At 38.3% G+C, this 288,358-nt stretch overlaps 1 protein-coding gene across 2 annotated transcripts; it reads right to left on the bottom strand.

Annotated features, from left to right (window-relative positions):
- Positions 1–71,957: 71,957 nt before the first annotated feature.
- LOC105096266 (serine palmitoyltransferase 3) lies at positions 71,958–222,866 on the bottom strand. 2 transcript variants are annotated; one of them, XR_004131009.2, is made up of 13 exons: positions 222,301–222,866; positions 205,274–205,456; positions 193,274–193,428; positions 192,489–192,637; positions 182,486–182,610; positions 179,485–179,578; positions 164,262–164,367; positions 140,377–140,596; positions 133,637–133,763; positions 111,250–111,385; positions 102,205–102,334; positions 74,729–75,565; positions 71,958–72,614 (listed from the first exon to the last, which is right to left on the bottom strand). XR_004131009.2 is itself a non-coding variant. In XM_031434252.2 (12 exons), the coding sequence occupies exons 1-12, from the start codon at positions 222,406–222,408 to the stop codon at positions 75,452–75,454; spliced, it is 1,647 nt and encodes a 548-aa protein (XP_031290112.1). In that variant the 5' UTR covers positions 222,409–222,866; the 3' UTR covers positions 71,958–75,451. The 2 variants fall into 2 exon arrangements, 1 of the variants encoding a protein (XP_031290112.1); XM_031434252.2 differs by having other exon boundaries at positions 71,958–75,565.
- Positions 222,867–288,358: the final 65,492 nt, after the last annotated feature.

Below are 288,358 nucleotides of genomic sequence, written 5' to 3'. Positions count from 1 at the left end.
ATTTCTCTCCCCTGAACAGAAAAAAGGTCTTGGGAGATAAGGGATAAATCTCATGAGATTTATCTCCAACTAAAGAGATTTAGTGTTAGGGACACTAGAGAGCGAGCTAGTGCTCATAGGATCTGGGAAGACATGCAGAAACTAAAACAAAACAAAACAAAAACCCTTTTATTAACAGGAGTGCAAATGGGATTCATCACCCCTGAACAGGAAAGTTTGTTTCATGAGACAATGGAAATCTCTTGCCATAAGTGGCTTCACTGAAAAGGATAGGGGTGAAGTTTCTTGAGCATGGCTGTGCCACCGCTCGCCAGAGATGGGAAGCCATGCAGATAGTACAAAACAATTTCACTAACAGGAGAGCCAACAGAATTACTTTTCCCTTAACATGTGACTCTATCTAACAGAAAAGGGACAATTATCTTGATGTTTGTCGCCACCTGGAGATGATTAGGTTTGAGGCACCCTGAGTGCATTGGGTGAATGGTCGCTGGAGAAAGGAAGCCATACAGACAGTGAAAAACTATTCACTAAAAGGAGTGTCAACAAGATTCCACTTTCCTGAACATAGATTTTTGTCTCGTGAGAACTTTCAAATCTTTTGAGATCTGACTGCCCCTGATTGGATTTAGGGTGAAGATCCCTGAAATAAATGAGCTTCAGCTCATTGGAGTAGGGAAGCCATACAGAGTGTAAAAAATCATTTTTTTAAAGCAGTGCATACAAGTTTGTTCTCCCCATTGCTGGGGAATTTGTCTCAAGAGGGAAGGGAAAAATCTTGCAAGTTACATCTTTACTGAAGAAGATAGGTTTGAGGTGCCCTGAGTGAAGCTGTACTACTGCACAAGAGAGAACAGAAAACATACAAACAGGAAAAAAATGCTTCTATTAAGACGAGGGACACTGGATTCCCCTCCCCTGAGAAGGGGAACTTGTCTCACAGAAAAGGGACAAATCTAGAGACATATCATTTCACTTGAATTCAATTAAGTGTAAGGAGACTGGAGAGGGTTGAACTAATGCTCACTGTACAGGGGAACTCATCCAGACTCTTCAAAATGCTTTCACTAACAGGAATACCAATGGGATTGCTATCCCCTGAACCGGGGACTTTGTCTGCTAAGAAAAGGGACAAATTTCACAAGATTTGACTTCACCTAAGTGGATTAAGTGTGAGTACCTCTGAAAGCAATGGGCTACTGCTCACCCAAGAAGGGAAGCAATATAGAATATGAAAAAAAAAAAGCTTTCATTGAAAGGAGTGCAAAGAAGTCTCCTCTTCTCTTAACAGGGGAATTTGCCTCCTGAGAAAAAGGATGAATTTTGTGACATTTATTCTCCCTGCAGAGGATAGGAGTGAGGTGTCCTCAGCAATGCTGGGCAACTAGTGGCAAGAGATAGGAAGCCATACAGGCTAAAAGAATTTCATTAATAGAAGTTGCAATGGGATTTCTCTTCCCCATGCAGGGGAATTTGTATCATTAGGAAAGGGATGAAGCTGAAGAGTTTTGGATCCACCTGAACAAAATTAAGAGTGGGGAGCCCTTAGAAAAGTGCTCTACTGCTCCCTTGAGAAGGGAAGACATAGATTGGTAAAAACGTTTTCATTAACTGCAGTACCAAAGGGATACCTCAGCTGGGAAAGAGGGTATTGTCAAGCTAAATAGGGACAAGTCCCATGAGATAATGTTCCACTGAAGAAACTAGTGTTTATGTGCCCAGATCAAGACTGGGCTAATTATTGCTGGAGAAGGGAAGCCATACAGATGGCCAAAAATGCTTGTCATTAACAGGATAGCCAGTGGAGTTCTTCTCTCCTGAACAGGGGACATTGTCTAGTGAGAAAATAACATGAAATTTGGCTCCACTTGAAGAGGATTAATTTTGAAAATTCCTGCCAGGTGTAGGCCACAGCTCGACTGAGAAAAGAAACCATACAGACAGTAATAAATTTTTTTAACAGAATTACCAATGGTATTCTACTCCCCTGAAGAGGGGAGTTTGTTTTGCAATAATTGGGAAATTTTTCACGAGATTTGTCTCCTCTGGAAAGGATCGGGCTGAGGTGACCTAAGTGAGACTGGGAAACTCACCATAGTAGGGAAGACATACAGACAGCAGAAAATACTCTCATTAACATGAGTTCCAACGGAATATCTCTCCCCTGAAAAGGAGCATTGTCTCATGAGAAAAGGGACATGTCCCATAAGATTTTGCTACACCTGATGAGGATTAAATGTGAGGAGACTTGAAAAGGGCAGGCAACTTCTTACTAGGAAAGTGAAGCAATACTGACATTAAAATAATAATAACCATATTATTAACAGGATTGCAAATGACAATCCTCCCCCTTGAATAGTTGACCTTTTTGTCTTCAGACAAGGGGGAAATATTGTGAGATTAGGCTGCAATGAAGAGGATAGGGTTCAGGTGCCCTGAATGCTGCCTCTGCTAATACCACCCAGAGAAGGCAAGCCATACCAACAGTTAAAAATGCTTTGATTCACAGGAGTGGGAACCCAATTCCTCTCCTCTGAAGAGGGGAGTTTGTACCACAATAAATGGGAAAAATCCTGCGAGATTTGGTGCCATTTTAGGGGATAGGTGTGAGGGGACCTGATTGAGTCTGGGAAACCTATAACCTGTTTCGGTAAGATGTAGATATATTAAATAACACACTCATAAGCAGGATTTCCAATGGAGTATCTCTCTCCTGAATAGGACAAATTTCTCCTGGGAAAAAGGACAAATCTCATGAAATTCAGCTACATCTGAAGATGATTAACTGTGAGAAGTTCTAAATAGGTCTGGCAACATCTCACTGGACAAGGAAAACCATAGAGTTTCCCTCAATGCTGGCTGAGCTACTGTTCCCAAGAAATAGGATGCAAAACAGACAGTTAAAAATGCTTTCATTTGCAGGAGTGCCAACTGGATTCCTCTCCCTTGAACAGGGTACTTTATCTCACAGAAAAAGGAAAAACCATGTGATCTTTGGATCCACTAGAAGATGATTAAATGTGAGAAGCCATGACAGTGCTGGGCTATGGCTCACCAGAGAAGTAATGCCAAGTGGACAGTTACAAATTCTTTCATGCACAGGGATGTGAATAGGATTCTTCTGCTGTGAACAGGTGACTTTCTCTGCGAGAATGTAAGCAAACCTCAAGAGATTTGACTTTGCTGTAGAAGATATGCATGAGAAGCCCTTAGCCAAGCTGGGCTACTTCTCATCAGAGATGGGAAGCCATACAGACACTCAAAATCAATTTCTTTAAGATGAGGGACAATAGGGTTCCTCTTCAATTACAGAGAAATTTGTCTGATAGAAACAGGACAAATCTTGTGACATTTGGCTCCATCTGAAGAGGGTTAAGTGTGAGGAGCCCTGAGAGCAGTGCGTTGTTGCTAGCTGGAGAAGACAAGTTATACAGACAGTAAAAATTGCTTTCACTAAGAGAAGTGCCAAATGGTTTCCTCTCCCCTTAACAGGGGATTTTGTCTCACAAGAAAATGTACAAATCTTAAGAGATATGGCTTGACTGAAAAGGATAAATTTGAGTTAACCTGAGAGAGGCTGGGCTAATTGTCTCAATGGAAAGGAAGAAATAGAGACTATAAAAATCCCTTTCATTAATTCAATAGGCAATGAGATCCTCTTCCATGCAATAGGGGACTTTTCCACGAAAAAAGTGAAAAATATCATGAAATTAGTTTCCACCTGAAGAGGATTAATGGAGAAGATTTCTGAGAGGGGTCAGATAATTCTCGATGGATAAGGGAAGCCGCACAGATTGTAATAAACACTTTCATTAACAGGATTGCCAAAGGGATTCCTCTCCCCTGAATATGGATATTTGTCTCACAAGAAAAAGCAAAAATGTCCAGCAATTTGTCTCCACTGAAGAGGATATGGCTGAGATTCCCTGAACATGGCTGGACATTGCTCGATAGAAAAAGGAAACCATGCAGACAGCGAAAAGTCTTTCATTAACAGTAATGCCAATGGGATTTCCCTCCCCTTAACAAGGTAATGATCTCATGAGAAAAGGGACAAATCTAATGAGATTTGCCTCCACATGTATAAATTTGGTGTTAGGAGCCATAGAAGGGCGGGCTACTTCTCCTGGACAAGGGAAGCCAAACAGACATTTTTTAAGTTTTAATTAACAGTTGTGGAAATGGGATTTCTCTCTTCTGAACAAGAAAATTTGTTTCATGGGGCAATGGAAAAATCTTCCAAGAAATGGCTATACTGGAAAGGATAGGGCTGAGGTTCCTTGAGCATAGCTGTGCTACTGCTCAAGAGAAGGCAAGCTATACAGACAGCACAAAACAATGTCATTAACAGGAAAGCCAATGGGATTACTTTCACTGAACATGAAACTTTGTCTAACAAAAAAGGGACAAATCACAGGATGTTTGTCTCCACCTCAAGGTAATTAACTGTGAGGAGCCATAAGTGCGGTAGGTGAATGTTCACTGGAGGAGGGAAGTTTTACAGACAGTAAAAGAAAAAAAAAGTACTCATTAACAGAAGTGTGAATGGGATTCCTGTCCCTTGAATGAGGGAATTTGTCTCATGAGAAAGATGCAAGTCTCACGAGATTTGGCTCTTCATGAATTGGATTTAGAGTGAGGATCCCCTGAAAGAAATGGGCTAGAGCTAGCCAGAGTAGGGAAGTCATACAGACAGTAAAATTGCTTTCATTAAAAGGAGTGCAAACAGGACTCCTCACCCCTTAACAGGGGATTTTGTCTCGTGAGAAAATGGACAAATCTCTTGAGATTTGCCTGTAATGAAGGGGATAGTTTTGAGTTGTCCTGGGTGAAGCTGTGCTACTGCTCTGTAGAGAACATAATTCATACAGATATTAAGAAAACACTTCTATTATGATGTGGGAGCACGAGCGTTTTTACCTTGAAAGAGGAACTTGTCTCTCAGAAATGAGAGAAATCTAGTGACATTTGGCTCCACATGAAGATGATTAAGTGTGATAATCCCCAAGAGGTGTAGGCTAATGTTCACTGGACAAGGGAAGTCATAGAGAGTTAAAAAACACTGTCAACAACAGGAATGCCAATGGGATTTCTCTCTCCTGAACAGGGGATTTTGCCTACTGAGAAAAGGGACATATCTCATGAGAGTTGACCCCACATGAAGAAAATTAGTGGTGAGGATCCCTGAGAACATTGGGCTCCTGCTCGCCTGAGAAGTGAAGCAATACAGACAGTTAAAAAAAAAAGTTCCATACAGACTCTTTGAAATAATTTCATTAACAGGGGTGCCAACTGGATCCCTCTCCCCAGAACAGGGTAATTTGTCTCATGAGAGAGGCTGCAAATCTCATGATATTTGGCTCCACTGAATAGGATACAGGTGAGGTGCCCTCAGCAAGGCTGGGAAACTGCAGGCCAGAAAACAGAAGCCATCCAGACCATATGAAACACTTTCATTAACAGGGCTGACAACAAAATTTCTATCACCTGCAATGAGGATTTTGCCTAATGATAAAAGTGACAAATCTTGAAGAATTGACTGCACCTAAGTGGATTAATGATGAGTGTTGCTGAAAGCAACAGGCTATCTTTTGCCAAAGAAGTGAAGCAATACAGACAGTTAAAAAAAAATTTAAAAATGCTTTCATTCAAGCAGTGCAAACAAGATTCCTCTCCCTTTAACAGGGTACTTTGCCTCATGAAAAAAGGGACAAATCTCATCATATTTGGTTCTACTGAAGGGAATCCAGATGAGGTGCCCTCAGCAAGGCTGGGTAACTGCTCTCCACAGAAAGGAAACCATCCATATAGTATGAAACCCTTTCATTAACAGGTATGCCAAAGTAATCACTTTCACTTGAACAGGGGAATTAGTCTCCCAAAAAAGGGAAAAATCTTACAAGATTTGACTCCACCTGAAGTGGATTAAAGGTGAGTATATCTGAAAGCATTGGGTTACTGCTCACCTGAGAAGGAAATCCATACAGACAGTAAAAATATGCTTTCATTAAAAGGAGAAAAAACAGGATTCCTCTCCCCTTAACAAGGGACTTTGCCTCATGAGTAAAGGGACAAACCTCATGAAATTTTTCCCACTGAAGAGGATAGTAGTGAGGTGCCATCAACAAGCCTGGGTGACTGTTAACCTGGGAAGGGAAGTCATACAGACAGTTAGAAATGTTTTCCTTAACAGAAGTGCCAACTGGATTTCTCTGCCCTGCACAGGGGACTTTGTATCCTTAGAAATGGGATGAATCTCTTGAGGTTTGGCTCCACCTAAGAGGATTAAGGGTGGGGAACCCTGAGAAAAGTGCACTACTGCTCACTTGAAAATGGAAGACAAATAGACTGACAAAAAGCTTTTCATTAGCTGAAATGCCAATGGGATTATCATCCCTGAAAAAGGGAATTGTCATGCAAAATAGGGACAAATCTCATGATATATGAGTTCCAATGAAGAGGGTAGATTTCAGGTGCACAGATCAAGGCTGGGCTAATTTTTGCTGGAGTAGGGAAGTCATACAGACAGTAAGAAGATGCTTTCATTAACATGGTAGCTAACTGATATCCTGTCCCCTGAACTGATATCCTCACGTTGTCTAGTGAGAAAAGGGGAAAATAACAGGAGATTTGGCTCCAATTGAAGAGGATAAATAGTGAAAAATCCTTCGAGAGATGACTCGACAGAGAAGTGAAGCTATACAAACAGTAAATAAATAAATAAATAAATAAAAAAGCTTTTATTAACAGAATTGCCCTCAGTATTCATCTTCCCTGAACAGGGTAATTTCTTGCACAATAAATGGGGGAAATTTCAAGAGTTTTGTCTCCATTGAAGAGGATATAGGTGAGGTGACCTGAGCTAGTCTGGGAAACTCCTTGCCAGAGTAGGGGAGAGATAGACAGTAAAACATATTCTCATTAACAGGAGTTCCAAAGGAAAATCTCTCTCCTGAACAGGAGAATTTTCTCGTGAGAAGCGTGACATGTCTCATGAGATTTCACTACACCTGAAGAAGATTAAGTGTGAAGAGTCCTGAAAATTGTGGACAAGTTCTCACCAGACAAGGGAAAGCATGCAGACTGTATAAAACTGTTTTCTTAATAGGATTGCAAAGGAGAATTGTCTACCCTTAAGAGGGGAAATTTTCTCATCAGACAAGTGGAGAATCTCACGAGATTAGGCTACACTGAAGAGGATAGGGTTGAGGAGCCCCGAGTGTTGGCTCTGCTATTGCTCCCCAGAGAAGGGAAGCCAGATAAACAGTTAAAAATGCTTTCACTTGTAGGAGTGCCAAAGGAATTACTCTCCCCTGAACAGGGTGCTTTGTCTCACAGAAAAAGGGAAAGTCTCATGAACTTTGGCTCCACAAAAAATCATTAAGTGTGAAGAGCTCTGAGAGCAATGGTCTACTTCTCGCCAGAGAAGGGAAGCCAAACAAACAGTAAAGATGTTTTCACTAACAGGAGTGTGAATAGGATTTCTCAGTCTTGAACAGGGGAATTTTTCTGTGAGAAAGGGTACAAATCTCAAGAGATTTGTCTTTACTGATGTAGATACAGGTGAGAAGCTGTTAGCCAGGTTGGGCTTCTTCTCACTGGAGATGGGAAGACATTGAGACAGTAAAGATCATGTTCATTCAGATGGTAGCCAACAGAATCCTCTCCCATGAACAGTGGATACTGTCACGAGAAAAGGGAAAGGTTTCGTGATATTAGTTTCCATTTTAAGGGATTGATGTTGAAGATTCCTGAGAGGGGTCAGATAATATTCGGCTGATAATAGAAGCCACATAGGGCAAAAAATGCTTTTATTAACAGGATTGACAACAGGATTCCTCTCCCCAAATATGGGTATTTATCTACCAAGAAAAGAAAACAAATCTCATGAGATATGTCTCCACTGAAGAGAATAGGAGTGAGGTGTCCTGAACTAGGCTGGGCATTCTTGATAGTAAAGGGAAATGATACAGACAATAAAAATTATTTCATTAACAGGAGTGCCAATGGAATTTCTCTCCCCTGGACAGGGGCATGTTCTTATGAGAAAAGGGACAAATATCATGAGACTTGTCTCCCTCTGAATAAAATTAATGTTAAGACCCCCTAGTAGGGTGAGCTACTGCTTGCTGTACAGGGGAAGCCATACAGACAGTAAAAAATAAAATGTTTTTATTAACAGGTGTGCACACGAGATTCCTCTACCTTCAACAGAAAAGTTTGTTTCATAAGACAATGGAATAATCTTGTGACAATGGGCTACACTGAAGATTATATGGTTGAGGTTCTTTGAGTGAGGCTGTGCTACTGCTAGCCAGAGAAGGGATGCCATACAAAGAGTACAAAAATATGTTATTAACAGGAGAGTCAATGGGATTCCATTCCCCTGAACTTGGAAACTTGTCTCACAGAAAAGGGAACAATCTCTCAAAAATTGGCTCCTGCTGGAGATTATTAATGATGAGGAGCCCTGAGTGAGGTGGGTGAATGGCCGCTGGAGTAGGGAGGCCATACCTACTATATAAAATGTGTTCAAAAGCAGGAGTGCCAAAGGGATTCCTCTCCCCTGAATGAGGTAAATTCTCTCATGAGAAAGATTCAATTCTCCCGAGATTTGGCTCCACCAGATTTAGAATAAGAGTGAGGAGCCCTGAAGGAAATGGGCTACAGGTCGCTGAAGAAGAGAACCCAAACAGACCATAAGAAATGCTTTCATTAAAAGGAGTGGAAACAGGATTCTTCTCCCCATAACAGGGGAATTTGTCTCAAGAGAAATGGGACAAGTCCCATGAGATTTGCCCTTACTGAAGAGGATAGGTTTGAGGTGTCCTGAGGGAACCTACACTACTGCTCACTGGGGAACTGAAATCATACAGACAATAAAAACACTTCTATTGAGATGAGGAACAACCTCTCCTGTTAAAATGGGAACTTGTCTCACTGAAAAGCTACAAAATTAGCGACATTTGGCTCCACTTGAATACTATTAAATAAGAGGAGCCCCAAGAGGGGCAGGTTAATGCTCACTGGACAAATAAATCATCCAGGCATTTCAAATTGCTTTCATTAACAGAAATGTCAGTGGAATTTCTTTCCCTTGAAAATTAGACTTTGCCTACCAAAAAAACGGACAAATCTCACCAGAGTTGACTCCACTTGAAGAGGATTAGGGGTGAGGAACCCTGAGAGCAGTGGCCTCCTGCTCATCTGAAAAGGGAAGCCATTCACACACTAAAAAAGGCTTTCATTAATAGAAATGCCAACTGGATTTCTCCCCCCCCTGCAAAGGGGACTTTCCCTCATTACACAAGTGGTAAATCTTGCAAGATATGGCTACACTGCAGAGGATAGTTTTGAGGTGCCCCTGATCCAAGGTTGTGCTACTGCTCCCTGGAGAAATGAAGCCATAAAGACAGTTAAGAACACTTTTATTTGCAGACGTGCCAACGGGATTCCTCTCCCCTAAATAGAATATTTTGTCTCACAGAAAAAGGAAATGTCTCACGACCTTTAGCTTCACTAGAAGCCAATTAATTTTGAGCTCTGACAGCGGTAAGCTACTGGTCACCAGAGAAGGGAAGACATACAGACAGTAAAAAGCACTTTCATTAACAGAAGCACAAATAGGATTCCTCCACAGCAAACAGGGAACTTTGGCAGTGAAAAAATGAAAAAAAAAAGTTTTGGTTTTACTGAAGGGGATAATTTTGAGAAGCCTTTAACCAAGCTGGGCTACTGATAGCCAGAAATGGGAAGCAATACAGACTGTAAGTAATACTTCATTTACATGAGTCCTAAAGAATTTTTCTCCACTTAACAAGGGAAATATTTTCACAAGAAAATGGTCGAGTCTATGGAGATTTGGCTCTATCTGAATAACAGTAAGGGTGAGGAGCCCTGATAGGGGTGGGCTACTGCTTGCTGGAGAAGGGAAGATTTACTAACTGTTTAAAAATTGCTTCCATTAACAAAAGTTCCAACAGGTTTCCTCTCCCCAGAACAGGGCCACTGTCTTATGAGAAAAGTGACAAATTCCAGATTTGTCTCCACTGTGGGGGATAGGAATTATGTTCCCTAAGCAAGGCTGGGATACTGTCTGTAGGAAAAGGGAAGCCATACAGAAAGTAAAAAAGAAGCTTTCATTAATAGGTGTGCCAACTGTATTTCTCTCCCCTGAACATGGGAATTTGTCTCATGAGAAAGATTCAAACCTCGTGAGATTTGTCTCCTCCTGAAGAGAATTAGTGTTTGGGGGGGGTGCTAGAGGGGCAGGCTACTGCACACTAGACAAAGGAAGCCATACAGATAGTAAAAAATGTGTTAACTAACAGGTGTGTAAATGAGATTCCTCTCCTCTGAACAGGAAATTTTGTTTCATGAGATAGTGTAAAAATCTTGTGAGAATTGGCTACACTGAAAAGGAGAGTTGTGAGGTTTCTTGAGCATGGTTGTAGTATTGCTTACCAGAGGAGGGAAGCCATACAAAGAGTACAAATTGATGTCATTAACAGGAGAGCCAATGGGATTCATTTCCCCTGAAATTGGGACCCCGTCTAAAAAAAAAAAAACAGACAAATCTCTGGATGTTTGGATCCACCTGGAGATGATTAAGGGTGAGTAGCCCTGAGTGTGGTTGCTGAATGGTCACTGGAATAGGGAAACCATCCAGAAAGTAAAAAAGTGTTCATTAACAGGAGTGCCAATGGGATTCCTCTCCCCTGAATATGAGAATTTGTCTTTGGATAAAGATTCAAATCTTGTGAGATTTGGCTCCACTTGATGTGGATTAAGGGTGAGGATCACTGATAAAAATTGGCTACATTCACCTGAGAAGGAAAGCCATACAGACAGTAAAATATGCTTTCATTAAAAGGAGTACAAACAGGATTCTGCTCCCCTTAACAGTGGAATTTGTCTCAAGAGAAAATGGACAAATCTCTGAAGATTTGTATTTACTGAAGAGGAGAGTTTTGAAGTGCCCTGAGCAAAGCTTTGCTACTGCTCACTTGCTGAGTCCAGCACAGCTCAGGACCATGTCTGAGGACAGACGATTCAAGACTTAAGAAACAAAGAGACAAAGTAAAGAACAAAGATGGGACAAGGGGACTCAAAATCTCATGAATCTAGCATCCTGAAAGCCTGGTCAACATCATATTTATTAGGAGTATACAGCTCAGGAAAAAAACAAAAATGAGATCAAAGAGGTTTATTCTATGTGGTAAGCACTAAGTTCTGCTTGCTGGTTAACTGATTAAGTTCAGGCCTATCCCTTCCAGGAACAATCAACCTCCTTGGGGTATGCAAAATTTCTAAGTCTATCCTGTTACTGCCTCCAGGACATCTCAAGATAGCAAATATTTCCCCTGGGTTAAACCACATGTTTTCATGCCAGAACAGAGTTCTGTTAATGGATGATCTGGCTTTCCAGGACCGTACATTGTTTTACCCTAAGGAAATATCTGCCATTCTTTGTGCCTTTATGGTCAATTTCAGGATTTCCCCTCACAAGTTTTCTTTACCATAATACATGTTATAGGTCATCTACTGCCTAAAACATTAAAACAAAGCAAGCATGTGCATTTTAAGCAAGTAAGTGTGAATATAATTTTTTAAACTCATGGAAATTTAGATGCAGCTTGTTTTCTAGTTCCTCGTTTTCCAGCAACTTGTTTTCCAGGAGCTTGTTTCCCAGCATTCACTAGAGAACAATTCATACAGACAATTAAAAAAAAAAAAAACAACTTCTATTAAGATGAGGGACAAGAGGACTCTACTTCCCTGAAAAGGGAAACTTGTCTCAGAAAAGGGACAAATCTAGCAACATTTATATCCACTTGGATATGATTAACTCTGAGGAGCTACAAGAGGGGTGGGCTAATGCTCACTGAACATGTTAAGTCATCCAGACAGTTCAAAATGCTTTCTTGACAGCAATGCCAATTGGATTTCTCTCCCCTGAACAGTGGACTTGTCCTTTTGAGAAAAGGTCCAAATCTCACTAGAGTTGAGTCCACCTGAGTGGATTAATGGTGAGTATCCCTGCCAGCAATGGGCTACTGCTAACTGAAGAATGGAAGCCATACAGACAGTAAAAGAACACTTTCATTAACATGAGTGCAAAAGGGATTACTCCCCCATGAACAGAGGACTTTGTCTCCTAGGAAAATGGATAAATCTCATGAGGTTTGTGTTCACTGAAAAGGACAGATGTGAGGCTCTGGACTAAGTGGAGAAGCCATACAGACAGTAAGAAAAACTGTCATTAACAGAAGTGCCAAGTGGATTTATCTCCCTTGCACATGGGAATTTTCATCATTAGAAAAGGATGGAATCTCATGAGATTTTGCTCCATCTGAAGAGGATTAAGTGTGGGGAGCCCTGAGAAAAGTGTGTTACTGCTTGCTTGAGAAGGGAAGACATATAGACCGGTAAAATGGTTTTCATTAACTGCAGTGCCAAAAAAAGATTCCTCATCACTAAAAAAGGGAATTGTCACAAAAAATAAGGATGAATCTCACGTTTTCCAGTGAAAAGGCTTGTGTTAAACTGCCCGGATCAAGATCGAGGCTGGGCTAATTCTTGCTGACAGTGGAAGTCAAAGAGTAAAAAAAAAAAAAAAAAAAAAAAAAAAAAAATTCTTTAACACAGTAACTAAGAGAATTTATCTCCCCTGGACTTGGGTCTTTGTCCAGCAAGAAAAGGGAAAAATAACATGTGATTTGACTTCACATGATGAGGATTCATTGTGGAAAATTCCATCAGTGTTTAGACTACTGCCAAAATGATAAGGAAGGACATACAGACAGTTAAAAAATTCTTTCATTAACATAATTAACAATGGTATTCCTCTCCCCTGAACAGGGGAGTTTGTCTTGCAATAAATGGGAAAAATTTTGTGGGGTTTGGCTCCACTGAAGAGGATAGAGTTGAGATGACTTGAGTGATTCTGGGAAACTCTACATGAGACTAGGGAAAATATAAAAACAGTTAAAAAAACTTTCATTAACAAGAATGCCAAATGGAATCCTCTCCTCTGAGCTGGGGGATTCTGTCTCACAAGAAAAAGGATAAATCTCAAGAGATATGGCTCCAATGAAAAGGGTTGTGTTGAGGTAACCTTAGCTAGGCTGGGCTATTTCTCACTGTAGAAGGGAATGCATAGACAGTAAAAATCACTTTCATTAAGATGGTAGCCAACAGGATCCTCTCCCCTGAACAGGGAACTTTGTCTGTGAGAAAAAGGAAAAATCTCGTGAGATCAGTTTCCACTTGAAGAGGATTAATGGTGGAGAGTCCAGAGAGGGGTCGGATACTGCTAGAGAGAAAAGTGAAGCTACCCAGAGAGTAAAAATTGATTTCATTAAAAGGTTTGCCAACAGGATTCATCTCCCCTAAATATGGGTATTTGTCTCACAAGAAAAGGGAAAAATCTCATGAGACTTGTCTCCACTGAAGAGGATAGTGGTGAGGTTCCCTGAACAAGACTTGGCATTCCTCAATAGAGAAAGGTAAACATAGAGACACTAAAATCTGTTTCATTATCAGGAGTGTCAATGAAATTTCTCTCCCTTGAACAGAATCATGGTCTCAAGACAAACGGAACAAAGCTCAGGAGATTTGTCTCCCTGAAGAGAAATTGTGTTAGGAGGCCTACGTTGTTGGGCTATTGCTCATAGAGACAGTAAAAAACAAGCAAACAAACAAAAAACAGCATTTGTTAACATGAGTGTCAAAGGGATTCCTCTCTCCTGAACAGGGTACTTTGTTTCACAGAAAAAAGAATAGTCTTGTGACCTTTGGCTCCACTAGATGACTGTGAGGAGCTCTGAGATTGGTGATCTACTCCTCACTGGAGAAGGGAAGCCAAGCACACTTAAGAAACACTTTCATTAACAAGACTGTGATTAAGATTCCTCCACCCTGAACAGGGGACTTTGTGAGAAACAAACAAATCTCAAGAGATTAGAATTTAATGAACAGAAGAGATGTGAGAAGCCCTTTTCCAGGTTTGGCTACAGCTTGCTGGAGATAAGAAGACATACAGAGAATCAATAACAATTTCATTAAGATATGAGAAAATAGCGTTCATCTCTGATTACAGGGGAATTCCCTTCTTAGAAATGGGACAAATCTAGTGACATTTGGCTCCATTTGAAGATGATTAAGTATGAGGAGCCCTGAGAGTGGTGGGCTCCTGCTAGTTGGAGAAGGGAAGATATACAGTCTGCAAAAATTGTATTAATTAACAGAAGTGCCAAATGGATTAATCATCCCTTAACAGGGGAATTTGTCTCACAATAAAAGGGACAAATCTCAAGAGATTTGATTTCACTGAAGAGGATAGGTTTGAGGTAACCTTAGTGAGGCAGGTTTCTCGCTGTAGAAAGGAAGCCATAGAGACAGTAAAAATTGCTTTCATTTAGACAGTAGCCAACAGGATCCACTCCTGTTGTCCACATCCACATTGTCCATGAGGGAAGGGAAAAATTTCATGAGATTTGCTTCCACCTGAAGAGATTTAATGGTGAAGAGTCTTGAGAGGGGTCAGACATTGTTTGATAAATAAGAGAAGACACACACAGTAAAAATCACTTTCATTAACAGGATTGTCTGTGGATTTCCTTTCCCTTGAATATGGGTATTTGTCTCACAAGAAAAAGGAAAAATCTCATGAGATTTGATTTCACTGAAGAGGATAGGGTCGAAGTGCACTAAACAAGGTTGGGCAAGGCTTGATAGAGAAGGGAAAACATACAGACACTAAAATATTTTTCATTAACAGGAGTGTCAGTTGAATTCCTCTCCCTTCATGGTCTCATGAGAAAAGGAACAGCCCTCACAAGATTTGAAGAGAATTTGTGTTATGAGCCATAGAAGGGCAGGTTGCTGCCTGCCAGAGAAGGTAAGACATAGAGACAGTAAAAAAAAAAAAAAAGTATTCATTAACAGATGTGCCAACAAGATTCCTCTATCTCTGAATAGGGTACTCTGTCTCACAGAAAAAGGAATAGTCTCATGACATTTGTCTCAACTAGAAGTCCATTAATTGTGAGTAGATCTGAGATCAATGGGCTACTACTTGCTGAAGAACGGAAGCCAAACACACAATAAAAATGTTTTCATAAAGAAGTACGAAAAGGATTCCTCTGCTTTGAACAGGGAAATTTCTCTGTGTAAAGGGGAGCAAATCTCAAGGGATTTGACTTTACTGAAGAGGACAGGGGTGAGAAGCCCTTAGCTAGGTTGGGGTACTGCTCAAGGAGATGTGAAGACATACAGACAGTCAAAATCAATTTCATTAAGATGAGATGCAAAGGGACTTTTTTCTGATTACAGGGGAATTTGTCCCATAGAAATGGGACAAATCTAGTGACATCTGGATTAATCTGAAAATAGTTAAGTTTGAGAAGTCCTAAAAAGCATGGGCTCACACTAGCTGGAGAAGGGAAGCCATACAAACAGTAAAAATGTTTTCCTTAAAAGGAGGGCCAAATGGATTCCTCTACCCTGGATAGGGGACCTTGTCTCACAAGAAAAGGGACAAATCTCAAGAGATATTCTCCACTGAAGATGATAGTGTTGAGATAGTCTTAGCAAGGCTAGGCAATGTCTCACTGCAGAAGGGAAGTCATAGAGACAGTAAAAATCGCTTTTATTAAGATGGTAGCCAATGGGATACTGTCCCCTGAACAAGGGACTTTATCCATGAGTAAAGGGGAAAATCTCACAATTTTAGTTTCTACCAGAAGAGGATTAATGTTGTAAAGACCTGAGAGTGGCTGGATAGTGCAGGATGGATATGAGAAGCCACCCAGAGAGTAAAAAACGCTTTCATTAAAAGGATTTCCAATGGGAATCCTCTCCCCTGAATATGTGCCTTTGTCTCACAAGAAAAGGGAAAAATCTCATGAGATTTGTCTCCACTGAAGAGGATAAGGATGAGGTGCCCTGAACAAGGCTGGACACTGCTCAATAGAGAAGCGAAAACTTACAGAGAATAAAAACTCTTTCAATAACATGAGTGCCAATGGAAATTCTCTCCCATGAACAGGGCTATGCTTTTGTGACAAAAGGGACAAATTTCACAAGATTTGTCTCCATCTGAAGAGAATTAGGTTTAGGAGACCTTGGTAGTGGGCTACTGTGCATACAGACAGTAAAAAATGCTTTTATTAAGAGGTGTGCAAATGTGATTTCTCTCCCCTGAACAGGAAAGTTTGTTTCATGAAACAATGGAAAAATCTTGTGAGAATTGGCTACACTGAAGAGGATAGGGGTGAGGTTCCTTGAGCATGGCTGTGTGTTCCTTGAGCTCCCTAGCCAGAAAAGGGAAGCTATACAGGCAGCAAATATTGCTTTAATTAAAAATAATGCAAACAGGATCCCCCTCCCCTAAACACAGGAATTTGTCTCAAGAGAAAAGCTACAAATCTGGTGAGATTTGCTTTTACTGAAGAGGAGAGTCTTGAGGTACCCTGAGCCAAACTATGCTAGTGCTCGCTGGAGAACAGAAATCATACAGACAGTAAAAAACGCTTCTATTAAGATGAGGGATAATGAGGGGGAGCGGCCAAGATGGCAGAATAGAAGGATGCTTGTAGCTCACTCTCTCCAACAAATACACCAAGACTGACATTCATGGGCCCACCAAGCCAATCAGATCACCTGGTGAACTTTAACAGAACATCAACATCGCCTTCTTCAAAAGACAAAATACACCATGAATCTGAGAGATGAAAAAGAAAAAAAGAAAGAAGAAAACTCAACATAGTACAGGACCCGATCCATGGGGAGGGAGCAGCAAAGAAGGAATAGTGCTTGATTACTAGATCTCCCCCTCTCCAAAATAGAGGTCAGAGGAACTAAAGGGGAACCTCTGAGAATCAGATCTGTACAGAATACCCTTTGACAAACAGAACTAAGATAAATGAGCACAAATTGTCCCTGTGACCCCCATCCCTGGAGGCAAAGTGGCAGGTGGTGTGGGACAGGATGCCCAAGCCAAGTGGAGGACTAGGGCAGGCTGTAGGGAGGCAAACTCTGGGGACTGCATTGTGCTGTGCACTAGGGTTTGTATGGTATCAAGTAGAATCACCTGGGTCCCCCATAAAATAAGAAAAACTAAAGCAACAAGGCTGGTGTGCCCTGGGTGGAGGAATGCCATAAGCTTTGTCTCTGAAAATCTGCAGAACCATTAACGATGCATACTCGGGAGAAGAGGGCCACAGTCACCTTATCCTCCAGAACTTATCACTGAGGTAGAAGTAGGGTAAAAAACTGAATCAATACCTAATGGCTTAGCAGCCTCATAGACAGGAATGAGACTTAATTACAGCCCATGGTAAATAGGATCATTCTGCCCTGGTGCTTCTATGAATTTGCACCTCTAAGACAAAGGAACAAGGAATGGAGTTCTGGCACAGAGCAGGAGCACGTGCAGTTCTGCCATTTTCCCTGAGTCTGCCTATGAAGCACAGACCCAAGGCAAAGCAAGAAGATGCACAGAGCTGAGGAGTGAAACACTGGCATATCCTGCACTACCATGGTGCCAGATTGCAGCTTCCTCAACATGCAGTAGCATCCAGACATGCCCATACTGTGCACGAATGCAGTATCTGACCACAACATGGGATGGGGTGCAATCTTCCCTCCTATCATGCACAAGCAACATGCTGGACCATGGCATCAAGAAAATGAATGACCCACCCACCTAGCATGCACTACTGCAGCACCTGACTGTGCCTTCAGAAAGGGGTATTACCTACCTGCTGACCCACACTGGGAGCAGAACAGACCAGGGACATGAGTGGAGGGCCTCTGGAACCAGGGACCTGAGTTCACACAGAAGTGTGAGGGCAGGAGTGGTGATAATCAAAAAAAAAAGAAAGAGAAAGAAGAAGAAGAAGAAGAAGAAGAAGAAGAAGAAGAAGAAGAAGAAGAAGAAGAAGAAGAAGAAGAAGAAGAAGAAGAAGAAGAAGAAGAAGAAGAAGAAGAAGAAGAAGAAGAAGAAGAAGAAGAAGAAGAAGAAGAAGAAGAAGAAGAAGAAGAAGAAGAAGAAGAAGAAGAAAGGAAGAAGAAGAAGAAGAAGAAGAAGAAGAAGAAGAAGAAGAAGAAGAAGAAGAAGAAGAAGAAGAAGAAGAAGAAGAAGAAGAAGAAGAAGAAGAAGAAGAAGAAGAAGAAGAAGAAGAAGAAGAAGAAGAAGAAGAAGAAGAAGAAGAAGAAGAAGAAGAAGAAGAAGAAGAAGAAGAAGAAGGAAGAAGAAGAAGAAGAAGAAGAAGAAGAAGAAGAAGAAGAAGAAGAAGAAGAAGAAGAAGAAGAAGAAGAAGAAGAAGAAGAAGAAGAAGAAGAAGAAGAAGAAGAAGAAGAAGAAGAAGAAGAAGAAGAAGAAGAAGAAGAAGAAGAAGAAGAAGAAGAAGAAGAAGAAGAAGAAGAAGAAGAAGAAGAAGAAGAAGAAGAAGAAGAAGAAGAAGAAGAAGAAGAAGAAGAAGAAGAAGAAGAAGAAGAAGAAGAAGAAGAAGAAGAAGAAGAAAGAAGGAAGAAGGAAGAAGAAGAAGAAAGAAGAAGAAGGAGAAGAAGAAGGAGAAGAAGGAGAAGAAGGAGAAGAAGGAAGAAGAAGGAGAAAAGAAAAGAAGAAGAAAAGAAGAAGAAGAAGAAACCCAATCAGTAACAAGAGCAGGCTCTGACAATCAGGATAATGGCCACCCCCCTAATCAAAATGAGTAAGACTTGGCAAGCACCCATACTTAAGAAGGGCCTCTTGACAAAATGATTCAGAGTGCAGTCTACATAAGAACACATCCTCTTTTATTGCTGTTATATTTTGTTTTATTTTTTAAAAAAGTTTAAGTTTTAAACAAGTTTAATGTTTCAATTTTTAATTCAATTTAAAATTTTATTTTGAAATATTATTATTTAAATTTGCCCCAATTTCATTTTTATTTCTCTTGGTTTTGTTCTTCTGTTATTGATTATACTTACTTTTCAAATATATTTTTCCTCTTTTAACTTTTTTTAAACATTTTTATTGAGTTATAGTCATTATACAATGTGTCAAATTCCAGTGTAGAGCACAATTTTTCAGTTATACATTAAAATATTCATCACTATATTTTTATCACTGTGAGCTACCACAAGATCTTGTATATATTTCCCTGTGCTATACAGTATAATCTTATCTATCCTGAATATGACTGTCAGTGTCTACAAATTTTGAACTCCCAGTCTGTCCCTTCCCACCTCCCACCATCTTGGCAACCACAAGTTTGTATTCTATGTCTATGGGTTTATTTCTGTTTTGTATTTATGTTCTTTTTTTTTTTTCAGATTCCACATATGAGCCATCTCATATGGTATTTTTCTTTCTTTTTCTGGCTTACTTTACTTAGAATGACATTCTCCAGGGACATTCATTTTGCTGCAAATGGTGTTATGTTGTCATTTTTATGGCTGAATAGTATTCCATTGTATAAATATACCAAATCTTCTTTATCCAGTCATCTGTTGATGGACATTTAAGCTGTTTCCTCAGGTTTTTAATACATCTCAACTCGATTTTTATTTTGATTCAATTGGCTCTTCTGTTGTTGATTATAATCTGGCATCAAAACTTTATTATTTCTTTCATCTTCTTTTAAATTTCTATTTTTTAGGTTTTTTCTACATCTCCTTTAGATAGGCAAATAAATAAACTACTTAAAGACTACAGTAGATAAGTGATACACCATAAGCCATAGTGCCAGAGAGATATAAGCAAAATGAAGAAGCTGTGGAACCACTCCCAATTAAAAGAACAAGAGAAATTCCCTAAAAGGATGATCAATGAAATAGACATTGATAGCCTACTAGATCATGATTTCAAAAAAGGAGTGGTCAAAGTACTAAAAAACCTAAAAGAGATTGTGTTTAGAGACAGAGGATATGTCAAAAATGAAACTGAAGCTATAAAGAAGAGCCAATTAAAATTGAAAAACTCATTTGCTGATATGAGAGCTGAGCTGAAGGCTGTAAAACCAGGCTAGATAATGAGGAATAAAAAGTGACTTAGAAGACAGGGCAAGAGATTTCACCAAATCAGAACAGCTGAGAGAAAAACAAATTAAAACCAATGAAAACAATATAAGGGAAATATGGGATAATATAAAGCATGTCAATGTACACATAGGGATCCTGGAAGGAGAAAAAAGAGGAAAGGGATTGAAAATGTATTTGAAGAAATCATGACTGAAAGCTTCCTAAACCTAAAGAAGGAATCAGACATACAAGTACAGAAAGCACAGAGGGTCCCAAATAGGAAGAACACAAACAGACCCAGACCAAGACATATTATAATCAGGATGGCCAGGTTTAAGGATAAAAAAATAATTTTAAAGGTAGCAAGAGAAAAAGAAAGAGTGAGCTCCAAGTGAACCCCCCCCCCAATAGCTATCAGCTTCTTTACACAAATGCTACAGGACTGAAGGGAGAGGCAGGATGTATTCAAAGTCCTGAAGGAAAAAAAGATGCAGCCTAGGATATTTTATCCAGTAAGGTCATCCTTTAGAATAGAAGGAGAGATAAATAACTTCATAGATAAGCAAAAATTAAGAGTGTATCAACACTAAACCTATGCTAAAAGAATTATAGAAATTTCTAATCTAAATAGAAAAGAAGCAGGATGCTACAGAATGGAGAACAACATAACTGGAAAGCTGATAACTACCATGAATTACAACAGAATAAGAATAAAATTGTAAGTGCAGACATCTAAATCATTAAGAGTGAGAAAGGGGAACAAGAAAATATAGAGTAGCTTTTTTTTTAATGTCTTGTTCTTATTAGGATGGTTTGGAGCTTATATTACTATCTGCTTAATACAAACAGTAATAGTAATGGGTTAATATAAGTACATAACATGGTAACAACAAAGCAAAAAGTTACAATATAGTTACAAAAACTTAAAGAAAAAAATCCAAGATAATAAAAAGGAAAATTAGCAAACCAAAAAAGAAACAGAAAGTAACAAAGAGGAAATAACAAATCAACTGCAGGACTAACTCCAAAATGGTAATAAACACACATCTATAATTAATTATTGTAAACATCAAAGGACTAAATGCTCCAATCAAAAGACATAGAGTGGCAGAATGGATAATAAAAAAAGAACTTTTGACATACTGCATACAAAAGACCCACTTTAGGGGGAAGGACACACATAGATTGAGATTGAGAGGTTGGGAAAACATATACCATGCAAATGGAAATGCCAAGAAAGCAAAAGGAGCATTACTGATTTCCAACAAAAGAGTCTTTAAAACATCGGCCATAAAGAAAAATAAAGAAGGACATTTTATAATGATTAAAGGAGTAATACAAGATGAGGATATCACACCTGATAATATATACACACCCAATATATGAGAACGTAAGTACATAAAGCACATATTAACAGAGATAAAGAGGGAAGTTGTTGGGAATACAATCGCCAGAGACATTAAAACCCTATTAACATCAATGGACAGATATTCCAAACAGTAAACTAATAAGGCAACAGAGAAATTAAATGATACAATAGAACAATTAGACATGGTAGATATTTGCAGAACATTACAAACCCTCAAAATAGAATATATATTCTTTTCAATTGCACATGGAATATTTTCTAGTATTGATCACATCACAGTTCAATGAAACTAGAAATCAACTACAGAAAAACAAAAATAATGACAGAATGGAAATTAATCAACAGGCTACTAAAAAAACAATGAGTCAATAATGAAAACAAAGATGAAATAAAAATACTTTGAGACAATTGACAATGAAAACACAACAACACAAAATCCATGGAATGCAGCAAAAGCAGTGCTAAGAGTGAAGCATATAACAATAGAGGCCTTCCCCAAAAAAGAACAATCTCAAATAAACAATCTAACTCACCAGCAAGAAAGAATTAGAAAAAGAAGTGCAAAAAAAACCCCCCAAGTCAACAGAAGGAAAGACAAAATAAAGATCAGGGAGAAAAAAAAAAAAAAAACAGAGATTAAAAAACCAATAGAAAGAACCAATCAAACCAGGAGCTGGTTTTTTGAAAGAGGAAAAAAAGTCTACAAAATTCTGGCGATGCTCACAAAGAGAGAGCACAAATAAGAAAAATAAAAATAACAAGGGAGAAATTAAAACCAATACAACAAAAATGCAAAATATTATATGAGAATACTATGAAAAACTATAAGGAAACAAAGTGGATAACCTAGAAGAAATGGACACGTTTCTGGAAACATACATACCACCAAGACTGAATCAAGAGGAAACTGACCACTTGAACAAACTGATCACTAGAAATGAAATCAAATGATCAATTAAAAAAACCTCTGTACAAGGACTGGATAGCTTCACTATGGAATTCTGCCACTCATACAAAGAAGAACTCATATCAGCCCTTTTCAAACTCTTCCAGAAAATTGAAAAGGAGGGAATACTCCCAAACTCATTCTATGGAGCCATCATCACCCTGATACCAAAACCAGGCAAGGACACTAAAAACATAAAAAATTACAGACCAATATCATGTATAAATATAGATTTAAAAATCCTTACCAAAATATAAGCAAATAGAATTCAACACCACATAAAAAAGTTTATACACCATGAGCACTTTGGGTTTCTTCCAGGGACACAAAGATAGTTCAACATACGCAAATCAATCAATGTAATATATCACATCAATAACAGAAAGGACAAAAACCACATGATCATCTCAATAGATGCAGAAAAAACAGTTGATACAATACAACAACATTTATGACAACAATTCTTACTAAAGTGGGTATAGAGGGAACATATCTCAACATAATAAAAGCTATATATGACAAACTTACAGCCATCCTAGTACTCAGTAGAGAAAAGCTGAAAAAATTCCCACTAAAATCTGGGACAAACAAGGTTGTCCACTCTCATCATATTCTTGGAAGTCATGGCCACAGCAAACAGGCAAGAGAAAAAAGTAAAAGGGATCCAAATTGGAAAAGAAGAGTTAAAATTGTCACTAGATTCAGATGACATGATACTGTATATGGAAAACCCTAAATGTTCTACATAAAATCTATGAGAACTAATCAATGAATTCAGCAAGGTAGCAGGTTATAACTAACACAAAAATCAGTTGCGTTTCTTTATACTAACAATGAATCAACAGGAAAAGAAAGGAAATAAATAATCCTTTTTAAAATAGCACCTAAAGTAATAAAATACCTAGGAATAAATCTAATCAATGAGGCAAAACACTTATAAGTGGAGAACTATAACATTGATGAAGGAATTTAAAGAAGACTTAGAAAGTTGGAAAGATACCCCATGCTCCTGGATTGGAAGAAACAATATTCTTAAAAACATCATACTGCCCAAGACAATCTACAGATTGAATGAAATCCGTATCAAATTACCCAGGACATATTTCACAGAATTAGAACAAATCATAATAAAATTTATATGAAATAACAAAAGACCCAGAATTGCCAAAGCATTACCGAAGAAAAAGAAATAGGTTGGAGGAAAAACCCTCCCAGATTTCAGAAAATACTACAGATCTAGAGTCATCAAACCAGCATGATATTTGTACAAAAAAAAATGACATATAGAGCAATGGAACAGAATAGAAAGCCAAGAAATTAACACAAAAATTTATGATCAATTCCTCTTTGACAAAGGAGGCAAAAACATACAATGTAAAAAAGAAAATCTCTTCAGCAAAAGGAGTTAGGAAAACTGGACAGCAGCATATAAATCAATGAAGCTAGATCACTCCCTCTACACCATACACAAAAATAAACTCTAGATGGATCAAAGACTTAAACATAAGACAAGATACAATAAACCTCTTAGAAGAAAACATAGGCAAAACATGACCTCACATAAATCTCAGGAGTGTTCTCTTAGGGCAGTATACTCAAGCAATAGAACTAAAAGCAAAAATAAACAAATAGAACCTAATTAAACTTACAAGTTTTGCACAGCGAAGGAAATCATAAGCAAAACAAAATGACATCCTGAAAGATTTATGGGGGTTCCCTTGTAACTAACTCTTTATTTTTCTCTTTCTGCCCTTAGAATCATTTCTTTATCCTTATCCCAGGCCATTCTGATTTTAATATATCTTGGTGTGTGTCTGTTTGGTTTCTTATTGTTTTGGACCCTCTGTTCTTCCTGTACTTGGATATTTGATTCCTTCTTGTTTAGGAAGTTTTCAGTCATGATTCAAATACCTTTTCTATCCCCTTTGCTCTTTCTTTTCCTTCTGGGATCCCTATTATGCATAGGTTGGCATGCTTCGTATTATCCTATAGGTCCCTTATATTATTTTCATTGTTTTCTTGTTTTCCTCTTAGATATTCTGAATGTTTGATTTTTGTTATTCTGTCTTCTAAGTCACTTATTCATTCCTCTGCACTATCTAGACTACATTTTATAGCCTTTATCTCAGCTCTCCTCTTAACAAATGAGTTTTCCAACTCTACTTGGCTCCTCATTTTAGCTTCAATTTCTTTTTTGACATATTATCTGTGTCTAAACCCAATCTCTTTACTTCCTTCTGTAATTTGATCAATATTTTCTTGAAATCGTGATATAGTAGAATATCAATGTCTATTTCATTGATCTTTCTTGGGATTTCTTTTGTTCTTTTAATTGGGAGTGGTTCCTCTGCTTCTTCATTTTGCTTATATCTCTTTTACACTATGGCTTATGGTGTATGAGTTATCTGCTGTGGTTCTTAAGTGGTTTACATATTTACTTATCTAAAATCAATATGGAAATAAAACAAAAAAAGAAATTTAAAAGAAGAAAAAAGTTTTGATGACAGAGTATAATTAATAAAAAAAATCTAAAACTAATTTTCTGATTGAGACATATATTAAAAGTCTTGAAATAATACAAATATTTGAAAACTAAATATTTTCAATAACAGAAACACAAAACAAACAGAAAAAATCATATTGAGAGAAATTAAAAATTAAAAAAGTAAAAATATTTGAAAAAGAAGTATAATCAATAACAAGAACAAAACAGAGAAATAAAAATGAAATTGAGACAAATTTAAAAAATAATAAAAAATTTAAAGGTAATTTTAAAAAGGATTAAAAATGGAAACAATTTTTTAAATAAAAATTTTAAATTGAAAAAATAGAACAAAATTAAAAAGTGAATGTGTTCCTGTGGAGACTGTGTGCTCTTAATAATTTTGTTGAGAGGTCCTATTTAAGCATGGGTGGTTGCCATGTTTTACTTTCGTGCCTTTTTCCTGTTATCCCTTTGGTTAGAAGTGTGGCCATTGACCTGGTAGTCAGAATCTGTTATTGCTATTGAAGGCAACATCCTTTTTGTTGTGGTCGTACTGCTCCTGCCCTCACCCTGCTGTGCGAACTTAGCTCGCTGGTTCCTGAGTCCTTCCATTCATGCCCCTGGTCTGTACTGCTCTCAGTGCCAGTTGGCAGGTCGGTCACACACCCTCCTGATGCCATAGTCAGGTGCTCTGCTCAGGCATGGCAGGTGGGTGGGTTGTGCCCCCTCCCAATGTTCTGGTTGGGTGCTGTGCTTATGCACATTAGGTGAGCAGGTTATATTCACTCCTGATGCTTCAGTCTGGCACTGCACTAATGCACAGCAGGTTGCTCCCCTGCTCCATGCAGCTCCCTGCACCACCTTGGGTCTAAGCTTCTTAGGTGGGTTTGGAGAAAATGGCCTAACAGCACTTCCCTCTGTTCTGTGCTGGAATTCTGTTCCTTCTTCAATTGTCTTAGAGGTCTGAGTTTATAGAGACACCTGGGCAGGATGATTCTATCTGCCTGGAGCTGTATACAAGTATCAGTCCTGTTTATGAGGTTGCAGGACCCCTATGTAAGGATTCAGGTTTCAACCCCATCTCTGATTGGGCATTGCACATTTAAGGGTATGGTGGCTGTGGCTGAGCCCCACATCTCTTCTCCTGATAACGCATATGTAACAGTTCTGCGAGTCTTTGGAGACAAAGGCTTCAGCACTTCTCCCCCCAGGGCACACCAGCTCTATTACTTTACATTTTTAAACTATTTTATTGGGTGCCCAGATTGTTCTGCTCTGTATATCCTCTCAGCAATGGTGCACAGCACATTGCAGCCCCCCCCAAGGTTGCCCCTGTAAAGCCAGCTTGAGTTCTCCACTTGGCTCAGGCAGCCTGTCCCATCCCCCACCTGCCAGTTTTTCTCTAGGGCTGGGGGTCTTGGAGACCCTCTGTTTCCATTTATCTTAGTTCTAATGGTGAACATCTATTCCATACAAATTGAAGCCTTGGAAGTTCAACCTCCATCCCACTTACCACTCTATTATAGAGGGGAAGACCCAGTGAATGATAGCTATCCCTCCTTTGCCTCTCCATCCCCACGTGAATGATCCTACAATATTTTGCTTTTTCTTCCTTCTTTTATCCTCTTCTCCTACAAGATTTGTGGTGTATTTTGTCTTTTGAAGAAAGTGATGTTCTTTCAAAGTTCAGCATGTGTTCTGATTGGCTGGGTGGGTCCATGGATGTCAGTCTTGGTGTATTTGTGGGAGAAAATGAGCTATGAGCATCCTTCTACTCTGTCATCTTGGCCCCCAATCACCTGAAGAGACATTCTATCAATGCTTTTCTCAATTTTCTTCCTAAACTTCCTAGAGAAACTTTCAGGACAGGTATAGTTACTGGTCTAAATGTGATTTGAAGGAAGGCCTTTCAGAACATGCAGATAGGCATGACCCCAAATATAAACTCTATGTGTTCCCAAAAAGGCAAATAAAGGAAATTTTCCAAACATGTTTGTTTCTCAGAATGAAACATATACAAAACGTATGTTGAATCTAGCCTAAAGTTGAAGAGATTTTTTTCCGTTTATTTTTTGATTGATTTATAATCATTTTACAATGTTGTGTCAAATTCCAGTGTTCAGTACAATTTTTCAGTCATTCATGTACATATACACACTCATTGTCACATTTTTTTCTCTGTGAGTTATCATAACATTTTGTGTATATTTCCCTGTGCTATACAGTGTAATCTTGTTTATCTATTCTACAATTTTGAAATCCCAGTCTGTCCCTTCCCACCCTCTGCCCCCCTGGCAACCACAAGTCTGTATTCTCTGTCTATGAGTCTATTTCTGTCCTGTATTTACGCTTTGTTTTTGTTTGTTTGTTTGTTTGTTTTTGTTTTTTAGATTCCACATATGAGCTATCTCATATGGTATTTTTCTTTCTCTTTCTGGCTTACTTCACAAGATTTTTTAACAACACACTTTTCACCTGTCTTAATATGCTACCTAGGGACAGTGTAAAGTTATGTGAATCTGGTGTTTTAAAGGCAAGTTTGAGTGAAAGCCTTTCAGAACATGCACATAGGCTTCTTTTTCAAACACACATACACACAAAACTCTGTATTACCTAAAATGCAAATGAAGAAATTTTTCCTAACACATCTGTTTCTTAGAATGAAATATTGGTATAAGATTTGGTGCATATAGCCTACTGTTATAGAGACTATCTAACAACACTTTTATCACATTTCTTTCTATGCTTCCTAAAGACTATTCCAAGATAGGTAAAGTTAGTGGCCTAATTGAGAGTTTTAGGGAAGGCCTTTCAGAACATGCTGATAGCTTCTATCCCAAACACAGAAACAATATGTTCCCACTAGGCAGATGAAGGAAATGTTTCACACACTTTTTGTTCTCAGAATGAAACATACATCAAATGTATGGTGCACCAGACCTAAACTTGAAAAGACTTTCTAAAAACACGCTTTTCAATTTTCTTAGCATATTTCCAAAGGGAAGTGTCAGTGAGGTGGAGTTGAGGTCCTAAGTTGAGTTTGAGTGAAGGCCTTTCATAATATGCACTTAGGCTTCTTTCACACACAGAAAGAAACTCTTTGTTTCAAACAAGACTGATGAAGTCAGTATTTATCTCCTAGTACTTTTCAAGAATGGGAAATTTGTTTAAGATTTGGTACACATAGCCAAATGTTGAAGACACTCAAAAACAACACTTTTTTCAACTTTCCTGGCATGCTTTCTACAAACAATCTCAAGATAGATAAAGTTAATGGTCTAAAAGCAAGGTTGATAGAAGGTCTTTCAAAACATAGAGAGAAGCTTGTTCCTCAAACACACACACACGCACACACAAATTATGTGTTACCAACAAGGCACATGAAAGAAATTTACAAAAACACATTCGCTATCCAGAATGGAATATGTGTACAAGATTTGGTGTGTCTATCCTAAAGTTGAAGAGATTTTCTATCAAAAAATTTTACCTTTCTTAGTATACTTCCTAGAGACAGTTGAAGTTAGGTGAAGTTAGTGTTCTATAGGGGGAGTTTGAGACAAGGCCTGTCAAAACATGGAGATAGGATTGTTGTCTAAACACAAAACTTTGAGATGCCAAAAATCCAAATGAAAGATTCCCTCAGACATTATTATCCCAGAATGGAGAATGTTATAAGTTGAGGTGTACCTAGTCTAATGTTTAAGACACTTTCCATCAACAATTTTTTCAACTTCCTTGGTATCCTTCCAGGAGACAACTTCAGGATATACAATAGTAATAGTCTAAATGTGAGTTTTGAAGACCATTTTCACAAACTTACATTTAGACCACTAACATCATCTATCATTAAATTGTCTTTAGGAAGGAAACCAAGAAAGATAAAAAAAATTGATGAAAGTCTCATCACTATTAGGCTAGGGGCACCACATCATATGTATATACATATTCCATTTTAGGAAACAAATAGGTGTGTAAAATTTCCTTCATCTGCCTTGTGGCAATCACATAGTTTTTGTGTTTGAGAAACATTCCTATCTCCATATTCTGAAAAGCCTTCACTCAGACTCCCATTTAGAACAATAACTCCACCTAACTTAAACAGTCTCTAGGAAGCATACTAAGAAAGGTGAAAAGACTGTTGTTCGAAAGTCTCTTCAACTTTAGCCTTGGTGCACCAAATCTTGTACACATATTCCATTCTGGGAATCTAATGTTTTAGGAAATTTTCCTTCATGCCCTTTTTGGGAACACATAGCTTTTGTATTTGGGAAACAAGCCTAGATCCATGATCTGAAAGACCTTTGCTCAAATTTGCCATTAAACCACTAACTACACCTACCATGAAATTGTCTCTTGGAAGCATGAAGGGAAAGTTCAAAGAAGTGATATTTGAAAGTCTATTCAACATTAGGCATGTGCACCAAAACTTACACAAATTTTCCATTCTAAGAAAATAATATGTGAGGAAAACAGACCACTTCTGTTCTGTTGGAAATACAGAGGTTTTTGTTTTGCTTTGTTTTGTTTTGTTTTGTTTTGTTTTTCCTTTGGGAAAAAGTCAATGTGCATGTTTTGAAAGGGCATCATTCAAACTCACCTTTAGAACACCAACTTCACCTCATTTTACACTTTCTCTAGAAAACATACTAATAAATGTGAAAAGAGTGTTGTTAGAAAGTCTCTTGAAAATTAGGCTAGATGCACCAAATCCTTGATATATATTTCATTCTGGGAAAAATGCTTCTGGCAAATTTTCTTCATCTGCCTTGTTGTGAACACATAGGTTTTGTGTTTGGGAGACAAGCATATCTGCATGTTTTGAAAGGCCTTCACTCAAACTCATATTTAGATAACTTCATCTATCCTGAAATTGCCTCTAAGAAGGATAACAGGAAATGTAAAAAAATGTTTGTAGAAAGTCTCTTAAGCATTAGGCTAGGTACACCACATCATATAAATAATCTCCATTCTGGGAAACTAATGTGTGTGGAAAATTTCCTTCACCTGCCTTGTTGGGATCATATAGATTTTGTGTATGGGAAACAATCTTATTTCCATATTCTGAATGACTTTCTCTCAAACTCACATTTAATTCACTAATGTCACCTAACAAAAATTGTTTCTAGGAACCATACTAAGAAAGGTTAAAAGATTATTTATAAAAACTCTCTTAAACTTTAGGTTAGATACACCAAATCTTGTATGCATGCTCCATTCTGGAAATCAAATATGTTTGGATAAACTTTTTTCATGTGCCTTTTGGGAATACATATATTTTGTGTTTGGGAAACAAGCCTATCTTCATGCTGTGAAAGAATTTCATTCAAACTTGCCTTTAGAACACTAACTTCACCTATTTTGAAACTGTCTCTAGGAAGCATGCCTAGAAAGGTGAAAAAAGCGTTGTTACAAAGTTTCTTCAGCATTGGTCTATGTACACCAAATGTTCACAAGTACTCCATTCCAGGAAACTATTGTGTGAGGGAAAGTTACTTCATTAGCCTATTCAGGAACACAGAGTTATTTTGTTTGGGAAAGAAGCCTATGTGAATGTTCTGAAAGGCCGTCTCTCAAACTCACATTTGGAATATAAACTAAACCTCACTTGACACTATCTCTAAGAAGCATTATAAGAAAGTTGAAAAGGGTGTTGTTATAAATTCTCTTTACATTTAGGCTAGATGAACCACAACTTTGATATATGTATCATTTTGTTACAAAATTTGGGTACAAAATTTCTGCATCAGCCTTGCTGGGAACACATAGATTTTATATTTGGAAAACAAGCCTATCAGAATGTTCTGAAAAACTTTCACTCAAATTCTCATTTAGACCACTAAGTTGACCTGTCTTGAAATTGTCTCTAAGAAGGACAACAAGAAAACTGACAAAATTGTATATGAATGATGGAAATACAATCACTGTAGACTTTAAAGCCCCTTTAACACCACTGAATAGATGTTCCAGACAGAAAATTATATGGCAACAGAGAAATGAAATGAAAAAAATTGAAGAATTACACTTTGTTGATATTTTCAGAATATTATATCCCCCCAAAAATTGATTATACATTTTTGAAATGCACATGCTACATTTTCTGGGATAGATTTTGTACTCGGGCACAAAAGAAAACACAAATTTAAGAAGATAGAAATTATTTCAAACATTTTTTCAGATCATAATGACATAATTAAAAATTGTCTAAAGATAAACAAAGGAGAAAAAAATGACAACATGGAGATTAAACATGCTACTGAAAAACGAATGGGTCAGTGATGAAATCAAAGAAGAAATTAAATCAGCAATGAAGATGGCAGAGTAGAAGGACATTCGCAGCTCACCCTCTCCCACAAATGCACCAAGACTTACATCCACAAACCCACTCAGCCAACCAGAGCACCTGCGGAACTCTGACAGAACATTGCCCTCTTTATAAGATAAAGATGCCAAAAATCTGGTAGGAGAAAAGGAAAAAAGAAAGAACAAAAGGCAAAGCAGAGCAGGACAGGTCCCCCTGACACCCAGCCTGAGATGCGGGCTGGCAGCTGCGGGCAGGGCCAGGCTGCCCAAGCTAGGCAGTGGATGGGGGCAGATGCACTGAGGTAGCCCCAGGGTACTGCAAGGGGCTGCATGATGTGGCTGTGGGTGTACAGGGCAGAACAACCTGGGCCTTCCATAAAACAACATGGTTGATGGGCACTGGGGGGAAGGGTGCATACCCCTATCTCTGAAAACCCACAGAAACTTTTCGGGGGAAGAGAGGCGGCACTCAGGCATAGCTGCCATATCCTCTGGTGCTTAGCATACAGGTGGGGGCGGGGGTGAAACCTGTATCCGTACCTAAGGGCTTAGCAGCTTCAAAGGCCAGACTGAGACTTGTCTACAGCCAGAGGCAGATAGGGTCCTTCCATCCTGGTCCCTCAGAGAACTTGCTATGCAAAGACAAACAAGGAGCTGAGTTTTGGCCCAGAGCAAGGACAAGGCTGTTCCTTGGTCTGCCCTGAGCCCACCTGCGGAGCACTGACCTGAGGTGGAGCTCGCAGCTGCACAGAGCAGCAGAGCTATCAGTGCCAGGAAAGGGAGGGCAGCCCCCAGCCTTGAGGGCAGGAATGCAGACCCTGACCGCAGTGCTGAGAGGGGGCCTGACCCACCCTCCAACCTGGCCAGTCTGCAACATCTGACTGCAGCATCAGGAGGGGCAGTGACCCGCCCACCCACAGCAAAGAAGAGCTGCACCTCATCCAGTGTTAGGAGGACGCACGATCTGCTTGCAGACAGGCACTGAGAGGAGCAAAGAAGAAGCCATCAAAGGAGGGCCACTGGAAACAGCAAGCTGAGCTTCCAAAACAGGATTAAGACAGAAAGACTTCCACATTAAAAGCACACAGACTCCAGAAGAAAACTGACACACCCTTTTCTTTTTAAAATCTGTTTTTACATGTTCTATTTCCTATTACCCTCTTAATTTTTACTTCTTAATTCATTTCTATTTCTCTTGGGTTTTGATGTCCTGTTATTGATTAGACACAGGTTTCAAATACATCTTTTCATTTTTTCCCCTTTTTTTTAAAAGGTTTTAAAAAGACATCTCAACCCGAATGATATTCTGCTTCAACTCACTCTTCTATTACTCATTATACACTGTTTTCAAACCTTCTTTCTCCCTTCTTTTAAAATTTTTCTCTCTCTCTCTTATTTTTTCTTTTTTTCATAAGTGTTATTCCTAAATATGCATTAGATAGATAAACGCCTTAAGGACCACAACAGATAACTGATACTCCATAAACCACAGTGCCACAGAGGTATGAGCAAGATGAAGAAGCAGAGAAACTTTTCCCAATTAAAAGAACAAGATAAATCCCCAGAAAGAAAGATCAATGAAATAGATATCAATAGCTTACTAGATCAGGATTTGAAAAAAGGAGTGATCAAAGTGCTGCAGGAATTAAAAGAGATAGTGTTTAGAGATATAAAATGTGTCAAAAATGAAATTGAAGCTATAAAGAAGAGCCAAGTAGAATGGGTATACTCATTGACACACATGAGGAATGATCTAATAGCTGTGCAAAGCCGACTAGATAATGCAGAGGAACGAATTAGTGACCTAGAAGACAGGACAATAAAAAGCACCCAATCAGAAGAGCTACAAGAGAAACAAATAAAAAATAATGAAAATAGAATAAGGGACCTATGGGATAATATAAAGCATCCCAATCTTCGCATAATAGGGGTCCCAGAAGGGGAAGAATGATCAAAGGAGACTGAAAAGGTTTTTGAAGAAATCATGAAAGAAAACTTCCCAAACTTAAAGAAGGATTCAGATATCCAAGTACAGGAAGCTCAGAGGGTCCCAAACAGGAAGAACCCAAAAAGACCCACACCAAGACATATCATAACCAATTGGCCAGAGTCAAGGATAAAGAAATGATACTAAAGGCAGCAAAAGAAAAGCAAAGAGTAAGTTACAAGGGCACTCCCATTAGGCTCTCAGCTGATTTCTCTACACAAACACTACAGGTCAGAAGGGAGTGGCAAGATATATTCAAAGTCCTGAATGAAAAAAAGATGCAGCCTAGGATACTTTATCCAGCAAGGCTATCCTTTAGGATAGAAGGAGAGATAAAGAATTTCACAGACAAGAAAAAGCTGCAGGAGTTTAGCAACACTAAACCCATGCTAAAAGAAATATTAAAAGTTCTATTCTAAATAGAAAAGCAGCAGGATGCTACAGAAATGAGAAACTCACAACTGGAAAGGTGATAACTCATGAATTACAAATAAAGTAAACACAAAATTATAAAAGAAGACATACAAATCACTGAGAGTGGGAGAGGGAGGCAGGGAAATATAGAATATTTTTTTCTTTCTTTTTAAATTTTTTTTAACAGTAGGATGGGTTTGAGATCATGTTACTATCAGTTTAATAGAAACAGTTATAGTAATGGGTTAATAGATTTACAAAAAAGGGTAACCACAAGCCAAAAATTTACAAAGGAGTCACAAAAATTAAATAAAATTCATGAAAATACAAAGGAAAATTACCAAACCACAAAAGGAAGAAGAAAGGAACAAAGAGGATATACCAATTCAACTGCAAAGATAAGTTCAAAGTGGCAATAAACACACATCAATCCCTAATTACTGTAAATGTTAATGGACGAAATGCTCCAGTCAAAAGACACAGAGTTGCAGACTGGATAATAAAGGAAGAACCTTCAGTATGCTGCATACAAGATACCCTCTTTAGGGAGAAGGACACATATAGATTGAGAGTGAAAGGATAGAAAAGGATATTCCATGCAAATGGAAAAGCCAAAAAAGCAGGTGTTGCAGTACTGATTTCAGACAAAATAGACTTTAAAACAAAGTCCATAAAGATAGATAAAGAAGGACATTTTATAATGATTAAAAGAGTGATACTAGATGAGGATATTACACTCGTTTATTTATATGCATCCAATATGGGAGCACCTAAGTACATAGAACAACTACTAACAGAGATAAAGGGGGATATTCATGGGAATACAATCATAAATGGAGATTTTAACACTGCATTAACATCACTAGAAAGATCTTCCAGACAGAAAGTAAATAAGGCAACAGAGAAATTAAATACTACAATAGAAAAACTAGATTTGGAGGATATTTTCAGAGCATTACCCCCCCCCAAAATAGGATAGACATTCTTTTCAAGTGCACATGGAACATTTTCCAGGATCAATCATGCACTTGGGCACAAAAGAAACGTCAACAATTTTAAGAAGATAGAAATTATCTCAAGCATCTTTACTGACCACAATGCCATGAAACTGGAAATCAACAACAGAGAAACAAAGGAGAAAAAAAGGAAAGCATGGAGATTAAGCAATATGTTATTGAAAAAACAATGGATCAATGAGGAACTCAAAGCTGAAATTAAAAAATACCTTGAGACAAATGATAATGAAAGCACAACCACTCAAAACCTATGGGACACAGCAAAGGCAGTGCTAAGAGGGAAGTTTATAGCGATACAGGCCTTCCTCAAAAAAAAGAACAAACTCAAATAAACAATTTAACCCACCAGCTGAAAGAACTAGAAAAAGAAGAACAAAAAACCCCAAAAGGCAGCAGAAGGAAGCAAATTATAAAGATCAGGGAGGAAATAAATAAAATAGAGATTTAAAAAAACCATAGGAAAAATCAATCAAACCAAAAGCTGGTTTTTTGAAAAAGTAAAGAAAACTAACAAATCTCTTTCCAAATTCACAAAGAAGAAAAAAAGAGAGAGCACAAATTAGCAAAATAAGAAAGGAAAATGGAGAAATTACAACAAATAACATAGAAATACAGAATATCATACGAGAATATTATAAAAAACCATATGGAACCAAATTGGATAACCTAGAGGAGATGGACAAGTTTCTGGAAACATACTGTCCACCAAAACTGAATCAAGAAGAAACTGAACACTTGAAAAATCCGATCACTAGGAAGGAAACAGAAATAGCAATTAAAAACCTCCCTACAAATAAAAGTTCAGGACCAGATGGCTTCACCGGGGAATTCTACCAAACATACAAATAAGAACTCATACCAGTCCTTCTCAAACTCTTCCAGATGATTGAAAAGGAGGGAATACTCCCAAACTCATTCTATGAAGCCACTATCACCCTGATACCAAAACTAGGCAAAGACACTACAAAAAAAAAGAGAATTATAGGCCAATATCACTGATGAACATAGACGCCAAAATCCTCACCAAAATTTTAGCAAATAGAAGCCAACAACACATAAAAAAGATTATACATCACGACCAAGTGGGGTTCATCCCAGGGACACAAGGCTGGTTCAACATACTCAAATCAATCAGTGTAATACATCACATCAACAAGAGAAAGGACAAAAACCACATGATCATCTCAATCGATGCAGAAAAAGCATTTGATAAAATTCAACACCCTTTTATGATAAAAACTCTCACCAAAGTGGGTATAAAGGGAACATATCTCAACATAACAAAAGCTATATATGACAAACCTACAGCCAGCATAGTACTCAATGGTGAAAATCTCAAAAGCTTCCCACTAAAATCTGGGACAAGACAAGGATGCCCACTATCACCATTCCCATTCAACATAGTCCTGGAAGTCCTAGCCACAGCAGTCAGCAAGGGAAAGAAATAAAAGGGATCCAAATTGGAAAAGAAGAGGTAAAAGTGTCATTATATGCTGATGACATGTTACTATATATAGAAAACCCTAAAAGGTCCACACAAATGCTACTAGAGCTGATTGAAGAATTCAGCAAGGTAGCAGGTTACAAAATTAACATTCAAAAATCAGTTGCATTTCTTTACACTAATGATAAATCAACAGAAGAAGAAATTAAAGAAACAATCCCCTTTAAAATAGCACCCAAAGTAATAAAATATCTGGGAATAAATCTAACCAAGGAGGTGAAAGAATTATACACAGAAAACTATAAACCATTGATGAAGGAAATCAAAGAAGACTTTAAAAAATGGAAAGATATTCCATGCTCTTGGATTGGAAGAATCAATATTGTTAAAATGGTCACACTGCCCAAGGCAACCTACAGATTTAATGCAATCCCTATCAAATTACCCAGGACATATTTCACAGAACGAGAACAACTCAAAATAAAATTTATATGGTACCATCAATGACCTAGAATTGCCAAAGCATTACTGAAGAGAAAGAAAGAGGCTGGAGGAATAACTCTCCCTGACTTCAGTCAATACCATAGAGCTACAGTCATCAAGGCAGCATGGTATTGGTACCAAAACAGACATATAGACCAATGGAAAAGAATAGAGAGCCCAGAAATGAACCCACAATCTTTTGATCAACTCATCTTCGACAAAGGAGGGAAGAACATACAATGGAATAAAGATAGTCTCTTCAGCAAATGGTGTTGGGAAAACTGGACAGCAGTATGTAAAACAATGAAGCTAGAACACTCCCTTACACCATATACAAAAATGAACTCAAAATGGATTAAAGACTTAAACATAAGGCAAAATACAATAAACCTCCTAGAGGAAAACATAGGCAAAACATTATCTGACATACATCTCAAAAATTTTCTCCTAGAAGAAATAAAAGCAAGAATAAACAAATGGGACCTAATGAAACTTACAAGCTTCTGCACAGCAAAGGAAACCAGAAGTAAAACAAGAAGAAAACCTACGGAATGGGAGAAAATTTTTGCAAGTGAAACCGACATAGGCTTAATCTCCAGAATATATAAGCAGCTCATACAACTCAATAAGAAAAAAATAAACCACCCAATCCAAAAATGGGCAGAAGACCTAAACAAGCAATTCTCCAAGGAAGACATACAAATGATCAAAAAGCACATGAAAAAAGGCTCAATATCACTAATTATCAGAGAAATGCAAATCGAAACTGCAATGAGGTATCACCTCACACCAGTCAGAGTAGCCATCATTCAAAAATCCACAAATGACAAATGCGGGAGAGGCTGTGGAGAAAGGGGAACCCTCCTACACTGCTGGTGGGAATGCAGTTTGGTGCAGCCACTATGGAAAACAGTGTGGAGATTCCTCAAAAGACTAGGAATAGACTTACCATATGACCCAAGAATCCCACTCCTGGGCTTTTATCCAGAAGGAAATCTACTTCAGGATGACACCTGCACCCCAATATTCATAGGAGCACTATTTACAATAGCCAAAACATGGAAACAGCCTAAATGTTCATCAACAGGTGACTGGATAATGAAGAGGTGGTATATTTATACAATGGAATACTACTCAGCCATAAAAACCGACAACATAATGCCATTTGCAGCAACATGGATGCTCCTGGAGAATTTCATTCTAAGTGAAGTAAGCCAGAAAGAGAAAGAAAAATACCATATGAGATCACTCATATGTGGAATCTAAAAAACAAAAACAAAAACAAACAAACAAACAAAAACAAAGTGTAAATACAGGACAGAAATAGACTCACAGACAGAGAATACAGACTTGTGGTTACCAGGGGGGTGGAGGGTGGGAAGGGATAGACTGGGATTTCAAAATTGTAGAATAGATAAACAAGATTACACTGTATAGCACAGGGAAATATACACAAATTGTGATGATAACTCATAGAGAAAAAAATGTGACAATGAGTGTGTTTATGTCCATGAATGACTGAAAAATTGTGCTGAACACTGGAATTTGACACAACATTGTAAAATAATTATAAATCAATAAAAAATTTTAAAAAAAGGGTCAAATCCCATGAGATTTGTCTCCACTGTGGAGGATAGGGTTTTGGAGCCCTGAGTAAGGCTGAGCTACTGCTCCCATGGAAAAGAAAGCCATACAGAGAGTAGAAAATTCTTTCATTAAGAGGAGTGACAATGGGATTTCTGTCCCCTGAATGAGAGAATTTGTCTCATGAAAAATGGTCAAACCTTGGGAGAGCAGGCTCCACCTGAAGTAGATTAATGGTGAGGATCCCTGAAAGAAATAAGTACTGCTTGCTGGAGAATGGAAACCATACAGAGAGTACAAAATGATTTCATTATAAGGATTGCAAACAAGATTACTTCCCCCTTAACAGGGGTATTTGCCTCATAAGGAAAGGGACAAAACTCATGAGATTTGTTCCCACTGAAAAGATAGGAGTAAGGTGCCCTAAGCAAGGCTGGGGAACTGCTGGCTAGAGAAGGGAAGCCATACGGACAGTAAAAATGTCTTTAATTAACAGAAATACCAATGGGATTTCTCTCCCATTCACAGAGGACTTTGTGTCCTTAGAATGGGGACAAACCTCATGAGATTTGGTTTCATCTGAAGAAGATTGTTGTCAGGGTGTCCTGAGAAGAGTGAGCTATTGCTTGCTGAAGAAGGGAGGACATATGTACTGTTAAAAATGCTTTCATTAACTGCAGTGCCAATGAGATTCTTCATTCTTGAAAAAGGGAATTGTCTTGCAAGAAAAAGAACAAATCTCATGAGATATGATTCCACTGAAAAGGCTAGGGTTGAGGTGCCCAGAGCGAGGCTGGGCTACTTCTTGCTGGAGAAGGGAAAACACTACACAGTGATAAAAATGCTTTTATTAACACAGTAGTCAACAGAATTCCTCTCCCCTGAACAGGGGACTTTGTCTAGTGACAAAAGGGAAAAATGACATGAGATTTGTCTCCACCTTAAGAGGATTAATTGTGAAAAATCCTGACAGGTGTGGGCTACTGCTTGACTGAGAAGGGAAGCCATACAGATAGTAAAAAAAAAAAAAAAGCTTTCTGTAACAGAATTGCCAACGATATGTCTCTTCCCTGAGTAGAGATGTTTGTCTCACAATAAAAGGGACAAATCTCAGCAGTTTGGATCCAGTGACGAGGATACGAATGAGGTACCCCGAGCAAGGCTGGGCAACTGATGCTGAAGACGGGAAGTCATACAGACAGTAAAAAATGCTTTCGTTAACAGGAGTATCAACGAGACTGCTCCCCTGAACACAGGACTTTATGTACAATGAAAAGGGACATCTCGTGAGAGTTGACTCCACCTGAAGAGGATTAATGGTGAGGAGCCCTGAGAAATATTGGCTACTAATAACCAGAGAAGGAAACTCATACAGAGAGTTAAAAAATGCTTCATTAATAGGAGTGCTGATGAGATTTCTCTCCCCCTAACAGGGGAATTTGTCTCATGAGAAAAGGAACAAATATCAGGAGATTTGGCTCCACCTGGATAAGAATAAGGGTGAGGAGCCCTGAGAGTGTTGGGGTACTGCTCCCTGGAGAAAGGAAGAATTACAGACTGTTAAAAATGTTTTCATTAACAGGAGTTCCTACAGGATACCTCTCTGCTGAACAAGAGACATTGTCTCATGAGTAAAGGGACAAATCCCACGAGGTTGCTCTCCACTGCAGAGGATAGGATTTAGGTGTCCTGAGCAAGGCTGGGCTACTGCTCCCATGAAGAAAGAAGCCATACAGAGAGTAAAAAATGTTTTCATAAACAAGAATGCCAGTAGGATTCCTCTCCCCTGAGCATGGGAATATGTCTCATAAAAAAGGGTCAAATATCAAGAGATTTGGCTCCATTTGAAGTGGATTAATAGTGAGAATCCTTGAAAGAAATTGACTACTGATTGCCAGAGAATGGAAGTCATACAGAAAGTAAAAAACTCTTTCATTAACAGGAGTGTGAATAGGATTCCTCCATCCTAAACAGAGGACTTTGTGAGAAAAGGAACAAATCTCAAGAGATTTGACTTTACTGAAGAGGATAGGGATAAGAAGACCTTAGTCAGGCTGGTCTACTGCTCACCAGGGATGGAAAGCCATACAGATAGTAAAAAAAAAAAAAAAAAAAAAAAAAAAAAACCTCTTCATTAAGATAAGGGACAACAGGATTCCTCTCCCATTTACAGGGGAATTTGTCTCATAGAAAAGGGACAAATGGACAAGTCTAGCCATATTTGGTTCCATTTGAAGATGATTAAATGTGAGGAGCTCTGAGGGCAGTGGGATGCTGCTAGCTGGAGAAGGAAAGACATGCAGACATTAAGAAATGCTTTCATTAACAGGAGTGCCAAGGGTATTCTTCTTCCCTGAATAGGGGAATTTGTCTCACAAGAAAGGGACAAATCTCAAGAGATATGGCTTCACTGAAGAGGATAGGTTTTAGGTACCCTGAGCAAGGCTGGACTACCACTCACTGCAGAAGGGAAGAAATAGAGACAGTAAAAAAAATGCTTTCATTAACAGGATCGCCAATGGGATTCCTCTCCCTCAAATATGAGAATTTGTTTTACAAGGAAAGGGAAAAATCTCATGAGATTTGGCTCCACTGAATAGTTGGGGTTGAGGTGCCCTAAGTGAGGTTGGGCACAGTTCAATAGAGAAGAGAAACCATACAGACAGTATAAAACCCTTTCAATAACAGGAGTGACAATGGGTTTCTCTCCCCAGAACAGGGTCAGTGAGAGAATGGATAAATCTCAGGAGATTTGCCTCCACCTAAAGAGGATTAGCATTAGGAGCCCTAGAGAGGCCACCTACTTCTCACTTGTCAAGCAACGACACAGTAAAATATGCTTTTATAACTGGTGTGCAAAGCAGATTCCACCCCCCTGGACACGAAAAATTGTTTCATGAGACAATGGAAAAATCTTGTGAGAATTGGCTACACTGAAAATGATAGGGCTGAGGTTCCCTGCGTGAAGCTGTGCTACTGCTCACCAGAGAAGAGAAGCCATGCACAGAATACAGGATGCTGTCATTAACTTGAGTGCCAACGGAATTCCTTTCCCATGAACATGGGACATTGTCTAACAGAAAAGGGACAAATATTTTGAGGTTTGGCTCCACCTGAAGATAATTAAGGGTGAGGAGCTCTGAGACCAGTGGGGTCCTGCTCACTGGAGAAGGTTAGCCATAGAGAGATTCAAAAATGCTTCCATTACAGGAGTGGTAAATGGATCTGTCTCCCCAGAACAAGATAATTTGTCTCAGGAGAGAAGGGATGAATCTCATGATATTTGACTGCACAGAAGAGGATAGGCGTGAGGTGTCCTCAGCAAGTGTCTGTGACTGCTAGCCAAAAAAATGGAAGCCATACAGGAAGTATGAAAAGCTTTCATTAACCTGTGTGACAATGGAATTCCTCTCACCTTAACAGAGGACCTGGTCTACCAAGAAAAGAGACAAAATTTGCAAGATTTGGCTCCACCTGAAATGCATTAAGGGTGAGTATCCCTGAAAGCAATGGGCTAGCTACTGCTTGCCAAAGAAGGGGAGCAATACAGACAGTAAAAAACACTTTCATTAAAAGAGTGACAGTAGGATTTCTCTCCCCTTGACAGGAGCCTTTTCCTCATGAGAAAAGGGACAAATCTCACGAGATTTGTTCCCACTGAAGAGGATAGTTGTGAGGTACCCTCAGCAAGGCTGGGTGACTGCTGGCCAGAGAAGTGAAGCCATACAGACAGTAAAACATTATTTCATTAACAGAAGTGCCAACCAGGTTTCTCTTCCATGTACAGGGGCTTTTGTCTCATTAGAAAAAGAAAAATCTTGTGAGATTTGGCTCCACCTCAAGATGATTAAGAGTGGGGAGCTCTAATAAGAGTGACCTACTGCTCACTGGAGAAAGGAAGACATATAGACTGTTAAAAACGCTTTCATTAATTGCAGTGCCAACTCAATTCCTCACCTCTAAAAAAGGGAATTGTCTCACAAGAAAAGGACGAATCTCATGAGATATGGTTCCACAGAAGTCTCTAGGGGTGAGGTTCCCAGAATGAGGCTGGGCTGTTTCTCATTGGAGAAGAGAAGACATACAGACAGTAAAAAGTTCTATCTTTAACACGGTGGCCAAGGCAATTCCTCTCCCCTGAACAGAGAACTTTGTCTAATGAGAAAAGGGAAAAATAACACGAGATTTGGCTCCATGTGAAAAAGGATTAATTGTGAAAAATACTGCGATTTTTGGGCTAGTGATTGACTGAGAGTGGCAGCCATGCAGACAGTAAAAAATGCTTTCATTAACAGAATTGCCAATGGTATTCCTCTCCCCTCAACAGGAGAGTTTGTCCAGCAATTAAATGGAGAAACCTCATGAGATTTGGCTCCACTGAAGAGGATAGGGGTGAGGTGACCTGAGTGAGTTTGGGAAACTCCCCACCAGGCAAGGACAGTTTAAAAAAAAAAAAAAGCTCTCATTAACAGCATAATTCCTCTGTCTTGCACAGGTTTATGGCCTCATTAGAAAAGGAACAAATCTCAGGAGATATGTCTCCATCTGAAAAGGATTAGTGTTAGAAGTCCTAGAGGGGATTGCTACTGCTCATCAGACAAAGGAAACCATATAGACAGTAAAATACACTTTTATTAACAGGTGTGCAAGTGGGTTTCCTCTCCCCTGAAGAGGAAATTTTGTTTCATGAGAATGGAAAAATATGAGAATTGTCTACACTGAAGATGCTAGAGGTGAGATTCCCTGAGCTTACCAGAAAAGGCAAGCCATGGAGACAGTACAATATGCTGTCATTAACCAGAGTCCAAACGGGATTCCTTTCCAGTGAACATGAGTCTTTGTATAACAGAAAAGGGACAATTCTGTTAATGTTTGGCTCCACCTGAAGATGATTAATGGTGAGGAGCCCTGAGAGTGGTGGGCTACTGCTCCCTGGAGAAGGGAAGCCATACAGAATGAAAAAGGAAATGCTTTTATTATAAGGACTGCAAATGGGATTACTCTCCCCTGTAGAGGATAATTGTCTCATGAGAAAAAGGACATATATCAGGATTTGGCTCCAGTGAAGAGGAAATGAGTGAGGTGACCTAAGCAAGCCTGGGCAACTGATGTCGAAGACAGAAAGTCATACTGACAGTAAAGAAAGATTTTATTAATAGAAGTGCTAATGAGATTTCTCTCACCTGAACATGGGACTTTCTCTATTGTGAAAAGGGATGTCTTGTGAGTGTTGGCTCCACCTGAAGAGGATTAATATTGAAGAGCCCTGAGAAATATTGGCTACTATTCACCAGATATGGAAACCCATACAGACAGTGAAAAATGTTACATTAACAGGAGTGTCAATGGGATTTTTCTCCCCTCAACAGAGGAATTTGTCTCACAAGAAAAGGGACAAATCCCAGGAGATTTGGCTCCACCTGAATAAGATTAGGGGTGAAGAGCCCTGAGAGAGTTGTGCTACTGCATGCTGGAGAAGGGAAGAATTACAGACAGTTAAAATCACTGTCATTACCAGGAATTCCAATAGGATTCTTCTCCAAAGAACAGGGGTTATTGTCTCATGACAAAAGGTACAAATCACATGAGATATGTTTCCATTGTGGAGGATAGGAGTTAGGTGCCCTGAGCAAGGCAGCCTCTGCTCACAGGTAAATGGAAGCCATACAGAGACTAAAAAACACTTTCATCAAAAAGAGTGCCAGTGGAATTCCTCTCCCCTGAATGTGGGAATTTGTCCTCTGAAAATGGGTCAAATATCATGAGATTTGGTGCTACTTGAAGTAGATTAAGGGTAAGGATCCCTGAAAAACATGAGCTACTGTCCCCTGGAGAAGGGAAACCATACAGACATTAAAAAAAATTTTTTTTTCATTAAAAGGAGTGCAAATCTGATTCCTCTGTCCTTAACTGGGAATTTTGTCTTGTGAGAAAAAAGACAAATCTCATGTGATTTATCTCCACTGAAGAGGATAGGGTTGAGGTGATCTCAGTGAAGCTGTGTTATTGCTCGCTGAAGAAGGGAATTTATACAGAGTAAAAATATACTTTTATAATGAGGGACAACAGTATTCCTTGGGGAACTTTTCTCAAAAAAAGGGACAAATCTAGCAACATCTTTCTCCCCTTGAAGATTATTAAGTGTGAGGAACCCTGAGAGGGACAGGCTAATGCTCACTGGACAAGGGAACTCATCCAGTTAAAAACACTTTAATTAACAGGAATGCCAATGGGATTTCTCTCCCTTGAACAAGAGACTTTGCCTACTGAGAAAAGGGACAAATCTCACAAGAGCTGACTCTACCTGAAGAGGAATAGGGGTGAGGAGCCCTGAGAGTGGTGAACTACTGCTCTCCAGAGAAGGAAAGCCATAAAGACAGTAAAAAAGGCTTTCATTCACAGAAGTTCCAACAGGATTCCTCTCCCAACACCAGGGTTCTTTGTGTCACAGAAAATGGAAAAGCCTTGGATTCTTTGGTTCCACTAGTGGATAATTAAGTGTGAGAAACTCTGAGAATGGTGGACTATTGCTTGCCAAAGAAAAATGCCAAACAGATAATAAAAAACGCTTTCATTAAGAGTAGAGTGAATAGGATTCCCTTGACCTCAACAGGGGAATTTGTAAGAAAAGGAACAATCTCAAAAGATTTGACTTTACTGAAGAGGATAGGAGTGAGAAGCCCTTAGATAGGCTGAGCTACTGCTCACCATATATGAGAAGTCATACAGACAGTAAAAAATTTCATTAAGATGAGGGACAACAGGAGGAAGGACTAAGATGGTGGAGTAGAAGGAAACTCATACCTCACCCTTTCCTACAAATACACCAAGACTGACATAATGACCCACCCAGCAAATCAGAACACCTGCTGAACTTTGACAGAGCATCATGTTCTTCAAAAGACAAAATATGCTATGAATCTAATAGGAGAAAAGGAAAACAAAAAATAAGGAAGCAAAATCAAAATATTGTGGGACCAGTTCTGTGGGGAGGAAGCAGTAAAAGGAGGAATAGCACTCATTTGAAGGGTCTTCCCCTCTCCAATGGAGAGGTCAGTGGGATGGAGGATGAACCTCCAAGTCTAGGATCTGTACAGAATAGCCCTTGACCATCAGAACTAAGATAAATGGGCACAAAGTGTCACCAAGACCCCCAGCCCTAGAGGCAAACTGGCAAGTGTGGGTTGGGACAGGCTGCCCAACCAGAGCAGAGAACTTGGGCTGACCATACAGAGACAATCTCAGGGGACTACAGTGTGCTGTGTGCCATTGCTGGGAGGGTATATAGAGCAGAAAAACTTGAGTTCCCCACAAAATATGAAAAAAAAAATCAAAGCAACTCTACCGGTCTTCCATGTGGGGAGGGGTGCCAAAGCCTTTGTCTCTAGAGACCTGTAGAACAATTACTGATATATTCTTGGGAGAAAAGAGTTAAGACTTAGCCACGGTCACAATATTCTCCAGTACAATGTTCAGGGGGAGGTGGGGTCAAAACCTGAATCCATACTTAGGGTCTCCACAACCTCATAGACTGAACTGATACTTGATAACAGCCCCAGGCAGATAGCAACATTCTGCCCCAGGGCCTCTGTGAACTTGCACCTCTAATACAAAGTAATAAGGAGTGGAGTTCTGGCATGGAGCAGAGGCAAGTGCTGGTCAGCTGATTTCTCCAAGCTCACCTACCAAGCATGGACCCTAGGTGGATCAGGGAGCTGCATGGAGTAGGGGAGTGACCCTCAGGTTTACAGTACACTAGCTTGGTGCTGGCATTAGGAGGGGGCATGACCCACCTGCCTCCCATGCAGGAGCGTGCTGCCAGACCACAGCATCAAGAAGGGGTGTGACCTACTGGCAGACCAGCAATGGGAGCAGCAAAAACCAGGGGTGTGACAGGACGGTCTCTGGAAATGGCTAGCTGAGTTCCTGCAGCAGGGTGAAGGCAGTAACAGCAACAACCACAAAACAAAAAGGCCACATTCAATACCAAGGGCAGGCTGTGACTACCAGGTCAGCAGCTACACCCTTAAACAAAGGGATAACAGGCAAGTGGCATGGAAGTAAGACTTGGCAACCACCCATAGTTAAGAAGGATGTCTTGACAAAATTATTACAGTCTCCATGAGAACATATTCATTTTTTTCTATTCTATTTTCTTTTACTTTTTAATTTTTATTTAAAAATTATTTGTCTATTTTTAATTTTTATTATTATTTTTGTTTGTCTCAATTTCATTTTTATTTTTCTTTATTTTGTTCTTGTGATATTGATTATACTCTGCTTTCAAATTTTTCTCTTCTTTATTTTTTAAAATTTCACTTAATTTGATTTTTATTTCTTTTTGTTTTGTTCTGTTATTGATTATACTCAGTTTTCAAATAGTTTTTTTTTCTTTTTTAAGGTTTTAAAATATTTCTCAAATTGAATTTTCTTCAATTTGTTCTTCTGTTATTGATTATATTGTTTTTAAACCTTATTTTACCTATTTTATTTTTTTTAGTCTTATTTCCACATTTGTTTTAGATAAATAAATGAATAAACCTCTTAAGGACAACAGTAGATAACTGATACTCCACAATACATAGTTCCAGAGAGATATATACAAAATGAAGAAGCAGAGGACCACAACCAATTGAAAGAACAAGAGAAATCTCCTGAAAGAACAATTGATTAATGAAATAGATATTGATAGTCTACTAGATCACAATTTCAAAAAAGGAGTAACAAAACTACTGAAGGAGTGAAAAGAGATTGTGTTTAGAGAGAGAAAATGTCAAAAAGGAAAGTGAAACTGTAAGAGGAGTCAATTAAATTTGGAAAATTCATTTGCTGAGATGATCACTGAGTTAAAGGCTCTAAAAAGTATGTTAGATAATGCAGAGGAAAGAATAAGTGACTTAGAAGACAGGACAACACAAATAATGCAATCAGAACAGGCCAGAAGGGAGTGTCAAGATATAGTCACAGTCATAAATGGAAAAAAAAAAGCAAACTAGGATACTTTATCTAGCAAGGCTATACTTTAGAAGGAGAGATAAAGAACTTCTCAGACAAGCAAAACTAAAAGAATTTAGCAACACTAAATCTATTTTAAAAGAAATATTGAAAGCTCTACTCTAAATAGAAAAGAAGCAGGATGATACACTAAGGAGAAAACCAAAATTGGAAAGGCAGTATCAACAATGAATTATAACAGAATAAACATGAAATTGGAAAAGAGAACATCTGAATACTTAAGAGTGGGAGAGCAGAGCAAGAAAATATAGTACATTTTACTTATTTTAATTTTTGGTTCTCAGTATAATGGGTTTGAGCTTATATTACTATCTACTTAAAACAAACAGTTATAGTAATGGGTTAATGTATGTACAAAACAGGGTAACCACAAGCCAAAAACTTACAATAGAGTCACAAAACCTGAAAAAGAAAAGGATAAAGCAAAGGAAAATTATCAAACCACACAAAGAAAAAGAAAGGAACAAATAGGAAATAACAAATCAACTGCAAAACTAAGTTCAAAATGGTAATAAACACACATCTATCATTAATTACTGTAAATGTCAATGGACTAAATGTTCCAATCAAAAGACATACAGTAGCAGATTGGATAATAAAACAAGAATCTTCAATATGCTGCATACAAGAGACCCAGTTTAGGGAGAAGGACACAAATAGACTGAGAGTGAGAAGATGGAAAAAGATATTCTATGCAAATGGAAATGACCATAAAGCAGAAGTAGCAATACTGATTTCAGACAAAATAGACTTTAAAACAAAAACCATAAAGAAAGATAAAGAAGGACATTTTATAATGATTAAAGGAGCAGTGCATGATGAGGATATTATACTCCTTAAAACATATGCAGCCAATATAGGAGCACCTAAAATACATAAACTATTAACAGATACAAAGGGAAAAATTGATAGGAATACAATCATCTCGGAGACTTTAACACATTAACATCACTCGAAAGATCTTCCAGATTGAAAATTAATAAGGCAACAGACAAATTAAATGATATGATTGAACAATTAGACTTAGTTGATATTTTGAAAACATTACCTCGCCCCAAAATAGAATATACATTCTTTTCAAGTGCACAAGGAACATTTTCTAGGAAATATCATGTACTCAAGCACAAAAGGAGCCTCAATAATTTCAAGAAGATAGAACTTATTTCAAGCATCTTTTCTGTCCACGATGCCATGAAACTGGAAATCAACAAGAGAAAAACAAAGGAGAAAAAAATGAGAAAATGGAGATTAAACAACATGTTACCAAAAAAAAAAAGAAATAGGTTAATGATGAAATCAAAGAAGAAATTAAGAAATGCTTTGTGACAAATGAAAATAAAAACAAAACTACACAGAATCTATGGGATTCAGCAAAGGCAGTGATAAGAGGGAAATTTATAGTGATACAGGCCTTCCTCAAAAGAGAAGAACAACCTCAAATAAACAATCTAACCTACCAGCCAAAAACATTAGAAAAAGAAGAGTAAACAATATGAAAAATCAGAAGAAGGAAGGAAATAATAAAGATGGGGGAGGAAATAAATAAAATAGAGATTAATAAAAATAGAAAAAAAACCAATCAAACAAAGAGCTGATATTTTGAAAGAGTAAACAAAGTTGACAAAGCTCTGGCCAAGCTCACAAAGAAGAGAAGAGAGCACAAAAAAAAAGTGAAAGGAAAATGGAAAAATTACAAGCATTACCACAGAAATACAAAATATCATATGAGAATACTACAAACAAGTCTATGTAAACAAATGGATAACCTAGAAGAAATGGACAAATTTCTGGAAATATACAGCCCACCAAGACTGAATCAAGAAGAAATTGACCACTTGAACAAACTAGTTTCTAGAATTGAAATTGAAATAGCAATAAAAAACATCCCAATACACAAAAGTTCAGGACTGGATGACTTCCTGGAGAATTTTACCAAACATACAAAGAACTCATACTGGTCCTTCTCAAACTCTTACAGAAGATCAAAAATGAGGGCATACTTCCAAATTCATTCTATGAAGCCACCATCACCCTGATATCAAAATGAGACAAAGACAGGATTTAAAAAGTAAATTACAGACCAATATCAATGATGAACATAGATACAAAAATCATTACCAAAATGTTAGGAAACAGAATCCAATAACACATAAAAACGATCATGCACCATGATCAATTTAGATTCACTCCAGGAACACAAGGATGTTTCAACATATGTTGATCAATCAATGCAATACACCACATCAAAAAGAGAAAGAAGAAAAACCACATGATCATCTCAATAGATGCAGATAAAGCATTCAATAAAATTCAACACCCATTTATGAAGAAAAGCCCTCATCAAAGTGGTTATAGAGGGAACATACTTCAACATAATAAAAGCTGTATATGACAAACACACAACCAGCATAGTATCCAATGCTGAAAAACTGAAAACCTTCCCACTAAGATCTGGGACAAGATTATCCACTCTTACTACTCCTATTCAACATTGTCTTGTAAGTCCTAGCCACAGCAATCAGGAAAGAAAAAGAAATAAAAGGGATCCACATTGGAAAGGAAAAGTAAAATTGTAACTATATGTAGATGACATAATTCTATATATAGAAAACTCTAAAAGTTCCACACAAAAACTTCTTGAAATAATAAAAGAATTCAGTCAAGTAACAAGACACAAGATTAATATACAAAAAGCAGTTGCATTTCTTTACACTATTGATGAATCAATAGGAAAATAAAGCAAAGTAACAATCTCTTTTAAAATAATACCTACGTCAAAAAGACATCTGCACCCCAATGTTCATAGGAGCACTATTTACAATAGCCAAGACATAGAAACAGCCTAAATGTTCATTGACAGATGACTGGATAAAAAAGATATGGTATATTTATACAGTGGAATAGTATTAAGCCATAAAAATGACAACATAATGCCATTTGTTGGCAACATGGATGTCCCTGGACAATGTCATTGTAAGTGAGGTAAGCCAGAAAGAGAAAGAAAATACCATATGAAATTGCTCATATATGGAATCTTAAAAAAAGAAAGAAAGAAAAGCAAAAGACAAGTGAGCATAAATATAAAACAGAAACAGAATCATAGACATAGAATACAAACTTTTGGTTGCCAAGGGGGAGGAGGGTGGGAAGGGACAGACTGGGGGTTCAAGATGGGTAGATACAGACAGGTACATATAGAATAGATAAACAAGATTATACTGTATAGCACAGGGAAATATATACAAGATCTTGTGGTAGCTCACGGTGAAAAAGAATGTGACAATGAATATATGTATGTTCATGTATAACTGAAAAATTGTGTCCTACACTGGAAATTGACACAACACTGAAAACTGAGTATAACTCAATAAAATAAAATTTAAATAAATAAATAAATAATGCCCAAAGTAATAAAATATCTAGGAACAAATCTAACCAAGGAGGTGAAAAACTTATATAAGGAAAATTACAAAACATTGATTAAGGAAATTAAAGAAGACTTAAAATAAATTGAAAGATATCCCATGCTTCTGGGTTGGAAGAATCAATATTGCTAAAATAATCATATGGCCCAAAGCAATTTACAGATTTACTGCAATCCCTATAAAATTTCTCAAGGCATATTTCACAGAACTAGAACAAATCATAATGAAATTTATATGGAATCACTAAAGACCCAGAATGCTAAAGAATTTCTGAAGAAAAAGAATGAGGCTGGAAAAATAACCCTTGCAGACTTCAAACAATACTACAGAGCTACAGTAATTAAACCAGCATGTTATTGGTACAAAAACAGACACATGGATCAATGGAACAGAATAGAGATCCCAGAAATGGACCCACAACTTTTGGTCAATTAATACTTGGCAAAGAAGGCAAGAACATACAATTGAATAAAGACAATATTTTCAGCAAATGTTGTTGTGAAAACTGGATAGCAGCATGTACATCAAAGAAGCTAGAATATTCCCTTACACTATACACAAAAATAAACTCAAAATGGATTAAAGTATTAAATGTAAGACAAGACACAATAAACCTCTTAGAAAAAAACATAGGCAAAACATTATCTCACATATATCTCAGCAATGTTCTCCTAGGGCAATGTACCCAAGCAATAGAAATAAAAGCAAAAATATACAAATGAGACCTAATTAAACTTACAAGATTTTGCACAGCAAAGTAAACCATAAGCAAAACAAAATGACAAACTCCAAAATGGGAGAAAATATTTGCAAAATATGAAACTGACAAAGGTTTGATCTCCAGAATGTATAAACAACTCATCCGACTTAATAAGAAAAAAAAATCTATAAATGAGCAAAAGACCTAAACCAGCAACTTTCCAATGAGGGCATATGAATAACTAATAGGCATATCAAAAAATATTCAATATCTCTAATTATAAGAGCAATGCAAATCAAAACTACAATGATGTATTACTTCACACCAGTCAGAATGGCCATCATTCAAAAGTCCACAGATGATAAATGCTGGAAAGGGTGTGGAGAAAATGGAACCCTCCTACATTGTTGGTGGGAATGCAGTTTGGTGTAGCTATTGTGGAAAATAGTATAGAGGGTTCTCAAAAACTAAAAACAGATTAACTGTATGACCTAGCAATCCCACTTCTGGGCATATATCCAGAAAAAAACGTTTTTGGCTTTTTGTTTGTTTGTTTTTTGTTTTTCAGAAAAACACCAGATATAACCCAATAAAAAATTAAATTAAATTAAATCTAGAAAAGGACACTTGGACTCCAGTGTTCATAGCAACACTGTTTACAATAGCCAAGACATGGAAATTACCTAAATGTCCATCAGCCAATGACTGGATAAAGAAGTTCTAGTGTATTTATATAATGATATACTATTCAGCCATAAAAAAAAATGAAAACATAATGTCATTTGCAGCAACATGGATGCCCCTGGGAATGTCATTCTACATGAAGTATGCTAGAAAGAAAAAGAAAAACCATATGATATGACTCATATGTGAAATCTAAAATAAAAATTAAGACAGATAATCTTAAAGATAAAACAGAAACATACTTACAGGCATAGAATACAATATTGGGGTTGCCAAGAGGGAGGATGGTAAGAATGGATAGACTATTCTAAGTGAAGTTGGGCAGAAAGAGAAAGAAAAATACCATATGATATCATTCATTTGTGGAATCTTAAAAAAAAAAAGACAAAAAAAAAGGAAACAGACTCACAGACATAGAATACAAACTCATTGTTGTCAGAGGGCAGTGATGTAGGAAGCAACAGATTGCGAGTTTGAGATTTATAGATACTGACAGGTATATATAGAATAGATTAGCAATTTTATACTGTATAGCACAGGGAAATATATAGATCTTGTGGTAGCTCGTGGTGAAAAAGAATGTGACAATAAATATATGTATATCAATATATGACTGAAAAATTGTACTGTACACCAGAAATTGACACATTGTAAACTAACTGTAACTCATTAAAAGATTTTTTTTAAAAAAAGAACAAATTTGATACCCAATAAAGCACAATGTAGCAATGTAGCAGGCTATATCCCACAAGAAAAAGGCAAATCTCATGAGATTTGGCTCCACCTGGAAAGGATTAGTGTTTATAACCTGAGGGAGATGTGGCTACTGGTCTCCCGAGACAGAAAGCCTTATATCAAGTAAAAATGTTTTATTTTCAGGAGTGCAAAAGGAAATAAACTAGCAATGATGATTATTTCACCCTCATAAATTCTAGGTTTGGCTTCCAATATTGGCAATCACTCTCCAGAGAGCAATGATCTTAGTAATTCCAGAAATGAGAAAACCTCATGAGATTTGCTATAATAAATGTGATGGTATAAAATCATAATCCCCCTTGAGTGTCTAGATTTCTATTCTTCTTAGGAAAGGATCCACGTATATTTAGAAAAGTAATAACTCATGAAGGTAGCAAAATCTAATGTGAAGTTGTGTGGAAAACTTCACCAGAGTTAGTATTAGTTTTCTCTTCCAATAATTAAGAATCCCCTTCCTATAACACCAGGCTTAGTCTCTATTTGAATGAGTCAAGTCCCATGAAATTTTCAAACCTGCTTACCAGAGAATTCCTGGAAAATAACTCGACAGTGGGTAAATTATACTTTGCCAGATAAATAAACTCATATATGAGGAAAGGAGTTATTCTATGGTGTGAAGTTGAAAGAATCTGGCAAGGGATGGAATTCTTCACTGATTTAAGAAAAACATTGTCTTACAATAATTGGGATTCCCTACCCCTGAACAGATGACTAAGTCTTACAAGAAAAGGGACAAATCACTCAAGATTACTGAGATCCATGTGAGAGGAAATGTGTTTATTCAGCTGAGAGTGGTTGAGTTCAGGCCTTGTCTAAGAAAAGAAATCCAACTTTAGAGAGGAAAGGAGATAATCTCAGTAGTGATGAAAGACACAACCTGGCCATGAAGTTATTTCTCCCCTTCAAAAGGAACAGATTTGATTCCCAATAAGGTGCATTTCTTCCTGCAGAGAAGCGGGCTAAATCCTGTGAGAAAAGGACAAATTTCACAGGATTTGGCTCCACATGAAGAGGAGTAGTGGTAATCCTCAGAGAGAGGCTGGGCTACTATTTACCTGAGAAGGGAACCCATATAAACAGTTAAAAAGATTTATTCTTGGGAGTGCAAATAATAATAATATTAATAATCTAGCAATGATGATTTTCCACCCCCATTAAATTTAAATTTGGCTTTCAATATTGGGGATTTCTCTCCAGAGAGAAACGAATTTAGTAATTCCAGGAGTGAAAAAATCTCAAGAGGTTTGCCATAATAAATGCAATTGTATAAAATATTATTTACCCTCGAGTGTCTGGAATTTTATACTCTCATGAGAGAATCCACATATATTCAGAAAAAGAATAATTCTCAAGAGTAAAGTAAGTCTGAATGGGAAGTTGCATGGATTTCTTCACAGGAGTTAGGGTTAGTTTCACTTGTAATAATTAGGAATTTCCTTCCCAGAACACTAGACTTCGTCTCTCAGGTAATGGCTGAAATCTCATGAGATTTTCAAACCTGATTTGATGAAAATAACTGGATAATATCTCCACAGTGGCTAATCTACTCCTTGCCTGATAGTAAAAAAGAAAAGAAAAGAAAAACTCAAGTATGAGGAGAAAGGCATTAGTCTATGGTGTAAATTAGGAAAGAATCTTGTGATGAATGAAATTCTTCACTGATTTAAAAAGAACATTGCCTTGCAATAATTGGGATTACCTTTCCCTGAACAGGATTAATCTTGTGAGAAAAGGGACAAATATTGCCAAATTTCTGAGTACTTTGTGAAAGAATGTGTTTATTTAGCTAACAGTGGCTAGATTCATGCTTATCTTGGGAAAAAAAAATCTATCTTTACAGAAGGAAGGATTTGGTCTCAGGATAGATGAAGAACACAATCTTCTGAATGAGTCATTTCTTTCCTTCCAAAATTAAGAGATTTGATTTCCAATAAGGACCATTACTATTTGCAGAGGAGCAGTCTAATTTCCAAGAGGAAAATGCAAATCTTGTGAGATTTGGCTCCATCTGAAGAGGATTATTGGCTATCATCTGAGAGAGGCTAAGCTACTGCTCTCATGAGAAAGAAATCCATATATACAGTAAAAGGATTTATTCTGAAGAGTGAAAAAGGAAATAATCTAGAAATGATGATTGTTTCACCCCTGTTAAGACTAGACTTGGCTTCCAAAATTGGAGATTTCTCTCCTGAGTGCAACAAGGTTAGTAATTCCAGAAATGAGAAAATCTCATGGGATTTGCTATACTAAATGCAATGGTATAAAATATTAATCTGCCTGTAGTGTCTGGATTTCTATTCTTCTTGGGAGAGAACCCATATATATTGAAGAAAGGAATAACTTTAAAGGCTAGCATAAAACCCAATGTGAAGTTGGAACGATTTCTTCACTGGAGTTAGGATTAGTTTTAACATGAAGCCAGAAATACTGGCTTTATCTCATGAGAAAAGAGGTAAATTTCACGAGAGTTTCAAAAATTCTTGTGAGAGAAAATGGAGATTTTTCTCATTAGTTATTGTGGTTCTGGTTTGGGAAATAAACGTTCTCATTCTCAAAAATTATGAAGGCGTTAGACTAAAGAATGGATTTGGGTGGAATCTTTTGATAGATGGAATTCTTCAAGCATTTAGAAAATAGATTTATCCTCTGAGGAATGGACTAAAGTCCTCAGAAGATTTGGCTTAGTTTCATGAGAAGAAAAACAATTCTCATGAGATTTGCTAAACCCTCTGGTGATAGAGTGAGAAGGCAACCAGCTGAGAGTGGCTTGGCTATTGAGTTTTTTGAGTATGACAGCCAAAATTATGGAGAAATAAATTTAGTCTCAAAAGAGAATTAGGAAAGATTTTGGCATTGTGTGGATTTCTTTAAATGACTTAAGAAAAATTAAGCCCTGCAATGATGTGAAATAATCTTAGTGCAGACAGACTAGTATAGGGAAATAAAAAAGGAAAATCTCCTGAGTGTTGAAGTGATCCTTGCTAGAGGATTTAGGGTTGTTCCTATGAGAGTGGGTGAAAAACACTTAAAACGAATGTGATTGATCACAGAGAAATAAAAATGAATTAGGCTGCAGCAGTGTGTGAAGAAGATTCCTTTTTAATCAATCTGGTGAAATCTGGTGTTCAAGCCTGAAAAAAGAGGAGACTTCTCTTGGGGGCGAGGGGACACTGTGTGCTGTAGGAGAACATTTCATCTTGCAATGAAATTGGACATTTCTTGAAAGTTGGAGAAAATTCTGGGACAGAAAATGGGGTTGTTCTCACCAGAGTAAATGTGTCAAAATACAAGATAGGAAGGATTCCCTGTGAAGAATCAAAAAGGAGTTAGTCTCAAGAATGAAATAGTAGGGCACCTGGTGACAGATGGACTTCTTCAGGAGAGTAAAAATTTTATTCATTTTGTGACAAGTCTCTCCAGCGTAGTAAGCTTAGTCTCATGAGAAAAGTGGCAAGTCTCTAGAGATTTGCAGTTACCAATGTGAGAATCAGGGGATACTCACCTGAGATTGGCTGAACTACTGATTGACTAAGAATTGTATCCATGTTTGCAGAGAAAAAATGATAGTTTCTAAGGTAAGTAAGACAGATTTTGGTGAAGGATGGGTGTCTTCACAGGGGTTAAGAAGAGAACAGTTATTTGACTTACTCTTAGCAGTGCAGAGAGCTTAGACTTATGAGAAAAAGTGAAATTCTCAAAAGCTTTGGGGAAAACCTTGCAGGTGAAAGCAACAATATATTTGCATGAGTGGGTGAAGAAAGCCCAGAGACAGAAGTGAGTCAATCTCAAAAAAGTAAAAGGAGTTAGTTGTGAGAATTATGTAAATTTGAATCTGGAAAAAAAAATCGAGGTGTTCCTGTGAGGGGGAAAAAAAGCTTTTTCTTGAAAGTGATAGGACTATTGTGCAAAAGACGTTTGTTAAATCTCACAGGAAAATGAGGAAATCTCATGAAAGTTTGTCAATGCCTTGTGACAGATAAAGGAGTTTCCTCATGAAATTCAATGGTAAAAGAAATAAGACACATAAGGGATCCACCTCAACAATCACGAAGAAAAATAAGTTTGTCTTGAGAATGCAAAACTAGGGAATCTGGCAAGAATCAGTCACCCTCATGCCAGTTAAAAATTAGATTTGACTTGTAAAAAATGGGATTATGCTTCCCAGAGCAGTGGTGTCAGTATTCAGTAAAGCAGAAAATCTCAGATTTGTTGTCTCTTTTGAAAGAATAAGGGGATAAGCCCTGGGGAGTAAGTAGCTCTGCTAAAGGTCTCCTGACTAGGAAATCCATGTTTGCAGAGAAAAGTTGTTTGACACCCAGGGAAGTAGGAATGACTGTGGTGATGGATGGATGTCTTAACACAGGTTCAAAATAAATCCTAATTGCAATATTTGGAATTACTCTTGACAGACCACAAAAGTTATTCAAAAAAAAAAAAAGCAAATTGTAATTTTCATCAAGATCTGGGAGACAATTACAGATAAACAAAAAAATACTCACAAATGTGGATTAAGAAAGTTTTCTGACAAGAGTGAGTTGATTTTAGGGAGGAAAATTAGATTACCTTGAGAATGAAGTAAAGGAGAATCTATGATAAACTTTTATACTTCAAAACATACAGCTTTCTCTTAGGAGTAATAAAACCATAGGTGCCAGAAATGTTGGCTTTATCTCGAGAGAAAAAGGGGCAAACTCACGAGACTTTGGAAACCACTTGTGATAGAAAATGGGGATTTTCTTAAGAGGGTATTGTGGTCCTGATACCCTCAGGAAAGAAAATTTTTCAGTATCAAAAGTTACAAAAGAGTTAAATGTGAGAAAGGATTTAAGAGGAATCTGGCAATGGATGGATTTATTTGGATTTATTCAGGTGATTAGAAAATAGATTTGTCCTGTGAGGGAATGGAATAAGCTCCCCAGAACAGTGGGCTTAGTCTTGTAAGAAAAAGAACTGTTCTCACGAAATTTGCTAAACCCTCTAGTGATAGAGTGAGAAGATAACCAGCTAAGAGAGGCTGGAATATGGTTCTTTTGACCATGGCATACAAAATGATGGAGAAATAAATTTAGTCTCCAAAGTAAAGAGGAAAATATTTGGTGTTGGATGTATTTCTTCATATGTCTTACGAAAGAGTAAATCTAGCAATGATGCTAGTGCAGACTGACTAGTCATGTGGGGGAAAAAAAGGGACAAATCTTCTGGGTGTTGAAGTGTCCTTGCTAGAGAATGTGGAGATATTCCCATGAGAGTGGGTGAAAAATTCTTAAACAGAAGGGGGTAAATCACAGAAAATAAAAGGAATTAGGCTGGAGAAGTGTGTAATGAAGAATCTGGGGAAGTCTGGAGTTCTAATGTGAAAAAGAAGAACTCCCTCTTGGGAGAGAGGGGACACCAGGTACTCTAGCAGAACGTTTAGTCTAGCATTAAAATGGCACATTTCTCGAGATTTGGGAAGTATTCTTTGATGGAAAATGAATATGTTCTCCCCAGAGTAAATGGATCAAAATACAAGATAAGAAAGTGTTCCATCTGAAAAATCAAAAAGAAGTTAGTCTCAAGAATGAAATAGGAGATTAACTGGTGACAGATGGAGCTTTTCAGTAGAGTAAACACTGTGTTCATCTTGTGATCAATGGGACCAGGCTCCCCAGGACAGTTAGTTTAGACTCATGTGAAAAGGAGCAACTATCAAGAGATTTCCAGCCACAACTGTGTGAGGATCAGAGGATACTCTCCCGAGATTGACTTAAGTATGGATTGACTGAGAATTGAATCCAACTTTGCAGAGAAAAAGTGGTAGTCTCCAAGGGAAGAAGGAAAGATGGCAATAGATGTTTTCACAGAAGTTAAGAAGAGAAGAGTTATTTGAATTATTCTTAGCAGAGCAGAGGTTTAGTCTTGAGAGAAAAAGTGAAACTCTCTCAAGCCTTAGTGAAATCCTTGCAGAAGAAAGCAAAATAATACTCATGTTAATGCATGAAGAAAGCCTTGAGGCAGAAGTGAGTTATTCTCTAAAAAGAAAAAAAAAGTTTTGATAATTATGTAAAGATGTATCTGGTAAAAATATATCGAGTTTTCCAGTCAAAAAAAAAAACAAAACAAAACTTTCTCTTGCAGGTGATATGACTCTGGTATCAAAGCAGTTTGTTAAATCCCATGAGAAGAGGGGGAAATCTTGTGATAGTCTGGCAAATACTTGTGACAGATACAGGGTGTTTCTCATGACAGCAAATCGTGAAGAAGAAGAAGAAGGAGGAGGAGGAGGGGGGAGGAGGAGGAGGGAGAGGGGGAGGAGGAGGGGGAGGAGGAGGAGGAGGGAGAGGGGGAGGAGGAGGGGGAGGGGGAGGAGGAGAAAGAAAGAAGGAAAGAAAGAAGGAATGAAAGGAAGAAAGGAAGAAGGAAGAAAGAAGAAAGAAAGAAAGGAAAGAGAGAAAGAAAGAAAGAAAGAAAGAAAGAAAGAAAGAAAGAAAGAAAGAAAGAAAGAAAGAAAGAAAGAAAGAAAGAAAGAAAGAAAGAAAGAAAGAAAGAAAGAAAGAAAAGAAAGAAGAAAGAAAGAAAGAAAGAAAGAAAGAAAGAAAGAAAGAAAGAAAGAAAGAAAGAAAGAAAGAAAGAAAGAAAGAAAGAAAGAAAGAAAGAAAATGGATTCATCTCAAGAATTACAAAGAAAAATCAGTTTGTCTTGAGAATGTAGAATTAGGGATTCTGGCAATAGATGGTGATCTTCACACCAGGGAAATTTTTATTTAATCTGTGAGGAATCGGATTATGTTCCCCAGAGCAATGGTCTCACATTTGAATAAAGCAGAAAGTCTAGACAGATTTGTTGCCTCCCCTTTATTTTAAAACACCATTTTTTATTAATTTATAATCATTTTACAGTGTTGTGTCAAATTCTAGTGTAGAGAACAAATTTTCAGTTATGCATGAACATATATATATTCATTGTCACATTTTTTTCTTCGTGAGCTACCATAAGATCTTCTATATATTTCCCTGACCTATACAGTATAATCTTGTTTATCTATTCTACATTTTGAAATCAAATTCTACCCCTCCCACCCCTCGACCCCATTGGCAACCACAAGTTTGTGTTCTATGTCTATGAATATGTTTCTGTTTTCTATTTATTTATTTTTTTCTTTTTTGATTCCACATAGAAGCGATCTCATATGGTATTTTTCTTTCTCTTTCTGGCTTACTTTACTTAGAATGACATTCTCCAGGGACATTCATTTTGCTGCAAATGGTGTTATGTTGTCATTTTTATGGCTGAATAGTATTCCATTGTATAAATATACCAAATCTTCTTTATCCAGTCATCTGTTGATGGACATTTAGGCTGTTTCCATGTCTTTGCTATTGTAAACAGTGCTACTATGAACATTGGGGTGCAAGTGTCATTTTGAAATAGGGTTCTTTCAGATATATGCCGAGGAGTGACATTCCTGGGTCATATGGTAAGTCTATTCCTAGTCTTTTGAGGAATCTCCATACTGTTTTCCATAGTGGCTGTACCAAAATGCATTCCCACCAGCAGTGTAGGAGGGTTTTCTTTTCTCCACAGCCTCTCCAGCATTTGTCATTTGTGGATTTTTGAATGATGGCCATTCTGCCTGGTGTGAGGTGATACTTCATTGTAGTTTTGATTTGCATTTCCCTCATAATTAATGATATTGAGAATTTTTTCATATGCCTAATGATCGTTTGTATTTCTTCATTGGAGAACTCCTTGTTTAGGTCTTCTGCCCATTTTTGGATTTTTTTTTTTTCTTATTAAGTCGTATGAGCTGCTTATATATTCTGGAGATCAAGTCTTTGTCAGTTTCATTTGCAAAATTTTTCTCCCATTCCATAGGTTGTCATTTTATTTTACTTACGGTTTCCTTTGCTGTGCAGAAGCTTGTATGTCTAATAAGTTCCCATTTGTTTATTCTTGCTCTTATTTCTATTGCTTGGGTAGACTGCCCTACAAGAATATTGCTGAGATGCATTGAGGTAATGCTTTGCCTATATTTTCTTCAAGGAAGTTTATTGTATCTTGTCTTATGTTTAAGTCTTTGATCCATTTTGAGTTGATTTTTGTATATGGTGTAAGGGAGTGTTCTAGCTTCATTGTTTTACATGCTGCTGTCCAGTTTTCCCAACACCATTTGCTGAAGAGACTGTCTTTATTCCACTGTATATTCTTGCATCCTTTGTCAAAAATGAGTTGACCGAAAGTTTGTGGGTTCATTTCTGGGCTCTCTATTCTGTTCTATTGGTCTATATGTCTGTTTATGTACCAATACCATGCTGTCCTGATGACTGTAGCTCTATAGTATTGTCTGAAGTCTGGGAGAGTTCTTCCTCCAGCCTCTCTTTCTCTTCATTAATGCTTTGGCAATTCTAGGTCTTTTGTGGTTCCATACAAATTTTATTATGATTTGTTCTAGTTCTGTGAAATATGTCCTGGGTAATTTGATAAGGATTGCGTTAAATCTGTACATTGCCTTGGGTAGTGTGACCATTTTAACAATATTGATTCTTCCAATCCAAAAGCATGGGATATCTTTCCATTTCTTTTAAGTCTTCTTTAATTTCCTTCATCAATGGTTTATAGTTTTCTGTGTATAATATTTTCACCTCCTTGGTTGGATTTATTCCTAGGTATTTTATTACTTTGGGTGCTATTTTAAAGGGGATTGTCTCTTTACTGTCTTTTTCTGTTGATTCATCGTTAGTGTAAAGAAATGCAACTGATTTTTGAACGTTAATCTTGCTACCTATTGCCTTGCTGAATTCTTTGATCAGCTCCAGAAGTTTTTGTGTGGACCTTTTAGAGTTATCTACGTATAGTAACATGTCGCCAGCATATAGTGACACTTTTACCTCTTCTTTTCCAATTTGGATCCCTTTGATTTCTCTCTCTTGCCTGATTGCTGTGGCTAGGACTTCCAAGATGATGCTGAATAGGAGTGGTAATAGTGGGCATCCTTGTTTTCTCCCAGCTTTTAGTGGGAAGCTTTTTGGTTTTTCACCTTGAGTACTATGCTGGCTGTAGGTTTGTCATATATAGCTTTTATTATGTTGAGATATGTTCCCTCTATATACACACTTTGGTGAGAATTTTTATCATAAATGGGTGTTGAATTTTATGAAATGCTTTTTCTGCATCGATTGAGATGATCATGTGGTTTTTGTCCTTTCTCTTGTTGATGTGATGTATTGCATTGATTGATTTGTGTATGCTGAACCAGCCTTGTGTCCCTGGGATGAATCCCACTTGGTCATGATGTATAATCTTTTTTATGTGTTGTTGGATTCTATTTGCTAATATTTTGGTGAGGATTTTTGCATCTATGTTCATCAGTGATATTGGCCTGTAATTCTCTCTTTTGGTAGTTTCTTTCCTGGTTTTGGTATCAGGGTGATGGTGGCTTCATAGAATGAGTTTGGGAGTATTCCCTCCTTTTCATTCTTCTTGAAAAGTTTGAGAAGGACTGGTATGAGTTCTTTGTACGTTTGGTAGAATTCCCCAGTGAAGCCATCTGGTCCTGGACTTTTATTTGTAGGGAGGCTTTTTATTACTAATTCGATTTCATTCCTAGTGATCAGTTTGTTCAAGTGGTCAGTTTCTTCTTGATCCAGTCTTGGTGGACTGTATGTTTCCAGAAACTTGTGCATCTCCTCTAGGTTATCCATTTTGGTTCCACATAGTTTTTCATAATATTCTCATATGATATTCTGTATTTCTATTTTATTTATCATAATTTTTCCATTTTCCTTTCTTATTTTGCTAATTTGTGCTCTTTCTTTTTTCTTCTTTTTGAGTTTGACCAGAGGTTTGTCGATTTTATTTACCTTTTGAAAAAAAAAGCTTTTGGTTTGATTGATATTTTTCTATGGTCTTTTTAATCTCTGTTTTATTTATTTCCTTCCTGATCTTTATAATTTCCTTCCTTTTGCTGCCTTTGGGGTTTTTTTGTTCTTTTTTTCTCTAGTTCTTTCCCCTGGTGGGTTAAATTGTTTATTTGAGATTGTTCTCCTTTTTTGAGGAAGTCCTGTATCACTATAAACTTCCATCTTAGCACTGCCTTTGCTGTTTCCCATAAATTTTGTTTGGTTGTGTTTTCATTTTCATTTGTCTGAAGGTATTTTTTTAATTTCAGCTTTGAATTCCTCGTTGACCCATTTGTTTTTTAATAGTATATTGTTTAATCTCCATGCTTTCCTTTTTTTCTCCTTTGTTTCTCTGTTGTTGATTTCTAGTTTCATGGCATTGTGGTCAGTAAAGATGCTTGAGATAATTTCTATCTTCTTAAAATTGTTGACGTTTCTTTTGTGCGCAAGTACATGATCAGTCCTAGAAAATGTTCCATGTGCACTTGAAAAGAATGTATATCCTATTTTGGGGGGTATAATTCTCTGAAAATATCCAAAAAATTTAATTTTTCTATTGTATTATTTAATTTCTCTGTTGCTTTATTTATTTTCTGTCTGGAAGATCTGTCTAGTAATGTTAATGTGCTGTTAAAATCTCCAGCTATGACTGTATTTCCATCTATATTCCCCTTTATCTCTCTTAGTAATTGTTTTATGTATTTAGATGCTCCTATATTGGGTGCATATATATTAATGAATGTAATATCTTCATCTTGTATTACTCATTTAATCATTATAAAATGTCCTTCTTTATATTTCTTTATGGCCTTTGTTTTAAAGTCTATTTTGTCTGAAATCAGCACTGCTACACCTGCTTTTTTTGGCTTTTCCATTTGCTTGGGATTTCCTTTTCCATCCTTTCACTCTCAATGTATATGTGTCCTTCTCCCTAAAGTGTGTCTCTTGTAAGCAGCATATTGAAGGTTCTTGCTTTATTATCCAGTCTGCCACTCTATGACTTTTGACTGGAGCATTTAGTCCATTAACGTTTACAGTAATGAATGATAGATGTGTGTGTATTGCTATTTTGAACTTATTTTGGCAGTTGGTTTGGTATTTCCTCTTTGTTCCTTTCCTCTTCCTTTTGCAGTTTGGTAATTTTCCTTTGTATTATCATGGATTTTATTCAATTTTTGTGACTCCCTTGTAAGTTTTTGGCTTGTGGTTACACTTTTTTGTAAGTCTATTAGCCCATTACTGTCTGGAACCCATCCTATCAAAAACAAAAAATTTAAAAAAGAAAGAAAAAATACTCTATATTTTCTTGCTTCCCTCTCCCACTCTTAATGATTTAAATATCTTTTTTTTTACAATTTCGTGTTTATTTTATTTGTAATTCATGAGTTATCACCTTTCCAGTTATGAGTTTCTCATTTCTGTAGCATCCTGCTTCTTTTCTATTTAGAGTAGAACTTTCAATATTTCTTTTACCATGGGTTTAGTGTTGCTAAACTCTTGTAGTTTTTACTTGTCTGTGAAATTCTTTATCTCTCCTTCTATCGTAAAGGATAGCCTTGCTGGATAAAGTATCCTAGGCTGCATCTTTTTTTTCATTCAGGACTTTGAATATATCTTGCCACTCCCTTCTTGCCTGTAGTGTTTGTGTAGAGAAATCAGCTGAGAGCCTTATGGGGGTTCCCTTGTAACTGACTGTTTTTCTCTTGCTGCCTTTAGGATCATTTCTTTATCCTTGACTCTGGCCATCTTGATTATGATATGTCTTGGTGTGGTTCTGTTTGGGTTCTTCCTGTTTGGGACCCTTTGAACTTCCTGTACTTGGATATATGATTCCTTCTTTAAGTTTGGGAAGTTTTCAGTCATGATTTGTTCATATAACTTTTGAATCCCCTTTGATCTTTATTCCCCTTCTGGGACCCCTATTATGCCAAGATTGGCTTGCTGTATTATCCCATAGGTCCCTTATGTTGCTTTCATTTGTTTTTATTTGTTTAGCTTGCATTTGTTCTGATTGGGTGCTTTCTATTGTCCTGTCTTCTAGATAACTAATTTGTTCCTCTGCATTATCTAGTCTGCTTTTCAGAGCCTTTAGATCAGTTCTCATCTCAGCCAATGAGTTTACCAGTTGTACTTGGCTCTTCTTTATAGCTTCAATTTCATTTTTGACATATTTTATATCTCTAAACACTATCATTCTTAGTTCCTTCAGTACTTTGATCACTCCTTTTTTGAAATCTTGATCTAGTAGGCTATAGATGTCTATTTCATTGATCTTTCTTTCAGGGGATTTCTCTTGTTCTTTTAATTGGAAATGGTTTCTCTGCCTCTTCATTTTGCTCATATCTCTCTAGCACTGTGGCTTATGGAGTATTAGTTATCTATTGTGGTCCTTAAAGGAGTTTATTTATTTATCTATCTAATGCCTATGTAGGAATAAAACTTGAAAAAGAGAGAGACAGGCAGGCTGACAGACAGAAATAATTTTAAAAGAAGGGAGAAAAAGGTTTGAAAACAGTGTATAATCAATTATAGAAGCACAATTTGAATTAGACTAGCATTCTAGTTGAGATGTCTTTTTTAAAAAACCTTAAAAAAAAAAGGAAAAAAGATCAGAAAATGATATTTGAAACCTATTTATAATCAATAATGGGAGATCAAAACCACAAGAAATTAAAATGAAATCATGTGGATTTTTAAAAAAAATAGTATAACTACTTTAAAAGAAAAAAAATTTAAAAAGGAATTAAAACTAGAAGCATATACAATTGTTTAGAATGTAGAAATTAAAAAGGTAATAGAAAGTAGAACAGATAAAAAAGATAAAATAAAGAGAGAATTTTGAAAAAGGGGAGGAAAATAAGTTTGAAAAGAGTGTATAATGAATAATTGAAGAGTAATGTGAAGCAGAATAGCAATCGGATTGAGACATCTCTTAAAAAGCTTTAAAGTAGGAGAAAAGAGAAAAAAATATATTTGAAACCTGTGTATAATCAATAACAGGAGATCAAAACCAAGAGAGATAAAAATGACATGACGTGGATTTTTTAAAATAATATTATTTTAAAAGAAAATTTTAAAAGGGATTAAAACTGGGAGGATATATAATTGTTTAAAAAGTAAAAATTAAAAAGGTTATAGAAAATACAACACGTAAAAACAGATTTAAAAAAGGGGGGTAGGGGTGTTCTCCTGGAGACTACGTGTTCTTAATGAGAAGTCTTTCTGTCTTTGCCCTGTTTCTCGAGCTCGGCTTGCTGTTTCCAGAGGCCCTCTATTGGCACCCTCGTCTGTTCTGCTCCCAGTGCCTGTCGGCAAGCAGATCATGTCCCCTCCCAGCACAGCGTTCCTGCCACCCGCTGTCTCCTGGCTCCGGTCGCTCTGCAGCTCCACGCCGCTGCACTCTCCACCCCAGGGTCGGTGCTCCACAGGAGGGCCCCGGGAAGACTGCAGAACAGCCCCACCCCTGCTCCATGTCCAAACTTTGCTCCTTGTTCTGGCAGCACGGACTTTGTGAGGCCCCAGGGTGGAAGATTCCTATCTGACTTGGGCTGCAAACAAGTCACTGTCTGGCCTTTGAGGCTGCCAAGCCCCCAGGTGCAGATTCAGGTTTCGCCCCCACCCCCACCTGGGTGCCAAGTGCCAGAGGATATGGCGGATGAGCCTGAGCCCCGCCTTTCCTTGTTGAAAACCTTCCATGGGTTTTCAGAGATGAAGGTGTGCACCCTTCCCCCCAGGGTACAACATCCATGTTGTTTTATGGAGGGCCGAGGTTGTCATGCCCTGTGCACCCACTCATCCAAGTTGCGCAGCACCCTGCAGTCCCCAGGGTTGCCTCAGAGCAGCTGTCCCCATCCTCCGCCCGGCTCAGGCAGCCTGTTCTGGTCCCCAGCTCCTGGCTCGAGTCTCGGGCTGGGTGTTGTGGGGACCCTCTATGCCTGTTTAACTTAGTTCTGTTGGTCAGTGGCTGCTCCATACAGATCTGAGCCTCGGAGGCTCCCCCTCCTTCCCACTGGCCTCTCCGTTGGAGAGGGAGAGACCCAGTGAACGAGCGCCAGTCCTACTTTGCCGCTCCCTCCCTGTGGGACCAGTCCCGCACTCTTTTGCCTTTTTGTCTTCCTTTTTTTTCCTTTTTCCTACCAGATTTTTGGCGTCTTTGTCTTTTGCAGAGGACAATGTTCTGTCGGAGTTCCCCAGGTGTTCTGGTTGGCTGAGTGGGTCTGTGGATGTGAGTCTTGGTGTATCTGTGGGAGAGGGTGAGCTACGTGCATCCTACTACTCCACCATCTTGGCCTTATCTCTCCCACAAATTCATTTTAATTGAGTTATATTCAGTTTAAAATGTTGTGTCAATTTCTGGTGTGTATAGCAGTTTTTCGGTCATATATGAATATACATATATTCAATTTTATATTCTTTTTCACCATGAGCTACTACAAGTTATTGAATATATTTCCCTGTGCTATACAGTATAAACTTATTTATTTTATATATGCCAATCAGTATCTGTATATCTCAAACTCCCAGTTAGTCACTTCATTGTAGTTTTGATTTGCATTTCTCTGATAATTAGCAATACTGAGCATTTTTTCATGTGCCTATCGGTCATTTGTTTGTCTTTATTGGAGAATTGCTTGTTTAGGTCTTCTGTCCATTTTTGGATTGTGTTGTTTGCTTTTTTTTTTTTATTATGGAAGAGTTTGAGAAAGATTGGTATAAGTTCTTTTTTGTATATTTTATAGAATTCCCCAGTAAAGCTATCTGGTCCTGGATATTTCTTGATAGGAAGGTTTTTTTTTTTTTTTTAATTGCTGATTCTATTTCTAGTAATCAGTCTGTTCAAGTGGCTCATTTCTTCTTGATTAGTTTGATGGACGATATGTTTCCTTTTTTTTCTAGGTTGTCCAATTTGTTTTCATATAGTTGTTCATAGTATTCTCTCTCTCTCTCTCTCTCTCTCTCTCTCTTTTTTTTTTTTTTTTTTGTATTTCTGTGACGTTGTTTGTAATTTCTCCATTTTCCTTTCTTATTTTGTTTGTGTTCTCTCTCTTTTCTTCTTTGTGAGCCTGGCCAGAGGTTTGTCAATTTTCTTTACTCTCAAAAAACCAGCTCTCTGATTGATTATTTTTTAAATTTTTATCTCTATTTTATTTATTTCCTCCTTGTTCTTTATTATTGAACATTTTATGTAAAAAGTCAAGTCCCTAATTTGCCCTCCTTTGATTAGATGTATTTTTGTGGATATAGGAATTTAGACTCAAAACTATTCCTCCTCTGATTTTGAAGGTATGGATTCATTGTGTTCTATCATTCAGTGATGTTAATGAGACATTCATGATAGAAAAAGAAGAGGATATAAATTAAAAATGTGCAAAAGCTCAATACAGACAGCCATAGACACCCCCTTACACACACACACATACACACAAGATATGGGAATCATACATTAATAAGAACTCATTTTCTTCTCTGTAAGATTGATAGAGATTATAAAAATAGTAATACTTAGCATTGGCACAAACTGAAAAATGTGTATTTTTATACACTGCTTGATGGGTGTGGAAACTGGAATGAACTTTCTGGAGGACATATTGATAATATTCAGAAGTAAAACCTATAATTTTTATCTTTGTAGGTGAGATTTCTGCTTGTTTGTTTTTATTTGTTTTTCTAGTTGAAAAATTTTTTGTTCTCTCTTTCCTTGGTTTAGCAAAGTTTTATAAAGATGCCTTTGGTGAAAATCTATTGACCTTCATCAACTTAGTACTTACTGGGCCCTTCTCTACCTGCTGTTTTGTTTCAGTCTCAGGAAAATACTTTTTCTATTATTTCTTTGATTTTGTTCCCCTACCTTCAGTTTTCCTGTTTCTTTCTTTCTTGACTTTTTATTAGCTAGATATCAGTTCCCCTATATGGAGGACCACTCTTCTATCTTTAAAACGTTAATCTCATGTCTTCTATCTCTTTTGTATTTTGCTTTTATATTTTGAGAGAGATTTGATTTTTATCTTTGCTTTCTGTATTTTTTCACGAAACACTTAAATAAGAATATTTTAAATTTTCATTAACTCTGGTTCCTTTTCATATCAACCTATTCTTGTTTTGTAGATGTGATATCTTCATACAACCAGGTTGATCCACAAAAATAATAATTAGAATATTTGAAAAGTTCTCTTTTCTCTGTTTGTCTGTTTCCATTGGTGAAAGTTTTCCCCTTTTTTTATCTTAATCCATCATTTTGGTTTTGTTATTTTTCCTTGAATATCTGGTAACCCTTGATCTTCTATCCTTATTCACAATTGAGGTTCATATTGACTAGCTTTAATACCTGGTATGTTTCTTCTCTACTCAGTTATTATAAATAAATGCACAGTAAGGAATATAATTATCATGAGTTAATGTTAATTATATTAGAAATAGACCCACTTAATGAAATATTTTAGTTTTACTATATAATATGCCTGTAATATGGACTACTTGAGAGACTTATAGAAGTACCTATGTAGGAAATCTTTAACATTGGTTTATCCCACTTAGTTTATCCACCTTAATGAGTTGTCTCATTAATAAAATGTCTTACAAATATATACTTTGAGGTTTTGTCTAAGACCTTTTTGAGTTAAAATCTCTTCCTAGATATTTAGTTGAAAATGTTTTAGGTGATTTAGATTATATTTTTAAAATATCAACATATTATTTTATATATAGAAAATACCATTTTGACATGTGTCCATAATTTGTGATCAAGATTCACTGATTCTCTATGTGTGAAGAGATTGTTTTAAAAGACTAGTATACAGTATAAGAAATTTATACAAACACTGTTAAAAGAGTGGTATTATTTACAGTTGTATTTACTACAATTATTTACAGAATAGACACATTAAGGGAAACATGTATTGTTGGCAAAAGAGTTTTTTTTTCCCCTTTCAAAACTCATAGACCAATTGGCTGCATCAGCCTGGTGAAAAATTTTCATTCAGAAGATGCCAAGATCATTTTCTATGATGTCACATTGCTACCTATTCATTTTTTCACATACAGAGCCTTTTCATGTTGGGGTCATAAGTCAAAGAGGCTAGATTGATCTCATCTCAGTGAAGTAATTAGACTTCTTTTCATCTTCCTTGCACATTTGTTCCATGAAAGCTTTAAATCTGGGAAAGAAACAGACTTACGGGCTGGAGAAACAAACAAACACAATTTCCTTGCCTTATTCCTTAGCCAGTTATGAAGTAGGGACCATGTGTTGATTTGAGAAGTTGGCCATGGGCACCACAGTCCATTCAAACTAATTAAAGAAGATCTTGAATAAACTTGGGTCAGAGCCAAAATCCCTACCAGTTCAATCAATATTTTTGATATAAAAATTAGCATCTGGGCTGAATAAAAGAGAGAACTGTTTCAGACCACATCAAAACCACAACAAAACAAAGGAATAACAACAACAGCAGCACACTCTTGTTTCTACTCTGACCTTCTCATGTTGGATATTTGATTTGTGTTTGTGATAACGTTTCAGAGCAGTAGACTTGCAGTCATCAGATTTAAGCCTTTCATTTGGATCAAGGGATGCAATGAGAGTGATAGTGACAAGTTCTACCTTAAACTCTGTCACAAGCACCACTCTTTTCCAAATGGGTAAACTGGTCTCTGGTCTTACTTTTTTCATTCTTGCTTGAATTATCCCTGCTACACAAAGTTTAACTGAAATAATTTTTTAAGAAACTTGATTCAAGAAGGAAGAGAGCATTCTCAGAAAAAAGCAACACCCTGTCAGAGTCTGGGAATCCCTCTTTAGGCACTGTTAATCCCCTGACAACTACAACACTGCTGCCTTCCAAGATGAGTCTGTTAGTCTCTATGAGAGTCCTGAGAATATAATGTGTGTCAGAGTTCTTGGTACAGAGTTTGGCACATGATAAGTGTCCAAAAATGATTGATTGATTAACTTTCAAGGCATCACATACCTACTTTAGAAATATTTCTTAGTATTTTAAAAAATATTTTAATTGAATATATTTGACTTAGAATGTTGTGTTAGTTTCACATGTACAACAATGTGATTCAGATATATATGTATTCTTTTTCATAGAATTTTCCATTATATGTTATTACAAGATACTGAATACAGTTCCTGTGGTAAACTGTATGTCCTTGTTGTTTATCTATTTTATATATAGTAATTTGAATCTACTAATCTCAAATTCCTAATTTAACTCTCCCCCTTTTCCCATTTTGTAATCATAAGTTTGTTTTTTATAACTGTGAGTATATTTCTGGTTTGTAAATAAGTTCATTTGTATCATTATTTTCAGATTCTACACATTACCATTATGAAATGATTTGTCTATCTCCGTCTGGCTAACTTTACTTAGTATAATAATCTCTATGTCCAACCATGTTGCTGCAAATGACATTATTTCATTCTTATTTTTATGGCTGAGTAAAACTGTAGTATAATTTCTAGTTTTGACCCAGAAAATTTGCATGCAGTTTATGAGATAGAGAAAGATTTGACTCACTTTGGTACCTTGTTATCCTGAAGACTTACTTTTTAATGAGGTTAAAATAAATTTAGGGATAAATTGAGGCATCTCTTAGAAAGACTCAGTGAAGTATATGCTGATAAAATCATAATATTTCGGGGGCTTACCTCAAAGGAACCTGGTGAGAGGGAAAGTGAAGTAGGTGGGGGAAATGAATGAAAAAGGCTGTCAATGGATTAATAATGTTTGAAGATAAGTTATGGGCACATACAGGTTCATGATACAATTCTATTTTATTGTATATTTACATTTTTTTCATTATCAAACTTTTTAAATGTGTAGATTAGAAATAACTTTTTAAGTGGATGGACTGCTGTCAGCTGAAAGTTGAGTCCCTCCCCAAGAATTGCCTTCATCTGAATAAGATTGTTTTGTGCAGTGTAACACTCTTCCGCACACCTCTACCCTGGTAGTTTTTATCCCATGACTAGTCAATGGGGAGAAGACAAAAATACCCGAATCCCTTGCCTCCCTTTGAGATACCTCTAAAGGCCCATCTGAATGGCATAGCTCCCCTGGGGCTGAGTCAGGCCTTTGTCATGATGACATCACAGTTCAGCTACTCCTTTTTGCAATCCTGTTCCCTCATTCCACCCTAGATATCACACCACTGTATGTGATCTTAATGGTGTGCTGGTAAATGTTTAACAGCTGGCTCTCCAGATCCCTAATTTGTAGTGTTTGCCAATTTCCATACTGTAAATTTTCCTGTGATGACCAGCTTCAAGCTACCAATGTGGTGTCACTGAAAGCACAGTTGGGAAGGAGGAAGCACAATTGGTTCTTCTGACACAGTGCAAGCCAGGGCTAACCATCCCTGACCAACTTTTCTCCATGAAATTCTTTAAAGCAAATCTCTATCTTAGTCTTATTTTATTTAGAGTAACCCAAATTAAATTACCAATAACCCATCATTTATTTTGATAATTTGTTTATTAAAGAAATTTACACATCACAGATAGAATAAAATAAAATTGGTCACTTCCAATGCTTCTGTGAAACGCACACACACACACATGCACAACACACCACAACATAAGACAACGTCCTACAATAATTGCCTAGAAACATTTAAAATATAGGCTCTCCTTAATGTCCTGAACATTACATGGCTGCAGGCATCATTCTGAGAAAACAGACTTCAAATATGTTGTGCTTACCCAGACCAGGGAAAATTGTCAATAAATCATCAGATAAGTTCAAATCACAATTGTTATTATTGCCATAAAGTGTATATTTAATACAGTTAAGTTTTCCTCATCAGAACTTTTCAGTCAGAGTAACCCATTTATATTTTCTATCTCTGAAGAAAAATAACAGAAGAACATTGAACGTTTGAAGAACTATTAAGACTTTCACCTTGTCCAAGAGCTTTTTTTGGAATAAATAAATAGGGGTAGGAAAAAAGGAAAAGAAACAAGTCCATATTAAATGGGACAAGGGAATGAAAAGCAAAAGGGATATCTTGTAGGCAATAAAACAGAAGATAACTAGAGAAAGGATAATTTTGTCCAAATGAATGGTAGATTATTCTTCAACATTGGATCCGTTCTTGTTAAAAGAGAAGACACCTGGGAAATGGGAACAAAAAATCCCATTGAGGGTAAAAGTTAAGAATAATTAATTTTATTTTAGTAGCATAAAAAACCTTAATTGCCAACAGAGAATCAAAATGAATTTCCTGGTATGTTATTAGAGCCAACTGATCTACCAAAACAAAAAGTTCCAAGAGTGGTTCTTAAACTATGAAATGGATTAGAATCCCCTGGGAAGGCTGGATAAATTTCAGATTCCTGGGAATGATAGCTAGTCTGATTCAGTGGAAGCCTGGTATGGGGCCTAGGGGTCTGCATTTTAACAAGCTTCCTAGCAAATTCTGATTGGTCTCTGGCAGGGCAAAACATGCTGAATGACAATAGAGACAAACACCCAGGATACTGCAGTTCCATGACAAGACAAGGAAGGTGTCTACACTATCTCCCAAATGAGTAGATATATTTTCCTTATGAATATCCATCTAGATCCTTTTCCTTCTACTTCCCTGAAGGTCACCTTTAGAACAACATCTTCCACCAGTTTTTCATCTCTGTACCATTACTGTCTTACTTGCTCTGTAAAGGAAGGGGAAAGTGTGTGTGTGTGTGTGTGTATGCACATGTGCATGCACAAGTTGGAGAGCTGGGGGTGAATAAAGCTATAGTTCTGTGGAAAATTGTCTTTTGGAACAGAACCAACTAAACGGGCATTTTTGATTCTGGTATAGTTAGTGAGACTCAATAATCCCTATTGAATTTAAATCATGGTTTTACTAATCTTGCAGTAGATTTTTTCTTATAAAACTTAAACATTCTCATAAACACCCTCTTAACCAAACATTGTATATGACATATATTCTTATATACTACCAGCCCTTTGGGACCTGGGCCTCTCTAATGTGCTCAGGAAACATTCCACTTTGATCCCAGATGTTCTCCTAAGTGTATTCTCAACACAGATGCTCTGACACAGATAGGTCCTTTATCTTGTATTGGAGAATATAATGAATTGGCCAGGACTCTGGGATCTTGATAAAGGTACATTTTGGACACTTAACTAGGAACAACTTCAATTAAATGCACATTTTCAAGAGAAAGGACCTATATGTATTTGCATTGTTCATTTATACAACATAGATTTTCTTTACACAAGGAATGCTGCACCACTTCACTGAGGAGAGTTGGAATTTAATCTGGAATTGAGATATTAATATCAGTCCTTGGATGGGGCAACTGGATTTTCAAAACCCACTTCCTCTCCTCTTCTGCTTATAGGGCTCCTTGCACACATTCATGAGGAAATTTATCATTGTGATCCATATTTAAGCTGAGGTGCCTACTGAGGGGTATCATTTCCCCATAAAAAAGATTTCCACACTGATCACTTTTAACCTCAAATAAGCTGTGAGCATCTGGGCCTGCTGCTCCAGCTGACACTGTGCTGTGGCAGAGTTTCCATCTCAGCTCCCACTATGAAAGTCTGGGCCCATCTGTGTCATGCAAAGTCAAACCTCTCTTGAAATGATTTGTTTATAGTGTCATTTGATGGAGTGGAATATGCTGTAATTCATTTGAACAGTTACAGAAGCTTTGTTGAAAGATCATCACTGTTTTTTAGAGTTTCCCAGCCTGAGCATAATCAGGGACCATATTGAAGATAAAATTTTCCACTGGCCTTTTCCATATCAACCAGGTCCAATTAGCTAAGGGTTAATTTGCAGAAAAGTGTGTGTTCACATTTAGAGAAAGAGAGAGTGGCAGACAGGCAGATATCTAGTGACATAGAGACAGAGAAAACTTAGGTAAATTACAATTGGTTGTCCAATAGTGTACAAGCCCACCCAGCACCCAATTGGAGTGCTCCTGCCAAATGACAGTATCATTTAATAGGCCTGTCAAAACTGAAAAAGTTGAATGGAATTTACTTTTAAATGTCATTTTGAATCAATATGCTCTTCAAGTGTAGTCTTGGAAGTCAACTCTAAAGGACCTTGAATTTCACCACATACTCCAAATTCAATAGGAAAATGACAACTCATTCCTAAAGATAGTAAAGATCATGTGGGCTGAACATTCAGTCCACAAGGCACCGACAATGTTCTAGTTGTAATCAATTTAAAATTTTAGTTCAGGCTTAAAATTTGACTTACTTTCTGTCCCCTTCCTGATGAAATAAAAGTCTTGAATTTTCCAATCCTTAAGAACTCAGCTGTAAAGTGGTAGGAGATCAACAAAAGGAAAATAAAAGTTTCCTTTAAAGATCCTTTTGGTTGCTGACCAGGTCTGCTCTCTCCCTGGAAATACTGAATATGGCTTTTGACACATGTTCTTGGAAAAAGTCCAAATGTGGCAAATGGTAGAAGCCACATTTCTTTACCCTCTTGCTTGGAACTTCCCATGACATGGATGAGTTTTAGCTGGTGCTGTCATGGGTAAAAAGGAGTTCAGCACCTGCCCCCACCCCACTCCTGCCCTGTCTGCAGATTACATAAATAAACACATAGTGAAATCTACTGAGTTAAAAATCAAAACCCTCTCATTTGGTTGGAACTCCTGAAAGGGTCTAGACCAAAAAGGCTGCACAGTAGCAGTTAAAACACAGGCCCATTGATATTAAAAATATTCAAAGAAGTACAGGTGTGTATTTGTAGCAGGATACTTGGAAGAGGAGAAAGGTAAACTCTGGAACCAAAGTTCGTCTCTGCTGAGACATAAGAAATACAACAAAAATCATGTCTCCCTTGGTTCAATAAAGCTGGTTTGGAAACCAAAACTGTCCTTAGAAAGGAGGAGAAATCAACTTATATTCTTTCTGAGGAAAGGAGGGAGGTCTTTCTGGTGAGGTCTTTAGGTTCCACTCTGGACCAGGAAACTCAATCCTCAAGTTCAAAGTTTGTCTCATCATAGAGTTCAGGGCGAGCTGATTTCCTGTGCCTGGAATATTTCAGCTGCAGGAGGTCACCCATCTCATCCAGTGCTTCCAAAACCTGCAAAGAGATTGGCCCCGATCAGTTCTTCTTAAGCCCACAAGTGGCCTTGCTTTCTTGAGTCACACAGAGAACCACAGTCTTCTTTTGCCAGTTTATTTGATTTTAAAGAAAAAAAAAAGAAAGATTCAAATAATTACGCTGTGATTCATAAGCCAGCCCTGGAAGAATGTCAGAGGCTAACACATTTTATTTCATATTCTTTAATAGTCTAACTCCACACTACAAATGTTTATTTTATTTTTGGGGTATGAGGAGAGGAAAAAAAAGCACCCAAATCATGCTTACCCTTGAAGGCTTTATTTTAAAGTTTAATGACATATATAAACTTGTGGAAGAAAAAGATAAGTTTGCAGATTACATTTGAGTTGTGTCTTCATGACATAGCAAACCAACCTGGCCAGGAAGAAAATGGAATTTTATGGAGGCTGATTAGCATTCTTCTCTCTCTCCTGTGCTCCCCTGCCCCCAACTCTCCCACCCACAGTTTTTAAATACTAATATCTATGCTCCAGAGAATATTAGAACTTAAAACCATAAGGGACAAAGAACTTATCCATTTCAATTCTCTTAATCCAGGCGGGTAAGTGTATCCCCGATTTTACAAATGAAGCAACTGAGATCCAGAATATGCAAAAAGTAATTTTTCCTTCTACTCTATCACTAACCCTAGGGTATTGGATTTTTTTTTTAACCTTTTGAGACTTTTTTCTTAACCAGTCAAATGAGAAGGAAGATGATATTAGGGTCCAATATTTTGACAAGGGAAAAACAGTTAATATCAGAATGAATGACTCATGGGGCTTCCCATTTGGGAAGTCTTTCAAAATGATATCAATTATCTACTAACATGTTAAGAATAGTTTATTTCTGGGTGGTAGAATTATGGGTGATTAAAGTTTTTTTTTTACTTCAATATATTTTCTTAGTTTCTATAACAAATATAAGAACTAAGAAAAAGTAACAAGAATTCCGTCTAAAATGTCATCAAACTGGGATAGTTTCCATTGTGTTTACTGAAGGTTGGGGATGGAGTAGCTCAGTGGTTTTGAAAGCAAAGGATCTGCACACTTGGAGGAGATGTGAGATAACTCATGGAAGATGTGGGAGGAGAACATATGATTTTGATTCATTTCAATCTGAACCTTCTATTTAGAAATTATTTTAAAAATTTGTATACAGATTTAAAGGTTATTTTAAATTTACAATTACTACACAATATTGGCTATATTTCCTGTGTTGTACAATACATCCTTTAGCCTATCTTACACCCAATAACTTGTACCTCTCATTCCCCCATCACTGATAACCACTAACTTGTTCTCTCTTTCTGTGAGTTTGCTTCTTTTTTGTTATAGTCACTACTTCATTGTATTTTTTTAGATTACACATGTAAGTGATATCATGCAGTATTTGTTTTTCTCTGTCTGACTTATATCACTTAGCATAATGCTCTCCAAATCCATCTATGTTTCTGCAAATGGCAAAAATTTGTTATTTTTATGGCTTTTTATGTTCTTTGTGTCCCATTGTGTGTGCGTGTGTGTGTATCCCCCACATCTTTATCCATTCACCAGTTGATGGATATTTAGATTGATTCCACATCTTGGAGATTTAAAATAATGCTTCTGTGAACACTTCATGTATCTTTTCAAATTGGTGTTTTAGTTTTTTTAGATATATATCCAGAAGTGGAATTGCTAGGTCATATGGTAGTTCTTCTTTTAGTTTCTTGAGAATCTTTCACACCATTTTCCTCAGTGGCTGCATCAATTTACATTCCCACCTACAGTGTAGGAGGGTTCCCATTCCTCCACATCCTCCCCAACATTTGTTATTTGTGTTCTTTTTGATGATAGGCACTCTGACATGTGTGAGGTGATATATCAAACTTTTTAACTTCTTTTTGTGTGTGTTATACAATGCACATAACATATTGATATTATATGCATAATTTATAAATGGATTAATGTTGAAGCCCACTGATCAACTACATGGAACACATCTGAACTCAAGCAAAGTTAGATTTACTTGGCTTGCTATGGCACAGCAGTGTGAACTCTAGAACTGTCTTTGTAACAAGGAACTGAGAAAGGCTACTTATCACACTGGGACTTGTGCAAGAGATGATTCTAAGGAAGTACGGACCAGTTCTGGGTTGGATGCTGTCAAGAGGAGGGAGAAGGTCAGTGTTGGTAATTTGTAGACTTCTTACCCAGGAGGCAGAAGGAGTAAAGTGAGGATAGAGCTGTCCTCTGAAAAGGAGTAGATGTCACTCATGTTAGAAGAGGGATATTTTAAGTCATTTTCTATTTGTAAAGTGGACTCATTTCTGTCTTTTTCAAAACAAGTTCACTGAATGGACTTGTCTAACATTGTCTATTTCCTGTGAACATTGTTTCTAGTAGTTTATGTTCACTTGCTACCTTAATGCCCTGACTTTCAAGGGGAATTTTTTTTCACTTTTTCTTATACTTAACAGTAAGAAATCTGCTCAAATGTTTGTATTGATAAGGGCGCATGATCCCAAAATTTGGAGGCTTTTGTCCAAATGACATCTCTGTGTTCCTTCCAAACCAAGTATTCCACAGGAATTAACTCATGAAGAAAATCACTGGTCTGATCTCTACAGAACTGTGTACTCATGAGCACCTCAGTGCTGTTTGGATCAGAAAAATAATGCAAATCCACCCATGCTGCCCTTCACCTTGTGATATCTCTGAGAGTTTGTTCCCAGCAGTGTCCTTTTCTCTCCTCTCCTGCAGCACCACTCTACTCCTTTCCTCCCTTGATATCTACAAGTGCTCATTTTCCCCACTTCCAAGGGCTTTTTCTAAACCTATTTTTCTTGCCTTTACAAACTTCTTGAAACACTTGTGTACTATTTCTTACCACCAACTCATTACATTTGAAAGTAACAATTTGTTAAAATAGATGCACTAAAAACATATACATATTTTGAAGAATCTTGACACAAGAGAAGAGTATAAAGAACAAAGCAAAGTTCATACACCATCTAAAAACATAGAATTAGAGGGAGAAGGGCCAAGATGGCAGAGTAGAAGGATGCTCATAGTTCACCCTCTCCCACGAATACACCAAGACTGACATCCATGGACCCACCCACCCAACCAGAACACCTGCTGAAATTTGACAGGACATTGCTTTCTTCAAAAGAAAAAATACACCACTACACTCATAGGAGAAAAGGAAAAGAAAGGAAGCAAAAGGAAAATAGTGCAGTATAGGTCCTGTCGGGGGAGGAGGAGTGGCAAAAAAGGAATAGCGCTCATTTCCTGGGTCACCGCCTCTCCAATGGAGAGGTCAGCAGGAAGAAAGGGAAATCTCCAATGCTCAGATATGTACAGAATATCCCTTAACCAAAAAAAAACTAAGTTAAATGGGCACAAAGGGTTCCTGCAACAACCATTCCTAGATACTAACAAACTGGCAGGGGTGGAATGGGACAGGCTGCCCAAGCTCAACAGAGGACTTGGGTCAACTGTACAGAGGCAACCTTGGGGGACTGCAGTGTGCTGTGTGCTGTTGCTGGGAGGATACACTGATTAGAACACCCTGAGTCTCCAATAAAACACACACACACAAAAAGCAAATCAACACTGCTGGTGTGCCTTAGGGGGAGGAGTAGCAGAGCCTTTGTCACTACAGACCCTCAACACCATTATTGGTGCATTCTCCAGAGAAGAGAGTTGGGGCTCAGCTATAGCCACCATATTCTCTGATGACCCGCTCCCAGGCTGAGGTGAGGTCGAAACCTGAATCCATACCTAGGGACTTCATAACCTCATAGGTGGGACTGAGATTTGTTTGCAGTCCCAGGTAGATAGGAACTTTCTGCCCCATGCCTCTGTGAACTTGTGCCTCTAAAACAAACAAGAGCAGAGATCTAGCACAGAGCAGGGGTGGGGGATGGTGCGGCCATTTTCTCTGAACCCACCTATAAAATGCAGACCCAATGTGGAGTGGGGAGCAGCACTGAATAGGGGAGCAACTAATCTGCCTTCCATGCACAAGGGTGGCTCTGAACAGCAGCATAGGGAGGGGGCATAACCCACCCACCTACTAGCACTGGGAGAAGTACAGACTTGGGGCATGACCAGAGGGCCTCTGGACACAGCAACCAGAGTTAATGCAGTAGGCTGAGGGCAGGAGCAGGGACAACCACAGAACAAAAAGGAGGTCCCTTTCAATATCCAGTGCAGGCTCTGGCTACAGGATCACCAGCCACAACCCCAAACAAAGGGATAACAGGCAAAAGGCAGGGAAGGACGACTTCACAACCACTCATACTTAAGAAGGACCTCTAGACAAAAGTATTAAGAGCACACAGACTACAGGAACATATCCACTTTTTTCTTTTTTTTTCTTTTTTAACTTTTTTTAAAATTTTTATGTTTATATTTTTAAGCCCTTGTAAGATTCTCTTTTAAAACATTTTATATTATTTTTTAATTTGTCTCAATTTCATTTTTATTTCTCTTTTCTTTGTTCTGTTATTGATTATAATGTTTTCAAATATTTTTTCCTTCTTTTACTTTATTTATTTTTAAATATTTTCTTATTTTTTAACATTTTTTATTGAGTTATAGTCATTTTAAAATGTTGTGTCAAATTTCAATGTAGAGCACAATTTTTCAGTTATACATGAACGTACATATAGTCATTATCACATTTTTTTTTTTGCTGTGAGCTACAAGATCTTGTATATATTTCACTGTTATACAGTATAATCTTGTTTATCTATTCTATATGCCTGTCAATATCAACAAATTTTGAACTCCCAGTCTCTCTCTTTCCACCCCTATCCACCTTGGCAACCACAAGTTTGTATTCTATGTCTATGAGTCAGCTTCTGTTTTGTATTTATGTGTTTTTTTTGTTTGTTTGTTTTTGTTTTTTTAGATTCCACATATGAGCGATCTCATATGGTATTTGTATTTCTCTTTCTGGCTTACTTCACTTAGAATGACATTCTCAAGGGACATCAACGTTGCTGCAAATGGCGTTATGTTGTCATTTTCATGGCTGAAAAGTATTCCATTGTATAAATATACCACATCTTTATCCAGTCCTTTGTTGATAGACATGTAGACCGTTTCCAAGTCTTGGCTATTGTAAATAGTGCTGCTATGAACATTGGGGTGCAGGTGTCATTTTGAAGTAGAGTTCCTTCTGGATATATGCCCAGGACCGGGAATACTGTGTCAAATGGTAAGTCTATTCTTACTCTTTTGAGGAATCTCCATACTATTCTCTACAGTGGCTGCACCAAACTACATTACAGTCAACAGTGTAGGAGGGTTCCCTTTTCTCCACAGACTCTCAGCATTTGTCATTTGTGGACTTTTGAATGATGGTCATTTTGACTGGTGTGAGGTGATACCTCAATGTAGTTTCGATTTGCATTTCTCTGATAATTAGAGATACCGAGCATTTTTTCATGTGCCTAATGATCATTTGTATTTCTTCATTGGAGAATTCTTTGTTTAGGTCTTCTGCCCATTTTTGGATTGGGTTGTTTGTTTGTTTGTTTCTTATTATGTCATATGAGCTTTTTATGTATTCTGGAGATCAAGCTTTTGTTGGTTTCATCATTTGCAAAAACTTTCTCCCATTCCATAGGTTGTCATTTTGTTTTACTCATGGTTTCCTTTGCTGTGCAGAAGCTTGTAAGTTTCATTAGGTTCCATTTGTTTATTCTTGCTCTTATTTCTATTGCTTGGGTAGACTGCCCTACAATAATATTGCTGAGATGTATGTGAGATAATGCTTTGCCTATAATTTTTCCTAGAAGGTTTATTGTATCTTGTCTTATGTTTAAGACTTTGATCCATTTTGAGTTTATTTTTGTGTATGGTGTAATGGAGTATTCTAGCTTCATTGCTTTACATGCTGCTGTACAGTTTTCCCAACACCATTTGCTGAAGAGACTGTCTTTATTCTATTGTATATTCTTGCCTCCTTTGTCGAAAATGAGTTGACCAAAAGTTTATGAGTTCATTTCTGGGCTCTCTATTCTGTCCCATTGATCTATATGTCTGTTTTTGTACCAATACCATGCTGTCTTGATGACTGTAGCTTTACAGTGTAGTCTTAAGTCTTGGAGAGTTATTCCTCCAGCCTCTTTCTTTCTCTTCAGTAATGCTTTAGCAATTCTATGTCTTTTGTGGTTCCATATACATTTTATTATGATATGTTCTAGTTCTGTGAAATATGTCCTGGGTAATTTGATAGGGATTGCATTAAATCTGTAGATTGCCTTGGGCAGTGTGACCATTTTAGCAATATTGATTCTTCCGATCCAGGAGCATGGGATATCTTTCCATTTTTTAAAGTTTTCTTTAATTTCCTTCATCAATGGTTTATGGTTTTCCCTGTATAAAATTTTCTCCTCCTTGGTTAGATTTATTCCCAGGTATTTTATTAATTTGGGTGCTGTTTTAAAGGGGATTGTCTCTTTACTTTATTTTTCTGTTGACTCATCATTAGTGTAAAGACATGCAACTGATTTTTGAACGTGAATCATGTAACCTGCTACCTCGCTGAATTCTTCAATGAGTTCTAGTAGTTTTTGTGTGAACTTTTAGAATTTTCAGTATATGGTATCATGTTATCTGAATATAGTGGCACTTTTACCTCTTCTTTTCTAATTTTGATCCATTTCTATTTCTCTCTCTTGCATGATTGCTGTGGCTAGGGCTTCCAAGACTATGTTGAATAGGAGTGGTGATAATGGGCATCCTTGTCTTGTCCCAGATTTTAGTGGGAAGATTTTGAGTTTTTCACAATTGAGTACTATGCTGGCTGTAGGTTTGTCATATACAGACTTTTATTATGTTGACATGTGTTCCCTCTATACCCACTTTGGTGAGAGTTTTTATCATAAATGGGTGTTGAATTTTATTAAATGCTTTTTCAGCATCTATTGAGATGATATGTAGTTTTTGTCCTTTCTCTTGTTGATGTGATGTATTACATTGATTGATTTGCATATGTTGAACCACATTTGTGTCCCTGTGATGAACCCCACTTGATCATGATGTATAATTGTTTTTATGTGCTCTTGGATTGTATTTGCTTTTATTTTAGTAAGGATTTATGCATCTATGCTCATCAGTGATATGGGTCTGTAATTCACTTATTTGGCAGTGTCTGCCTGGTTTTGGTGGTATCAGGGTGATTTTGACTTCATAGAATGAGTTTGTGAATATTCCCTCCTTTTCAATAGTCTGGATTAGTTTGAGAATGACTGGTATGAGTTCTTTGCATGTTTGGTAGAATTCCCTGGTGAAGCCATCCAGTCCTGGACTTTTATTTGTAGGGAGGTTTTTTATTGCTAATTCGATTTCATTTCTAGTGATCAGTTTGTTCAAATGCTCAGTTTCTTCTTGATTCAGTCCAGGTGGACTGTATATTTCCAGAAACTTGTCCATCTCCTCTAGGTTATCCAGTTTGGTTCCATATAGTTTTTCATAATATTCTCATATGATATTCTGTATTTCTATTTTATTTGTTGTAATTTCTCCATTTTCGTTTTCTTATTTTTCTAATTTGTGCTCTCTCTTTTTTCATCTTTGTAAGTTTTGCCAGAGGTTTATCAATTTACTTTTAAAAAAATGAAAACAGCTTTTGGTTTGATTGATTTTTTTCTATTGTTGTTTTACTCTCTATTATATTTATTTCTTCCCTGATCTTTATTATTTCCTTCCTTCTGCTGACTTGTTTTGTTTCTCTTCTCTTTCTGATTCTTTTAGCTGGTGGGTTGGATTGTTTGTTTGAGATGATTATTCTTTTTTGAAGAAGGTCTGTATCACTACTAAATTCCCTCTTAGCACTGCTTTTGCTGAGTCCCATAAAATTTTGTGTGGTTGTCTTTTCATTATCATTTGTTTCAAGTTTTTTTTTTTAATTTAAACTTTGATTTCATAATTGACCCATTGGTTTTTAAATAGCATATTGTTTAATCTCCATGCTTTTCTTGTTTTCTCCTTTGTTTCTCCATGGGTGATTTCTAGTTTCATGGTATTGTGGTCAGGAAACATGCTTGAGATAATTTCTAAGTTCTTAAAATTGTTGAGGCTTTTTTTCTGCCCAAGTACATGATCAATCCTGGAAAATGTTCCATGTCCACTTGAAAAGAATGTGTATCCTAATTTTTGGGAGTGTAATGCTCTGAAAATATCCACCAAATCCAATTTTTCTATTGTATCATTTAATTTCTCTGTTGCCTTATTTATTTTGTCTGAAAGATCTGTCTAGTGATGTTAATACGGTGTTAAAATTTCTGACAATGATTGTATTCCCATCAATATCCCCCCTTATCTCTGTAACTGTTTTATATACTTAGGTGCTCCCATATTGGGTGAATATATATTAACGAGTGTGATATCCTCATTTGTATTCCTCCTTTAATCATTATAAAACGTCCTTCTTTATCTTTTGTTATGGCCTTTTTTTAAAGTCTATTTTGTCTGAAATCAGTATTGCTACACCTGTTTTTTTGCTTTTCCATTTGCATAGAATATCCTTTTCCATCCTTTCACTCTCAAATCTATATGTGTCCTTCTCCCTAAAGTGGGTCTCTTGAATGCAGCATATTGAAGGTTCTTGCTTTATTATACAGTTTGCCACTCTGTATCTTTTGACTGGAGCATTTAGTCCATTAACATTTACAGTAATTAATGACACATGTATGTTTATTACCATTTTGAACTTATATTTGCAGTTGATTTGGTATTTCCTCTTTGTTCCTTTCTTCTTCCTTTTGTGGTTTTTTAATTTTCCTTTGTATTATCATGGATTTTATTTAGTTTTTGTGACTCACTTGTACGTTATTGGCTTGTGGTTGCCCTTTTATGTAAGTTTATTAGCCCATTACTATAAAGGTTTGTATTAAATAGTAATATAAGTTCAAACCTATGCTACCGAGAACAAAAAAAAATTTTTTTTTAAAGAACGAAAAGACTCTATATTTTCTCATTTCCTTCTCCCACTCTTAATGATTTAGATGTCTTCTTTTGCAATTTCCTGTTTATTCGATTTGTAATTCATGGTAGTTATCACCTTTCCAGTTACAATTTTCTCATTTCTGTAAAATCCTGTTGCTTTTCTATTTTAGAGTAGAACCTTTCAATTTCTTTTAGCATGGGTTTAGTGTTGCTAAACTCTTCTAGTTTTTGCTTGTTTGTGAAATTCTGTATCTCTCCTTCTATTCTAAAGGATAGCCTTGCTGGATGAAGTATCCTAGGCTGCATCATGTTTTCACTGAAGACTTTGAATATATAATGCCACTCTATTCTGGCCTGTAGTGTTTGTGTAGAGAAATCAGCTGAGAGCCTTATGGGGGTTCCCTTGTAACTCATTCATTTTTTTTTTCTGCTTTTAGAATCATTTCTTTATCCTTGATTCTGGCCATCTAGATTATGATATGTCTTTGGGTGGATCTGTTTGGGTTCTTCCTGTTTGGGGACTTCTGGGCTTCCTGTACTTGTATATCTGATTCCTTCTTTATGTCTGTGAAGTTTTCAGTCATGACTTCTTCAAATATCTTTTCAATATCCTTTTTTCTTTCTTCCCTTTCTGGAACCCCTATTATGCATAGATTGGCACAAATTATATTATCTAATAGGTCCCTTATATTGTTTTCATTTGTTTTTCTCTCTGCTGTACTGATTGGGTACTTTCTGTTGTCTTATCTTCTAGGTCACTTATTTGTTCTGCTGCATTATCTAGTCTGCTTTGTATAGTTTAGATCAGCTCCCCTCTCAGCAAATGAGTTTAACAATTCTACTTGGCTCTTCTTTTTAACTTCAATTTCATTTTTAACATATTTTATATCTCTAAACACTATTTCTTTTAGTTCCTTCTATAGTTTGGTCACTCCTTCTTTGAAATTTTGATCTAGTAGGCCATTAATGTCTATTTCATTGATCGTTCTCCCAGGGGATTTATCTTGCTCTTTTAATCAGGCGCAATTCCTTTGCTTCTCAATCTTGCTCATATCTCTCTGGCATTGTAGCTTATTGAGTATCAGTTATCTATTCTGGTCCTTAAAGAGTGTATTTATTTATTTATCTAACTCCTATGCAGGAATAAAACTTTAAAAAAAGAGAGAATTTTTAAAACACAGAGGAAAAAGGTTTGAATCAGTTTATAATCAATAAGAGAAGAGCAAGTTGAAACAGAATAGCAATCAAGCTGTGACATCTTTTAAAAACCTTTAAAAAAGGAGATAAGAGCAAAACACAAAATTTGAAACTTTTGTATAATCAATAACAGGAAATCAAAACTAAGCAAAATAAAAATGAATTTAGGTGGATTTTTAAATCTAATAATAATAAAAATATTTTAAAAGAAATACTTAAAAGGAATTAAAACTGGAAGTACATGTAATTGTTTAAAAAGTAAAAATTAAAAAGGTAATAGAAAATGGAATAGATTAAAACAAATTAAAAGAAAAAGGGGGATGTGTTCTCCTGGAGACTGTGCGCTCTTAATGATTTTACCAAGAAGTCTTTGTGTCTTCGCCCTGTTTCATGAACTCAGCTTGCTACTTCCAGAGGCCCTCTGTTGGCATCCCTCATCTATGCTGCTCCTACTGCCTGTTGGCAAGTATATTGTGCCCCCTCCCAGCACTGTGGTCAGGTGCTGCACTCTTACATGGTGGGCGGGTGGGTCACTCCTCCTCCCGATGCCTCAGTCAGATGCTGTGGTCAGGTGAGATAGGCGGGAGAATTGTGCCTCTTCTCATCACCACAGCCAGGTGCTGCACTATTGCCTGGAAGGCAGGGAGCTGCCCACTCTCACCTGGCATGGTCACTCCCCTACTCTGTGCAGCTGCCCACTCTACCCCAGGTCCAGGCTCCATATGCAGGCTCAGGGAAGATGGAAGAACAGCCCTACCCATATTCCATGACAAAACTCAGCTCCTTGTTTGTCTTTGCACCTTCAGTTCTCTGAGGTACCAAGGCAGAAAGATGCTATTTGCCTCAGGCTGTAAACAAGACTCCGTCTGGCCTTTGAGGCTGCTAAGCCCTTAGGTATTGATTCAGGTATCAACCCTGCCCCGATCTGGGTGCTAAGCACCCGATGATATTGCAGCTATGGCTGAGCCCCACCTCTCTTCTCTCAAAAACCTTCAGCAGATTTTCTGAGATGGGGTATGGCACTCTTCCCCCCAGAGCACATCAGCCTTGTTATTTTATGGAGGGCCCATGTTGTTTTGCCCTGTGTACCCACTCATCCATTGCATGCAGTATCCTGAAGTCCCTGCGGTTGCCTAGTCCTCTGCCTGGCTCGGGCTGCCTGTCCCATCCCCCACCTGTTGTTTTACCCTAGGCCTGGGGGTTGTATTTACCTTCTATGCTCATTTAACTTAGTTCTGTTGATCAAGGGCTGCCCCATACAGATCTGAGCCTCCGAGGTTTCCCCTCCGTCCTGCTGACCTGTTTGGGGTGGGGGAGATTCAGCGAATGAGGGCTATTCCTCTTTTGCTGCTTGCTCCCCATGGGTCAGGTCCCACACTGTTTTGCTTTTTCTTCCTTCTTTTTTCCTTTTCTCCTACCAGATTATTGACATCTTTTTCTTTTGAAGAGGGTCATGTTCTGTTGGAGTTCAGCAGGTGTTCTGGTTGGCTGGGTGGGTCCATGGATGTGAGTTTTTGGTGTATATGTGGGAGAGAGTGGGTGATCAGTTTCCCTCTACTCCACCATCTTGGCCCTTACTCTCCTTCTTTTACTTTATACAAATTTCTCTCAATTTGATTTTTATTTCTCTTTGTTTTATTCTTCTGTTATTGATTATATTGTTTTCAAATCTTTTTTTCTTCTTTTAGTTTTTTTAATTTCATCTCAACTAGATGTTTCTATTTTTATTCTTCTGTTATTGATTTTACTCTATTTTCAAAATTGTTGTCTTCTTTTAAATTTATTTTTTAGTTGCATTTCTATGTCTACTTTAGATAAATACATACATACATACATACATACATACATACATAAATACATACATATATACACACTTTCAGGATCACAGTAGATAATTTATACTCCATAATCCATAGTGCCAGAGAGATATAAGTAAATTGAAGAAGCAGAGGAATCATTCCTAAATAAAAGAATGAGAAAAATCCCCTGAAAGAACAATCAATGCAATAGAAGTTGATCGTCTATATGATCATGATTTCAAAAAACAGAGTGATCAAAATACTGAAGGAACTAAATGAGATTCTGAATAGAAACAGATAATATATGAAAAAGGAAGTTGAAACTATAAAGAGGAACCAATTAAAATTGGAAAACTCATTTGCTGAGATGAGAGCTGAGGTAAAGGCTGTAAAATGTAGGCTAGATAATGCAGATGAATGAATAAGTGACTTAGAAGAGAGGAAAACAGACATCACTCAATCAGAACAACTGAAAGGAAAATAAATAAAAACCAATGAAAACAATATAAGGGATAATATAAAGCATGTCAACCTACGCATAGTAGTGGTCCCAGAAGAAGAAACAGCAAAGGGGATTGAAAAGGCATTTGAAGAAATCATGACTGAAAATTTCCCAAGCCTAAATAAGGAATCAGATAACCGAGTATAGGAAGCACAGAGTCCCAAAAAAGAAAAACCCAAACAGACCTACACCAAGACATATTGTAATCAGGATGGTCAGGGTAAAGGATAAAGAAACGATTCAAAAAGTAACAAGAGAAAAACAAAGAGTGATTTACAAATAAATCTCCATAAGGCTTTCAGGTGATTTCTCTATGCAAACACCACGGGCTAGAAGGGAGTGGAAATATATATTCATAGTCCTGAATAAAAAAAGGATGTAACCTAGGATACTTCAACCAGGAATGCTATCCTTTAGAATAGAACGAGAGATAAAGAACTTCACAGAGAAGAAAAAACTAAAAGAATTTAGCAACACTAAACCTATGCTAAAAAAATATTAAAAGGTCTACTCTAAGTAGAAAAGAATCAGGATGTTACAGAGAAGAGAAAACCATAATTGGAAAGGTGATAATTACCATAAATTATAATAGAGTAAACTTGAAATTGTAAAAGAGGATATCTACATCATTAAGTTTGGGAGAGGGGAGCAAGAAACATAGAGTTTGTTTCCTTTTTTTTCTTTTCTTTTGTTCTCAGTAGGATGGGTTTGAGCTTATATTACTGTTTAAAACAAACAGATATAGTAATGGGTTAATATATGTACAAAATAGGGTAACCACACGGCAAAAGCTTACAACAGAGTCACATAAACTAAAAAGAAACCAAGATAATACAAAGGAAATTTATCAAACCACAAGAAGAAAAGAAAGGAACAAAGAGGAAATGACAAGTCAACTGTAAAACTAAGTTCAAAATGCCAATATACATGCATCTATAAGTAATTACTGTAAATGTCAATGGACTAAATTCTCCAGTCAAAAGATATACAGTGGCAAGCTGTGGGAGCCCATAATTGGTTTAATAAATTATAACAGACTCTAGCCACTTGTGACTGTTAAGAACAAGTTTGCTTTGCTAGCAGGAGCCTGTGCATCTGCACTCCTGTTTCCTTGCTGTAAAAAGCAGAGACAATGCCTTGCTTGCATAGTTGAGGTTTTAGCTTAGGTCTGCTTCTGCAATGGCAAAGCCATTGTGTGTCCCTTGCTATAAATGCAGGGCATGGCTTGTTTTAAACATAGGTCCATAGTTCAGGATTTACTCTGCTCATCACAAAGCAATGACCCATGCCCTCAGCTATAAACACTGGACATGCTTTCTGCTGTTTAATTAGTCTATAACACCCAAGACAAGAAACTGGTGGCCTGGTGGCCTGCTTTGTAATCAACTTCTTATATCTGAAAAATGTACCTTGTTCACCTCTCCTCATGACTTCCCTGAGGATAAATTAACCCTTTGTACCCACGTGGAATTCATGATCTCTACCTGATCCTGTTTTTCCTTAAGTTTCTACATTCCATGACACAATTGTTTGTGTTCTTTTCTTTGATTGTGCACAATAAATATAGGAGTGTTTGAGAGGCTTGAGAAGTTTGTCTCTGACTCCCTCTCACTCCCTTAAATATCCACAGAGTCTTGAGTAATTCTCCATATCAGAAAGACTTTTGCTAGACAGAATCCACAGCTGTTGACCCCAAAGTGATTGCCTGCACAGCGACGGAACCGTCATGCTTCAGCTGGAGAGAGAAATTGCATCTGGATCCCTGTAAATTTCATCCTGGTAAAGGAACAGCAACGCCCACTTGGGATAGTTGCCAAAGTGCTTAGAATTCAGTGAGAGCTTTGTTTTTCTCTTATTTTCTTCCTATGGGTCAACAGCTAACTAAGGAGCAAATGACCTACCTCCACACATTGCAGGATCCGCTGAAATCAGCTCACTGCTCTATGTCAGAAGAGCAACTTATTAAATTGTTACAAATGGTATGGGAGGTTTGTCCCTCATTTCCAGACCATGAAACAACTGATTTGGAACTCTGGGAATAAGTTGGTAAGAATTTAAAATGTAGGCATCAGCAAGGGGAGAAAATCCCCACTTCCATTTTAACTACTTGGAGTTTGGTATGCAGTGCTTTATGTCCCTTGTATTCTTCCTTGAAGAATAATTATGCTGAACCAGAGCACTGTTCTCTCCCTTCTTCTCCTCCTACTTCTTCACCCCCAGTCCTTTCTGCACCATCTGCCCCTCTTTCACAGGAAATCAATTTGCTTCTGCCACCACCTACTCCTCCCTCTCCCGAAGAGTATGATTGTAAGCAAACTGCTATGCAACAATGTTTTAGAGAAGGATTACACTTGGGAGAGCTGCATGCTTACCTGGAGATTGTGTGGCATGGGCAAGGTACTAAGCATGAGTCTCTCCCTTTCTCGGTATTCAAGGAACTAAAAACTAGTGTTATGGAAAATGGGATTCAGAGTTCATTTACTAAAGGTATTTTTGATACAACTGGAAATTTATGTTATGACTCCTTGGGATTGGAAAGCTCTTATAAAAAAACTGTCTTAATTCCTGCTCAATTTGCTGTTTGGTCGTCTGAAAATCATGAAGGTTGTCTCTTACAAACTGCTTACAATGCTGATGCTGTAGAAATGCTTGAATGAACAGGTCAATATGCTAATACTCAGCAACAGGTCCATATGGATAAGCTGACTTTTAAGCAATGTACTGATATTGCCTTTATGGCATGTTCTAAGTTTCTGGATACCAGAGCTGTTACAGATTCCTTTGGTATCATTTGACAAGGCACCACAGAACCTTATGTTGATTTTTTAATCACTTAGAACAGAGCATCTTTCACCAAGTAGATAATCAGGAGGCAGCAAAAGTGCTCTTGCAACAGCTGGCTTATGAAAATGTTACTGCAGATTGCCAGGCAGCTCTTTCCAGTATTTGAACTCAAAAACATATATAGCTGATTATATAAAGGCTTGCCACAATGTGGGAACTGAAACCCATCATGCTCAGGTCCTTGCAGCTTTAATGAGATCCCCCTCTGATCTGACCTGCTTTAAGTGTGGTAAACCTGGCCATATTCAAAAGGAATGCCACCAGTACAATAAGGGAGGGCAAGGAGGTCCACTTCAGATATTGCCTAGCAAAGACTGCCTTCAGTGCAGCAAAGGAAGAAATTGTGTGAATCAATGTCATTCTAAATGTGATAAGGATGGCAATTCAATTTGGGGAAACGGGGCAACAGCTTCCACACCCTGAACCCCAAGAGGAGCAATCCTGCCCAGCCAGCTCAAACACAGGTCTTTATGACCCAGCCTCCTCAGTCCGGTCCTGCAGAAACCCCTTCAGCAGCACCTCCACAGTGGACTTATGTTCTACCTCAGAATTAATTCTTAGGAAACAAGATTGTATATACTCCACATTCACTGGAATCTCTGGCCCTTTCACTGAAGGGACCCAGGTCTAATCATAGGCTGCTCAGACATATCACAGCAAGGCATTCTGGTTTTATCTCAATTAATTGATTCTAACTTTACTGGCAAAGTGAAAGTGCTTCTACAACCCTCTTTGCTCCTTTTGGTTTACAAATAGCTCCAGATGAAGTACAAGTTAAACAACCTTGGAAGTATCTAGGTTACATTGTTTTCCACCAAGCTATCCAGCCTGAACCTATTCATTTGCAGACAGAAAACCTACAAACTCTTAATGATTTTCAAAAAGTTTCCAGGGCCATTAACTGGATTTGTCCAGTTCTTGGCATCCCTACAGATGAATTGTCTCATTTGTTTAATATTTTAAAGTGGACTCTGCTTTGGACTCCCCACGAACACTAACTCCTGAAGCTTTACAAGAAGTCACTCTCGTGGAGTGAACCCTGTCACAAAGGCAGCTTTCTCATCAACAAATTGGAAACCATGTTTATCTATTTCTTTTTCCAACTGTTCACTCTCCCACAGGTATCTTAGGACAGCTGATTAGTGGAATATGGTGACTTGAATGGCTTTTTCTATCTCATTCCTTTAAGAAAACTTTAACAGCTTATACACAACAGCTTACAGATTTACTCTTTAAAGGATGACTTCACTGTGAGCAATTCACTGGTTATGAGCCTGATGTTATCTTCCCTGGAGTTTCACTGGAAAATTTTAATCATTTGTTCTCCCAATCTTTGGAATTTCAGGCAGATTTGGCTGACTTCACGGGACTATTTATTTACTCTTTGCCCTCAGGTAAGCCCTTACAACAATTACCTTTGCTCAATGTCACTTTACCCTCTAAGGTGATATACTCCCCCATCCCAGGTGCTCTTACAGTCTTTATTGATGGTTCTGGAAAAACTACTAAATCAGCCATTGTGTGGTTTAAGAACTGGAAAAACTTGGTCACTTCAGGTCAGCCCTCTACCCAGAGGGCTGAACTGAATGCTGCCATTATGGCTTTACAACACTTTTCTTCTCAACCCCTCAATATGGTCACAGACACTCAGTATGTGGTTTATGTAGTGAAGCATATAGAGGAAGCTATTGTCAAAGAATTGAATGATCAGAACCTACTTTCTCTTTTCCTTTCTCTTCAATCCCTCATTGATAAATTACACCACCTTTTATTTATCACCTGTATTTACTCTCATAGTAATCTGCCTGGCCCTCTGATATTAGGGAATGAAATTGCAGATCAACTTGTTGGCTTTAGCCAGGCCTCTAAGGCTGTGCAACATTCTCATGAGTTTTTTCACCAGAATTATGAATTCCTCATCAAACAGTTTTATCTCACCAAGGCACAGGTTAAGCAAAGCATTGCTCCCTGTCCTGACTGTCAATGAGTAGCCAACAGTCAACCATCAAAGCGTGTAAACCCCAGGGGCTTATCCCATAATCATGTATGGCAAGAGGACATCACACATATCCCCTCCTTTGAAAAGTTGAAGTATCTGAATGTGTCCATTGATATTTTTTCTCATTTTGTCTTGGCCTCACTGCATATCAGGGAACAAACTAAACATATTATCAAACATCTCCTTCTCTCTTTTGCCTATATGGGTAAGCCTCAACAGATTAAGACAGACAGTGGTCCTGGTTATACATCTCAGAAATTTAAACTATTCTGTCAATATTGGGATGTTCAACGTATTATTGGGATTCCTTATAATCCCACAGGTCAGGCCATTATTGAATGGTCCCATCATACCTTGAAGCAAATGTTAAAACAAAACAAGGGGAACCCATCAGGGATACCATCAGCAAAATCTGAATAAAGTGTTATACACCCTTAATTTTCTTAACTGTGATTCCCAAGGCTTATCAGCAGCAGAAAAGCACTTTATGCAGCATTCAGAGAATAGCCCAAAAGCTAAAGTTCTTATCAAAGATATAGCCCTAAAATCAGCAGAATAGGAGAGCCCTTTTGAATTGCTTACCTAGGGGAAGGCTATGCTTGTGTCCTTTTGCCCTAGGCCCCCAGTGGCTACCTGCTCATTATGTCAAACACTTTCTCAAGCCATCCCCTGGATTGGAATGACCAGAGACTCCCAACTCTATGCTTGCAGCTTGCTGAAGAAATTAAAAAAAAAAAACTGTATCTGTAAGGACAGGAGAGACCAAAGCCTATGAAGCCAATGGGATCAAGCCCTCTGAATGGGAAAGACAGATCATCTCTGCAGCACCCTGGATAGCAGTCTCCAACCCGGAAGCTGTTAACATCTCTTGCGGCCAGATGAAGAAATTAGATACTCAGGCTACTAAGGTCCTGAGGGAGGCAAAGATGACTCACACTCTGAAATATAGGCTTCTGGCATTCTAGCAGTAATTTATTATGCATCAGCTCAGGTATTGTTTCTTTCGCTCTTTCTGTCACTTTCCTTAAGCACAGGGGCCCATCTTTACTGGGACCATATTATTGACCCTCTGGTTTTCCAACCAGTCACTTGGTGGAATGCAGACTCCCCACTCAGCACTAATGATACTCAATGGATGGGAGGAATTTGGCTCTATCCTCAAAGTCACCTGTTAGAAAATCATGATTGGATGATGTTAAATGAAACTGCTTCTTTTATCTACTCCACCCCCCCAAATTATGTATTTAATGTCCATTCATTCTTTTGCTTACATGCTAAGATTTGTATTTATTTGTACTATTTACCTAAGACTGGCACAAAATCTGCTAATTTAACTTTCATTTTTGCTGCAGCTTTTGACATTAATCAAATATCCTTTGCAGCCTGTCCTACATCTGTTGCTCATTGTCATATGTCTAAAGAATGGAGTCCCCATAGTCAATCTGTCTCTTGGGTCCCTTGCAGGGCACCCAATCCCGATGGAGCTCTATTTTTTAACTATACAGTCTATGATTTGGGCCCACAAGGATATCTTTCTGCTAATCATACTCACAATGTTTTTGGCCTTTCGGCCACCTCCTAAGTAGCCTGGATGGATGGGGGACTCTCTGGACCTATTTTACACCTCTGTAATTCTCAAGCTCATAGTCTCTGGCACATTAATATCTAGACATGGCTTTGCCCTTCTTCCCTAGGACTCTATCACACAGTATGTATGTTACTAATACAGTTGCTACTACTTAGTTTTATTGTATTGACAGACTCTCATGCCTCCAATCATGTATTATTGTGTATGGCTCACTCTTATGTTTTTCTTATGAATCTTCTATTCTTAATGTTACACTTGAAGATGGATTTTATACTACCCATGTCAAGACTCTGGCCTGGTACACTTCTTGTATTAGCCCAATAAACATTACTTTTCACATTATCTCTCAGGTACTCATTCTGAAGTGACAACCTTAGGTTTCGCTATGTGTTAATTTAACCCACACCTGGGAGGGCAAAAATGGTTTTATTAGATTAACTCATGCAAATTCAAAATGGAGATTGAAACACTTTATTGATTGGCTGATTGATTTTATCATCTCAGCTGACATCATTCTTGCCACTGATTCAGTAGCAGTGGTCTCTTAATAAATTAATCCATACCACTGAAGTTGTTAATCATGTTATGACTAATGTTGCTCAGGTTATGATTATTCAGACTCAAATTGATAATGCAATTATGCATTGACATCAGGCATTGGAAGCTGCTTTGGAATGCCTTGGTGATCGACAATAAGCCATTGTCCATTGCCAGGCCCTACAATGTGATTGGCAACGTGACAATATATGTGTTACCCCCCTTAAATTTAATCATTCCAGGTATTACTGGGATATTATTTAAAAACAACATCAAAGGGTCTTTTCTTCTGATTTGCAAAATAGTGTCAATATTCTTTCTGCCCAGCTGAATCAGCAGCTCATTAACATTCAAAAGGAGACTCAAACAAATATGCAACAAGAATTATATGATAATATGAAATGGCTTAACCCCATCTACTGGCTTCATGGTCTTAACCTCCACATTTGGGTTATTGATGGATTTTGTATAGTAATCAATTGTGTTTTTCTTATAGTCTGCAAGGTGATTTACTCCCTCCACGTCTCTACAAATCAGCAACACCAGGTGATGATGTCCTTTCTGCAATCAAAAGTGATCTCCTTCAATCAAAACAAAAGAGGGTGATATGTGAGAGACCATGATTGAGTTAATAAATTGTTACAGACTCCAGCCACTTGTGATCTTTAAGAAGAACAAATGTGTTTTGCTAGCAGGCACCTGTGCATCGGCATTCCTGTCTTCTTGCTGTAAAAAGCAAACACAATGACTTGCTTGCATAGTTGGGGTTTTAGCTTAGGGCTATTTCTGCAAAGACAAAGCCATTGTGTGTCCCTTGCTATAAACCCAGGACACAGCATAGCTCCATAGTTCAGGTTTTATTCTGCTCATCATAAAGTAATGATACATGCCCTCAGTTACAAACACTGGGCATGCTTTCTGCTGTTTAGATAGTTTATAACACCCAAGATGAGAAACTGGTGGTCTGGTGGTCTGTTTTGTTATTAACTTTTTATATCTTAAGATTGTAACTTGTTCCCCTTTCCCCATGACTGCTCTGAGGATAAATTAACCCTTTGTACTCACTGTGGAATTTATGATCTCTACCTGATCCTGTTTTTTCCTTAAACTCCTACATTCCATGACACATTGTGATTTTTCTTTGATTGTGTACAATAAATATGGTAGTATTTGAGAGGCTTGAGGAGTTGGTCTCTGAATCCCTCTAACTCCCTTGACTTTCCACAGAGTCTTGAATAATTCATTCTATTTGGTGGGATTTCTGCTGGACAGAACCCACAGCAGATGGGGTAAAAAAACAAGAACCTACAATATACTGCATGCTAGACACCCGCTTTAGAGAGAGGGATACACATTGATTGAGAGTGAAAGAATGGAAAATGATACTCTATGCAAGTGGAAATAATGAGAAAGCAAGAGTAGCAATAATTATTTCAGACAAAATAGACCTTAAAATAAAGGCCAGAGGAAAGATAAAAAAGGACATTTTATAATGATTAGAAGAGGAATACAAGATGAGGATATTACAATTACTAACAGATTTGCACCCAATATAGGAGCACCGAAATACATAAAGCAAATACTAACAGATAAAAAGGGAGAAATTGATAGGAATACAATCATTGTAGGAGACTTTAACACTCTATTAACATCAAAGGACATACCTTCCAGACAGAAAATTAATAAGGCAACAGAGAAATAAAATGATACAATAGAACAATTAGACTTGATTGATCTTTTCAGAACATCACACCCCCTGAAAATAGCTTATACATTCTTTTCAAGTGCATATGGAACATTTTCTAGGATAGATCATGTACTCAGGCAGAAAAGAAGCCTCAACAATTTTAAGAAGATAGAAATTATCACAAGCATCTTTTCTGACCCCAATGCCATGAAACTAGAAATCAAAAATGACACCATGGAGATTAAACAACATGCTATCAAAAATAAATAAATAAATAAATAAATAAATAGGTCAATGATTAAATCAACGAGACAAACGACAATGAAAACACAACTACCCACAATCTATGGGATGCAGCAAAGAGAATGTTAAGAGGGAAGTTTATAGCAATAGGCCTTCACAAAAAACAAGAACAGTCTCAAATAAACAATCTAATCTACCAGCAAAAGGAATTAGAAATAGAAGAGTAAAAAACAAAACAAAACAATCAAACAAAAAACAAAACAAAACAACAACAACAAAAAGCAAGTCATTAGAAGGAAGGAAATAATAAAGACCATGGAGGAAATAAATAAAATAGAGATTTTAAAAAACAATAGAAAAAATCAATCAAACCGAGAGCTGAGTTTTTGAAAGAGTAAACAAAATGGACATACATCTTGCCAAGTTCATGAAGAAGAGAAAAGAGAGAGCACAAATAAACAAAATAAGAAGGAAAAATGGAGAAACTACAACCAAAATCACAGAAATACAAAATATCATACAAGAATAGTATGAACAAATATATGGAAAGAAAATGGAAAATCAAGAAAAAATGGACAAGTTTCTGGAAACATACAGTCCACCAAGATGGAATCAAGAGGAAATTGACCACTTGAAAAAAATGATCACTAGAAATGAAATCAGTAATAAAATGTAATGAAATGAGTAATAAAAAACCTCCCAACATACAAAAGTCCAGGACCATATCACATCACTAGGGAATTTTACAAAACATACAAAGATGAACTCATACCAGTCCTTTGCAAACTCTTACAAAAGATTGAAATGGAAGGAGTATTCCCACTCATTCTATGAATCCACTATCACACTGATACCAAAACCAGAAAAGACACTATCAAAAAATAAATTTATAGATCAACATCACTGATGAACATAGATGAAAAATCCTGAACAAAGTATTAACGAACAGAACCCAACAGCACATAAAAAAGATGATACACTATGATTAAGTTGGGTTCATCCCACGAACACAAGGATGATTCAACATATGCAAGTCATTCAGTGTAATACACCACATCAACAAGAGAAAGGACAAAAAACCACATGATTATCTCACTAGTTGTAGAAAAAGCATTTGATAAAATTCAATACCCATTTATGATAAAAACTCTCACCAAAGTTGGTACAGGGTAACATATCTCAATATAGTAAAAGCTATTTATGACAAATCTACAGCCAGCATAGTACACAATGGTGAAAATCTGAAAACATTCCCACTAAAATCTGGGACAAGACAAGGCTGTCCACTCTCACCACTCATATTAAACATAGTCTTGGAAGTCCTAGCCACAGCAATCAGGCAAGGGAGGCAAATTAAAGGGACCCAAATTGGAAAAGAAGAGGTAAAATGATCGCTATATGCCAATGACATGTTATTATTTAGAGAAAACCCAAAAAAGATCCACACAAAAACTACTAGAACTAATCAGATAATTCAGCAAGATAGCAGGATACAAGATTAATGTACAAAAATCAGTGCATTTCTTTACACTATTGAAGAATCAACAGGAAAAGAAAGTAAAGAAGCAATCACTTTTAAAAATAACACCCAAAGTAATAAAATACCTAGGAATAAATCTAACTAAGGAGGTGAAAGACTTATATATGGAGAACTACAATACATTGATTAGGGAAACTAAAGAAGACTTAAAAAATGTAAAGATATCCCATGCTCCTGAATTGGAAGAATCAATATTGTTAAAATGGTCATTCTGCCCAAGGTAATCTACAGATTTAATGCAATCCCTATCAGATTACTCAGGACATATTTCACAGAACTAGAACAAAGTATATTAAAAAGTATATGGAATCACAAAAGACCCCAACTTGCCAAAGCATTACTGAAGAAAAAGAATGAGGCTGGAGGAATAACCCTCCCAGACTTCAGACAATACTATAGAGCTACAGTCATCAAAGCAGCATGGTACAAAAATAGACATATGAATCAATGGAACAGAATAGAGAGCCAGAAATGAACCCACAAATTTGTGGTCAATATTTGACAAAGGAGACAAGAACATAAAATGGAATAAAGACAATCTCTTCAGAAAATGGTGTTGAGAAAACTGCACAGCAGCATGTAACTCAATGAAGCTAGAACACTCCCTCACTCCATACACAAAAATAAACTCAAAATGGATTAAAGATTTAAACATAAGACAACACACAATAAACCTCTTAGAAGAAAACATAGTCAAAACATTATCTCACATACATCTCAGCAATGTTCTCCTGGGGCAATCTACCCCAAAAATAGAAATAAAAGCAAAAGTAAACAAATGGGACCTAACTAAACTTACAAGCTTTTGGACAGCAAAAGAAACCATAAGCAAAATCTTGACAGCCTAATGAATGTGAGAAAATATTTGCAAAAGATGAAACTGACAAGGGCTTGATTTCCAGAATATATAAACAGCTCATATGACTTAATAAGAAAAAACAAGTAACCCATTCTAAAAATGAGGAAATGACCTAAACAAGAAATTCTCCAATGAAGAAATATGATTGACCAATAGGAACATGAAAAAAATGCTCAATATCACTAATTATCAGAGAAATGCAAATTTAAACTACAATGAAGTATCACCTCACACCAGTCAGAATGGCCATAATTCAAAAGTCCACAACAATAAATGCTGGAGAGGCTGTGGAGAAAAGGGAACCCTCCTACATTGTTTGTGGGAATGCATTCTAGTGCAGCCCTTGTGGAAAACAGTATGAAGATTCCTCAAAAGACTAAAAATATACTAACAGTATGACCCAGCAATGCCACTCTTGGGCACATATCTAGAGGGAACCCTAATTCCAGAAGATACCTGCACCCTAATATTCATAGAAGCACTATTTACAATAGGCAAGACCTGGAAACAACCTAAATGTCCATCGACAGATGACTTGATAAAGAAGATGTAGTATATTTATACAAAATAATACTATTTAGCCATAAAAAGCAACAACATAATTCCATTTGCTGCAACAAGAATGTCCCTGGAGAATGTCATTTTAAGTAAAGTTAACAAGAAAGAGAAAGAAAAATATCATATGGCATCACTCATATGTGGCATTTTTTTTAAGTGAACTTATGTATTAAACTGAAACAGACTCACAGACATAGAATACAAACTTGTGGTTGTTTGAGGGGACACGGGAAGCAATCAACTGGAAGTTCAAGATTTGCAGATACTGACTGGTATATATACAATAGATAAGCAAGTTTATACTATATAGCACAGGCAAATATACTCAATATCTTGCAGTAGCTCATGGTGAAAAATAATATTAAAATGAATATATGTATATTCGTGTATGGCTGAAGAATTGTGCTGCTCACCAGAAATTGACATAATATTGTAAGCTGACTACACATACATACATACATACATATATACATACATACATACATACCTAGAGTTTACTCAGTTGTTGGTGTACCATCCAATAAATCATTACTGTAAACCTATTATGTCATATACACTGGTTAACTCCTAAGAATTTAATGGTAAAACAGAAAGATACGGATCTGTCTGTGTGATTCAAGCTCAAAGTATCTTCATTTTTTTATTACTTGAATTCTTATTTCTGTCCCTTTACTCCCCTAACACTATCTTCTCTGAGGAACATTAGGTTCCTACTAATTGCTAATCCAGTAGTTTCACCTCATCTCTTACCCCACTGGAACATTCTGCTCTTTTGTGAGGACATTTGTTCATTTCCCATCTTGACGCTTTCTTTTTTTACTGTGGTTAGTGCTGCACTAGCTCATGACTTTCCCAACTGCTCTGGCTCCATCTAAGTCTAGTTCCTCGTCTGTGGTCCTACATCCACCCTGGGATGGAGGCCCTCCACTGGAGTCTGACCTTGGCCCGATCACTTATATTTAGGAAATTATATCTTCTACCATTGTCTTTAATTGTCCCTCAATTCCTCAAATTACAGCAGCTCCAGCCTTTCATAGTTTCCTAAATCCTAGAATCTGATTTTCTTTTCCCCAGATGGCCCATGAACATGTAATTCCAACATGTTTAGAATTGAGACTCTTTTATTCCCCCAGTCCTTTTGATGATTTGTTCTTTCCTACCATAGACCTTATCTATAACACTTTTATGCTTAGTTCTGCCATTTCTCCATTCACTGGAGGGCTACAGACCTTGGATTATCCTTGATTCCCTTGTCCCACTGGTGCCCCGCATCCAAGTATTTGCCAAATCTTGGCATCTCCATGCATTTATAACACCTGTTCATAGATCAGTTTTTCTTGTTCCCATTGCCATTGACCTTGCCATCCATTGTTTTAATAGATAATTACTCATGACGCCTTCCCACTCCTGAAGTTGACTGTATTTATTTTCCAAAATGAATTTATTCTGTGTGGTATTATCATTAGATGCTTGTTTATAGTATGCCTTCTTAGACTTTTTTGTCACAGGTTTTGCAAGTAGTGGACACCCAATAGTATTTGTTAAACTACACTGACATTATGAGACAGGTTCATCAACACCAGACTGACAGATCTGGCTTGTTTCTTAGATATTACTCATTTAAACAGAGGTTGAAATCAAATGACAATGAAATGTAGTTTTAAAATCACTTATACTTCATATAGGACTGGCTTACATGATAGACCTGCCTTTGTTGTTGGTTTTCCAACATATGGTTTATTTGAGTATATTTTCATATGGTGGATGTGGTGGCCATGAGCAACGTCAGGATGCAGGCAGTTAATGCCGAAATAGCATGTGAGAGCAGCATCTGCACTTAAGAACAAGTAAAGAGCAGGATGTTTGAGGGGAGTGGGTATAGCTTAGTAGTAGAGCACATCCCCAGTACCTCCATCAAAAAAAAAAGAAAAGAAAAAAAAGGAAAAAAGATAAACAGCAAAAAAGAGAGTATGGTTCTAAATAAAAAAAAATCTAAAAATATTTTTTTAATTGAGCATATTTGGCTACTTGATCTGTTTTATTATGAAGCCAAAACACAAACTTGACTCAGTCTTCACTGAGCTGATTTTCTTTCCTATCTTCTGAGTTGATCATGTTGTTGGACCTTGTTAGGATACCCTTGTTCATTAGCAATGAGTTTTATTATTTATTTTTATATTATTTATTATTTTTTTAAAAATGCTGTTTACTTAAACCATCCAGGAGAAACCCAGGGAAACCCAAGTGAGCTCAATAAAGAATGAACCCAGAATTCAAGACCAGTCCTGCAGGTTCTGTTGGGCTGTGGTGTACTCACTGCGTCTAACATCTCCCGGGTATGTGCTGCTGAAACACAAAACCGAGCCCGGGCTTCTGCGAGGGGAGTAGCTGGAAATCCGACGACTACTATGCCAATTTTTCTCTTTAAAAGATGCCTTGCAAAAGCCCTAAAAGGAAGATTAAAAATGAGGTTAACTGAGGGATGCCAGAATCACACTGCAAGTAAAGGAATATGGCTATCTGACTTATTTTTTTTTAATAACAATAAATAGAAGATGATTGAAGTAATGAAATTCTGTCAAATATGATCGACAAGGAAATGTGGCAGCCCATCACTTGATGGTGCCCATAACAGAGCATGTATATCAGGGGACCTACCACACTCAGTAGTTGATTGTGTGCACAGTCTTTGACACTGAGCAGAAAATGCTGATGCCTGTTACCCTCATTTAACAAGTTTGCATATATGTAAAATTTTTGTCTGCAGGTTTCCTAGGAATAAAAACCATAACATAATGCAAATGCCTAAAGAAAGAATATCTATTAGATGCAAACCTATATGTTTTAAAATATTAATACCAATAGCATAGTGTTTAAATTTCAGGAAGCCTCTACTTGATGACTATAATTTCAGAACCAGGATTAGAGTGCCTGCAGACGCCAACACCAAGTCATATTCTAACTCCAGAGACAATGATTTTATTTTCCATCAAGCCACTTTTATGTGTATGTTCCTCATTTGTTATGTGTATGTTCAGGGATAACAAATCCATTTGGCTGGATTAAGGGGGAGAGGGGCAGGAGGAAGGCAAGGAAAGAAATACAAAGGAACTGACCTGTAGATGCAGCCTGTGACATAGGTCATTTAACTCCAAAGCTCTTTGACACAGAGTAAAAGCTTTTTAAGCTATAATTCTTTCCCCTTAATTGCATCTATCCTCTTTTTATTCCCAAGCTAAACTCAGTAATGATTTTTGAATATCAAGCTCTCAATTTTTGGTGCCAAGAGCCAATGTTAGACACAGGCATGTGCCCCTAAGTGAGTTTTCCCACTTTTGTTCTCTGTCACTATCTGCAGGGTTCCTGAGTCACAGAGATGCTCTGCCCACAGGTGGAGTAAACATCTCAGAGTTGTTCTTAGCACTAAGAGGTTGCTGGTGTCTTATTTTAGGCTGGCAGCTGAGAGTACCACAGACACCTTCCAGTTATAACTTAGAAGAAATCCTCGATGCAGATGTTGAAAGGCCACTGTATCTTTCATTCCCCTAGTGTTTAGCTGCCTGCTTTTGGGTTGCCTTGCACAGAACACAGGCTCTCAAATGAAGCTATGGAGATACCAAGACCTACCAAACACACAGCCTTCCTGGTCCCTTGGCTCAGGTAAGGCAAGACTCACACTCTGATTTGGACTAGGGAGGTTGCAAGGCAATGGATATTTCTAACTGGAAAGCTTGAAAACAGGCCATCCTTTCACTTTCTTGATCAAACAAGGCTGCTCATGGAACTGCATGGGATGAGAGCTCATAATTGTCTGAGAAGCAAGTCAAGCGCTTTATTGCTAGAGTACAAACCACCTGACCCATGATCTTGGGTCAGTTTTCAGGACTCCTGAGAGACCATTTTCACTGTCTGCACTTTTCTCTTTGTAGCAGAGAAAGTGAGTTTTGCAGAAGAATGTAGAACAAAATACATGACTGTTGGTTCATTAGGTTAATCTGAGGCCTCCTGGAGCACTTCTGAGTTGAAACTTACACTAGCAAACCTAGCATTCTTCAGTTAAAGAATATGATTGCCCTGAACATTATATATAATGGAACTCTGGGTTTGTGCTGTCCAAAGCAAATTGGAGCTGGCTGGGCAGAAAGAAACTAAATAATATGAATGATAATAATAATTAATAATAATAATAATAATAATGGTAATAATGAATAATAATAATAATAATAATAATAATAATAATAATAATAATAATAATAATAAAATTAATACTGCATTGGAGACAGCATCATTGAATTTTGTGCACCATCATCCTCATCCACGGATGAGGCCAGTGGATAGGAAATGCAAACTCTGTACCAAATACTAAACCCAATACATTATTGATTATTAAATTGTATGTTTTATTGGTGAAATCATGTTATACTAAACTCCATAAAAGATTCCAGTGATGGAGTTGCAACAGGACTTTGTTTAAAAGGATAACTGCTGAAAGATGATATTTTCATTCTGTGGTAGGTGGAGATGGGGAGAAATCACAGTTCTTTAATAAAATCCAAGGTTTTTCTTTTTTTTTTTTTTGAGTTATAGTCAGTTTACACTGTTGCATCAATTTCTGCTGCACAGCACAATTTTTCAGTCATACATGAATATACATATATTCATTTTCATATTCTTTTTCACCATGAGCTACTAAAAGATGTTGAATATATTTCCCTGTGTGATGTTGTGATACAATACTTGTTTATCTATTTTATATGTACCTGTCAGTATCCACAAATCTCCAACTCCCAATCTGTCCCTTCCCACACTTCTCCCCCATGGCAACCACAAGTTTGTATTCTATGTCTGTGAGTCTGTTTCAGTTTTATATTTAAGTTCATTTGTCTTCTTTCTTTCATTATTTTTTTTAGATTCCACATGAGTGATATCATATGGTATTTTTCTTTCTTTTTCTGGCTTACTTCACTTAGAATGACATTCTCCAGGGACATCCATGTTGCTGCAAATGGCATTATGTTGTCATTTTTTAAAATGGCTGTATAGAATTCCATTGTATAAATATACCATGACTTATTTATCCACTCATCTGTAGATGGACACTTAGGTTGCTTCCATGTCTTGGCTATTGTAAATAGTGCTGCTATGAATATTGAGGTGCAGGTGTCTTTCGGAATTAGGGTTCCTTCAGAATATATGCCCAGGAGTTGGACTGCTGGGTCATATGGCAAGTCTATTTTTAGTCTTTTGAGGAATCTTCATACTGTTTTACACAAGGGCTGCACCAAACTGCATACCCACAAACAGTGTAGGAGGGTTCCCCTTTTTCCACACCTTCTCCAGTATTTATTGTTTGTGGACTTTTGAATGATAGTCATTCTGACTGGTGTGTGGTGATACTTCACTGTAGTTTTCATATGCATTTCTCTGATAATTAGTGATATTGAGCATTTTTTTCATGTTCCTATTGGTCATTCATATTTCATCATTGGAGAATTGTTTGTTTAGATCTTTTCCCCATTTTTGGAATGAGTTTTTTTTTTTTTCTTATTAAGTCATATGAGCTGTTTATATATTCTGTAAATCAAGCCCTTGTCAGTTTCATCTTTTGCAAATATTTTCTCACATTCATTAGGCTGTTGGGAATTTTTGCTTATGGTTTCCTTTGCTGTGCAAAATCTTTTAAGTTTAATGAGGTCCCATTTGTTTATTTTTGCTTTTATTTCTATTTTTGTGGTAGATTGCCCCAGGAGAACATTGCTGAGATGTATGTGAGATAATGTTTTGACTATGTTTTCTGCTAAGAGGTTCTTCTAAGAGGTTTTGTGTCTTGTCTTATGTTTAAATCTTTAATCCATTTTGAGTTTATTTTTGTGTATGGAGTGAGGGAGTGTTCTAGCTTCACTGAGTTACATGTTGCTGTCCAGTTTTCCCAACACCATTTGCTGAAGAGACTGTATTTATTCAGTTGTTTGTTCTTGCCTCTTGGGCAATATTAATTGACCACAGATTTGTGGGTTTATTTCTGAACTTTCTATTCTGTTCCATTGATTCATGCCTGTTTTTGTACTAATACCATTCTGTTTTAATGACTGTAGCTCTGTAGTATTGTCTGAAGTCTGGGAGGGTTATTCCTCCAGCCTCATTCTTTTTCTTCAGTAATGCTTTGGCAAGTTGGGGTCTTTTGTGATTCCATATACATTTTAATATACTTTGTTCTAGTTCTGTGAAATATGTCCTGAGTAATCTGATAGGGATTGCATTAAATCTGTAGATTACCTTGGGCAGAATGACCATTTTAAAAATATTGATTCTTCCAATTCAGGAGCATGGGATATCTTTACATTTTTTAAGTCTTCTTTAGTTTCCCTAATCAATGTATTGTAGTTCTCCATATATAAGTCTTTCACCTCCTTGGTTAGATTTATTCCTAGGTATTTTATTACTTTGGGTGTTATTTTAAAAGTGATTGCTTCTTTACTTTCTTTTCCTGTTGATTCTTCAATAGTGTAAAGAAATGCACTGATTTTTGTACATTAATCTTGTATCCTGCTATCTTGCTGAATTATCTGATTAGTTCTAGTAGTTTTTGTGTGGATCTTTTTTGGGTTTTCTCTAAATAATAACATGTCATTGGCATATAGCGATCATTTTACCTCTTCTTTTCCAATTTGGGCCCCTTTAATTTCCCTCTCTTGTCTGATTGCTGTGGCTAGGACTTCCAAGACTATGTTGAATAGGAGTGGTGAGAGTAGACAGCCTTGTCTTGTCCCAGATTTTAGTGGGAATGTTTTCAGTTTTTCACCATTAAGTATTATAATTCTGTCATAAATAGCTTTTATTATGTTAAGATATGTTCCCCTTATACCCACTTTGGTGAGGATTTTTATCATAAATGGGTGTTGAATTTTATCAAATGCTTTTTCTGCATCTATTAAGATGATCATGTGGCTTTTGTTGATGAGGTGTATTACATTGTTTGATTTGCATATGCTGAATCATCCTTGTGTTTCTAGGATGCACCCAACTTGTTCATGGTATATCATTTTTATTTGGATTCTGTTTGCTAATATTCTGTTGAGGACTTTTGAATCTATGTTCAGTTGATATTTGTCTGTAATTTTCTTTTTTGGTAGTGTCTGTCTGATTTTGGTATCAGGGTTATGGTGGCTTCATAGAATTAGTTTGGGATTACTCCCTCCTTTTCGAACTTCTGTAAGAATTTGAGAAGGACTGGTATGAGTTCTTCTTTGTATGTTTGGTAGAATTCCCACGGGAAGCCATCTGGTCCTGGACGTTTGTTTGTAGGGAGTTTTTTTTATTGCTAATTTGATTTCATTTAGTGATTGATTTGTTTAAGTGGTCATTTTATTCTTCCTTTAGTCTTGGTGGATTGCATGTTTCCAGAAACTTGCCTATTTCTTCTACATTATCCATTTTGTTTCCTTATAGTTGTTCATTAAAATCCAAGGTTTAAAAATGAGCAAATGAAAATGTGCTAACACATTGTCATACAATTAACTCCTGTTTCCCAAGCTTCTTTTACATATTAACTTTCCATTGGAGAAACATCAGAGAAAGAAACAAGGCCAGGCAGCAGGCCAGCTCTAGCCAGCAACTCCTGCCAACAACAGATAATATTACCTTCTGTAACTCACCTGTTCTGTTTCCTTAGACAACCCAATTAGATTTTCCCCATTGTAGTAATTGATGCACTTTTATTCATTAAAGAATGTTATACCGATATTCTGCATTGCTTTAATAAGAAGTGTATTTTCCACTGTGGAGTAAAGCTTGAGAGATTCCGTGCTGTGTTCTGAAAAGAGCTCTGGTTTAGAAGCAAATGGAACTGGCTTGAATTTACCCACGGCTAGTGACCCTGAGAAATTAATTTGACTTTTGTGCATCTTGGTGTCTTCATTTATAAACTAGGACTAAGCCTCCTACCCTCATTGAGTGATCACTTGGTTTAAGAACCTTTCTTTGCATGTAATTAACATTCAGAAATGCTAGCTTCTCTCTAAAAAACTTCTTAAATTCCAAACTAGTAGATATTTTGACATGTCATCCAGGGTCTATCAGTACAATTGAGGCAGAACATAGCAAGATCTTTTCCTACTCTTTTCCCCAGAGTTCTATTTTTTATTAATGTAACCAAAGACTTTAATAGTTATTTTGAAAAGTCATGCAACCATGATGACTCAACCTTGCACTCAGTTGAAACTAACAATAATCATCATTGTAGCACCAGTAGTAGTTGTAGTCATAACAATGGGTACCACTGATTGAGTCCTTACAGTATAACAAGCACTCTATTAAGTGCTTTATATACATTATTAATACTATTAATAATAACAACTAACACTGTGTAGCTTCTATATAAGAGGCGACATGATAAATGCTGATAGACATCACCTTTAATATTTGAATGATCTTATGAAATAGGTCCTATAACATTCCTGTTTCAATATGAGAAAAGTGGGGCTGCAGAAGGTTGGATAACTTGTCCTAGAACTCCAGCCAGCAAGAGGTAGAATCAAAATTCATTTTTATTCCAAACATCTCATTACACCCTAGAATGTAACTTTTCTAGGAAACTGTCTTTCAGTTTTATTTTCATTTTTACATTATCTTTGTCTAGTTAGGATGCCTGGCATAGAGAAGAAGGGAACTCCCTTCCTTTGTCTGTTATTGTTTCATTTAAGTACATTTTTAAAAATTCTTCATGGGCTCTTCTCATTGGATGGGCTCATTTTCTCAGTCTGTTAGGATTCTAATCCCAGCTTCCATCATCAAAGTCAGAACTTTCCAACACACTTCTAACCTACTCTCCAGTGTTGTGTACTTTACACTTTTAAATATAAAACAAGTTTACTTTTGGTGTCTTCATTTGAACTAATCATCCAATATTAGAGAGACATGGTCTAGTTTGGAGTCACAACACACCATGGCCCCAAACACTCTGAGTAAAAGTGGGTTTTCATTTGTTTTCCAAGAGTGAATGGAAAGGGGTTTGAGTTTTCTGCCACTTTGAATCACCATTCACTGTCACCCATCCCTGCCATTAGCACTGAGTAGTGTGGGAGTGCAAACTTGGGTTAACAAACTTTGATATTAGTAGTGATTGTTTTTACCAAATCATATTCTTACCTTTATGCATTCTCACCTTTATGTAGGCACATAAGAAAGGTATAATCAAACCCAATTTTTTTAAATTTGTCTTTACACTGCTACTTCAAAGTAAAATGTCTAAGAGCACAAAAGGCTGATTTATCCATACCAGTTACCACCTTATCTATGGAACTTAGCTTAGTTGCCATAAAGCTGATTTGCTAACAGGAATCTGCTACAATCTATTTTCTTGCCATAAAAACTAGACACATGCTTTGCTCGCTTTGCTTAGTTCAAGGTCATAGATTCAGGGCTGCTTGTGCTTATGGAAAACCGTAACTCATCCCTTGCCCTAACTGTCAGGACATGCTTCACTTATCAGGTGTAGGTGGATAGAGTAGGCTGCTCTTGCTCACAGAAGACTATGACTAAGCCCTTAGCTGGGAATAGCTGGGCTGCTTTGCATATTTAGACAATTTCTGATCATTGTATGGAGACTCTGTGGTGGTCTGATTTTCATTATCAATTGTTTGGAACACTGTAACCTTCCTCATGATTGTTTGAGGTTTAAAGTAACTGTACTATCAACTGTATACTTTCTGGATCCTGGACTATTGTAATCTCTATAAGTATAAATTAAGATTATAATGTTTCCATTTTTCATGAACTAAAACTGCTGATCTACATCTCTGTACATACACCATGCCCCTTACTCATTCCTATGACATATTTTACTTTGATTCTTTGTTTGACTATTCTCAATAAATACAAGAGCTTTGGAGGAGCTCAGGGAGTTGGTCTGTCACTTCCTCTCACTCTTTTGACTTGATAAAGTCTTGAGTAATTTCGTTCTTCTGTGGTCAGACTTTTGCTGGACAAAACCCACAACAAACAAAACCCACAGAGTAGTAACCTGTGACATGTCTGTAGTACACAATCTTTTTGGCAACTCCTGGCACTGATTTCTGGACCCAGATTCATAAAGGGCTAAGTGGTGGGAATGCTGTGCTTCACTAGATAACTTGTATGTGTGTTTTAACTGCTTGTTATTTTGCTGGGTGAAGGGACACAAGAGTGTACTCTGAAGACTTAGTCTCTTGGGAATGTATAACTCAGTCCTACCCATTATGAGTTCTCAACAAATAGCCCCAGAACTTCTTTTCTGTACTACATTTAATACTCTGCCCATCTATTTAAGCTGTTAGAGAACCAAACAGAAAGTTCTAATAATGGAGTTATGTCAAAGGAGAGTCAGGACATGGAGAATCTGATAAACATATGTTGAAAATTACTTTCCACCATGAACTTTGTCAGACAGGCATTTGTTCATTTGTATGCGTGTACTCCACTCTGGTCTGTTCATATGAATTTATGTTTTATTTTATTTTTTAGTGGAGGTGCTAGGGATTGAACCCAAGACCTCATGCATGACAAGCATGCACTCTACCACTGAACTATACACTGTCCTTCCCCATGAGACACATTTTACATTTAGGAAGGATTTTAATTAACTTCCTTTTAGTAACAGAGTTAATTAGTCTCTAGCATGTTGAAGAATGGCTCATGTATAAAATCATTTATGCCATACTGATAAAAAGTCATGTTTTTCTCTTTATGCAGTTGTCACTGGTGCTCAACTTCAGCATTGTAATCACTGGGAAACAACCCCAAATAGGCTTACAGGAGAGGCATTAAAATTTGGGGTTAAAAGCAAGAGCTTTGGAGTAAGCCTAGGTTGGGGTTTGCCTCTTGGTTTTACTACTGTTTAACCTATATGATACTGGGAAGCTATTTAACTGCTCTCATCTTGAGTTTCCCCACACTAGAAATCAGGTTAGCTTCTCGTAAGGATGGCTGAGATTTCAATGGGAGAAAACACAGAGCCTGATAATGTTGATTTTAAATGTTGGGAGATTTGGTTTTCTAAAGTTCTCCCTGAGAAATATCTTGGGGTGGGAGGAGGTGCAGAATCATCTTTAATTTATAAATGAGGCCTCAGGTGGTAAGTGACTTCCTACAGTTCACAGTGATTGAAAATGGTGGACCTTCCCACCTGGTTCCCTCCCCATAAGACTCATGAAAAGGACTTGCTGATGGCAGATGACTTCTGAGAAGCTGGACAAGTGAATTCTGAACTTGGCATCCTGCTCAATGTGCATAAGCAATACCTATGCTGAAAGAGCCTCCTGGGTCAAAAGCACCATCTCAGTCACCTGGGGCTTATGTGTTCTCCTGAGGGCCCTTGGATACTCACGCTACTTTAGCAGGCATGTAAAGGAGCAGGGGGACCACTGGAGATTCCTCATGGCCGTAGATAATGAATCCCATTTCTTTCAGTCTCTGTCTGAAGTATCTTGTGTTTTTGGCAAGTTGTTGTACTCTCTGCAACCCTGAAAGGAGACAGGCATGAAATCCATCAATTCCCATCTGGAAGAGGGAAGCAAAGGTCAGACTATCTTGGCAAGTGTGCCTAAGTCTTTGTGTAGGCTGCTTTATTAGCTGAGAGGGGGTCATAGCAGGGTGGGGAAGTACCTCCTGGTGAGCAGGTGTGGGCACTGATGACCAGGATCTGCCCTGAGCCTGGAAGATAGGATTCAGGGGGGGATGCTGCTGCTAGATACTGCTAGCAACTAAAGCCAAGCTAGGCTGCAGGGAAGTAAGGGAGCAGAAAGGGTAACAAGAAGGAAGAAGGTGAATTATCATTTATTAGATACTTGTTGTGTATGGACTCTATGCTAAGTACCATAAACACACCAGTTTAGAAGAAGAAGGAAGTGTAACAAGGAGTTACACACACACACTCAACTCCACACCAGTTGTTGGTTGAGGCTTTTTAGCTAAGCTGAGCTTGCCCATTAATTTGCCGCTCATCTAGGTCTCTAGTCAAAGAATACTTCATCCAATCTGAATTTAAAGGGGTAGCACATCCCGGGACAAAGATGGATCCAGCAGAGACGAAGACTGTTTGTGAGGTTCTGGTGGTAGTAGAGTAATGGAGGAAAGGAAAGAGGGGAACCTCTGCTTTCCCTGGCCAGAAAAAAAGAGTTGTCCCCAAACAGATCAATAAATGTACATGTGTCCATTTCAAGGTTATTGGTGCTTCAGGTGAAAAGCTATCTTCTCTCCTAAGTGTGCGTCCCAGTGGGGAGATCACACATTATGAGATGACAAAGGGAACTAAAGAGTAGAAAGAGTTCAATAGACACCTGTCAACTCAGTTCTACCTCTAATCAGGTAAGTGAGTAGATAAAGCCAGAGAGCTGTTGCTCAATAAGGAAGATTGACTAGGATTGAGTATTTAAGTCCTGTAGAAATCAGTCCAAGGTTTCATTTGATGCAAGTTTGCTATTAAGCATGAATTTACTAATACAGCTGATCTTCATTCTAATTGGTTGGGCATCCATTCAAAGTGAGCATCTCTTACTCTACCCATTATTCAATATTTTGGACATCACTGCTGGGTGTTTGTAACTCTTTAGTCGGAAAATAGATAAAAATTTCAGTAAACATTCAATCACATTCTTCTAGTTTCTTTTTAGAAACATGGCCCCATATGCATTGACAAAGGGTTGAGCAGTGGTTAACTCCTGCTCAGCATCCTTCCTCCAGAGGATCATGATGTTCAGGTAGAGTTGGCCCCATTTTTCCTGTTTGATACAGGGGTAGGGTGTGACACAGACCTGGCCTATTGGAATACTGCATCACCCTTATAATTGGTTCAGTGATGGAACACTACCAGAGTCCTTCAGATCTACTGAGGAAGTGTAAAAACAAGGTCTCCCTCAAGTTACATATTTGCCATTATATAGAAGAAAACTGCTTGAGAGTGATGTTGACTCAGAAGAAAAACAAGACTCAAAACAACAAGAATCTAGTTGGCATCACTGGAACTCTTGGGTCTAGCAGTGTCTAAGTGATTCCATCCTTTGGACTCTCCATGTTGTGTAAACCAATACATTTCATTTTCTTACTAAAACTACTCTGAGCTGAATTTCACCTACAACCCAATGTGTCCTGCATAATATAGGTGGCAAATAATCAGATGAGGTGACCTGTAAAAGACGATAATAATATCATCAGCAATAATGACTGTAGCTCACAAACATGTAATGTCAACTTTGTTATAAGCATTTGATGTTTAATTATTTTAGACCTCACAACAACTATATTGAGGTAGATGCTATAATCTCATGCTATACATGAGGAGACAAGTAACACCCAAATTCACACAGTTGGTAGGTAACAGGGCCAGAATTTGAACCCAGGCAATTGGGTTCTAGAATCTGCCATTAACTCCTACATTATGTTGCTCTGCCCAATAGAAGCAATTGATGATGTCCACCCAGATAACTGATGGTGGCCAACTCATCTCCTCAAGCTTAGTAAAACTTATTTCTAACACTTGTTAATATCATTGCTACTGTCACTCTCTAGTAAGGCAGTTGACATGTTGAGGGCTGAACAAGATTTTGGCAGCTTCATGTTGTGAGCAGCTGGGGGACAGCATCGAGGACTACAGTCTAGGGCTTGCTACAGGGGAGGACTGGTACCCCCTTCACCTTGGATGGAGGCCTGAAGGGGTTCCCTTAAGGAATAAGAATGAACCAGAAATAGACAGGCCCTCACAGGGTACTTTTTAAATCTAATCATCTGACATTTTTCCTTTGGTTCCATCACTCCCAAAATATTTCAGATATTTCCTTGAGATTTTGTGTTGCTCATCAGGCCTAAATGGACTTGACTTCTGTGACATTTTAAATTTGTTAACAGTGTATGCCAAGGAATGGAGACTTGGTTGCATGGAATACCAACCAAGGAGGGGGTTGTTGAATGCTTCAATTGTTCCTGCTTGTTTTCTGTTACTACTCTTCATCTTTTCACCCAATCCCAGTTCTCAAGGGAGAGCCTTCCCCAGCTCTGCCAGTTCTCAGCAAGCAGATTGTGATGGAGAAAGAATCTGGTTTATTGTACTTTCTCAGGAAAGCAGTCCTCTCAACCATGCTGGCCACAGTCAATGTATGGAGGATAAGCTCAACCCAAGAGAATTCCATTTGAGTGCTGGCCTGGGAGCCATGTGTTGGTTTATCATAAAAAGTTTGCCAAAGAGAGTTAAACCAGTAAGATTTTCTTGCCAGTAGAGTATGAATAGAAAAGTTTAGAGAAAACCAATGATTGGAGGAAGACTAGAAATTGAGGGGCACTGAGGAAAAAAAAGATAATTATCAGATTCTATGAGACAGAGGAAACCACTGGTCAGTTCAAGCTATGGTGCCCCATGAAGAAAAGAAGTGCATACTGCAAGGTTAGTCAGGAACAACAGGAAGAGAAGAAACAGAAACAAGGAAGAGTTTATAGTCTAGTCGGGGAGACAGACATTAATCAAATAATCACATGAGTGGATGTAAGGTTGCAATTCAGACGAATGCCATAAAGGATGTTACGTGGTGTTAGGAGAGGCCATAGTAGAGTGATTGAAGTAAGTCTGAGGAAATCAGTAAATGATGAGTGAGCTGAGATCTGAAGGATGGATAAATGTTAACAAGACAAAGAACCAGAGTAGAGAACTCCTGACACAGGAAACAGATGAAATAGTCCTATGATTTGTAACAAAAAGAGTGGCTGAGAACCAGTGAGATGTGGTTGAGTATAGGGCAAGACAAGACTGGAACGATGAAGAGACTGTCTAAAAATTTCATGAGTGCAGGAATTGAGGGATCCAACATTGAATGGTTGGTAAGAGGAGGGTGCATTTCAAGGGGAGATAGACAGGCACAATCAGGGAGGAAGTCAGGAGATGATGAAATAATGTTCATTGGAGTTATCAACATGGCAGTCATAAATAACCTTTTCTTTGGTTCCCCTGGTTTGGACCTTGGTTTTAAAGAAACAGGTAGCTGTAATTATGGTTTACTTCAATTCATATGAGCTTTCAGATTCCTGCACACCTCCTTATGAAAGATAAGTCCACTCCCCTAAAATTCCACACTTGCAACATGAATGCAAGTAAAGGATTTGGAGAAGTTAGAACTATTTGCATAAATTCTGTTGCATAGGCACAGCTCCCTTTGTGGTTAAAGAAAATAACTGTTTTATAACATGTTGAAATGTCCCCTTGGAAATTTTTGTATGTACAGAAAACCATCTATTGAAGGACAGAACCAAAAATGAGGAAGGAAAATACTTGTTATTATTAAAAAAAAAAACTTCATCTATACACTTAGACTGTGTGTTTAGGAAGACGAGAACATAGGGGTAGGGGGAGATTGTGGACTGGAGAAGGAAAAGAGAAGAGGGGCTAGAATAAAACTCATCTTAAAGAAGGTGATTCAAATGAATGCACAGATCTACATCCCAATGACCAAAATGTATTCCATATGGCTTGTCCCCTTGTGTGTTCAGCTCTTTTGTTGATTGTTGGTTGCACAATGAATAGATGACTTCATCAGATTAGGTATGATGATTCCTAAATGATCCCCCTCAAGCATAAGAAGGATTTCCTGGCCTGAATTGCATGAATGATTTGAACTGCTTTTCCCAGTGGCATTATCTTTGCACTTTCCCATGACTCATCCATCAGTGGATTGCCCAGCTACTTAATTGGCCCTGTCAGTCCTCTCTGCCTTGATTAATGCAAGTAACTGGATCACCAGCTGATGTCATCACTTTCCTGCTTCTAGATCCTTTGAAGAGTTGACCAAACAGATAAGAATATTGATCCCAGGGGCAGCTGACTCTTAAGAATTGAATATTTTATTATTGCTCTGTCTTTTCCATCTTTGAATCATTTAGCACAGCATGGCTGAGAAGCCATTATGACACACTGGTCACCATGTTTTCTCATACAGGGTTACTATAAATACCTTTGAGGTCCTTGGAGTTGGCCAAGGTTCAGATTCTTTCAATTACTTGATTGCTCACTCTTTCAAATTGGAAACATTCTCCTACTCTTGGACGGCCTGGGGGCAGAGAGAAATTTGTACATATAGAATGCTACTCATTTAGACAGGATGTGGGTGATTTTATTAATTATGTTGTGCTTTGAGATCCTTGTTTGAAGAGTGCTTTGTAAAAGTAGAAGGCATTTTTAGCACTTGTCCTTTTGTATAGGCACAGCTATGTCAGGGTGCCATGGAGATGGGGCATGGCGGTAACCATCCCTCTCAACACTCAAAGTTCCTAATTAAATAGTGTCTGCTCCTTCTTCCACCTTTTCCAGAGGGAAGAGAGGGAAGACCCCGCACAGATAAATAAGTGAATGAGTTGATCTCTTGTGTAGAATTCTGGAGACTTTATACAGGTGTTTATTTTCTTTTTTATTCTGGGTTTTCCAGAAAAGGAATAGGCTTTGGAGTTAAATGGACTAGGAACCAAACTCCACCTGGATAATTTAAGGCCTTAAAAGCTCAGTCTTACCCGTAAAATAGAGATAAATTAGTTTATCTCACAGGAAGATTGGGAGAAATGAAGGGGTTAAAACAGGATAGCTTTGAATGGTGTCTGGCATGCAGTTGGTGCTTGAAAGTTTGGTTACACTTTTCCATTGGCTGTAGTTCTCAGCAGCCCCAGTGGCACCTCAGAATAGTCTGGAGAGCTTGGCAACATCCTCTCCTGAGTCCACACTCCTGATCAATGAAATCAGGTCTCTGGAGATGGGACCAATCATAAGTTCTGATCGTCACATGGTACAGTCAAGGAGACGAAGGTGTCTCAGAGACAGCGGCCTTTAACCGTCCCCTCAGGCCATGTGAGGCTGTGTTAGGTATATGACATGATTGTTTCTTGGCTAAGTCATACTCCTTGGTTGGCCATGGAAAGTAAAAGATGAGCATGTGTCCTAGCCTTTGGTTTCACAAGATCACATCCCAGCCATTACTGAGTGCTAGAGGTCTCTAATAGTCCATCTGTGTGGTGATGTGCTCCTCTGAGAGTTATCAACCTGAGATCAACCCCACTGTCACTCTCGCCCTCTCTCATGAGTCAGGATAAGATCATGGGTGGTCACATCTGGGCAGATGACCTGCCTGCTGCCGTTCTACTCCTTTGGATTTCTAACTCTGCCAGTTTAAGAGATGGATTAGGTTTGTCCTTATCTCCAATGCTGTTAAAACAAAAACAGCTGGGACAGGGGAAGGAAAACAAAATGCAAAACGTCCAACTACAAAGTTCTGTTGTCCCCCAGTAAAAACAATCATTTGTGGCATTTTCAAAATATGCTTAGGACAGCTCAATCTCCAGAGGGCCAGGAGGATTATGGACAGTGGACACTCCCATGATGATCTTTCCAAAGCTAAAGAAAAATTTCTTCTCTGTGAGCCATCCAAATGTAGAAAAGGAGAAAGGGATTCCCCCCATGAGCCTGAGTGAAGGAGGCGGATTTGAGCAGCTTGTGAGCCAATATCAGTGCCACTCTCTATTCCTGCAGATGCTGCAAGCTAACTCTCTAACAGACACCACAGGGGGACTTACCTAATTACTCCCCAGGCTTAAAAAGGCACTTTCAGAAACACACACTGCCACCTTCCACCAGTGCAGAATACAGACCGAGTGACTTCATCCATGCACCTAGGCAGACTTACTTGGGAATGACGGTTCCTACTTTAAAGGCAGGAAGACTTTCCATAAAACACATCTCATAATTTAAGAAGTAGATCTTTCTGAACAACCAAATTGATCTTAAAGAGTGCCTGCAGTGGTATGAGAAGGCCTCCCCTGGCCTCCTTCCCCTTCATTGCCTGATGCTCACCCTTTGCTGCTCCTTCTGGCCTGGGGCAGGTCTGGGAGAGACCTTGGAGTCAAGTTTCAATGTGGCAGCAGGAACCAGTGTCTATTGTTTAAAGCTCTGGACACCAGACAAGACATTCTGTTCCAGCACACTCAGGGGCAGAGAGAGCTCAGTAAAGATCAAGAGGCTACAGAGCAGCAAGAAGCATAAGAATCCCATTAGCAGTGACAAGCTCCCCAGTGGGATGGAGAAAGCAGTGTTTGCAGGGGTTTGCTGAGGGAAGCACACATGTTTATTGGGCACTGAAGCTTTCCCTTTTGATGTCCAAATTCCAAGGTTACAGCATATTTTATTGTCACAGACACATGTTCTGAGGACTGTCTAGGCCACTCAGTCAGGCCCCAAGGGGATGCACACAGGAGCAGGAGCCAGAGGGCCTGACATTGGGGGTGGACAGCTGCCTGTATGGCCGGACTTAACACCCCTGCCTCCACCTCCCCACCCACTGCTCAAATATACCATCAGGGGTTAATCCATAAGGGAGGTGAGAATGGACGTCTCTTGTAAACCTACTATGAGCCAGGAGAAGTGTTTGGGGGCCCCTTTCACAGATGAGGAAACAAAAGCTGGGAAATCATGACCGTCATCCAGCTGACCTGGACATTGACTGTGCCCTCAGGTCTATCAAAGACTGCTCTGCAAAAGAAGCTGGAAACTCCTTTGAGAACTGTGAGTCCCATGAGTCATAGATTCATACACTTCACATGTGAAATACACTCACTTTCTACCAGAGCCTACTGCCAAGGTGGAACAGAGGGTGAAAAACTTCTGGGGTTGTTTGGAAAGAAATAATCTAATAGGATACAAGGTAGGTGTCAGATAATATGCACGTGAGAAGAGCCAAAAGACAGATCTAGACAGATTTAGCAGGCTTGTCTCATAGCAGTACTTCTCAAATATTTACAGAAGGAGTAATAAAATTAGATGTTAATTTGCATTTACATAGAGAGGAGTACCTTAGGAAGTCACTAATTATGGAATTTTACACATCAAATGGGGTATTTTGGGAAACTGGGGTGAGAACCTTGCAAGTTGGTGATTCTTCAAAAGAGGAACACACAAGGGGCTTCTGGGAGGTTTTTTTTCCTGGAATACTCACAGGAAGGCCTCTTTGCAAAGATTCTGCTTCAGAAGGGCTGGCATGGACCTTGCAGAAAAAAAATGCTACATAAGAAAAAAATGTTGCATAACTGTTGTGTGCTCCCCACTTTAGAACCATGACTTGAAGTTATAAATTATATCATGGTTGTTAATTCCATGAAGATAATAAGGCTGATTCTAATCCAAGATGCCAGAAAGCAATTTTGTCTCTATGCTCTATCACAGATCTGTATATCAGTTTCCACCTGCACTTTTCTCTTTTCTATGGAGGTGAGAAAGTCACTCTTCTCTGAGCCTTAGTTTACTGATCTGTTCAATGAGGATGATAACAGTTGCTCCTCCTATTTCCCAGGACTTGGGGGAGGATGAAAAGATGAATAAATCTATTATTTCCAAGGAGCTTACAGATCAGAAATATTATTACCCATAATAATGACGGAAAGTAGAAAATTGAATTCCCTATGGAAGAAATGCTCTGGGGCTTTGGAGCAAAGACCTAGAGGTGGTAAGTTAACCCCTTGTGCACCAGGGGAGTTGGGAGCCCACTTGCCTAGAACATTTGGTTTACAGTAGTGACAAAGATCAGTGGAACCAGACCCTGAGAGCTGCAGATGCTGACTGGAGAGTTGGTGGGGACCAGGGAGCCATGACAGTATCACCAGTAGGACATGACATGTTCTGAGGGGGGTGAGGAAGAGGAAGTTACAGTGTGTGGTGCCTGGAGTGGGACAAGGAAGAACCTGCAGGTGGTGGGACAGGTAAGGGGGCCAGAGTGGCAGCACAAATGTGTGAAGAAATGCTAGGCAGCGACTGCAGTGGGAACAAGGCAAAGCAAAGATCCCAGCTCAGTAACTGGATCCCCTAGAAAGGCTCTGAGCAACTGCATAAATGAAGGTTTTCATTAGGAAGCCCCAGTGAAGCAGCACCTACAAGTCAACCCTCTAGTTTTCAAAGTGTTTGCTGGGTGAATTGAGGAAGCCTCCATGAGGAGGTGCAGGGAAAGACTGAGGGAGAGTCTTATATGATGGGAGATCTATCCCCCTCCAACCTGTTTCTACAACAACAGCATCACGGCCAAGCCCTCAAGGAATGTGAGCCTGGTTTCCTGGGTTCAAAATCAGCTCTGCCATCTTGGGCAAGGTATTTCATTTCTACACCTCAGGTTCTTCACCATAAAATGTGAATAACAACAGTGACAATGGTCATAATAAGCATGCCCATTTCATAGTATTAAGAGGATTCAATATTAAGCACTTGGGAGAGTCCCTGACCACAATGAGTCCTATATAAGTGTTGTAAAATATGAAAAAAAATGAAATAAAATAAAATAAAATAAAATAAAATGGATATCCACATAAAATTTCATTTGGGAAAAAAAATCCATGGTTCATAAATTTGGAAAATCATTCATTTGAATTGGTTTTGCCCTCTGAGGCTTGGACTTTCCTTCTAAGGCTGGGTCTCTATGATCAATGGAAGTGACCTGTGGCACCTACAGCCAATCTAGCTATTCCTGTACCTTCCTCAGTTTATTTGTTTGTTTTGGTGCCCAGGACATATCATTTGATATTTTCTTATCTCCCAGAATTAAATGTTCACCAGAATAATTATCATTCTCAATATTCCAATTGAAGTGTATGATCCCTGGAAATCTAACTACATAAATCCTCCTCTTTTACAAAGGTACAATAAATTTTAGGGATATTGACTTAAGGCCTGATCAGGTGAGGCCTGAGAAAGTACTGGCCTCTTCCTGCAGAAAGAGGTACAAATAGAAAGAGAGGATGTGACATGGGGCATCTCCGCTGCTGGGTTTGAAGTTAGAGGGACCATGTGGTAAGAATTCAAGTCTCTAGAAGCTGAGAGGGGCCCCAGGTGACAACCGATGAGGAAGCCGGGACCTCACTCCTGCAGCCCTGGGACCTGAGTCCTGCTACAACCATGTGAGCTTGGGAGAGGAGTTTGATCTCTAGAACAGAAGGCAGCTTCTGACAGTGTAATTCCACCCTTGTGAGAACCTGGGCAGAGAAGAAATAGCCCTGATTAACTCCAGACTCCAGAAGACTTAGAGATAGTAAATGGGTGTGTGTTAAACACCTAAGGTTGTGGCAGTCTGTTCTGCACAAATAGAGACCTAATACATCCTCTCTAGCCCAGAGAGCACATACTGAGCTTCTCCAGGCACAAATCCACCTGCTTAATCCTCCCCAGCTGTGGCTGGTGGGGGAGCTGGTTTCCTCTACAAACCTCTGCAGACAAGAATGGGGCTGGGGCATGGCTGCTGCTGCATTTGGGGTTTTGCTGCTTAGCTGACAATGAACCCATGGTGGGGAAACAGAGATCCAGCAACAGCAGCTCCCTTTCACCCTCAAAGATCCTACAGCTGGAATCATGTCATTTCCTCGTTCATTGTACAGAACCAGCAGGGAATTCCATGTGGATTAGGTCACAATGCCCTGACTCAGAGTCCATCTACACAGATGAAACACAAGAGAAGAGGACACTTCTGTAGGACACGCGGTGTAGAAGGATATCTTGTTTGAGGGACAGAAGGAAGGAAGTGGCCATACTATCATTTTGCCCCAGTGCCATCTAAAAGACAAACTGATTCTCTTTATAATCTTGCTGGGGAACTTTTTTAAGACCTCAAAGCAAGTGCAGGATTCACTGATCTACCATAAAATTCTACCCTTGGCTAACTCTTTAGATGAAGTAAATGAAGGGACAGAATGTTGTGGAATGTTTCTTTAAACCATTACTACACAACCAGACAGACTCCCCCTCCCAGTTGGGGTTCCAATGGTTTGTCAATCTGTGTTTCTGGGATTCATTCCAGTTTGTCTCAAAATTACATAAGCAGCAATAGGGCAGAGAGGCAACGCCTGTCCTTTTGCTTGCTAACCCCCACCATAGGTACACACACGCACACACACACACACACACACAAAGACCAGACAGAAGTCTTTACCCCCCAGCACAGGTGATTAATCATGAATGGAGAAGCCCCTCAATTGAAAGCCAGCAGAGTGTAGCACCACCATCTGTTTTGCATTAGCTGTTGTTGAAATACCAGTGGCCTGAAAGCATTTTAAAAATGCCCCTCTCCATGACTTTTGTCTGCTTCTCTGCCTCTTTCTGCATTTCCAGCTGGTAACCCAGTGGCAAATATATTTAGGGAGCAGCAGCTCCACCCTCAACGATACTGTGAGCCTTGGATGTTGGGGGCCTCAGACAGCCCATTTCAGGTGGAATTCTCTTTGGATTCCTCCACTACACTGAGGGACTTCAGAGGGACACATCTAACAATATGTTGCTGGGTTTGGTGGGGGAGAACTTGTAGGAAGTCACTTTTGTGTCCACCAAACTCTCCACCAAGGTAGATGCAGAGAAGAACTTTTAAAAATCCTTGTCTAGCAATCATAATTTCATCTCCCTAATCACAGCCTTTTATGTGCCTCACTGTCTCTTCCCCACAGAGGTCCTGGGTGAAGAGTAACTTAGCAAGAACATCTGTGAGATAAGCTTGATGGTTCAGATGGGAAAGCATAGTTTGCAGCCCTAAACAGCTGGCTCTGAAGAGGAGCATCATCTTATGAAAGGAGTTTGCGAATAGATCTTATGTCAAATATAAACAGTAAGAAAGTGAGAAAATTCCACCCAGGAGAGTGAAATTCTGTCACCCCGTGTACCCTTCAAAGCCCTAAATTTCCCCAATTAATCACTTCCATTTTTTCAAACCTATTAAACCCAAGTGTAAAAATATATGCCCTATTCCAGGGATCAGAGCAAAGTTCCGGGTCACAGCTGGAAGAAACAGGGGCTGCTTTCTCCAAGTCCACGTCAGGTTAGAAGCAGGGTCAGTATCTTACCTGCCAATCTCATGGTAAAATTTCACAAATGATCAGGATGAATGAAATAATCCAGACAAAATAATGTAACAAGGAGGCCTGGTTTTATTTTCCAGTGCAATTGCATTATATTTTAGGTCTCACTTTTTTTTTCTTTTATCTTAATTTCCTCTCCAGAGGGAAAAGAGAGAAAATTAATTGAGATTCATAAATGAATGAAGTTACTTGAAAGACCTTGACATTTTATTCAATGCCTTCTCCTAATAACTGAATAAATAACAAATATTGAAGCCTTTGGGAAAAAATGTATAACATCCCAGAAATGGTACAGAATGAGTTATCTGGAATAAACTTGCCCAAGTGGACATAACATCAGAGGTACACAGCTTTTAGTGTCTCCCAAAGTAGAAGAAATGCTTAAAGTGATGTTGAGCGGAATCATTTTCATGTAAATTAAGTCTCAATATGAAGTTGCTAGCTTTATTTTTCCACCTGAGCTCTGTTTTCTCTTGTGACTTTATTACTTTGATTAGTCACATGCTGGGTGCCGACATGATGAACATCAGAGATTTAATATTTGTTTAAGCCTCCTGGCCATCCTGCTAAAGTTCATGCAAGCCTGGGTCGCCATACTCTGACAGGCTAATCAAGCTTGTCCTTCATATTGAAAGTGGAGAATTGAGGCAGTTATCTGGATAGTATTAAGTTTGATTGATAATATCTAAGATGATGGGGAAAGGATGCCAGAAATACTACTTGTCTCATCTTATTGCAGCAATAACCCCATAATACTATACTCAGAAAGCATTAAATTAAAAAAAAAAATCTCATTGTGTTCCATTCTGTCAAATTCCTATATCTTTAGGAACCTGATAGCTAATTACCTTATTTCCAGGAAGAACATAATTCACTATTCCATCTTAATTTGACCTTATTTTTTCTCTACCTATACAATGTGCAGACACATCCTCCACCCTGCCACCCAGAAATTCCTTCTGTTTAAGGGCAAAGGAGTGGGGCAAGTGTTACTTCGAAGACAAATAGAAAATTCTATTTTAACTTCAGTTTAAGCACAGGAGCTTTTACAAGTGGTGATATAGGTGTAGTCTACTGAAATCGGATACTATACATTAGGAATTGGGACTCTATTTATTTTCACTTGTAAGTGTATTTCCATCACTGTTTTCCTCTCCAGAAAGACACTACTGGCCACTCAATTGTAAAAAAGATTAAATATGTTCATGCATATTTAGCATGAAGGGCAGTTTTGCAATTACAAAGTATCCCATCAGCCTTGCCCTGAAGTAACAGCAGGAAAAGGTGATTGAATCACAGGGATTATTTTTCCTATAACCATTTTGGTGAGATAATAAATGCATTAGGCATGGAGATATCTGTCTCTTCTGAGGTGGAGAGGTTTTCATAACCTTTGCAGTGTCTCTGATACAGGCTCAAGTTTGAGAAGCATGTTTTGACATAACATAAAGGAAAAATAAAGTGGGCACACTTGTGAAGGAGGAAATGTAAATAGAGCACAGGAAAGAATTTTGGCAAATGCAGATGAAGAAGGGGAAAGGGAATGAATAACTGACAGAGAAATAAAGAACCAGAAAAGAGGAGCATCTTCCACAACTAAGAGAAGACTGCTCTGAAGGAGAAAAGAGGAAGTGGAAAGGTCAGTCAAGTCTGTCTGGAGGAGGGCCCAGCAGGTTAGGGTGGCAGTGGACGTGTGAGGGAGCAGAGGGCATGGAAACAGGCAGAGGAGGAAGGCTGATGGCTGAGTGGAGAAGATGAGGTGGAGTGGGCAGAATGGGCCACTCTTTTGAGGAGATTTGCAGCAATGAAACAGGTGACTCAGTGGCTGTTAAAACAGGAGAGGGGGTAAGGGGAAGCTATTTAGTATGAAGGAAATGAATGAGTTCGTGGCTGAGCAAAAGGGTGGGTGCCTTTTGAAGGTGGGAAGGGAGAGAATCAAGCACAGAGGCATGAACGGGATGAAGGTGGTTTATCTGCTGAGCTAAGAGGGAAAGAGAGGAGTCAACGAATATCTGGTGAGAACTTGTAATTGTCAGGCTCTGTTCTCAGTGTAATGAACAAAATAGACAAAATGCTTGCTCTCCTGGAGTTTACAAACTAGTGAGGGAAACCAGAAACTAAGCAGATGCATATATTATCTGTCAGCTGCTCATAAATGGAAGACTGAAGCAAGGGAAAGAGTATTAGCGGGACAAGGAGGTGTGTACCATTAAGGATACAGCTGCCCCTCTCGTAAGGCTGATTTTGAGCAAAGAGGGGAGGACATTGAGGGAGTGGGCCACATGGGTGTTGGACAGACATGCTTTTCCAGAGAGACCAGCAAGTGCAAAGGCCCTCTGTAGGAGCTGTTTCCCGAGTTTTAGGAAAAGTCAGGATGCCAGCTGCTGGAAGTGGACCAAGCAAGGGCAGGAGTGGTGGGAAACATGGAAACCATGTCCTGAGAAGCCTTGTAGGGCTCAGTCTGGACTTTACAATGAGTAAGATGGGGAACAATGGAAAGTTCTGAGTGAAGAGGTTATATGGTCAGAGTTACATTTTTTAAAATATAACTTTGGCTTCTGTGTATAGAACAAGTCAAGGGCAGGAGTGAGGAGACTGTTCAGGGGCTGCTTTAGGAATCCAGGGGAGAGCAGATGGAGGCCATGGTGGTGAGGGGGAGAGGTGACCAGATTCCAGGAATATGTCAAAGGAAGTGCTGTAGGATTTGCTGGTGGAGTAAGTGTAAGACCTGAGAGACAGGAGGATTCCAGTTTGCATAAAAACTATTGGAAAAATTCAAGAAGGAAGGGGGAATGCAGATGAGTTAAAGGTAACAAAAATTATTAACTTTTATCAAGTACTTACCGTGTATCAAGCATCATGCTAAGTTCACCGTCTATATTACATCCCTGAATCCTCCACACAACCCCAATTTAAAAGCATCGAACTGAGGCTAGAGAGGGTAGGCAACTTGCCATTCATGGAGCCAGTGGGACTGGGCCCAGTATGGTATGGCTTCAAAGCACGCACTTTAAAACCTCCTCATGATCCAAATTCTATTTTCTCTGAAAAGTGAAAGTTTACCCTGAATTGGGAAAAGGGAAAAGGGAAAGTAGGGACAGAGAGCTAAAATTGAGGATTCAAAAAGAACGTTGATTGATTAATTGAAAACCGTGCATCAAAGATTTAAACAGATAGAAGACAAATGTTGATAGTGCTTTCTTTTTTAAAAAAAATTGTTTTATTCAGTTATAGTCGGTTTACAATGTTGTATCAATTTCCAGTGTAGAGCAAAATTTTTCAGTTATACATGAACATACATACATTCATTGTGGTATTCGTTTTCACTGTGAGCTACCACAAGATCTTGTATATATTTCCCTGTGCTATACAGTAAAATCTTGTTTATCTATTATATATATACTTGCCATTATCTACAAAATGTGAATGCCCAGTCTGTCCCTTCCAACCCCCCTCCTCACTGGCAAACACAAATTTGTATTCTGTGCCTATGAATCTGTTTCTGTTTTGTATTTGTATTAATTTGTATTTTCTTTTTTTTTTTTTTTTTTTGATTCCACATGTGAGCGATCTCATATGGTATTTGTATTTCTCTTTCTGGCTTAGTTCACTTAGAAGTACATTCTCCAGGAACATCCATGTTGCTGCAAATGGCGTTATGTTGTCGGTTTTTATGGCTGAATAGTATGCCACTGTATAAATATACCACTTCTTCTTTATCCAGTCATCCGTCGAGGTACATTTAGTTTGTTTCCATGTCTTGGCTATTGTAAATAGTGCTGCTATGAACATTGGGGTGCAGGTGTTTTCTGAAGTAGGGTTCCTACTGGATATATGCCCAGGAGTGGGACTACTGGATCATATGGTAAGTCTATTCTTAGTTTTTTGAGTAATCTCCATACTGTTTTCCATAGTGGCTGCACCAAACTGCATTCCCACCAGCAATGTAGGATGGTCCACTTTTATCTATAGCCTCTCCTGTGTTAGTCATTTGTGGACTTTCGAATGATGGCCATTCTAACTGGTGTGATGTGATACCTCATTGTAGGTTTGATTTGCATTTCTCTGGTAATTAGTGATACTGAGCATTTTTCATATACCTATTGATCATTCGTATGTCTCCATTGGAGAATTACTTGCTTAGGTCTTCTGCCCACTTTTGGATTGGGTTGTTTGTTTCTTATTAAGTCATATGAGCTGCTTATATTTTCTGAAGATCAAGCATTTGTCAGTTTCATCTCTTGCAAAAATTTTCTCTAGGTTGTCAATTTATTTTGCTTATGGTTTTCTTTGCTGTGCAAAAGCTTGTAAATGTAATTAGGTCCCATTTGTTTATTCTTGCTTTTATTTATATTGCTTATGTAGACTGCCCTAGGAGAACATTTTTGAGATGTATGTGAAATAATATTTTGACCATATTTTCTTCTAGGAGGTTTATTGTATCTTGTCTTATGTTTAAGTATTTGATCCATTTTGAATTTATTTTTGTGTATTGTGTAAGGGGGTGTTCTAGTTTCATTGATTTATGTGCTACTGCCCAGTTTTCCAAACACCATTTGCTGACGAGACTGTCTTTATTCCATTGTATGTTCTTATCTTCTTTGTTGAAGATTAGTTGAACAAAAGTTTATGGGTTCATTTCTGGGCTCTCTATTCTGTTCCATTTGTCCATATGTCTGTTTTTGTACCAATACCATCATGTTTTGATTACAGTAGCTCTATAATATTGTCTGAAGTCTGGGAGAATTATTCCTCCAGCCTCATTCTTTTCCGTCAGTAAAGCTTTGGCAATTATAGGTCTTTTATGGTTCCATATAGATTTTATTATGATTTGTTCTAGTTCTGTGAAATATATGCTAGGTAACTTGTTAGGGATTGCATTAAATTAAATGTGTATATTGCCTTGGGCAGTATGACCATTTTAACAATATTGATTCTTCCAATCTTGGAGAATGGGATACCTTTCCATTTTTTAAAGTCTTCTTTAATTTCCTTCATCAATGTTTTATAATTCTCTGTGTAGAAGCCTTTCACCTCCTTGGTTAGATTTAGTCTTAGGTATTTTATTACTTTGGGTGCTATTTTAAAGGGGATTGTATCTTTACTTTCTTGTCCTGTTTATTCATCATTAATGTAAAGAAATGCAACTGATTTTTGTACGTTAATCTTGTAATCTCTGCCTTCCTGAAATTTTTATTAATTCCAGTAGTTTTTGTGTGGACCTTTTAGGGTTTTCTATATATAGTTCATGTCATCTGTATATAGTGACAATTTTACCTCTTCTTTTCCAATTTGGATCCCTTTTATTTCTCTCCCTTGCCTGATTGCTGTGGCTAGGACTTCCAAGACTATGTTGAATAGGAGTGGTGAGAGTGGACAGCCTTGTCCTGTCCCAGATTTTAGTGGGAAGGTTGTCAGCTTTTCACCGTTGAGTGCTATGGTGGCTGTAGGTTTGTCATATATAGCTTTTATTATATTGAGATATGTTCCCTCTGTACCCACTTTGGTGAGAGTTTTTATCATAAATGGGTGTTGAATTTTATCAAATGCTTTTCCTGCATTTATTGAGATGATCAGGTGTTTTTTGTCCTTTCTCTTCTTGATGTGATTTATTACATTGATTGATTTGCATATGTTGAACCATCCTTGTGTTTCTGTGATGAACCCAACTTGATCATGGTATATAATTATTTTTTTGTGTGTGTGCTCTTGGATTCTATTTGCTATTATTTTGGTAAGGATTTATGCATCTATGTTCATCAGTGATATTGGTCTGTAATTCTCTTTTTTGGTAGTGTCTTTGCCTGGTTTTGGTATCAGGCTGATGGCGACTTTATAGAATGAGTTTGGGAGTATTCCCTCTTTTTCAGTCTTCTGGAGGAGTTTGAGGAGGACTGGTATGAGTTCTTCTTTGTATGTTTGGTAGAATTCCCTGGTGAAGCCATCCAGTCCTGGACTTTTTATTTGTTGGAAGGTTTTTTAATGCTATTTCGATTTCATTTCTAGTTATTGGTTTGTTCAAGTGGTCAGTTTCTTATTGATTCAGTCTTGGTGGACTGTATGTCTCCAGAAACTTGTGCATCCCCTCTAGGTTACCCATTTTGTTTCCATATAGTTGTTCTTAATATTATCATATGATATTCTGTGCTTCTGTGTTTTGGGTTGTAATTTCTCCATTTTCCTTTCTTATTTTGCTCATTTGTGCTGTCTCTTTTCTCTTCTTTGTGAGATTGGCCAGAGGTTTGTCGATTTTATTTACTCTTTAAAAAAAAAAAAAAAGCTCTTGTTCTGATTGATTTTTTATATTGTTTTCTTAATCTCTATTTTATTTATTTCCTCCCTGATCTTTATTATTTCCTTCCTTCTGCTGACTTTTGGGTTTTTTGCCCTTCTCTTTCTAATTCTTTGAGCTGATAGGTTAGATTGTTTATTTCAGATTGTTCTTCTTTTTTGAGGAAGGCCTGTATCACTATAAACTTCCCTCTTAGCACTGTCTTTGCTGTGTCCCATAGATTTTGGTGTGGTTGTGTTTTCATTTTTCGCAAAGTATTTTTTAATTTCAACTTTGATTTCATTTTTGATCCATTTTTTTTTTAGTAGCATGTTGTTTAATTTTCATGCTTTCATTTTTTTTCTCTTTTATTTTTCTGTAATTGATTTCTAGTTTCATGGTATTTTGGTCAGAAAATACACTTGAGAGAATTTCTATCTTCTTAGATTTGTTGCGGCTTCTTTTGTGCCCAAGTACATGATCAACCATATAAAATGTTCCATGTGCACATGAAAGGAATGTATATTTTATTTTGGGGGTGTGTAATGTTCTGAAAATATCAACCAAGTCTAGTTTTTCTATTGTATCATTTAATTTCTCTGTTGCATTATTTATTTTCTGTCTGGAATATCTATCCAGTGATGTTAATGTGGTGTTATGTCTCTGACAATGATTGTATTCCCATCAATTTCCCCTTTTATCTCTGTTAGTAATTGCTTTATATACTTGAGTGACTGTGCTTTCTCTAGGGGAGAGTTTAGCATGGTTTGGGGCTCTCTCTCCTGTGATTACATGTGCCATGTCTAGATGAAGAAAATGACTAAGCTGCCATCTCTTTGGGCCTTTTCAGAAGTGGTGTCCATCCCTGAGGGTTCCCTGTGAGCAAGGGATTCCTGCAGCTGCCACAACTGGTGTGAGCCTGACTCCCAGCTACACATCCTATGAGATAAACAACACTCCATCTTGTTTAGTATAAGTGCTGACCTGAAATTCAGTGGACCTTCATGATAGAAGTTGAGTCATGACATATTTATTAAGCCAAGTGATGGATTTGTCACTCAGAGTAACCCCAAATTAACTCAAGGCACAGTTCTTGTTATTGAGGAGCTTATAATGTTGGTTTAGCTAGTTGACCACACAACATCCATTTGTTTGGAGTGGCCAAGTCTCCACTTTGGGCTCAGTGTGATGCATGGAATGATGGCCAGCAGACTTCTCAGGGCCTCTGTAAGGCACAGGCAGGTCACTTCCCCTCAGCTCATGTGCATTAACACTGCCAGCAGCCTGGCAGCAGAGTGAGGGTGGCTGTTTGTGCATAAACACTGTCATTTCACTGGGACTGCTATTTCATCTTTGAATTTTGACTTCAAAGGAACATTGCCCTTATTCCTGTCATTTGCATTTCTTTGAAGCATACAGCTTTGCCTTGCAGATGAAAGAGAAGACATTTATCAAGGAAAAGATTCAGCCAACAGCTCTCTAAACTCAATCCCAAAGAAAGCCTTGAAATGCTTCAATTACAGCTGCGGGGGAGAGGGTGGAAGATGAATACTGGGGGCGAGGCTCTGTTTCAGGTGCTGTTAAGGCAGCTCTGGCTTGATATAGTGTGCCCCTTTGAGCTCCAGGAAACTTGGCCTGGGAGTTGGCCTATCTCTGTAGAAAGGGGTGAGTTAATGCAAAGTTTCACTAGTCCTGTTTATCTTATTTAAAGCAGGCATTATTATCAATGAAGCCATCGTGGTCACTCACTGTGTGCCTTTGAATTCTTCAAAAGCCAAATCAGACTGAACATCTGAAACTTGGCTGATGATTTTGTCAGTTTCTTTCTTACAACTTTCTTTTGTTAATTCCTTTGAAATGAAACAGGCAAAAGTTTCTTCCTGATTCTCCTATCTTGACTCTAAGAGCACAAGTCTGTGTGCACATAACCATCTCTGTTGTTTATTTCTTTCTTTTCTCTCTTAAGATACAAGAATAATGAAGGGAAAAACTTAAAATGGGAAATTAAAAATAATAGCAAAGCAATTCTTTAATTATAAGAATAAGAGAGATACTCAAGGGAAGTATCTCCCACCAGAGAGGAAGTAAAATTGATGATGGCTATCAGTGGACCTATGATCACATCTTTAAATGTACTCTTTCTGTAGATCTTTTTTGATCAGAGAAACAGAGTGAATTTTGTCTGTTAGGAAGTGATAAAGCAGAGCAGAGGTGGAAAGGAAATGCTTGTCTAATTGGGTACATTATAATCAACTGATTCTGATAACATATATACCATAAACCCTAAGAAATTAGTGATCCATAAGTGATCCGTGAAACATAGGCTAATTTTCAGAGTTACTTTTTTCTAGTTATTCATATTTAAAATAATACCAATGGATAATTCTGATCAGTATAAAACAATTCAACTAACTTGCATTTTAGCTAAATTTTCAAACCATTGTTTTCCACTGAGAAATGCATGAGATCAAGATCATTAAGATGACATTGTGAGAAGCCACTGGTTCCAGACCAGTTTTATCATACAAGCTGACAGCTCCTGTGGGAATGGAGACAGCTTTATTTCTAGCTGCAGTTTTAAAATATTGAAAGATATCTGCTTATTCTTATCTATACATATCCTTTACTTTACCACCACCACTCCCTGAAATTTGGGTGGGCCCTGTGACTGGTTTTAGCCAATGGACTGTAAGCAAGGTGGTAAGTGTCACTTCCAGGCCAATGCTCTTTCTCTCTATAATGGGGACTTGGGGGTCATGTGGTGAGATGGCCAAGCTTCAAGCTAACAACAGCCTGAGTCACTTCCCATAGAGAGGAAGTGTGCAGAGTTATCCACTTAGTATTAGATCTGGTGCAAGCAAGAAGTAAACCCTGGTTCAGTTAAGCCACTGAGATTGTCAAGGCTTATTTGTTACACTGGCCTAATTTCACTCCTCCTCACTAATCCAGGACCTTGAAGGAAATCTAGTCTTACCTCATTTCCATCATAAGAATCCTTCAAAATCATCCCTGAGACATGATCAAAATACTTCTGGAACACCTTGGGAGTAATACCAAGTCATGTAGGAAGCCATTATATACTGTTTACTATAAATAAAATTGTTTTCAGTCAAATTTTTATGTATTTTATATGTCTTAATGTACAGAATCCTCACAAGAACCTTAAATCATTGACATACTCTTCCTCATTTTATGGCTGGAGAAACTGAAAAACAGATAAGGAAACTTGTTCAGTATTGAACAGATAAGTCATTTGCCTATGGCACACTGAGTCAAGTAGTCTCCTAGGAGTCAAGCCCAGGCAGCTGCTTTCAGTTTATGCCCATAACCACTGCATTATGCTATTTCCCTAGATTGGATTCTCATTTCCTTTTCTTACATACTATTCAATAGAACACAGAATCACAAACCCCAAAAGAGAAGGCTGAAAAGGAACTTAGAGGTCAATCAGTCATTGCATTTTACATGGAGGAACAAAATATCCTGCAAGCCATTTTCATGTATTAGTGAAAAACAAAGATTTTTTTTCCTTTCTTTTCAACCCAGTGACCCACAGAGCACTGAGACCCAGTAGAAGGACTTCAGGGATGTCAGGTTGGAGGCAGGAAGAGACATGACTTCAACCAAACCAGCCCTGTTCTAATCTGTTTCATATAGTAGGCTTCTGGGTAAAATTTGAATGTGAGTAAAGTATTCTGCTGCTTTAATGAATTTGGAAAATGGTGGATCTCTCCATACTTCTACTGAAATAGAAGACTTGGACAGTTGTGCTAAACAAGGCAGAGCTTCATGTCATTTGGGAGTTGGAGCGGTATGGATTTTACAGCCCATTGGGCAGGCCTGGGGCCAGGAGGACTTGCTGCTTCCATAAATGCACTCACTAGATTGCCTATTCCTCATTGTCCCCCATGGTGATATGCAATACAAGCTTCGTAAATTATATCTCAAGGAAAGAAGGAGAGTTCCAAGATCCTTTGATGAAATTATTTCTCAGAAAGAAGATAAAGCCCCTTTGAGTTGAACAAAGTAGCCACCTAAGCTGTGGGGACCCAATATCAAATAAATGGCTGGAAAGTTATTATTGTGAGTTTTCTGTCCATGCGTCCTTCAATGAGCAGTGAGGGGGTTTCTTCTCCCAAATCTCTGGTTGGTAATAAATGAATAAGTGAATAAATAGATGGATGGTGGGTAGATGAAAAATAATGAATATTGAATTGACTAATTTGTTCTCGGGGAAACACAAGCGACAGCATCAACCAAGCACAGGCAAACACACACCAAGATTTGCTTCATTTTAACACAACTAATTAAACAAAATTATCCACATTTGCTGATCACGTTAAGAGGTGAATTAGAAAGCTTTCCCTGCTTTAAAAATCATCCCCCCACTTTTTTGTGCTGACAGCAGTTCTAGTACATTTTTGCTCCCTGTACTATTATATACCATGTACTGTTGATGCACACATGGCATAGCTTACAAATTGGTTATGTCAAGACAAAAGTGTATATTTGAGAAAGGCAGAGTTTGATGGGGCAGAAGAGAGACAGAGCAAGGCCTAGGGAAAGAGTTCAGGGGAGGTATGCTCACTGCAGACCTTCTTACCTTGTGTGGTCCCATCCAGTCCCATGATGAACTTCATTGACCTGATGATCTGCTCTGCTATTGGGGGGCTCATGGATGTAGCATATGCAGCACTGTGTGAGTGAACCCGTAAATAATCCACAAGGTCCTTTAATAAAGGAGGGAAATCCAAAAAGAAGGCAAATGAATCTCCATGTTGGTGGTGAGAATCACATCTAGTCCTGTCTCCATCCATCATAGCACAAGGCATTTGAGTCTTGAATGTGGTCTGCTTTTCAGTGGGCATCACCAAACTGTTTATATTTCTATCCCTTCTTCTTAGTCTTGCCCTTAAAAACCTAAAAGGTCGACAAGAATGGGATGCTGCAAATTTGGAGTTGAGGTCTGTAAGGCAAACCCAGATGTGTAAAGGGAAAATGGTTTCCTTAACATGTGTTTGTGTAGCTTGCCTGTAAGAACACTGGGTTAGTACTCAGGAGTGTCCAGATATACGGGATGTAATTTTTGCCCTGAGCGTGTTACAGTCGATTGTGCCCATGGAGGGGTAATGGCAGGAAAAATAGCAAGACATGTAAACTCATATATGCAGCGGGGCTAAGAGACTGCAGAGAATAGAGATGGGGTATGGCCAGTGGGAGTAGATAAGGGAGGCTCCAGTGAGAACCTGGAGTGAAGTCTTGAGGAACGAAGGTGGTTAAAGATAAAAAGAAAACTTCCAGGGGAGGGGAGTGGCAGAAGGAAGAGGTGAGAAATTAAACCAGAGTGGAGATGAGGACCAGATGAACTCTGATTGTGCCCGGGCAGGAGGGAACTACTAGAATATTCTTGCAACACCATTTGGAGTGCTGACCCCCTGCAGGATTCTGCTCTGTGCTGTGGTGGGCATGATTCTCCACCCACAGGCTTGGGCCCTGAGGCCAAACATAAGGTCCCAGGTAAGCCTGCTGAGAGCCCAAAGAAGCTCCAATAACTTAATTCTACACAGTGGGGTTGGGGGAGGTGTCTCAGACCTGGCATCTGGAGGCCATCAGCCCTGGCTGGACAGACCTTCTATCATTCCACCTGTATTGGCTGACAGCCTGGGACCATTGGGGTGTCCTACAGGAAATCTAGTGGCCCATGACAGCTCTGAGTTAGAAGTGGGGTCTGCAAGGATTTAGCCACCTTCTCTTCCAGGAAAACGAGGCAGCTGAGATTCTCACTTAATCCCATTTCTCTGATCATCCCCTCGAAGATGAACTAGGGGGAGATTCATCTCTCCAATCCTCTTTCACCAGCCATGTCCACTCGCATTTCTGCACCTGGGACTGTGCTGGCCTTTCACCTTTCTCTCTGGGGGTGCACGTGTCATGGTTGTTACCCAAGCACCTTTTTTTATTTGTAATTTTTTAAATTGAAGTACAGTCAGTTAAAATTGCTATGTTTATTACTGGTGCACAGCATAGTTATTCAGTTATGTATTCATTTTCATATTCTTTTTCATTATAGGCTATTACTACAAGGTATTGCATATAGTTCTCTGTGCTATATGGTAGGACTGTGCTGTTGATCAATTTTATATATAATATTTAGTATCTGCAAATCCCAAACTCCCAATCTGTCCCTCCACCCACTCCTTCCCCACCCTGGTTACCCAAACATTTTAAATGTTCATAGTTCATCTTCATATGAACTAGTAACTAAAGATATTAGCTCATTAGGTAGAGAGTAACTAAGATAAAAGGAATTTTGCTAAACATTCATAGTAACTTGAGTGGCCTGTCTCAGGTAGTTGCTGACATGATTATCATGCTTGGCCCTGGGGGGATCTGGTAGCTTCAGTCTGGCTGCCACCACCTCCACCCCGCCACTTCCTACAGGTCCATCATCCTAAACCCCCTCCTCCACACTCTTTCTTCCCCGACTTCCTTTCTCCTTCATTTCACACTCTTCATGTCTTGTTTTTTTTTTTTCTTTCCCCATCCCATCTACTCTGATTCCTTCTCCACTTCCTTTCACTTTAAATTCTCCATTTAAATCTTTTTCCCCTCTTTTATAAATATTTCCTCCCTCCCTCCCTCCCTTTTTTCCCTCCCTTTCTTCTCTCCCTTTCTCCCCACCTCTTTCTTTCTTCCATCTTTCCTTCCAAAAGTTGGTACAAGGACTTGCTCTGGGTTTTCTTCTGGATGCAGGGGTCCAAGAAGAGGAGGGTAGAAAACCTAGTCCCTGGCAGCCCTTCTCATTTACATTAAATCAAAATTAAATTTCTGTCCATTTTCTTGTTTAGTGAATCTCAAAAAAAATTGGAAGTGTTTTCACCATATCTGACAATATGGTGATGTTGATCTGACCTGAAGCCCAGGCCACATGCTACCCAGGAAGCCCACTTTGCGGGATGGGGGATGGTGGGGAGGAGCTCAGGGAGAAAGAGGTGGTCATTTTCCAAAGTAGCTACAGCCAGGCTGCCCTTCAGACTCTGTGAGCAGCAGCAGGGTTTTCTTTCTCTGTTGAGAGCAGGTACCTCCCCACATGATGCTGGGAAAGTCAATGAGGGGGGAGTAGGTGGGACACAGAAAACAGGAGGATTGGGGCTCATGTGGACCCAAGTCAGGAAAGGGCTATTTTGAAGCGATCTGATCTTGGAGAATGGGGTGATTTGGATAGTTGCAGAGGAGGACAGAGGCAGGGACACTTGCTAAAATTAGGGATGAAGATTGCATCTTAATCAGCAAAGGATGGAGTAGTCAAGTGGGACTAGAGCGAGAATCTAGTGCCTCCAAGGAAAGGGTGCTGAGGGCTTGTTCCCTCAAGGGCAGGTCTGACAGTAGAGTTATGAGACAGGCTGTGGAGCCTGGATCACATGAGTTCAAATCCTAGCTCTGCCACTTGCTGATATGTGGCCATGGGCAAGTTACTCTCTGTGCCTTATTTTCTTCTCTAAAAATGAGATAATGGTAATATTTATCTCAGGGCAATTTTGAGGATTAAATGAGTTTATATAAATGTGGTGCTTAGAAAAGCATCAGGTACATAGTGAAGACCTGATGCTGCTGGCAATGATTGTTAGTTGATTACAAACTCAGAGCTTCTTGAAAATGGAGCACAGAGTGGGAGGAGGGGACCAAAATTTAAAACTTGTTGGAGTGTCTATTCCAGCTCCCTCATTTTGCAGAGGGTGATGCTGTAGGTTATGTAACTGCACACCAAAGAATTTCAGCCCAGAACTTCCTCCATCCTTGTTGGGCAGTAATAGTAGGAGTGAAAGAAAAAGAAAAAAAAAAAAGGCATTTTAAAGAAAGGACAACCCAGTCCTGATGACAGATTGCATGACTCTGCAGAGTTAGGAGGGATGATATATCCATTGATAGACTGAGAGCTAATAATCATTGGCTGTTTGAAACTCCATTTGAATAACTTTACAAACATTAATTCATTTTAGATTCACAATAATGCTATGAGGTAGGTACTATTTTTGCTTCCATTTTATAGATGGGATCAATGAGTCACAGAACAGATCAGAAAATTATCCAACCAAATCATTGTTAGATAACAAGGATTTTGATCCAAAGAGTCTGACTCTAGATTAACCACTGCTTCCCCATCCCCCTGCTTTAGCACCAAAGTATATGACTTTTTCAGACCAGAGGAGCTGGCTTGGCTCGGACAGAGACCACCTTCACTGCTACTTACCCCTGTGGTGCTTTCCTAATCCACAGAGACTGTGCCTTTGGAGGAGGAGAGGAAGGGGAGCATTCCTAATATACTAAAATGTTCATAGTAATAAACCACAGAATGAACTGCACCAGTCTCAAAAGTTTTCGCATGTATTAAGTTTAATTTCTTCAGAGAATGTAATCTCCCCAAGAGCAGGGAGCAGAAATAGACACTTTATTACATCCTCGCTTAAAACCCATAGTGGTGGGTCTTGTCAATACTGATCATCTAACAGAAAGCAAGGGGGTTTAGGGGCTGAGGAAGTTTGGTGAGAGTCCCTGAAGTATAGAGGGGGATATGAAGCTGCATTCTTAGTAACAGGTGTAGCAATATTCTCTTATCCCTGGGGCATCACTGACAATGATCAAAGAAACAAAGCAAAGCTGCCTCTTATCCCTAAAGGGCTTCTTATGTCCCCAACCCCCAATTTTCCTTCACAAATTGAAGAATTTCATAAAGCCAAGATCACATGTATCCTTAGTTTCGATTAATACCTCACCAGCCCAGTATCACTTCCTTTTAACATTGAGACTGTCTTGCCCATAATCCTGTTTCTTTCAGAGTCCACTTTCTCTTAGAGTTTTAGATCTTTAGCATTTAGCCAACTCTACACCCTATCAATTTCAAAGCATAGTTTAAAATAAACTCAAAGTTAAAATTCTCCACAGAATTCTTCAAAGTCCAGGAGAATAAAAATTATGATTTAAATTGAAAGTACACATAATTTAACATTAACATAAGTTAACAAATTAAAGGCACAGAGGAGCAGATGCATAAATTAAATTAACTCATGGGCTCATTAAGCTGGAAGGAAATCATAGTTTAACTGGGTTTTATCACAGTCTCACCAAACGATTCCAGACAGGTGTTTTTCTGACTGATTTTTAAATCATCAGGGAATGACATATGCAGACACTTTCTCCTATCTCCTGCTCACTGTCCATGTCTTGAAGACTGCTCTGCATTCTACGTTTTGCATTTTGCTGTTTCAGGGCAGTAAGTCTCTGTACAGGCTAGTGTGTCTCTGCCAAAGACTCTAATTCTTGTTGTCTAGTAGTAAATTCAGAATCTGCAGTGTATCTTGGAGTGGGAGGAAAAAGAGGAGATGGGGAGGAAGGGAGGATGGAGAATTGAGGAGGGGAAGGGGATGGGGGAAGAGAAACAAGAGGAGGAGCCAGAGGAAGAGGGGGAGAAGAGAAGGAGAAGGGGAAATGAGGGAGAGGGGAAAAGGAGGGAGAGGAAGAGGAAGAATCATGCAGTCCTCTGGGTCCAAGGATGCCCAGAATGACTTTTTAAAGAGGAAAAACAATTAAATAATTTTTCTTCATCCTGATTAATGTAAATAATATTCACAATTTCTCATTATCTACCCCAAATCAATAAAAGTTACATAGACAAGAGCAAATACACTTTTAAATTAATCCACCAGACTTCAGGATGGAGAGTACGAGAGAGAACCACACTGAACTTATTGGAACTTTGGGATGTCAGGAGTCTTTGTTTAAAGTGGGTTTCAATGAAGGAACTCTAAGGGGAAATTTGTGACAGCTACCAAATTTGACAACATTTCAAGCATCCACTCACTTCAGTTTATTTAGATGCCTTTGGTTCAGGAGCAGAGTTACACTTGGTGAAAAAATATCTGTAGCTCAGAACTGCTGCTAAAGTCATCACAAAACACAAGATCACAAAGCAGAATAGCTTGGGTGAGAATAGAGGGTTCAAGACCCTCTGACCACACAGCTTTGACAGTCAAAGAAGGGAACATTTAGCCTCTCACCAGATTTACCGAGTTTTGTAGCATCCCAGGCATTCCCTATGTTTTTAGCATCACCCAGCTAACACCCTCAGGACAGAGAAGGGTGGATGAACAATGCTTAGAGCTCTGACTACTGAAAGCTCTGGACATTTTAAGTATTTGTGCATCTCATGGAAGGGTGAGGGGCCACAATAAAATCTGTCATTTTAAATGATGGGCTTTCAATCAGACAGTTTTTGGTTGTACTCTCTGGTTTGTCTAACTGGTTCCCCAAGAGTCTGATCTTCTGTTCCTGCTGGTGACAATGAGTAAGGATTTGGGAATTTTAGATGTGCCATTAAGCCACCTGCATGCACTGCTTTTGGGCCTGCTGTCCCCTTGTAGGTGGAGCCAACACCATCCTGATAGTCTCTTGGGACAGGTGTGGGCCTGTAGGAGATAGCTACTAGGATTTGGACAAAACTGTAATATGACAGAGCAGATAACTGAGTCTTTTATTGCTCAAACCTAGATTTTAATATTTCCTTTTCTTTCTCTTCTTCTCTTCCCTCTTCTTGTAATATTCTTTTGAACATTTGTTTTATATTGGCAATCACCTCGGTGATACTGGCTCTAGAAAGACAGGGATAACACTCATTTAACAGTCTAATCCCATCAGATCAGAATCTGAAGACACATAGATAAGATATTGGAGGATGACAAGGCTTGACCTATAGCTTATCCAAAATTGTGGGAGAAAATTAGTTTGCAGAGAAGAATCTCCCAAAAAAGACATTTCTGATCTTGCTGCTATTTTGATTAAAACTCTTAAAACCCACATCTTGTAGCACAGGGTTAGCCTCCTTAACATTTGACCTTTGTCCACTGTTTCTACCACCCACCTTATGTTTTTCATGCCACACAGACCAAACTACTTGCAGTTCTGTAACATCCCATTATCACTTCTGTGGCTTGATACTCATGATTCCCTCTTTCTGAAATATACTCTCCCCCATCATTTGTCTACAAGACTGACATTCATTCTAAGACTTCTTAGATTCTGCCCAGCAGAGGTCATCATCCCTCTCCTTTGTACTAAGTCTGTGCCTGTGTTCAGTGCTACCTTTTTATTCTCATGTGATCACTCATCACAGGCTCATCTGCTTTATCAGAGGGTGAGCTCCTTGACCTTCTGGGTCTGACCTGGCTGTTATCACACTGCAGCTACCTGTGCTGATGGATCAAGGTGTGCTGAGCTGAACTGGAGCACTCATGGGAATCAGAGAACCCCAAAGAATGCCTTCCCAGGCACAAGGGACCTCTCTCTTACCTTTCTTCCAGCTATGTAACCTCCTGAGGCTCCAAAGCTTTTGGTGAATGTGCCCATGCACACATCAACATCTCTGGGGTCCATTCCAAAGAACTCCACCACACCACGACCGCTGGGGCCCACAGATCCGATACTGTGAGCTTCATCTATGTAGAGGTAAGCCTTGTATTTCTTCTTTAGGGCCACGATCTGGGGCAGATGCACAATGGAACCTTCCATGCTAGAGCATAAGAAGAAATGGTGGTCACCAGGGTGCACCCTCCTAGGAAGCTCTGTGTCACCTCCCTTTCAGTATTTCTCAGACAGCCTGCCCGACGCCAGACAGGGATGACAGCGACAGACGATTCCTTTCCTCTTAAGGCATATTTTATTTATTTCAAAACACACAAAAGAACTTTAAGACATCATTGCATTAATTAATGCTTAGGAGAAAGTCCTTAGGATCTCCTGTCCAGTCCTCATGAACTCAGTCTTATTTGAGGCACTTGGTACTGTCCCTTCTTTCTCTTCCTTCAGGGCAGTGGTTCTCAGTCTTGAGTGAGCATCAGAATCCCTTGAATGATTTGTTATAATACAGACTGCTGGGCTCCATCTCCAGAGTTTCTGGTTGAGTAGGTCTCAGGTGGGCTGAGAATTTGCATTTCCACCAAGCTCTGGGAAGACTGCAGTACCACTGGTTGGAGAAAGTACTTTGAGAACCACTGCTATAAATAAACTTTTATTTTGGTCCCAACTGCTTAATTTTTCATAGTATGATTGTAATTTGATAAATTTACATGGTATTGTAAATTGCAAAAACATTTCAAGTCCACCAGCAAAGGGAAAAATAGGGCATAAATAAGCAAGGAAAATCAACATTCATATTTACATGGTACCTCTGGAATCCAATGAATTTAAAAGAACTTTTGTCTTTAATCAGTTTGCAGAACACTGTCAGCTGTGTCTACATGGTACACAGTATTGACTGCACTGACAGGCAAGTTCTATGAACCACACAGACTTGCACCCTCACCCCACAAAGAGGCTTATCAAACAATTCAAGCAATTCATCAGTTTAGTTCAAGAACAAGTCCATTGACACAGAGTTTAATTTCTCCATTCTTCTTACTTAGTTTATTTAATACATTTAATGTATTAAAAAAAAGTAAGTGTTAGGTCGATTCAGTCAAAACAGTCCAGCTTTTGTGTAGTCACCCAGACCAGTGGGTGGTGGATGTAGCAATTATGCTTAATTTTTTTAAGGACATTTATTTCCAGAACAGCAAAATTAAGCAGAGGGTACAAAGATTTCCCACATATCTCCTGCCCCACATATGCCTAACCTCTCCCACCAGCACAGTACATTTGCTACAACTGATAAACCCACATTGATACATCATCATCCAAAGCTCATAGTTAATATTAGGATTCACTCTTGCTCATATACATTCTGTAGGTTTGGACAAATATATGATAACATGTATCCATGATTATATTATCCTAAAGCTTATTTTCACTGGCCCACAAATCCACTGTGCTCCAACTCTTTATCCCTCTCCCCACACAAACTCTGGCAACCAGGGATCCTTTTGCTGTGTCCATAATTCTGTCTTTCCCAGAGCATTATGAGGTTGGAATTGTACACTATGTTACCTTTTCATATTGGATATTTTCACTTAGTAACATGCATTCAGGTTTCTTCCATAGATTTTCATGTTACCATAGCTCATTTCTTTTTAGTGCTGAATGATATTCCATTGTCTGGATGTTCCACAGTTTATTTATCTATACACTGACACTGAAGGGAATTTTGGTTGCTTCCAAGTTTGGGCAATTATGAATAAAGATGCTATAAATATCTGTGTGCAGGGTTTTGCGTGGGCCCAAGTTTCCACCTCCTTTGGATAAATAACAAGGAGTAGGATTGCTGGATTGTAAGCTAAGAGCATGTTTGTAAGAAATGACAAAACTGTCTTCCAAGGTGGCTGTACCATTTGTATTCTCACCAGCAGTGAATTAGAGCTCTGGGTTGCTGCATATCCTCACGAGCATTTACTGTTGTCAGTGTTCCTGACCTTCTAATAGGTGTGTATTGGTATCTTATTGTTTTAATTTTAATTTCCCTGTTGTCATATGGTGTGGAGCATCTTTTCATATGCTTATTTTTATTCATAAATCTTTTTTCTTTTGATATCTGTTAAGTCCTTTGGCCCACTTTTTAACCTGGTTGTTTGTTTTCTTATTGTGTTCTAAGAGTTCTTTATAACTTATCCATAACACTCCTACATCAGATGTATCTTTTGAAAATATTTTCTCTAGTCTGTGTCTTGTCTTCTAATGTTCTTGACATTGCCTGGCAGAGCAAAGGTTCTTAATTTTAATCAAGACCACCTTTTTGCAGGATAATGGCCAAGATGGTGGAGTAGAAGGAATCTCATAGCTCATCCTCTCCCACAAATACAGCACACCAATCTCACTCTCTCCCACAAATACATTCACAGACCCACCCATCCACTCAGAACATATGCTGAACTTTGACAGAACATCACCTTCTTCAAAAGACAAAATACACCATGAATCTGGTAGGAGAAAAGGAAAAAAGAAGGAAGAAATATTAAAATAGTGTCAGACTAGTCCCATGGAGAGGGAGCAGCAAAGGAGGAATAGTGCTTATTCACTGGGTCTGCCCTTTTCCAACACAGAGGTCAGCAGGATGGAGAGGGAATCTCTGAGGCTCAGATCTGTACAGAATAGCCCTTGACCATCAGAACTAAGATAAGTGGGCACAGAGGGTCCCCATGACCCCCAGTTCTAGAGGCAAAGGGGCAGGAGACAGGCTGTCCAAGCCAGGTGGAGGACTCAGGCCAGCTGTACAGAGGCAACCACCGGGGACAGCAGTGTGATGTGTGCCATTGCTAGGAAGGTATATATAGCAGAACAACCTGGGTCTGCCACAAAATATGAAAAAAAAGCAAAGCAACACTGTTGGTGTGCCCTGGGTAGAGGGGTGCCAAAGCCTTTGTCTCCTAAGACCTGTGGAACCATTGCTAATGTGTTTTCAGGAGAAGAGAGGTGGGGCTCAGCCATAGCCACCATATCCTCCAGTGGGCATCACCCAGGCAGGGTTGAGGTTGAAACCTGAATCTGTACCAAGGGTCTCTGCAACCTCATATCTGGAGTGAGACTTGTTTACAGTCCCAGGCAGATTGGATCGTTCGGCCTTAGTACCTCTGTGAACTCATGCCTCTAAGACAAATGAACAAGGAGCAGAGTTCAGGCACAGAGCAAGAGTGAGGGCTAGTCAGCTGTTTTCTCAAATTCCGCCTATGAAGAGCAGACCTGAGTCAGAGAAAGGAGCTGCATGGAGTAGGGGAATGACCACTGGCCTACCATGCACAAGCATGACACTGGACCGCAGCTTTGGGAGGGGTCATGACCTGCACATGACATGCACAACCACACTGCCAGCATCAGGAGGGTGTGTGACCTGCCTGTTTGCCTTGCACTAGCACAGCAGCGGACCACAGCATCAGGAGGGAGTGTATGCCCCCTGCCTAGTGCGCAGGAACACAGCTTCGGGAGGGGACACAAAGTTTTCAAGGGAACACAGTCACATTTCTCCTTCTGTTCCATTTTCTTTTACTTACTTAATTTTTAATTTTTAAAAGATTTTATGTTACTATTTTGTAATCTCTTTAAAAAATTTCGGTTATAGTATTTTTATTATAATTATTATTTTTAATTTGTCTAAATTTTATTTTTATTTCTTTTGTTTTGTTCTGCTGTTATTGATTACACTCTGTTTTCAAATCTTTTGCCTTCTTTTATTTTTATTATTATTATTTTAAAAATTTCCCTCATTTTGATTTTTATTTCTCTTTGTTTTGATCTTCTATTATTGATTATAATTATTTTCAAATATTATTTCTTAAGATTTTTAAAACACATCTCAACTTGATTTTTATTTTTCTTCAATTTCTTCTTGTATTATTGATTATACTATGTTTTCAAACCTTTTTTCTTCTTTTAAATTTCTTTTTTCTAGTTTTATTTCTTCATCCACTTTAGATAAATAAATAAACTCCTAAAGGATCACAGTAGATAATTGATACTCCATAATCTATAGTGCCAGAGAGACATAAGGAAAATGAAGAAGCAGAGTAACCACTCCCAATTAAAAGAACAAGAGAAATTCCCTGAAAGAATTATCAATGAAATACACATTGATAGTTTACTATATCATGATTTCAAAAAAGGAGTGAACAAAGTACTGAAGGAACTAAAAGAGCTTGTGTCTAGAGAAGAGGATATGTCAAAAACTATAAAGAGAAGCCACTTAAAATTGGAAAACTCAATTGCTGAGATGAGAGCTGAAGCAAAGGCTGTAAAAAGCAGGCTAGATAATGTAGAAGAACAAATAAGCAACGTAGAAGACAGGACAAAAGATTTCACCCAATCAGAACAGCTGAGAGAAAAACAAATAAAAACCAATGAAAACAATATAAGGGGTCTATGGGATAATATAAATGTGCCAACCTATGCACAATAGAGGTCTCAGAAGGAAAAGAAAGAGCAAAGGGGATTGAAAAGGTACTTGAAAAAATCATGACTGAAAACTTCCCAAACTTAAAGAAGGAATCAGATATCCAAGTACAGGAAGCACAGAGTGTCCCAAACAAACAAACGACCCCCCCCCAAAACAAACATACACCAAGACATATTATAATCATGATGGCCAGGGTTAAGGATAAAGAAATGATTCTAAAGGCAAAAATAGAAAAACAAGGAGTGAGTTACGAGGGAAGCCCCATAAGTCTTTCAGATGATTTCTCTACACAAACACTACAGGCCAGAAGGGAGTGGCAAGAAGTATTCAAAGTCCTGAATGTAAAAAAGGTGCATACTAGGATACTTTATCCAGCAAGGCTATCCTTTAGAATAGAAGGGAGATAAAGAACTTCTCATACAAGCAAATATCTAAAAGAATTTAGCAGCACTAAACCTATGTTAAAATAAATATTGAAAGCTCTACTCTAAACAAAAGAAGCAGTATGCACAGTAAAGACAAAACCATAATTGGAAAAGTGATTACTACCATGAATTACAACAGAGTAAACACAAAATTATAAAAAAGGACATCTAAATCATTAAGGGTGGGAGAAGGAAGCAAGAAAATATAGAGTTTCTTTTTTAATTGCTTGTTCTCAGTAGGCTGGGTTTGAGCTTATATTACTATCTGTTTAAAACAAACAGTTAAACTAATGGGTTAGTATGTGTACATAATAGGGTAACCATAAGCCAAAAAGTAACAACAGAGACACAGAAATTAAAAAAAAAAAAAGATAATACAAAGGAAAATTATCAAACAAAAAAACAAGGAAAGGAACAAAGAGGAAATACCAAATCAACTGTAAAAATAAGTTCAAAATGGTAATAAACACACATCTATCATTAGTAACTATAAATGTCAATGGACTAAATGCTCAAGTCAAAAGACATAGAGTGGCAGATTGGATAATAATGCAAGAACCTACAATACGCTGCAGAGAAGACACCCAATTTAGGGAGAAGGACACACATAGATTGATAATGAAAGGATTGAAAAAGACATGTCATTCAAATGGAAATAACCAGAAATTACAAGTAGTAATACTGACCTCAAATAAAATACACTTTGAAACAAAGGGCCCAAAGAAAGATAAAGGACATTTTATAAAGATTAAAGGAATAATACAAAATGAGGATATTACACTTGCTAATGTATTTGCACCCAATATAGGAGCACCTAAACATACAAAATAAATACTAACAGATATAAAGGGAGAAATTGATAGGAATACAATCATTACAGGAGGCTTTAACACCCCATTAACATCACTGGACAAATCTTTCAGACAGAAAACAAATAAGGCAACAGAGAAATAAAATGACACAATAAAGCAACTAGACTTGGTTGATATTTTCAGAACATTAAATCCCAAAATCATAGAATATACATTCTTTTCAAGTGCACATGGAATATTTTCTAGGATAGACCATGTACTTGGGCACAAAATAAGCCTCAATAATTTTACAAAGATAGAAATTATTTCAAGCATCTTTTCTGACCATAATGCCATGAAACTAGAAATCAACTACATAAAAACAAAGGAGAAAAAAAATAACAGAATGGATATTAAACAACATGCTACCAAAAAACAATGGGTCAATGATAAAATCAAAAAAGGAATTAAAAATACTTTGAGATAAACAACAATGAATAAAGAATCACACAGAATGTATGGGATGTAGCAAAGGCAGTGCTAAGAAGGAAGTTTATAATGATACAGGCCTTCCTTAAATAAGAAGAAAAATCTCAAGTAAACAATCTAATCTACCAGCTAAAAGAATTAGATAAAGAAGAGCAAAAAAAAGAAGAAAGTCAGCAGAAGGAAGGATATAATAAAGATTAGGGAAGAAAAAAATAAAATAGAGATTTAAAAACAATAGAAAAATTAATCAAACAAAGAGCTAGTTTTTTGAAAGAGTAAATAAAATTGACAAACCTTGGGCCAAGCTCACAAATAAGAAAAATAAGAGCACAAATAAACAAAACAAGACAGGAAAATGGGAAATCACAACTAATACCACAGAAAAACAAAATATCATATGAGAACACTATGAACAACTATATGGAAACAAAATGGATAACCTAGAAGAAATGGACAAGTTCCTGGAAACATACAGTCTACCAAGACTGAATCAAGAAGAAACTGACCACTTGAACAAACTGATCACTAGAAATGAAATCAAATTAGCAATAAAAAACCTCCCTAAAAATAAAAGTCCAAGACTGGATGGATTCAGTGGGAAATTCTACCAAAATACAAAAAAGAACTCATACTGGTCCTTCTCATATTTTACAGAAGGTTGAAAAGGATGGAGTACTCCCAAACTCATTCTATGAAGCCACCATCCCACTGATACCAAAACCAGACAAAGACACCACCAAAAAAAGAAAATTATATACAAGTATCACTGATGAACATAGGTGTAAATATCCTCAACAAATTATTAGCAAACAGAATCCAACAGCACTTAAAAAAGATCATACACCAACATCAAGTTGGGTTCATCCCAGGAACACAGGGTGGTTCACTACATGTAAGTCAATCAGTGTAACACATCACATCAACAAGAGAAAGGATAAAAACCACATGATCATTTCAATAAATGCAGAGAAAGCATTTGATAAAATTCAACACCCATTTATGATAAAACTCTCACCAAAATGGGTATAAAAGTAACATATTTGAACATAATAAAAGCTATTTATGACAAACCTACATCTAACATCATATTCAATGGTGAAAAACTGAAAACTTTCCCACTGAAATCTGGGACAAGACAAGGCTGTCCACTCTCAACACTCCTAAACAACATAGTTTTAGAAGTCCTAGCACAGCAATCAGGCAAGAAAAAGAAATAAAAGTGATCCAATATGGAAAAGAAGAGGCAAAATTGTCACTGTATGCAGATGACATGATACTCTATACAGAAAATCCTCAAAGTTCCAAACTAAAACTACTGGAACTAATCAAAGAATTCAGCAAGGTAGCAGGATACAAGATTAATGTACAAAAATCAGTTGCATTTCTTTATATTATCGATGAATCAACAGGAAAAGAAAGTAAAGGAACAATGCTTTTTAAAATAACACCCAAAGTAATAAAATACCTAGGAATAAATCTAATCAAGGAGGTGAAAGACTTATACATGGAGTACTATAAAACATTGATGAAGGAAATTAAAGAAGACTTAAAAAAATTGGAAAGATATCCCATGCTCCTGGATTGGAAGAATCAATATTGTTAAAATGGTTATACTGCTGAAAGAAATCTACAGATTTAATGCAATCTCTATCAAATTACCCAGGACATATTTCACAGAACTAGAACAAATCATAATAAAATTTATATGGAACCACAAAAGACCCAGAATTGCCAAAGCATTACTGAAGAAAAAGAAAGAGCCTGTAGGAATAACTCTCCCAGGCTTCAGACAATACTACAGAGCTACAGTCATCAAGACAGCATGCCACTGGTACAAAAACAGACATATGGACCAATGGAACAGAATAGAGAGCCCAGAAATGAACCCACAAGTTTTGGTCAATTAATCTTTGACAAAGGAAGCAAGAACATACAATGGAATAAAGACAATCTCTTCAGCAAACTGTGTTTGGAAAACTGGACAGCAGCATGTAAATCAATGAAGTTAGAATACTCCCTCACACCATATAGGAAAATAAACTCAAAATGGATCAAAAACTTAAACATAAGACAAGACACAATGAACCTCCTAAAAGAAAATATAGGCAAAACATTATCTAACATACATCTCAGCAGTGTTCTCCTGGGGAAGTCTACCCAAGAAATAGAAATAAAAGCAAGAATAAACAAATGAGACCTAATTAAACTTACAAGCTTCTGCACAGCAAAGGAAACCATAAGCAAAACCAAATGACAACCTGTGGAATGGGAGAAAATATTTGCAAAAGATGAAACTGACAAAAGCTTGATGTCCAAAATATATAAGCAGCTCAAATGGCTTAATAGGAAAGAAACAAACAACCCAACCCCATAATGGGCAGAAGACCTAAACAAGCAATTCTCCGATGAAGACATATGAATGATCAATAGGCATATAAAAAATGCCCAATATTACTAATTATCAGAGAAATGCAAATCAAAACTATGATGAGGTATCACCTCACACCAGTCAGAATGGCCATCATTCAAAAGTCCACAAATGATAAATGCTGGAGAGGATGTGGAGAAAAAGAAACCCTACTATACTGTTGTTGGGAATGCAGTTTGGTGCAGCCATTATTGAAAACAGTATGAAGATTCCTCAAAAGACTAAAAATAGACTGAGAATATGACCCAGAAATCCCACTCCTGGGCATATATCCAGAAGGAACCCTAATTCAAAGACACCTGAACCCCAATGTTCATAGCAGCACTATTTGCAATAGCCAAGACATGGAAACAACCTAAATGTCCATTGACAGTTGACCAGATAAAGAAGCCCTGGTATATTTATACAATGGAACATTATTTAGGCATGAAAAATGACAACATAATGCCATTTGCAGCAACATGGATATCCCAGGAGAATGTCACTCTGTGAAGTTAGCCAGGAAGAGAAAGAAAAACACCATATGATATCACTCATATGTGGAATCAGAAGAAGAAAGAAGAAGAAGAAAGAAGAAGAAAGAAGAAGAAAGAAGAAGAAGAAAGAAGAAGAAGAAAGGAGAAGAAGAAGGAGAAGAAGAAGGAGAAGAAGAAGAAGAAGAAGAAGAAGAAGAAGAAGAAGAAGAAGAAGAAGAAGAGGAAGAAGAAGAGGAAGAAGAAGAGGAAGAAGAAGAGGAAGAAGAAGAGGAAGAAGAAGAAGAAGAAGAAGAAGCGACAAATGAACTTAAATATAAAACAGAAACAGACTAAGAGACATAGAAAACAAACGTGGTTGCTGGGGGGAGGGGGTTTGTACGGACAGACTGGGCATTTTAGATTTATGGATATTGACAGGTATATATATATATATAAAATAGATAAACAAGTTTTTACTGTATAGCATAGGGAACTATAGTCAAGATATCGCAGTAGCTCGTGGTGGAAAAGAACATGAAAATGAATATATATGTTCATGTATGACTGAAAAACTGTGCTGTACACCAGAAATTGACACAACATTGTAAACTGATTATAACTCAGTAATAAAAAAAGACCACCTTTTCACATTTGTGTTTTCACAAGGTCATTTTGAATGGCTGTTTTCAGATTTTAATGAAACAAAGACCAAATAGAATCATCTTCTCTTATGTCAGTTTGCAAGTTAGTTCTATTTCCTTAGAGGAATTGCTTGTTAAGGTTGTTTTCACTGAGAGGGAGGAGGTTCACCTCTCTGATTGCCCATACTGAGATGGTAGCCACACCATTTACTACCTGAGGATTTGAGCAACTTACATGATCTTCTCTGCCTCAGCTTCCTTGGATGTAAGATAAGCACAATGAAGTCATGCTGCTCCCAAGGTCTTTACAATGATGACTAGAACAATGCTTGTAAAGTGTCTGACACGCAATGAGCTCATGTTGGGTTGTTTCTGTTCTCAGGAGTTCAGGTGGAACTGGTTGCAACGACGAGGCCTAATCTGAGAAATTGGGAGCCCTTGTCAATGCTCTGTGTTGAATCTTCTAGGAAAAATGCATATGGGTGTCCTACCTAGTAAATGGCTGTGTGCTCTGATAATTTCAGAATCATACTCTCATCTTTTAAAATGTTATAAGTTGGTAACACAAATAGGCCCAAAACTGGATATATCACAAATAGCTATTCTTTGTTCTGGAACTGAATTTGGCAGGAGTCAGAGTTAATGTTGAACAGTTTGCAGACACTCAGGGCGGCTAATTAGCCATCCTTGCTGGGGCTGGACTAGCTAATGTTAGGAGTCTGCACACCTGGTTTACATTTCTTCCTCTAAGATCAATGACTCTATGATATTTCCCATATCTGGAGTTAATGCAGGGCACATACAAGTCCAGAGGGAACTCAGATTTTATAAAGAGTTATATTCACCTGCACTAAGTTTTCATTTACTCAGTGTGATCAGATTTGAATTGAACCATTTCCTATTGTGGGATATTGAGTTTTTGTATTTAACAAGGCTGTGTTATTCCTGTGAGTTGTTATCAAATAACACTGTGCCAAAAATGGTAAAGAAAATAAGAACAGCATTTGACTTTTTCTTCCTGAGTGGAAGTTTGTGTTTTCTTTTGCCTTCAATAGAAAAGAAGAAGAAGAAGAAAAAAAAAAACTAAAATACACCTGCAGGCAAAGATCATTCTACCAATTAATTTGAAGCCCTGTGCAGGGACCTGAATTATTCTTATACCAGCAAGCCAGTGAGTGATTTCTTTATATCTTTTTTATTACATAATGTATTAGCTAAGTGATGAAACTTTTTTTAGAAATCTCCTTCTCACCACCTTTTCCTCCACATAAAAACCATATTACCCACTGGCATTTTTTGAAATTAAACCACTGGTTTGCCAACTTACTTGGTGGAAAAATCTCCTTGGTAGCCCAAAGTATAATCCAAGAGAAGAAAGGGAGGTGGAGAGAGAGGGGGGAAAGGAGCTAAGATTAATTAAATTAGAAGAATTACTGTTTACTTTCCTTTGTCTTTATTTGTTTGAACATACAGGTATGGGTTAGAGTTTACCACCGAGGTTCTCAATTGTTTAACTTACATTATTTTGGGGAAGAGAGTGGCTAACATTCTGAAAATGGCATTCTGACATTTCAGTGTTTGTTTATATATGTATCTTTTGAAAAGGTTGGATATTATGTCTTGATTTGTTTTATCTTGAAAGTTCAGGCTCCAGTATGCTAGTTTATATCCCAGGATATCTGGGATCCCTCTCCCCATCTCTAGTGTATTTTTTAATAATATTGAGATTTCTCAACCACAGGAAATCAACAACTAGACTTCTCAGAGACAAAAAACTAGAAGGCTGCGACTTTAAAACAACACTGAAAGGAAAATGAAGATGAGAACATTAAAAAAAATACTATTGTTTTTTAAACCCCAAATCATGGAATCATGGAATGCTAGATGTCAAGTTTCAATGTCCCTATTTTACAGATGCAGAAACTGAGCCCTAGAGAGGTTAACAGAGAAAGTCAAATGGATGACCTTGCATTTTCCATGTATACAGCATTGGATGTGGACACATAGGCTGACTGTTTACACTGGGCCTCTGTCCCAGCAGGGACTCCTGGTTTGAAAACCAGCTCCGTTTTATCTCAGTTATCTGCCCGGGGGAAAGCTATCTAGGCCTTGGAACCTCAGTGTCTTCATCCTCAAAATAACCATAAGAGTCCTGGGGCGTCTGACTAAGGTTGGCCTATGTGAAATGTTTAGCAAGGAGTAGACACATGATAAATGTGACTCCTGTCCACTGAGTCCCATCCTATAGGTGTCAAATAGCTTCACTATGCACATGGATTATTGTCTTCCAAGTTGCAGCTTCCTCAACTGGACATAAATTTAATGATAGAGACAGCTACCCTTGTTTGTGGGTTCACTGAGGGATGGACTTCTGCCAAGCACTAGCTTCTATGATCTCACTTAATTCTTACAAAAGAGCCCTATGAAGGGAACATATCTGTAGGTAAAAACACAGGACTTGAGCCCATGACCCAGGCCCCCCACAAATCCAGACTCCCCTCTGTTTATATATAAATAATAATATCTACATAATCTATTGGTTATGACATTATTATTGTTACTATTATTATCATAACTGCTTTTGTGGAGTTTGCTGACTTCTCAGACTTGGTTTGTAGCATTTCTATCTTGATACCTACCTGAAAATGTCTGATTTTGTTGGCTGCTCTTTTCTGGAGTTTTGAAAATTGATTTATGTGAGTTGCCCGTGGTGGGGGAAGTTTGCCCGTGGGGGCAAACCACAAGTCAGAGATAAAAAAGATCTGGGAGGGAAAACTCTAAGGAGGCTTTGTGTAGACAGCAACAAGTATGTGCCTATAATATATCTCTAAAGAGTAGAAGTGCATATGTGAAGCATTGATTTCACATTCCTAACCCTGGCCCTTTGGAAAATTTTATGCAAAATAGTTTCATTTTCTGGGTATAGCAGCAAATAAGAACATCCATATGTTCTAAAATTCTAGTCTAGGCTAGCCTTATGTTACAGATGAAGAAATTGAGTCCCCAAGAGGCACTGAGACCTGTCTAAGAGATGCCTTGTTTCCAGCCTTTTAGGTCACAGTCTCATCTAAAGACAATACTTCTGTGCAGATAAGATAAAAGAAACCACTCTGTGAACCACATCCATATACAGTGGAGACTTCTGTCTATATATAGATCAGGTTGCTTGAGCTGCTGTGGTAGACTGCCTTCAAAGGTGGCTATCTGCAAGTCTTCCCAGCCCAGTACACACAAGCCAACCCTCCCACATAGTGGTGGGGTCTATTTCCCCTCCCCTTGAATCTGGGCTGCCCTTGTGACCAATAAGTTACAGCATAGTGATGCTGTACCAGTGCGGGGCCTAGCCCTTAAGTGCTGGCAACTTCTGTTTTCATCCTCTTGGAAGCCAGCTGCCATGTTGTAAGGAAGCTCTGGCTAGACTGCTGAATGACAAAAGCCTTCATACAGAGAAAGAGCCCCAGGAAGGGGAAAGAATAAGGCACCTCAGTTTACTGCCAGTACCGAGAGCTCAAATGTGGGATTGAGGTCATTTTGGATGTTCCAGCCCCAGCTGAATGCTTCATCGAATGCAGCCTGATGAATGACCCCAAGCAATGCCACGTGGAGCAGAACTGTCCAGTTGGCCCAGACACCCCACAAAGTGTGGGAAGTCATCACTCAGTGCTGTGTAAGCCATGGTGCTTTAGGGTGGCTTGTTTCACTGCGCAATCACCATTACTAGTGAACCCAAAGCTTCGGTTTAGTGACAAACTCTCCTGGAGCCAAAGTCCAGACGTGGCTCCCCTGTCCTCCTGAAATCATGGTAGGAACCAGGCCCAGCACAGCCATTAAAAAGCCCTGATGCTGGTGTGGTTTCTCTGGGTAACTGGTGGGGATATTTGACAGTGAACCCCTGGTAGTCCACTTAATGTCAGCCATGATCAAAGGACTGAGAACCCAAGTTTCCATTAGTGGAGCCAAGTTCTGTTTATGTGCAGTTGGGTTCTGTTTACTCTGGTTAAAGGAGATGCCCAGCCTGCCCTCCCTCAGCAGATCCAGGCCTGGCTGACAGGAGTTTAGACAATGGCTCTCCCAGGCTGGTATCTGGCACACATCATACAGGGAGAAAGACCCATGCTTGAGGTTACAGCAGCCAAAAATCAAGATGAGATTATTTCCTAAAAGGAGCACATTCAGCACCAGTGAGTGGCTAAACTGTTCTATAGCAGGGTTTCTCAACCTCCACACTATTAGCCTTTTGAGATGGATAATTCTATGTTGTAGGGGGACTGCCCTGTACATTAAAGGTGATTTAGTGGCATCCCTGGCCTCTGTCCACCAGTTGCCAGTAGTCCTCTACTACAATGTCAGCTGAAAATTTTCCAGCCTGTGTGGGTGGTGCACTCATGGGCTGAATAGATCAGCTGACTGAAGCAAATGCTACTTCTGATCTCCTGCCTCCTTCACAGCCACACTCCTCCTTGTTGGGAAGTTAAGCCCTCAATCTCTGCCTTTAATATTATTCACCATTCTAGAATTATTTCATTGGAAACATTGCCCTTGATTCCTCTAACATGAGCTCCAAGAATTGTTTTAGGAGGGAGCAGCTCCAAGATACTGTTTATTTGACTTGTTGACTTGGGGATCCACCAGAAGAGAAGCTTAGTGGTAATTTCTACTCCAGTTACTATAACAAATTTAGAAAGGGAATGAAGCAAATTCAATCACAACTTGCAGGAGAGAGGGGGCATGACGGCAGAGTAGAAAGATGCTCATAGCTAACCCTCTCCCATAGATACACCAAAACTCACATCCACAGACCCACCCAGCCAACCAGAGCACCTGCTGAACTCCGACAGAACATTGTCCTCTTCAAAAGACAAAGATGCCACAAATCTCATAGGAGAAAAAGAAAAAAAGAATGAAGAAAAAGCATAACAGTGGGGACCAGACCTACAGGGAGGGAGCAGCAAAGGAGGAATAGCACTCATTTGGTGAATCTCCCCCTCTCTGATGGAGAGGTCAGCAGGACAGTGGGGGGACCTCCAAGGCTCAGATCTATATAGAGAACCCCTTGACAGACAGAACTAAGTTAAAAGAACACAAAGGGTCCCTGCAACACCCAGCCTGAGACATGAGCCGGAAGGTGGTGGACAAGACAGGCTGCCCAAGCCAGGCGGAGGACTGGGACAGGCAACACAGAGGCGACCCCAGGGATCTGCAGTGCAATGTATGCCATGGATGAGTGGGTACACAAGGCAAAACAACCTGGGCCCTCCATAAAATACAAAAAAAAAAAAAAAAAAAAAAAAAAAAGCACACAGCTGATGTGCCCTAGAGAGAAGGGTGCCATGCCCCCATCTCTGAAAACCTACTGAAGGTTTTCGGTAGAAGCGAGGTGGGGCTCAGCCACAGCCAGTATATCCTCCAGCACTGAGCACCCAGGCAGGGGTGGGGTCAAAATCTGAGTCCATACCTAAGGGCTTAGCCACCTTAATGGCCAGATGGAGACTTATTTACAGCCTGAGGCAGATAGGATCTTTCTACCCTGGTACCTCAGAGAACTCGTGCCACCAAGACAAACAAAGAGCTGAGTTTTGGCATGGAGCAGGAGTGGGCCTGTTTCACCATCTTCCCCTAGCCCACCTATGGAGCATGGACCAAGGGTGGTGCGGGCAGCTTCACAGAGCAAGGGAGCAACCAGTGCCTGGAGAAAGCGGGTGGCCACTCACCTTCCTGGCAGGAGCACAGCACCTGACTGTGGTGCTTGGAGAAGGCACAATCCACCTGCCTACATTGCATAAGTGCAGCATCTGACTGTGGCATCGGGATGGGGAGTGACAACCCACCCACCATGTAAGAGTGCAGCACCTGACCATGGTGTTGAGAGGGGGTGCGATCTGCTTGCCAACAGGCACTGGGAGCAGCACAGATGAGAGGCACCAATGGAGGGCCACTGGAAGCAGCAAGCTGAGTTCGTGAAATAGGGTGAAGACAGAAAGATCTCTCAATAAAATCATTAAGAGCACACAGTCTCCACATGAACACATCCCATTTTTTTTTAATTTGTTCTATTTTCTATTACCTTTTTAATGTTTACCTTTTAAACAATTGTATATGCCTCCAGTTTTAATCCCTTTAAAATTTTTCTTTGAAAATATTTTTATTATTATTATTTAAAAAAATCCACCTCATTACATTATTTCTCTTGGTTTTGATCTCCTGTTATTGACTATACACAGGTTTCAAATATTTTGTTGTTGTTGCTCTTTTCTCCTTTTTTTAAGGTTTTTAAAAGATGTCTCAACCCAATTGCTAGTCTGATTCAACTTGCTCTTCTATTATTGATTATACACTGTATTCAAACTTTTTTTTCTCCCATCTATTAAAATTCTCTCTTTTTATTGTATCTTTTTAATCAGTTCTATTTTCTATTACCTTTCTAATTTTTACTTTTTAAACAATTGTATATGTCTCCAGTTTTAATCCCTTTTATATTTTTCCTTTAAAATATATTTATTATTATTTTTAAAAATCCACCTCATTTCATTTTTAATTCTCTTGGTTTTGATATCCTGTTATTGATTACACACAGGTTTCAAATTTTTTTTTGTTCTTTTCTCCTTTTTTTAAAGTTTTAAAAGATGTCTCAACTTGATTGCTATTCTGCTTCAACTTGCTCTTCTACTACTGATTTTACACTGTTTTCAAACGTTTTTTCCCCCTTCTTTTAAGATTATCTCATTTTTTTAAAGTTTTATCCCTGCATAGGCATTAGGTAGATACATAAATAAACTCCTTAAGGACCAAAATAGATAACTGATACTCCATAAGCCACAGTGACAGAGAGATATGAGCAAAATGAAGAAGCAGAGGAAATCCCCTGAAAGAATGATCAATGAAATACACATTGATGGCCTACTAGATCAAGATTTCAAAAAAAGGAATGATGAAAGTACTGAAAGAACCAAAAGAGATAGTGTTTAGAAGTATAAAATATGTCAAAAATGAAATTGAATCTATAAAGAAGAGCCAAGTAGAATTGGTAAACTCATTTGCTGAGATGAGAACTGGTCTAAAGGCTGTACAAAGCAAACTAGTTAATGCAGAGGAACAAATAAGTGACCTAGAAGACAGGACAAGAGCAAGCACCCAATCAGAACAGCAGAGAGAAAAAGAAATAAAAACCAATGAAAACAATATAATGGACCTCTGGAATAATATAAAGCATGCCAATCTAGCATAATAAGGGTTCCAGAAGAGGAAGAAAGAACAAAGGGGATTGAGAAGTACTTGAAGAAATCATGAATTAAAACGTTCCAAACCTAGAGAAGGAGTCAGATATCCAAGTACAAGAAGCTCAGAGGATCCCAAACAGGAAGAACCCAAACAGACCCACACCAAGACATATCATAGTCAAGATGGCCAGAGTCAAGTAAAAAGCAAAATACCATATGTGGAATGTAAAATAAAGAACATAAATACAAAACAGAAACAGACTCATACACACAGAATACAAACTTGTAGTTGCCAAGGGGGCGGGGGTGGGAAGTGACAGACTGGGATTTCAAAATTTGTAGATACTGACAGGCATATGTACAATAGATAAACAAGATTAAACTGTATATCACAGGGAAATATACAAGATCTTATGGTACCTCACAGTGAAAAGAAATGTGACAATGAATGCACGTATGTTCACATATAACTGAAAAATTGTGCTCTACACTGGAATTTGACACAACATTGTAAAATGACAATAACTCAATAAAAAAAGTTTAAAAATAAAAGAAATGATCCTAAAGACAGCAAGAGAGAAACAAAGAGTGAGTTACAAGGGAACACTCGTAAGGCTCTCAGCTGATTCCTCCACACAAACACTACAGGGTAGAAGGGAGAGGCAAGATAAACTCAAAGTCCTGAATGAAAACAAGATGCAGCCTAGGATACTTCATACAGCAAGGCTAACTTTTAGAACATAAGGAGAGATACAAAATTTCACAGACAAGCAAAAACGAGCAACACTAAACCCATGCTAAAAGAAATACTGAAAGGTCTACTCTAAATACAAAAGAAGCAGGATGCTACAGAAATGAGAATATCGTAACTGGAAAGGTGATAACTACCATGAATTACAAATAGAATAACCACGAAATTGTAAAAGAAGGCATCTAAATAATTAATAGTGGGAGAGGGAAGCAAGAAAATATAGAGTATTTCTTTTTTCTTTTTAAAATTTTTTGTTCTCAGTAGGATGGGTTTGAGCTCATATTACTATCCGTTTAATACAAACAGTTACAGTAATGGGTTAATAGACTTACAAAAAAGGGTTACCACAAGCTAAAAACTTACAAGTGAGTTACAAAAACTAAATAAAATCCAAGATAACACAAACGAAAATTACCAAACCACAAAAGGATGAAGAATGGAGGAAAGAGGAGATACCAAATCAATTGCAAAAATAAGTTCAAAATGGGAAAAACACACATCTATCAGTAATTACTGTAAATGTTAATGGACTAAATGCTCCAATCAAAAGACATAGAGTGGCAGACTGGATAATAAAGGAAGAACCTTCAATATGCTGAATACAAGAGACCCACGTTAGGGAGAAAGACACATATAGATTGAGAGTGAAAGGATGGAAAAGGATACTCCATGCAAATGGAAAAGCCAAAAAAGCAGGTGTAGCAGTGCTGATTTCAGAAAAAATAGACTTTAAAACAAAGTCCATGAAGAAAAATAAAGAAGGACACTTTATAATGATTAAAGGAGTAATACATGATGAGGATATTACACTCATTAATATATATGCATCCAATATGGGAGCACCTAAGCACATAAAACAATTACTAACAGAGATAAAGGCAGAAACAGATGGGAATATAATCATTGTCAGAGATTTTAACACTGCATTAACATCAGTGGACAGATCTTCCAGACAGAAAATAAATAAGGCGACAGAGAAATTAAATGATACAATAGAAAAATTAGATTTGGTGGATGTTTTCAGAGCATTACATGCCAAAAAAATTAGGACATACATTCTTTTCAAGCGCACATGGAACATTTTCTAGGATTGATCATATACTTGGGCACAAAAGAAACCTCAGTAATTCAAAAAAGTTAGAAATTATCTCAAGCATCTTTACTGAACACAATGCCATGAAACTAGAAATCAACTACAGAGAAACAAAGGAGAAAAAAAGAAAAGCATGGAGATTAAACATGTTATTATAAAACCAATGGGTGAATGATGAGATCAAAATTGAAATGAAAAAATACCTTGAGACAAGTGAAAATGAAAACACAACCACACAAAATTTATTGGATGCAACAAAGGCAGTGCTAAGGGGAATGTTTATAGCAATATAAGCCTTCCTCAAAAAAGAACAATCTCAAACAATCTAACCCACCAGCTAAAAGAATTAGAAACAAGAGGAAAAAAAAAGAAAAGTCAGCAGAAGGAAGGAAATAAAAAAGATCAGGGAGGAAATACATAAAATAGAGATTTAAACAACAATAGAAAAATCAATCAAATCAAAAGCTGTTTTTCTGAAAAAGTAAACAAAATCGACAAACCTCTGGCCAAACTCACAAAGAAGAAAAAAGAGAGAGCAAAAATAAGCAAAATAAAAAAGGTAAATAAAACAAAAACAAAAGAGTATTGTATGAGAATATTATGAAAAACTATATGGAACCAAAATGGATAACCTAGAGGGGATGCACAAGTTTCTGGAAACATACAGTCCACTTAGACTGAATCAAGAAGAAACTGACCACTTGAACAAACCGATCACTAGAAATGAAATCGAAATAGCAATAAAAACCTCCCTACAAATAAAAGTCCAGGACCAGACAGCTTCACCAGGGAATTCTACCAAACATACAAAGAACTCATACCAGTCCTTCTCAAACTCTTCCAGAAGATTGAAAAGGAGGGAATACTCCCAAACTCATTCTATTAAGCCACCATCACCCCGATACCAAAACCAGACAAAGACACTACCAAAAAAGAGAATTACAGACCAATATTGCTGATGAGCATAAATCCTTACCAAAATAATAGCAAATAGAATTCAACAACACATAAAAAGGATCATACATCATGACCAAGTGGGTTTCATTGCAGGGACACAAGGGTGGTTCACATACGCAAATAAATCAATGTAATACATCACATCAACAAGAGAAAGGACAAAAACCACATGATCATCTCAATAGACGCAGAAAAAGCATTTGATAGAATTCAATACCCATTTATGATAAAAACTATCACCAAAATGGGTATAGAGGGAACATATTTCAACATAATAAAAGCTATATATGACAAACCTACAGCCAGCATAGTACTCAACAGTGAAAAACTCAAAAGCTTCCCACTAAAATCTGGGATGAGACAAGGCTGCCCACTATCACCACTCCTATTCAACATGGCCTTGGAAGTCCTAGCCACAGCAATCAGGCAAGAGGGAAAAATAAAAGGGATCCAAATTTGAAAAGAAGAGGTAAAACTGTCACTATATGCAGATGGTATGATACTATATATAGAAAACCCTAAAAGGTCCACACAAAAACTACTAGAACTAATTGAAGAATTCAGCAAGATAGCAGGTTACAAGACTGACGTGGAAAAATCAGTTCCATTGTTTTACACGAATGATAAATCAACAGAAAAAGAAAGTAAAGAAAAAAAATCCCCTTAAAAATAGCACCCAAAGTAATAAAATACCTAGGAATAAATTTAACCAAGGAGGTGAGTGATTTATTTACAGAGTACTATAAAACATTGATAAACGAAATTAAAGAAGACTTTAAAAAATGGAAAGATATCCCACGCTTCTTGATTGGAAGAATCAATATTGTTAAAATGGTCATACTGCTCAAGGCAATCTACAGATTTAAGGCAATCCCTATCAAATTAACCATGACATATTTCACAGAACTAGAACAAATCATAATAAAATTTATATGGAACCACAAAAGACCTAGAATTGCCAAAGCATTACTGAAGAAAAAGAAAGAGGCCGGAGGAATAACTCTCCCAGATTTCAGACCATACTACAGAGCTACAGTCATCAAAACATCATGGTATTGGAACAAAAACCAGACATATGGACCAATGGAACAGAATAGAGAGCCCAGAAATGAACCCACAAAACTTTTGATCAACTAATCTTTGACAAAGGAGGCAGGAACATACAATGGAATAAAGACAGTCTCTTCAGCACATGGTGTTGGGAAAACTGGACAGCAGCATGTAAATCAATGAAGCTAGAACACTCCCTTACACCATACACAAAAATAAACTCAAAATGGATCAAAGACTTAAACATAAGACAAGATACAATAAACCTCCTAGAAGAAAATATGGACAAAACATTATCTGACATATATCTCAAAAATGTTCTCCGAGGACAGTCTACCCAATCAATAGGAATAAAAGCAAGAATAAACAAATGGGACCTAATTAAACTTACAAGCTTCTGCACAGCAAAAGAAACCGTAAGTAAAATAAAAAGACAACCTACGGAATGGGAGAAAATTTTTGCAAGTGAAATTGACAAAGGCTTGATCTCCAGAATATACAAGCATCTCATAAGACTTAGTAAGACAAAAACAAACAACTCAGTCCCAAACTGGGCAGAAGATCTAAACAAGCAATTCTTCAGTGAAGAAATACAAATGATCATTAGGCATATGAAAATATGCTCAATATCACTAATTATCAGTGAAATACAAATCAAAACTACAATGAGGTATCACCTCACACCAGCCAGAATGGCCATCACTGAAAAGTCCACAAATGACAAATGTTGGAGAGGCTGTGGAGAAAAGGGAACCCTCCTACACTGCTAGTGGGAATGCAGTTTGGTGCAGCCACTATGGAAAACAGTATGGAGATTACTCAAAAGACTAGGAATAGACTTACTGTATGACCCAGGAATCCCGCTCCTGGGCATATATCCAGAAGGAACCCTACTTCAGGATGACACCAGCACCCCAATGTTCATGGCAGCACTATTTACAATAGCCAAGACATGGAGACAGCCTAAATGTCCATCAACGGATAACTGGATAAAGAAGAAGTGGTATATTTATACAATGGAATACTACTCAGCCATAAAAACCGACAACATAACACCATTTGCAGCAACATGGATGCTCGTGGAGAATGTCATTCTAAGTGAAGTAAGCCAGAAGGAAAAAGAAAAATACCATATGAGAAAGCTCATATGAGGAGTCTAAAAACAAAAACAAACAAACAAAAAAAACAAAAACAAAAACAGAAAGCATAAATACAAAACAGAAATAGACTCATAGACATAGAATACAAACTTGTGGTTGCTGAGGGGGTGGAGGTTGGGAAGGGATAGACAGTATTTCAAAATTGTAGAACAGATAAACAAGATTATACCGTATAGCACAGGGAAATATACACAAGATCTTATGGTAACTCACAGAAAAAAAAAATGTGACAATGAATATATTTATGTTCATGTATGAATGAAAAATTGTGCTCTACACTGGAATTTGACACAATATTGTAAAATGATTATAAATCAATAAAAAAATTAAAAATAAACAAAAATAAATAAAAAGATCAAAAAAAAAAAAAGACTAGGAATAGACTTACCATATGACCCAGAAATCCCACTCCTGGGCATATATCCCAAAGGAACCCTACTTTAAAATGACACCTGCACCCCAGTGTTCATAGCAGCATTATTTACAATAGCCAAGATATGGAAACAGCCTAAATGTCCATCAACAGATGACTGGATAAAGAAGAAGTGGTATATTGATACAATGGAATCCTATTCAGCCATAAAAAAACGACAGCATAATGCCATTTGCAGCAACATGGATGTCCCTGGAGAATATCATTCTAAGTGAAGTAAGCGAGAAAGAGAAAGAAAAAAACCATATGAGATCACTCATATATGGAATCTAAAAACAAACAAACAAACAAAAAACATAAATACAAAAGACATAGAATACAAACTTGTGGTTGCCAAGGGGGTGGGGGATGGGAAGGGACAGACTGGGAATTCAAAATTTGTGGATACTGACAGGCATATGCAGAAGAGATAAACAAGTTTATGCTGTATAGTACAGTTAAATATATACAAGATCTTGTGGTAGCTCACAGCAAAAAAAAAAGTGACCATGAATATATGTTCATGTATAACTGACAAATTGTGCTGTACAAAGGAATTTGACATAAAATTATAAAATGACTATAACGCAATAAAAAATGTTAAAAAAAGAAAAGAAAAGAAAGCCACTTGGGAATAAACTTAAAAGTTTATATGGAATATGCAAAGTGAAATTTCATTGTTGTAATCCACAGCCAATGTATCATCTAAAAGGAATGTCTTTTAAGTAATTGTAAGATAATTTTAGTGCTTAGGACAAAAAAAATGAGCAGTTTGGATCAGCAATTCTTTAGTAATTTGTGGTAGAGCAATAATAAAAATGTGGATTTTGACCTCAAAAAATAAACAAACAAACAAAAAACCCTGCAGTATCAAAGTGCAGCTCTGAATGGCTTAGTTAGTTTTGTCTGCTCAACCTAAAAGCTGTGGGAAAACTGAGCATTCCGTCAGATGCAAAGACCATCTCCCCCTCTTCCCAGCTCTGGATAAAGAATTGCAATCCAGGTTAGTCTTACCTTGAGAAAAATGTGCAGACCTTTTACATTTTGATACCAACAATTGGACAAGTTCCCCAAGGAACTGGAATTTGGGTGCCATGTTGAATTAGGGGCTGCCATGCGCCCGTCAGCAACATTCACTATTGCCGTAAAGACAAAGAGTGTGATGTTGAGTAACCCAGCCCCTACAGGCCTTTGAAACTGTGGGGCAGTCAGATGTAATGGGAAGACTCAATGCAAATTAGTAATGCCCTGTGGGGACATTTCTGAGGACACCTTCTCAAGTACACCAGCTTCCAAGGTGCTCCACCTATGTGTGGTCACTGAAGAGACAGGTGACCCAACACCTGACATCACACATTGATAGCTCAGGCTCAGGTCCCTCCATAACACGTACATCTAGCAACTTCTTCCATTTGCTAGAAGAGGTCAGCTTACCCCAGATGTCAGCTTGTGTGGGCTTCAGAGTTAAAATATCCCCTGTTATTTACATACCTGTAGATGCCCTCCACTAGGATGAGAATCTTCTTCCAAGCTCTGTGGGTTCGGGGCTGGCCGTAGATTACAGCATCTCTCAGGAGCTTCTCTAGGCTTTGCATGTCTTTAAATAATACAAAAAATCAAGTTAGGAGAGGGTTTTTCTGTTCCTCCTTCATCTTCTTTTTTCAGGAGTCGTCAGATTTTTTAGACTCAACCTCAGATCCGAATATTCAGAGAGCAAAGTTGGAACCACATTAACACCTAGAGGAAAAGAGGTCTATTTTTAAAAATTAATTTATTTATATTTATTTTTATTGAAGCATAGTTAACTTATAGAGAAGAGTCTATTTTTTAGTAAAATTTAACTCTGACCAGATGACAAGTCTGGTTTGTCAAGCAGGCAGAATGAACCTCTAGGGGAGAAACATGGTTTCACACAGGCTCCTACACGGCTCTCCTCTCCTGTCTCAGCAAGATGGAAGCTTTACATTAAGTGTGTTTCTTAAGCTTTGTTGCCAGGTTAAACTTGATCCTGAGAGGAGTCCTTAACTAACACTCACCAATCTGTTAGACCCCAGTGCTTCAGAGTTCAGCAGGGTTTGCCTTAGCAGTAGCATTTTTTTGGCCAGCAGGGGTCTCACTGCCTAAGCATTGGGACCTAATTTTTGACATCCCCCAACTCTGGAGGTTTCAAAACCTTATGGCAGGGGAACAATTAGCATCTTTTGCAAGTTATTTTGAGGCTTCTGGAAACATTAACAAGAGCTGAGAATTATTGGGCTTTCTCTGCATCCCAGGCATCCGTCTAAGCATGTTCTTTGTGATAACTCATGGAAGGACCCTGACGAGGGGGAGCCTCCATTTTACATTTCAAAAAACCGAGGCACAGAGAGGTCTGGTAAATTGTCTGAGGTCTATGATCAGATCCAGCAGAGCCAGGATTTGAACCCATGCAGCCTTGTACCCTGAGCCACGTTTGTAACCACTACCTTTTACTGCCTGATATGACAGCCATGGTCCTCTCTTCCCAAACTTCATGGTGATGTACAGCAAGGAAAGATGAAGGTCTGGTCGATTATTCTTGTTAACTTTCAAAATCAAATATAATTAACGGTAACTTTTCACTTATCTGCAATCAAGTGTGGATGACTTCGGCAAGATTTGCTTATCAACCCAGCTCTGTGTGTGTGTGTGTGTGGTGTGTGTATGTGTGTAGGTGTGTGTGTGTTTAATCTGCAAAGCCCAGAGGAGAAAGAACAAAAGTATAGGTTTATGGGCATGTTTTTCAGACTCATTATATTTCTGCTCATGTAGCTTTCCCTTTTTGAGAGTCTGAAACTGAAATACTTTAGGTCTACAATAGAATTTTAATCAATAGAATTTGCTAGAATTTAATCAATAGAAGATGTTGTAGAGCTGCTGACTTGCCTGCTACATAATGTTCACCAAGCATTTGAGATCCCACTTAAATGCTCAGAGGAAAGACCCAGCAGAGATAAATCTGAACCAGCACAGTCAGTACTGGTTTTGGCCATTGCTTCAAGCAGCAGACACTCATTGGTTTATCACTGGTCCAGGCTCAAGTTCACTGAGGTTCTTGGTCTCAATGGAGAGCCCCTCAGCCTTGTCTTCTGCCCCTACTCTGTGGTTGGATCTGGTTTAGGGCTTCCTTGAGTGTTGGGGGAGGGCACTGGTGGATGCTTTCACATTTCCACATTGCAACCCTCTACCCTCAATAAGGCGACAAGATATTTCTTTGAAATAGAACTTGGATGTAATATTTTTAAAATGATATAGTACATTTTAGCAAACTATATTTAAATCAAGGTGCTGTCAAGAGAAGCAGAGAGGGATAAGATTAATTACCTTGATAACCCAGTATGAGAGCCTCTTAATCTGAGGCTTTCCTGGTTAATAGAGTGCCTCCCAAGCTGTCCCCAGCATCCACTCTCTAGTGACTGGATCTTGGGTCCTGGCATTCAGAAAAAGTGTATGACAAGTGATTAGGGGTGCTGTGTTTTAGAATCTCTTGGAAACCCAAGCATTAGATATACTCTTTGACATCCTTTGACAAGAAGACTAACAATATAAATAATGAAGAAGACAAACAGTTATTGGAAATAGCCTCTTTGTAGTATGTTATTAATGATATCTGGCATGATATGGGAATCAATGAACATAAAAAAATGTCATTTTTCTTTTTTTAACAATAAGACAGAGACTGACTTTTTAGCTGACCTATCAGGTTAAATGTGGATTTAATCCATTTCATTAAGATAATATAAGGCCCATTAAAGAAGAAATGGAAGACATGGGAGTCTTCGTTTTATTTTATGTCCTGTTTTTTCATCTGCAGAACAGGTATAATGATAATCCTGGAATCAGTATAGTGTCCTGGTCATAAAATATTTCCTCATTACAAAACGTACAAGACTTTGTTTCTTCCTTTTCCTACTCAACATGTGGGAAGCGAGTGACACAATTACACACACTCAAGTTCGCAGCTTCTCCTTTCTAGTGTCTGGGAAACACTTCTTTGGTTTTCTCTTATCCCTCTTCCCACTCTTCCCAGTACTCTTTGTGGAAGCCATTTCTCCTTTTCACGCTTTTCCTTTTGGGACTTCCTTCCTGGTCTTTTTCTCTGTTTTGTCATTTACTTTCCAGTGGGTCTCACACTTTGGTGAACATGAGTCATCATCTGGGGGACTAGTTACAACGTGGATTCCCCGGATCACTCCAGAGATTCTGAACCAGTGGATGTGGGATGGGGTCTGCAGCGTGCATGTTTGGGGTCTTGGGACTCCTGGGTCCATCACCTAAAGCCAGACTTCTATTTTGAGTGATATGATTTTCCCTCTATGTTTCAGACTAACCCACAGGTACCTGAAGCCCAGCATTTTCAAGAGAGAACTTGCAGCAGACTGCACCACCAGCCCCAACTCCTACACCCCCCATTCCAGTCCTTTGGCATGCGACCTCACAGTCCTTCCCACCAAAGGGTGGAGGCTGTATTCCTGCCTCTGATTTGGGTTCAGCCAAGTGACTTGCTTTGGCTAACAGAAGCCAGGGAAGGGAGAGCAGGCTAGTTCCAAGCTTGGCTTTAAGAGGTCTTCCATGCTCCTGCTTTCCTCCTGAATTTCTACCAGTAATATGAAGAGAACACTCCCAGACTAGGCCACTGGTCCTGGGAGGGTCCCAGAGAGGCCGAGAGACAAGAAGGGCACAGTCAGCCCAGCCCCTCTGCAGTCATGAGTGAGAAACGTGTGCTATTTGTTGGATGCCACTGAGGTTTCAGGTCGTTGGTTATGGTAAGAGCTACTTAACACCGTATCAAAAGCCCTTCCTGATCTGGCCCCTGGCCACCTTCCTGATGTAGTTTCACAGTGTTCCCCAGCACACAGCTTCCCAGCGCTCGCTCCTATGTGCTGCCCCTCTCGTCTGTCTGCAAAAGTTCCACACACCACTCAAGCCTCCACTCACACTCTTCTGGCCAATAAAACAGGTTTTCTTCCTTCTTGGTGTCCCTGATGACTCATCATTTTTTTTTTTAAGCACTCATCACGTTGTTCATTATTTGATCTCATTTTCCTCCATGGAAGGCAGGGACCTTGTCTTAGTCATCCTTTTAGCCTTAGTCCTAATGTCCAGTATTAGCACTAAATTGATATTTGATAAGTGAATCCCTTGTCTTTTCATGGAAAAGATTATAGACCAGGAAAAACGACAGGGAATGGCACTTTTGGATCCAAACAGGAATTATGAGAACGAATAACTGCCTTGTGCCTGCAACTATATATATATATATATATAAATAACTAATTAATATAAGTATATATATATAAAATTAACTAATTAACTGTGTTATTGGCATGAGTTTTAAGGACAGACATGTATCTTCTGAGTCTTCACCTAAGATGCTGTGTCTTAGTGACAATACACTATTGACCACTAGATGGCAGCCAAGGAAACAGCATTCTCATTTTGAGAACTTCATGGATAATAAACCAACTTTATTGATGTTTTGGTTTGGGCTGGGTTCCTAAAATGTTAAAGAAACCCATTTGATTGGGGGAACCAGCTCCCTTCTGTATAATCCACTGCAGGCTTGTTAGTCTCTGAACAGAATAAAGAGATGATGAATATAAATATTCCTGTTTAAAGAGTTCTTCCTTTAAAAAGACTTGGAACTTACAAGATTTTGTACAGAAATAACACATGAGTGTGGTTCCAGGGCCATAGTAACAAAATCAAACCCACTGAACTAAATTAGCTGTCATTTAATAATGAATAGTGTAAGTTTTTGAAAAATCTGTTCATGTAGAGGTTATTGTGCTGTGTGTGCAATCAAAACAGTCACACACATACTAGAGGTTGAGTTCGGGAGTTTAAGTGACGCTCACTAACTAAAATAAAAGCAGAACAGAAAACAAGCCTTCAAATAACCTTGATGTGTTCTACATATTTTGCAGATGGAAGTGAGAGGAATCCCCAGTCCTTCTGTGGCAGGGGACTCATTGTTTCCAATGTGAAAGGACAGTTCCATGGGGAGAAGCTTTCAGAACTTGGAACTTCAGAAACCCCTGGTGTCCACATACTGGGATCTCTGAGCAGAGGGAAAATCAATCAGCTGTTTTTCCCCTTGGGGGACAAACTCACTAACCTCTTCACAGAGACTGGACAGAGAAAGGTATCACTTCACCCACTGTAGGATCTCCACCCATGTTAATATCTGGTAGTTTCTCTCTGGTTGTGAGGGCCTTGCTCTATAATTCTACAGTGTGTGGGTTACAGACCCATAGGATTCCAGGGATTGTGGTTTATGTTCTGCAGGCCTTAGGAGAGTCTGCTGCTTCAGCAAAACACATTCTCACATCTGCAAGGGATTTTTACATAATAAGGCTTATTAAGTGCTTATCCTTGTATTATGTTAATCCTTGTGACACTCTGAGACTTACAGAGGAATGATTAGGTTTCCTGTTTTTCAGATAAGCACGCTAATGCCAGAAGGTTTGTAAAACCAATAACAACAAAAAAACAAAAACGAAAAAGAAACAAATAAAGGAATCCCTATGCCCAACCAAACCAGTTTCTCCTTGGGCTATAAAGAAAATTCTGAGCTATGAAAATTAAAAGAATAAGTTTGATGCCATCAAGGTGGACCTACACAGTTCCACTGTACAAGATTGTTATAAAGTTATAATGACACCCTATGGAATTGTAATCACCACAAATGTATCATCATTATTCACCACCAAGTCTTCCTCACCAAGGCCTGTCCCCTTGGCTTGTGAATGCGGGGAGGACTGAATTGGCACAGTGGGTGATGGAACTTGGTGTGGAGGCCACATTCTGGTGCAGAGTAGTCCTGTTTTGTCACAGGCACGGCTAACTGGATTATGGATTTCTAAATACCAGGGGAGGCTGGTTTGTGCCTAAAGCAACTATCAGGCTTAGGTGACAATTACACATTGCCAGCCTGTCCCTAATTTGCAAGCTCTGACAATATCAGCAAGCCTCCAGGATCTGGGATAACTACAGGAACTGTCCTGTGAAAAAAGGACACAGGTGAACAACAAAGCATAGTCTTCTCTGAAGGAGGGTTCGGTGTAATTCAATGTCTGCCTAAAGAGAAGAACTAGGGCTATGGCTTCTTTCCTGCTTTCCTGTACAGACCCACCCTGAAAACCTGCACCAACGTAACGACAAAGAAACAACACTGTCTATTCAGCCCTGGTGGCCTATTTCCTCATCTCTTGTGCAAATGAGCTTTGCTGAGACTTGAGAACCCCTCTCCTGGCCACCCCTCAGTACCCTTCCCCCGTTCCGGAACTGGGGCCCCTGGTCAGGGCTGAACTCCCCGTCTTCTCCCAATTCCTCCTGTTCCCTCTGAGATACTCAATTCATCCTTCAATATTGAGCCCACATGTGATACATTAAGCAATCGGTACTCAAATACCTGTGAATGATGGTAAATTATTCTTCCTTTTAAGATGGTTTTGCAGGGAGACTTCCCCCTTGTTTAGCCTTTGGGGGAAAACATAATCATAATGGCCAACTCTGGCAAGCAAAGCAAATATTTTTCTCGAAGTCACAAATAGAGAGTCTCTTCTCCATGAGATCAATGAGGGCATTTCTGATGCATTGAAAATTTGATGCCTTAAGTCTTACAAGACAGTTTGGGTAATACTCTGGTTCAGGTTTTCTGGATGGGTCTGTAAATATGTGGACAGCTATCACATGGGCCTTGGTAGGTAAAAGAAGCAAGGTGACCTTCCTGGAAGAACCAAAAGTCAGCTGGCGGCAGAGGAACTGGGCTGGGCAGGGGGTAGGGGGTGCTGGGGGCAGGGCCTGCTTCCCCAGTGGAGAGGGTCATACCAGAAAGTTCTGGCCTTGAGGACACGAGATGAAGAACAGGCAGAGCCTAATGCATGGGGACAAAGTGTCCTGTGTGCTCAGGCTCTGGGCCCAATGTCACATGGAGGGCTCTGATCCTCAGAGTAGGGCCTGTGAAACTAGACAGAGTACTGAGCTGGGACCCGGAGTGAGCAGGGTCAGAGTAGGAGGTGAGCCAGGATTCAGGGGTGCTATGGGAGCCCAGGGCTCAGGGGCTCATGTCCAGGTGCAGCAAGGACAACCACTAAACCTGGCTGTGCCCACCTAACCTGACTGCCTGACCCAGGAGAGCTGCCTGGGAGATGGAGGGTACCACACCCTGCATGCATCATGCTACCATCTGGGGACAGCAGTGGGTGGAAAGGAGGTAAAAGTTCATTGCGCTTAGAAATGGGAACTCTAGGGTCAGACCTCCTTGATTTAAACCCCAGCTCTGCCTCTTTCCAGCTCTGTGACTCTAAGCAAGTCACCTCTCCGTGTGTGCCTCCTGTTTCTTCATCTGTAAAAAGGGAATAATCTGTAGGTGTCTTGTTGTGGTTGTGAGGCTAAACTGAGTGAATACCTATGAAAATTCATTCCAGCAAAGGTTCAAGACTGTTATTGTTAAAAGAGATAGAGGCAGTTGCTGTATTTATTAAAGGAAACAACATGATTCAGAACTCCAAGTCATACCTTGAGATCTAAAAGGCCATGGTTTGAAGAGTGGTCTAAGGGATGTTTACAGGTTTGACCTTTCACTCAGATGATACCCATGAGCCCTCATTCCACAGAAGAGGTAGAACTCAGAGTGTTCCCACCAACACTGCACACTTTGTTCTTCCTCCTCTCTGCCTTCAAATGCAGAGAATTCTTAATTTTTTTCTTTTTACATTTTTTCCCCAAACCACCCCCAAATTCTTAGCCTTCCCAGTCCTCTGACCTCATGACAACTCTCCTGGCTGAAAAGACTGCTTCTCCTTTTTGAAGCCAGCTCAAGAAGCCCTTTGTGACTCACCTGAGTGAGGGCATTATCTACAGCCCCCTAGTGCACGTGTGGTCCTGCACAAGCAGCTGCAACATCACCTGGGAGATCCTCAGAAATGCAGAAGCTCAGACCCCACCCAGATCTACTGAATCAGAGTCTGCATTTTAACAAGACTCTCCCCCACCCCCACCACAGTGATGCCTGTGTATTTTAAAGTCTGGGAACATTGTTCTAGAATTTATATCATACACAATTACCAGGAGAGTGAACAGATTCTGGGAAAAGAGTAAGTCAATTCTAATTTCCCCAGCTCTCTGAAAGAAGTTCACCTTTCCAGAAAGTTAAAACTCACTCAGGGTTTGAGGTCCTGGGATGGCAGTGTACTGGTATACTCAGCCCCAAGGATGTGTTTACAAAACGCCTCCAGGTACCCCTCAGAATTCATACTGATTTCCTCAAATGCACCAGAATCATTGAGGAAAATGAACTCATGGGTCCCAGTTGGACCTGGATCCTTAGCTTGTGCTGTGAAATGGCTGGAGAGTCTGTTTTGTGACACTGATGAGTCATAAAGGTAAACTGAGGATTGGCCATTTCACTGGAGTTACCAACTGTAGAAAGTGCAAGGAGAACTTAGCACATAGCCAGAAGATTTCAGAGGCCAAACTTCAGCTTGTGGGTGGAAATTTAGGTTACTAACAGGATAAGCGATCCCACTAGATTGGTTTTCACACAATAACCCACAGCTCTCGGGGTCCTGCATGTGGCCAGGCAGTGGCTGGACTCAGCCAGTGGATAAAAACATCAGCCCCAGCTGTGCATGTCCTACTTGTACCTCCCAGCCCAGCTCCTTACTGCTAAGACAGGTCATTCTTTGTCCAAGAGGCTTTATTTCTAGCTGTGGGAGTATACTCAGTCTGAGTAGGGACACCGCTCAGTCAACCACAAGTGTTAACTGGTGGATAAATACCCCAGCTCCCACCCCTCAGGTGGGATAACACTGAGGCACGTTTATACTGGTGTCAGCATTTCCTAGAAGGTTGGAGCTCCAGTAGTCTATTATAGTAACTTGCTTCACAGCACACCCTTTACTCTCTGCCTCCTCTTCCCTGTCTTCATGCCCTGCTCATCTGCTGGTGCGTCCTGGGATTGCTTCCTAAATAAATGACTTACCCTCACATCTAGGTCTTAGATCTGCTCCTGGGGGAAGTGAACAAAAACCAGAGCTACCAACTTGGATTTAAAAGTTGACTCTTACCATATGTCATCTGTGTGTGCTTAGGGAGGTCATTTAATCAATTTGAGGAGGGGTTTTATCTCAATAAGTGGGAACAATGAAGAGAAATATGAATCTGGATTTTTGTTAAATTTAGATGAATTAATTACATAAAAGGCTTGAAGTAGTGCTTGACAGCAGAGAATGCTGAATAAATAATAGGTATGATTTCAGTAAAGTTGTCCTTTGGTATCCATTGGGGGATATTTTCCAGGAAACCCAGCAGACACCAACTCTGTGGATGCTCAAGTCCCTAGTACAAAATAACATAGTGATTTCATGTAACTTATGCAAGCCTCTCATATACTTTAAATCATCTCTACATTACTTATAAAGTCTAATGCAATGTAAATGCTATATCAGTATTTGTCAACACATGATGAATTAAGGTTTTGCTTTTTGTTACTTTCTAGAATTTTTTTCTGAGTATTTTGTATCTGTAGATGGTTGAATATGGTGGATGTGGAACCTGCAGAAATGGAGAGCAGATTGTAACTGTCCACATTCACTATCCAGGAAGGATTAATCCATGGTGATAAGTTCTGCTAAAAATGTGCTTCAGAGTCCTCTACTTTTCCTTAGAGAGTACAGCTTTTGGGTGTTCTGATTTGGTTTCCTTTCAGAATTTTCCTTCTCTTTTTCTTCTCAGTTCCTCATTCTGATTTGGTGGGAAATAGAGAAATGATGTACAGCTCGAAAGTATTGGTCAAGCCTGTTTGCATAGGATTCAAAGTTTGTTATGACGGTCTGAATAGTTTTAACACTTCAGGTGTATTTTTCCCATACAGAATGCAAAAATGCAAGGGCCCAGAATTCTGATTTATTTACAGTTGCTCTAAATATCAAACCGGTATCCGCTGGAACTGATCTACATGAAAATAGGACCTTTTCTACCCCAATGTCAGAAGTATATCTTTAATGTGTGAGCAGAGGACACAGGAGGAGCAAAGTTCAGGAAAAAAAGAACAAGTGTAGTTGTGTGAAATCCCATAATCCTGATGTTTATGAACATTCCAGTTTAGGTGGACATCCTTCAGAACTCATCTCACAAGCTCTTGTATGGGCTGGTTACATGCCTCACATACACACACACACACAGGAGGGCAACATCTTCTGCAAAGCCTTCAAAAAATCTCCACATTATCATTCCAATGTGCTTTGATGCACATTAAGAATTAAAGTATCATTGTTTTCTACTGAGGTATTTAGTATGATCCTGGGAGTAGCAAAGCACGAAAGGGAGCCAGCAGTAACTGATGCCTTACATGTTGTGACTCCAGTTCCAGGAGTCATATGCTCAGTCACAAGCTCAGTTCCAGGCTGCTCCAGTGAGCAGTTATGATCTTGGACAGGTACTAAACAATATTTTTAAGCCTGAACCTCCTCATCTATAAACTAGTACCTATCTATGGGGCTGTCCACAGGGTTAAATAGGTACATGAGAGAAGGTCACTAGCTCAGTATCTAGCACAGGGTAAACTCTCAGTAAGTGCTAGTTGCTGGTATAAAATAACCACAGCTAACATTTATTATAAGGATATAGATAAGAGCTATTATTGATTAGCTGGGGGTACCAAGAAAGAGCATAAGGAATGTTACTAAATGTTTTAAGAGCTTCATAAAACTGGAAGGTGAAATGAAATTTCTGAATTGTAATTTCAGCAAAGGATTAAGGAATTAAATTTTTTTAAAAAATAGTTTCAAACCTAACACAAAACTTGCAAGAATAAGAACACTACAGAGAACACCCAGGTACTTTTTACCCAAGTTCATCTATTAACACATCATCCCATTTGCTTTATCATTGTATCTATCGACCTAACATTGATCTATTTATTTATCTCTCTATCTATCTATCGTCCATCTATCTATTTACCTATCTATCATCATTATTTCTATAGAACCTCCAAGAGAGGACTAGTGACTGGTATAATTTGGGCTGAGCTCCAAAAAATAATAAATGCAGGATAGAGAAGGTATGATACTGTGACTTAGAATAAGAAATATATGTATTCGGTTTTCATCCAATCTTCGTGCCACATAGTCGCTAAAGGGATGAGAGCTTTATTGTTGTCTTTTGTTATGTTAATGAAGTGATTTTTGGAAAGCACTTGAGAATGGAGACTGCTTGACAGGGATATCAGCTCTGTGATTGGAGGGTTGGAATTTTCATTCCTACCTTCTAACCTCTGGAGAGGGTAAGGGTCTGGAAACTGAGTTCAATTACCAATGGCCAATGATTTAAGCAATTGTGTGTATGTAATGAAGCCTCCATAAAACCTCAAAAGGATAGGGTTCAGAGAGCTTCCACGTTGGTGAACACCAGCCTGGAGATTCATGAAGAGAGCATGGAAAGTCCTGCATACATTTCTGCCTACTTTGCCCTATGTATCTGTTCCATCTGGCTGTTGCTGAGTTACATCCTTTAATAATTAGTTGGTAATTTAGTAAGTTAATTAGTTTCCTGAGTTCTGTGAACTGTTTTGGCATATTAGTTAAACCCAAAGAGGTGGTTATGGGAACGTCTGATTTTTAGCTGGTCAGTCTGAAGCACAGGTGACAACTTGGACTTGCAATTGTCATCTGAAGTGGGGACAGTCTTGTGGGACTGAGCCCTTAACCTGTGGAGTCTGATGCTATCACCAGGTAGGTAGTGTCAGAAGCAAATTGAATTGTATGTAGGATGCCCAGCTGGTGTTGAAGAATTGTTTGGTGATATGAAAAACCCTCCACACATTGGAATTGGCTCCTGAGTCATTAGAGGGTGTAAAGAACTGCTTTGAGGTGAGTCGGTCTTTACAATCCATAAGAAAAAGTATTTTCCATCCAATGCTGTTCAAAGTTTTAACCTAACTCAAAGCTGCTTGTATTTTTGTTTTCATCTCCACTGGACGTATGGGAAGGCCACTAAGTGCTTTGAGCAAAGTCAGTTCCTCCAAGGAACAGCATGGCACAAAGCTGAGCTGCCTAAGCACCTTTCACTGCTTCTTGAAGTACATACACCTTAGCTTGTATATACATGTTTGTGGCCTTATTTTAACTGGCCAAGGGCTCAAGGTTCTTCTCCAGTAGTTCAGCCTCACACTCAGGGCACACTGGAGGTCCTTCTGTCTTTGCACACTCCAGATTAGTCTTCTGTTTGAAATGTCCTGTATCATCTCTGGTTAGAATTCTCTTAATTGTTCAAAGTCTATAGCAAATGTTATCCATTTCATGCAATCTCCAAGATGACATGACCTTTGCATTTTTCCGGGTCACCATAATGTTCTCTACTGTCCCTTAGTGATACTGGTGATGACAATAATGAGGGTAATAATAATTGTAGTAACGCAGCAGGTATAAACAAATCAGTAGTTTCCATAACCATGTATGTACTAAGTGCTCTCTATCCCTCCCACAGCATACAATGATTCAGGCATCATAATTATCCTTATTTTTGCAATTAGTAAATAGAGATGCAAGAAGGTTAAGTAATTTGCCTAGGACCATATACTAATAGGCTATAGAACAAAGACACAAATGCCTGGGTCAGTCTATACTTTTTAAAATGCCAAAACAATGCTGTTAAATTTATATATGCTTTATGATAATTATAATTTTAGGAAAACTTATTTACAAGAAAACATGCAGATTTGGGTGTAGAATTCAGCAAATTTTAATAAGAATATAAGCATCACTTCAGTCAAAATATCAAATATTTTTTCACTCCTTAATGTTTTCCATGCCTCTTTTTACCAATTCCATCCCATTCCAGGAGAGACAAGTATTGTTATTATTTATATCACCATAGATGAGTTTCATCAGTTTTTGAGTTTTCCATAAACAAACTCATATAGTATGTACCCTTTTGTGCATGGTTTATTTCATTAAAAATAATATTTCTTGAGTATCACCCATGTTGTGTGTATCATTAATTTATTCCTCTTTATTATAGAATTGTGTTCTATTATATTAATAAAGCATAATTAATTTTCCTATTCACCTGTTGATAGATATTGAGTTGTTTCCAGTTTTGAGCTATTCTGAATGAAGCTGCTATGAACAATCTTGTACAAGCCTTTATTGTGAACATATGCTTTCATTTCTCTTGGAAATTCTGAGCTGTGGAATTTCAGGGTCATAGTACAGGGATATGTTTAGTTTTACAAGAGTTTCCCAAAAAAGTTGTGTCATTTACACTCCAGGAATAGGTGAGAGTTCTAGTTGCTCTCATTTGCTAGTTGCTTAAATCTTTGCCAACATTTGGTGTTGCCATCTTTTGGATTTTAACTGATCTTTTAGATTTAACTATTCCAGTGGGAGTGAAAAGGTACAGTAGTTGAAACCTTTACTCTTAACCACTGCCTCATGTCATCATGGTCCTTTTTCACCTTAATCCATGATAATTACCTTTGTATATATTTGCCCCTCCCACTAGATTATAAGGTCTCAGTTAGCTAAGATATTACCATGTCATTTTTATAGTTCTCCAAAAGCCTAATATAGTGCTTGAATCAGATGAAGTGTTTGATAAATGCTCAACAAGTTTTGGCTGAGAACAATTTTTCTCCATTTTCTGGCTCCCCTTACCAACCTTAGCCAACTTTAGGCCAGGAGTGTAAAAGAGTGCTCCTCACAGAGAGAGGAAGAGTGAGGATAGTTAATATGATAGTGTGTGTCTGCTGATATATCTCAGGGAACACTGGCAAGATCAAGGTCAATCTAGACTAAATGAGGTTAGAAAATAAGTTTCTAGAGCTTGTATCCTTCATTATGTATCAGAATAACATAGGAAGTTCTGAAGAAATGCAGCTGCCTTGGTCCCAACCCAGATATTTGGATTCAGTTGCTCTGGAGGGGAGTTAAGTCATTGATCCTTCATAGATATTCCCTAGATGCTTCTACTGTGTACCTAGAGTAATGGCATTCCACCACTCTCAGTAGAATGGAGTGAGGAAATGAGAGGTTGACACTGATAAATGTCTCCCTCCAAGAGTGAGATTATCACATTTAACCATATCCATGGATGGCACTACTGTTGAATAATTATCAACTATTCCCTTTATCCTTCCTCAAGTAGACAGAATCTTTGATCACCAATTACCTGCTTTGCCAAAGAATCAAAAGGGCATACATAGCACATTATGCTAACATCAAAAACATGTTCCTTTGTCTCCTAACAAATTAATTTCTTGAACCCCTAAAAGGTGTCTACTCCCAACATTGTAAATGTAATTTGAATCTGGATGTGACAATTGGCAATAAATAAAACAGAATTGGAAGAATTGAACTTGGTTTATTAAAGACTAAAGCCAAGATTGAGTGTTTGATGCAAAATTAAGAAATGGAGCCAACATATTTTGAATTAACATTGAGCTAAATGTCATCATCAAGCTGTAGGTCTAAGGGGCCTCAAGTGTGGTTCTTATAGAGGGCCTGGCCCTGACCTTCACTCCAGGGTGTTCATCTTTGCACAGCAGCTGAAGATGGTTCAGTAAACATGTAGCCAGGCCTCATCTCACTCAGTGAGAGAGGAGATTTTTCATTAAAATAAGTCTAAAAGCTGGAAAAGGAGGTTCACTTTAGAATGCTCCCATGCATTTGCTGTCCTCTCCCACAGGACAGCTGTCCTTGGCCTGAGATTTCTGTGAGGTGATACGACAGACTGGAACAATCCTTCTCCCTCACTTCTTTGTTTTCTTCTCTTTACTTCAGTCTTTGTTACTTCCTTGGAGAACAATGGGAGAGTACCGATGAAGAGGAACAAGGAAAAGCAGAGGGAAAGGAAAAGCAGGAGAGAAAGTGGTCAGAAGGAAGAGAGAGGAAATGTGTGTGTGTGTGTGTGCGTGTGTGTGCATGTGTACACGTGCATGTACACACATGCATGTACACAGAATGAAGGGGGAGTTCTGATGACAGAAATGAAGAGTTAGGATCAGGAACTTTGAACTAGATGGATCCTTACACATCATATAGATCAACCCTCTCATTTCACAGATGGAAAACTAAGTACAAGAAAGATGAAAGGATCTACACAAGGTGATGCAACAAATCAGGCACAGAGCTGGACGGGAGATCTCAGGTGTCCACCAGCACCTCCTTCTAAGTATTTCCTAGTACTTCCCATGCCACCCTGACCTCAGCACCGAGCCTCACAACCTGGAGCCAGAAAGGGCACATCAACAAAGTTGACTAGATGGTTCGTGTTGCAGGGGATGGTAAAAGGAGGTACTTATGCTAAGGAACAAGATCACTTTTTATCTATTACACAAAATTTAAGTCTTCAAATTTTTCCAAGATAGAGTTAAAAAAAGGAAGCAATTTAAACTTATGATAATTACACGCAGCCTAAGAGATCAGTCATGTTCTCAGAGGCAACATCACAAGACCCCTAATAACAGCGACACTAATGGGTTTGGGTTACACTTAGCAATCTGGGTGTTTAATGAATTTCAACCATTTGTCCCAGGTCACCAGATGTTACCAAGCCCATAGTGAATATAAACATAACTATGTTTCATTAGGCTAAGCTCCTAGTTTGAAGAACAAGGACAGAGCGCCATCAATCATCTTTACTTTTATCTAAAAGCAAGCAGTACATGTTGGATAAAGACATTGACACTTACTGTTGTGTTTGAAGATCCTTATGGTTGCACCTGAGAGGCGGGCCCCAAGCACAAGAGATGCGTGGTTTAACTCATCACTTAAAATGAGGCACCCCTGTGTAGAAAAGAAGCACACGAATCAGGCCGATAAATAAAGTGAAGGGAAAACACATGTGGGAGCAGGAAAACACTTCATGATGCCTAACACAGATTCCCCAAATCCTCTTTAATCTTAAAAGGCCAAGAGTTCAACTGGTGTCTATATGGATAAAATCCTCTAGAGAAATTAGTTGATGGAGATGGGGATTCTCCTAAGGGATAGCATCTTTTTGAAACATTTGCATATAGTTTTCAGCAGAGAAGGTCATTCAAGATCTTGGTTAAGCACTAGGTAGCATGTAAAGGATTGATGTTTGACAGGAAAACTAATAAACTTTTGGGTGGATTAGGGATTTTCTGGGGTTTTTCAATCCCATTCTGGATTATTTGGGATGGTACTCTTACTGGAAAACAGGGGTCTTTTCTGCAAGATATTTCAACCTCTTGTTTTCTTTTTTTGTTGTTGAAGTACAATAAGTTTACAATGTTGTGTCAATTTCTGGTGTACAGCATTCTGTTTCAGTCATACATATACATATATATATATTCATTTTCATATTATTTTTCATTATAGATTATTACAAGATATTGAATATAGTTCCCAGTGCTATGCAGTATAAACTTGTTGTTTATCTAGTTTGTATATAGTAGTTAGTATCTGAAAATCCTGAACTTCCAGTTTATCCCTTCCCACCCCTTTCCCCCCCAGTAACCATAAGTTCGTTTTCTGTATCTGTGAGTCTGTTTCTGTTTTGTAAATAAGTTTATCTTTTTCTTAGATTCCACATATAAGTGATATCATATGGTATTTTTCTTTCTCTTCCTGGCTTATTTCACTTAGAATGACAATCTCCAGGTTCATACAGGTTGCAGCAAATGGCATTATTTTATTCTTTTTTATGGCTGATTAGTATTCCTTTGTATAAATATACCACAACTTCTTTATCCAGTCATCTATCAATGGACATTTAAATGGACAGAGGACCTAAACAAGCAATTCTCCAATGAAGACATACAAATGGCCAATAGGGACATGACAATATGATCAATAGTGCTAATCATCTGAGAAATGCAAATCAAAACTACAATGAGGTATCACTTCACACCAGTCAAAATGGCCAGCTTTAAAATGTCCACAAACAATAAATGCTGGAGAAAAGGGAACCCTCCTACACTGTTGGTGGGACTATAATTTCATGCAGCCATTATGGAAAACAGTATGGAGAGTCCTCAAAAGACTAAAGATAGACTTACTATATGGTCCAACAATCCTTTTCCTGGGCATATATCCAGAGGAAACTTTAATTCAAAAGGATATATGCACCCCAGTATTCATAGCAACACTATTTACAATAGCCAAGATGTGGAAACAAGCTCTTATTTCTGATTCTCATTCTTCACTGTATTAATATCTATTTAGACAGAGCATCACTGCCTTACAGTTAAAAACTTTGCATTTGTACAAGTAGGGATGGCAGTTTAGTCTGAGGGAAAGAGAAAAGTTCAACTTAAATTACTGCATATAAATTCCTGTTTGTAAAATTATTTTGCTTTATTAATTTAAAGATTTCTAAATTATAAAATTGCTCAAGCACACTAAAAACACAGAGACATACAAAAAGAAAGGACATCTGTCTTTTGTGGCCAGCCAGAATCTTTGAGTTCTCCTTCATAGTTTAGAAATTTCATACATGATATGTTTTAAGTTTTTGAGGCAAGAGCCAGCAAAATTCTCACATCTCCATACTCCAGACATTGTGTATGTATTTATAATTTTTTTGGTCAACATTTGAGATTTACTTGCAAACCTCGATACTCATCCTGAAATTCTTTAGCATGAATCTACTAGGAACAGGGATATTTTCCTACAAGATCACAATGCAGTTATCACACACTAGAAATTAAACATACATACAGTCCTATCATCTAATATACAGTTCAAATTAAAATTTCTCCAACTGTCCTAAAAATAACTTAATGAATTGTGTAGGTGTTTTCTTTCCTTCTAGTTTTTTTTTAATGCTGAATCTGATCAAAGATCATATATTGTACTTAGTTGTCATGAGTCAGATTTTTTTTAAATATAAATCTGCTTATGGCACTTGCTTACTTAAAATGAACCAACCAACTCTCAGTTTTTCTATGGAAGAGTCTCAAACACTCTGGTATGATTTATAGTACAAGACTCTAAAATTTGTTACTTACCTGCTCTGGTCTCTTTATCTACTCTCCTATGTTCTAATTCTTCCACACCTCCATGCTTTACACATGCGGCTCCCTCTTCCATGTCTTAAGGAAATAACTTAGTTAATAGATGAGAAACAGATTCTGTTCTCATATCACTTAATTTGCACAGGCATCTCAGCCTTTCTCAAGAAGACTTAAGGGGCAATTTTGTTGTCCTTCCTCATTTATGGGCATACCTTTTTCTGTGGTATTCATCCTATGTTATTTGGTGTGTTGTTTCTCCCATGAGACAGTAGACTACATGAATTTACAGGACAGAAATCTTGTTCATCTTTGCATGCCCTGTATCTTGCCTCATATGGGGACCTAGTAGAGTCTCAACAAGTGATTTATTGAATGAATAAGTAAATGAATTACACAAGTAAATGTTTTGTCAAAATAAATGCTTAATAATCATTTGCTACATTGAAAGTGGTGAGTCAGGATCCTAAAAATTTATTTTGGTAAATTGTCACTGAAGTTTGACTTACATGTAGGGCTGCAATTCTATAACCAGAACATCAAGATGAAGAGATTTGTTGAATTAAGCTGGTATATGAATTTAAAAAGCTGGACATTCAATCAGCTTTTCCTAAGAAAATAAACTTCTCAGTCATATTTCTAACAGAGGATCTGCTCAGAGTTATACCTCTTAGGAATAACACAGCAGAAGACAATTATGTTAACAAAGTCTTACCTTTCCAACTAGTGCAGGGATATTCATTGAGTTAGTTGCAAATCCCATCCCAAAGACCATAGCAGCTTCTACATTCAGGAACTTAGACACAAGGTCCTCTAACTCTTTATGCTTATCCAAGGTTCCTGCACATGAAATGATAGAATGGGTGAATCTCCTCTTTTCACCTAGTCCAAGATTAAAAACTCAAATTCCAATACTTATCCATCACCAAGGGATGTGTACAAGAGTGCACATAGCAGGTCTATTTGCTATAGCCCCAATCTAGAAGCAACACAAATATCCATATACTGTAGAATGGATGAAAACATTGTGGAGGTATTTACATAGTTCAATTCAACACAGCAATGAGAAAGAACAAACTGATGTCCCATACAACAACATGGAAAATCTCACAAATATATGGTTGAAAGAAGAAAAATCAGATACATATACACTTATACACATTGTCTGAGTCCATTTATACAAAGTTTATAAACAGACAAAACTAACCTTTTGTGTTAGAAGTCAGGATAGTGGTTACTTTTGTTGGGAGCATGAAGAGAGCTTTGAGATGCTCTAGATGTTTTGTTTCTAGATCTGGGTGCTGGTTATGTGGTTATGTTTATTTTGCGAAAAATCCATTGAGCTGTATACTTATGTCTGATAAATACTTTGTAATACAATAAAATTTACAAAACATACCACAATTCCTCCTTCCTCCCACCCTATATCCCACAAATAATTTATGAAATTGTAACTCTGTCAAAGGTTCCCCACACTGAAATGCAAACAGATCTCATGACTTTTGTTGATACTAATGAATCTATGTATAGTTTATGGGACTTTTGGAATGTGCTATATTTCAAAGCTGACTGGTTAGGTTATCTCATTTAATCTTACAGACCCTATAACACAGGTATTATTACTTTACAGTTAAGAAAACTGGAGTGTGAAGAGGTTACAGATAAAAAGCAACAGAGATAATCAAGTCTAAATCCAAAGTTCATATTTTTTTTACTCTATTACCTTTATGTGTTTACACTCTGACCCCTTCTTATAAATAACCCCTCAGGCTGACTGAGATTAAATGTGAATTCTCCCCAGAGTTTTATCTTTGCCATCACTCTCACTTTTAGATCTACATTGTCCAATATGATACCACCAACTAAATATGGTTAGTGCTATAGAGGAACTGGGTTTTAAATTTTATTTAATTTTAGATATTTTAATGTTAAAACTGAAGTACTGTGAAATATTTTCCAATAAACACAACTTTACTGTTTTGATAGGATTCTTTTCCACTTATTTTACTTTAAAAATTGACATAGGCTATAGGGGTAAAATATACATCATTTTGCGAAGACAGTACAAGAGCAACAAAAATAATGCAGTATAGCTCATTAATATTTTATATATTGATTATATGTTTAAATCATAACATTTTGGATATAATGAGTCAAATGGATGTATTATGAAATTGTTTACTTGTTTTATTTAACTTTTTTAAATGTAGCTATTAGAAAAAATTAAATTACACACGTGTTTTGCATCATATTTTTATTGCTCTAGATGATACACTTAATGGAATGAGAAAATGTACAAGTGGAGAGATGCTGTAATTCGTATCCACAGAATGTAGGGGATTCAGATTTAACTCTGTTTTAAGTTAAAGGAATATTGGTAGCATATTCAAGACTATAATAAACATGCTTCTTTAAGCTAAAGACCAAAATATTTTACAATACAGAATGCGATACCAGAATTTTATTGAAATTGGTAAATTTGGTTGCTTATTGAGCTAAATGGTGAGGGGTTAAACTTTAGAAGGCATTGAATGGTGAGTTCAAAGTTTTATTTCGCATTTAACATAAGAGAGGACATTTGATGGCCCCATTTTGCCCTTCCTGAGAGGTCACAACTGATGGCTGGTGTCCTTTCTTCTTAAACCAGAATCCATGTATCCTCTAAATTGTTAGAAAACATAATAGAACAAACATTCTAGTAGAGGAAATTTAACTCAAGATTTTAAAATAGGGGAAGTTATAAATTTAAACTGTAATTTAAAACTTTATTATCAAAGTTACAGAGTAGAAAGAGAAACTGAAATTTAAAGATAAAAATGTGGGCGCATGATCACTTGTCAGGTTTGTTTTTATCTACAGACACTGCAACCCAAAGGGAATGGCTCCAACAACGAGTGGTGGAAAGACAATTATCTTGGGCATGAGCAGAGTTGGTTCTGACTCCAGCTCTTCCACTGAACAGCTGGGTGGCCCCTGGCTGCCTCTCCTCGCAGTTTCTGGAGAGGGTGGGAGAGGTGCTGCTTTAGGGCTCCCTGACGTTGGGAGGGCTCTTTCACCCACTTAGAACGGTCTTCTTGTATCTCCCACTCTTTGCGATCCACCTAACATGACATCCATTCTCGGATGCTGTCTTCAGCTTCCTCAGCTCAATTTTGTCATCTTCTCCTCTGAGGTCACATAAGCATCATCATATAATGATCACAGCACTTACTAAGTTGAATTGGGTACATTCATGAGGCCATCTTCTTTATTAGAGAAACAGCCCTCAGGGAGCAGATACATGTGTGAGATATTTGTCTTGGCAACCATGGTGCCTACTGCAGTACTGATACATAGTAGGTGCTTTTTGAGTTGCCTGATGTCTTTTGATGGAGAATAAAGACAAAACTGAGTCTAGAGTGGGGGATGGTACAGAGAAGATGGTACAGGAAGAAGCCATGTGATGCCAGGGCAACAAGGTGACCAGGTAGTGAACACCAGCTTGGAAACACCAATACCTGAAGAAGGCTTCCAACAAGGATGGAGGGTGTCCAAACATTGTCAACTTGGTAACTTTCCCCATAGGACTTTCCTGCCTGGAGGTTAGGGGAAAACTGTGTCTTGGCCTAGTCGCCCGTAAGTGCATGAGTAGAAGTTGATGATGAATCTTCTCCATGTCTTCCTCCACCTACATCTTTCCCAAATCTGCCATTCCAGGGGTTTGTCTATAACAGCTGCATCACTCAAAAGTTCTTAGGATAATATGGGATGTGTTGTAAATAATCAAACAGCCAACCAACTAATGAGAAGTGGGGTGTCTAAGAACAGCCTGAGAAATTGCCTTCTACAAGGTCTCTTTCACTAGGCCTGACTCAAAGAGAGGAAGAAGGGAGGAAATGCAGGTGGCCATATTAGGTCTTCATAAACCGGGTTTCTTCTGAATTTCCAGTGGTAAAGTGGTGAGTAAAGAAATTTTTCATCCAAATATCCTGTTTGTCAATGGTTCCTTAGCCTTGACCTAGAAGTATGCTGTCATTTATCATGGTAAGATGCCAGCTGTTTCATCTGGCTGTTCCTACTGTACCATGGCTCTCAGCCCACTTCTGAGCCACTTTGCTTGAACTGGTAATTCCTGCATTAAAACCAGCATCAGCCCTTCTGCCTAAAAGATTCCACCTTCCAGCTCTTCACTCCAAAGCTCTTAGAATACCCTGCTCTCCTTCTTATTCCACTTGTGTCCAGTCTGGTAGGGGTGATGGAGCTACGAAACCTCTTGAGGAGCTTTGTTTTTCTGGGAAACATTCAGAGAAAAGTCTCAATGAAGCCAGGTGTGGTGTCTGAAATGGTTCTAGAACATACCATTACTCTGAACATAGGCCACTGCTGCTGGGTTAAGAGACCTTCTATCCTGATTAAGTCCAGTAAAATAGCAAGAACAATTTTTATCTGTCCACTTCACAGGTCTTTACTTTTAGCAAACTACTTGCCACCTCTTGGCAGGTTAAAACATTAATAGATAACTAGAATCTAATGCCAACAAAAACTTTAAGTGAGGTGTGTACATAGAATTATGATCAGCTTTCCTGTCACAAATTGTCTTGATAAGAGAAGAATTTTTAAGCGGACCAAATGATGCTGTCTGCCTCCCCTCTGACCACAGGCTCAATAAATTCATGTTTCACTTTTCTTCTTCTCCTTCTCCTCCTTCTTCTTCTTCTTCTCCTTCTCCTTCTTTCTTCTTCTTCTTTCTTCTTTTATCCTTCCTCTTCCTCCTCTTCCTCTTCTCCTCCTTCCCCTTCCCCTTCTCTTTCTTCTTTTTTTTTTAACGTTTTCTTTTGATGTAATTTTAGACGTACAGAGAAATTGCAGGAATAGTACAAAGAATCCTTAAACTTTTTTCACCCTGATTCTACAAATGTCACCATTTTAGTACTTTTCTTTAGAAATCTTTCTCTCTCCATCTCTATATATACACACATACACATATTAAAAATAATATATAATTACATGTAATTTTTTGTAGATGATCTACACATTCTAAAATTCTATGAGTTTCAATGTTGTTAAATCATCCCAGATATTACTTTACTGGCAAGTCTTATCCTTATGTAAAAGAATTGGCATATTTTATTAAATTGTTATGTTTGCTTGCTTTTGTTGAACCTACAGGGCCAAATTACTCACTTGCAGAAATATCTCTGCTAGTTGAAATTTGGCTGTGCTGTTGTTGCAGCAAAGTGTGTTATAGTTCAGCGTTACAGCTCAGTGTTACAGCTCATTGTTATAAGCTCAGTTGTGACAGCAACCTGGATCCAGGTGAGAGACCAAGCAGCACTTGGAGGGTTGGAGAATTCAGGTTTATTATACTAGCTGGTCCAGAGGAGTTAACATTCCAAGCTCTGGACCCCATCTGTAGGTTTACACAGGTTTTTATAGGCTACCAGTCCAGACTTTGAAACATTTTATAACATCATATGCAAATAAGGTATAACAAAGGTGACTAATTAGGAACCAGCTTTGTAGAAATGGACCAACCAGAAGTGAGGGAAATGGACCAATCAGGAGTTAGCTCAAGGAACCAATACAATCTTAGGGATAAGTTCCACTTTCCTAGAAGTAAGCCGTTTTAGAGTTTAAAAAGTGAGATAATGGCGCAGGGCCAGGGAACCAAATGGTGCTGGCAGGAGGGTAGTGGCCCTGCCTGGGAGTCCTGCAGTCTTTTTCATGGGGCTTCCCACCTCAGTGTAATTTCTATCACTCTGAAGAGAAAGGCAATTCCCTTGTCAGAATTATAACAGGTATCAGGAAATTGCTAAAAGGCTTTCAGAAACTTTCATTTTGTTCCTCCCAGACAATTCTTTTGAGAGTCCACCTTCCTTTACCAATGCTCTTAAAGGAAAATAAAGAGGCTTGAGAGAAATGCAAAGAAATCTCATTAATCAGACTTTACATAATTTAGTCTGAAAGAAACAGGCACTATCTGTGAAGAAAGGTTCTGCTGTGTAAATTAATAAGATAAAATTAATAGAGGCGAATGTGTATAGCCTATTTAATTTAACCCACTGCTTTTAAGCATATTAATAGCATCAATTTGCATACAATCTTATTAATTAAAATTGCTTTTTTAAAAAAGAAAGCAAGATCTCTACTTGGTAGCAATTGCTTGAAACTGCTAGTCCCATAGCAATTTGAAATTGGTATTTATTTGAAATATGCCTCAGGTTAGACATTTTGCAACTTCAGGCTGGCCCCTTCTTCAATACTTAGGTTAGTGAGATTTCAGATTCCCTGAATCTGGTTACAAATATTTGAGAAAGAAACACAGGAAGAGCCTTAGTAATTTGAATTAAATGATAGTAAAGAACTTGTCAAGAAGATAAAGAGGGAGACAAACTATCTAATGATTAAGGACAATGTTCTCAAACTGAGAAATAGAAATTTCAACAAATTTGCACATTACAACTAACATGAAAATCACATCTGAAACCTGAGAATAGAAAAGAATATCCTATGATATTCAGTTATGTTGATTCCTAAGTCAATGTGTTCTTTATAATGTTTTTAAGATGAAAATATTTCAAGACTACTTTTTAAATTCAATTATAATTTGAATGAATGTTCTCAATTAGGCAGCTTTTAGGTATGTGTACTATTCAGTACACATATGATATGAAGAATCAAGCACAAGGCTTTCATTCTCAAAGGAAAAAAGTCTCCACCTAGAGATGAGCTTTCATTAGCACAAAATTAATCTTGTGGCATTCATTATATTGGTCTCTTAGAAGTGAACTTCTGATGAACAGTTGCTGGGTGAAACTATGGCAGCACAAAGGACTTATAGAGTATATGTATTTAGATAGTATACTGTTGCTACACATCCACACTTAACCATCCAGTGACTGGGGAAAGAAAGACCAAGAAGCTACACATCATTGTAGAGCAAAAATTGGGGGGAAGGGGAGAAAGTAATGGAAGAAATTTTCACATATTGCATTATGGCAAACTCACTCTGACATTTATGTAATTTGACTTGCACTTTATGCTAACTAGAATAATCTGTCTGTGGCCTGTCAAACATTCATTGTACATCTGCTTTAACTATTAAGGAAAAGAATGCATTTAAAAATTAAAATGGAGTAACTGTGGTTCAGGCATCCAAAATGGAGCCAAGAGGCCATTGTGGATGTGGTTTCATATGCATTCATGAATCACTGAAAATTTGAATTATCTGAACTTTATCAAATGCAAAGACATCACCAGCCATTCTCAAAATAGTATCTGCTTGCAGCTTCTATCTGCAGTCTTATGATCAAGTTCTCTCCTTGTAATTATGCAACCATTTTGGACCCCAACAAAAACTTCACAAGCACCCTTCTTGCCATCTCTAGCTATAATTATTGATAAACAACTCATATAACTAACAATAATCTTGCAGTTTATGCCTTTATAAGCTTTCCTGATTTTGTAGTCTGGTGTAACATAATTCAAGTATTTCTTAAATCTGTATCCCATGATATAGTCCTCAGCTTGGCTCAAATAAAACACTTTTCTATTCCTATTATAGATTGACAAAAGGTAACAAAGCTTCTCTCTGGTTTGCCTGAGTTTATCCTTTCTTGGATTTGGAAATCTGGACCAGCAATGTATGTCAGAATAGACTCAGAAATCAAAATCAAATCAACTTGCTTCACTGATTTTCTGGGTGTATCTCACCTACTTTCCAGGGTTTGTTTTTGTTTTTTTATAAATTTGATATCCCAGGCACATATGGTGTTTATTCCACACAAGGTGGAAGGTCATGTAATTTTAGAACATTTTGGACTAATTTTGTCAAGAAAATCAGTCATTCTGGATAGTTTCTAGTGGTTCCCAAAGTGTGGTCCCCAGAGCAACAGCATCACCTGGGAACTCACTAGAAATGCAAAATCTCAGGTCCTATTCCAGACCAACTGAATCAGAAACTCTGTAGGTGGGGTCAGCAATGTCTTTTACTAAAACCTGCAGGTGATTCTAACATGAGCTGAAGTTTAAAAACTAGTGGTTTAAGGTAAAAACTCCACATAACCTATAGTAATTTCCCTCCAGGACATTGAAAAATCTGGTCTGATTCAGTGGCAATGTCTCGGAAGAGCTGTAACAGTTTTCATAAGACTATGTCTTCATCTTAGGCTCCTGTTGACTTAAAAAAAATAATAAACTCAAGAAATATGAGATCATTATGGGAAAAATAAAAAATACTATACAATAAAATATAATCATCCTTATCAATGCAGATATTCATGTAAAATACATTTTTAAAAGTGGACTCAATATACATACTGTTCTATAATTTGTTTTATTCTCTTAACAATGCATTTTCCATTTTACAGATGAGAAAATTGAAGATTAGGAAGGTTTACAGCTTATCTCAGGCCCTACCTAGTTGAAAGGAAGAACTAAGATTTGAGTTCCACCTACCTAATCCCAGAGCCTTTGCTCTCAATCAAGGTGCTATGAAACTACATTAAAATTTTGCACAGCTAAATAATAGTGTGTAATATTATGTAATCAATAATATTATTAAATAGAGCTACCAAGAAACTCACTTATTCTCACAATACAATAATCATTCTCAATCGCACATCACTGAACACATTCAAATTTTTCAAGGCAATATTTCTCAAAATGGAATCATTGAGTTAAATGGCTTGCTGTTGATACATTTTCAAATTGCCCTCCAATTTACTCTATCAACAGTGTATAAGGGTGCCCTTTTCTTCACTACTTTAAAACTATGTTATATTATTGTTTGTCTTTTGTTCATTTCTATTTTTTGCTATTAATTTTTAGCTTTATTTCACTTTGATTCAAGAATGTGACCTACAGGTTTCACTTTTAGGAATTTAGTGAGTTTTACTTTGTGGCATAGTACATACTTCAACATTCAATACAAGAATATCAAACTGAACACAATGATTATATTGCTTAAGTAATCTGCCGTTGTTTTATTTTGCTTGTTTGTTTTTTGTTTTTCTTTTTTTCCTTCTTCATTTTTTCAAGAACTGGGGCATACTTTATGGTTGGTCTTCCATCACTATTTCATTTTTTATTTTTCTCACTTTTATTTCTAATCAGGAATGTTAAGTTGAACTATGTGATTTTCACAGTCTCCCATAATTCATTACTCTATTAATTTCCAGTTTGTACAGAAAAATAAGCAGCCATATATACATTTGCTGTATTACTTGATGCACAAAGGCTATAGGAGTTGTATCCTATTATTCTGTTCAATTTGAAGTTACTTTGTTCAATTTGAATTCTTATTTGTTGCACAGGTTTGCATAATTACATGTTTTTATAGTCCTTTAGCCAACTGGTTATCTAAGAGGGGCATGTGACTCATTTTTCGTTAAAGGTAAATCTATTTTCAGCAGATTTACCTCTGATCCTTAGACAGGCCTGAAACTGACCTGGTGAGCCCTGCATGGATTAACCTAGATGGGTAACTGCTTAGTAGAGAAGCTGAGCTAGACTGGGAGTTAGGACGGGGAATCCAGCACTGTATGCACGTCACTTAGTCACTGTGATCCTCAGTTTCCTCCTTGAGATGACCTGCGATGCCCCTTCAGTGCAGGGTTTTGTGAGGAATGAATGAGATGCTATATGAGAGACAAGGTGCCAGGAAGAGCCAAGGTCTTTGCCAGAACAGGCTTGTCTGCTCATTCTCCCTGAAGTGGAGGGAGCAGAATTTGCTTCTCAGAGATTTTATTTCTTTGAAGAAGAGAAAAATGTTTCAGCCAAAAGAGAATTAAATAGGCAGTCTGCTCACTCTTTCATGTTCATTCATTCATCATTTATCATTCATTCATTCAACAAAATGGTCAGCAAGACCCTTCCTCCCTTCATGAACCATATGCTTTAGTAGCAGAGATGGGCGATACACAAGCACAAAAGCAAGATCAGTGATGGGCATCATTAAGAAAAGTGGGAGAAAGAGCCAAGTGCAAATGGGAAGTTGTTCAATGGGCACAAAGTTTCAGTCATGCAGGATAAATAAGTTCTGGTAGCTCATAGAGCCTACAGTTAACAGTACTGTGCTGTGCACTTGACAACTGTGTTAAAGGGTAGATCTCTAAATATAGGATCACTAGGTGTACACCTGAAACTAATATAATTTATAAATCAACTAGACTTCAACAAATAAAAATAAAATAAAACTTTATGTAGGAACAAAATAGAAAAAAAGGGTAGATCTCATGCTAAGTGTTCTTATCACAAAAAGATGGGCAATATGACACTTCCTGAGGTGATGGATATTTTTATTACCTTGATTGTGGTGATGCTTTCACAGATGTATGCATATGTCCAAACTCATCAAATTATGTACATTAAATAAGCACAGTGTTTTTCTTTGAATATCAATTAATACCTCAATAAAACTGTCAAAAAAAGAAAAAAAGTGGGAGAAAAAAACCCAGAAAAGGACCAGATGGAAGAGGCATAATAGAGAGAATGTTTTAGAGAATGTGGTCAGAAAAGAACCATTTTTAATTATTCTGGAGAATTAAAATCTTAATTAATAAACTGCTTGGTAAGAGCATATGTTTGAAATTTCCAAAAAACTTTCATGCAACTTTTTCTTTTCTCGTTTTGTAACAGCATTTTGAGGCACACAGTCTAACATGATCTGGATTTGAGAAGTAGCCACAAGGAATCTGAGACCCGACTGGACAAAATTTCAAACTAGTGACCGCACATACCCATTTCTTGTCTGGTGCTGCTCACACCTAGGCCGTACGTCTCTAACACATCCTTTACTGTCCTCATGGATTCATCATACTTGGCTGCCAGGCCAAGGAAGTTATAGGAACCCATGTTGATGACATCTTTGATGATTCTTCCAGTAAACCTGCAGAGAGAAGGGCCAGTGAACATAAGGGGCTTTCTCACATAATGCCATCCCAGTGCCCATAAAAGACTCTCACAGAGAGATCTTAGCTTTGGCCCAAGTCATATATTTTCTTTTTTAATTTTGATTTGCACCGTTGTTACCACACATTATTTTGCCCTTAGGGGAGAGTAAGCCCGTCATGAAGCTGGGCAGAGCATCAGGAAAAAAGTATCCGGGTCACGGAGTATTACTTAGCCCTGGTTTTCCCTGGGTGCTTGCGTTTGTGACCCCTGTGCTCTGGTGTAAATTTAAGCGAGAACTTTCCAATGAGAAAGAGCCATGGTCATCACTGTCTCCTGCAGCAAGAAGGAGGAGGGTATAATTTGTCAATAAAGCTGAAAAGGACTCTTCCCAGCTGGCTCTGTGCACCTTCTGACACAGATCTCTCTTTCATTGCAATATAAACAAGCTACCCTTGGCCATGTAATTACTGTGACTTCCCCCACTGGCATCAGGAGGGCTTGCAAAGGGCTGAATAACAGAAGATCAGCTGTTCCATGCCTTGATTTTTTCAAATCTGTAATCTGGTGCCCATGCTAGAATTTCCTTGAAAGGGTTTTCTTTCAACCAAGCCCCTCCAGGTGGCTGCCTCACCTAAATGTCCAGTTGTAGTCATCTGAAACCCTCTCCATCACATCGAACAGAGCCCCCGGGGCACTGCAGATGGGCCGGTTCCAGTTGTCTCTGACTCTCATGTAAAGGTTCCGTGTATAAAAATTCTCAAAGTTTTGATACAGCGGCACAAAATCCTGTTATAACAGAGGCAGAAGTTTACCTTTGGTCCCTCACTTTTCGTAGTTCATTGGCAATTGAAGGCTAAGAGACCTGAAGGAGCCATGAAAATATTTCATCTACAAGTATTCCAAGCAAGGTTCTGTGGAGAAAGGGACAGTCAGGGTCCACAACTACCTCTGTGAGGATTCCACTTCCAAAGAACTTACATTTTAGTGGGGTAAGTGAAAAATGTGACAAATAAGGGTCACAAAGGTGACAGCACCATACAAGTCCTGACATAAATTCAGGGGACAAGGAACCCCTATCAGTCCCATCCAAAGGGTAACAGGAGGTGTCTATGTCTAAAGCAATTTACTTGGAAAAAATTTGTTGGATGATAATTCAGTCTTAACTTCATTGACTGTGAGTCTCCCCACTTGTTATGTTTTTAGACATGGGGATGAACTTAAACTGTTGGCTCTGTTGGTATAACTGTTGGCAGGTGACTGAGGGCCCAGAATCTGAGTTGAAGAGCTATGGAGACACTTGGCTTCTCTCATAGTCACAGCACTATTTTGCTGTATAAAGTCTCCTCTATGCCCAAGGGATTTGCCGTCCAGCTGAGGCTCAGAGCAAGACACATCTGATTTTGGCATCTAACTGCTAATAGTAAGTACAAAGTAGAGAATGCAAAACTTGACCAAAGCCAAGTACTTGGGGTGTTTGTTAAGATTTAATCCAGGGAAGGAGGCACATTTTGCTGGAGGAATCAAGTGGCTTTCTGTAGGAGGGGCCTTGGAGATGGGCACTGAAGGTGGAATGAGGTTGCCACAGGCAGGAATGCTTGGAGAGGGTCCTTGGGGTGAACGGGTCTCTTTGCTGGAACTTTGGGGTGTATGTGAGAAGAATGAGTAAGAATTAAACACAAGGTGGAGACTATCCCTCTTAGTTTAGTCTATAATGGCTCCCATCTCACTTGGAGTCAAAGCCAAGGTTCTGCCTGGTCTGGTCCCTGCTTCCTCTCTGATTCCCCTACGATTCCCTGTGGTGTGGGTGGGCCTGCAACGTCAGCTGGGTGCGGAGAATGGGAGTCGGATGTGTCCATAGGAGGAACTTGGACACTATCCTGGAGGCCGCAGGGAACCACTCAATAATAGGGAGTGAGCTTTTCATCCTCCTCCCATCTCCTCTGAGTCCTTTGCTCTCCTTCCCCTTAGGGAATGGAGCTGATTTCCTGAAGGAACAAGGAAGACCCTGGGGAAAGGCTTTGTAGAAGACCTTCTTATGCTACTCGTCTGACCCACTCATCTCCTGAGCTGGTCCAGTCCAGAATGAAATGATAGAATCTGGTTTTTATTGGCAATGTCATTATATTTAGAGGAATATGGTGATTATCTATAAGAAAGAATGCTCATAACCACACACTGGGGGCTATCACGTGTGAATTTGAAGGATGGATGAGCAACTCTGCTGATTACATTTGTAAGCTGAATATTTCATACCAAATTCATTTTCTCTCAAATAGCTAAATATCCTTATATAGGTTTTATTATGATTTAAAGCTACAAGATTATGACAATCCATTATTCCCTTTTATGCTAACAGGAAATGGATATGTTTTTGGAGAAAAAAAGATTACATAATTCTAAGAAAACATTTTCTAATTCCCTCTTTGATTTAAAAACATTTTTCTAGACATTTTACTGATTTGTAGATTACTCTATATCCCTAAACATTGTTTGTGTTGTTCTATTTCTAATTTTTAATTTCTTACTTGAAATGACATCATAGAAACTCATCCTTTCAAGAGGAAAGAGAGAGGATGTCTGTGAGTAATATTTCTAGACTCAGAATGGGAATATGATTTTAGATTTTATGAGAATTCTTACTCAAAATAGAGTTAACAGTTGATTTAAGAGAGACATTAACAGTTGGTTTAGGAAAACAGTTGGTTTTGGATAGAAAATAATCAAAATATCCTGTCCACAAAATTAATTTCAGACATGGAGCCACAAGATACTCAAAACACCAAGACAGAGAGGGCACAGAAAACATAGAGCGCAAACTATTGGACTTATGTGGAAAAGCAGACCCAGCCAGATGAGTGACTTGAGCTCAGGTCAACCTCAAGTTCCATCCATTCTCTCTACAGTCATTTTAGAGTGACCTCTGGCTGGTACTTGCCCCAGTTTGTCCAAGCTTCCCTCTAAAACATCAATGGTGACAAAATACATGAAGCACAATATGGAAAACTAAGCCTCACAGATGGCCATACCACAAAGGAGGATGCACTCATCACAAGGAGCTTGGCACTTACTCGAGAAAAATATCTGAGGCTTCACGTCATTGATGTTTCACAAAGATGTGTCATCATGGCTCCCCAAGGGAAGGTGGGGAAAAAAAATTCCACCTTGCCCAATCTTGCTCCTGGCTCAGAGATCCAGAATTTCTACCTATGAGGAAATGGGTAGCTAGCTCTTTACTGAGATAAATACTATGAGGGCAAGACAAAGGGATTCTATCCAATTCTGCAAGGTCAGAGTAGATTTTCTGCCAGGGAATGATCTCCATACTCAATAGAAACTTTTATTATTTAGGTACTTGAATCTTCTCTGACAAAGGGATGGACCAGTTTTTTAACCACGTGGAGCCATTTCTTTGTGGGTGGTGTGAACACTAACTCAGATCTGAATCTAAAGCTCAGCAGTCTACACGTTCCTGAGAGGGACGGTGGAGCTTGGAAACTCTAGAATTCAAGATCTGGTCCAGGGAGGAAGGGTTGCTTTTTGGGCACCATCCTATTTCCCTGCACCTGTGAGGCTCCCTGCCTCTGTGTGGATGTCTTTTCACCTGACGCATTCCTTTAAGCACCAGTGAGATTTCTTCAGGAGCGGTCAACACCTTCCAAAGGTCACTGAAATCTAGTCTCAGGTAAGCCTCCCATAGCATTTTAACTATGTCATAAAATGTGACAATGAGTGTGTATATGTCCATGAATGACTGAAAAATTGTGCTGAACACTGGAATTTGACACAACATTGTAAAATGATTATAAATCAATAAAAATGTTAAAAAAAAAACTATATCATAAAACGAAACTGGATTATACATTGTAAAAACAGAAGCATTACAATACGACATATTTTTATCCATCTGTAGATTTAATTTATCATTTGGCCTACTTACCATCTTTAGTTTTCTTCCTTACACAAAAGGCTAGATATGACAGTGAACCCCAGCCACAAGGACACAATCATTTTTGAGATAGGGTAAATGAGGGTTCAGCAAAGCCTAGCAATTTAGCCTCAAAAGTAGCTTTGTTTTCTTCAATATAACACTCGTTTTTTTTTCCACCTTGCATATGCGGTAATTGGTAAATCTCTAAATGTTACACATATGTGTCTCCAACTTTTATAGACAAATCAATAGGAAGCCAGAAAATCTGAGTGGATGAAATGGAAATTGTACCCAGTTATATAACCAATGCTTTTTTCAATAAACCATGCTGTAGGGCTACGTGTTTAAAAGGAAGTGAAGATAACATATCTATGTCCTATTGTGAAAAATATTACCAAATTTGTGACTCTTTTTACTTGATTTAACTAAATGCTCATTCCATAGCAAGCAGAATTGTGGATTTGTAGATAAAGAGAGAATCATTATAAAATACAGTTTGTCATTTGTGTCTACATTGACACTTCTCACCTAAGATCTCATTTTATATCATTTCCTTTTGAAAAACAGCTGGTTCTCTTACTAGAGCTGAGCTCAGAATAATGATAAAATATGTTTGTTTGTTTTCTTTTCTATTGGAAAGGATAATGGTCTTATAAACAGTTCTTTGAGGAATAAGAAACACAAAGTAAAGACAGCTAAATTAATTTTTCATATTAAGAAAACAGGGGAGGTTGAATAAAGATAACAGACTCTGTGTTGTATGTATTCTACCACTTACCTAAAAGACCTGTGAAATGACAAAAAGTAGATATTGTCAAAAAATAAACTTATAAATGCTTAGAAAGACAGCTAAGATTATCATCAATGAATCAGGAATATTGAAGTAACATAAAAGATAGAACATAAATAAGATCTGATTAGTGTAGAAATAAGATCATAGGAAATCATAGCACTATAACATCTATGGAGAAGACTGGTGTGAACAGAAGCAGGAATCTTAAAGCCAAAAGTCAATGACAACAAGAAGTTGATACCCCAGGTGATCCATTGGGAACCAAGACCTCTTCGTCCTCCTTTCATTGGGTTAATAAGTAAGAAGCAGGTGCACTGCCCACAGCACAGAGCACCGTGCTGGGTGGCAAGACCTGAGTGAAAGAGCACTGCCCTTGTGTAGAGAGGTGGGACACCCACACAGCAAGAACGCAAGCTGCTGGCCCCAGCAACTCATTCAACTTCCCTTCTACAGTCACTCAAGACAGCTGAATATGTAAGCAAATAAGAACCCTTAAATACAAAAATGAGCATCAAACAAAATGTCATCGCTATTTGAGGAAAATAGCACAATATGAGGCACCAAATTCAATAAACAGAACTAACATTTAATAAATGATTAATAGAGCAAACAGGAAAAGAATTAAAACTACATAAGTAACATGTTTAGAAAGACACAACAAAACAGTGCATCCTTTAAAACAGTTAAAAGTCCAAAAGTATAATGGAGACATCAGAGAATGAAATTAATTAACCAGCATAATCAGCTGACTATCTTTCCAGGTCATAATGACAAAGAACAGAGGAAAGAAAATATGAAAGAGATACAAAAGCTATGACGAGCAGATCCAGGTCCAGTGTCTTTAATCAGACTTGCAAGATTGAAGGAAGGAGGAGGAGAAGGTAAGGTGGAAGAGGAGGAAGAGAAGGTAAAGAAAGAGGAGGAGGAGAAGCTTCCAGAGAGGAAGAAAGGTTTGACTCCCAAGATATAAGTGTTCTCTCAACTCCTGAACAGAGCAAATAGGAGAAAACCCATACCAAGCTACATCCTGGTTAAATTTCAGAAGGATAAAGGGAGAATCTTAAAAGTCTTCAGAGAAGGTGAAAAGTCAGTTTACATACAAAGGAATCAGAATTAGATTGCTTCAGAATTTTCTTATGTGGCAGTGGTGGGAAAGATTATGAGGGAAAATTGTTTTGAACTTAAAATCCTATACTCAGCCAAGCCAGCAACCAAATGAGAAATTCAAATACAGACATTCTAATATATGTAAGGAGTCATGAGTTGCACTCCCACAGGCCTTTTCTGTGATAATTGAGCATGTACCTCAATAAAACAATGGAATAACCATGGAGGAAGACAGATGCCAGTAAAAAATAGTGAATGAAGAAACTGATAAAATATGGGTTAGCCCAAGCAGTTCTGTATATGTACTATAAAGAAACAGAAACTAAAATTTATAAATAAATGACAACCTGGAGAATGAGTATGTGGGAGGAAGAAAGTGAAACTTTATGAACTTCTTCTGGTCAGGGGAAGACTCTAATTTCTAAATAATGGTACATAAATCCTAAATACATGTGTTAAGTATTCAAAGAGAACCATTAAAAAAATAGTAGGGATATACTATATATAACTTCTTAACAGTGACAAGGAGGAAAAAATGCAGAACAAAGAAAACTCAATCAAATGTACCAAAATTATAAAAGGAAAAATATTTAAAATTCAAAACTTTTAAATGAGCAACAGAAAATGTGAATGTAAAATATAAAGATGGCAGAAATAATTTAAACAAATCAGTAATTGAATATAAAGTTTAACCATGTGGAATTATCAATGTATGACTGTTTTTGACCCAAAAAAACCCAGGAAATTCTTACAGTTTACTTAAGTAATTGTTCATAGACCATATTATTAAAATACAGAAGTTTTCACATTTGTTTTAAAAATAAATCTATATGCTTTTCATAAGAGACATAAATTTACATTAAGAGGTTTTGGTCAGAGATGCCCTGTGAACTGATTTAGGTTTAACAAAAACCATGTTGATTGTTAGTTGAGAAGAGACTGGAGGTGTTGAAGGTAATCACATAGTATGACCACCCACAAGCTGCTGGCTTGTACATTCAGTTCCTAGGGAAACCCTCTCATTTTGGACCCACCCAGATCCAACCAGGAAGGCCAGTTTTGGGGCCATCTGTTTGATTTGGACAAAACCACACCTCACACCCAGTAACCTTCATAAACCCCATCCTTCAAATCACTCAGAAGAAAGACCATCTGGGCAAACCCTGCTGTTACTTCACATACCCGGTGTGGATTTCAAAGACCAATTTTAATTCATGCAAAACATTCAGAACTTTATCTTAAAATTTTCTACATCTATAACTTACTTGAATCCCCTTTGTTTCAAGTGAGAGTTACAATCTCTGGAGATGGACCAGTAATGTTTGGAATTTACTTGTAGGGATACTGGGATAATCTGGATCTAATGTGAACAAGGAATTGCAACTGAAATGTTTTATATCAGGCTGGTGCCATATGGCCTGTGTCGTGCTCAACCTGCCATCAAACTGTAGGGACTGAGAAACATGACTGCGCTTGAAGTTTTTAACTTCTCTGATGATGCTTGACATTCATTTGACTATATTTACTGACCTCCTCTTCTGGATTAAACAAAGTTGGGCCATTATATCACTGAGAAAGTAATTTATCTAGAAATATTTAATAAAGGGCAGTTCAACTCTAGAGTTGCCTTTGAAGGGTTAAAGGAAGAATTTAAGTAAAATATTTAACGTTGTATCTGTCTGTGTTGTCCTTTCCCTTGTTAGTGTCTTCTGGTTACCTCTGAAGTCCAGGGAGGCAGCAGGGGATCTTAGATGTGTGTTCTCTGTACTCTGTTTAGTGTTATCCTGGAGGAATATTTTGGTTTGTCTATTCCTTTTAACTAGCATTACTGGTTGACTCAGTAAAAACTGAGTGAATCAGATATCAATTGATTCAGATAGAGGATTATCAGGGCTTTTATGTTTTGGAGTCAATTACTGGATGTTTGGGCTAGAAATCAAAAGGATGAAAAAGCAAAAAGAAATACTACATTTGGGGCAACACTTCAGTTGAATGGCTGGTTTGGTATGAGAGGAGTCATGACAGTGAGAGAGAAAAGAGGGAAAGTGGATTCATAAATTCTTCTATTCGATTAAGAAAAAGAAGTGAGGAGACGGACATGTCAATGAGCTTGACCACAGTAACCAGTTCACTGCGTACGTGTACATTGAAACATCCTGTTGTGCACTCTAAATCTATACAACTTCATGAAAAACAAAATAAAAATGGAAAGGATGAGTGCAGAGTAAACGAGTGTCACAGGACATGAGAGCATCCAGTGACGATCTTTGTAAAACACCCGTGAGCTCCTCTCCACCAGCCCTTCCTGGATGTGCTCTCTGTCCTGGTGTCACGTTGCTCAGGGCTGGTTTGTCTGATGGGACAATCTATTCTGCATATACAATAACAGGATTTTAGATTAGAATAATACTCATTTTTGCTACAAAGAACCAGGGGTCATTTGAAAGCAGCACAGTCCACATTTCAAGCAAGAGCCTTCAGGATGTGCCTAAGACAGCTTGTTAACACAGCAAGAAGTCCAGGACTGGGGGCAGTATTAAAAGGAGAAGGCCAGTCTGAAGGCCAGGGTTTCTGGTGGCCAAGTCCCACCAAAAGTACACATGACTGGAGCCATTGCAGATTGTTAGACCCTGTTACTCTGAAAGGCCTCAATCTCTAAAAAGCAGCTCAAAAGGGAAGAACACAAAATAACAAGTGTGTCGTATAAAAGGTGTGTCTATCAGTCAGTGGACTGATGCCCTCTACCTCACAGAGATCAAACAGATGGAAATCGCTTATTTTGTTTAAAAAAATGAGACACAGATCTATTTAATGCAATGCCTTCTTCCTGGGAGGTAGTTCTACAGCTCTTGGGGCAATACTGAGAGGTGCTGCGGTACAGACAGCTGTGCACTATGTACATGCTGTTATTCAGAACTCAAGCACCCTGCCCCCAGATGAGGGGAGCATGGAGCCTCACAGCTGACTGCAGGGGACTGCCGGGCTCAAGATCACATCCCGCTCTGATGGCAGCCCCATCTAGCATCATGGAAGGCTTCACCTCTTCCTTTAACTAAGAATGCTTCTGAAGGACACTCCCATCACCAGAGAGCCCTGTGGGATCCCCAGAGGCCTCTGCTGGGACTGTCTCATAATTCACCTGCCACATCTTGCCTCTTTCACTTCCTCACAGGTGTCCAAGTGTTGATCCCAGGAGCACACCCACTCACTTCTCAGCCCTCAGCCTTCCATCTCAGAGCCTGTTTCCCTGACAACAAGCTTGCCACATGTATGTGTATATGTACACACACACACACACACATGCATTCTTCTTGAAATGTAAGAAGTGTTTTAGAAAAACCAAAGTGACAAGCCCTGCTGGGCTGATAGAGCAAAAATATTGCAATCGGTTGGAAAATAGATGGCAGATTTGAAGCCTACTCCTGCCAAGCATGTTACACCTGAGTAATGTACACTTGACTTACGCTGTGCTCCAGTAAGTATTCTAGAATGTGCTGATTTACTGTGCACCAGTTAATTGTGCCTGGGGAGCAGACAGACTGGTGATGAGAGCTTCTAGAACAGACCAGCTGGTGGCAGGGAGGGGCTGTGGAGATCCTTGTGAGAATGGCCAAAAGGAACTTGCTTTCTCATTCCAATTTTCCAGTTTCACCATCAGCTCTGCTAGGATCTGGGAAAACTGCATTCTTCTCTGGAAGTGTGCTGGGTTGTCTCCAGCTTGATTTAAACATTACAATCCTATATCATTAAAGGACTTTTATATCCTCAAAACTGTCTGTGGCTATCTTTTTGCCAAGTACAGGACCATTCTGTCATGACTGGTGTGCTGCAAACATTCTTATGTCTGACCCTACTAGAAATTTGGGGTTATTCTGATTTCCTCCCTCTGCTTATTTTCCATACATTCCAGCATCAAAACTTGTTGATCCTACCTCCTGTATCTCTAATTAGTTCCTTTACTTCATTTCTTCTTCCCCAGATGAAGTACAAATTATCTCTTCCCTAGATGATTATAAGGCTTTTTATTGTCACTTTGCTTCCAGTCTTGATTTGAAATTCCATCTCTAACATCTATTAAATTCTCTAAAGTTGTTTGTTCTCTTCTCATCCTTTCTCTTCTTCCTTGTACAGACTTTCCCTGGGAAATCTCATCGGCTTTGGTGGCTTTGACGACTGTTAACATGTGCCAGATATGTGTAAGGTGCCATGATGTCCATCTGAGAATTTTCTCTGTGAGTTCTGGACCTCTATCTCCAGCTGCCAATTCGTTAAACTCAATTTGTGAAAATGTGATTTGACCACTTTCCCCCTCCAACCAACCCTTCCTTCTCTATTCCCCATCTCAATGAATGATAACACCTTCTTTCTACCCAGCTGTCCAAGTCACAAACCTAGTGGGGTCTCCTTGATTTGTACATTTCCCTAATTCCTTAAGTCAAATCAATCATCCCTAAACAAACTCTTAAACATCTTTTGGCCTTGTATGTTATCACCATCCCTATGATCACTACCCTGGGCACAGCCCAAGCCCTTAGCTAGAATTTTCCCTACAACCTGGATTTCTGCATTAGCCTCTTAGCTTCTTTTTTGGTCCCTTTGTTGTCCTCCTGCAGTACCTCTTTCATAGGGCATGGAATACAAACTTTCTAATCTGCAAATCTGCATTCCTCTGCCTGAAATCCTTCAATGCCTTCTCATTGTTCTTATAATAAATGCCCATGGCTTATAAAAACCCATTGTAGTGTGGTTCCTGCTTCCCTCTCAAACAATCTTTCTCCCCACATACTCCCACTCTGACTTGCAACATTCTGGTTGTTAGAATTCCTTGGCCCCTTAAGTAGACAATGCTTTCTCTTATTTCTTGGCTATTTTGCACCATATTTCCTATCCTTAAAGACTCCTTCCCTCACATCTTGCCTCACCCTTTACCTTACTACTTACTCTTCAGCCTTAAGATATTATTTAATTTCCTCTTCTTCCCAGAAACCTTCACTGAACACCAAGTTCAGATTAAATGTTTCTCTTCTTTGCTTCCTTGATGTCATCTACTTACCTCTGTGTTACCTCTTATCAAATTCTATTGCAATTGTTTTTTTATAGTTAAATCTCTAAAGGCAAGAACCATTTCTGTGTTGGTTATTCTTATATCCCCACATTTAGCACTGTGCCTGGCACAAAACCCATGCTCAAAACAAATTTGAATTGACTAATGAGTAAAGGAATGCTTTGGCACAAAGACTGCCCTCTTCTGAGAGTGTCCTCTTTGCACCCTTGCTCACTAGATAGACTCCTGCTCACCATTCAAGCCCCAGCATCATGCCTTTCTGACTTCCTGAGTGAATCACAAGGCACGGATCTCTGTTTCTTATATCACCTTCCTCCTTATCATCACTTTTTATCATTTGTTTTGCTTGTGAGTCTGTTTTTACACACCAGACTTCAAATTCTCTGATGGAGGGACCTATTGTTTCTTCCCTATTAGCCTTCATTACTTGGTGTAGAGCATGTGCTCAAATACCAGCTAAGGGTAGGAGAGAGTGAAATGATAAAACCAGACCTGATTTCCTTCTGAAGGCTATACACTTGATCTAAGAGAATTCCAAAATAAGTGTTCTACACCATTTGTTCATGGCTGTGTTACTGTAACAAGAGTTTATCTTACCGTGGGTGCTTGTCACTAATTTACAGCATTTGAGGTTTTCTCATTTCATGGAAGTTTATGCCTCAACTATGTTCTTTGCTTAGATGTGCTCAAGTCTCCATCATGTGGATAATCCATGCCCACAATCATATATTCCAAAGCAATTTTTAGGAAAAAGAAGTTCATAGCATCATAAATCATTAAAATCAATTTTGGAAAACATGTTAATAAGACACAGGCTCTTCCCAGATCTCTGAATGTTTTCCAGGTTGTCTCTGTGAAAAGGGGATGATGTAGACTTTTACAGGTTAACTACTGAAAGTATCTAGATCACTGGTTCTAAACTGAGAGTGATTTTGTACTCCATGAGACATTTGGCAATGTCTGGAGGCAATTTGATTATCACATGTATGTAGGAGAGTGCCTATTGCCTCTAGTGGGTAGAGGCCAGGGATTCTATTCAAAAAGTCCTACAATGCACAGAGCAGCCTCCCACTTCAAAAAATTAGCCAGTCTACAATGTCAATAGTGCCAGACGTGAGAAACTTGGACCTAAATGAAATTGTAATCTCACATTTCATTCAAACACACGTTTCTACTCCAGAATAGAACATAAATAAACCTACAACTGCTCAACCTACAACTAGAAATCAGAATACAGCCCTACTCATGTGCCTCACTCATATTTTTACTTTTCATCTTTAAAATGGTATTTTAGGGGGAGGGTAGCTCAAGTGGTAGAGCACATGCTTAGCATGCACATGGTCCTGGGTTCAATCCCCAGTACCTCTTCTAAAAATAAATAAATAAACCTAACAACATCTCCCCAAAATAAATAAAATAAAAGAAATTTTTTTAAAAAATTATATTTAATATATATCTTATGAGCTTTTTATAGAAATTAAATATAATTATGTATAAGGAATTCCTTAGCTCAATCTGGCAAATAGTAGTTGCTCGATAAATATGTGTAAAACAAAAACAAGTCTATGAATACACAGGGGATGTTTACAGTGTCTAGAGGGTGCAGAGTAATAGGATTTACCCTGAGTAGTTCCTGAGTGTGTCACTCTTTTTAGGACCTGAACATGCATCACCACAGTGAGAACACTTCAGAGAACAACAGGCATTGACAGAGATCCAAGAAGATGCTCATACGTACCTTTTGTTCTTCTCGCTCTACAGCTGCATTGCATTTTTCTATTCCCAAGTTTCTCAAAAAATCTCTGAGATAGCCAAACAGCGTCCCAATTCCATATCCCATATAAGTTAAAATCACAGCATAAAGAGGTGCTTCCTCAAAGGATTCAACAATTGGCTTATAGAAATTGGAATTTCCATTTTGCTGCAAAGACAAAAGAAAATTGAAGGTTAGCACTCTCCCATTACAATAAACTCTGATACTTGAAATTTTGGACTTTCAACCTTTTACATTTCAAAGAACATATTTAAGATTGTAAAAGCTCCCTGGAGAAAAGTAGAAACTGATCATTGAAGAGGCTAATCAAAAATGTCATTTTATTTTACAATTCCTGTTGAAATAATTGATTCATGCAAAAGTGATCAACAGGCTCTGAATCCATTCAGTAAAAAGTTAATGAGGAATAGGGCTTTCACAAGATGCCAAACTATCACCCTACAGGTTACTGCCCAATCACAAACCTGGGTTTACATCCTTAACCAGGTGGTCAAATTACAACACAGATGTTAGAACAACTCACCACTCTGTGGTCTTATCATGATCTAATATTCAATACGCTGATGAAATATTTCACCTGAATTTAGTCAAGTTCTAATATGTAATTTCCATTTCAAAAGAAATATCAGGTAAATTATTTCATGAGGAAACAATCAGATAATCCACAATGTGTGACTTTCTATATTACAACTAGTCTGGCCTTTAAATGCAAAACATAAACAAATGGGACTACGTCAAAATAAAAAGTTTTTGCATGGCCAAATAAATGATCAACAAAATGAAAAGGCAACCTACAGAATGAGAGGAAATTTTTGCAAACACATATCCGTTAAAGGGTTAATAGCCAAAAATATACATCAATAACTCATACAACTCAAAAAGGCCAAATAACCCAATTACAAACAGGCAAAGGACCTGAATAGATATTTTTCCAAAGAAGACATACAGGTGGCCAGAAGGTACATGAAATGTGCTCAACATCACTAATCATCAGGGAATGCAAATCAAAGTCAAAATGAGATATCACCTGACACCTGTTAGCTTGGCTGTTATCAAAAAGAAAAGAGATAAGAAGTGTTGGTTAGGATGTGGAGAAAGGGAATCCTTGTGCACTGTTGATGGGAATGAAAATTGTAACAATCATTATGGAGAACAGTATAGAGATACCTCAAAAAATTAAAAGAACTACCAAATGATCCAGCAAACCCACTTCTGGGTAGATATTCATAGGAAATGACATCAATATCATTAAGAGATATCCGCACTTCTATGTTCATTGCAGTATTATTCACAATAGCCAAGATACAGAAATGACCTAGGTGTCCATTGATGGATGGATGGATAAAGAAAATGTGATTTGTATACACGTAGACACATACACAGTAGAATATTATTCAGCCACACACACACAAAAGAAAATTCTGTCTTTTGTGACAACATGGATGAACTTAGAGTACATTATCTAAGTGAAATAAGTCAGACACAGAAAGAATAATACTGCATGATTTTACTTATATGTGGAATCTTAAAAAGCTTAACTCACAGAAACAGAATAAAATGGGGGTTGCTAGCGGCTGAGATGGGGTGGGTGGGGAAAATGGGGAGATGTTGATCAAAGAGTACAAGTGCTTTCGGTTATAAGATGAAGAAGTTCTAGGGATCTAGTGCACAGTATGTATATGTATATCAAATCACATGATGCACCTCAAATACATACAATTTTTGCTTATTAACTATACCTCAATCAAACTGGGGAAAAAAGGAAAAAAGAACTGGGGAGGGGACTTAAGAGAAAAGCAAGTGTACTGTGTGTTCTTTCATTTGATCCTCTTTTTTTGTTTTTGGCAAAAAAAAAACTAGTAAAAATACTTATTTCAAAAACAGTAAAAATCCAAATGTGTACTGGAAATATATATTATTAAGGAATTTTTAGTTTTGTTAGGAGTGATAATAGCCTTATAGTCATGTGGCAGAATGTTTTAATCTTTGTAGATGCATACTGAAGTATTAAGAAAGGTGAAGCTATAATTTTCTGTCAAATGGTTCATCAAAAATTAAACATATACAAAGAGCAATTTAGGGGAAACGCTAATAACTGTTGATTCTAGATGGAGGTTATACGGGTGATTTTTTTTTGGCTTTTCTACGTATTTAAAATTTTTCATAGCAAAAATTTAAGCTGCTTTTCTCTTTTTTCCTAGTAGAAAGTAGACTTTTAATATCAAACCATTCTTACTCCTATTCAACTGATTTGCACATAGTAGTGCAAATTTTGCTCAATGCATTAGTAAATAAATCATCCCAATGCTACTAATGAAGTTTTTGTCTTTAATAAATATTTACACATCCATTCATTTTTTTCACTCAACAAATATAATGCAATCATTGGATTCCCAGTTTCACAATGAGATGATCCTTAAGAAGTGTTTTGATCACTTGGAATGTATAACTTTTAGTGATTTATTCAAAATTGTCAAATGTCTACTAATATCTAATTTATTAACTTAGCTTACACATATATTTTAGAGTGATATATTGTATAAAATTATTTTAATTAGAAATACTATTTTTCCCATTCTAATACTGTAAGCACTGTTTCCACCAACACAGTTTACTAGCCTAAATTGCCTTCATTTCCTCTACATTATTTGAGATGCAGTATTTTTGGAATCTCTGTGTGACTTAGTCACTGGAATTTTATCAGAAACCACAAAGTATGTGACTGTCAAAAAACAAAATCTATCAGGTAGATGAATATTTTTTATCTATATTACTTGTTTTTAAGGCAATTTTTTAAAAGCCTTTTCATAATGACATTTTACACTTGAATTGTTGAGTTAAAACCCCACAAAATATTATTAAATCTTATTAAAATTCCTTGACTCTTTATTTATCCATTATATCAGATTACTCTCTAGACAACACACACTAACATTAATGGATGTTGCTTTTGTTGAACGTGTCTTCCCCAAACACTACCTGGTGGTTTAAAATGATGAAAGTGAAAGAGCATTGCTCAGTATGAGGTCTAGAATGGAAGGTGAAGGCAAGGGTATAACAAATGCTGTGTATTTGGGAATATAGGGCACTTACTGGATGTCTTCCATGAACCAGCAACATGCTAGTTTCCAAGATGAACGAGACAGACCCTGTCCCTGCTCCTGACTTCCTGACCTCCCTCCAGGTCCTCACACCTGTCCTATAGGTCTGATGGATGGTGATCTTCCTATTCTAGTGCCAACCTTTGGCTCTCATCCTTGGTTCTGTTCTGCACATGAACTTTGGACAGCATCTCTCTTCAATTTTCCTGGTGAACTCCGGACCCAGTTAAAAACCACCTCTTTGTTCTTTCCACAACATGGGGATATGCAAGGGGCTTTCTTTCTTCCTAGATGTGTTCAGACTCTAGCAAAAACATCTGAAATCCTTATGAAACAGATTTAATAAATTATTGTGACTTGATAGGTGTGAGGTCAAGGGAGAGGTAATAGAAGTATCTTCAAAGAGCATCATCTTAATATTGGTAAGAAGAAATAGGGACTTAGAAGGAGGACTGCTTATGGGGGTGGGGAAGACAATGAAAATACATGTGATCTGCTGAGTTGGAGTCGTGATTGTAAGTGGACATGTTTGCTGGGCACTTAGAAACATGGGAAAAAGGTAGAGGCCTAACTGAAATAGAAGATCTGGGCCTCAACAACTCTGAGGCCCATGTGCATCACTGTTGAAGGTGAATGTGATAAAGGACAAGATAAAAAGAAGAGCAGGAAGTTTGGGGCTGAATTTCAGGACTCCCCACTTGTAAGGGCGCCATAGATGAAGGGTGAGTGAAGGGCGCCCATTGTGGGTGACTTCAGAACCCTGACTTAGTGGTTCATAAATTTACCCCTTTGGTTGACTTAGAGGATGGCAATGTCACATCAGCACATATAACAGAGAAACTTGCAAGACATCAAGACCATCCTGGGGAGAAGGGCCAAGATGATGGAGTAGAAGGACACTCGTAACTCACCCTCCTCCACGAATACACCAAGCCTGACATTCATGGACCCACCCATCCAATCAGAACACCTGCTGAACTTTGACAGTACATCACCTTCTTCAAAAGACAAGATACGCCACCAATCTGGTAGGAGACAAGGGAAAAAAGGAGGAAGAAAAAGGAAAATAGTGTGGGATCAGTCCTGTGGGGAGGGAGTGGCAAAGGAGGAGTAGTGCTTGTTCGCTGGGTCTCCCCCTTTCCAACAGAGAAGTCAGTGGGACAGAGGGAGAACCTCAGAGGCTTGGACTTGTACAGAACTGCCCTTGACCAACAGAACTAAGTTAAAGGGGCACAAAGGGTCCCTGCAACCCCCAGCCCTAGACACAAATCAGCAGGGTAGGACAGGTTAGGCTGCCCAAGCTGGAGGACTCAGGCCAACTTTACAGAGGCAACCTCAGGGGACTGCGGTGGTATTGTGCACTGCTGCTGGGAGGGTATACATATCAGAACAGCCTGGGTCTCCCATAAAATATTAAAAACAAAAAAAGCAACGCAACACTGCCGGTGTGCACTAGGGAGAGGGGAGCCATAGCCTTTGTCTCTGCAGAAACGTGGCACTATTTCTGGCACATTCTACGGAGAAGAGAGCAGGGTCTCAGCCACAGCCACCATATTCTTAGGTGCCGGGATCCCAGGCAGAGGTAGGTTCAAAACCTAATCTTTACCTATGGGCTTTGAAACCTCATAGGCTGGACTGAGATTTGTTTACAGCCCCAGGCAAATAGAAGCCTTCTGCATCTGTGTCTCTGAGATCTCACTCTTCTAAGACAAATGAACACAGAGCAGAGGCAAGGGCTGGTTTTCTTCCAGCTGGCCTACTGAGCACAAACCTGATGTGAAGCAGGAGCAGCACTGAGTGGGTAAGGAACCTGCTCAACTACCATGCAGGAGCACAGCAAGGACTTGGTGTTGGGAGGGGGTGTGACCCACCCACCTACCACCACTGGGAGCAGCACAGACCAGGGGCACAATTGGAAGGCCTCTGGAACCAAGGAGCAGAGTTTGCACAGCAAGGCAAGGGCAGGAGCAACAACAACCACAGAACAAAAAGAAGGTTCCATTCACTCAATAGCCAGGGCAGGCTCTGGTTACCAGAATACCAGCCACACCCCAAACAAAAGGGCTAACAGGCAAAAGGCATCAAAAGAAGATATGGAAAACATTCATACTTAATAAGGAACTCTCAACAAAATTAAGAGCTCAGAGTGTCTACAGGAACACATTAACTATTTTTTTCTTTTTAATTTTTTAAAAATTATTTTAGGTTTCTATTTTTAATCCCTTTTAAAATTTTATTTTAAAATATTTTATTAATATTCACATTCATGTTTCTCCTCATGCTTGTGTGAAGCTTTCTCTTACTAAAATATTTATTATTATTTTCATATATCTCAATTTCATTTTAATTTCTTTTTTTGTTCTTCTATTATTGATTATACTCTGTTTTCAAATCTTTATTTCTTCTTTTAAGTTTTTAAAAATTTGTCTCAGCACAATTTTTATTTCTCTTCATTTTGTTCTTCTGTTATGGATTATATTCTGTTTTCCAACTTTTTTTTTATCTTTTAAATTTCTTTTTCTTTTAGTTTTATTTCTGCAGCCACTTTAGATAAATGAATAAATAAATAAACCCCTTCAGGACCAGAGTAGATAAATGATACTCCATAATCCACAGTGACAGAGAGATATAAGTAAAATGAACAAGCAGAGGAACCACTCCCATGAAATCCCCTGAAACAATGATCAATGAAATAGGCCTTGATAGTCTACTAGATCATGATTTCAAAAAAGGAGTGAGTAAAATACTGAAGGAACTAAAATATGTCAAAAAGAAAATTGAAATGATAAAGAGGAGCCAGTTAAAATTGGAAAACTCAATTCCTGAGGTGAGTGCTGACCTAAGGTTGTAAAAAGAAGGCTATGCAGAGGAATGAATAAATGACTTAGAAGACAGGAAAACAGAAATCACCCAATCAGAACAGCTGAGAGGAAAACAAATAAAAAGCAATGAAAAAAAATAAGTATAACATAAGATAACATAAAGCATGCCAATCTATGCATAATAAGGGGCACAGAAGGAGAAGAAAGAGCAAAGGGGATTAAAAAGGTGTTTGAAGAAACCATGACTGAAAACTTCCCAAACCTAAAGAAGGAGTCAGATAACCAAGTATAGGAAATATAGAGGGTCCTAAACAAGCAGAAAAAAAAAAAAAAACAAAAACAAAAACAAACAGACCCACATCAAGCCATATTATAATCAGGATGGCCAGGGTAAAGATAAAGAAATGATTCTAAAAGCAGCAAGAGAAAACAAAGATTGAATTACAAGGGAACCACTATAAGGCTTTCAACTGATTTTGCTACACAAACACTACAGGCCAGAAGGGAGTGGCAAGATATATTCAAAGTCCTGAATGTAAAAAAGATGCAACCTAGAATACTTTATTTGATGAAGCTATCCTTTAGAATACGAGGAGAGATAAAGAACTTCACAGACAAGCAAAAACTAAAAGAATTTGGCAAAACTAAACCTATGCTAAAAAAAATATTGAAAGGTCTACTCTACATAGAAAGAAAGCAGGACCCTACAGAAAGGAGAAAACCATAACTGGAAAGGCGATAACTACAATGAATTACAACACAATAAATATGAAATTGTAAAAGAGGACATCACTCATTAAGGGTAGGAGAGGGGAGCAAGAAAATATGGAGTTTTTGTTGTTGTTGTTGTTCTCAGTAGGATGAGTTTGAGCTTATATTACTATCTGTCTAAAACAAACAGATATAGTAATGGGTTAATGTATGTAAAAAACAGGGTAACCACAAGCCAAAAGCTTACAATAGAGTCACAAAAACTAAAGAGAAACAAAAACAATACAAAGAAAAATTATCAAACCACAAAAAGAAAAAGAAAGGAACAAAGAAAATACCAAATCACCAGCAAAACTAAGTTCAAATGTCAATAAACATACATCTATCAATACTTACCGTAAATGTTAATGGACTAAATTCTCCAATCAAAAGACATAGAGTGGCAGATGGGATAATAAAACAAGAACCAACAGTATGCAGCATACAAGAGACACACTTTAGGGAAAAGGACAAACAGCTTGAGAGAGGATGGAAAGAGATATTCCATTCAAATGGAAATTACAAGGAAGCTGGAGCAGCAATACTAATTTCATGCAAAACATACTTTAAACAAAGCCCATAAAGAATAATGATGATGATGATAATAATAATAATAATAATAATAATAATAATAATAATAATAATAATAATAATAATTAAAAGACCAATACAAGATGAGGATATTACACACATTTACATATATGCATCCAATATAGGAGCACCTAAATGCATAAAGCAACTACTAACAGATATAAAGGGAAAAACTGATGGGAATACAATCATGGTGAGACTTTAACATCCCATTAACATCACTAGACAGATCTTCCAGACATAAAATAAATAAGGCAACAAAGAAACTAAATGACACAATAGTACAACTACACTTGGTTGATATTTTCAGAACATTACATCCCCCCCAAAATAGAACATACATTCTTTTCAAGTGCACATGGAATGTTTTCTAGGATAGATCATGTACTTGGGCACAAAAGAAGCCTCAACAATTTTAAGAAGATAGAAATTATTTCAAGCATCTTTTATGACTACAATGCCATGAAACTAGGAATCAACTACAGAAAAACAAAGGAGAAAGGAATAACAGAATGATATTAAACAACATGCTACTAAAAAACCAATGGGTCAATGATGAAATAAAAAAAGAAATTAAAAAATACTTTGAGATAAACAGCAATGAAAACACAACACCAAGACTGAATTAAGAGGAAATTGACCAGTTGAACAAACTGATCACTAGAAATGAAATTGAATTAGCAATAAAAAAAACTCTGTACAAATAAAAGTCCAGGACCAGATGGGTTCACTGGGGATTTCTACCAAACATACAAAGAACTCATACCGACCCTTCTCATACTTTTACAGAAGATTGAAAAGGAGGGAGTACTTCCAAACTCATTCTATGAAGCCACCATCACACTGATACCAAAACCAGACAAAGACATTACCAAAAGAGAGAATTACAGACCAATATCACTGATGAACACAGACTCAACTATCCTCAACAAAATATTAGCAATAGAATCCAACAGCACACAGAAGAGTATACACCATGATCAATTTAGGTTAATCTTAGGAACACAACGATGGTTCAATATATGTAAATCAATCAATGTAATACATCACATCAACAAGAGAAAGGACAAAAACCATCATCTCAATAGATGCAGAAAAAGCACTTGATAAAATTTAACACCCATTTATGGTAAAAGCTCTCACCAAAATGGGTATAGAAGGAACATACCTGAACATAATAAGAGCTACTTATGACAAACCTACAGCCAGTATAGTACATTCCCACTAAAATCTGGGACAAGACAAGGTTGTCTTATCCACTCCTATTCAACATAGTCTTGCAAGTCCTAGCACAGCAATCAGGCAAGAAAAAGAAATAAAAGGGATCCAAACTGGAAAAGAAGAGGTAAAATTGTCACTATATGCAGATGACATGATACTATATATAGAGAACCCTAAAAGCTCCACACAAAAACTACTAGAATTAATAAAATATTTCAGCAAGGTAACAGGATACAAGATTAATGTACAAAAATCAGTAGCATTTCTTTACACTAATAAAGAATCAACAGGAAAAGAAAGTAAAGAAACAATCCCCTTTAAAATAGCACCCAAAGGAATAAAATATCTAGGAATAAATCTAACAAGGAGGTGAAAGACTTATACACAGAGAATTATAGAACATTGATTAAGGAAATTAAAGAAGACATAAAAAAATTGAAAGCTATCCCATGCTTCTTGATTGGAAGAATCAATATTATTAAAATGGTCATACTTCCCAAAGCAATCAACAGTTTTAATGTAATCCCTATCAAATTACCCAAGACATATTTCACAGAACTAGAACAAATCATATTAAAATTTATATGGAATCAGAAAAGTCCCAAAATTGCCAAAGCATTTCTGAAGGAAAAGAATGAGGCTGGAGAAAGAACCCTCCCAAATTTAAGACAATACTACAGAGCTACAGTCATCAAAATAGCACGGTGTTGGTACAGAAACAGACATATGGCTCAGTGGAATAGAATAGAGGGCCCAGAAATGAATCCACAAACTTTTTGTCAATTAATCTTCAACAAAGGAGGCAAGAACATGCAATGGAATAAAGACAGTCTCTTCAGCAGGTGGTGTTGGGAAAACTGGACAGCAGCATGCAAATCAATGAAGTTAGAATACTCCCTCACACCATACACAAAAATAAACTCAAAATGGATTAAAGACTTAATCATAAGACAAGACACAATAAAACTCCTAGAAGATAACATAATCAAAACATTATCTCACTTACGTCTCAGTATTGTTCTCCTGGGACAATCTACCATAGCAATAGCAATAAAAGCAAAAATAAACAAATGAGACCTAATTAAATTTACAAGATTTGCACAGCAAAGGAAACTATTAGCAAAACAAAACAACCTAAGAAATGGGAAAAAAAATTTGTAAAAGATGAAACTGACATGGGCTTGATTTCCAGACTATATAAACAGCTTATAAGACTTAATAAACAAACAAACAACCCAATCCAAAAATGGGCAGAAGACCTAAACAAGCAATTCTCCAATGGAGATATACAAATGAACAATAGGAACATGAGAAAATCCTCAATATCACTAATTATCAGAGAAATGCAAATCAAAACTACAATGAGGTATCACCTCACCCCAGTCAGAATGGCCATCTTTCAAAAGTCCACAAATGACAAATGCTGGAGAGGGTGTAGAGAAAAGCAAACACTCCTACACTGCTGGTGGGAATGCAGTTTGGTGCAGCCACTATGGAAAACAGTATGGTGATTACTCAAGAGACTAAGAATAGACTTACCATATGATCCAGTAATCCCACTCCTGGGCATATATCCAGTAGGAACCCTACTTCAGAAAACACCTGCACCCCAATGTTCATAGCAGCAATATTTACAATAGCCAAGACATGGAAACAAACTAAATGTACCTCGACGGATGACTGGATAAAGAAGAAGTGGTATATTTATACAATGGAATACTATCCAGTCATAAAAAAGATAAAATAAAGCCATTTGCAGCAACATGGATGTCCCTGGAGAATGTCATTCTAAGTGATGTAAGCCAGTAAGAGAAAGAAAAATACTATATGCTGGATAGAGGGATGGACAAGACAGATGGATAGACATGTGATGAAATAAACATAATGAAATGTTAACTGTAGAATCTAGGTGGTAGGGATATGAGTAATCATTGTAGAACTCTTAATTTTTCTGTAAGTTTGCAAATGATCACAATAAAATGTTTGAGGGAAAGGCATTTTTTCCAGTGATAAAAACACAAACCCTGGGCTAGTCTGCACTATTAACTAGAGGTTTAATCTTAGGCAAATTGACTTAACTTTTGTATTATCAGTTGCCTCATATAAAAAAATGGGGATAGTCACAGTATCAAATGCAGAAAGTTGTAAAAATCACATACGTTTGTATCTATAAAGTTCTTAGCATAGAGTGTGATACAAAAGTTTCTTAAATAATTTTTTTTTAAAAATCTCATATACAGGGTCACAAATGTGAAAGCAGATTATACTGAATTTTCTTGGACACTCAACCCTGAGAATGCAGAATTTTATTATAACCACATGACAGGTCTACATACCCTGAGATATTAGTCATTATCCATCTAATCCAGGCACATTTCATCTCCTGCTAAGAGGCAATAGAATCATCTGAATTAATTAATAGTATTTGACTTCTATTTCTATCTCCTTCCAAAAATTCCGCTTGCTTAAATCATGCTCGCTGACTCCAGGCTTGGAGTTGGAGGTGGGGTATGGCAATATTAAAACATGTCCATGGATTATTTAATAATCATCCCATTTGGATGTGGGATGGTTCCATCCCCTTGAAGTTGATGGGCATGTTTGGGGCTTCTTCAACCTACAGAGCAGGGTGGATGCTGACCTCTGAGGCTAGCTTATAAAGGGCCATGAGATTTCCATTTCATTTTCTAGGAAACTCTCGAGGAGCCCTTCCTGCTGGAGAAGCCACATGGGGCGCACAGTCCACAGTCCTGGCTTGTCCTGTTTCTCACCCATCCCAGCCTGGGTGCCACACACGAGGGTGAGGAAGCCATCTTGCAGGCAAATCTCCTGGTCCAGCTATTCAAGGCCCAGCCAACTGAGGCCCCAGATACCATGGAATAGGGAAGAGCAGCCCCATGGTCTGCTCTGAATTCCTGCCCAACAGAACCCATGAGCATAACAAAGTGGTGGTTGTTTAATGCCACTCTGAGCTGGGATGGATTGTTATACAGCAGTGAATAACCAGTGCACCAGGAAAAGGCATGAAGCTCCCATAACAATCAAAATGAGAGGTAGTGGTGGCTGAGACCACAGTGGCTGCTGTGGGGGAGGTGAGGAGTGGTCAGATTTAGGACGTGCCTGAAAGTGGGATCATGAGTTGCTGACACACTGACTGTAGAATGAAAGAGAGAAATCATGAACCATGCCCAGGTTCTTGGTGTGAGCCCCTGAAAGGACAGAGGTGTCATTTACTGAGATGGGAAAGGCTATAAGGGAAGCAGGTTTGGGACAGAGGGAGGCAGTATCAGGAGCTCAGTTTTGGACATGTTCAACTGGTGATGCTTTTGATCATTCAGGTGAAAAGGTCAAGTAGGCAGTTGTAAATTATATACATATATGTGTATATACATGTATATATTTTATATGTAAGATACATGTATACACACACGTATACATATAGAGAAGAGACAAGGTCAGATCTTCATGAGAGATATGCAGTTAGAAAAGAGGAAGGATACAAGGACTGACAATGGGTTACTCCATTGTTCAAAGGTCAAGGAGAAGAGGAAAACCAGGAATAGAAACTGCAGAGGAACAGCTAGTAATATAGGAAGGTCATAACCTGGCAGCCAAGAGAAGAAGGTGCTTTAAGAAGGAGGAGCGATGACTTGTGTCAGGTGCTGTTGACAGGCCAAGGAAAATGAGGATTGAGAACCCATCTTTGGATGAGGGCATTCAAGGCTTTAAGACTGTCACTTACTGAGCGCCTATTAAATGCCAGGCACTGTCCTGAACACTCATGTATAATAGCAGTAGAGAAGGAAGAGGCAGCTGCAGGCTAACTTTAATTGATAATAGCTGCCATTTATTGGGTCTCTACTCCACATGTGATAGCTATTGGGAGCCTTACATATGCAATTCATTTAATCTTCCCCTTGCCTTGTGAGGAATGGCTCAGAGACATGAAGCTACCTCCCCCATGTGGCACAGCTATTAAGAGGCAAAACTAAAACTCAAACCCAATTCTAGCTGATGTCAAGGCCCATGGTCTTCTGGATATCATTGTTTCTTAAGCAGTTCCCTGGGAAATCCTGAAGGGTCCCTGGGGTGTGAAAAGTCACCAAGAAAGAAATATCTTTCTGTGGAGATCAGATTTACTCAAGGTTTTAAGGGAGGATATAAGTTTATAGTAAAAGAATTTTTACTATAGTATAATTTATATACCATATTATATAGTATAGTATAATATAATTTTTATATAGTATAATATAATTTATACTATAGTATAGTATAATTTTTTATAGTATATAAAAATTTTATAGTAAGAATTACAAATGTAAAGTGGAATGCAGAGTTCTAATATCAATTTTTAAATAAATGGATAACACATGTGGGCTTGTTGTCTGAGTCACTTTGGCTTATGTGTTGGTTTCTCTCCTTGGAACATCAAATTATGAATTTATCTTCTCTGGAAAAGCTGATTTACTGTTTTTTCTAACAGGGTTGTGAGAACTGAGGTTCTTAACCTGGGGATCATAGAAAGTCTGGGAAGACATGAACCCTCTACATGGAAAATTTTCTAATACAGACAGACTCACTTTTCTGTGACAGTGTCTACCAGCTTCTTAAAGGGCCCTTGACTTCCAAAGGCCAAGCTCCACATGGCAGAGGAAGAACAGTCAGGGGTGACTTGGGGGTAACGGGTCGTGACTTGCATGTGGCCATTTTCCTGGGCAACTTTTGAAGGCCCAGTTGTACCACAGCTGGACAACAATCATGGTGACCAAGCTACATGAATGCTACCAGATGAAGTTTGAGCTGTAAAACAGTGTCGGTTCTTTGACAGTTTGGCACCTAACATTTGAAATCAGGGCCAGTCAGGGAAACCTAGTAAAAGTGTTGGGTCATAATTGTTCCTCAGACTTGCACACTCTGGGATCAAGTGTTCATAGAACCACTCAGGGAAAAGAAGATGTAAGACCCATCTACTGTTTTTAAAAAATATAAATAAGTCTGAATTAAGAAGATCCAAGATTCCTTGAATCATTCTTCCTAAATGTGTATGAGAAAATAGGACCTTAACTATGACTTCTTATTCTTCTCACTCTTTCTGCCTGTAGTTCAGAGGTGACAGATTAGTTCCTGGTAGCAATGTCTCCCTGAAATCTACACTAGTGGAATTTTGAAGGATTATATGCAAATACTTCAACATCAGGAGAGTCTATCTCCCTTCCCACCCCATCAGGATTTCCAGCCTCTTGTGAAAATCATGAGATTTGTCAACATGAGACCTGTGTTTCCTCAGGAGACAATGAGCTTTGTTCAGGTAAACCCATTCTTACCACTTCCTATTGTCCACACCTGACCCTGCCAGAGTCCTAGTCATTTGTAATCTCAGCCTCTGCTGTAATCAAATGCTCTTCAATGTTGCAAAACTCTTGAATGTGACAGATGAAGGAAACTGTGTAGAACACTTTTGAATACTACTTAGAGCTATGCTCATTAGTGTCTCTTTGGATTTTTTTCCAAATGTTTAATCTAAATTGTGAGTTAGCAGATCAATGACTTTGCCTCTAATATGGTGGCAACCACATATTCTCACACAAATTTACAGATTGGTAAATTTTAGAATTCCAAGAAAACTACATTAATTCAGACCACTGAGACAGAGGTGAAAAAATTTAGTAAAAAGATTAAATTAAGTGTATTTCAAAATAAATGTAGTGGATTTCTTGATAGTAATTGAGTTAATGTCAACCTACCTCTAATAGAGTATTCAAAGAGAAACAGAGGTAAAATTAATGTATAAATAAAATTTACAAATTTAAAATAGCTGTAATTAATTTATAATTGGCAGATATTAAATATACCTAAACACAGGTATCATTTTAAGTAACAAAACACATTTATTCTTTTAATTGAAACATCTGAACCTGAACACACACAAGTTGCTTCACCTGTTTCTCCATAGATAACACAACATGTTCTAGACCTGCTAAGGCTGAATAATCACACTTCAAATTTGACAGCCTTCAGACAACTGAGCTTTTGCATTGTGGATATTTGAATTTATTTTATTTGCATAGACGAGCCAGGCACTCATCTTAATCACAGAGTCTTTAGGCAAAACACAAAATAAAACAGAAGTATAAAACTTAGGAAAACCCATCTCTGCCAGGAATGATGGTCAAAAGGACTCTCCTCAAAATGTAAATTCCAGCACAGAAAATGGTTGTGATTAGATTGCGAAATGATTTTTCCAGACATTTTAATGAAGTAGAATAGCTATGAGTTCACTTATTTATTGCTACTTAACAAACCAGCACCGTAATTAAGAGAACAATCATTTGTTTACCCAAGAATCTGTAAGTTGGGCGGGGCTCAGTGGGGAGGAGTCATCTCTACTCTGTGGAGTATCCCCTAGAGCAGACAGACCTCAGGTTGGAGGATCCATTTCTAAGTTAGCTGTCTAATACAAGTCACAGGCCGGCGCTGCATCTCAGCTAAGAGCACAGCAAGGGTACTTTGTTTCTCTACTTGGGCTTCTCCTGGGCACCCTGGGCTTCCTTCAGACATGGTGGCTGGGTTCCAAGAATGAGTGCTGTAAGAGGACTAGGTTTAAACTGTGAGGTTTTTGGTCAAGACCTAGTTTCCTTAAGGTCCCCAAAGCAAAATGAACTAAAACCAGTGACTGAGTATGATGAAAGTAAAGACAACTATATCCACATCACAGGAGGGAAAAAAAGGTCTTTGTCTGTCTGACTATACTGAAAACACGGCAAGGTTTCTAAGCCATAATGGAAGCTCTCAGTGGAAGCCAATTTCAACTTAGCAAATACCTAAATATATCTGACCCAACAGGGTCTGGATGGCCTTCCAGAAGGAGTTGTAGAAAAGGCAGCAGTTGCCCTGGTATTTCCTGCTGATCCTTGGGAATCTTCAATGTCCAAAGGTACTTACAATCTTGTAGGAGCACTTAGTAATGAAACTTTAGAATCCTGGCTTTTGTCCTTACTTAGGAGGGATTGCAAGCATCTAATCAAGTCTCTAACTCAGACACTGGAAGGTTGTTGCAAAACCAAGATAAAGGAGAGAGAAAGAAGAATGGCTTTGAGAGTGTCACTTCCCAAATGAGACCTGTCTCAGGGTCAGAGTGTTCCAAAGGAGGAGTCAGCCAGTGGCCAGTTTTATGGACATTTCAATAGCAGAGAGCATCTGCAGTGGGAGTGGTCTGATTCAAGGCAGTGATGGAGAGATTGTGGGTATTGGCATGGTTGGCCTCATGTGAATGATGAGGGTTGAGGGCTTTCTCTTCACAGGATACTCAGCTGGGAGAGGACAGCCCTAAAGATTGTGGTGGACACTTCCAAGTCTAGGGTAATGACTTTTGTTAAGAGGGGAACACATTTGGGAGACCACAGCCTCTTCACACACCACCCAAGTTGCAGAGTCCCCCTCACCTCCTTCATTTCACTGGATGCACAGATTTTATCCACTGAATCCTGGGTTGGCCCCCAGCCAACTGCACCTGTCCTGTGATCTTAGAACAATCTGACTTCCCCTGGTTTTCTAGTCATGGATGAGTGATGGAGGATGGCACGGGTTCCCTGCCCAGGTTCTCATGTCCACCAGTGAAGCTACCTGTGTGGCTGTGCTGATCTGCTCTTGGAGCAGGTGAGCTCACCCCCTCTGCTTGGAGCTGAGGGACTGGGCATTGGTCAGAAATGGGGACTGCCTGTTTACCAGCCAGTCCAGCAGACTGGCTGCCTCTTTGAACAAGCTGACAACATTTCTCAGGTTCTCCCTCCTCCTCCTCCTCAGTAAGTTCCCATCAAACATTCTGTCCCAGCAGGAGCCAATTTTTTTTTAAAGTCTCAAGATTGAAAATAACTCAAAGGCTGTTTGGTTTCTATGTGCAGCCTGTAACAATAAGCCACCCTTTCTGGAGTGTCTTAGAAAGGAATGCTTGTGATGTCAAGTTTCAAAGAAAGACTCTGGCTCCAGATCAAGCTGGGAGCTGTAACAGTGCTCCACTAAACACCAAAAAGCAGTCACCTTTCAACCAGAGAGGAATTCCTCCTGTCCCAGGGGAGACGCTATCCACTCCCCACCCTGCAGGATCTCGGCCTGGTTTGCTTTCACTTCCTCTTTGTCTTACAAAGCAGGATGAAAGCGATCTGGTGTGATTTCTTGATGGGCTCAAGTTTAGCTGAATAGTTTTAGCCTTCACAATCACACTCCCCAAAACGCTTGAGAGAAAACAGAAGTGTAGCTAGGACGTGTGCAGGTGAAAGGTTAAGGCTCTCAGGTCTCTGTGTGTCCTCTTTTGCGGAGAGAAGAAATTCCTTCCTTAACCCACACACAAACTTTTTGGTAGCTAAGTGTTTAAAATTAGCTAAAGCGAAGAGTCAAAACACACAAAACACTTCCCAAAAAGGATTTTCAGTTAAGAGAGCTTCAGCTTTGCCAAGAAAGACTGAAAAGCTCAGATCGTTGAGAGCAAGGGAGAGGGCTGGACTCTTACCTGGGCTTCTCTCACTGTCCCGTTCTCTGTGCAGTTTTCACTGTGACTGTCCTCGCTCTGACTGTGAAGAGTCCCATTGCAAACAGCTCCACCTCCAGGATCAGCCATTTGTGAGAAATGATAGACCTGGCAGGTTTTCCTCCACAGGATCTTGGTGAGCTCTAGTTTTGAAGTTGGTGAGGGAAAGAGATAAAGCACGTCTGCTGAACTGGAAGAATCCTACCAATCAGGCTTTTCCGGAAGAGGAGCAACGGCCTATATTTTGGGCTGATCTTTGAGACTAAAAACAGCTACCTTTACACTCCTCAATTCACTGTGGCCTCCATGACAACAAAACTGCTCCTGGAACTACAAAGGAGGTGCCCATGCTGGGTCCCTGCTTTGACTGAGGTGACCAGGAGGTTGCAAACCCCAGTGGCAAACTGGGAGGAGGCCGGCAGGGAGGTGGAGAATCTTTTAAAGATACACACACACTTCTGTCAAGTCAGTGCGAAATTTACCTCCATCCCTCCCGCAGCTCCCTCCTGCGTCTAATTACATCTCTGGTTATAAACCAAGCTCAAAGTCAACATTTCTCCTTGCAGTAAAATAACATTCTGAAGTGCTTTTCAGGGGCAACAGGGAGGAGAGAATGTGAAGTTACTGTTTAATGAGTACAGAGTTTCAGCTGGAGAAGATAGGCAGTTTGGGTGATGGATAGTGGTGAGAATGACAGTGTGAATGTTTTTCGTGCCACTGAACTTACTCTTGAAAATGGCTAAAGTGGTAAATGTTTTGTAATATATATTTTACCATAATATAAAAATGACAAAAAAAAATCAGGACCCACATAACGTTGAAACCAGTGATATAAAGGAGAGGAACTAAGTCCAGTGAGACAGAAGTCTGTGAGATAGAATATTATGGCTGCATTACCTTTAACATAGGACCTTGAGAAAGCTATTTTCTCTCTTTTTACCTCAGTTTCCCAGTCTATAAAATGACAAACTTTTTTTTTCTGTGAGCTCATGTCTGATGGGGTAGCAGATAATGGCTCAGATTTGTTAGGGACACAGGTGATGTGAGGCATGTGGTGACTTCAGCAGCCCAGCCCTGGGCACCACTGGTTTACTCATTAACTCTGATTCTCTCCATGCACCCATCCCCAGAGGTCTGTTTTCCCCTCTCACCATCTAAAGGCATGTGATGACATGGTTTGTTGGACAGTGTCAATCATTTACAACCTGTTGAGTCCTCCCATGCCCACCCTCCTGGTTCTTCCAAATTGAGGCTCCTTTAACATCAGGCACTTAGAAAAGAAACCCATTTATTGGGTCAATGAACACAAACAAACCACAAGCACAACAAAAAGACAGAAGTAACCCTTGTTGTCAGAGCCTCATTTCTGGTTCTCAGCTCCCTTGGGCAGGCTTTCTTTCCCCTCCAGGAAAATAGGACTGATGGAAGAAAGGATCACAAGTTTTCTCCCCCTTCCAGGATGTGCCTGTGAAGGTGTTCATTTTTCTCATCTCCCAGAGACCTGAAAGAATAAAATACAGTCTTTGGGCAAATCCCTTTTGTGTCTTAAGATAGCATTTTTCTTGCATTTATCCCCACCTTTATCATCTGAGCAGAACTAGGTTTTCACTAGTCTCTTCTGTGGCTGTTTCACTGGGATTTGTTGGCTTCCTTCTAGACTTACATATAAGAGAGAAGAAAATGGAAGGAGGGGTGCTAATAAATGCGGGCTTGACTCTCTCAGTTTACTTAGAAAGACAAATTGAAAACATGATGCTATTTTGAGTGAACTCCATAGACCCACAGAAAGTTATTTTTTGAATAAGGGTTTGGAAATAAAACTTCTTAACATTAGATGCTTCATCCCCTTCTCCATTTCTTCTCTTCTTCCTTTCCAACCCCATCATCTTAAGAGTTTCCTCTTTTTTCTTTCATTCTACCCTTCCTCTTCCCCCTCTTTTGCTTCTCACTTTCCTTTCTTTTTTTTTTTTTCACAAGGGGCAAAAACCATTTATAAAGAAAATATGTCAAAACACAGCTGAAATCTGCTATGTTTTTTCTGTCCTAATCTCAATTGCCAAGTGTAGATCATCATACAGTGAACTTCAGGGAGTATCTACTACATGTTCTCATTTCTGAAACTGTTCTCCTCATTGCCATATTGGAAGATGTGAATTTGCCTGTGCATAAAATCATTTTTAAGCACCAGCCATTTGGCATCAGGTATTGTAGGTATGGACAATCAGTGTTGGCTATGGCTTCACATCATCTCCAGTCAAAATAAGTGGGGATATCTGTTTGAATGAGTGGTAGCTTTGAGAGTAAAGACATTCATTGCTACTGGTCTCAATATTTGTTTCCCCTCTAAATTCACATGTTAAAATCCTAACTCTCAAATGTGATGGTTTGGGTGGTGAGGCTGTTGGGAAATGGTTAGGTCAGGAGGGTAGAGCACTGCTGATGGGGTTAGTGCCCTTATAACCAGCCTGAGAAGCTCCCTTAGTCCTTCAGCCTGGCAAGGTTACATCTGATGAGGGAGTTATCAATGAATGAGCCCTCCCCAGATACCACATCTTCTGGTGTGTTGGTCTTGGACTTCTCAGCTCCCTGAACTGTGAGAATTTTCTGTTATTTGTGAGCTACCCAGTTTATGGCATTTTGTTACAGGAGCCTGAGCAGGCTAAGACATTGATCAACACTAAAACACAGACTATTGAATATGATTCCCTGTCTCTGAAAAACTAAATGTATTTCAGATCAACCAGTAAACTCAACAAATGGTTGAATAACTGCTATATATTAGGTTATTTGCTAAGTCCTTTTACACAACAATGAACAAGGCATAGGTATTCTCCACCCTCACAGAAATAAGAGTTATCACCTGTGTATCTGCTGCTCAAGAGGTCTCCTTATTCAAGGTAAAAAGAAATCTGCCCCTTAGTTTATTAAAGGCACAGACTGAATTAGTTAATGATGGCTTTGTGGTTATTTCCTGAAGGGAATTTTGCCCAGATGCCAGCTTCCAGGGGTAGGCAACAAAGGGGTGTTCAGAAGCTTGGTAATGTGTTACTTTTAACCAAGATCAAGTTAAATTCAGTTTTTACACCTCTGGATTTTGTGCACTATTATGTTTGGGTAGTCAGAAATAATCACAATTGTCACCACCTACCTTTGCTGTGACACAGATCATACCCACCATACTGGATGCAATCAGTGCCTCATTTGTAGCTTTTGGCTTCCCTGGGGTCCCCGACAGACAATCCCCTCACTTGCCAGCTCCTTCCTGCATCTCACTGTGCTTGTGCAGGTTCTCTGACAAGGAGGTGTGCTCTGCCTCTGCAGTGAGGCCAGACATGCTGGAGACTCACATCCCTGGGAGCAGTCCTCAAACTTTGGGGGACAGCAGATGTTGCAGAAATGCCCCATATCTTTCTTTCTCTATGAGACAATTGTGAAGTGTATTCACAGGCGCTCTAGAGTCCCCAGTGGGATTGTGTCCTATTCTCCTAGGTAGCAACCTGTTACCAAAGGCAAGTTCATGTGCCAGAAGCACCACAAAGCCAAACATTTGAAACATCATAGTTTGGAGCAGAGAAAGATTTACTGCAGACCTGAGCAAGGAGGATGGGGTGACTCATGCCCAAAGAAACCTCGAAGCCCTTGAAGGGTTTTAGCAAAGCAAATTTAAAGGCCAGGTAAGGGAGGGGATCTGCCAGTATCTGATCAGCTTGTGCACAATTCTCTGATTGGTTGGTGCTGAGGTAACCTGGTAGTCAACATTATCAACTCCTAAGAACCAGAATGTCTGGGGGCCATGTGCTCTCCATCATCAAGTAGTTGATTTCTTCCCCTTGGTCGTGGTTTTTTAGCCTCTGAAAAATTCAGGAAATATACATGAGATAGTATTATCTGGGTACTTCAGAGAGGAGTTACAGCAGAGGATATAGCAGAGGGGTCTGACCCTGGAAGGCCTCACAGGTTCCTGCTCAATTACAACCCTTGTGTGAAAACACCTATTGTTAGCTTTCCTCCTTTCCTTGCACTTATCTACTTTTCTTGAAACCCCTCCTAACACACTGACTGTACCCAAAGCCTTATCTCAGATTCTATTTGGGAGCAGGGGATGGAATCTAAAGAGAGACAAACAAGTCCCAGTTGGTCCATCAGATTTGTTGATAGGAAATCCAGTTGTGTCTTTGAACGATTAATATCAGATTGCTCTGAAGATTAAGAGAGACAGTGTAGGAAAAAAATCACAGTATATTCATTGAGTAAAACTTCAATGAATTTGAGAGACAGACAAGAAAGCTTTTGTGCCCCCACAGGAAAGGTTTGCCAGATACACGTGAGAAGAGAGTCTCTGCACCCTAGTTAGGGAAGGAAAGTGATGGATTTCAAGGTATGATATTATAAATGTACTAGACATTTGAATGAGGCTCCACAAATTCTTCTAGAATGTGTTTTATCTGTAGAAAAATTAAAATTAACTTGTCCTTTATTACAAGCTTTGGTGGAAAGAAATCCTTCTGTTTTGAGCTGGCAGGAGATGATAAATGTAAATTAAATGTTCAGTATCTTTATTAGTTTTCTATTGCTGCTGGAACAAATTTTCATATACTCAGCTGAAATAACACATACTCCTCACCTCAGAGCTCTGTAAGTCAGGAGTCTCATGTGGGTCTCACTAGACTAAAATGAGTGTCAGAAGGGTTGTATTCTTTTCTGGAGGCTCTGGGAGGGAGTCTGTTTCCTTGGCATTTCCAGCTGCTAGAAGCCACTCACGTTCCTTGCCTTATGGCCCCTTCCACCCTCTTCAAAGACAGCTACACCACATCTCTCCAACCTTTCTTCAGCTGTACATCTCTAACACAGCTGGGAAGATCTTCTGCTTTCAAGAAATCATATGATTAGATTGTGATGATCTGTATCATTCAAGATAACCTCAGAATAAGCTCAATTACATTTAAAAAGTCCCTTTTGCCCTGGACAGTAACAGAATCACAAATTCCAGGGGTTAGGGTATGGACATCTTTAGGTGGGCCATTATTCTGCCTCCCACAGTATCTATTACTATTAACTTAAAGTGTATAAAAATCATGGAGGGTATTTTTAGTTTATTGCTTTTATTTTTAAGGGCTATATTAAATGTGTATATTTAAGGCTTTCATAGATTCATCCTCAAATGAGCATCCCAAACATTTTTAAAGCAGGTTTTTTATTGCAGTCTAATATTCATAGACAAAAGAACACTACGTCTACAGTTCAACAAATTTTCAAATAGTGACCTTATCTGGGAACCTGCCCCACAAAACTTGTCTAGCATCCAGAGCCTGTCTCATGCCTGCCCTGTTCATTGCTCTCTTCTCCCTGCCCATAACTAGTATCTTCATTATTATCACCATAGATTAGTTCTGCCTCCTATTCTGATGTTAACTGTTATGCAGAATATATACTTTTGAGTCTGGCTTCTTTCACTCAGTTCTTGTGTTGAGAGTTTTCTGTGTTGTAGTGTGTAATAATAACATGTTTATTCTCACTGGTATATAGTATTACATTTTATGAACATAGGGACACTTGTCCCAGAAAAGAAGAGGCAGAGTCTGAGAAACATTACACAGTAGCCTGGCATCAAGAGAGTTTGCCTGTTTGACTCCAAGCTCTTGATGGTGCCAAAGCACAAGTATGTGACAAGAATGAACTTGAGAGCATTCAGACTTCAGAATGGTCTCTTTCCTTCTCTTCTTTCTCTCCATTTTTTTTTTTTTTTGGCTCTTGTCACATTCCTGTGGGAGTCATGTACAACCAGGTATTAACATTATTGTTAAAATACGTTCTTTTCCACTCCCCTGGCACACACAGGTTCTGATGCTTCACACTTAGTTTTTCTACAAGAAATGCGTCATGTCATTTTAATTTTCCTGCAAGAAATTCTATACCCCAAAGACTTCACTTTTGGAACACAGAAGTCCAGAGCTGGTTATGTTTTTATTCCTCTGCATTTTGTTCTGTACCCTGCCCCCTGGGGTCCAATGAGAATAAAGCATCTCAACAGCTAGGAAGAGGTTGAGGGGGAGAATGATCATGCCCATTAATTAATATACTATGTAAATAATAGTCCATATGTATTAGAATAATACTCTATAACAATAATTCCTCTACATACCTTACAACATATAAGCACATACATACAAGAAAGCAAACGGACATCATATGTCCCCCTGTCCTATTGGAAATAGAGGTGTGTGAGCTTAGGCACTTCAAACTGTTTCCATTCCACTACATATATGCGTACACTGAATTATACTGTAAATACATTTGAAATACATTGCTCACGGCTTAGAAATGGGCAAGAAAAAACTAAAGTGTCCTTTCAGGGAAGTGTGAGACACACTCCAGCGAATTCTGGGGAGATCATCTGATTCTGAAAGAGTTTGATTTTTTGTTGACTATTTTTCAATTTTTAGGGCTAGACATTAACATGTAGAAAACTGAGAGCAATGATAATGATGATTCCTGTGGACAGCAGTGCAAATGAATGTTGACTGGTAGAAATACACCTGATTTCTGTCAATTGGAAAAGGTAAACCACAAACATGTTATTGCAGTGCCTGAGTTGACAATATTCAGTCTTATATGCGTTAGAAAATTTGTATCTACATCTATATTTGTCTGTTTTTCAAAATCTCCCTTTGACCCAGTTAACATGTTAATGTTGGTTATTAATTAATATGTTAAATAAAACTCTTGATGTGTCCATTTTATATTTGTTTAAAAGTTAAGTTTTATTACTTTTGAAAATTATAGTGTAGTCATTTGGCTATGAGCTGTTTCTTTGGTGTCTAAACTTTCACTCTCACTCTCTCCTTGCTCCATCAGCAATATTCCAAACAGTTTTTCAGGAATTTTCCACATTTCATTTAGTCTTTCAAATAATCTCTGTAATGATAGGCAATAAAATTTCCATTTTATACATTAAACACTGAGGCACAGAGAATGATTTGTTTCATTGTAGGGCCCAGATAGTTAAAAAGTACTCAGTAAGACAATTGTGTTTTCAGTATTTATTGAGCATGCTTCAACCCTCTTTACCTTTGTTACCCTGAACTATTTTAAAGTCAAAATTGTTCAGGACTATCCAGTCCTCCTGTAAAATTAAAAGTACTGGAAGGACTTAGGCCTTTTCAAGGAAGAGCACCATGCTAACTTTGTAGGTTTCGATTCAAAGTAACATTTGCTAAGAAATTAAAACTGGTGAATCAAGAACTCTTGCATCTCTATCCAGTGTGGCCTGTAGGACATTGGGTAATGCTGTTCAGTTGCATTAAAGAATACTTAAGTGGCTAAATATCAAGAATCTAGTTGTGAAGGCAAGGAATGGATATGGGAAATACAATATATCCCTTAAGATTAAAAGATCTAAGCAACATTTTTCAGAAAAAGACATCACAATAAATTAATAATTAGTGATCAGATGAATTACTCTTCTTCCTGGAAAGAGAAAAGCATAAAAGATAGTGCTCTGTGTCAGCTTGGTATTGATGTTCAAAATCGGTCAGTCAGTTCTGATTATTTTTCTTTTTCTCATCACTCCAAATCACAGGAAGGAGTCATTCAAAGTCAAATGGTCCCAGTAGTGGGGTACTTCATATAACATACACACAAATTCTAGCTTTCTTCAGACTGACTTGTCCTCATTGATTTTTTTTTCCTGCCCTGAACTCGTGATTCACGACATTTTGCAGAGCTGCCGTAAACATTTCAGCATCTGAGGTGAACTTCCAGATAGGGCAAATACGTTCAATGAGTAGACCTAGGGCAATCTCTTAGCCCTATGCCCCATCCAGACATAACTCTTCCAAGGGTAGCCATTATCCCAACTTCTAACAGCACAGATTAGCTTGCCTCCTGTTTTGACTTTATAGCAATGGAACCATGCAGTATGCATTCTTTTGTGTCTGGCTTCTTTTGCTCAACATTATTATTGTGAGAGTTTCCCATATAGTTGCATGCCATTGTAATTTGTTTATTCATATTGCTGCATAGTATTCATTTTATAGAATCTTAAAATTGTTACTACTATTATCATAGTTTGTTTCTCTTTCCCCCAGATTTTTCCTCTGTCATGCATGCAGACACAAATACATTGTAATGAATTCATTCTACTCTGAATGGAGGAGCGGAAGGCAGGGTTGTATATTAACTGGGTTTTGACCTTTGAATAGGGTGTTGGTTGCCCAGAAACTAGAATGGGTTAAATCTCCGGAAGATACTGTTTAACACATTTAATCACATTGTCTTTTCTTTCCAAATGACTACTTTTTTTTATCTTCCTCTGATTCAGTTAGTGCAGGAAACTTCATCAGTGATATACTAAATCTATATTCAACCTGTTTTTCCAGTTCTGGGAACCTGACAACTTCCCCTCGCTCCTTTTCTAACTAGTTAATGTATAGTTCTCGCCATGTTAGTATAGTGATGAGTATAAAGAAATCACACATGCATGATGAAATATGGAAAAATTCAAAGTCAAATGGTCCCAGACAAGTAAGAGTTTCATCAATTACACCTTAGCTTGTTTTGAGTGTAATGTTATCAAATATGTTCTTCTAAAGTTTTGAAATTGAATACAAATTGAAGGATACAATTCAATGGTTTTCCCTATACTCAGTTATGCAGTCATGACCACAATCAATTTTAGAACATCTTCATTAACCTAAAAGGAAACTCCACATCCATTAGCAGTCAGTCCCTCCTTATTTCTCCCAAAATTTCTCTCCCTCTACCTCCCCATCATTTCCCCCTAGCTACACAATCACTGATCTACTTTTTGTCTTTGTAAGTTTACATTTTCTGGACATGTCATATAAATTGAATCATATAATATGTGTCCTTCTGTGAATGGCTTTTTTCACTGCTTGATTCTTTTTTAAGGTTGAATACTATTCCAGTGTACAGATTTACCACATTTTGTTTATGCATTCATCAATTGATGGGTATTTGGATTGTTTCCACTTTTTGGTAATTATGGATAATGCTTTTATGAAGAGTTCTGTAGCAGTTTTTATTTCTGTTGGGTATATATGTAGGAGTGGAACTGCTGGGAAATATGTTAATCTGTTTAACTTTAAAGGAACAGCCAACTATTTTCCAGTGTCACTGCACCATTTTACATTGCAACCAGCAGTGCATGAGGGTTCCAATTTCTGCACATCCACATTTGAACTTGTAATTTTGTCTGGTTGTTGTTGTTGTTATTATTATTATTATTATTATTATTATTATTATTATTATTATTATTATTATTATTATTAATTACAGTTATGCTTGTAGGTATGAGATGACATCTTACTACAGTTTTAATTTGCATTTCCCTGATGGATAACGATACTGAGTATCTTTTCATAAGCTCTCTGATTACCTGCATATCTCCTTTGGAGGAAGGATTCTATTCAAATTCTCTGTTCAGTTTTAAATTGGGTTGCCCTTTTATTACTAAGTAGCAAGAATTCTTTACATACTTTAGTTACAGAGTCTTATCATATATATGGTTTGCATAAATTTTCTCCCATTCTGTAGGTTGTCTTTTTACTTTCTTGTTGGCATTCTTTGAAGCACAAAACTTTTTAACTTTGATGAAGTCCAATTTACCTGTTTCTCTTTTTCACTTGTGCTTTTGGTGCTGTTGGACTTTATTTTTAAATAATATTTCAAAGCATCAAAGCATTTTTGAATTGTTAATACTTAAAAATACATTGTATTTTTTTCCTAAATACATTGTATTTTTTTTCCTAAATTTGCTATGTTTACTGTAATTTTAGGGAAGAATTTCTAATGGCAAACTAGTCAAGGATTTTCTATATGTTTTAGGGAGGGTACAATTCCTACTTATTGCCTAGGGTTAGTTTAAATTAAAAAAAAAAAAAAACAAACAAACTTAAAAAATACAGGGGAATTTTTTTTTTCTAACAATAAAACCAAGAGTGACCAAGAAATGAATGACCTTGGAATCAGTCTCGGAAAAGAATGTTTGGTTGCTGATTGGTATCTGGTTATCTTGCCCGCCAAGATGAGACGATCCTATGGTAATCAGCATGGTAATATATACTTAATGATCTGGGCCCCAGACTGGGCTAAGCACTGTGGGAGGTTCACAAGCAGGGAGAGTTCTGTTCTGCTTATGATCTTATAAAGTAGGTGGAAAGGCTTATCTAACACACAGGAAGAAATTTACGAATAATCTTTCTAATGCCCAGAGTACCCAGTTTAATGTGCTGTGAGTAAATCCTAAATAAACATTTAGATAGTTAACTAAAAGATATTCTAGAACCAAGGACTAAATTATGTGGTATGGACTGTAATCATGGTGTGACCTTGGGCAAGTCCCTTCACCTTGCTGAGCTTCTGTTTATTCGTCTGTAAATGGGGACCATAATCACGCTTACACAGAGGGTCATAATAAGGGGCAGAGGAGACCTTGCCGATGCCAGCAAGCACATAACTCTCATGACTCAGAGTTGCTATGAGTGCAGAAACACAGGAGTGGTTCCAACCTGGGGTTTGGAATTAAACAGAACTGGGTGAAAATTTAGTATCTGTGTGCTCTAGGACAGGTCCTTATCTGTAAAAATGACTTCATTAGATTGTTGTGTGGAGTATTTTAAAGGAGGTAAGATATTCAAAGAACTGAACATAGGAGGATCTTCTAGGTGAAGGAAGCAACAGATGCAAAGCATGAAAGCACATAGTTCTCCCAGGAGGAGGGTATATGTTCTGAACTAACAAAGAAGTAGGGTTGAGAATACCTCGGGGAAGGACTAAAACACAATCAGAGAGCTTAAACTGGGCCCAATGGGACGCCACAGAAGGACTTTAATCAACAACTATTTTGCCTGACACTTCAGAGAAGGCAAGAGGCAACACTGGAAAAAAACCTGTTCTGAGAAACTGGAGGCTGAGGTTTAGTTTTGGCTCTATCACGAATTGGCTATGGGTCTCAGAACAGTCATATAACCTCCCTGGACCTTGTCCCAGGTAAGTTCCCCAAAGTGTACTGTGAGAAACAGTAAGTTCCAGGTGAATAGATCTAGTTTTCCTGGGAACGCCACCATCAGACCGCTGCCAGAGTTTAGGGAACAAAGGCTGTTTGATCATCTGGGACTCGGAGCAATTTTCTAACACCCACAGATTTGGTGCTTTGGAACATCCTTGATGGTTTGTAGCAAAATAGATGAGCATATATAGACACTCAAATCCAATCCAAAGTGGTACTTGACAGAATATTCCAGATCGTTCACACATTCTTCTGCAATGTAACAGCCGTTCCCTCGAAACTCTTGCAGCACATTTCTTGGATGTTTTTTAATGTATGCCATAAGCAGAGAAAAGTTCTCCAATCTGAAGTGTCCTGCTCTCCTAATTTTCACAAACTGAGCACATCTGACTAATGTTTCCAAATCAAAAAACAAAATATAACCAGGAACCCTGAGTGCTTCCTCTTCTAGTCATTTCCTTCCCCACTGATAGCCACTGTTTCCACTTGCATAGGGTAGTTTTAAAATGTCAAAAACAAATGAACAAAAAAAAAAGATGAAAAAATAAAAATTGCGGGGTCCTTATTTACAGATGTTTACACATCATTCAGAGATCCAATCTTTGCTTGTGCCCAGATGGATAGGTACTATATATTTTGGGGAAATAGTTTGGTAGTATGTCTTAAGATCTCTCAACATGTTTATTCTACTCTCTTCTTGGGTATTTACCTAAGAAAAATCTGCTTACAAAAGTGATTTTATACTCATGAATATTTTCACTTCACAGTTATGTGTAGTTATTAAATCAGGAACTATTTCAGACATTCAACAATGGGTGAATAATTAATTAGTTTATAGATATAAACCATGACACATTAAGCAGCTGTTAAAAGGGAAGAATATAAAAACAGGGGAAGTATGTTGTAATGTCTAGTGAAAAATTGAAAGTGCAAAATTGCACTATGCTAGAACCATATCTTTATCAAACTCAACTGCATGTGGATAAGAACTGGGCAATGTTTATGCAGAGATGGTTGCTTTCTATATCTTTTATGTTGTGAAATTGTTATTTTAATAAAAATCTGATAGGCAAAATAAGAACATGTGAGCCTTTTATTCAAAATTAACATTTTATAACCACACATCAGGACTTTTAAAGTATACAGGAACAAGAAATTACAAATCTATCTTTTTTACATCTAAAAGTCAACCGACAGCTATGAGAGTAAGAAAGGTCAAAGTACAGCAACCTCCAATGTTGGCAATGATTCAAGGAAATAAGTAGTTTCTTACATTGATGGTGAGTGTAAAATTGCTGCAATCTTTGGAAAACAATCATTAACTGGTAAAATAAAAATGAGTATGCCTTTTGATCCCCAAATCTTGCTTGTAGGAATCTATCTTATGTAAATAAAAGTACCAGGACTCAAAGACAGGTGTATCAAATATATGAAGTTGTTCACAGCATTGTTTGTATTAGAAAAACAACCAACAGCCACAAAAAAGAAACAAAAAACCCTGGACATAACCTGAGTGTCTGTCAGCTGTGCAGTGATAGAGCAAATTGGTACTTCTGTAGAATGAATCATTTTGCAGCTATGATAAGGAAGGACTTTGATCTCTAAGACTGACTTGGAGGAATATGCGTGAATGACTTAAGAGAGAAAATGAGATTAAAGACTAGTGAGAATACTAATTCATTTTGTAAAAACATTACAAAATATCATAAACACTCGTGAGGCATAGAGAAATATATGAAATTATTCTCTGATTACCTGGGAAAGTGGGAGGAATATTAACTTTTTCTTAACATATCTTTATATTAATGAGTGAGTAGGTTATTAAGTAGGTGTCATTGTGTAATTTCTGAAAAGAGATTAAATAAAGAATGTTTTTAAATCAATGATTTCCCAAAGCACTTGTACTTGAATACTGATCAATAATTTCTCTGACATAACACACTGTTAAGTGTACAATTATTACTAATGAGGCTATTTCATCTAATACCAAATGGCATACAATAATCTACAAATAATCCTCTTGTGCATTTTCTTGGAGAATCCAAAGACTTCTAGAATAAATGTAAAACTAATTATGAATATTTCTTTCATAGAATGCTAATTTTTGATGCTTATGAGGACTGTTTTTTTAATGTTTGGTTTTTCTAAATAGACTTAGATAGCATCTCTAACATTTTCACTATGTTCCTAAATATTTTTCAAGAACAACGTTATGGGATAAAGTGAGAGTGAAAAGCCTTTCTTGATTGCTTACGTTTACCAGTGTCTGGGCCTCACTGTCACCTGGAAGATGCTGCCACTGGCTCCTTTGTTAACTTACAATGGGTTGGGATGGAAACTTGGACCAGTATCCAGATGTGGCCACTGGCATTCCCCAATTCTCAACCATGCTCACCTGCTCCAAACTTGCTTTACTGGAGGGGCAGGACTCCCATCATCTTTGTCCCTAGCAACCACCTGCCTTATGGTGACCAGTGGGATAAAAGCTACTAGTTCTCCAGCAAGTATAGTATTGGAGATCTAAAGAGAACAGAGGAAACACTTTTTGAATGCATAGAAATTGGGTGTGTGGCCCTCAGGGTCTCTCCCAGGCAATGGTCCTAAGATTCACATGTTCCTCTTGCCAAAAGGTAATCTGACCTTGGGCCTCATGCCATCAGCCAAGGGAGCTGATGGAGCACTGTTGATGCACCAGAGAAATTGTTCCCTATGGGCACAAACTTGGTTAATTTTTTCTTAACCTACATTTCTTTTTCAGTGTTTACTATTCAGCTGAGAAATCTCTGAGGTGTGATTTCTGCCTTTCTCTTCCAAAACATAGGGCACACACTTAGTTGTGCATTACACTGAGTTATGAAGTGACTGAGTTACAGAAAAGAAGGAGTTACTGCCTCGGATCTCATGGAACATTTGACCTAAACCTCCTCCTTCTGTCCCACCAAATATTCTGCACAGATTTTGTTTCCAAGTTTATCTGTTAGTGACTTTGGAATTCAGCCTTACAATATTCTAGGTTGTGAGGGGGAGTCATTCTAAAAGGGCCCATACATAACTCTTTTTTTTTTTTTTAATTGTGGTAAGAATGGAGGTCTACTCTGTTAACATATGTTTAAGTGGACAGGTCTGTATTGTTAACTATCAACACAATGTTGTACAGCAGATCCCTGGAACTTATTCATCTGGCATAACTGAAACTTTATGCCCATTGAACAGCAACTCCCCATGTCCTCCCTCCCCCCAGCCCCTGGCAACCACCATTCTACTTTCTGCCTCTTTAAGTTTGACTACCTTAGATTCCTCATGTAAGCAGAATCATGCAATATTTGTTCTTCTGAGATTGGCTTATTTCACCCAGCACACTGTTCTCAAGGCTCATCCATGTTGTTGCATATGGCAGGATATCCTCTCTATGGCTGAATAATATTCCACTGTATGCATAATTCCTAATTTTCTTTATCCATTCATCCCTTGATGGACATTTAGACTGTTTCCACATCTTGGCTGCTGTGAATAATGGCACAATGAACAGGGGGATGCACAAAATTTTTCAAAATCCTGATTTTCATCCTTTTGGATAAATACTGAGAAGTGAGATTGTGTACAAAGAGTTCAATTTCTCATATCCTTGTCAACACTTATTTTTAAAATTTACTTGATGATGGTCATTCTAATAGGTGTGCTCATCTTGAGTACTATAACCTCTTACTGTAATCTAGATCTTTCATAAAGGTATTTTGGTTCGTGTACCATTGTGAAAATCTGTTTCTGTGAGGAATCAAGGACTGGGACTTCCTAGTCTGCCTTCTTACTGATGTCACTCACAAAGATGTCTCCAGGGGCCATTTAACTTTTAAATATTTTCTTTTTATTTTAGATGAGACTAATTGCAATAAAATGGAAATATGTGTCACAACTTTTTACTTTATGTGATAATATCTTACACAATCCTAGGAGAGAGAGAAAAGGAGATATTATTTCATAAATCAGAAGATTGCATCCTGAGAGTCTGAGCTAATTGCCCAAGATCACACCCTGTGTGGATGAGGTGCATGCAGTTTTACCTGGAGCGTGAGAGGTAGGCTCTCCTACATGATAGCACCTGGGGAGAGGGATGACACTTCTGAGCACTATCTGTTATTGAGTCTCTGTCTACCAAAGGCCTAGAACCTTCCACTTTAGTAACTCCATTGACATCTTGAATCAGAGCAACAAGGTATGGCATTCCACACTGAAATGTCCCTGTGTCACGTTCACATGTGTTGGTAGTTTGTAGTGTAGTCTGCGTAGTAAAGTGCCTGAATAAACCCAGTCATCGAAAGAGACAATATAAATGGGAATATCCATGTGACATTTATTCACTCAAACATAGATACATTTATAGTTGCATAAAAGCTGACCCTAATCAGGGAGGTAGTAAAGGCAATATTCAGAGGTAATTTTTAAGTGGAATGTTTAAAGGCCAGCAGGTATGTTCTGACAGCAACAGACAGAGTAAATTACATGGCTGTTTTGGTGACAGTTTGATGCAACAGAAATGCTGTGCCTTCTTTTTGGAATCCGTTGATATTACTCTATTCAAAGAAATTACTGTTCTCAACCAGACTGGCTCTTTTTGTGAGGAAATTCACATGGCAATACACAGAGAAGATGCAAGAGGAGCCACCAGAAGATCAGAAGGATGGAAATTATATTTATAATTTATCAAGCTATAGAATTCCACAAATACATTTTATTTAAATCTATGGGAGTTTTGTTTGTTTGTTTGTTTTTTACTTAACCTGTATTTTAGAGGCTGCAGCAGCACAGGAATAAAGAAGTTCATAACAATTATCATTAAACAGCATTTTTCTGGCTTCACCTCCCAAGGTCTCTGCAAGAATAACAACTTCTTTCAAATTTCTCCTGAATCGTTTTGGACATTCTTCCAGGTTTCTCGCATGCATTCTGCAAATAAATCCTCTTGTTTTGAGAAAGGGGAGGGGTGAGGACACAGATTTCCTGTTTCCTTTCCTAATGCCTTGACTCCTTAGGGTAATCAGTCCCCATCTGTCCCAGGGCATTGCCCTGCTCCAGTGCCTGGCAATGTCCTCATGGAAGCAGCTGAGTCATGCTACCAAGGGGGCCAACGTTTAAGCTGAAGATGTTAGTTCCTGGTCCTACTGGCCCTGATATTGTGGGCTAACTGTTCTCTCAGTCTCATGAACAGTATGCTGAACTGACGTTATCTTTTCTTTTGTTCTTTTATGAAGGTCTCTGTCTACCCTTAGGTCCCCAGCATACTCAGAGGCTACACTGAAGTGTCGCCGTCACCACCATACTGCCACAATCCTATGATACTACTCCAGTATTCTGGAACCAAAGTGGTGGTTTAGACCTTCTTAAATCTCCATTAAAATTTATCTTTGTAGACCCACCTTAAAAGTCCTCCAAACATGTTCAGATACATTGGAATCCTTAGATTATATACAGTTTAGACTCAAACTGGGCCCCTTCTTCATGAACTAGAGTCTCAGTCATTAGTAGCATTCCAGTTCCAAGGGCAACCTTCTTGAGGCCATTAATAAATGATTCATGAGGCCATTAATAAATCTAAAGGAGAAGTTTCCTCGGTAGAAGCCCTACCCCCCAGAATTAATAGTGAGTAGACTTTGGAGGCGTAAGTAATGGTGAATTAATCTTTTAAGGATCTCATTCCTCTTGAAGGATAAATTGGTTCTCCCCAGAGGCCAAGGATCTCATGGAGGAATCAATGATGTTTTGGGGGCCATGGTGGCCTGGAGTGCCTCTTCTAGTTATTTCTAGGACAAGTGTAGGAGGTTTTCATTACAACCTTCAGTGTTCCATGTTCTTATTGTGAGTTTGCTGCCTTGGCAGGGAGGTGATATAGAAATGGATTTGTTTTTATTTTTCCCCTCCTTAACTTCTTGGTTTTCCCAAGGAAGTTTGATTCCATTTGTAATTAGTTACCTGCTTCTGCAGGAATGCCCTTAGCTTTCACTTGCAAGAGTAGAATGGAGGAGAGAAGGATGTGAGTCTGGAGAGTTTGTCTCTCCCCAGGGCAGACACAAATTTTTGATGTCTGGAGACTGAAGAGCCTTATGGGCTCCAACTGGTACTTTTTAAAATATCACACCACCCCAAAGCCTGGCTTTTTCTGAAGACTCTTTTAAAAGCTCAACTGTTCCATCAGGTCCTGTCTCTCCAAGTCAAGTTGTGTTGTTTTATAAGCTTGGAAATATATCTTTGAAGTTCTCAGATCTTAATATTTATAAACATTCCCCAGACTTCCTTCCCTTATTACTTACTGGGTTTGTATCCATTAGGCCACTTACCACTAAGCCTCCTCATAAATGATGCTAGCTTTTTTAAATCCTAGGTGTTCTGATCACCATTGCCCCAGTTACCTTTGTCCCAGATGTGGCATGCAGCTGTGAGTGTTCTTGGGCAATCATTTGACTTCTCTGGGCTGATTAATCTTTTCCTGACCTGTTGTACTGAATCCTATGAAAGACTCACAACAGATGTCTAACAAAGGTGTTCTGAGTGAATGAATGAGCCCAGTTTATTCATCGGTGAAGTGAGGAGGTTGCAGGAGCCTACTATAAGCTCTTGTTCAGCCCAAACATTTGAAGATTCTTTAAGTCTTCATTATTGTAGCTGTTCCAGGTTTTGTGCCATATGCTGTATAGATAGATTTGACATGACACACTCTGCAATTAGTGTTCTAGTTTAAGCACAGAACACTCACATGTATGCATATTTAATGTCACAGAATGAAGACACATTCATTATACACAGAATGGGCTTCAGGATAAAAAAGTTTTCTTTTGAAAAGTATACAAATATTTTCAGGAAATTCCTTAAATAAAACAATAAAAAGATAGTGAATATCTTTTTAAGTCTTGAATCACCAAAGCTCAATTAGATTCTTCCCTTATACATTAAAATGTCCAGATCACTTCATCCAACCACTTTCAAAGTGGGTTGATTGCTTCTTGATATTTATAAGCTTTCAATGAGAAAAAATAAACAAATGTGTTAGGCAGCTGGTTCAAATTGGAGAAGCTTATACCTAGTGTGGGACAAGATACAGAAGTTTGGAGACCCATCAATACGGACTTGGATATTGGGCCTGATCTAATTCTTACTAACTCTAAGCTCTCAGTCATTCAGAGACTCGACTTCCCCATTTGAATAGTGTACAATACATATATTGTTTTTCCTCTGTTTCCAGACTTTTGGACGTTCTGTGATATATTTATTGTATTTTTTCCAACTAACAGTTGAATCTTTTGTTTTAAACTTAATGTCTATTATTTGAAAGTGAAACTAGCATGCATATTTTCCACCTTTTCAGATGTTCTCTAGATGCAAGGAGTTTCCATTTGTGGAAGTGAAACACATATTAATGGGAAATAAAACATTGTCCTTACAGAGAGGACACGAACCCCCCAAACTGACCCAGAAACACTCTCAGGAACTATGAGTGTTTAATCTTCTCTATACCTGAAAACAGGCTACTGAAGATAAAGAGAAAAGGGCCAAATGTAAATAGGGTTACTAACAATGGGTGTGGAAGTAAGATGCCCACAGTGACACTGAGAGCTCAAAACCACCACCAACCAGGGCCAGGCTGAGAGGCTCCAGATGGAGCGGGGAAGGAGCTCTCACCCTGCAGAGTCCCCATCAGGCCTGCCAGACCTGTGCTGCCTTTCTCCACATGTCATTGATTAGTCTCCTGCTGTGAGAAATTACTTAATCTGGACACAGAACTGTGTCCTTGAAGTCCCTAACATCATCAAGTCACCAGTCAGCAAGTTGCTTTTCCTTCTACCCAGCTGACTGCTTGTGGGGACCCAGCAGCATGGAAACAGAACCTTCACCCTGTCACATCTCCTATCTATTTATATGGGTCTGTTCTGGGTAACTCAACCTTCCCAGTTAGACTGCAGTAAGGATCCTAATGCAGATGGAGTGGAATGCCCTGCTTTTGCAGTTGGGGCGACTGAGGCTTAGAGTAGTTGAGTGACTTGCACGAGAACACAGCTGGCTAATGGCAGAATTGGGGCTAGAATCCATTTCTCCTGACCCTAAGTCCAGTGCTCTTTCCCCAAGACTGTGCCTAGCCTATGCAGAATATACATCTAAAAGAGGAAGGGTTTACATATTCCTCCACAGTCTTAAAAGGAAATATCAACTTTGTATGTTTAGTGGTAAGAACTTTGGGAGAAGGATGGGCCTTAAAGATGAGTCTAGTGCTAAATGGCTGATTTCCTGACATTCAAGGAGAGGTCCAGGGCCACAAATAACAAAAACAAGAAGCTGCATGATGACAGCTCAGCTGTGAATATGTACTGGCTTTGGCATGAATTTAAGAGCCAGTCTGAGTCAGAGTCGCTCATTAGTGCTGGCAGCCAAGGCCATTGCAGGTGAGATAAGATTTATCTTAATGAAACTTTCTGGGGAGTGCCTCATGCTGTTTCTTGTACTGTTGATGCTTTTGATTTGTGCAATCCCACAAACTATGCTAAACCCTTTGTTGTGATAAAGTCAGGTAGATACCATACATACAGAATTATTCTTTACCCCTCCCCCCAAAAAAGAAAAAAAAAAAAAGAAAAGAAAAGAAAGAAAGGAAGGAAGGGAGGAAGAAAGAAAATGAAGCCAGAAGCTTATTACTTTCAGGAAGAAGACTGGATCTCATTTAAACTTCCTTTTAGACTATTCATCCTTTGGCTCTGGCATTCTGAATCATGTAGCTAATAGGCTCACTTCTCAGTTTATCTATAATTCTAATAACTATACCTCAAAACAGCACTTATGTATAGATGAATAAAAGTCTGTTTCTCTGCTGTTCAATATGGTAGCTACTAGCCACAAGTGGCTATTTAAATTTAAATTTAATACAATAAAAATTGAATTAAAAAATTCAGTTCTTTAATCACATGAATTCTATTTCATGTGCTCAGCAGCCACATGTGCCTAGTGGCTTCCATACTGGCCAGCAGAGATATGGAAGATTTCCATCATCACAGAGAGTTCTGTTGGGTAGTGCTGGTCTATTTGGCAAAAATGAAAGAAGTGAGGTTATTTGACTTCCCAGATTATATTAGATATGCTTAATGACACTCCTGATTGAAACAATGAAAATATTGGATGGAATATATATATATTTTTTTTTAAATTTAAGTGCCTTACTGGTACGTTACACACGTACTATGTACCAGTCCCCGTTTTAGGCCTTGAATACAGCAGGAAATAGAACAGATGACACCTTGGCTCTCCCAGGGTGTTCATTCAGGTAAGAGAGACAGAAACTGTACAAAGCTATAAAGTGACATCAGGTAGTGTAAGTCATAAACCACGTGAAGGAAGGCAAGTCTGAGAAAGGAGGTAGGTGCAGGTTTATGGCTGCAGTGTGCTCTGTAGGTCTCTCTAGAAGTGACACTTGAGCAGAGGCCTGAGTGGGCCAGCCATGTCTCCAAAGAAGAGTCCCAGGTAGAGAGGGACAGGAAAGTGACAACATCCAGGACTGATATGGTGTGTTTGGTGATGAGCAGAATTTGGGAAAGGAAAGAGGGAGTTGGCGAAGGTGCGGGAGGACTGGCCAAGCCCAGGTCACATGGGGCCTTGTCAGAGCCCCTCCTGAGGTCCCCACTCCTGGCTTTTGATTGTAGTTTGTGGGGAAGCCAGCAGAGGGGTATGTGTATGCAGCCTGGATGGTAAGGGTGATGGGACGCCAAAGGCTAGGGAAATAGGAGGTGACTGCAGACGTGGACCTCAGATAGGACAGCACATGAAAAAGACTTGGGTCAGGGGAGAAGAGTCCAAAGCTGAAGAATTAGTTTCATGAATCAGGGTTTCATGATGGGATCGGGTTTGTTTAAAGGAAGGGGTGAGTCTGAGCTTGGTTTTGGGTGTGGTGGGTTTGAGGGGCCTCCGACTGGCTTCCCAGGCAGTCCTGGCTCTGCTGCTTACTGGTCGTGTGACCTAAGGCTGGTTCTTGCTCTCTGTGCCTGTTTAGTCTTCCGTAAGTATGAGTTAACACAACTACCCCAGAGGCTCACAGTGAGGATGCAGTGGATTGAGATGTGAGCCTCCCAGCAGGGTGTGTGCCACCTGGTAAGACTGCAGCAAACAACTCTCAGGGTACCATCCAACCACCCTCCTCCCCACTCTCACTTTCGGCCTCTCAGTGGACTGATCTACTTCCAGCCTTGAATCTTTCTCATCCTATAAAAGTGAGTCTTGCTCATAACCTTGCCCTTGCCCTCCAGCTGCAGCCCGTCCCCTCTCTGAACCTGCATAGTGTTTGACCCCTGGCTGCCCGCCCATCTGTACCCTTGGTAGTCTGGCTCATTTCTCTACCAGAATGGTTCCATTTAAGGTCACCCACAGCAACCTCATTGCCAAATCCACTGGCTTCGTTTCCTGGCTGTGCTCCAAGCATCTGACCCTGCTCACCCCCTCCTTTCAGGAATGTTCCTTTCTGCTCCACCTGCCCTGGTTCTTCTACACTCCTTGCTTCTCCTTCCTCAGAGCAGGGCTGCCAGCCACTCTGGGAAGCTTGTTAGCCATCTGCAGCCGGTCCTCACCAGGCGCTGAATGGGTAGGTCAGAGGGAGGCCTGGGAGACTCTATTTCAACAAGTTCCCCAGTGACTTCACAGTGGGCGAGGTTAGAAACTGCTTTGGCTGTTGGTGGTTCTTAAGGTCTCACGAAAGTGAATCGCTAGGCCCAGGTTTGGTCACTGTCCCCAAGACCCTGTCCCCAGTTGTCAGTGTTCATCACTTCTCTCGGGAGAGGGTCTGAGAGCTTTCTCTGGAAAAGTGTGTGACTCCAAAAAGGTGAGACCTGCTCTTCAATGTCCTCCAGGGACTCCCCTGCCCCCTGCATATTGACAATGCACAAAGCTGTCTCTCCACGCCATCTCTCTGGAGCTCCGGGCCTGAATGTTGAAGTGCCCATTCAGAATCTCCATTTCTGAATGTCCTTAAAACACCTCAAACCCAACTTGTCCAAAGCAGAACCTGTCATCCATCTTCCCCAGAGGCTCCCATGCAACACTGGTTCTTCCACAACAGCAGAAAGTGTCTGTGTCATGATTACCCAGCCAGGCCTGAAAGCCTGGCCACCTTCACCCTCCTCTTCCCTCAGACCCAAAAGCCCTGAAATGCTGTGCTGGGGTGGACCTCAAATGCACTCTTTCTCCTATTTCCCTCTTTCCCACATTTCTTGGTATCTCTGGGCTGCAAAGGCTTGTTTGGCTCTGAGGGACTAAGTACACTTGGTGTGATGGGAAGGGGAGTGGTGGGCACCACAGTGAACTGGGGCCTGTGTGTCCTGCCTGATGGGAGGTCTCTCAGCCACTGCTGCCAGAACCTCTGAAAAGCCAGAAATCCAGAGTTTTACTTGAAGTCTGATTTTGAATTGTTTTTTCTATTTCATTGTTTTTCACTCTTACTGTTACTAATTTACTCCTTCTATTTAATTTGGGTTTAATTTGCTGGGATTCCCCCCCCCCCCAACCTCTGCTTTTAAAGATGATTTTAAGCCTTTCTTTTTTCTCAACATAAGCATTTATTGTTGCAGATTTCAGTCTAACACTGCATTAGCTATCTCCTAAAAATATAGTAATATTTTTTAAAAAGTGCCTTATTGAGCTGGCATTAAAAAAAAAAAAAACCAGACATCTGTGGCTTCTAAAATGAAGTGTAAGCAGGAACCCTGTGAATTAGATTAAGTGCTGCAGCTAGTACTTCTCCAGGAGCTTCTAAGGAATGTGGAGAACTAGCTTCTGATTTGATGCTGTGGGAAAGAGGGCACAGAAGGCAAATTTTCAGGCCCACCTAAAGTGGAAGTCCATTAGAACATGCGCTCATAACAGGGATTCTGAAGGACTATGCCCTCAGAGGTAAGCTGAACAAGAAAGAACCCTCCTCCAGCAGGAGGGGACATCAGAAAAGCTTGTCTCTCTTGAACTTGGAACTGGATATAAAAAATAAATTCCTATAAAAAACATGTAAGCCAGTTCTCATATGGGTTTTAGTCCATATTCACAGTACGTTTGTAGTCTGGAAAATTTCAATCATATAATTTAGGGGACACCATTTTAATAATACTCTTAGGCACCTGGCAGATGAAAATGCACATCTTTTCTGTAGAACCTCAAATTCTAATACACATTAAAAAGCCATGACAGACCAAATTTCAGACAAAAATGAGCAGCTCACAGTCAAAAAATCATAATACAGAAAAAACGATGCTCAAATTCATTTTGAATAATTAAAAAATGCAAATTAAAACCAAAATTAGACACACTTGCACACTACTGCAATTTGATAAGATTTAAAATATTTGATGATCACTAAGATGTAGAGGGATTATACTATTGGTTTGGGTATAATGGTTCAATATTGGAAACCAGCTTGGCATCAAATAAAGTGTTGAACATGAGTATTTCTGTAATACAATAATCTACTTCAAGAGACAGCTGTGCACTCATGTAACAGAATATATATGTAAGAATGTTCATAGCAGCATGATTCATAATAGTCAAAAACTGAAGACAACCTAATTTTCATAAAAGTAGACCGAATAGTCATACAATGAATGAAATTTTCATTTCAGCAGTGAAAATGAATAAATGACAGCAACATGCCTGAACGTGGATGAACTCCTAAAACATAATGTTGAATGAAAGAAGTAAGACTTAGAATAATATTTATAGTATAATTCTATTTAAGTTCAAAACCAAGCAAAACAAAGTTAATACTCATATGACTTATTTTATGTATAAAACATATAAATGATATATGTCTAGAATATATATATTAGAGATTCATAGACAGTAAAACTTAAAAAAAAAAACTGAAAGTAAGCAAAATTAACACACAATTCAAGATCAGGAGTGAGAGAGGGATGTGACCTGGAAGAGTCACACAGGGAGCTTCTAAAACATTCTGACTATAATCTCACTCCCTTTTCTCTTCGTTGTTTTAGGATACTACAGTTGCACACATACATGCAAACTGACCCTGGAGGGTACAGATTCAGGACATAGATGAGGACTTAGAGAAACATACTCATTCAAGGATATGTTGTATCCATAAGGCAGGAGCAGAATGCTACAAGAAGGAACAAAGTGTATAAAAGAATCCTTTTAATTAAAAAGAAAAGGGAAAAGTGAAAAAAAATCAAAATATGGAGTAACAAGAAAAAGATATGGAATATTTTAGAGAAATAATAAAAGAGGTTGAATAGTGCCAGTGCCAGAAATATAGAAAGAGGGGCCTAAATAGTCCAAGAAGCAATGTGAGGATTTTTTTCTGAGCTGAAGGGGAACCAAATTTTTAAATAGATGACACACATTTAGATACTGATTATGAAATATCAGAACAGTAAGGATAAAAAGAACAAAATGCAGTTGGCTTCCAATTATCGTTGGAAACATCAGATACTAGAAAAATAATGGAACAATGCCATCTTATTTCTGACGAAAAATAATTTCCCTTCCTCCCTTTTCCTCCCTTGTTTTCACCATCCATCAGTCCCTGTTCTCATCTTTCCTGAATTTTCCTTTATAGTCCATGTGTTTCCTAAGCCATCTCCTTACAGCAGTTGACATGTGCATTGTAAACAGATCTGTCAAGTTTTCCCTCTTAAATCTGAATGATATGATTCACTTTTCTAGTCTGACATTTGCTGATATGCTTTCATATCTTATATGGGAATTTTTTCCCTTGTGAATTTTTACGAATATGAATACTTAACAATACACGTTGTGAAATTTGCCTTTTCTCATTTAACATAGAAACAGTACACAATGTCACTATGGATCTAATTAACTCCACCTCTGAGCTGTGTAATATTTCCTTGGAAATATTTACCACAATTTATTCAACCACCTGTCCATTAAGAGTCATTCCATTTATTTCCAGTAACTGCGTGCTAGTCTCTTAGAGCAGTAGAAGCCGAGAGAATTAACCAATATCCCGAGTGGGGAACTGGAGAAACCCAAATTATCATGGTGTAATTCAAGAGGTTGCATTCTGTGTTTCACTTTCTACTGTATCAACTTTCTACATGGTATCTTCACAGAATTCTGGTCTTTCTACACAGAACCATCATCTACTTATCACTGGAAAACACACCTCCAGGTAACAGCTTAGCTTTCCTTCTAAAAAGAGGTATATGAGTTAGAGACACAGTGCAAGGCTATATTGCCCTTCTCAGACAGACTTTCTGTTGCCCTTCATTGACTTTTACTCCTCAAGCAAGTCACAAGAATAACAGATTCTACAGATGCCTATCTTGCTTTTGAACAGGAAACACAATTTTTGGCTTCCCAAACAGGTAACCTTAAGTGTACACTTCTTAGAGCTTGTCTGGGTGAAAGATGATGAACAGTAATTTAATTTTGCTTCCAAAGCTAATTAAATAAAGTGATATGCTGTCTGTTTTACATGAGTTCTATCTACCTAACAAACAGAAGGACATACTTCAGTAAGACTATATTACTTCTCAGTGTAAGAAATAAATGCAGCCAGATCAGTTTTATTCCTAAAGCAAATTGTGTGAACCATGAACTTAATTGAGAAGTATTCCTTAAAGAGAGTTTACAATGAATACTTCTGAATAAATAAATGTGACATTTGCACATAATACTAACTTTTTCTGCACCAGGACTTTAGTCCTTTTAATTACAGATTTCTTTAAATATACCATTGCTTTATCTTTTCCCACTGACCTGTCAGAACTTTTGGCCAAAATGTAGCATTTGAGATATAGGCTATTATTAAAATATTAAAGTATGAATTTTATAGCATTTGTTATCTCTTACATGTCATTAAATTGATTTTAAAAATCAAGACATATTATTTTATTTTTACTATAGGTTTTTATTAGTTTTATTGCTCACCCTAAGTCTTTTCCAACCATTATTTCTTCCATTTTATTTTGATTGATTCCTCAGATAATGCATTTGAGTGTTTTGACTTGTTAGGTGTTTTTTTCAGGGAGGTTGAGTGGGTGCTACATTTTCAACAGCCTAATTTTTTTTTTAAACTGAGATATAATTAACATAAAATGCAGAGTTGTCACATATTCAGATGATAAGTTTTGGACAATTGTATAATATGTGTAATCACCACCAAAAATAAGATGCAGAACATTTGCACCATCCAGGAAGTTTCCTCATGCACCTTTCCAGTCCATTCTCCATCCCTCCCTTTCTTCCCCTCCCTCAACACCACTTATTTCTATTGCCATAGATTAATTTCCCTTGAATTTGTATTTCAAGTAAATGGAATCACATGGTGCATACTCTTATCTGGCTTCCTAAATATTATATTTTTGAGGTTCAACAATGCTATTGTGTATATCAAGAATTCATTCTTTTTTCTTGTTAAATAGCATTCCAGTATACAAATATACTGCAATTTGTTCATCTAATTTTTTTTTTGATGGACATTGGGTTATTTCCAGTTTTTCAGCATTTTGAGTAAGGTTGCTGGAAATATTCTTACACAAGCCTTTTTGTGGATGTATGCTTTTATTTTTCTTGTGTAAGTACCTAGCAATGAAATTGCTGGGCCGTAAGTTAAGGTTAAACTTTATAAGAAATTTGCCAAATAACTCTAAAAATGATTGTTCCACTTTATACTCCAACCAGCTCTGATTCAAATTGCTACACGTCTTTGCCAATATTTACTCTTACAATGCATCCCATGATAATTGTAATAGTTGCCTGATTGTTCTATCTTTTATTTTTACTTTTTCAGTTTCTCCCACTCTAATTGATCCTACACATTTCTCCAAGGCTTGCTGTCCTCAGGCTCAATTCTAGTGAAATAATACTCAGCTCAAATTCTTTCAGTGGTATCCCAGTCACCACCTTAGCCTGACAGTGAAGGTTCTCTGTGATCTGTCCCTTACTTAAATTCTAGTTTTATCTCCCAATCTCTAATACATAAATTCTACATAGCTTACATTTCAGCCAGACTAGATTTCTCCAAGCCTGCTGAAATATTTCCTGCCTCTCTGATGTTTTTCATGCTATTCTTCACCCTCAACTTGTCCCTGAGATATCTCATCTCCATAGACTGCCTGTTTCCCAGGATTCAGCTCAGGTTGTACTTCTAAGACATCCACTCCTGTAAACATGACACTGAACTTCAGAATCCCCTTAGAATTTGATTCTTGCCTTTGTTCTAGGATCTTCCACTTTCACTTTTTATTATAGTTCATTTTCTCTATGCCTTTAGGGCCTTTCTCAGCTGCAAGCTCATTTGAAGGCAAGAACATGCTATATTCCATTCCTTCTCTGCTCACAGTGGGCCCTCAATAACTCTTAACTGAAGGAAGGAATAAGCCGAGTGAGTTGGAATGAAAATGGTGAATGCTGTTTATGACTAGTGGTGGGCATTCCCTTTTAATTGAATTTTACTTTGGTGTCTGCTTATTAAAAACAAGTTATTCAGAGAGGTTATCAGACCCACTCACCAGATACTATTTGTATAAAAAAAACAGCAGAAATGGTCAAAGTATGAGCTTTGGGATCAGATAGACCTGTGTTTCTGTCCCATTTACCAGCTGTAAGACTGTAAGAAAGTCACTGAATACTTTGAGTTTAAAGTTTCCTCCTTTATCAAGTGACAATACTATTACTTCATTGTCTTGTTGTGACAATTAGATGACATGAAGTAAGTACTCAAACATGTTAGTATTATCATTCTCTCTTTAATACAGCATAATACACTAAGGACAAAGTGAGTTACATAAAAACTGCTGGGCCAGGCCCTCCTCCAGGCTTACCACGAGGAGGGAGACACATCATCCCTACTATCCATGAAAGTGCCCCTTCCCAGCCTACTAACCAAGCACTGAGAGAAGTGGGGGGCTCATAAGAAGTGTGGGTGTCAGCCTGGGGAAGCAAGTGTTCATGACAGTGATGCTTTCCCATCTCTGGAGCCAAGTGATGGGGTTTCTGAGAAAACTGATTGTAAGGACTAGGGGTGCCTGCAAAAGTGAAGGCTGGATCTCTTCCCCAGATGGACATCTCCCCAGGCCAGAGGGCTGGCCTATCTGCCTGAGCCTAACTGAAGAGGGAGAGAAAAGACAAGGCAGCAGAATAGAAAGCAAAGACCACTGGTGGAGAGACTGGCACACCCACAACTGGAATGCAGAGTTGCCCATGGCAGCATGACAGCAAAGAGCCAGTTTTGTGTCATCTTATCAAATCTCCACTGAAGATAATTGCTTTAGAAAAAAGGCTGCCTATCAGTCACAGCGTGTGGAATTTTTCACCAGGAAAGGAAGATAAGAGGAAAGGGGTTGAAGAGAGCTACCATATCAGCAAAGTATGTAGTTGGGAGTCCTCAAGCAGGCCTTCAAAAGATTTCATGCACACAATCTGTGAGAGAGCAAGTGTTTGAAAGTCTTGGTGTTGGTGGCAGTCCATGCTAGGTCAGAAGCAGTGGTCACCACAGAGAAACCATGACAAAGTCACCAGGTAAAAAGACTCTTACCATTTTTCCTAATCCTTTCTTCCTCACCCAAAGTCAGAGTAGCTCTCAGATAGAAAAGGACCAAGAGCAATCCCAGACATCAACTGTGTCTTCCCATCTACCAGCTCCAAGGTGCCGGAGTAGAAGAAAGGAAAAGACCACAATCTTGTCCACTCTGAAGTCGGGGCCTTAGCTTGGAGAAAGGGGGAGAGGAGATTTAAATAGATATTTAGGTTAAATTTTTTAAATGAATAGAATCTTGGTAACTGAAAGTGACTAGAAAGTAATGAAATCCACCCAGGACTTACCTAAAGGAATAGATAAGGAAAGCTAGCAGAGCTCCAAGGAAAATAATAGTATGGGAAGTAGGAAAAAAAAAAAAAAACTTTTCACTTTACCCCACTATGTTGAGATGTAACAAACTGGACAAAAAATGCATTCCAAATAATTAAGTGTTTGCAAATTGCCCTTGCAAGTAGTCAATATAGCTATACACAGAATTGTTTTTAAAGGTTTCACTATACGTTACCTATACAGTGTATATACTTTTAAATGATGTACTGAGAAGAAAGTGTATTCTTGTATGAATTTTTGGCAGGTCTTTTTGTCTGTTTGTGTTGGATAAGTTTTTCATCAGTGAAGCAGATTCTACTAGTACCTCCCCAGCAGCCTTGATAAAAGAGCCCTGTTTTGTTTGAGTCTGGGGCAACATGAAGCAAACAAATATGCACATTATAGGGGTCTCAGAAAGAGAAGAGAGAAAGAACCCGAGAAAATTTTTGGAAAGATAATAACCAAAAACTTCCTCAACTTGGGAAAGGGAATAGTCATCCAAGTCCAGGAAGTGCAGAGAGTTCCACACAGGATCAACCCAAAGAGGAACACACCAAGGCACATAGTAATCAAATTGGCAAAAATCAAGGATAAGGAGAAAATATTAAAATTAGCAGGAGAAAAATAACAAATAACATACAAGAGAACTCCAATAAGGTTATCAGCTGATTTTTCAGCAGAAACTCTACAGGCCAGAAGGGAGTGGCACAATATATTTAAAGTGATGAAAGAGAAGAACTTAGAGCCAAGAATAATCTATCCAGCAAGGCTCTTGTTCAGATTTGATGGAGAAATCAAAAGCTCACGATAAATGAAAGCTAAAAGAATTCAGCACCACTAAAACAGCTTTACAACAAATGTTAAAGTAACTTCTCTAGTCATCAAACCATAAGAAAAGAGAACAAAAAGAAGAAAGAGAAACAAACAAACAAAAAGACCTACAAAAGATTATTTTGGCAGTTCGGGGTCTTTTATAATCCCACATAAATTTTGGAATTGTTTGTTCTAGTTCTGTGAGAAATGTAGTGAGTATTTTGACAGGGGTTGCATTGGATCTGTAGATTGCTTTGTGTAGTACGGCCATTTTGATAATGTTCATTCTTCCAATCCAAGAGCACAAGATATCTTTTCATTTTTTATATCTTCTTCAATTTCCTTCATTAATGTTTTACAGTTTTCAGAGTATAGGTAACCTCCTTGGTTAAGTTTATTTCTAGGTATTTTGTTATTTTTGATGCAATGGAAATGTTTACACCAGTTATAAAATTCTGGGTTTTGAAGTGAAAAAAAAGTGAATGAAGGGCTGCAAATGGCAAAACATCCTTCTTTCTTATGGGTGAGTTGTATTCCTTTACATATATATGCTGCCTCTTCTTTATCCATTCACCTACTGATGTGCACTTAGGATGGTTCCATATCATGGCAATTATAAATAATGTTGCTGTTAATAGTGGGTTGTATGTATCTTTTAAAATTAATTCTTATTTTGTGGTTGGCTTTATTCCTTTGATAACTATGTAAGTTTAAAAAGCTAAAGCTCTAAAAGTTCTTAGAAACAATGAACAGTACGTATATGTAAATTTTAAAAATATGTGTGGTTAAAAAAAAAAAAACCTGAATAGTATGTGTAGGGTGGATTGTAGAGAATGGGAATTATATCTCCATTAAGCTGTTTTTTAAAACATATTGAATGTCTACTCCAATCTCATCTTTGAGTACTCTCACCCATTCCCATTCTTCTCAAGCCACAGGGTCCTTTCTTTTGCCTCGGGGCCTCTGCACTGACTGCAAGCCAGAAATATTCCTTCTCCAGAGCACCACAAAGCTCTTTCCCTTCAAGTTCCCTTTTCAGTGAGGCCTACCTTGCCCACTCCTGGCACTATGGATCCCCTAGACTCCATTCTCTCTCTTTTTAAAAAACTTTCTAAGATATATATTATACTTGTCTTATATATTGTCTTTATTATCTGGTTCCTCTCTCCTACCCACTCTACTCCCCAAGTATATGTTCAATGGACTAGGATTTGTTTTGTTCACTGGTTGATCCTTAAGTAGTTAGAATAGTGCCTTGCACGGAGTAGACCCTCAGTAAGTATTTACTGAACCAGATATTGTTGAATTAGTAAGTTATACAGATTTAAAGATGTAAGTAATGAACTAGAACATAAAGCTATACATTTTCCTATATATTAGAAACCATTTTTATTGCAACCTAGTTTTGTTGGTTGTACTTTTTTAATCACAGAGTGTTGTACATCCTTATCTACATTTTATGTTCTTCTGCATACACCCTTCACCCCACTCCAATGACTTTTTAATTCTTTTTTTTTTTTTTTAATGGAGGTACTGGGAATTGAACCCAGGACCTTGTGCATGCTAAGCATGTGCTCTACCACTGAGCTATTACCCTCTCCAGTGATGATTTTTTAAAGATTTTTTTCAGGAGCTATAAAGTGGCCCATTTTGTAACTAAAGATCTGTGACCTCTATCAGTCTGTATTGTAAACACATATAAAACCCAATAGATTAAAAGGTGATTAATTGCCAAGCTTCAAGGCTTGTTCTTTCATTGTAGCATAAAGAGATTATAATGATGAGGAAAACAACCTTGAAAGGTTTTATGAGGATGAGTTTTGAAGTGGGAGATTTAAAAGAGCAGAGATAGGGTGTCATATTAAGCAACATACAAGAAACACAAATAGAGATAAAATTAAAGACACTGAGTAAAAGGAGACCAAAAGCAAAAGAAATAAGGCGTAAAGGAAAATAAGAGCCTTCTTTACTAGTATTTGAACTTTTACCTCTTCCTCTGGCTTTAGTGCTTGTAAGCATTTAACCTCTATTCACTGAAAATTTCTGCCAGTAGAGCAGAAATTGCTTGTAAGATCTATTCTGTGAATAACATGCATTCTTATATTTCGCTTTGGTCCTCCTTTCCTTTGGCAGTGGAATGTCAGTCTCAAGCTCTAGAATATATTAAATATTTAAAAAGATAATTTATGATAAAAAAAAAAAAAAGGAGGAGGAAAGCCATTTTCACCTGCGAAGGCGTCGCGGAGATGCCGAGCCCGCCCGGGAGTCGCCTGGGCGCACAGGCGGCGAGGCAGGTACGTGGCGTCCTCTCCGCGGGCAGAACAGCGGGTGCCTTCCCTGCGCTGGAAGCGCGGCGGATGCACTCGCCCAGTCTCCGGGCTCCGGAAGGCGGTGGGAAGGAAGGGCGGCTCCTCCAAAGGCTGCAAGCTGCGGTGAGTGGGCGGAAGCCCTTTTAAGTGCCCAGAGTTCGAGGCAGAGAGTATTCATCTGCTCGGAGTCATGAAGGCGTGGGTCTCACCCATGAAGAGCTTCCAGTGGCCGCTGTGGTCACTGTGCTTGTCCTGTAGGGTTTTAGGGCTCGCTAACTTCCTCCTGAACAGACAGAAAAAAACAATTCCGTAGGCAGGAAAATGCCGAAGTGACTAGCCTTGGGCTGACATCCTGTGGTTGAGAGTGAAATAGGCACATCACTGGGAAGTGACATCCGCAGGTGGGGAAAGGGTGGGAAGAGAGGTGTCCTGAGACTAGAAAATAATAAAAACCGTTTTTTTTCCGAATTGTATGGTGATATTCTTTAACTGACTTTAAAGACTATCTTTGAGAAAGGTAATATTTAACCAAATTTTATTTTTGACTAATCCGAATGACCCAGGTAAAAGTAACCTCCAAATATGACTTATTCTGTGGTTAATTTCCAGTGTATGGGAGGTCTCCTTTCCTGTTCAGTGATCCCTAATCGGAGCCTCCTGTGGGTGCCAGCAGGTAGGTTTCTGAGGACCCAGAGGAGTACTGGAAAGTTCCTCCAGCCCACCTGTGCCCTCGCACCTCATGCTCCAGGCTCAGGCTCAGTTCCCTCCATCTCCTCCTACTGGTCTCTGACCCCTTTGCCACACTGTCCTTACTCTCTCAGGTCTGTTCTGCCAAAGAATGTGGACAAAGGTGATTCCTCCAGTCATAATTTACAAAGGGGCTGTAAATGAGACTTTCCTGATGCTTGAGGATAATTTATGGGAACTGCCGTGAACAAAGGGAAAATTTTAAATTCTGCTTTTCCTAGAGTTTATCAGCTGCTGCCCCTTCTCTTTGATTTCTCTGCTGGTCATAGCTCCTGGTGTGATGCTGGGTACTGGGGCCTGTGCTCTGCCCCCCAAAAAGAGCAAGTTGTTGATGTCCTCCAGAATGGAAGATCCCGAACACCGCCTCTGGGCCCTCTCTGAGGAGGCAAAGCATGAATTCACATCACATTAAGCTTTGCAGTAGTGGACCTGCCCACAGCCATGATGGTCACGTGTTTAAACATGAAGAATTTATCATCTTATTTTGGAGCACTTGGATTCGGATTACATTGCCGATGTTCAGTTTCCCAAAGAATAATAGGGCCCTGTTTGTTATATGTTCCATGACACAAGTGGTTCAGAAGGATGACTCTTCTCAAAACCAAGTGAATCTATATTGACCCATAATTTTAACTTTTATCTTTAGAGCTACATAGGTGTGTTTTTAAATAGAAAGTTTTATTATTATTATTATTTCACTATGTCACCATATGCTGGTGGCAGTGTTCTACTTCCCTAGGTCTCCAAATGAGGACAGTAATGCATACTTCATTGAGTGGAGATCAAAAGAGATAATTTATGTGAAAGCATCTTGTAAATGATAAAGGATTACATAAACCTAATGTCCATTAAGTTTTCTTTTCAAGTCTTTTTAACTTAATACTTCAGAAGCTGGTAACTTAGAGTCTTTAGTTATAGTGTTCGATTCTGTGTTAGTGCAGGGATACTGTGGGAAGATGCTAAAATCACTCTTCATGTACTTTGCATTAATTCATTTCAGTATGTCGGGATTAACATTTTGAAAGATATGAATATGCATTTCTGTTTTATGTTTTTGCTGCTCTTGTCACCTGAAGTAACCTGTTGCCATGGGCAGATGGGTGAAGTGAGGCTTTCAGAGGATGGGAAGAGATAAGAATTGTTATAGCAGGAATGGAAAGAGAACAGAAGATAATCTGATATGTAAAATCATTGTTGCTGTTGTTTTAAAACAAGTGTCTGGACAGTCAGACTTTATTTTGAGAGAAAGAAACTTCTAGAACTCCTGTTAAGTCCCACTGACCAGATCCAGAGTTGGACCTGGAGGCTCTGATCACGGAGTTTCTTCTGCATCCCTTCCATCGATAAGCACTAGGAGAGAGGTGAATGGATAGACAGTGGAGGAAAGAAAAGCCCAGTGGAAGGGTTACCACCCTGGGAGGGTGTAATAGCAAAGAAAGGAAAGCCTGACGATTACTACTTTAAATACTCAAAGTTTGCTTTAAAGAAAAAGAAAAGGAAATATGGGGAAGAAACATCAGTTGCTGAAGTTGTTATTCCTAGTAATGTGGCTGGCTTTTTTTAAGTTCATATAGACAGGTCTGGGGTAGTCCAGAGATGCTGGGGCTGTGCCCTGCTTCCTTGGTCATACTGGACAGAATCTGCCAGCCTCTAAGAAAAGCACTGCATGTGGCCACTTCCAGCCTACAGTGGGCAGTGGTCCTTCTGCAGGGGCCAAAGACTGACACAGCGAGGTGACAGGTGATCAGACATATGTCTGATATGCCTTTTAAGACCATGTTCCCATTTATGACCCTGCAGAAGATAACTTCACAATGTTGAAGGCAAGGAAATGTTCATAGGCACAGGAAAGGGCTGGAAGTTCGGTGTTCCCAAGATGTCCTTAGTTCCTTCCTGGTATGGATGGGACCTCAAAGATCCCACATGTCCATTCAGAGGAGAAACAGAGAAAATTGGGAGCGTGGTCAAGGATCTTGCCTGAAAGTCATTGTGGTGGAGAAAGAAGCATCGTCTTGAAAATGTTTGGGCCAGGATCATGACCATGTATGGGAAGGGATTCAAATCACTGTCCAGAGCTGATGTGCAGATGGGGGCAGTAACCAGGGCACTGCTCAGCTATGCATTCCCTGAGTCACACAGATACTAGCAACTGATGACAGCGGGGTGAGCATTGACTGTTGTCCCAGAACCAGGGTCGAATCTGAATGCAGGACTGAGACCCTGCTGCCTTCAAATCATGAGGAAATTTCTGCCCCACAGACTCCATAATTAGTGCTCTCTTGAAGAGCACAGAGAAGGGAGGAAGGGGTGCGGTGTGACAGACTGAGAACTTTATATACTGAACAATTTTATGCATGGTTTAAAATATTGAATCAGACTGAGATTCCCAGATTGGATTATATCAATTACCAGATTTAGTAATAGGGAGGTGGCATGAGGGGGATAGTTCTGAGGTGCTGGTAATGTTCTATTTCTTTATCTGGGTGCTCACTCCATGGGTATGTTTACTTTGTGAAAATCCATGCAGCTGTACACATAAAATATTTGCACATTTTGTTACGTACATTATTCTTCAACAGAAAAGTTAGCCTGAAAATTCTAGTGCTGCTGAACTTCTGTGGACATTCATAAGGAGAGGCACGACCCAGCAGGGGGCACTAGTGAGAAGCAAAAAATCAATTTTAAAGAAATTAAGATGCCCCCTTTCTCCATATTTTTGAGTACAGTGTGAGTAAATGTGTGATTTCACCTCATGTGCTGTTGATAAAGAAAGTGGGTCAAAAAATCCATGGGCCTAGAAGACTCCCCCAATAGTGGCAGGGATACCATAAGAAAAAGACTCAGGCTGGGTCTATAGAGAGGTAAGTTCAATAGGATCAATTTCAGGTGACAGAAAATGAAGAAGAGATTTAGTCATCATTATATCTGCGTACAAGCATACGTTGGAGATAATGCAGGTTTGGTTCTAGACCACGGCAGTAAAGCAAATCACATGGATTTTTTGGTTTCTTAGTACATATAAAAGTTATGCTTACACTAGACTATAGTTATATTAAGTGTGAAATAGTGTTACACCTAAAAACAGCACCTTAATTAAAAATGCTTCATTGCTAAAAAATGCTAACCATAATCTGAGCCTGGAGCAAGTCTTTATCTTTCTGTAGTAGTAATATCAAGGATTGCTCATCACAGATCACACACACACAAATATAATAATAATGAAAAAAGATTGAAATTTTGGGAGAATTACCAAAATGTGACCCAAAGACATGAAGTGAGCAAATGCTGTTGGAAAAATGGCACTGATAGACTTGCTCAATGCAGGGTTGCTGTAAACCTTAAATTTGCAAAAAATGCAGCATCTGTGAAGACCAATAAAATGAGATACACCTGTACTATCATACTATATGTGTTAGCAGTTGAAACCTATTTCTTATATTTTATTGTGATTTTGACATATTTTTGGAACTATCATATATTTTCCAACGTCTTTGGAGGTCTTAAATGAACTTTAACTAAAATCTTCCCCAAGATACGGCAAGGTCTAGTGGAAAGGAGAAAAGAGAAGGAAGAAAGAGGATCAAGTCTGTACCTCTTTGCAGTTGTAAGGTGAACAACATCATGTCTCAGGCTACTTCCTCACCAGTGAGATAATCCTCACATCTGACCACCCCTCAGCCTTGTGAGAATAAAGGACATTCAAACTGCACTCACGGGACACCTACTGGTGATTGCAGATCACCGAGGAAGACAGAACATGAGACAAGAAAGACAGCATATTTCCATACTCTGTGACTCCAAGGTAACTTCCTATTTCTGGGGCTTTGGTAACTTGCCTGAAGGTCTAAAGGAAGCAGCATTGGCAATGTTAATACTCAATTGGCCCCTGATTAATGATGCTTAATAATCTGCCACACAGAGCCGTGTGGCTATAAAATAGCTTGTGCTACATGGAAGTCAACTGCTCTGGGGTATGATACAAGGAAGGGTGCAATAATCCCTTCTTTAGATTCAGCCTTGTACAACTGCAGCTGTCACTGATTCATTCCCATATGATTCCCTCCCTCCCTCCCACCACTTCAGTGCACACCCATAAATTCCAACTCTCAGCTCCTGTGTCACTGTTCTGGGGGGCTTTCTCTAGTGACTGAGGCTGGCTTTGCCTGCTCATGAAAGGGGCTGGAAGGAACACTCATTCAGTGGCTCATTTCCTTGCCTCTGGAGAGAGAGAACAGTGAGGTGTGGGTTCTCCATTGCCTCCAAGAGCTCTCCAGTGGGACTGAACACTAGTTACTCCAGCAGTAACTGGTTGATATTGTCATGGAGTTACTTCCCTTCTCTGTCCCACTTTCTCACTGTCCTGCACATGTTTCCTTCACCTCACAGATACGCTAATTGCTTCAAATCCCTGTCTTAGTGTCCACCTCTGGGGGATCCCAAGCCAAGACAATGATGAACAATATTGGCTCCAATTTTTGAAACTTGAAATTGGATTACTGCCACATTGTATTGTTTTCCTCTATTGTCCATGCTCCAAATTAAGGATCAAAGGTTGTAAGGCTGAGGTGGAAATGGGGTGTTGGTTTATTTTGATAGACACATGCATATATCCACTTGCATACTTTCTAAAATGAATTGTTATAGTTTAGTATCATTGAGGTTGCTTCTCTTCTCAAAAATACTGATTCTTTGGAATTCACTATAACCCCAAAGAAAGAACTTTAGAATGTGTTAAAGGTAACAAAGATGTTTGTTTCCTGAAGGAAAATAGATTTCTGAATGTGCTGATTTATCAGGAAGAAATGAGATTATTTAATAGATGAGATTCATTCTGCAATTCTGTCTCTTCCATCCATCCTTCCCCACTTTCTTTCCTTCCCTTTTATTTCTCTACATTCTTTCCCTAATCTTTTGTCTTTCCATGGACTTCAACTTCCCACCCCATTTTAAAATAAATATCAGATGACTCCTTCAGAAACCTATCACTGGACGAATGTACTTTCAGACAACCATAAGCCTTGCAAGGTCTTTTTTTTTTTTTAAGTACTAAATTAATTAAAAAGACATTGGTTTCTAAGTGCTTCATGAACCAAAGTCTTGCAAATTAGAATATTCATTAGTGGAATGAGCTCTCTGGGGGTCATATGTTATAACTGAGAGCTCAGATACCTTAAACAGCTCATAAACAGATTGCCCAATGGAGACTATGCCTTAATCAAGGTGAAGAGCAGTATTTTTAAAAAACTGAATCATGTTTTTTCCAATTTGAATATCATGACAGACTCCATTTACCTTCATGTAGTTTTATGGGAGAATAAGGACTGGCTTATAGTCACTAAATCACTTGGAAACCAAGCCCTCCATAACCAAGAGTCCACCATGAATTTTTTTTTTTTTCTGTTTTAGGCAAGGGGAAGATAAAACATTCCACCCCTGAGGCCAGGGGATTTGGTCATTGGCACGGACACTAATCCTGGGCCATTCTCTATAACTGGAATACCAGGAAGAGATACTAATTTCTCTCATTTTTACTACTAGATAATCCAGGTTAATGTTTGAAGAAGTCAGAGACCTTTTCAAAATGAGTGGGACCAAGACACAAAGGAGGAAGCTTCTGTTGCTACTGTTAATGTTTTCTCTGGATTTTGCAGAATCAGGAGGGGTGGTCTATGGCCCCATAAATCTTCTTCTATAAAATTCAGTAAGGAATCAGAATTCTCAGAGTTCTGAAATGTTCTGAAGATTGAGAGCTAGCATTTTATGGAGGTCATAGTACCTAGAAGTTTTCCATGGGGAAAGGAGTTTACCGTAAAAGCATAAGATGTGTGATAGAACACAGTTTGTTTCGTTGGCTGTGAGAATATCCTGACTTTTTATGGCCTGCATTTTTATTTCTTTGCAAAACAAATCTTAACACTTTTACTCATTCGAGTGTGTTTGCCCAGCTCCTTTGCAAAAGTGCTAGGGTTTCTGAACTCTACTGAGAACAGAAGGGCTCTGTGGTGAATAAGAAATCTGCAGTCCCTGTGGTGAGAAGCCCATTTCTCACATTGGGAATTTTCCATTTGGTGGGATTTTAAGGTCCCTGTGTCCTTGAAGTGTTAATATAAGTGTGTTCATGGAAAATGACATTTCCTGCAACCTCCATGAACTGGAAAGTTTTATTTTCATCTACTGTGACCACAGTTTTAAAGGTCCTTAATCTCCTTGTGTTCGTAATTTGAGTAGAATGCTTCATCAATCAAACATACATAATAAACCTTCTTTTCTTTTGTAGAAGAGACAAGAAAAGTGAATCAGTTCTAGGGAAAAGTAAACATTTTTGGTTTTAAAAAAAGTACTAATTTTGTCTGTGTTACTCGAATCATTCACAACTAAAGAGAATGTGGAGGTGTTTAGGACTCATTACTCACTATACAGTTACAATGTTCAAGCTGAGAAAGAATTGAAAGTTAGATATAAGACTTTCTAGACTCTGATTTTTAGTTCAGAATTTCCCTTTAGTGTTCAACAGTCCTATGAGCATTGGGAAAACAAAGATTTTGCAGGTATATAGTTCCATCCTTTGGACGGGTTTGTGCTGGATGATCAATATGCTTGACTCTCTTAGGGGCATTTTACTTTGTTCTCAGCTACCAACCTCTGTGACCTCTGTACTCTTCCACACTCCTAAGACAAAACATTATTTGATCTCTCTTTCTCACCTGAGTTACTGGCACAAACCACAAATGAATATGTGTAATTTGTCTCTATAAAGGTTTTTGAACCCAATTTTGAAAGTCTGACATTATTAAGTGCTTCAAGAATGTAGACCACTGGGGACTTATATTTACCTCTATGGGAATAGACATTGTTATAACACTTTGAAGGATAACTTGCTATATCTGCTGAAACTGAAAATTTGCAAATCACATGCCCAGTTATGCTTTCTGATAAGTAAAATGAGGCTAATAATTATTTCTCTTCTAGGACTGATGTGAGGATAAAATGATTTCATGTATGTAAAATACTTAGAAGTTATATTTTTAGCTCTTTATAAATTGCAGATTTTGTTTTTAGCAGTATCAGTGTTATTCTTATTAGATATCACCCTAAAGAAACTCACACACACGTCCACAAGGAGGCATGTACATGCATGTTCACAAAAATATTGTTTGTAACAGCAAAAAAAAATTGGAAAGAACCTAAATAATCAGAAATGGAATGGATAAAAATACTATACAATGGAATATTATACCACAGCTACATGTATCAATATGGATAAATCTCAAAAATATAATACTGATTGTGATTTACAAATAAAGTGATTTACAAAACAATACCTGAATGATGCCAGTTACCTGTAGGTTATAAGTGTGTATCCAATACTACATAGTTTTAGGGATGAATATACATGTAGAAAATAATAAAGAGATTCATAGGAGTAATAATCCCTCAAGTTTAGAGAGCTGTTACATCTAGTGGGGAGAAAGAGTTCTGTGATCGGGATGAAATCACGAGGGGCTTCAAGTGGACTGAAAGCGTTTCATTTGTTAATGTGGGTAGTGTGTAAATGTGTGTTCTATCACTCTTTATGTCTTTTGGCAAATGTGAAATACTGTACAACAAAGAGCAAGAGTGAAGGATACATACCATATTCATAAATCAGGTTTTCATATATGTATTGGAAAAATAGTTATCTGTTAACTTAGTAAGGTGGCCCTTGGACTCAAGCATATAAATTTTATGTAATGATGCCTTGATTCCATTTGAATCCTTGCAAAGGAATTGAAAACAAGTGAAATCCAAATGCACTGTGAAAATTCACGGAGCAAGTATGTACTAACAGACACTCGTAGGGTTAAAGATAGCAAGACAGTTTACCTGAAGCTAATTACACCACCTGAATGTGAGTAAGACTGCAGTGAAGCTAGTACTTTTCATTTTTCGTTGTGTCCCCAACACTGCCCCCCATGGCCAACATGCAGGTCTTTATTAGAATGCATTGTGCATTTATGTCTAGACCCTTTTTATGCTGTAGTCTGGTTGCCCATCGCCGAATGCCCATAGCAGTATTTTCTTTGCCATTTAAAGTTTCTAGAGGGCTGGAATTCGGTCAAATGCACTCATCACAGCCCATTTATTCATCCAGCTGACATTTAATAAGTGCCCACTGTGTTCCCAGCACTGTACTACAACCCATGTCAATTGAGTCTTTATTAAACTACCCCAATAAGAGATGCTGTCTAGACTAGGAGAGAAAGATGAGAGTCCTTGGGCACTGCGAGGAGTAATGATGCTTTGAAAGACCTTTTTCTGATGCTAAGAGCTTTCGGTTCTCACCAGACCTACTTTATTACCCTAGTGTTTATGCCTTCTGTATTTTTAAATGTTTTTTCCTGATAGCCTAGAGCCTTTTACAGTAATCTATCATATGGATGTTAATGCCATCTATCATTAGTATAAGACCACGCATAGTAGACTGAGAAAGAGTTCTCACTGAGAGCAGCTTCTCTTTCCATTCAGCATTAGTTAAGGAATTGATTTGAAAAGCAGCCTTAGACACCACATTCTAGCCCATAAAATCCAAAAGCTCCAAGCATGGAGCTTGTTGAAGGAGCATTTCAAATGTGTGATGGGTTCTGCCAGCGCTGAGACTTCGCCACATAATCACAAGTGGGATTTCTGAAGTGGAAAACCGCCTTCAGAAAATCTCTGCAGACATGGTAAAGATTTAATTATTTGCCCTCCTTCCATTGGCTCAAATCCTCCTCAGTAAGAATGTCAGTAAAAAGGAAGACTTTGGAAAAGGAGAATGTGGGGTTTGTAATGGATCACCCAGCTCTGGGCTCTGTAAACGTTCTGTAAAGGGTCAGGGAGTAAATATAATAAGTTTTATAGGTCATATGATTTCTATGGCAACTGCTAGACTTCACTGTTGTAGCATGAAAACATCTACAGACAGTACATAAAACAAATGAGTGGCTATGTCCCAACAGAAGTTATTTTCATAAAAATATACTGGGTCAGATCTGGCCTGCCAGCACTGGTTGCCTGACCACTAATCTAGTTGGATCCTTTTGGGTTTTTGTTTGTTTTGTTTGGTTTGGTTTTTTATTAAAAGGAACACTAATATGCCAGCCAGGCCCATGTTCTTGGCATCATCTAGAGGATGTTAAGACTAAAAGAGCAAGAAATAAAATGAGATTGAACACAGTAGCATTTACTAAAATTAAAACATAAGCATATGTTACAACACTACACATTTTAAATGAACTCATACAAAATTAAAAAATATATATATTAAACATATAATGATTCCCTTTGGGGGAGGTTAGGAAAAAAGGGATGGCAAATTGGAACAAATGAATAAAATAAGAAAATAGACTTTGAGGGACCAGTAATTATACTGTGCTTTGAGTGGAGCTTCGGATAAATTCAACCTCCTGCTGCCGGAGTCCCCATCAAGAAAAGACACTCTCAAAGTGATACAAAAACAACACATTTGGATTTGAATCCAAAGAAAGGCAGCCATGGAAAAAGACTTTTTGGATGTAGAAGTTCGTGACCTATCATGAGTATAGTATGACATAGCCTTACTGTATAACTCTATGTGATAAATATTGAAAACAATCCAAAAGCAGTGCAGGATGCCATAGTGTGATTTGTACAAGCCATGAAAATGACCTAAATATCACTTCTAGAGGTTCTCCATCTTTGGGGAGAAAATAATGCCAACATAAGTTTCAAGGTGTGGTCTGCTGACCAGTGATTTTTCATTACGTGTGTGGAATGAGACAAATGCTGCAACTGTTTAGAGACGTCTGAAGCAATTCGTGCTGCAGCACCTAAGTGGACAGCCCTGTCTTACTGAACCAGGTATGGACTGGGTGTTGAGGGACTCATGTGATAAGACACAGAAGAGGCACTGCATAATCGTTGAATGTAGTAGGCCCATGTTCTTCGATAATTATCCAGAGTAAGGAGTTTGTCCAGATGATATATCAAGTACTGTTTTCTTCCTTGAAAGAGTCTTGTTATGAAAAAAGGAAAAATCCAGTTGAACTAAACAGTGTGTTTGGAAAAATAGTAAAACATATGAACTCTATAAAGGCTATTAATTCAAGACTATTTTCTTTTGCAGGTGGTAATGTGGAAATTGATCACAAGCATCTGTTAATGTCTGTGGATGTACATGTATGTGGAGGATGTTTGAACCATGGTATGAACTCAGTGTTTCTGAAAGGTCAGCAACCAGTTTGATTCTGACTTTCAGGACAGAATTGAATAGTCTTGTTTGTTTGTCTAATACTCAATGATCTTAATACTGCCTTGCAAGGAGAAAATTTAATGTGTCTATGGCAGACAAGATTGAAGGGCAAAAGCCCAAGTTAGAAGCTTGGAAGAATCATCTATTTTGCAGACTAATTCCATAAGTTAACAACTGTAAGACAACTCCATCAACAAAAACCTGTTATGTAGATGGAGCCCCTTCTGCTCCTCTCCTGTGTCTTTCCTAGCTGGTCCTAGTTTTGGCCCCTGGGGACATGGGAACATCAAGGCTCCCTCTGGCATGCCTTCATCCCTATATCCTCATCTACACTCCTTAGACCCCATCTCCTGTTCTTCACATCACAACTACTCTGATTCCCCAGGTTCCCAGGCCCAGAACTGGAGTCTCCCTAGGGTGGGTCTGTTCATCCTTGATTCTCCTTGTACCTACTCAGCAAATCTGCACTTCTGGGCTGTCAACTCTTGAGTGGCCAACAAGATTTGGAATGGAGTGGACCTAGCAGGGGTGACCAAGGCAGTTGAGGCTTGTTTACTGTCATCATGGAAACCAATCATGGAAATGCATGAAAGTACCTATTTCCTTGAATAATGATTCATTGCCAACATTGGAGGTCACTGTGTTTTAATTATTTTGTCATTCTCATAGTTATTGGTTACTTTTAGACTTAAAAAGATAGATTTGTAAATTCTTGATCCTTTACACTTTAAAAATACTGATGTACTGTTATGAAATATTCATTTTAAATAGAAACCATACATGTTTCTATTTTGCTCATCTGGGTTTTACTACAGTAACAATTTTACAATATAATAGATGTAGAAAGCAATCAACATTTCTCAATAAATATTTTCCAGTTCTTGTCCATACGCATTTGAGTTTTATAAAGATATGGTTCTAGCATAATGCAATTTTGCACTTTCAGTTTTTTACTAGGCATTACAAGATAAATTCTTTCCCTGTTTTTATATTCTTCCCTTTTAACAGCTGCTTAATATTTCATGGTTTATATCTATAAACTAATTAATGATTCACCCACTGTTGAATGTCAGAGTTACTTTCTGGTTTAATCATTACAAAAAAAATGTAAATTGAAAATTTTCAAGAATATGAAATCACCCTTTCTTAAGCAGATTTTCTCTGGGTAAATTTCCTAGAAGAGAGTCAAATAAACATGTTGAGAGATCTTGAGACATAGTACAAAAATAATTTCCAAAAGCATACTACCTGTTCATCCAGGAACTAGCACAGGATTAGATTTCTGAATGATACGTAAAAGTTTCTAAATAAGGATCTGACAATCTTTATATTTCATTACATTTTTTTGACATTTTAAAACTACTCTATGCTGTTAGAAACAATGGCTATCCTTGGGTGAAGAAAGGACTGGCAGATGGAGCAAGCTGTGTTCTGTGCCTCTGGTTATGTTCTGCTTGTTGATTTGGAAACTGATTAGTCAGATGTGCTTAGTTTGTGAAAACTAGGAGAGCAGGACACTTCAGATTGGAGAACTTTTCTCTGCTTATGGCATACATCAATAAATGTCCAAGAAATGTGCTGCAGGAGTTTCAAGGGAACGGCTGTCACAATGCAGAAGGACATGTGAACGATCTGGAACATTCTGCCAAGCACCACTTTGGATTGGATTTGAGTGTCTATATATGCTCATCTATTTTGCTACAAACCATCAAGGATGTTCCAAAGCACCAAATCTGTGAATGTTAGAAAATTGCCCCGAGTCCCAGATGATCAAACAGCCTTTGTTCCCTAAACTCTGGCAGCAGTCTGATGGTGGCGTCCCCAAGAAAACCGGATCTATTCACCTGGAACTTACTGTTTCTCACAGTACACTTGGGGAACTTACCTGGGGACAAGGTCCGGGGAGGTTACATGACTGTTCTGAGACCCATAGCCAATTTGTGATAGAGCCAGAACTAAACCTCAGCCTCCAGTTTCTCAGAACAGGTTTTTTTTCCAGCATTGCCTCTTGCTTTCTCTGTAGTGTCAGGCTAAATAGTCATTTTCTGTTTGTTTGTTTGTTTGTTTGTTTGTTTGTTTGTTTGTTTTACATTTTCTTATTGAGTTATAGTCATTTTACAATGTTGTGTCAAATTCCAGTGTAGAGCACAATTTTTCAGTTATACATGAACATACATATATTCATTGTCACATTTTTTTCTCTGTGAGCTACCACAAGATCTTGTATATATTTCCCTGTGCTATGCAGTATAATCTTGTTTATCTATTCTACATTTTGAAATCCCAGTCTGTTCCTTCCCACCCCCCACCCCCTTGGCAACCACAAGTTTGTATTCTGTGTCTATGAGTCTGTTTCTGTTTCTGTTTTGTATTTATGTTTTGCTTTTTTTAGATTCCACATATGAGCGATCTCATATGGTATTTTTCTTTCTCTTTCTGGCTTACTTCACTTGGAATGACATTCTCCAGGAACATCCATGTTGCTGCAAATGGCATTATGTTGTCAGTTTTTATGGCTGAATAGTATTCCATTGTATAAATATACCACCTCTCCTTTATCCAGTCATCTGTTGATGGACATTTAGGCTGTTTCCATGTCTTGCCTATTGTAAGTAGTGCTGCTATGAACACTAGGGTGCAAGTGTCTAGTTGTTGATTAAAGTCCTTCTGTGGCGTCCCATTGGGCCCAGTTTAAGCTCTCTGAGTGTGTTTTAGTCCTTCCCCTAGGTATTCTCAACCCTACTTCTTTGTTAGTTCAGAACATATACCCTCCTCCTGGGAGAACTATGTACTTTCATGCTTTACACCTGTTGCCTCCTTCACCTAGAAGATCTTTCTGTGTTCAGTTCTTTGAATATCTTACCTCCTTTAAAGTACTCCACAGATCAATCTAATAAAGTTATTTTTACAGGTAAAGACTTGTCCAGAGCACACAGATACTAAATTTCCACCCAATTCTGTTTAATTCCAAACCCCAGCTCAGAACCACTCCTCTCTGCTGCCTCTGTTCCCACACATAGCAATCATGAGTCATGACAGTTATGTGCTCACTGGCATCAGCAAGGTCTCCTCTGTCCCTCTTTATCACCTTCTGAGTAAGCATGATTATGGTCCCCACTTACAGATGAATAAGCAGAAGCTCAGGAAGGTGAAAGGACTTGCCTAAGGTCACACCATGATTATAGTTCATACCATGTAATTTAGTCCTTGATTCTAGAATATCTTTTAGTTAAGTATCTAAGTGTTTTTTAGGACTTATTCAAAGCACATTAAATTGGGCATTAGAAAGATTGTTCATAAATTGCCTCCTGTGCGTTAGATAAGCCTTTCCACGTACTTTATAAGATTGTGAGCAGAACAGAGCTCTTTTTGCTTGTCAGCTTCCCACAGTGCTTAGCCCAGCCTGGGGCCCAGATCAGTAAGTATGTATTACCAGGCTGATTACCTTAGGATCTTCTCATCTTGGCTGCCAAGATAACCAGATGCCAATCAGCAACCAAAGATTCTTTCCTGAGATTGATTCCAAAGTCATTCATTTCTTGGTCACTCTTGGTTTTCTTGTTAGAAAAAAAATTCCATTGTATTTTTAAAAATTCAAACCAGCCCTAAGCAATAAGTAGGAATTGTACCCTCCTCAAAACATAGAAAGGGGGGAGTGTATAGCTCAATGGTTAGCGTACACACTTAGCATGTATAAGGTCCTGGGTTCAATCCAAGTACCTCCCTTAAAATAACTAACTAAATAAATGAACTGAATTACCCTCCACCCAAAAACAAACAAACAAACAAAAACAAAAATATCCTACAATGAAAATAACTAAATTTTTTTAACATAGAAAAATATTGTCTGGTTTACCATTAGAAATTCTTCCTTAAAATTATAGTAAATATATCAGATTGCAGGAAAATACAATAAATTTTTAAGCATTAAGATTTCAAAAATGCTTTGAAATATTATTTAAGAATAAAGTTCAATAGCACCAAAAGCACAAGTGAAAAAGAAAAAAACAGATAAATTAGACTTCATCAAATTTAAAAACTTTTATCCTTCAAAGAATGCCATCAAGAAAATAAGACAAGCTAGAGAATGGGAGAAAATATTTGCAAACCATGTATATGATAGGACCCTTGTAAATAAAATACATAAAGAATTCTTGTAACTTAATAATAAAAAGACAAATAATCCAATTTAAAAATGAACAGAGAATTTGAACAGAAAACTTCCTCCAAAGGAGATAGGCACATAATAAGTGTGATCATGAGAAGATGCTCAATATCATTATCCATCAGGGAAATGCAAATCAAAACCGTAGTAAGATGTGATCTCATACCTACTAGCACAACTGTAATAAAAAAAAATAGATAAAATTACAAGTTGAAATGAGTATGTGCAGATATTGGAAACTTTATGCACTGCTGGTTGCATTATAAAATGGTGTAGCCACACTGGAAAACACTCTGGCAGTTCCTCAAATGTTAAACATATATTAACATATGGCCCAGCAATTCCACTTCTAAGTGTATACCCAACAGAAATAGAAACCTGTACAGAAATGTTCATAGCAGCATAATCAATAATAAGCAAAAAAATGGAAACAATCCAAATATCCATCAACTGATGAGTGGATAAATAAATGTAATATATCTATGCAATGGAATAGCATTCAACCTTAAAAAGGAATCAAGTAGTGAAAGAAGCCATTCAGAAAAGAACACATATTGTATGATTCCATTTAGGTGAATGTCCAGAAAAGGTAGAACTATAGAGACAAAAAATAGATGAGTGGTTGTCTAGCCAGGGGAAAATGGTGGGAGGAAGAATTTGGGGAGAAATAAGGAGTGACTGCTAACAGGTATGGAGTTTATTTTTAGGGTAACAAAGATGCTCTAAAATTGATTGTAGTGATGATTGTACAACTCCGAGTATAGTGAAAACTACTAAATCATATCCCTTAATTTGTATTCAAAACTTTAGAAGAAATGATTTGATAACATCCCTTGGCATTCAAAACAAACTGGTGTAATTGATGCACCTCTTACTTGTGGTCTGTTTCTGTGAATTTTTCCATATTTCATCATGCATGTGTGGTTTATTCATACTCTTCATCATACTAACATGGCAAGAACTACACATTAACTAGTTAGAAATGGGGTGAGGGAAATTTGTCAGGTTTCCAGAACTGGAAAAATAATAAAAAAAAAAAACAGGTTAGGTATAGATTTTGTATATCACCCATAAAATTTCCTGCACTAACTCACTCAGAGGAAGAAAAAGATAAGTAGCCATTTGGAAGAAAAAGACAATGTGATTAAATGTGTCAGACAATATAATCTCTTCTGGAAATTTAACCCATCGTGGTTACTGGGCAACCAACGCCCTATTCAAAGGTCAAAACCCAGTTAATATACAACAGTACCTTGCCCACCTCCATTCAGAGTAGACTGAATTCATCAAAATATGTCTGTGTTGTGTGTGCATGACAGAGGAAAATTCTGGGGAAAAGAGAAACATAGTATGATGATAGCAGTAATAATTTTAAGATTCCATAAAGTGAATGCTATGCAGCAATATGAATCAACAAGTTACAAGGGCTTGCAACCACATGGAAAATTCTCATAATTACAATGTTGAGCAAAAGAAGCCAGACATAAAAGAGTATATACATTCCACATGGTTCCATTGCTATCAAGTCAAAAAGAGCGCACACTAATCTGTGCTGTTAGAAGTTGGGATAATGGCTACCCTTGGGAAAGTTATTCCTGGATAGGGCATAGGTCTAAGAGATTGCCCTTGGGTCTACTCATTGAACATATTTGCGCTATCTGGAAGTTCACTTCAGATGCTGAAATGTTTACAGCAGCTCTGCAAAGTGTCGTGAATCATGAGTTCAGGGCAGGGAAAAAAAGTCAATGAGGACAAGTCAGTCTGAAGAAAGCAAGAATTTGTATATATGTTATAAGAAGTACCCCACTACCCTACTACTGGGATCAATTGACTTTCAGTCATATTTTCCTGTGGTTTGGAGAGATGAGAACAAGGAAAATAATCAGGACTGACTGACTGACCTGTTTTGAACCTCAACACCAAGCTGATATAAAGCATTATTTTTTATGCTTTTCTCCTTCCATGGAGAAGAGTGATTCATTTGATCACTAGTTACTAAGTAAGTGTGATATTTCATCTAGTCATTTTCTGAAAAATGTTGCTTAGATATGTTAATCTTAAGGAATATGTTCTATTTCACATGTCCATTCCTTGTCTTCACAACTAGATCCTTGATTGTTAGACACTTAAATATTGTATATTCTTTGATACGACTAAACGATATTACCCACTTCTGACAGGCTATGCTCTGTAAAGTAGAGATGCAAGAGTTGTTGGTTCACCAGTTTGATTTCTTAGCAAATGTTACTTTGAATTGAGACCTCTAAAGTTAACTGGTTGCTTTCCCTTGAAAAACCTTAAAATGAGGACCTAAGGCCTTCCGATACTTTTAATTTTATAGGAGGACTGGATAGTCCTGAACAATTTTGACTTTAAAATAGTTCAGGGTAACAAAGTTAAAGGGGTTTGAAGCATGCTCAATAATTATTGAAAACACAGCTCTCTTACCAAGTAATTTTTAACTATCTGGGTCTTACAGTGAAACAAGCCATTCTCTGAGCCTCAGTGTTTAATGTGTAAAATGGAAATTTTATTCCCTATCATAACAAAGATTATTTAGAAGACTAAATGAAATGTGGAAAATCCCTGAAAAACTGTTTGGAATATTGCTGATGGAGCAAGGACAGGATGCGAGTGGCAGTTTAGACACCGAAGAAAGAGCTCCTACTCAAATGACTACAGTATAATTTTCAAAAGTAAAAAACTTAACTTTTAAACAAATATAAAAGGAATACATCAAGGGTTTTACTCAACTTATTACTTAATAACCAAAATTAATATGTTCACTGGGTCAAAGGAGAATTTGAAGAACAAATATAGATGTAGATACAAATTTTCTAATGCATATAAAACTGGATAGTGATCTCTAAGGCACTGTGGTATAATGTTTGGGGTTATCTTTTCAAATTAGCAGAAATCAGGTGTATTTCTACCAGTCAACATTCATTTGCACTGCTGTCCACAGGATTCATCATTACCCTTGCTCTCAGTTTTCTACACATTAGCATCTATCCCTACAGAACTGCAGAATAGTCAACAGAAAATCAGACTCAGAATCAGGTGATTTCCCCAGAGTTCACTAGAGTATGTCTCACACTCCACTGAAAGGACACTATGTAATTTTTTTCTCACCCATTTTCAAGTCATGAGCAATTTTTACAAATGCATTTACAGTATTATTCAGTGTACGCATGTATGTAGTGAAATGGAAACAATTTGAAGGGTCTAAGCTCACACACCTCCATTCCCAATAGGGTAGTGGGACATCATATCCACTTGCTTTCTTGTATGTATGTGCTTATATGTTGTAAGGTAGGTAGGTGAATTATTGTTGTAAAATATTATTTTAATATATTATTCTAATATATATGGATTATTATTAGAATAACATTAACTAATGGGCATGACACATGAATGACACAGCAGGTTTGAGGAAACAGGGATGATCTGGGACTAGAAGAGAGATGCTTCCAGGTTGGGAAGAGGGAATAAGATGGGAAGTGAGGAGAGCAGAGGCACAGGTGGGGGTCTGTGGGAGGGGCTTACCCTGAGCCCCAGGCAGTGCCTCCCTTAGAGGAAGAAACACCTTTGAGAGAGAATATCTTCAGAAGGAGTCTATGTGGAAGGGGTCTAGGCAATCTGGTCAAACTGGTAAGGATCCCTGATTCCCAGTCTGGCAGGAAGGGAGCAGAATGACTCTTTTGCCTTTGCCCATGGTACAGGGAAAGCAGAGAGAAATCTGCCAGAGCTGAAAGTGGCAGGAGGGCAGAATGAGAATACCCAGTAGCATATGCCTAGGACCAAGGACATTCATATTCTTCAAGCCTACTGTTCCCATCACAACCTCATTTTATGAAAACTCCCCATAACTAGACTCATGGCTCAGATGGTCTCAACACCTGATGGAATGAGGCAGGTTCTCAAAATTAAAATTAAGTTGTAAGAAAAGTTATATTTTTTTCAGAGCAGAGTCATGGGCTGTGCTTTATGTGTGCTATATTTATGATTGCTGTGTTTGGAGAAATTTAGCCCCCCAAGAGGCCCAATGGCTTGTCATCTTTGAGGATCCACAATGCTGAACCTCTTATTGTCAGCATCAGAAATACTCAGCCACAAGCCCCTTGGAAGCTTAGAAATTTCTCTATTCCAAGGCACAGAATCACCTTAAGATTTACCTCCAGGGTCAGACCACTGAAGGATGGGTTTATCCTTCAAATGTCTGGAACCAGGTGGGCCTTTTAAAAGCAGACCATGCCCAGCAGGGGTATAAAATGATCCAGTCACACTTAGAAGTCCAAATACACTGCTTAGGAAAGTAAGAGTCAGATGAAGTAAATGCCTCCCACTGAGTCTTTTCATTCAAGAAATCTTGAAATAGGTTTTAAGCAACAGGACTTAAAATACTTTATGATCATATTTGAGAGCATCTAATCTTTACCAGCTTTGCTGCTGCAGTGATGTGGCTATGACTTTATTTCCATCAAGATGGGAAAGATTATCTTGGGTCAGACTATGGACCATCTGCGGTCATTGAAATCTACATTCTCCTCTTCCTCCTGGACATCCCACTAGATGGCATTTCCCAAACTCCCTAGCAGTTAAGTGTGGCCAGGTGACCCAGTTGCAGCCAATGGAATTAGGAAGATGTGCTCTGTGCCACTTCCAGGCCTGGCCCAGGACTCAGAGAAGTCAGTCTGCCCAGTCCCAGCAAAGCCAGTTCTATACACCACCCAGCCTGCACAAGACACGTATTATTGAAATAAAAATTGAGCCTGTTTCATTTAACAGAGAACATCCAGGCCACCATCTCTTCACAAGCTGACTATTTTTTTCCACATTCTTTACTTGCAGGCAAATTAAAATGACATGGCACATTTCCTTTAGCAAAATTAACTGAGAAGCATTAGGGATTGTGTGGGCCAAGGGCGTGGAAGAAAACATATTTTAACAATGACGTAAATACCTAGTGGTACATGACTTCCACAGGAATGTGACAGGAGGCCAAAAAAGAAGGAGAGAGACCATTCTGAGGCCTGAATGCTCTTGAGTTCATTCTTGTCACATACTTGTGCTTTGGCACCAACAAGAGCTTGGAGTCAAACAGGCAAACTCTCTTGATGCCAGGCTACTGTGTAATGTTTCTCAGACTCTGTCTTTCATTTTCTGGAACAAGTGTCCTTCAGATCAGTAGATAATGGCCTATGAGATAAGTAGCATATAATGACTCAGTCAACCCAAGGGTTCACAGACCGTATTGGATGCCTGCCTGTGTCTATTACACTAGGCACTAGAAGGAGGGCTTAAGAGCATGAAGCAAATACAGTTTCCCTCCTCAACCACAAGAGATTTAATTCTCCCAAAGCCCTGTTGATAGAAAAATGCACACATTGGAACCTGAAAGCTCAAGCAAACTTAAAGGTTGACAAAATTCATTGAATTGTACTCTTAAAATTTGTGCGTTTTACTATCTATAAATTCCACCTTTAAAAAAAAAAACAGCAAAGAAATCATAATGAGATACCACTCTATACTCACCTAAATGGTTAAAATATTTAAAAGACTGACAATACCAAGTGTTAGTGAGGTTGTAGGACCACTCAAATGTTCATGGTAAAAACATCTGGAAAATTTGTCACTATCTTCCAAAGATGGACACATGCACACTTTATGCCCCAGTCATTCTACTTCTAGGTACATGCCCAACATCAGTGTGTATATCTGGCTACCAAAAGTTATACTAGGAAATTCACAGTAGCACTAATGTTAATAGTTAAAACCAGAAACAACCCAAATGTTGACAATAGAATGGATAAACAAATTAGGCTATGTTCATAAAATGGAATACTATATACCAGTGAGAATGAACAAGTTACTGCTATACATCACAACATGGAAAACTCTAAGCACAAGAATCAGGTGAAAGAAGCCAGACCCAGAAGGATATATTCTGTATAATTATGTTTATATCAGAAAAAGAGGCAGAACTTATCTATGGTGATAGAAATAAAGACACTGGTTATGGGGTGTCAACTGAAATAAATGTGCTGGGCCCACTGACGTCCTTCAAAATCCAGTGACCCCCATTTGTGGGCTTTCAGGTGTCTGCCTATGGTCACTCAACAGATAAAGTACATTCTTCACTAGGTGTGTTTCCCCAAACAAATGAATAGCCCTAGGTAATGCCTAATCTCACAATAGCTCATTCTGGCTTGTTTCAGCCCACCTTATTAGAGCCAAACCCCACTGCCATTCATGGACCCTAAACGTCTTAACTCACCTACAACCAATCAAAACTTGTGCATGAGCTAATTACACAGCCCCTAACACACTGTGACCACCAACTCCTGTCACCAGTCAAAGACCCTGTACTTCTATCCTGGTGCTCACACAGACACCTCTTATCTGTGTGGCCCACTGCTGTCTATGACAGTGTACCCTAATAAACTCCTTTCTATTCTTATACTTAATCTCTGTTAAATTCTTCTGCCAACCCACATATCACCATGTCATGGGCCACCCCATTGGACCCACAACAAAATGCACACCCTAAAAGTTGAGAGTTATGTTTTATTTAGCTGACATTTCTTAGGACTCAAATCCCCTTGAGCTTGGGATGACAGCCTCTCAGATCACCCTGAGGGAATGCTCCAAAGAGGTAGGGGAGGAGTCAGGATATACAGGAGTTTTGACAAAGACCAGGTAGTGGGAACATTAAAAGATTACTGTTAACTAAGAAAACTAGATATCTCAAGTTAAAGAAATGAGTGCTTTTCTATGTGTGGGGAAGGTGCAAACACCTGGGCTCACTGAAATAATTCCTTTGATATGCACTTAGCTATCTAGGGCCAGTGTCCTGTTCTTTCGTGTCCCTTAGGGAGCACCACTGGGGTTGGCTGTAAAGGCTGGGCTTCCTGCTTGTTTGCATCCTGAGTTGGCAATAGCAACTGATGACTTGATGGCCACAGCATTCTTTGTTTACTGATATGGCTTGCAAATATTTTACTCACAGTGCTTCCCCTTGGTCCTAAATTTGACCAATATTTTGGGAGACATTTCATGACCAATTTTGTCCCATGGTGCTAGGAAAGCTCATTCCTAGATCAGGCAAAGATCTTGTTGACATGTCACTCAAGGTGCTAATTTTTGGATCAGGCCGTATTAATAACCAAAAATTCTCTGGATCACCTGTCCTACTAGCCTATTATGATCCAGGAAATGTTTTCTCTTGTTGATTCTTTCCATACATAGAATCAAACTATTACAGTTATTTTAGTCAGGATTATAAATGTGATCTATTTCACCAATCTTGCCAGAGGCCTAGTTACACATTGGGAAATGTAAGAGACAACAATCTTATAAGAATATAAGTAGTACAGCTAGTAACATTAGTAAAGTCATACAAAACATAGCAACTTAGAAACAAAGAACAAGTTAAAACAATGATTAGTGTAACTAGTTGTAATCTGGTTGCAGTAACTATCAGGTCCACAGGAGAGCCAGCTGGAGAAGTTAAATTCTGGAAAGATCAAGTAGAGAGAAAAAGATAAATGTTTCATCCCTGTTTATGTCAACTGAAATAAAATCATACAATGTGAGAGTTGTGGGTTAAGTTTTATTTGGGGCAAAATGAGAACTGTAACTTGGGAGACAGAATCTCAGATAGCTCTGAGGAACTGCTCTGAAGAAGCAGGAGGGAATGTCAATATTATATAAATTTCAGTACAGGGGGATACGTGCAGCCAGGCATACATTTTAGACAGAGACTTGCTATTAGTCATGAGGAGCAGATGTCACTATTAATTATTTTAGTGCTTTCTAGATATGAGGAGATGCAAAAATTGGGCTCATAAAATCTCCTGAAAACATCTAACTATCTGAAGGCCTGTTCTGCCAGTTTTCCCAGAGCACAGAGGGCCTCATTCCTGATCTCCATCCTGAATACCTTTCAGAGTGGGTTGGAGGTCAGTGGCTGCAGTGGCTCATGGTCTAATCCATGAAGAGGTAGATGACAAGTGCCAACATGATCCAATCCTTGTAGAGGCAGATGACAAGTGCCAATTTTCAGTTGGCATTTACAAAGGCATACTTTATCTAATTGTTGTAGGTCATAGAATAAGAGGAGAGGTTTTCTGGAGAATAAAGGGTAAAGGCCAGTACATTTCTCAAAAAACATAAGGTTATCAATCATATTTATCATTCATTCATGTAATTCCATGTTCATTCAATTCCATGTAATTATTTTTTATCTGGATGAACTCATAAGGTTTACATTAGAGTTTCATAATTTACCCAGTTCAGTGGTATGCTGTAAAGGATATCAGAAACATATTTGTTTAAAAGTCCATTTCTTATGAATCTTCCTGAAGATCTTCATATTATAAAAGCATCAGAGTAAAACAATGACTGTTTATATAAATGACAAGACTTAAAATGGCATGGTGAAGTATTTAATTACAATGTAATTGACAAGCAACTTGGATTATTTCTAATATACAACATTTTAAGATAATAATTAGGATTATGAATGATACCAGGACATATTAGATTTTTAGGAATTTCATACAAATTTTGGAATAACTATATTAATGACTTTTTAGTTTACAATATAACTTAAGCTTTATACCCAATCACCTGGCAATGCTTTTTAAGTAATTTAATATAGCAAATAATTCTAGTTAGTTTAAAATCTCCTTCAGATTTTTCAGGGGCCCTCTGAAGCATCTCAAAATTTGCTGAAGGTCAAAATAACTTTAATCAAAATTTGATACTTAGGAAGCTTGTTAAAAAGTTTCAAAACACTTGATCAATTAAAATCATAAGTCATTGTGAAAATGCTTAATTATTCAACCAAAGTGACAATGGTTTCAAAAATAGATATAAATCACTCAAAGCACAGACACTTACCCAATCTGTTACCAAAAGTAGCACTCTTAAGAAACTTTGAGTTCTTAATATAGAGAATCAAAACCCAGTCTTGTACTGAGACAAGAGGGAAGAGGGCAAGGGTAGAGTCACTCAAGGAATGACAACAACCAAAATGGTGGAATATTCAACTCCCAGTTGGCCTTAAAGATTAAGAGGTTTAACTTCTAGTAGACCTTGAACTTTACTGTATGCTCATTGTAACAGTGTGATAAATAACATGCCTGCAGGCACCATGACAGTCCCAAGGATAACTGCAGTGGCCCAATTCCTGGTAATCTCAGCCCCTTCCCCAGGGCAGTTGGAATGGTCCCACCTATAGGCCTGTGAAGCTACTAAGCCCATAAAAACTGACAACACCACTTGTAGTGGCCCTTTTCACTCCCTCCTCTTTGGAGATGGCCCACACTCTGTCTATGGAGTGTGTACCTAATTTTACTTTAACCTGAGCACCCAATTCCCACACCTCTTTACTTGCCTTTCTCTTGCCTTACACTCTATGCTGTATGTATCTCTCTAAATGAATCTGCTTTTACTCAACAGTGGCCCTTTTCTGTGCAAAACCATGGACCCACACTTGGCAGGGCACATCCCAGGGGCTCAACCGAGACCTGGGACATGGCCCTCTTCACACCCCACAACCTGCATCAGTAGAAGCTTACTTTTAACAAAACTCCATTTAGTCAATCCCAATCATACATATAACTCTTTTCTCAGGATTCCTTCTCCACAAATTTTCTACCATTATTCATATTATTTTATCCCTTAATTCTCCCATCTAGAAACTACCAACTCTAAGTAACAAAATGTAATTTCATCCTTTATATTTTCTTTTTCTGAAAACATACACCCAATTTTTCTACTGTATACTAAAATGTTTTCTTCATTATTTATAGTAGAGTTAATTACATATTTAAATTAGAAGAGTTAACTCTTAAAATCCTTAATTTGCCGTGAAAACTAGGAAATAAACAATTATGAACTGTCTTCTACACTAGCATTTTGTATATTGGCAAACATAAACAACAATAATAATTTTTAAAAGCATGTTCTTTCTTAGAAAAATCTCTTAGGGTGGTGCCAAACGTGTTTATCAACAGTCCTGTTGACTAAAATAAATGCACAGCCTAAAAGATGAGAGTTATGTTTTATTTGGTGGGAGGACTCAAGCCCAGATGACAGCCTCTTAGATGGCTCTGAAGGACTGCTCCAAAGAAGTAGGGGAGGAGCTAGAATACGTAGGAGCTTTACAACAAATACCAGGTAGTTGGGACAATAAAAGATTACTTGTTCTCTAAAGAAAAACAGCCTTCTCAAGTTAAAGAATTTAATGCTTTTCTATGTATGGGAGGAAGCAAACATTTGGGCTCATTTAATTCATTCCTTTGACAAGCATCTAGCTATCTAGGGCCAGTATCCTGTCCTTTCTTATTCTGAGTCCTGTCAGAGTGCAGCATTGTGAGTGGCTGCAGAGGCTTGTCTTCACTGTGGGGGCTGGCAGCAGTGGCTGATGACTTGATGGCTTTAGCATTCTTTGTTTGCTGATATGGTTTGCAGTATTTTTCGTTCACAGTCCCACACCTTTAGCTTCTCTGCAAAGGGAAGCCAATGTTCAGTAATTAATGTTTCAATATCTTACTTTATTTGGGAATGATCTAGTTATTTAAGAAAACTCCCATCATTTAACTTAATTTAGCACAACTCTAGAATTTCAAGATACCAAATATGTGCAGAGATTATTTTTAACAGACATTTCTAAAATATATCTTAAAATGTTTACCCAAAAGTTCTTATCTCATTTGTGTTTGATTAACTTATAAGAATTTTACAACACCAAATTACTATTATTTTTTGACAAATCTACAATGATGTAACAAGGTCTTATTTGACTTTAATTAAACCTAGGTACAGTAAAAGTATTATACTTAATATTGATGACTCTAAAGACATGTCTATATTTAATTAGATCAACAAACTAAACTTCATATCAGGTATTAACAATATTGAATATTTCCCAGTTCAAGTGAACCTGAAAGTCAATTTGGCCAGTTTTTATTTTTGAAATATTTAATTTATACATGCTTTCTTCTAACTCAATTAAATTGAGCTCTTTTATAAATTTAATTTTGATATTTTTTAGAACTAGAGACATATCTTTAATGTGTACGCAGACATATAGACAAAACTAGTGATCTCATAGCTTCACTTCAAAACTTAGTTATAAATTATACATTAAAATATAAATTTATTGCTTATAAATAACAGTTGGAATAAATTGAATTTACTTACTCAAAGCACAAAGGCTTAGTATTTATGTAAAATACTCTTAAGATTTGCACTTGTCCTTGATAAACTCTGAAGGACTTGTCAGAACTTTGAGTTTTAAAATGCCAAATTTTTTTTTTTTTTGGTTTTGAATTTTACCTCATTGAGCTATTAGCCTCAGTCTCAGATCATTCTTGTATTTACATTTCTGATTTGTAAGACAAAGAGAGTTGCTTTTAGATACACAAAGAACTGGTCTGTCACCTAAGTCCAACTGTATCTTCTTTAATTTGCTTTTCTGTATTAATGAGAAATTTCTAAATAGTTTGATGTTTTAAACCTTTAGGGTTTAATTTATCGTACCTTCAAAGTACCTTCAAAAATAAATGTGCAGCCTAAAGGTTAAGATTTATGTTTTATTTGGCAGGAGGACTCAAGCCAGGATGACAGCCTCTCAGATCGCTCTGAGGGACTGCTCCAAAGAGGTAGGGGAGGAGCTAGGATATATAGGAGCTTTACAACAAAGACCAGGTAGTTGGAACAATAGAAGATTACTTGCTATCTAAAGAAAACCAGGCATCTCAAGTTAAAGAATTTAGTGCTTTTCTATGTATGGGAGGAAGCAAACATTCGGGCTCACTGAATTTATTTCTTTGACAAGCACCTAGCTATCTAGGGCCAGTATCCTGTCCTTTCTTCTTCTGAGTCCCCTCAGAGTGCAGCATTGTGAATGGCTGCAGAGGCCAGGCTGCAGGCCTGTCCTCACTGGGGGGTGGAGGCAGCCACTGATGACTTGGTTTCAGCATTCTTTGTTTACTGATATGGTTGCAGTATTTTCATTTACATTGCAGTATTTTTGTTTATAAAACTAAGAGAGTTCTTAGGTTAACCATTAGATATATATTTTTCCACCTTTACATCTGATTAATTTTTATAGATACCAATAAAACAGCTAATTATAATGAGAGCTTTCTAAAGTTTTACCAATTTAGAAGTTTCTCCAATTTAAAGGATCCATCATCTGGTCATCAAAAAGATGTATATTAAACCAATACTATGAAAAGATTATCCTGCAAGAGAGTCAGGGAGGGAATGCCACCTAAATAAGATTCAAAAGTTTACTCCCCAAAAGAGTGAAGGCCTTTGTGTCCCAGTCTAATTCAACAAAGGTTAAAATGGCAAAATACCTGAGAACTGGTACAATCAAAGGATTGCTCAGAATCCCAACCTATTTGCTTGGCCGCCATATGTACACTATACTTGCACTTTTTGGATAGCAGAGAATAAGTTTTTTTAAAAAACACATACACACACATACATACAGGCAAACTACCCAGAGAAAGATAAAACATTTACATTGCAAGGGAAGAGGAAGAGAAATGCAAATTCCCCCTAGAAGAGCTTTTGCTTTTCTAAGGTCAGAATTCTGAAAAAATGTTTTTATCGGGCCAGCTTTTCTTTTTTACTTAACTGCATATATGATAAAGGAGCCCAGCTTAGTTATTTTCATGGTGAGATTTTCTTTAATTTTGAATTAAGTAAGTACTTGTAAATTTTTTACTCTCATAAACCTGGCTGGGATATTTAGTTGGAGGCTGGCAATCTGTCTTTCCTTTCTCTTTTGTTTTGAAAGCTTTATTCCCCATTCAAAAGTCAGTTTGTCAGAATAAATAACTAGTGTGTTTCCCCACAGGGAAACTGCATGGCATGAGGCCTCTGCCTCCACCACTCCTGCAAGTTTCTCAGTCACCTGAGAAAACCATTGCCAGCCCAGAGGAGAGTATCATCTTTGGAGCATAATGGCTCTCATAAGATTTCAGTTTTATTTTGACAAACTCTATTAAGGTAGCCAATTCAAGAATAAAATGACAGGACAGTTTTTCCTCTAGTCACTCAGGCCAACACTACTTAGCATTCTCTTGACTGAGCAAAGTCTTTCCAGTCTTTCAACTAAGGGTAAAAGCACTCAGACTCTAAACTGAGTAAAATCTTCCCAATGCCTTTCACTGAGGACAACCTGCTCGACCAAAAATATTCCCAACGGTTTTTACTGAAGATATCCCACACAGTGTCATGCAGGAAAACAACGTGGGGTGTCAGGAGGGCTGTGTCCCAGGTCTTGGTTGAGCCCCTGGGACGTGCCCCGCCAAGTGTGGGTCCTTGGCTTCTCACAGGAAAGAATTCAAGAGCGAGCCACAGTTGAGTAAAGGTAGATTTATTCAGAGAGATCCATTGAAAGGCAAGAGAAAGGCCACAAAGTGTGGGGGTTGGGTGCTCAGATTAAAAGTGGGTACACAATCCATAGACAGAGTGTGGGCTGTCTCCGAAGAGGAAGAGAGAGGGCCCATCCCTGAGGCATCGTGTTGCTGGGTTTTATGGGCTTGGTGATTTTATATGCTAGTAAGTAGAAGGACCAGTCTAAGGGGAAGGAGCTGGGATTCCCAGGAAGTTGGCCATTTCCCACTCTTTGACCTTTTGTGGCCAGCCTTGGGACTGCCACGGTGCCTGTGGGATGTTATTCACCATGTTCATATTACAATGAGCATATAATGAAGCTCAAGATCTGCTAGAAGTTAAATCTCTCACCATCCTGAGCCTCAAGGCCTCCTGGGGGTTGAATCTTTCATCATTTTGATGTTAATTGCTGCGGCATTCCATGACTGGCTGGGCCCTGCCCTCTTCTTGTCTCACCACTTCTTGAAACTAAGTTTCAAGGATAACCTACTCCTCTAGAGAGGCAATTGACACCACAAAATAAAACTTAGGGAGATAACGGGAGATCCTAGAACCAGAAGAGACTCATCCAAATTCATCTGGACTCTCCAAGGAACCAGATGGGCCCAAGAGGCCTCTGCTGGTATTGAGACTCAAATTCTTATAGAGTTCAGGTGAAGGAGAGAAGTCTGCTCTGTGTCCCATGTGGTCACCAAAACTGTCAATTGAAATAAAGCACAACCTAAAAGTTGAGAGTTATGTTTTAGTCGGTGGACAATTCTAAGGACTCAAACCCCTTCCAGCCTGGGATGACAACTTCTCAGATCACTTTGAGGGACTTCTCCAAAGAGGTAGGGGAGGAGTCAGTATATATAAGTGTTTTACAACAAAGGTCAGGTAGTCAGAACAGTAAAAGATTCCTGTTAACTAAAGAAAACCAGACATCTCAAGTTAAATGTGTAGGAAGGTACGCACTTCTGGGCTCATTGAAATACTCCTTTGATATGAACCTAGCTATCTAGGGCCAGAATGCTGTTCTTTTACATTCCTTCAGGGGACACCATTGGGGATGGCTGCAAAGGCTGGGCTGCCTGCTTGCTTGCAACCTGAGGTGGCAATGGCAACTGATGACTTGATGGCCACAGCATTCTTTGTTTACCGATATGGCTGGTAATGTTTTTCCTTCACAGGGGGAAAAGAGAGCAATGAGTGAGGCAGGACACAAATCGAACCCTAGATGCTAGACATGTTCTGTGAGGCTGGTTCCCAGATGAGGTCACTTTGCAAATTCACTGAGCTGAACACTTAGTGTTCCTTTGTCTATGAGCAATAAACTGCAATTAAAAAAAAAACTGCTTTAAAAGGTTTTGAACGTTCATTTGAGAATGTACATTTAAAACCTTAAAAAATGCACAAATAATATATTCCTTAAAAAATAAAGATAACAAAATAAAGATACCTTCCATGACTTTTAAATATATTTTAAGTTAGTAGTAATAAGTACCGTGGAAGGCATATTAATGGCCAACCTAAAGAAGTCCACACTCCAACCCCTGGAACAAGTATATAATTGTCCAGGGAAAAAGGAAGTTTTTAAATGTGACTGAGTTTATTCCAAGGTCATCTTGGATTACTCAGATTATAGCAATCTAATCATGTAATTTCTTGACAGCAGAGAACTTTCCCAGTCAGAGATGTACAACTGAAGAAAGGTTGGAGACATGTGATGTAGCTGTCTTTCAAGAGGGTGGAAGGGGCCATAAGCAAAGGAACATTGGTGGCTTCTAGAAGCTGGAAGTGCCAAGGAAATAAATTCTCCCCCAGAGCCTCCAGAAAGGAATACAACCAGGCTGACACCTCTATTTTAGACTAGTGAGACCCACATGAGACTTCTGACTTATGGAGCTCTAAGGTGAGGAATATGTGTTGTTTCAGCCGACTTTATGAGAATTTGTTCCAGCAGCAATAGAAAACTAATAAACATACTTAGCATATAATTTCCATTTATCATCCCCTCCCAGCTCAAAACAGAAGGCTTTCTCTCCATCAAACTTGAAAGAAAGGACAAGTTAATTTTATTTTTCTGCAGATAAAACAAATTCTAAAAAAAAAAAAAAAAAAAAAAATTGTGGAGCCTGTTCTCATTCAAATGTTTAGTGCTTTCAGGATATTATAGCTCAAAAGTCATCACATTCTTTTCCTAACTAGGGTGCAAAGACCCTCTTCTCACATATATCCCATAAATCTTTCCTGTGGGGCACAAGAATTTTCTTGTCTATCTCCCAAGTTTATTGAGGTTGTATTCAATGAACTTACTAGTTTTGTTTTGTTTTTTTCCCATAGGCTGTCTCTGTTTTCAAAGCAATGTGATATTAATCATTCAGAAGACCCAGTTGGATTGTTGATCAACAGATCTGGTAGGCCAACTGGAGCTTGCTTGACTCTGTTTAGGTTTCCCCCAAATAAATCCTGAGATAAGGCATTGGGTGCAGGCAGTTGTTTGGAGGGTTTTCAGGGAGAGTGAAAAAGCACAAGGAAGGAAAGAAAGCTAAAAATAGGTGTTTTCACATGAAGATTACTGTGGAGGGGAACAAGACACGATCCCACTGGGGACTCTAGAGAGACTACGAATGCACCTCGGAATTGTCCCACCCAGAAGAAAAGATATGTGATGTTTCTGTATCAACTGCAGTCACTCAGTGTTTGAGGACTGCTACCAGGGATGTAAATCCCCAGAACGTCTGGCCTCACAGCAGAGGCAGAGCACACCTCCTGGTCAGAGAACTTGCACAAGCACAGTGAGATGCAGGAAGGAGATGGAAAGTGAGGGGGTAGTTTGTTGGGGCCCCTGGGAAAGCCAAAGTCTACAAATGAGGCACTGATTGCATCCAGTATGGTGGGTATGATCTGTGTCACAGCAAAGGTAGGTGGTGACAATTGTGGTTATTTCTGACTACTCAATCATAATAGTGCACAAAATCCAGAGGTGTAAAAACTGAACTGAACTTGATCTTGGTTAAAAGTAACACATTACCAAGATTCTCAACACCCCTTTGTTGCCTACCCCTGGAAGCTGGCATCTGGGCAAAAGTCCCTTCAGGAAATAACCACAAAGCCATCATTAACTAATTCAGTCTGTGCCTTCAATACACTAAAGGGCAGATTTCTTTTTACCTTCAATAAGGATACCTTTTGAGCAGGAGATATGCAGATGCTGCTAACTCTTATTTCTGTGAGGGTGGAGAATACCTATGCCTTGTTCATTGTTGTGTAAAAGGACTTAGCAAATAGCCTAATATGTAGCCATTATTCAACCATTTGTTGAGTCTACTGGTTGATCTGAAATACATTTAGTTTTTCAGAGACAGGGAATCATATTCAATAGTTAGTCTGTGTTTTAGTGTTGATCAATGTCTTAGCCTGCTCAGGCTCCTGTAACAAAATGCCATAAACTGGGTAGCTCACAAATAACAGAAAATTCTCACAGTTCAGGGAGCTGAGAAGTCCAAGACCAACACACCAGAAGATGTGGTATCTGGGGAGGGCTCACTCATTGATAACTCCCTTGTCAGATGTAACCTCACCAGGCTGAAGGACTAAGGGAGCTTCTCAGGCTGGTTATAAGGGCACTAACCCCATCAGCAGTGCTCTACCCTCCTGACCTAATCATCTCCCAACAGCCTCACCACCCAAACCATCACATTTGAGAGTTAGGATTTTAACATGTGAATTTTGGGGTGGGGTGGGGTGGGAAACAAACATTGAGACCAATAGAATTGAATGTCTTTACTCTCAAAGCTACCACTCACTCAAACAATGTCCCCACTTACTTTGACTGGAGATGATGTGAAACCATAGCCAACACTGATTGTCCATACCCACAGTAACTGATGACAAATGGGTGGTGTCTTAAGATGATTTTGTGCACAGTGAAATTCACATCATACAATATGGCAAGGAGAACAGTTTCAGAAATGAGAATATGTAGTAGATACTCCCTGAAGGTCAGTGTATGATGATCTACACCTGGCAATTGAGATTAGGATGAAAAAATATAGCCGATTTCAGCTGTATATTGACATGTTTTCTTTATAAGTAGTTTTTGTCCCCTTGTTTAAAAAAAAAAAGAAAGAAAAAGAAAAAAAAGAAAAGAAAATGATAAGCAAAAGAAGACGTGAAAGAGAAAGGGTTGGATGAAAGAAAAAAGAGGAAACTCTTAAGATGATGAGGTTGGAAAGGAAGAAGAGAAGAAATGGAGAAGGGAATGAAGCATCTAATGTTAAGAAGTTTTATTTCCAAACCCTTATTCAAAAAATAACTTTCTATAGGTCTATGGAGCTCACTCAAAATAACATGTTTTCAATTTGTCTAAGTAAACTGAGAGAGTCAAGCCTGTGGTCATTAGTAAGCCCTCTTCCCTTTTCTTCTCTCTTATAAGACTTCTCTCTTGTAAGTCTAGAAGGAAGCCAACAAATCCCAGTGAAACAGCCACAGAAGAGACTAATGAAAACCTAGTTCTGCTCAGATTGAAAGGTGGGGATAAATGGTGAGAAAAATTCTATCTTAAGACACAAAAGGGAGAGTACATTTCATTTTAATCCCCTCATTTTCCCAGAGACTGTATTTTATTCCTTCAGGTCTCAAGGGAATGAGAAAAATGGACGCCATCACAGGCACATCCTGGCTGGGAGAAATCTTATGATCCTTTCCTCTGTCAGCCACATCTTCCTGGAGGGGAAACAAAGCCTGCCCAAGGGAGCTGAGAACCAGAAATGAGGCTCTGACAACAAAGGTTACTTCTGTCTTTTTGTTGTGCTTGTGGCTTGTTTGTGTTCATTGACCCAATAAGTGGGTTTATTTTCTAAGTGCCTGATGTTAAAGGAGCCTCAATTTGGAAGAAGCAGGAGGGTGGGCTTGGGAGGACTCGACAGGTTGTAAATGATTGACGCTGTCCAACAAACAGTGTCATCACATGCTTTTAGATGGTGAGAGGGGAAAACAGACCTCTGGGGATGGGTGCATGGAGAGAATCAGAGTTAATGAGTAAACAAGTGGTGCCCAGGGCTGGGCTTCTGGAGTAACCACGTGCCTCACATCACCTGTGTCCCTAACAGATCTGAGCCATTATCTGCTACCCCATCAGACATGAGCTCACAGAAAAAAAAAAGTTTTATCATTTTATAGACTGGGAAACTGAGGCAAAAAGAGAGAAATAGCTTTCCCAAGATCATTTATTAAAGGTAATGCAGCCATAATGTTCTGTCTCCCAGACTTCTGTCTCACTGGAACTCTTCAAGAGCTATTTCCTTTCCTTTATATCACTGGTTTCAACATTATGTGTGTCCTGAACTTTTTTTTGCCATTTTTGTGTTATGGTGAAATATATATTATATAAAATTTAGCACTTTAACCATCTTAAAGTGTATAGTTCATTCAGTGGCATGAAGAACATTCACACTGTCATTCTCATCACTATCCATCACCCAAA

The sequence above is a fragment of the Camelus dromedarius genome, chromosome 18, assembly GCF_036321535.1.
Source record: "Camelus dromedarius isolate mCamDro1 chromosome 18, mCamDro1.pat, whole genome shotgun sequence".
Taxonomy (NCBI): domain Eukaryota; kingdom Metazoa; phylum Chordata; class Mammalia; order Artiodactyla; family Camelidae; genus Camelus; species Camelus dromedarius.
This window is presented reverse-complemented; position numbering and strand designations above follow the sequence as displayed.

What these genes read in the sequence shown, in the direction of transcription:
- LOC105096266 (XM_031434252.2), bottom strand. Translation starts at nt 222,408, where the DNA reads ATGGCTGATCCTGGAGGTGGAGCTGTTTGCAATGGGACTCTTCACAGT. An exon ending in TAGAGCGAGAAGAACAAAAG is followed by an intron (nt 193,429 to 205,273) that starts GTACGTATGAGC and finishes CTGTTATAACAG; the next exon opens with GATTTTGTGCCGCTGTATCA. An exon ending in CTAGTGGAGGGCATCTACAG is followed by an intron (nt 140,597 to 164,261) that starts GTATGTAAATAA and finishes CTTATGCTCTAG; the next exon opens with CATGGAAGGTTCCATTGTGC.